Source organism: Cupressus sempervirens, chromosome 3 (assembly GCF_028749045.1).
Source record: "Cupressus sempervirens isolate cs-2001-9-10 chromosome 3, ASM2874904v1, whole genome shotgun sequence".
Lineage (NCBI taxonomy): Eukaryota > Viridiplantae > Streptophyta > Pinopsida > Cupressales > Cupressaceae > Cupressus > Cupressus sempervirens.
The window spans coordinates 501795776-502084133 of record NC_143120.1 but is presented as its reverse complement, the minus strand read 5'-3'; the positions used below and the strand labels follow the sequence as shown (position 1 = coordinate 502084133).

The following is a 288358-nucleotide window of genomic DNA, read 5'->3' as shown; positions in this document are numbered from 1 at the left end:
TTATCTTTCCTTCTCTTTCTCTGGCAGATTTGTAGTTAGTTTGTTTTACTTTTCTATTTCAGAATAAGTGTTGATCTTCTATTTATAGGGATCAAAACAATAGTGTTAGAGGTTAGAAGAAATTTTATGACAAGAAACTGTTGACTCTTGCAATGAGTTTTTTTTACATTTTTATGTATCATTCTCATGTAAGGAATGTTTGGAGCATAATGAAATAGCCCTTGGTTTACATTATGTATTAGTAGATTAGCAAAAGCCAACCAAGGGGGCCCACTTGGGAGGTAGATTAGACTAGAATAGTGTAGATTTATTTTAAAACATCTTTAGTATTGCAGGTAGAAGTTGTAAGTTCCTTCCTAAAGCATCATACTTTGTGAGTGTTCCTACAACATCTATAAGAACAGTTATAGTAGATGAATTGAGTTGGAATATATATTAGTATTTAATTACATTTCTAGTATTCATTTTAGTAAAGAGTTAAGTGTGTTAGTTTCCTACAACACTAGTGTAGGTTCTTTTCTTGCATTTTACTTTCCTACAACATAAGCATAATGACTCATTAAGAAACCTAGTGCACATACTGTGTTGACCATTTCAAGTATACATCCCTAGATTGACAAAATTAAATGCACCTCATGGTGGGGAAAATAGTCCTTAGATTGAATACACCATTCCTAAGTATGGCCTTGGGCATGATTATTATACACCTATTGTGAGGCGGACTAGTTATAGTCACTTATGGGTTTGGAGGTTATCAGATAGCAACGTCAATAATAGATTTCTGCTCAGCATTAGTTAGAAACATTCTTGAGTCTGTCTAAAAAGTCCTGAAAAAATAAAAAAATAGTGAAAAGTCATGAAAAAATATTTAAAAGTAGCAAAAAGTCATGAAAAAAGAAAAGAAAAATTAGAAAAAAGTCATGAAAAAATGGACACCTTGATGAAAACCTAGCAAACAAGCATCTTGGCATGAAAATTTGAGTCAAGAGAAAATTTTTGTCCAAAAGTGAAAACTTGGAAAACACGTGCCATGTATAACCAATTGTTGCTCCTCCATCTATCGGGATTCCATTTGGTTTTTCCCCCTTGTCATTCCTTGATCACATCCTTCATATTGCAAGACATTCCTAGTCCTTGATCATGGCCAAGAAACTAGTTAATATCCATTATTATCTTACCCAAGCATCACCAGTCTATGCATACTCTGTCTTTGGCCTTTGTACATAGTTTGTGTCTTGTTTGGGGGCATATCACCTACACAGTGCATGAGTTTGAATTTGAACCAAGGGCATGTCCCTAAGTACCTCATTATCCATTGGATCTATCACATATCAAATTGGAGCTAACACTTGTAAATCCTTTACGATCCTAAAAAAATCCTTAAAAAATTCAAATATGATCTTGAAAAAAATTCATAAAAATCATTAAATGTCTTGAAAAAATCCATAAAATCATAAAATGTCTTGAACAAATTCATAAAAAACATAAAATTTCTTGAAAAAATCACTAAAAATCATAAAACATCAGGAACAAATCCATAAAAAATCATAAAATGTCCTGAACAAATCACTAAACATCATAAAATATCTTTAAAAAAACCCTAAAAATCATAAAATGTCCTGAAGAAATGAGTAACACAAAAACATCAAATATCCTTAAAAACCCTAAAAATCACAAAACCCACCAAAAATTAATAAAAAACCTTGTAAATAGTCATTGTGGATAATCAACCCTTTTGCTTAAACACTCGCACTTTCACAAACTAAAACTCAAAGCACTACGCTTGAATCCCAATCAAAATATCTGAGCAATGTGAACCAATAATCAATCAAACGTGTCACTATGAAGCTATCAACCAAAAAAATAGACCTATCACATTATCAATCTATCAAACACTAAATGAAGACCTAAAACACTAAAACCAAGTAATAATGGACAAGAATAGTTGTTGACTCACATTGTTTAGTGAGTGATATTTTTTTGGTTTATTTTTCTTCGATTACATTCCTATGCCACTTGATGATATAAACTGATCTATGAGAGTGGCCAGGATGGTTCATGGTCATCCTTTGTTTTGTCCATCAAACATGTACCTTTGAGAGTCTAGGGCACATCTATATGCTTCAGAAAGGATAAGATCATTTTTTGTCTATGTCGTGCTTGTTTGCGCAAAGGGTTTGCATTTGTGCTCTGACCCTTTATGCCATGATGCATTGCATTCCATCTCCCATATCAAAATAAAGCCCCATTGACATATAGTGCACTTTACAAAAGAAAAATTCCACACCTCATACTAACTATTCCTCATCTCATTTCCTTTATCTTTTGCATCTCCTTCATTCACCACCATGGTCTCCTCCTCTGATACCCCAAAAGCATTGTCATCACACATTCCTACATTTGTCAAAAGTCTAGAAAAACCCAAAGAAATACATATATGCATAAACATGGCATTCATATCATTTTCATTCATTCCATATCATTTTACATTTCATTAGACATTCATTCATGGGAAAAATATGTGGCAAAAATAAAGATATCATTTCCTAAGCATTTGATATCACTAGCCAACACATGATGTCATCAGATAAAGTCCATAAAAAAAAGCATAAATGCATCCATATAAAGCATATAAAACACATACATAATCCATATAGTCATAATAACATAAGTGCATCTCATAAATATTTCACAAAAGTATTAGAGTACTTGACTATGGTTTACATCAATACTAATGGTCTGTAGACATGAACCATGAAAGAGTATAATAGCAAAAAAATAGAGAAAACCCTTTGTACATGAGCATGTATGTGTCACCCTATGCCATCCCTAGCCTCATGGCCTCTGTCCAGTCTTGAGGATGATCTCTCTACTATCTATGGTGGACTCATCGGTCCCATCACCCATGTACTGCTCTGTGTCCTCTGTGTCTACTATGAGTGAGATCTTGATGCATGATAGCTCTCTACCCTCTTCCATGGTGGCACTACCATCTCATAATGATCCCTCTAGTACTATATCTCCACATATGCCCTAGTCATCATCATAGCCATCTCTCTGTAGTGAAAATCTCTGATGTTATGGATGAACTCTTGTGACTCCTACATTGCTCTCTCTTCCACCCACACCATTTTCTCCCTCTCTGCCATAGCCTGGTCCCTTGCTGCTTCCATTGCATCCCTCTCTATTATAACCTGGTCTAGCTGATCTCTTAGTCCTCTAATCACCTCCATCATCTTTGTCTCACTAGGCCCTATATGTACCAGTACTAGCATCCCCTTGGTGCAATTCACTGGATCCTCTCCTACGTCCATTGCTACTACATCTTCATTATCTCCCCTCTCACCATCATCCTCCCCCCCCCCCCCTCCTCACCATCCTCTCCCCATCCCCACCCCCACCATCCCCACCCTCCTCCTCCTCACCATCTCCCTTGTCCTCATCTCCCTCATCACCTCCCTCATTGTCCTCATCCCCACCCTCCTTGTCATCATCATCATCCTCTCCATCAAAATCCTCATCTCAATCCTCCCCATCCTCTCTATCCTCCCCATCATCCTCCTCATCTCATATCTCCTCATCATCCTCTTCAATCTCATCCCCATCCCCCTCCTCATCCTCCTCTTATCATCCTCCTCACCTTGCTCTACTTGTAAGCTCGTGGTACTGACACTACTAGATCTGTCAACGATCTTGGACGATGTTGGATAAACCACCTATCATATATTGTTGTCATCCCTGCATCTACCATATCCACCCCTTCTCCCCACACCCTAGGCTATAGCTCCTTGAACTAGGCATAGGCCACCTATGTCTTGATCGATACTTCCCACTCCCAGATCTCTACTCAAGACTGTGCAAACAATGCTAAACCTATCAACACCTCCTGTCTCTCACCAAACTATTGACATACCCATTTGAGAAGGTGCATCTTTATCACCAAATGACTAATCATTGTGCACCCTATGGAATAACACTCTTGTCTGCAGTATGGGAGGTGGATCTCATCATTGTCCCACCTTGAGAAATCTTAGTATGGTCTCTAGATGAACTGTGTCATGGTATCCAACTAATGTATAAAGAACTACATGTACCCTAGTGGTCCTCATGCTAGTATGCCTCTGTAGCTATATGAATATGACATATCCTCAACTATCTCTCTCTCCACTAGTGGTCTGAACAATGCAATATGCTCATAGGCCCAAATCAATAGCAAATGTACCTCCAGTACTGAATATTAGTCCACATATGTATGTCACCTAGTGTAGATAGTAGTACAACATACCCAACATACACGACCCCCAGGAAAATATTGTCCCGTCCGTGACCATCTCTCAAGCACTCTGCCCCATCCAATAGGAAATCTATGTCTACACCTATTAGGTATCAACAATCCACCCACCACCCAAAAAATAACTGCAATAAGACACTCATGTCGTACCACTAATATATCCCATCTGATATCATATTCTTGAATACCCAACTTCGCATCCTCGCACACAAACATCGGATGTAGAGTTGCTTGCCCAGTCATTAGGCTACACATAGCTAACTCTCCATGAATCAAAATCTAAAAGATGCACCATACATCCTCTAAGGTCATAGTCACTTCCCTGGAGGGTAGGTGGAAAGAACTAGTCTTCGAGTGCCACCTCTCTGTCAATGTTGTCAAAAGGGCTTTGTTCTCTCTCACCTTGGGCATAAATGTAATATGATATAGCCTAAATCCTGCTAAGATCTTGTGCTCACCACCGATCATTTGATGTCATAGTAGCAAGCTTTGAGGCCTATGTCTCCTTGTCTGTAATAGGGGTAGATCCTCCTACATAACCATATGGCCTATGTCAACCTTCTGTGGCTTTATACCAAGTTTAACCTGTGTCTGACCCAAGTTTGACCTAGTTTGACCTCAATTTGACTAAGTTTTGACTTTTTGAGCATATTTAACTTAGTTGACCTATGCTTTGAACTTTTTTTAGGGTTTTGAATATGTTTACCAAGTTTCAGGTCCTGTCCAGCTCATTTGCATCATTTTAACCCTCTACTTACCTATTTGTTAACTTTTTCTTAAATCTAAGCTAGCTTTGACTAGGTTTGACTTTTTCTAACCATGTTTGAGTAGGTTTACCTATGTTTTGAACTCTTCCTAGAGTCTTGAGCAAGAACACCAAATTTTGGGTCATTTCGAGTCCATCTGCACCCTTTTCCAACCCTAGGCATCTCTCTTTGTCACCATTTGCCTAAGTTTGCCCTAAATTTGCCCTAAGTTTTACCAAGTTTGACCACTTTTGCCACATTTGACAGGGTCAACCTCTATTTTAACATTATCCTAGGGTTTTACTTGTGTGCCCCAAGTTTTAGGGCCATTCGGGCTCATCCAGACCCTTTTCAGAGCCCTAGAGCATTCTAGGGCACAGTTGGGACCCCCAATTGCACCCATGGCACATTTGGCCATGCCAAGTGCACCCATTATGTAGTTGGCTACATTTTGGGCATAGTTGGGGCATTTTGATGCCCTAAACTGACCCTAGATGGTCCTTGTTTGACCTCTAATTGACCCCTAAATGTATGAAAAGTATAGTAGAGCATAAAATACACAATGATGACCTTGATGTACTCACCAGAGGTCCTACATCAAGTTGTCATTGGTAGGTATGTACTCATTCACCATTGTGTTGTTCCCTAGGTAATTGATCCATTCTCCTTGCTCCAGAGCCCTTTCTTCCAACTAAGAGGGTCAAAATGACTTCAAAACCCTCTCTTAGCCATTTTATAGCCCTATTTTATTTTTGACTAGATGGACGTACAAGATGCATTTTTGGTACTAGTTGTGATGCTTTTTCCACTATGAAGCCCATAACTTTCGTAATTGAGATCCAATTTGTGATTCATTAGTTGCTATGGCTTTGTCTTCTTACTATCAACAAATTGACCTATTATATGTTTATCCTTATCAATTTCTCAAGGGGTCACCCATATATACCACCATTATTGGGGAATGCTTTTATGGATTTTTTATCAGGATTGTTTGACACAATGCTCTAAATCACATTGTATCAAAGAGGGGCAAAATGTAAATGTTAAAAAATGTTTCACATCTACGGTTTCATCACTCTTTCATACTAACTCATCCCATTTTCTCATTTAACTAATTATGATCTTTTGGCCAACTTGATTATCATTCAACTATATTTCAATAATATTCTTCATCTTTAATATCCCCTTTCAAATCAATTGTAGATCACTTTGAAACTGATTTCCATTTCATCCAAACTTTCCAAATCAGCCTAGAATAATCCAAATCAACTTGAAATAACCTTGAATCAACTCAAAATCATGCTTAATCAACCCAAAATCATTCTAGATCAACCATAATCAATCTAAAACATGTAAGATATCCCAAATCAATCATCATCTATCCAACCCTAGGCATTTTCGTGTCTCTCAGTGCCTCGAAAACCTATCAAACCTGTCAAATCTAACCTTAGTACTATCATGGCTCTTAGTGCTAGGTTAAAATTTAATTCTTATCATCTAATCATTAACATTGTTGAGTCTCTTACTGTTAGATTGTGATATCATCAAACCATTTTAATAACATTGACAATGTCTACTGATGTTATCATGATCGACCTTATCAATCAATTTTGATCTTGTAGCATTTACAATAGCTGTTAAATGTTACATATTCTTACTCCATTTCATGTTTCCTTGGTATGTTATCATTCTGAATCAATCATTCAATTTGACCATGGCTTTGGTCTACCTTTCATCATCCTAGTCTATCTACATAATTATCAAATTTCATCAAAGGATATTGTCACATTTATCAAATCAAATTGGCTAATCATTTACTAATTTATCCTATAGGGTTAGATCACCCATAATCCAATCCTATATCATTTCAATCATCTCCATCATGCATTACTAATTATTCTTCCTAACTAACACTCTCAATTAATTGATATTCATTAGTTAATTGATTCATCTTTGCAAACTATGGGAATTCACAATTTCCTAAGTTCTATTTTCCACCTCTAATTTCCATTTTACTAATTTACATTTGTGTGGATGTATGGATTTTTAATTCAAATATTCCACATAATCTTGCCACATGGACATATTATGTCATAGATTCTATCCTTACACTTGGATAAGACTTGTCATAATCCATATATTCTTATTCCTTACACATATCTATATTAAGCCTCCATTGTCATAGATTCTTGGTGTTAAGTGGCTTTGAGGTGTCACATGATGCATCATAGATCCTCCACCAAGTTTAGCCATGTTGACTTCCATGTACAATATAATCCTACAAGTCACTTGGAGATTTCATATGCGTGTAATAGATTCTCCTTCATTTATAGGCATGTTGACTTTTGGGTGTCATAGAATCTTACTTTTGGAATCTTGTGTCATATGCATCATGGATAACCTAAGGAATATTGTGCCAAGTTGTGCATTTCCATTGAAAAGTGTCCATCCTCTCATTCAATCCTCTCCTCTTGTATGTTGGCTATAAATTGAGCCTTCTTGCTCCCATTTTCGATCTTCAACCTTTGGTCCCTTGGTTTTTAATTTGAACTCCTCGGTTCTTTGTCTTTAATCTCTTAGCATCCCATAGGCTTGAAATCACTCTTCTAGTATTCTCATAGCATCATCCCATCATAAACCTTTTCTTTCAATTGTGTGCATTATAGGGAATTGGAGCTACATCATATGAAGAAGAAAGAAGGACATGGGAGCTACAACTAAAGAGGGAGTTTTTACTTTGTGTTGCTTTCTTTGTTTTAGTTGGCTTTCATGGTAGACTAGATTGTTTTCAATGTATGTTTATTAAGTTTGGTGATTTCTCATAGTATGCTAGATGTTTAACCCATTTTCTAGTCCTACAACTACGTACATATATTGAGAAGTTGTATGAATTTAAACCTCACATTATTGATTACTTCTTCAAGAATTAGTTTGCAGAGAGGGTAACTCATCATGGGATTATAGTGGACTTGATGGAGGAGTTCATTGGTGAGATTACTAGTTTTCCCATGGAGGGCCTGAAATTCAAGAAGGGAACTAGCATATCAAATGCAATGTTTAAGAAGTTTCCCAAAAATGAATAGGAGGAGAAAAATCTTGCGAAGGATAGGGATTTCTATGGCCTAGATTAGATCAAGGTAACATAGAAAGATGTATTATCTTGTATTCATGAGTATTGTACTCTGGATGGTAAATCAAAAAGGGTTCATAAATTCCATTTTTTTTTGAACTATTTTCAGTAGAAGGATAGGTTGTCCTTTCCCTTTTATTTGAAATTTTCTATTCTCAATAGTCTCCAAGACTATAGAAAGAAAGAGACTAGGCATGTTCTCCATGAAGGACTTATTTTGTTAATAGAAAATTATTGTAGAAAATATGTCATTAATCTTTCACCTACCGCGAAAAAGAAGAGGAAATATCTTGGGAAAGTGTCTCTTGACAAATTGAGTGCTAAAAAATTTATAAGCTATATTGTGAAAAATAAGGAGGGTTGTAGTGACATTAAGGGTAAAAAGAAAGAGATTAAGGCTGAAAATAGTTAGAAGGTTAACGAGGAATCTATGGATTCTAAGAGAAATGAAGAAGATGAGGGAAAAACAAAAATTAGTGTTCTCAATTCCAACTTGGATGGGTATTCTAGTAGTCAAGGAGTTTCTCTGGTTAAAGATGATGGGGAAAGTAGTAATGAAGGGAAAATAGTGACTAAGTTGCATTATGAACCCTTGAGCTAGAATGAGGATAAAGATATCACAATTCAAAGTGAAGGGCCTACCCAGATTGATATTAATGAGGTTAAAATCCTGGTGAACATAGATAAGGAAAAGAATGTTGAGGATAATGCCCTTGTGATTAAAGAGCAAAATTCAAACAAGGAAGACCAGAAGGATAATACTAATTAGGAGGGTTTAAACAAAGACAATCAGCTAAAATTGGATGAAACCCAAGATGTGACTATTAACCTGGAGAAAATGTACGATGATGAGGCTAATGAAGATGATAATAATACGGTGAAGCTTTCTTTCCTCCATAAGGCCAAATTGAAAGAAAATGCCTCTCTCCAAGTAGATTCTTGGCTCTATAACAAGATCATTATTCTTAAGAAAAAAATGGGGAAGCTTTAAAATGAATTGGATGAAGAAAAAACTAAGAGAATTTAGTTGGAGAATTAGGTGGGTAATATCCTTGAAAAGTTCAAATCCTATGAAATGGAGTTACATCAACTGGTCAAGGATAGTGATCAAAGGATGGACGTGGTTACCACGAGTTTGTGTGCAGCTATTATGAGCATTGGTAAAAGAAGTAACGAGGAAATTATTTCCCCTATTGTAGTTAAGTTGTGTGGTGGCCCTAGTAAGAGAACTAGGCAAAGTACAAAGAAAGTTATTGTTGTTTAACTGGGTTTAGCTGTGGAGGATATCCTTCAAGGTATTATGACCTAGCTAGTAAGGAATTAGCTAAGATAATTAAAGAGTTAGCTTAGTTGTGGGCTCTGGCTATAGGTTGGATTGTTGGTCTTGGTTTTCTTGTTTCTGTTTCATTTCCAACTTTTGTTTTTCTAATACTTATTTAGGTTCTAGGTCCCTGTAAAACCTAGTTTTGAACTTTAATCATTAATTTTTAGGTTATAGGTCCTTGTAAAACTTGGAGAACTTTTATAGTTTTAACTTTTATTGCTAGTTGTAAGGGGTTTTGGATCCCCTCAAAACCTATTTTTACCTTAATCTAAAAAAAACTTCTACAATTCATTTTTGACATTTTATCACTCATTGGCCTCAAAATATTTTCATCAATGTCAATTAGAAACTTTGAATTTCTACAAATTCTTCTAGGAGTAGATAATGGTGCATCACACACATTAAGTGTATTAGGTACATGAGGTGAATTTCATGTATCACATGATTTAGGTGCATAAGGTGAATATGGTTCATTATGAAAAAGGTACAACAGGTGATGTAGGTGCATGCTCTTGAATCTTATTTGCTACATTAATTTCAATTGGTGTGTGCTCTTAAAATTTATTTTCTACATTATCGATTTCAATTGGTGTGTACTCTTGAATCTCATTTTCTACATTAGGTGCATTAATTTCAATTGGTGTGTGCTCTTGAAATTTATTAGGTCAATTCATCATTTCAATATCAATTCGTGCATTCTCACCACTCATCTCATGTACTTTTTTTTGCATCTTATGCCTCAGTTGATCTTCTCCTGTTCTTTCCCATTGTTCATAACCTATAAGATAACAAAAAAATTGCATGAATATAAACTCAAAAAATAATTTAGTTTAATCATTTTCTATAAAGATGAAGTTATAAAGATTATAAAAACATGAACAAGACACCGAAAATATGAAATTTTGATAATTTCAAAGCAAGAAGACATAAAAAATGTGTACTTGTAGCAGAACACCCTATAACACAATAATGGGACTTTGCAAAAACTTAAAACAGTTGTTTAAGGTTGTTACAATAGTTCATATATGCATACATGCATACTTTAAAAGCCATGATCATATTATTAATACCTAAACATAAAGATCAAAAATTTCCATAATGCTCTAAATGCGACCACATTATAAATACCTAAATCATTATAGGGTGAAATGAGAAGGGTATGTGTGTGTGTGTGTGTGAGAGAGAGAGAGAGAGAGAGAGAGAGAGAGAGAGAGAGAGAGAGAGAGAGAGAGAGAGAGGGGGGGGGGGGGGGGGGGGTAAGGAGGGAGAAATTGAAAATGTAGATAGATGATATAAATATATTTTTATATGAATATATATCTAGAGATATATTATATATATTTATATAAGTATATTTATATATATTTAAAGAGAAACAAACATAAATATGTTATATATATAGTTAATGGGAAGTGGAAATTGACTTTAGTTTTATATAAATAATGCAATCATGTTACTTGTAGTATGAAAATTGAGTTTTACTATTAATAACATACTCGTATTAGTTAAACATTAAAGTGCAACTATGTTTAGGTTTGGTAATAGGTTTTTTAAACTACCCAAAGGCTTGGGTTTATCTTTTCCTTACATTTTTGTTGCTTTAGACATTTTTTCATCTTGTAAGATCAATTCTGGTCTTTGACATCATTAAGTTTGGAAATGGCGAATTGGGTATCTTTAAAAATACTAGCATAATATTACATGTATTCTTACCTTTCTAACCATATACTTTTTATTTAATTTTTTGAACAACATTAACAATGTGAAGTTAATTTTTCTGTATCATTGTCTTCAGAGTCCTCTCAGACATGTTTACCATTTTTAAATAAATTTTGATTTACTTAACTAAATATAAAATTAATTATATATTATTATTCTATAGTTGATTATATATACTTAAAAAAAAGTGTTGATTTTAGATTATTTTGATTCAAGTTATGCCTAGTGCATTAATAGGTACCTGAATTCTAGGATGGGATCACTTCAAAAAATTGTAGAAAAAGAACTACTTATCAAAAAGTTATGAAAAAATACACAACTTCTAGATCTCACTCTTATCTATCATCCTACCAAAGGGGTTTTTCAAAATACTAAATATAAAACTACGTTTTGTTGAGAGCACATAAATAACTATGTTATATTTTTCAGCAAAAAAATAGGAACAATTTTTTGTACAAGTGGGGTTTGACCCTCTTAATATTATTCATTTTAAAAAAAGCTCAGTTTTTAAGAAATTATATTCAGAGTACTACAATTTTGGTGTTATACACATTTTCACATTTTGAGCGCATGATCTCAAATGGGTCTTCCAAGATCAAGTTTACCTGATTTTAGAAAAAGGTGTCCACTTATACCCCCCCTTTTGGACATCATCTTGGTGCACATACCTAGGAAATAACCATTCTTATATTCTAAAATTTGAAAATGATGAATGAGACGTGTACAAAGTGAGCAATGAAGTGGAAGGAATCTTGCAACTCCAATACATTATAAAGGAAATGTACATTAATTTCAATAGTAGGTGAACACCATTATTTTTGTTCCATTTTTGCTTCTATTATTTATTTCATAGATGGTTGTGCACAATATTTATTTTCATGTTAAATTTGAATACCTAATCCTTTCATACCACTCAAGTTGTCATGTATATGTACATATCTATCTATATAGTAGCTTCATTTTGATATTATCTTTAGTATATGGATTTGTCACTGTACTAGGTTTTGATTTTCCATTTACATAATCAATCTTCTCTTCCCAAAAAAAAAATATCCTCCCCTTCAACTAATTTGATCTTATTTTGTTCTTGAACTACTTTACTTTCCTCAATTTACAAACTTTTATTATCATTTTATAGTTGTACCTACAAAATATTCACCTTCTTTCCTTTGAACTAAAACTCAATTTAATGAAAATATATTCTCATAAGTTCAACTTCATTCTTCATTTAATCTAATGAACAAATATTATTTTGATTATCCTCTTGACACCTCACAACCTTTTAGTTTATTTATTTAAATATACAACTGACTTAAGGGAATGTAAGATATCTCTTTTGAAAACAATTGATCAATTGTACATTGTCTTTGATGTTACACAAAATGTCATCTCTTTACCAATCAGTGTATGTTGAGCTCACTCAGGAAATGAAGATAGTTTCCTATGTCTGCCAAGCATTCTAATGTTTTCCAAGTTTAGAAGACAATGTCTATTTAAGTCACTCAGGCATCAAAGAGAAGTTCACAAAAGTTGAGTGTTAATTGAGCTCACTTGGTTAACAAAGGAAAGTTGGATGGAACCAGTGTTAACTGAGTGGGCTTGGTTACCAAAGTAAGTTTGTGAAGATGCAGTGTTAACCAAATTAACTTGTTTAATACATGAAAATAATTTTAGTCTTAGTGTCTACCAAGCAGGGTTGGCTAATGAAGCATTTTCTTGTTCTGGCATATTGAGTTTAATAGATTTGTTTGTTGGTTCTAGCCAACTGAAGAGATAAATATTAATTATTCTAAGGTGTATTTAAGCCAACTTGACAATGTATTTGATATAAGTTCAAGTTGAGGATTGAAAGTTTGTGAGAATGTGTGGAAGATAAGAAGATGCTTAGAAGAAGCAAGTTGGAAGGATAAGAAGAATATCCTTGAGGAGCTACACAGATACATTCGATCAAGAAGGATCAAGCACTGAATCCAAAATTGAGATCTAAAATCAATAAATATAAGTTTGCATCAACAATTAGGTCATATCATTGTTACTCTCTAACCATTGTAGTAGTGTATCAAATCTCTTAACAAAGTTAGCCTAACAACTATTGGTAAATCCTCTAACAAGATGGCATTTCTAGATTGAAGTGTCTAAAAACCTCTAAAAAGGCCACTTCTAATAGGGTGATTAAATCTTCTAACAGGGTCACACCTAAAAGTGTGTTTTGTAACCTTTAACAAGGTTGGCTCCTAACAGGGCTCACTTTAAAAGAGTGAAAATTAGTAACTAGTTGCAATTAGTAGTTTTTTACCAAATTGGGTTTCCACGTTAAATATTAGTGTCACTTGTGATCATGATATTTCTTTAATGTGTATCAAACTATGTTAAGTAAGGTTAATCACACTTAATATCTTAAGTTCCGCATGTTCAACATTTGTCGAGTTACAATATATTGTTATTGTTAACTGAGTGCCTGTGTGTTAACCGAGTGAAAATAATTTCAATATAGTTTATGTTTTGTATTGAAATCTAAGGGATATGGGATTCATTTTTGTGGTAACTAATTCACCTCTCCCCTCTTAGTTACTCCACTTATATTCCCAACAATTGGTATTAGAGCTTTTGGTACTTACAGAGAAAATTTCAAGGACCTAAGCTAAAGATTATGATGTCTTATAGAAGAGAGATTCCCAAGTTGAACATAGATAACTCTGAGGCATGGCAAGAACTTATGAAGTTTCATTTGGAAACCATTAGTGATTCAGGTTTGAAATATTTGAATACCCAGTATAAAGCTCCTACTGGAACTATGACTATGGAGGAGATTATTAAAAATAAGAATCATAACATTATGATGATTGACATTGCATCTACTCTTAACTATGCTGAATTTGATGAGGTCAAAGGGTGTGCTACTACTCATGAGATGTGGAACAAATTGAAGGATATGTATGGAGGTTATGATAATGTGAGAAGAGCCAAGGCATAAAGCTTGAGAGGTCAGTTTGATCAGATGAAGATGAGAGAGTTTGAGAACATTACAAAATATGTTGAGAGAATCAAAGCTAGTGTAAGTGCAATCAAAGCCTTTGGAGGGAAAATTGATGATGTCATAGTTATAAGCAAGGTGCTCAGAACCCTTCTTGCTATCTATGCAATTAGAGTGTCATCCATTCAAGAGATGAGATTGATCCAAATAATATGATAATTTTGGATGCTCTAGTGGGAAGATTGATAACATTTAAGCTAGATAACTATGATAATTATGTTCCTAGTTCTAGCAATCTTGAATCTGCATTTCAAGACAAGTTGTCACACAAGAAGAAAGCTGCAGAGTCTAAAGGAAAAAAAACTTGAAAGTGAAGAGAAAGATAGTTTTGATAGTGATCTTGAAGCCATTGAAGCGTTACTTGCAAGAAGATATCCCAAAGGAAAAGGAAAGTACAAAGGTAAAATTCCTTTAATCTATTTTTCTTGTGAAGAATTTGGTCACATTTCTACATAGTGTCCAAATAGAGAAGAAAAAGATGAAAAGAAAAACAAGTATAAAGGTAAGAAGGATTTCAAAAGCTAGAAGGACTACAAGGATAAATGTAAGAAGTCTTGTTTCATGGCTAAAGATTCAAATAATAATGATGATGATGAAATGGTTTATATTGTTGTAAAAGATGAATTTGATGATGAAGATAAAATGACACTTATTTCTCATGTTATAAAAATTACATGAATTATTGATAGTGGTTGTTCTAATCATATGTCTGGTGATAAAAAAAGTTTGAACATATGGAACATTATGATGGTGGAAGTGTAAGATTTGGAAAAAATGAACCATGTTGCATAAAAGGAAAAAGTTGCATTTCTCTAACCAATGAAATTAGATCATGTGTGATCATTCTTATTGGGTTAAAGGACCCAATTCATAGTCAAAAGCACCTGAATTGCAACTAGTGCAACCTTAGTCATAGTCTGAAGGACCTGAGTCATAGACAGTGGGACCTGAGCATGATGCAAAAGATCATGGTGAGGCAAGTGGAATAAGTTCTAAATCCAAAGTGTCTGTGTTAGTAAGATATGTCAGAAGGCACTATGCATCTAAGAAGATCATTGGAGACAAGTCAGATGGTACAATGACTAGCAACAAATTGAAAGGTACATGTTTGCTTACTAAATTTGAACCTAGAATGGTTAAAGATTCTTTGGATAATGAAAGTTGGATTGAAGCAATGAATGAGGAGATAGAACATATAGAAAGGAATAAGACTTGGACTCTTTTTTCTAAACCCAAGAGTAAGAATGTAATTAGCACAAAGTGGGTTTTTAGAAATAAACTAAATGAAGATGGAGACGATTCAAAGAACAAAGCAAGGTTAGTATGCAAAGGCTATTCTCAAGAGAAAGGTATTCATTGTGGTGAAAATTTTGCTCCTATTGCAAGATTAGAAGGTGTTATAACTTTAATTTCCTATGTTGCACATAAAGGATTTAAAGTATATTAGATGGATGTGAAATCTTCATTCTTGAATGGAATTCTAAAAGAGGAAGTCTACATAGAGAAACATTAAGGTTTTATAGATCTGAGAAAAAAAGATATGGTTTCTAAACTACACAAAGCATTGTATGGTCTCAAATAAGCTCCTAGAGCTTTCTATGAAAGACTTTATAATTATTTGATGAAGATTGGTTTCAAAGGATAAATGATAACAATAGCCTATACATCAAAGAACGACAAAAAAAGAAGATTGTGTTGGCAAAAATCTTTGTGGATGATACATTGTTTACTAGAAATGATGATTTATGCAAATATTTTTTAGAGGAAATGAGTAACGAATTTGAGATGTCAATGTTTGGAGAAATCAAATTCTTTGTTGCATTATAGATTCAATAGAAGAAAGATGGTATCTACATTAATCAATCTAAGTATATCAAGGAGATACTAAAGAAGTTTGGAATGGAGGATTCAAGAGCAAATGGAACACCTATGTCTACTGGACATAAGCTTTTCAAAAATGATGATTCCAAGGAGGTAGATCAGACCACATACAAATTAATGATTGGAAAACTGCAGTATGTAGTACATACTAGGCCTTATATTTCTCTTGCAGTTGGTATTGTGGCAATATTTTCAATTAATCCTAAAGAAAATCATATAATGGAAATAAAGAGAATCATGAGGCATCTAAAGGAAACTAAAGATTATGGATTATGGTACAAGAAAGCAGGCAACTTTGATTTAAAAGCCTTCATTGATGGTGATTGGGTAGGAAGTGTTGATGATAGGAAGAGCACCAACAGTGGAGAGTTATTTCTTGGTAAAAGACATAATTACATTTCTCAGTCTACAACAGAGGCATAGTATGTTGCAACAATAGTTAATTGTTCCAATGTTGTTTGGTTCAGGTAATTGTTGAAAGTTATGAAGGTAGAAGTCAAGGATCCAGTGGTTATCTTCTATGATAACACAAGTGCAATTAATAAATCAAAGAATCTTGTGATACATACCAAGACCAAGAACATTAAAATAAAGGAACATTTTCTAAGAGAATTGGTGCAAGACAAAGATGTAAGATTGGAATATGTGAATACTAAAGAACAAATTGCAGACATATTCACCAAGCCATTACCTAAGGATGAATTTTTTGTATCTAAGAGGTAAGTTAGGGGTTATTCCCCTATCTGAAGCTCAGTAAATGAAATTTCATGATGAAGATTAGTAAAGTTGATGCAGTAATGGAAGAGTAGATTGCATATGAATCAATACATGAGGTACATTAAAATTCACTAAATACTATCTTTGATATAAGGTGTCAAAGAGGGAGAATTTAGTTGTTAGATCATATAAATTTTGTTTGAAAATGTGAAGGAGAAATTGGTCTGATATCAAAGAGGGGGATTTTTCTATTAGAAGAAGTTGTTGAAGATAGAAAACTTGGACAGTTTTCTGAAAAAGGGAGAAATTGAAGTTAGAGGGAGTTCTCATTGATGAGAATCAGAATGAAAATAAGGATATTATCCTTACTATTATTTTTCTTTAAAATTTCATTGTATTATGACATGTTGTGTTGCCATCAATGCCAAAGAAGGAGATTTTTGAAAATAATTGATCAATTGTATATTGTCTTTGATGTTACATAAAATGTCATATCTTTACCAATCAATGTATGCCAAGCTCACTTGGGCAATGAAGATAGTTTACTGTGTTTGTTGAGAATTCTAGTGTTTTCCAAGTTTAGAAGATAGTGTCTATTGAGTTCACTCGGGCGTCAAAGAGAAGTACACAAAAGTTGAGTATTAATTAAGCTCACTCAATTAACAAAGGAAAGTTGGATGGAATCAATGTTAACCAAGATCACTTGGTTACCAAATTAAGTTTGAAAAGATGCATTGTTAACCAAGTTCACTTGGTTAACACAAGAAAATCATTTGAGTGTTAGTGTTTATCAAGCAAGGTCAGCTAACAAAGTATTTTATTACTTTGGCATATTGAGTTTAATAGATTTGTTTGTTGGTTCTAGCTGACTGAAGAGATGAATATTAATTATTCTATGGTGTATTCAAGATAACTTGACAATGTATTTGATATAAGTATAAGGTCAAGTTGAGGATTGAAAGTGTGTGAGAATATGTGGAAGATGAGAAGATGCTTAGAAGAAGCGAGTTGGAAGGATAAGCAGAATATCCTTGAGGATCTGCAAATATACATTCAATCAAGAAGGATCAAGTATTGAAGCTAGAATTGAGATCTGATATTAGAAAATATAAGTTTGCATAAAAAATTAGGTCATACCATTGTTACTCTCTAACCATTGTAGTAGTGTATAAAATCTCTTAATAGAGTTAGCCTAACAACTATTTGTAAATCCTCTAACAAACTAGAATTTCTAAATTGAAGTGTCTATAGACCTCTAACAAGGCCACTCCCAATAGGGTGATGAAATCCTCTAATAGGGTCACACATAAGAGTGTGTTATGTAACCTTTAACAAGGTTGGCTCCTAACAGGGCTCACTTCAAAAGAGTGAAAAATAGTAACTAGTTGCAATTGGTGGTTTTTCCAAATTGGGTTTCCATGTTAAATCTTGGTGTCACTTGTGTTCATGATATTTATTTTATGTGTATGCAACTAAGTTAAGTAAGGTTAATCAAACCTAATATCTTGAGTTATGCATGTTCAGTATTTACCGAGTTACAACATATTGCTAGTGTTAATCGAGTGCCTATGTGTTAACCAAGTGACAATAGTTTCAACATAGTTTATGTTTTGTACTGTCATATAAGGGATATGAGATTTATTTTTGTGGTAATTGATTAACCCCTCCCCTCTCAGTTACTCCACTCATATTTCCAAAAATCTCCTCTTCAAAATATCTTAACCTCTCATAATCGCTCAAAACTCTTGATCCCTTTGATTGACATAAGGAGATAATGTGGGAGGAATTTCATTCTTTATTATTTCTTTCACCCTGGAATCCCTAAGATATTTCACATTGTAGTCACCCATCACAAGGGAAAAAAAAGTGATATTGACCTTATCCCAATCAACATTTTAGGTTTTAGTGTCTCCATCTCTTGAAACACTTAATTAGGTGAGAAGATGCAAGAGACATTCTACATATTCTTGAATGTGATATGTATCATGCCAAGAATTCTACACAATCTTTCACTTTATTATAAAAAAATATAAGGCCAATAAAATTGTAACTTCTAAAAAATGATTTTTTGTGTGCTACTCATGATACAAGCTCATGCAAAGTGGTAAGTTCCTAATTTAAGTAGTATATACACTACACAATTTGGGGTCAAATTGCAATGACAATTTGTGATGGGAGTGTAATTTGTGTGTGATTTTTATGTTTTTGTATAAAAAAAATTCTCAACACCATCACAATATTGACATTAGCATCGCAATTGTGACACCCACATTATTATAAACAAAAAAAGAAAACACGACATAAATCATTCCCCATTTAATCAATTGCAATATTGGAGAGCTGCAAAGACGCTAGTGGAGAGCTCCAAAGGTGCTAGTGAAGATAAGCTAAGATGCTAGTGGAATGTTGAGTTTTCCATGTCCATGTCATTGAAGGTCTTGCCATGCCATTGTGATCTATGTCATGCCCTTGCTCTGCCATTACCTTGCCGTGTCCATGCCCTTGCCATGCTACATTAGGTATTTTTGTGTTCCTTTTCATGCCCTACCATTTATTTCATTTTATTCTTAACATTTTTCTAATTTAACATGATTTTCATTCCATGTAGTTGATTCATCGTCCTTCAATGTGCAATAATAGGGTTTCAATGGTGAGTGTCTACAATTTAAGCTCTCAATTATAGCGACGAGTTTCATACCTTTATCTATACGTACTGTCTTTCTAATTTCTTTCTATTCACATGCCCATTTCTAGTTTTTCTCAAATTTACCACTACATACCAGTACTCATATATTCAATTTATAAATTGTTCTTATACAATAATTGCTTTGCACAAGAACTTGAGCAAATACCCAAATTAATTGTTAGAAATGCTTTAGAATAACTGAGGGGGGGGGGTGTGTCAATCAGTTATTCAAGGTCCAAATTTCCTATTCAAACTTTTTCACTAAGTATAGTGAGCTCATTCAACCATTCATTCATCAAAGCTTTAACTTTTCTAACCAACAAGTTACTGTAAATCAACATGCAAGCATAATCCACAAGAAATCAACACATAACATAGTGATTTTCATGGAAACCCAGTTTGGGAAACACCATCAATAACATGCTACTCCATTCTCACTCTTCTGAAGTGATGCCTTGTGAAAGGCATGCCCTATTAAAGGCTTACAACACACTATTAAATGTGACCTTGTTAGAGGATTTAACCACTCTGTTAGAAGTGGGCCTAGTTAGAGGACTTTAGAACATTCACTTGGAATGCCACCCTATTAAAGGATTTACAAATGGCTATAAAACCAACCTAAGTCCATAGAATTTTTAGATCTAATACAATTTCTAGAGAGTATTAAGAAATCTTGACATAACTACAACATACAACTTATCTTGCAGATCTCAGATCACTTCTTAGCTCACTCTTGCCTGGTCTTCAATCACTGCAACTTTGATAGCTTGCCTTACTTTCAAGCTCAGTCTTCTTGAGTCTCTATACTCAATGTACCAGTGCAATCATCTCTTCATGACCACTTATAGAAGTAGAGCCTCTGTCCTCTTCCTTCTCCTAGATGTCTACTCCTTGAAACCCTTCCAACTACTTCACAGATTTGGCTCTTTAGCAACAATAGTATCAACAAAATTTTCTTCTTGGTCTATGAATCCTTAAATAGAAGTCTTGGAGTTCCTTTTCTTGCTCAATTCTTCCATTCTTTAATTTCAATTTGTATGGATTAGGTAGGATTCATTGCATCTAACCCATATTTTGTTTCCTCTAGAAACTTCTTGAACAATCCTTTAGAATTCACCCAAAAATGGCCAATACATCATTTGACCATTGTCTTAACTGATCCTTGCACTTCATTACAACATCATAACTCAAACTTTCCCTTAGGTTCTCTTGTTACATCTTGTTGATCAAATCCTCTTCATTAATCAACTAAGTGATAGTACTGTCATGCCCAGTTTACAAGGCAAAAACACACAAACATTTTTATTTATTTAAAAAAAGTGATAATAGGGTTAAATGTAATAAGTACTTGGATCTTATAAGAAAATTTCATTCCTAAAAATATCAGGTTTGACATCAATGAAAAAACAATGATTGAAAACATTCTTTTAACAACAAACTTCCTTCTTTACAACAATCTCCCTCTTTGATCTTCAACAAGTGAGCGTTTTCAATCAGACTTCCAACAATCTCCCTCTTTGGCATTGATGGAAAACCAAACTAATCAACCATTAGACTAAGCTATTCAACCACAAGCTTACTAGGTTAGAACAGTTAGTCAAATGTCAAAAAGTAAACTGTAACTTCACATCTTCTTCTACTATTCTGATTGCTTCATTTCTACTTCTCCCTCTTGGCTGCTGTATCCTTGTGCTTTATTTTTCTCCCTTTGTATTGCTCATCTTCTACTATTCTAATCAACTTCTGATTATGTCTATTGACTTCTCCCTCTATCTTCATTTGTTTGGTCTCACAACTTCTCCTATTGATCAATTTCTCACATCTTCTCCCTCTTTGACAACAATGCCAAAGACATATTAGCATCTTAATATGCAAGTGTAGCTTTGTAGGTTCATTGAATTTCTCCCTTTGTCACCTTTTTTGTGATTGATTTGGAAGTTCAATACTTCTACTACTTTAGGCATGAATCCTAAAGTAAACAACCTCTGCATCAATGTGTAAAATTTTCAACATTTAGCTCATTTGATGCAGGGCATTCTTGCTTTTTCTTCAAGTAGCCTTGGCTAGGGGTATCACCCCTAACTTACCTCTAAAATACTCAAAAGCATCTTTAGGTAGTTCTTCTGTGAAGATGTCCACAATCTATTCCTTTGAGCTAACATATTCCATCTTCACTTGTTTGTCTTCCACTAAATCTCTTACATAATGATACTTGATTGCAATATGCTTGGTTTTTGCATGCATCACAGGGTTCTTTGATATGTTGATAGCACTTGTATTATCACAATAAAGTATCATAGGATCAGTTACCTCTTCCTTCATACCTTGCAACAAATTTTTGACCCATACAATATTGGTGCAATTTATAGTAGCTGCAACATATTTAGCTTCAGTAGTAGACTATGAGGTGTAGCTTTGCTTTTTGTTAGTCCATGTAATCAACCTTTTTATTAAGAAAAGTGCTCCTCCACTGGTGCTTTTTCTATCATCAATGTTACCTCCCCAATCTACATCAATGTAGGCTCTCAGTTTAAAATTTTCACTCCCCTTGTAGTACAAGCCAAAATATCAGTTACTTTCAGGTATCTCAATATTCTCTTTACTGCCATTAAGTGATTTTCTCTTAGATTTGTAGAAAATCTTGCCACTATTCCAACAACTAATGCAATGTCTAGTTTACTATGTAGAACATATTGCAGCTTTCTCATCATTGATCTATACAATGTCTGATTCATTCATCATTTTTAGATAGCTTATGGCCTGTTTCCATTGGCGTGCTGACTAGTTTTGAATCTTCTAACCCAAATGTTTTGAGTATCTCCTTGATGTATTTGGATTGGGTCACAAATATGCCATGCTTCAATTGATGTATTTGTAATCCAACAAAGAATTTGATTCCTCCGAACATTGACATCTCATCATGTTTCATTTGATCAGCAAAATGTTTGCAAAGAACATCCTTTCCTCCGAATATTATATCATCAACAAAGATTTATGATATCAAAATATCTTTACCTTTTTCAACATTGATATACAAGTTGATGTTGTCATTTGTTCTTTCAAATCCTATATTCACAAGATATTTGTGCAATCTCTCATACCATGCTCTTGGTGCTTACTTCAATCTATAAAGTGCTTTGTGTAATTTGCAAACCATGTTCTTGTTCTTCTCATCAAAAAATCCCTCTGGGTGTTGTATGTAGACTTCTTCTTCTAGTGTACCATTTAGAAAAGCAGACTTCACATCCATTTGGTACACTTTGAAACCTTTGTATGCAGCATATGCAAGTAATATTCTTACTCCTTCCATTCTTGCAACAGGGGCAAAAGTTTCCTCATAATCCAGTCCTTCTTCTTGTGCATAGCCTCTGCGAACTAGTCTGGCTTTATTTCTTGCTATCTCACCATTCTCATCAAGTTTGTTTCTAAACACCCATTTGGTACCAATCACATTCTTATCAGCTGGTCTAGGAACTAGAGACCATGTTTTGTTTTTCTCAAATTGATCTATCTCCTCTTCCATGGATTCATACCAATCATCATCTTATAGAGCATCTTTCATTGTTTTAGGTTCAACCTTGCTTTGCAGACATGATTCATTCCTAAGTCTATTCCTTATCATTGGTCTGACATCCTTGTCACCAATGATTTGATCTGTAGGGTGATGTCTTCTCACATACTCGGTTAATCTGGGTTCTGTTCTTCTTTCCATGTTTAATCCTTTAGCTTCAAAGTCATTTTATTCTTCTTCATCTAGAATTTCATCATTCCTCTCATGTATACTATTTTAAGAATCAAAATGTGCATTTTGTGCATTCTACAACTCAACTTCTGAATGTAGCTCGACATTCACTAGTTGAGACTCGACAAATATTGAAATTTGTTGTTGATTCCCAACTTGATTTGCAGCATTGTCTTCAAAAATCATTCCTTCATAGAAGTATACAAAGAATCTATAATTCTCTGATTGCTTGGACTCATCAACTTGAGCTTCTACATACTCATCAAAACTTATATTTGCACTCTCCACAATCTTGGTAGTGTTAGTGTTTAAACACTTATATGCTTTGCTTCTAGTGGAGTATCCAAGGAATATGCCTTCATCACGTTTTGCATCAAACTTTTCATTTCTAGTGTCTTTTAGAATATAGCATTTACAACCAAATAATTTGAAATGTCTAACATTAGGTGAATGACCATACCATAGTTCAAAAGGTGTTGCATTTTTGCATTTCTTGACTTGAACTCTATTTAGTGTGTAGACTACAATACTTATAGATTCTCTCCAGTACTTTAGTGCAACATTTTCTCCATCATCAAGGTTCTAGCATAGTCAATCACTAACCTATTCCTCCTTTCAGCAATACCATTTTGTGGTGGAGTTATTGGTGCTGATGTTTTCCTTTTGATACCTTTGTCATTGCAGAATATCTCAAAGTCTTTTGATGTGAACTCACCTCCTCTATCTGACCTTAGGAATTTCAGGTTCTTTCCTATTTCCTTCTCAACTCTATCCAAATACCACTTAAACATTTGAAATGCATCAAATTTTTGCTTTAAAAACATAGCAGTCATCATCCTAGAATAGTCATCTACAAATAACATTATGTATCTATCTTGTAAGTAGCTTTGCATTTCTATTGGACCACATAAGTCTATATGGACTAACTCTAGTACTTCAGTGGAAGTGTATGTTTTTCTTTTGAAACTAGATTTAGTCATCTTCCCTAGTTGACATTGTTTGCATATTGTATTTTTAGGTTTCTTCAATTTGGGCAACCTTCTGACTTTCTTCTTCTTGCTGATGCTAATCAGATTATCAAAGGTAACATGACACAACCTTTTATGCCACAACCACACATCATCAAGTATAACAACAAGACATGTTGTATCTTCCATATCTAAGTAAAACAAATTATTCCTAGTTTGTTCACCTTTTTCTATTAGATTTCCATCAATGTTATAGATCTTGGTAGTTTTGTTTCCAAATTCAACTTTGCAACCTACATTGCCTAATTGTGATACACTCAACAAGTTGTAGTTCAATCCTTCAACATAGTATGCATTATCACATGAAATTTTCTCTGTGAGTTTAATAGACCCTTTTCCTTTGATTTGACATGGAGCATCATTACCAAATCTAACATTATTTCCATCATATTGAGTAAAGCTAATGAACTTACTTTTATCTCCTGTCATGTGATGTGAGTATCCATTCTCTATGATCCATTTGTCATTCTTGTTCAAAGAGGTAACCAATGGTGTTGCTTCATCTTCATTTTTATTTGATTCATCCTTCATGGCCACATAGAATACTTCATCATCATTCTCATTAGAATATTCTTCAACAGTGTAGCATCTCTTGCCTTTCTCCTTGTAGTCTTTTCTATAATCTTCCTTCTTTGTAGTTCTTCTTTTGTGTATATCTTGTAGCAATATGACCTAATTCATTGCAATTGAAACATATGATAGGAAGCTTACCTTTGAATTTACCTTTGCCTCTATAGAATCTCCTAGCCAGTAGTGCTTCTAACTATTCCACATCTTCCTCATCTATGCTGCTATCATTGGATGCATGTTTCCCTCTTCTTCTCTTCTTGCTTGTTGTCTCTTCCTTAGTGCCTTTTATTGTAATCTTGGCCTTAAAAGCAGATTCAAGGTTCTCAGGTCTATATTTATCAAAATTGGATAGCTCAAATGCAGTAAGTCTTCCTACTATTCCTTCAAATATTAGTGTGTCTCCTTGTACACACCTTAGATCTTGGATGGCTGAAACTCTAATAGCATAAATAGGGAGAAAAGTTCTTAAGTATTTACTGATGAAAATTTCTTCTTCCAATTGGCCACTTAGACTTCTTATTGCACTTACCACTTCTTTCATTCTTGCAACATATTGAGCAACATTTTCACCTTCCTCCATTTTCATGTCATCAAACTTTCCTCTTAGGCTTTCTCTTTTTGCTCTCTAAACATTCTGATCTTCCTGCTTCTAGTACCTTGAAACTAAATCAACATATGACTATAATACCAATTGTTAGAAATACTTTAGAATAACTGAGAGGAAGGGGGGGGGGGGGGGGGGGGGGTGCGTGAATCAGTTATTCAAGGTCCAAATGTCCTATTCAAACCTTTTCACTAAGTATAGTGAGCCCATTCAACCATTCATTCATCCAAGCTTTAACTTTTCTAACCAATGAGTTACTGTAAATCAACATGCAAGCATAACCCATAAGAAATCAACACATAACACAGTGATTTATGTGGAAACCCAATTTGGGAAAAACCACCAGTAACATGGTACTCCATTCTCACTCTTTTGAAGTGATGCCTTGTGAAAGGCCTGCCCTGTTAAAGGCTTACAACACACTATTAAATGTGACCTTGTTAGAGGATTTAACCACCCTGTTAGAAGTGGCCCTGGTTAGAGGACTTTAGAAAATTCACTTGGAAGGCCACCTTGTTAAATGATTTACAAATGGCTATTAAACCAACCTAAGTCCATAGGATTTTTAGATCTAATACAATTGCTAGAGAGTATTAGAAAATCTTGACCTGACTACAACATACAACTTATCTTGCAGATCTAAGATCACTTCTCAGCTCATACTCTTGCCTGGCCTTCAATCATTGCAACTCTAACAACTTGCCTTCCTTTCAAGCTAGTCTCCTTGAGTCTCCATACTTAATGTACTAGTGCAATCATCTCTTCATGACCACTTATAGAAGAAAATCCTCTTCACACTTCCTTCTCCTAGATGTCTTCTCATTGACACCCTTCCAACTACTTCACAAATTTGGCTCTTCAGCAACAATAGTATCAGTAGCATTTTCTTCTTGGTCTATGACTCCTTAAATAGAAGTCTTGGAGTTCCTTTTCCCACTCGATTCTTGCATTCTTTAATTTCAATTCATATGGATTAGGTAGGATTCATTGCAGCTAACCCATATTTTGTTTCCTCTAGAAACTTCTTGAATAATCCCTTAGAGTTCGCCCAAAAATGGTTTACATAGATTTTTGTGCCACTAGCTCATCATCCTTATCTTCTAACTCATTCAAAAAATTCAAGGTATTAGATTTGGCGAATCTTCATCATTTGAAATAATGCAACAACTTAGTACTATTGAAATACTGATGCTTAGCACATACTGTGTTACTCGACATCAGTTGTATTTTTCCTGATGCTCAGCACCTGAAGATCACTTGGCACACACTAGAATTTCTTGTTACTTAGCTCTAATTAAGAATTTTTTCAACTTCAACTAACTTGCTCGGCACCCACTAATGATCTTAGTTTAAGCTTTGCAGTCAACCTTGTTACACCTTCTTTCTCCAATGTTTCTAAGTGTGACCAACCTCTGTATCTTTGAGTATGCTATCAATACATGATTTGACCATTGTCTTAACTAATCCTTGCACTTCATTACAACATCATAACTCAACCTTTCCCTTAGGTGCTCTTGTTACATCTTGTTGATAAATTCCTCTTCATTAATCAACTAAGTGATAGTACTTGGATCTTATAAAAAAATGTCATTCCTACAAATAGTAGGTTTGACATCAATGAAAAAACAATGATTTCAAACATTCTTTTAATGAAAAAATTCCTTCTTTACAACAATCTCCCTCTTTTATCTTCAACAGGTGAGCTTTTTCAATTAGATTTCCAACACTAATATTTGTAACACAAAGAAAACCATTGACACAAAAATCTGGACCCTTGCTTAGGGTATGACCCTCAAGTGACCTTGTGTAACATAGAAATGATCTCCAAGTGTGGGACTTGTGCTCTAAGGCAGAATCTATGGAGAAGGTTGACTTTTGGACTATTAGGGTGCACCTAAACTACTACTTGAGAGGAAAAGGGAGAAGAAGAACATAAATTAAAATGTTGAAAGGGAAAGGTGACGCACCAAGATAGAATTGTGGTTACAACTCTTCCCATAACTACATAAAACATTAATGAAACACTTGAATACATAGATATAGACTCCAATCTACCTTCAAAGAACTCACATTTAGGTTTGGAATTGATTAAATGTTGACAAGAAGGCTATCTTCACAATATAAAAATTATCAATATATTAAACACAACATATAGCTCTAAGAAGTAGGAAAGAAACATTCACTACAAGGAAACAGGCATGCACAAATAATCATTGGTAAGAAGAGGTAATAAATAAATTTATTTCATTAGTGGAAGGAAAAATTTGTAGGCATAACGCTGCTACAAAATAATGATAGAGAAGAACCTTTAAGAAATATTTACAAATTGCCTTTATAAAGTTCATGCATAAATCTGATTTTACATTAAGTTCAAACCCCAACCAGGTGGAGTTGAGTTGCAGAGGAGAGCAATAACTAAGAATCAGAAAGAAATTTGATCATGAAGTGCAATTTGATGTTGAACTGATAGGTAGGGCAAAAATAATGTATCTAGCTGTAAAAGGGATCAAATCACTAAAGATTTGATCATTAGAGGCATTAAAGAGGCATTGAGTGCATTGGCACCATGGAAAAAAGGCCCAAGAAGTTGCTTGGCATTGAAGAACTGGCCTTGATAACATACCATGGACAAACAAAGCTAATTAATGCCACTGGAAAAAAATTGTGGGAAGGGATAAAATGACATATTAATCGTTCACAAAAATGCAGGGTTGAGTGCAAGGGGGAAATCTAGTTTTCCAAAAAATGAATGTTGGTCTTCGATGTAGATCATCCCTTTGAAAATGGACAACCCAGATGCAGTGAGCATCTCCCAAATGAAAGATTAAAACACATTCATTGATATAGATAATCCCTATTCCCAACGGATGGCTAAGATGCAGAGAAGAGATTCCTCCCAATGAAGGAAGCAAATAGAACGAAAGGTGGGGAACCTCACCATGTGGTGTAGTTCTAGGTCTCGGAGCCTCACAGAACCATTTTAGAGTGAGGAAACACCAGAATGGCAATGATGGCAATGTAATGTAATTCCAGGCTTTAGCGTCTTGCAAAGACACTGGCATATGAAGAAATTTTGGAATGGTGACATGTGGCAACATCTCACACTTTTGTGAGATGAGAAGACCATCTCACAAAATTATGTGGGCTGCGATGTGTTTTCTATTTTGCAAAATGAATGATGATCTTTTAATTTTTTATTCAATGTCTGTTATATATCTGCACATGTGCTATGGGGTAACTAAATGCCAGAGATGGGACCCTTTTCCAGATGACACAATTCTAGATTTTAGAGCCTTGAGAAAGTATTATAGTACAAGGAAATGCCAGAATGGTGATGTGTGGCAGCATCTCAAAATTTTGGGAGGATGGTTAGATGTATCACGAAAACATGAAAGCTGTTGGGTCTCATAACCAGAGCTACCCAACCAAGAATAAACTGATCTAACTTCACAAAAGAAGAAACAATAGCTTGGTTAAAGAACAAATTGAGTCAACTCAGTCAATGAAGGGACTGGGCTAACATGAAATGTTAGCTGCCAACTTTAGCACAATGACCCAATGCAAAGAAAACAACCCATTGAAGATATCTCAGATTGGTTATCAATGATGAGCTGAATGGGGGAAAAAATGGCCAACATTCTTGGTGACTTAAAGGGGATGCTTGCCTACTAAGCATAAGATTAGTGGCCTGAAGTAATCCATTGGGCATGGAGTCACAAAAAGAACAAAATTCTACCTCTACAACCAACAAAAATACAAAATTTTCTATATCCATGGGAAATAGTTGTGCTCATACACTTCTTGGAAAGTTGAAAAATAGCTACTCTACTATGTACAAGTATTTACAATTACAAAAAATCAAACAAAGCCATTAATTGGCTTGTTGAAGTAGTTGCCCTTCCTCACAAGTTGGTTTCTTCTCCCATACAAATGGGCAGCTAGATAGATCAACAAGTATGACAAGGATATTGCTTTATTTTGACACACCTTCCCAATGCTAAGAAAAAAAAGCTCTCTAGCACTGGGACATCAAAATTTTGAGCAAAACATGCTTGCTCTTCCTTGTGGTCTTCTCCCTCATGCTCTAGAATGAGCATGATTGGGGGCAACATGCACTTTTTCAATGCTAGATGCCTTATGGGGCATCCTCTTGATGGTGCTAGGTCTAGGAAATTAGCCTTGACTATGTTGTGCTCCACAACCTCCAAATCCTTATGGCTAGCAAGGGCTAGCTTTGATGGTGTGGCTAGTAATGCACTCTCCTCTTGTTGCTACTAAAGACCATGCTCTTGATATATAAGAGATGATGACTCAACATCTATGGAAGAGAAAATAGCATCAAACTCATCCAAAAGGTCATCCTCAATATCGATCTCCTCCATCATAGCTACAATAAATGCATGGTTGAGGGGCAACCTCACGCATATCAGCATGTTCCTCCTCAAGGATAGAGCTATTCTTAGGATCTTCTCTTCCATCCTCCAAATCCTGAAGGATAGTCTACTGCAACAAATGTTCCTCATATGGGGAAGATGACTTGTTCAATAGACATGAGGCCTTAAGCTCATAAAGATCAATCTCCCCCATCAACTATGATGTCCCCATGTTACAACAGTCCCTATGATGGCTTGAAGAAGAAATAAACTCTTCTTCCTAGCTTGTCTTCTCTATTGTGACATTGCATGTGGTCTAAGGAGAATCCTCATGCATATTAATGTGTTCCTTCTCAAGGACAAGGATGGCCTATTGACATTCTTCTTCCTCAACCTCCTCCTGCAGCACATGTTCTTCAATTGGTGGTTGCTCTTTTGCTATCTCTAATGTGGGAAAGCCATATCTACTTCTTCGTGAACCATAAAGAAGGGATAATAGTCATTTTGGGGCTCACCATCATTAGGATATGGAGGTGTTTGAAGTGTAGGTTGAGATTCAAGGAAAATTAAAATAGAAATCTAAGGAGGGCTACTTGGTTTGAAGCTAAAAAACTTCCTCCTCCAAGACTCTTGCACTTCAACCTCTTTCATTGGACAAGCTTAAGTCTTGCCTCCTCCTTATATTTCTTTTGTCTTAATTCTCCCTCTTGTGACAAATGGAGGAGAGCCTTCTGAGCCTCTTTGAAAACATCGACTTCCTCAAACACCACCTAACATGCATAAGGTCCGATATCCACATCCCCTTTTCGCTACACATCACATCAATCCAAGAACTCGCAAGGAGCATAAAAAAGACAAAGTTCCCACTATTTGAAAACTCATAAGGATTATGAACTTCATCAAAAATACTTCCCAAGTTAGAGAATCCAAGGCACAAGTCATCTATACAGTTGCATAGCTCCTCAAACTTGGCCTTGGGATCATTATAAGGTTCTATGGGAAGTTGTATAGGATGATCATTTAATATTGCAAGGGAGACCAGACCTAAGGAGGAATCAACATATGGGCTTGATTTCTCCTTCCTCTCTTGCTACTCCTAGAATTCTTGGATTGATATGAACTTTCAGGGGGAAGTCTCAACACATTCACGATAAAAAATAACATGAAGGTTTGGGGTAAAATTTACCTCTTCATCAAATGGGGGAAAATGGGAAGAGTCTCTATGAAGTGGGTTCATGATAAAGTGTCTAAGAAAACAACTTCATAGAAATCTTGAGGAAACATAAAACCTAAAAATCATACTAGCACTTGGTTTGTTTAAACTGATAGATGCATAGAGTCACCATGGTGTTAAATGAGTGCCTCTAAAGGTCGATTCCATTGAGAAAAACACCCAATTTCTCAATGAATAGATTAACTAGCTAACCAACATACTTATGAAGCTAAAATCTATGTTCCATAAGGCATGCCAAAAACTATTAACACAAAATTCAACACCATTGCTCAAGGTATGACCCTCATGAGACCTTGCGTAACATGGAAACAACCTCCTAATGTGGGGTTTGCACTCTAAGTTCGAATCTCCAGAGAAGGCGAGACTCCTCACTATTGAGGTGCACCTAAACTATAACTTGAGAGGAAAAGGAAGAAGGATAGCATAAACTAAAATGAGGAAAAGGAAAGCGGGGTGATGCACCTAGATAGAACTATGGATACAACTTTTCCCACAACTGCACAAAAAATCAATGAAACACTCAAATACACAGACCTTGACTCTAATCTACCTTCATAGAACTCACATGCAGATTTGGAATTGATTAAATGCTGAAAGGAATGATATCTTTACAATATAACAATTATTAATAGATTAGACACAACATATAACTCTAAGAAGTAGGAAAGAAACATTTACTATGAGGCAATAGGAATGCATAAATAATGAATGACAAGAAGAGGTAATAAATAGATCTATTTCATTAATGGAAGACAAAAGTTGCAGAGCATAACGCCATTGAAAAATATAGATAGAGAAGAAACCTTAACGAATATTTACAACTTGCCTTTATATAGTTCAGACATAACTCTAATGTTTACATTGAGTTCAAACCCCAACTAGGTGGAGTTGAGTTGTAGAGGAGAGAAACAACTGAGAATAAGAAATAAATCTAATCATGAAGTGCAATATGATGTTGGAAGTGACAAGCAGGGCAAACACAATGCATCTAGCTGTAAAAGGGATCAAATCACTAAAGATTTGATCACTACATGCATTAAAGACGCATGGAGTGCATTGGTGTCATGGAAATAAAGCCCAAGAAGTCACTTGACATTGAAGAACTAGACCTGATAGCCTACCATGGCCACACAGAGCTAATTCATGTTGCTAACAGAAAAATGTAGGAAGGGATAACATGACATGTTAATTGCACTATAAAATGTAGGGTTGACCACGAGGAAGGAATATGGTTTTCTCAAAAATGAATCCTAGCTATTGATGTAGATCATCCCTTTATAAATGGACAACCCATATGTGGCGAGAATCTCCCAAATGAGAGATTAAAATGTAGTTGTCAATGTAGATCAACCCTATTTCTAGTGGATGAGTGAGATGCAATAAAGAGATTCCTCCCAACGAAGGAAGAAGACAACATGAAAGGTGGGGACCCCCGTAATGTGTCACAATTACAAGTCTTGGAGCCTCATGGAAGCAATATGGAGTGAGGAAACATCAAAATGGTGATGCATGGTAGTATGAGACAATTCTAGGCTTTGGAGCATTGAAAAAGCATTGCAGTACGAAGAAATGCCATAAAGACAATGCATGGAAGCATCTCACACAATTTTGGGACTTGGAGTCTAATGGAGGCACTAGTGTACAAAGAAATGCTAGAATGGTGATATGTGGTAGCATCTTGTGCTTTTGTGAGATGAGAAAACTATCTCACAAAAACATGCAGACCATTGATGTGTTTATTGTTTAGCAGAATAGAAGACAATCTTTTAATTTTTTGTTTAGTGTCCTTTGTCAATCTGTGCATGTGCATATGGAGTAACTAAATGCTAGAGATGGGACCCTCTACTAAATGGCATAATTCAATATTTCAGAGCCTTGAGAAAACATTGTAGTATGAGGAAACACTAGAATGATGACATGTGGCAACATCTTGTACTTTTGGGAGGATGGGTAGATGTATTGTAAAAATATGAGAGCTATTGGATCTCATAGCCAGAGTCACCTGACCAAGAAAAAATTGAGCTAACTTGACAAAAGAAGAAACTGCAGCTTAGTTAAAGAACAAACCAAGTCAACTTAGTCAATGGAGGGCTTAAACTAACATGAAATGTTATCCACCAACTATAACATGATGACCCACTGCAAAGAAAATGACCCATTGAAGATCTCTCATATTGGTTATCAATGACGAGCTGAATGGGGGGCAAAAATGGCCAACAAAAACCACCAAAAAATACAAATGCCATTTCTCAAAGTAGCACCAAAGAGCTTTCAAAATGGCTCAGACGATTCTTCAATCACCCTTATAATAAACATAGGTCAAAGCACAAAAAGCTCTATGAAGAACACTTTCAATGCATTGGTACATCCAATTAAATGACACTGACAAAGACCGACCGTGATGCTACATGAAGCCAGTAATTATAAAAGAAAAAAAGAAGTTGTAAAAATATAAGATTACCTTTTGAAGGTGAAGGATATTGTTGTATTTGATGAGATTTTTATGAGAAGAGCAATCTACAATCCACTATATCATTGATAATAGAAATGTGAAACAGAAGTGTAAAGAAGCTTTTTATTCCCTTTAGTCTACTTCTTACACAGGGCTCTATGATCTGCACTCTTCAATTTACCATTACTTAACACCTGCCCAATGATCAACACAAGAATAAAAAAGGTGAATTCAAGAAGTTGAAAGAGATTTAGACTTATATGAATTTGATTATTAATATAAAGCTAAACAAATCAATCAATTGACTAATGAAGAACATGCTATTATGTTTATCATTTGAACTTTCAATCGTAAGGACATGAATGATCACAAAAAAGTTTGAGTTCAAAAAAAAATAGGGGAGAATTTTTTTATGCTTACATGAATCTATTTATCGAACTACCTAAACAAATCAATCAATCTTATATAAATTATTATTATTATCTACTATTCAATCAATCATTCAGAAGAACAATGAAGATTTTCAAGGGATAATTATTTTCCCTTCACTTATTAATATAATTTCATAGAAATCAAATTAGATAATCTATACATACACGCATCATATGAGATAATATATCTATACACAATGCCTTTCTACTCACGTACCTTCATCTATACAGTGAGGAAACTACAGTGATTGCTAGGAAGAAGAGATAAGTGCACTTCAATTATAAACATTTGGTACTTTGAGAAATTACGTTTACAAATGGATTATGATGAAATTAAATATGAAACATGTTGTATTGCATGAAAATCTCATAAAAGAGAGTAAACATACAAACTAAGCATATTCAAACATGAACATGCAAACCATATATATGACATTAATGTGCATGCAGATATGATGAAATAAAATAAGTTACTAACTTAAACTACTCAACAAGTATATGCAAACATCAAATGATAAATGTTGAAGATTTTTGTGAGGGGGGAATGTGGTAGATCATTAGTCTAACAATATAACAATGTGTATGAAGAGCCATCCAGGAATGAAAGAAAATGCTTAACTTTATAGATTTTTCATGAGGGAAATCAAGGGCCAAGATTGGATGGTGAATGGAAAATGAGTAAGACATGTATTGAAGGTTTCTCCTTGTGACATGTGGAAGGACTAAATATTCTCACACAATTGTGAACACACATGTTCAATTACCAAGAATAGTTAAAACAAAGAGATTATAGATAATTGTTATCAAAGTCATTGAAATTATTGAGCATCTATTTTGGTTCTTAAATCTCCATGGATAGTCACATAGGAAGTAGATTGAAGATGAGTTTTCACTCTAATCCTATGAGTGTCTAGAACTAAAAGCAATGCTTGGTGAAATAGATTCATGAATATTAGAATACCAATGATTATATCTACCACCATCCAAATGTGTATGGAAAAAGAAACGTAATGAGATAGACATAGATGAAAATGGAAAAATAAAATATGTGAAACTAAATATAGACATTGGATACTAATATTGATTATCCAAGAAGGTGGAAAGCTAAATGTGAAACCTCATAGAAATTCAAATATTCACAACTCAACATAAGAGACTAAAGTTTGACAATATAAAGAGAATATATCACAAATATAAAAATAACAAGTAATAATGAAGATTAAAATGAGTAATAATATCAGATCATCATTAAACTATCTAATAAAAGAGGATATCACAAAATACATGAGAAGAAGTTGTCGTTGCTCAAGAAAACATCTCCCAAAAACTCTACCAAATGTAGACGTAGAAAAAGCTTTAAAGAAGAATCCTCCCAATTCTAAAATCATTTGCAATAAATATAATAAAACGTAATGAATTCTCAATAAATAAGATCAAAGTAATTTTGATATATTCAAATTGCTATAAAAACTCTTTTACAGTGAACAAATCTTATTAATAGTGTAAAATACCAAAGTAAAAACAAGAATCTATTGCATGAGAGAGATTGTTAAAGAGATAGGTCAACTTTAAATAAAAACCCTCTATAATTCAATATGATATTCTTAGTAAGGGGTTCTATAATATTGTTGTAAATACGGTAGAATTTGGAGAAATAATGTTATAGAAAAAAGGGAATCAGAATCAAATTATCTTAACTATATTGTTCCAATATATAATTGTCATTTATCTAAATATCTTTAAGTTATAAAACATCATAAAATATAATAGAAACAAACATAAAAACATCAAAATCTCACGACACTCACTATTCCCAATCCACTTTGTCATAGGTGGGTCCACAAGAGATGTTTCCCTTGCCTATCTTCATCAACAAGCAACATGTTAGCAAACATAACGACACATGTTCCTCTTCAAACCCTTTGAACTCCCCTAGTCAATAACCTTTTACCAATTATTGTCCCCCCTTTTAAGACAAACAAAATTTAAAGACAACACTTGCCTTACCTACGAATGCCTACCTCAAATAAATCTTTGTGAAATAAAATTTCACAAAAAAAATTGATTTATTTTTTTTGCCAAGTTGATAGCTACCTTTTACTTTCTACAATCCCATTTTTTGTACCAGAGCAAGAATAAAATACAGTTTTTAATAGGTATTGGGAGATTAAATTTATTTCTAAGCATATGTCTCCTGGGCATACAATGGAATTAATTTTTTTTAAGGGTAATTGCCTCTCACTTCCCCTTTTCCCCCTTTTGGATTTTGTCAAGTCCTCACCTGCAACTTTGTAAGCTTCTAGAAGGGTTTTCTTTTGTTGCTAAGATCACCATTGATTCTTCTTTGATCTTGCTATATTTTTTGTAAGGTTTTTAGGGTTTTAAAGTGTTTGTGTGATGGAGAGGGCGTATATCAAAGGAAATAATGGGGAAACAATATTTGATATACAACTTTGTGGGAAGAGGAACCTTTGTTCTTGCTGAGTTCATAGAATTTACAGGGAACTTTAGTAGTATTGTTGTGTAGTGCCTACAAAAGCTTCGTGCCAGCAACAATAAATTCACCTACAACTATGACAATCATACTTTCAACTACCTAGTTGAAGATGGCTTTGATATGTTTTCCTATTCATTGATAGCCCTTTTCCTTTTTGGTTTCCTAGGATGAATGGGTTTGTTTGAATGGATTTTTTTTCATTTGTTGGCTTCTTTTAGATCTCTAGGATTTTGGCCTCGTATTGAAATCTCGTTTGCATTTATTTTGTACGATTTATAGATGATTTTTTGATGTTACTTTTTTTTAATGAATCCAATCCCATTTTATTTTGATTGCATTGGGCTTGTTTACCTTAGGGCGATCTATAGACAAAATGTGTATAAGTGGTCCACAGGTATGTTGATCCGCTGGTGATGATATAGAGTAAGCACATATGACAATTCTTTAGATATTTCCATTGTGAAATTACAAGGGTGGACATGATAATCTCCTGATGTATGGAAATGCACATGGTAGCAATTTATGATATTAAGAGGGCACAAAAGACTGTACTCTTGGACCATCTGTATCATTTTATTTGGAATAGAGTGCATTGTGTTACGAAACATGTATGTCACAAGACCTGATATACCTACTAAATATTTTATATTTTAAGATACCATTGTAGTGATTATTAATCCAATGCTTCAAATGCCCTTTTAGATCATTCTTTAGGGAATTTATAAGATCAATGTAGTCCTATCTATTTATTTGAGAGGAAACATCAATTTTCCCCTCGTCCTTGTGACACTTCTCCAATTTGATATGCCACAAGGTTCGTTATAGTTCATAGCATCATTCTCCCTTGTGCATGATAAGTTAGTCTCCAAAATCTAGCCTAGTAGTTTTATTCCATCATTTGTTCTGAGTGGGGGCTAACTAATTCCATGCCAGATCAATTGTTATTTGTTATGTTCTTCACCTGTCAGTTGCGTGCTTTGACTATCCTATTGGTCCAAGTAAAGGGGAATGATGCTCTTCTCCATTGAATTGAAACTTTCTTATCAATGTTTCTCAAGAAACTTTTCAAAGTTGCAAAGTTGCACAATGCAACTTTTACATCTTTTTAGCAGCTTTTCCCAACTTTAGCCAAATGACCTCCATTGCTTCCCAACCTCAAATAAAGTAAAAATAACATCCCAATCCATCTCAAACTCTACTGATCTCATGATGACATCATTATCATTCTTAGAGGGATTTACAAATGTTTTCTTTCAAAATGATATGTGAAAATATAAACATGAAGTACAACATGTCCAATATTTTTGTAGATATGCACATTAATTACACCAATTTTTTCTTTCAAAACCATACCTGTAGATATATACATTCAGTAGAATATGTCCAATTTTTTTTTGTAGATATACGCATTGAGTACACTGATTTTTTTCTTTCAAAACCATATGTGTAGATATAAACATTAAAAACACCATGTCCAATTTTTTTTCAAGGTTTTATCTTTAATGTCAATGTGTATGTTGAAATGGTTATCAATGATAGATCTAGCAAGTACAACCAAATCAATAAGGGTACAAAAATAATTTACCTCCATGAAGAAAGATCATGTCAGATAATACAAGGAAATTTGAACAAAATAGGGAGACAATCACTAGATTGTTGTCTACCTTTCAAAGAGAAGGCGATGACAAATGTTATTTTCCTTGCAAGAGTTGTAATGACTTAAAGACAAGAAGAATCAAAATAAAGAAAAACTAAGAGACATTGTATGGATAATGGTCACATTGAAGGGGGGTTTTATTATCATCCATTGGTAATTTGTTTGTTATATTTTTTTCACAATTAATATACATATGAAGCATGAAACGTGGGTTTCATCATCACATTGAAGGATGGTTTTATTATCATAATTTTTATATAGGTCGATCTCCCAGGGGTAGTACATGATATGGACCACCACATCTCGGAGGAACATGGAGGTGTGAATATGGAGTAATGTGGAGGTGCGAGTATTGAAGGAGAATATCATGATCGTATGGAAGATGATGATCATGCACCAAAAAACACATTTGAAGATGATGGTATGAATGCATTGATCCATGACACATTTGGTACTAGTGCTGGTGCTGGTGCTGTTGATGATGATGATTATGATGAGGATGACATTAAGGCCATCCATGATATACCTCTACTTGAGAAGGAAAACATGACCCTTTATGAAGGATCCCAATCAACTCTTCTCTTTGTTGTATTATTGTTGGTGAATTTGAAGGTTATGAATAGTTTATCCAACATAACAATTTCATGTGTGCTAAGGTTTGTCATATATGCCATTATAGTCTATAAAAGGTGAAACATGTCCATTAAAATTGTTTATACTAGCAAACTATATTCTTTTCTATAGATTGATAGGTGAACTTTTGTTACCACCATAAAATGTTCTCCCTCATTCATACTGAGAATTATGTGCCACTATGAAACATATTGGAATGGAGTATCAAACAATAGATGCTTGTCTTGAAGATCATGCTTTTATCATAAAGAACACAAAAATGCAACAAAATGCCCCAAATTCCATATGAGTAGATATCGAGATGAACGAGTGACAAAACATGTGCCTTGCAAGGTTCTTCATTACATCCCATTATTCCACAGCTTAAATGATTATTCAGGTGTAGTAGCTTGGCACAATTTATGGATTACCATGTATGAAATAGAAGTTAAGATGACATAAGTTGAATGCATGCAGATGGCTCAACATTTATGTACATAGAAGAAAAGTGAACACACTTTAAAGAAGAACCTAAAAATATCAAGCTTTCTTTGGCAACTTACAGTGTCAATCCATTTGGAGAGATAAGATCTATTTACTTGGTGTGGCCTATTTTTGTTATTAATAATAACCTTCCTCCGTGGATGTCAATAAAGAGGGAGCACATCATGTTGGAAATGATTTTTCCAGGTATTTTATTATTTTATCATTATCTACATGTAATTATAAGTCTTGGAGTGAAATGACCACAATAATTATCTAATATTTTTTATTCAACTAGGTAAGTACCAAGTGAAAGATATGAATTTATATTTGTGCCTCTTATAGATGAGTTATTGGTGTTATGAAATGGTTTCACTATGTGTTATATCTCTAGACCAATTGGACAAAAACAATTCATTTTCATGCAATGCTTGTGTGGACAATTCATGATGCCCCAAGGTTGACACATTTCTATGGTATGTTATAATGAAATCTAGTTGTATGTGATAATGCTAATTCTAAAAATTAACATATTTAATCCAATTGTATCATTATCTTGTAGGCCTTCAAACAAAGGGAAAATTTACATGTCCAATGTGTGGTCCAAAGATGAAATCTCATCATTCCAAAAGTTTAAGAAAGTAGGTCTTTGATGAGTATAGGAACTTCCTCCACAAAAATCATAAGTATCAAAGTGTCAAAAAAATATTTTCAATGGGAAATAAGAGACTATATTAAAGCCACAAAGAATGGCACCTCAATTATGGCAATTGGAATATAATAGAACTCGATGTAGTATCGCTCCACCTAATGGTTTATGTTTGAAAATTATATATTTCGATTATTTTTTGTTGGCTAATTATGAGATTTATGATTGTGAAGGTAATTAAGGCATCATTGATCACCTTCTAAAGGGACTAAAATGTTATCCCAGAGAATTTAGTAGGCTTCCCTACTATGAGAAAATATAAACTATGAATTTGTTTGATACTATGCATATTGGAAAGAATGTAACATAGACACTATGGAAAATATTGGATGGAAGGTGTGACAAAGAAAGACTTGCCAAAATTTGAAGTGACATTCATGATTCCAATCATGCAATAAAAAATATGATTGAATCAAATAGCAATGGAGATTAGATTAATGAAAGTGCCCTTCCATGGTTATTAACAGAGCAACAAAGTAATGCCATAAAAGAAGTCATACAAAAAATTTGCTGTGAATATAAGCAATCTCATAACAAAGAAAAGTGAATTTGGGCCAGGGCTAAAAATGCATGATTGACATACCTTCATCATGGTAAGTCGTGATCTTTTGTATTTACAATATATTTGTGAAACTACATTCAATTTTCATTGCATTGCGTTAGAAAAGAATGAAATGATTAGTTGGCAATTATTGCAGTATGTGCTATCCCTATTGCTCCTAGACAAATTTGACAATAATATTAAACAAGTGATATATGATCTTGGAAAATACATGAGGTAAGTAGTAATATTTGTTCAATATATCAAACAAGTAATATAATGTAAAGTCTCATATTTATATATTTTTGTGTATTGAATCCCTTGTAGATAGTTTCCATCTAAAGAAATCCATAAAAAAGATATAAAATATTATTAGAAAGAATTCATCAACTAATATGTGAAATGAAAAAGTGTTTACCTTCAACTTTTTTCAAAGCACAAGAATACTACCTCATACACAAAGTTGAGGAGATTGAATTGTGTGAACCTGTATAACCTAGGTCAATGTGGATGGTTGAGAGATTTTTTTTTTAAGGGCTTGGTTCAACAGAGAGCACATCCTAACGGTTCTATGGTTGAGGGATATATGGTATACTAGATGATGATGTATGTTACTCAATATTTTCCTATTCTTGCAACAAAGACCCATATAGATTGTATTTGGGATCTCGACTCCATTAAAAAATTCAAAGGGGAGTACTTGGTGGGAATGGTAGATTTAGGAGAGTGAAAGGTAATAAATTATTAAATTTTATTATAGTTAATTTCTTCAAAATAAATCTATTGTAAGTCATCTATTTAATTTTGTACAGTTTCTAAAGAGTGGGATGTATTTGATTACTTATTTATCTTGACATAATTATTGAATTTTTGAACTTTATTTGGATTAGGAGCAACACCACCTTTATCAATAGGAACAAGAGCCATTGGAGTGGTGCTCTAAAATTGACTCACTTGTGATTGATAATGATGAAGCGCTACACAAAGTTGTTGAAAAGATGTAAATTCAGTAGGCAGAATCTTATCTCTAATATCCTTTTAGAAATTTAAAATAAACATACATTGAATATCAATATCAAGAAAATAATAGGAAATATTAGCATGCAAATCCTTAAATCTACAAATAAATTTAGTCAAATTTTCTTCAAAATTTTGTTTACAATTTATCAAATTAATCAAAGACACTTGCAGGCCAATGTTGTTTTAAAATTGTTGAATAAAATCATTAGCAAGTTGAAGAAATGAATGAATAAAATAAGGAGTCAAAGAACAAAACCATTGTAATGCCTCGTCATGAAAAGTTCAAGCAAATAACTTCTCTAAAATCCTACGATCATGAGCATAGTCACTAGAAAGGATTTAAAATGTTTTAACATGATGAATAGGGTCTCCCTTACCATTATAATTCTCAAGATGAGGCATATCGACTTGTTGAGGAATGTGAGTGCAAATAATATCCTTAGACAAAGGATTTCACATGTCACAAGTAGCAATACCAAACTTGTTTTGAGTCAAGGATACAAGTTGTTGTAAAGATGACATAGTTTGAGCCAAACTGATAATTGTAGAATCATGAGAAGAAATAGGAGAACTAGCAACATTAGATACACTAGGTAAAGTGTAAGAAGCTACGAGAATAGAAGATACAACTGGAGGAGCACTAGGTACTATAGTTGGCAGAGGAATAGAATAAGTAAAAGGAACGTTATGATAAGAAGGTTGTGAAACATGAAGAGACATAGGAGGAACACTCATAGGCATAGAGGAAACCGTTGTAGTCACCAAAGAAGGAGTATAAGTAGGAACACTAAGGAAAGGAACAAAAGAAGGTTCTACACTAGTGACAGGAGGAAACAACCCTAAACCTTGAGCTTCTTGAGCTAAAGGTTTAACATTGGAATGCATAAGGTGAGTAAAACCATGCAAGAGATTAACACCTCAGTCACTATCACAAAGAAATTTCTTAAGAGCCTTTATAGCCTGAATATAATCTTGATTATGGTTTTTTTGAAGAAGCCAATTACCCATTTTATCAAGTTCATTTGAAAGCTTTTGGACTTGTTCAAGAGGAACTCTCAAAGCATCATCCTCATCATGAGATGAGTGAGAAGAGTTTTTCTCCATAAGAGGATTAGAGTCAAGAAGAATCAAAGTTTCATCCAGAATCCTCAGAAAAGGAGAAGAGGACTCAAGCTCAAAGGAACCCATAAGTCTATGACTGTGCCCAACCCTAAGATTAGAAGTAGGACTAGAAGTAATAAAGCTAATAAATTAATGCAAGGAAAATAAACTAAACTAATAAACATAAAGAAACAATAATTTTGTATTTTGAAAGAGATTTTGCAATTTTTTTGTATTTTTGAATTTAAAATGCAAGAGCATAAACTAAATCTAATCTTAATTCAAGAAAAGACCTAATGAAATGAAATGAAATATAATACCAGAAAGAATGATAATACATATAATTCCACACAAGAAAAGAGGGTAAGCATGTTAGGTTCACCAAAATGAACAGGAAGAAAATGGAAACCCTTTTCCAACCCTAATTTCCAAAAGGAATGATCCAAATTGATTAAGCACAAGAGAGTGTTCAATGTAGAAATGGATCAAGTGATGGAAACTAGGGAGAAAGGGGGTTATATGATCTTCCTATTGTGGGGAGTATGTGCCAAAATCCTAAAATAGATAAAAGATAAATACTCACCTTGAATCTATAAAATGTTGTTTTCTGATGTCTGTATGTAGTTTCTGGAAAATTTGCAACCTATTTTGGACTAGAAATGTCGAGACGGAGAAAACCTAGAAATCTTTTGTCTTTTTGAAGGGAGGTCGACCTTCACCCTGTTGGCGAGGCACAATCTTACCCTAAGACACAATTGTACCCTGAAAAGTTGACCTTGACCTACATTGCTCCAATGAAATTCCTACTCATGGATATCACAAGTTGACAAAAATGGTATTCAAATATGCTCTTTAGTTCTCTTTTCCACACTTGTATCTAAAAGAAAAATGGTTTTGTTGTTTGGATGAGGGGTTTGCCTCAGTCAAACCCCAATTTGGAATTAACCTTGAAATATAATTGAAACAATATATGCATAAAAAAAGTAAATAAAAATATTCACCTTGCTTATGAGGAAACAAAAAGTAAATAAAAATATTAACCTTCATTAGATCTTCAATGCCAATATTGAATGTATCTTTGCATAGGAAATAGCTTGGATGAATGTGAATGAAATCTTCAACAAGCGGGCTCCATAGAGATTGAATCCTTCAATAGCTAACAATAGACCTCCATGATGAATTGGATGCTTGAACACTTGAACACTTGAATGCTTGATGGATAGTAGAACTTCAATTCGTGTAGGTAGATGCTTGTAGATGTGCTCATAAATTATGGATGTCAAAATGAGGGAAGAAGGCTTCCTTATATAAACACCTAGGGAACTAACTCCTATAGTAGGTTGACATAGGAGAATTAAATACCATTTAACCTTAACCCCTAGGAATAGACCTAGATTAAATTTAATTTAAGAGTCTACCATTCTGAAACCCAAAATAACTGACCCAAAAGCGGGAAAAGAAACTTTCTGAGCCCAAGATCCTAAAACTCCTAGAAATTGAAAATAGAACCAATGGTCAGGGACAAGGTCAACCCTACCCTACGTTAGGGTTGAGTTCATCCTTAACCTAGGTTAAGGTCGAGGTTGACCTTGACCCAGAATGTCATCCTTGACCCAGAGGCCAAAGTCCTCAGTTTCATAGAGCAGTTTGTCAAAAATAGGTTGGAAATAGAGATAGAGAAGCATAACAGGGGGAAAATAGTTAGATCAATGCAAAGACCCATTCAAGGAACTTGACATGACCGCAGACCACTTACTTGGAGGGCTAAATGCTCTTAACATGGAAGTGCTTCCATTTTAAGACGATACAACAGTTATGTGATCAATGCCTATGCTATTCAATATTGAGTTATGGATAGATCAATGATTAATTTGATTAACTTGTCATGTACCTTTTAATGTTTATAATTAATATGTGATGCTAATATTCAATGTAATTTTGAGTATATGCATCATGAATTTTTTAGCTAACATAAGCCAATTGATTTACATATGTAGAAACTTGATGCCCTTTCATGAGCGTCCTAGGTAGTCTCATGGATAATTAGGTATAATTTAGTACACCACATTGAGATTAATGTCTTTTACCATTTTAAAAATATCTCTCTCATTCTCACCTATCTCTTATTTTGTGGAGCATAGGTACCAACGAATAGTTACTTTTCAGAGTTGTCTTCCTCAAGCGAGGAAAATGTAGGAACGAAAGAATAAAGTGAGACATTTAGTATGTCTAAATTAAGGAGATTGACTCAAGGTCAAAATATCATAAAGAAATTCAATTAGTACATGAAATTTTTCCTTGATCAAGGGAGGTCATGTTCTTATGATGACGAGAGTGAAGGCAACTCTGATGTACCCCGTAGGTAAAAATATCTATAGAAACAATGGGTCCCCAATGAATTTCCTCCAATAAACACTATTTTGTGTTGGAGAGAGGATATATCGCTTATATCGCTTAACACCATCATGATTACATGGTTTGTGCCTATTTTCTATTGATGACATAAAGGTCTCTTACAATAGGGTTGTTGAATTGATGGAGAATGTCGGACCTTGCTATGATTATAGTAGTTGGATGTAGATTGTTAGATATAAAAAAAATTATGTATAGGTATGTACTTGTGGAAAACTATATATAACAAAAAGTTAGTGAAAAAAGTAAAATAGTAGCTATATACATTGACAAAAGGCCAAAAGCATCAAGGAATATTGTAGGTTTTATAAATATTACACAACCTGTGTCAACTAAGAAGCAACCCAATATCACATTTGAAGTGTGTGAGGAAATTGCATATTTGTATGTGCAATAAAATCAATACATGGAGGTGAAGAGCTTCTTATTGATTTAAATTTGAATTGCAAAGATACAAACAATTCCACTATCATGGGTGAGGTGGTACGTACTATGCACATTTAATATCAACTCGACTCAATGAATCCAATAAACCATTAATTTAAAAAAAAATTTTTGCTAACTTAAAATAATAACACGTGTTTTAAAATGTCTCAATGATTTTTTTTGAAATAAAGGGCTATAGTATGGATCAACAACCACATGATACACATGATGATGATGGTTCTCACGAGACCTCTTCTTTCCGACAGGTAAAACTCATTGTTGTTGTACAAATTAGATACAAGAAATATGTTAATGCATATTTTTAATTATGTTTTATTCTTTACTACTATTTTGGGTTGATTTTAAATATAGCACTAATAATATTATTCTCACAAATGAGTGTTGATCAAGAAAAGGGAAAGGAACAAGTAGTCCACAAGGAGCTAGAGGATGAACATGATCCATTCATTGTTGATGTTGTGTTAGCCGTTGATCCTGTGGATGCACTGCAAAAGGTCCTTTGTGCACTATCAAGAGCATTAACTCAATTGGCATCAATTCAACCTCAAACTCCTCATATACAATAGAGAGAGGATGAGTTGATGCACCTAGTTTAGACTTATATAGTAAGTATGAATTAGTTTTTAATTATACGACAAGTTCAATAATTGTTTTTATAGTATACTCTTTTATTTATGTCATTAAATAAAATGTATGTGTTATTTTTACAGAGGATGCTGAACAGTTTAAAGGGCCATGCCCCAGATGTAGATAATTTAGGTGGTTCAAGCACATCGCATGTTCTATCCTACACTTGTGTTATGCTCAAACATTTTTTTAATAGCTCTAACAATCTTGTTTTTTTATGCTCTAACAATCTTATTTTTCAGCACCTAGCACTGATCCTATGTTCACCACACCACCTGCTATGAGGAGTAGAATCGAAGAGGTAATGTCGACTACAATGTTAAAAATACATTGCATGACCACAAATGTGATGGCAATGCCTATTGGTAAGTAGATTCTTCTTTTTCTCTCTCATTTTTCATGTGTTTATTCGACTTGAACTATTATTTCTTAGGGAGCATTTTGTAAAATTGGATTCATTTTATGCAGGAGGTGATTAGGACATTCTTGGATGTACCCATGTTAGATGTATGGGAACACTAAAGAATTATGATCATTTTTTCATGAGCCATGAAGATGAACTTCCCCTAAGAGTAGCCCAACTTCCAAGTACATTAAACATTGATCCTTTCTTTAACTATACAATCTTATACTCATAATCAAATGCACTAACCTCCCATGTAGTCCGTTGCAATAAAAACTAATCCCAATTATTTTACAGGGAATAATCTATTTTATGAAAAACTTAATGATGAATGTCTGTGCATTTTTGGGCTGACCATTCGCACATAGTATCATATTTTGATTTCATTGCTAGATCAGGTTTCCTTTGATCACTTTATTCACATAAATTAAAAGGTAGCTTCAATTCATTTATGAATCTAACAGTTTTTTTTCTTTTCTTAAAAGGTGGAATTTACAAAGAGTTAAAGGATAAACTCATTGATGGCATGACGAAACTTTTTGGACCCAATGTCTTTCAAAAACTTAGGCTCCAAGCTTTGAACTATATTAGGTATAACTACATGACCCAAATGTAACACAACCCTTATTATGATCTCTGCCCCCCCCCCACCACTGAAGAAAGTGCAAGACATGGTGGAGAAATAGTACCACTTGAGAATAGAAGGTGTGTCATAATATTAAGAATGAAATTATGTACTAATTACTCTAAATACTTATGCGATCTAACATATTTAAAAATTCACATAGGTTTCTTGACATATCAAAGACAACCGAAGTAAGAAAACATAAGCACAGACAACACAAGCTCGACTTAGGTGGATATTCAAAACTTGCTGCACGGATTGTAAGTATAAGTAAATGAAAAATTATATGCAAATATTCATAAATTGTAAACAATTTGGTCTTTGATGAAATTGATTACAAATAAAATTCATGATACCAAACAAAAATGTAGGCCTTGGAGTTTAAAAAACAACTTTTGAAGAGGACAAGAAAATAGCCTACAGACAAGGCTATACAACTGTAACTGAATGACTCTGAGCAATGAGTGCACAAGGTTCTTTTGAGGGATCTATCAATGAGGTAAATAATTCAATTGATTTTTATTTCAAATTGAATACTTTAGCAATTATAGTATTTGATATTAAGTTCCAAAAATATAAGTTGTTATATTTGTTTTAAGTAAGGAAACAATGATTATATATTTGTTTAACACTTTAAAGTGAATATATTTATATGTATTAAAATGAATGGTTAAAATTTCTCAGTATTTATCTTGTATTTATATGTATATATTGTTGATAAATGCACTAATTATTTACATTGCATTTGTAACTTGCCTGCCCCTAGTTTACATTTTTGCTATCATTGCTGAACTCTTTTAGGCCAGTTTTATGCTTGATTATTAGTAACATTATTTTGAGATTATTAGATATTGTTTCACATTCAGTTGATTATTTGATGAGATTACTTGGTACTTTATACTTCATGTATGCATGATGATTATTACAATGATTTCAATTATTGATGATGATTAGTTAGATGGATTATCACATGTGTGTTCCTATGGATACTTACCCCATATTGCATGTGTATGGTGTGCATGTATATTTTCTTTATGTATGACATTTCTGATGTGGTTAGGGGAGGGAGTCGTAGTCAGTTGCTAGTTAGGATCTACATGATGCACCACTTCCTGCCATTGCTTGTTTATCTTAGTATATATGTGTTTGTACATGCATGAATTTTATGTAGATTGCAGGTATTAGGTATCAACTTCCTTGAATTGCCAGGATGGGCATACCCTATCGCATTATCTCAATGGTAAGAGAGGGGAGATAAATTCTTAAATCCAAATCCTAACCTTTAAACCCATTTGTCCTAGAAAATTAGGACAAGTATCTGAGTTGTTTACCCTCTGAATGTGTTGTATGATGTAAGTTTGTGATTATAACCCTTTAGTTTGATCTTGCATGTCTTTTTCTCTGATGGGTTTTTGTATTTTGTCCTATAAGTCCTTAGTGATTTTTCTATTAATTAAGTCAAATTAAATGATTAAATTAATGATTTAAATCAAAGGAAATTATTATGATATTTTAATATTTAATTATATTTAATTAATTTGGAGAATTAATTAAAGATAAAAGAATTAAAGATAAAAATTATAAGTTTAATTCTAGAATGTGATAATATTTATTTAATTTAATAATAATATATTTAGGAGTCCATTTTTGAATAAATGCTAAATATTATTATTACTTAAGTTAATAAATATTTATTATTACTTAAGTTAATAAATATTTTATCAATTAACGTTTTGAAAATAAATTAAAGCATGGAAAAGATATTAATTTATTAAAAGTTTAATAATTGCATAAAGTGTGCATGATATTAAAATTTAATAAATTAATTAAAAAGAGAAGTCAAGTGAATTTAATTAAGATATTTTATATTTCAATAAACGTGCATGAAAAAGATAAAGAAAATTTAATGAAGAGTTAAAGACTGAGAAGAAAGGAGTCCTCTCGAGTGATCACACAATTAGTGGCTCGATTTTAGGAGAGCTCCTTATCACAATTGAGGGTTCATTTTTGAGGGATGACAAATTTTTGGAGGAAGAAAATTTTGGAAGAGAGAAGGTTTTGAGAGGAGAAATTTCTCTCACAATCTTTCTGGGTGTAGCGTTATTAGCATTAGAATCTAGGTAGATTCTTGTGATTCATTCGCAAAGTTAATTATGTTGTTCCTTTTTTGGTCTTCTTCATGTTTGTGAAATGGCTATCTGAATAATTCCTTTTGACAAGTGATCTCAATGTTGTTAATTTCTAATATGCATGTTAATTCTTTTGTATATGTAGAGATTGAAATATCTTAGAAACCTCGTCCAGTAATTTTGCAAATTAGATAGTAAGCTGAGAAGGGTTTTGACATTTTTTTAAAAGGAAAATTTAAATAGAGAATTTGACCAGTTGGTTGTATTTTTCCTATTAGATTTATGCTAAAATTACTATTAAAAAAATATAATAAAATTTGTTTCTTTAAAATTTATATTCATTAAATTTTATAAAAAAAATTTATAAATAATTTTTAAAATAAAAAAATTATATAAAAAAATTAAAAAATCATAACTTTGGAAGGGGTGAAATCCCCACACCCCCCTAGCTATACCTTGCCTACCATAATGGTTGTGACAGTAGGCCAGACTGCTGACCACAGTAGCATTTAATGCTGCTTGCAGCAGTAGTCAGGCCTGCAGTCACAGGTCAAAGGCCAACATGCCTTTTTAATAAACATGCCAGCTTTATTTTATATTAAAGTTTTTTAAAATGTTATTTTATTAATATTTAATAAATATTTAATATTAAAATGTTTAATTATTATTAATTTTATTAAATAATTAAATATTAAATTATTAATTATTAATATTTTTATTAATAATTATAAATTTAATAAATAATTATAAATTTAATAAATAATTAAAAATTTAATAAATAATTAATAAATGATTATATTTTTTATTATTATATTAATTTAATCAAATATAATTTAATTAAGTCTAATTGATAATGAAGGTAAATTAATAGAATTGTAAATTTATTTAATTATTGTTAATGACTCTGATTTTTATATAAAATTGTAAATTATTTTATTTAAAAATTAATAAGTATTATTTGAATAATTTAAATAAATAATTATCCTTAGATTATTTTTAGGAAATTGACTTAAAATATAATGGGTGTAATTCTATATTTTTTTGAATCAATGAATGGGTTAATTTGTAGGGTAAACTGAGAATCTCTTTTACTTGAAACATACATTGAAACAAAAACTGAAACCTTACATTTAACTCAACGATATATTTTCAAAATCAAACCAAACTATGCAACCTACACTTAGTTATCTGTATGTTGTCTGTGTTTTGGGTTTGGGTTGACTAGAGTTTTGACCAATTTTAGGATGTCTACTAGAGATTTGGGAGTTCTGTGATTGTGATATTATGATGAATTGATCTTGATATTTTAAACTCAACCATGGTACTATGTTTGGTATGCTTTATGATGAGTTTGTATTTATTATTCATTATTGCTTTCTAGTGTTCTTGTGTGAAGCTGAGGTGAATGTATGGCATACTTGACTTAACCATTTTGAGTCTTTGATCAACATTTTGGGATGCTTTCCAGTTGCTCATAGAGAACTGATGTGTTATTGTGAATTATCTTTTGATGCTTTCTAGTCACTTGTATAGGGCTAAGGTGAAATTTGTGATTCTTTGATTTATACTTTTATGACCCTAGGGTAGGTAATCTGTATGTTAAGTTGGGAAGTGACTTGCAATGGGGGTCAGGGCCCAAAGTTGTTGCCAAGGTAACCCATTGTAAGTGATTTAATAAGTGATAAAATTTCATTAAATGGGTTTAAAATGAATTAACAAGATATTGGTACCATAGAAAGTCACTAAGGGGCCGAGGGATTAAAAGACTAGTAAGTTAACCTTAGAGTTAACTTGTTAGTATGCCTTGTCTGTATGAAAGGATACTAGTTCCACATAGATTCTCTAGGGGGACGAAGGATTAAAAGACTAGTTGGGTAACCCTAGTGTTGATTTGTGTGATGACACTTGCCCATTAGTAGTATAGATTTCCTATGTGTCTATGTTTGCCTTTGGGTCTAGATGTCAATTTACCTTGGAACCTTTCAGTTAGATTACTTTTAGGGTTTTTTGGACTTAGAGTTTACTTTTGATATTTGGATTGATATCCTATTTGGGACTTGAGACTATCTCCTTAGCGCAGTGGGAGTGGGCCTTTTTGAGTTACCATGTGGTCGGGTGGTAGTGCTTTTTACTCTTACCATTGAGATCTGTCTGTTGTTGCCGTGGCTGGAGTTTCTTTGTCTGCATTTCCTTTCATTCTATTCTTGTGTATTATTATGAATGGTTATTTCTTTATGATGGATGGTTTCACTTATTGTATTGCACTTTGTCTCATGGATCCAAAAGGGATGATGTAATCTATTTTTATAAATGTATATTCTTTTAGCCTTTCATTCCCTATGACATGTATAGTGGATGATTGAGCATTCTAAACTTCATTGCCAAATGGCATTTGAAACATTGTATATTATTTAAATGGACTTTGGACTTCTAATTATTCTTTCATGTGGATGTGTTATTTATTAGACTTAGTATTAATTAAATTTAAATGTGACTCAACGTCTTGGGATCCTTAAGGAATGTAATCTATTATGTTTGCTTCTGTATGATTATATGTTAATGCTTTCACTACTTTATGTTTGACGTGTATGTTATTCTTTCTTTAAAAAAAAAAAGAGTTTGGAAAACTTAGCAAAAATTTAGGTTAATTCTTTTGGATCCCTTGGCCGAGCATTATAGGATTGCAACTTGCCAATCGTGATACACCATCCGAGCACCATGGAGGCATCGATTCAAATGTGCATTGTAGTATTGAAGGTATCTATTTTCTATTTGAATTTTGATTTCTGAATTATTAATACAAGTAAATATTTTAAATTTAATTTGGTGTAATAATACAAATGTAACTATAATATGTGTTGGAATTAAGAAAACATCTTCTATTGCAGTTGCAGTGAATGTAGAGGTTGTTCCTGATGAGCATGTTGAGGTTCAAGCTATCAGGCAAGATGATGCGGTTGGACAAGGTAAAGAGCACTACACTTCTGTTCTTTAAAGTTTCATTTAAAAAAAAAAATTAAACCTTTTATGTGTTATTGTAGATGACCCACCTTTGTAAAGAATAACGAGATCATGTCCACGAGTGAGAAGAAATGTCAATAATGACATGGATATGCCTCTACAACAATATAGGGGAGGACAAAAAAAGAAAAAAAGACAAAAAAGAAATGATTCTCATTTATGTAACTTATTTTATAATGACTGATGTTTATGTCTCGATGTTTTAATTATGTTCCATTGAATGTTCATGTGAATGTTATAAAGAATCTTAGGATTTAATGTTCATGTGAATATTCTAATGAAACTTATATGTTAATGAATGTTATCATGTGATGATTCATGAATCTTTACATTTTATTAATAGAATGAATGGATTTTAGATGTTAACAGGGAATTTAGATGTTTGGGGGGCTGGGGCCAAATGAGCCTCCACCTTTATGTGGTTGGCCATTAAACTATTCTCGAAACTAAGTGAAGCTCAACATTAGCCTATGATTGCATGACAACTAACTATGTCAATCTCTTGGTTTCAAGAAAAGTAGAAGGAGGCCATAGTTCAATATGAAATCTCAATTCATATGCATAGGACATTAGATGGAGCTGAAAAATGCAACATGTTTTCATTTTTGTTAGAGGTATTTAATTAGGTATTTTAAGTTATAGACCATCACAAACATTGTAACTTTGACTCTTATAGGTAGGGGTAATGTCCTCAACATGCAAGCAAATCAAGACTTTTTATGTCTTGGCTTGGGAAGGACATTCTCTTGGCCATAACAACTAGAGTTTTAACATTCATGATGGTCTATAATTTTAAAAACTTAATAGACCTATTAAATAAATGTAAATATGGTGTATTTTTTCAGCTCCACCTATTGTCCATGCATATAAAATGTTTTTGATTAGATAAACAGGTTTTACAAGGACCCTAAAACTCAAGAGTTAATACATTAACAAGGCTGATAATAAGCGTGAAAAGCCCAGCCAAAAAATTTCCAGTTCAAAGGTTGAAAATAAGCAAAAGACCTAGCTGACAGACAAAAACCATAGTAAAGGCCAGGAACAGAAACAACATGAAATGACTAGGGCAAAAGCCCTTACAAAAAGCCAAAAAAAGGCACTGAAAGAAACAAAAGAACATGCAGAGGATTAGTCCTCGTTCTTTCTCTCTAGGTCTTGCATGACCTGAGCTGCCTCATAGGCCATCTTGTTCTTCGCCACCTCTTGCTGGAGTGCCCTTTGATCCTTCTGGTCCTTACCATTGTTGATGTTTTCCTTTGCGGTGTTGACCCCCATTCTGGCTTCTTCGTTGTCTTTTCCATCCTCATCATCCTTCATAACTCTGTCTTTGATCCAGCCCGTTAAGGATATGATGTTGCTGTTAATGGAGCTTAGCATCAAAATCATCTAATTGGAGAGATTATGGTTGTAGATTTTGAGGGTGTTGATCCTTCTCTCCACCAGACTAAGCCTCTCACCTTTGTCATCTCTTTTATTAGAGTCTACTCCATTCCTGTTATTCTCCATATGACCCACCTACTCTTTGACCTCCTCCAGCTCATGGAAAATCCACTTGATTGATCTAAAGTTATCAATCATGCTATTGCGAGCATTATTCAAGAGATTCAGCCTGATTTCCCTAGCTTTGTTTGAAATAGCCACAATAGTCGGGTCAATGAGTTCTTCAAGCCTCATCTCTTCTTGGTTATCTGCAAGGACCTATGGGATCATGGCCTCTCTAAAAATGCCCATTTTTGAGGTCTTGCCTTTAAAGTTTTTCCAAGCTTTCCTCCTGTTATTTACCTGCACCTCCCTACCCTCATTCTCAGAATCCAAATTTTTTTCCTCAGGTTGTGCATGGATATGGATAGGAGAAAGAGGCAACGAAGACAAGTCCCGATCTTGCTGCATAATCTCCTCCTCCAAACCCTCCCTCTTGCATTTCTTCCCTCCTGATCCTCCTTTATTTCCTCTTGCATCTCCATTTCCTCCTCTGTCATCTCCACATCCTCCTCCTCATTGCTATCATCCTTTACATCTTTCACAAGATGCTTCTGCCCATGATCCCTAGGACTTTTTCTGCTGGGGGTATGGAGGAAAGTGAGTTCTTGACCTAATGGGTGGATTTTTTATCAGCGGATGAAATCACATCATCCTCAGAGCTAAAGCTCTGAATGTCATCTAAGTTTGAAGAGTAGCTGGAGCTACCAAAGGTCACATTCTTAGTTTGAGGGGGATCCTTTCTTATAGTTTGAGCCTTAAAATGCTCATAAATAAGCAACAAGAGCCCCTCATGCAACACAGGGTTTTCAAAGGGCTTCTTTTTGAAGCTAACCACCCCCTTGCTCAAATAAGTTAACAAGTAAAAAGGAAAATAAATTTTACGGCTGTATCAAAAATGATTCAAAAGAACAAAGTGGTGGGTATGAGCCCTATCAAACCTAGGGTCTAAAGTAATATACTCTATAACAACTCTCAGAAAATACCTCCATAGTTTCTTCATGGTTTCAGGAACATAGTACGTGTCAATCTTCTTTAGGGCTTTTAGTTCCTTCTCATTCTTAACAAAATCTTGCACAACATTAGCTGAGAGCTTCTTGTCCTTGAAAAACTTAAAACCCTCAATCAGGATTTTAGAAATGGTCGAAATCACCTCCTCAGTGATCATGAAAGAAACCCCATTCACCTTCACTCTCCCATCCTTCCATGAACCAATCATACTATTGGTCACCTCCTGATCAAAGCCATACAATTTTTTTATGTATCTGGTAATCTCGCCCAGATCCAGCTGCTCCCAAACTTTGTCCTTGCTCTTCCATTTTTGAATTTCACTCACTGGCTCCTTTCTACACCTTTTGCCAACCATATTTGCACTCTACGCACCCTCAATTCTCATATGCACCTCAGACTGCAATAGATTGGATCCTTTGTAACTAAGCATAATGCAAAAAGAATTAACCCTTTTTTTGCTCCTATTGTAAATGTAATAAACAACCCACAAAGCATGTCGACTAGTCTGTAATAAATTACAACAATTACAATTTCCCGTGTTAACTTTTTGGGAAGTACCCTTTTCCCTTAATCCTTTCATTCTCATAATTGCAAGTTGATCTTCTCCGTACTTCCTTGGATCTTGTCCAAATCGATCAAGCTTTTAACCTTTGCTAGAAAAGTATTTCTAGGATTCCATGTCATAATTTGGCTTGCGCCAACCCCAATATTAGAAAACTTGTTAGCGATTGGGTTAGCTTCCCAAAAAATATGAGTGACGTGGACTCTACTGAATTTGGCTAGAGTCTCATGGGTCTCATCAATAAGATTCGCTATCGACCATGATGGCTGAGAGTTGCCATTAATTCATTTTATTATGTTGTTCGAGTCCCCTTCAAGCCAAAGATTAGTGACTCCAATTTCAAAAGCTAGTTTGACAGCATTACACACAGCATTCGCTTCCACAAAGTGGTTGGTTTGATAACCCAGCGGGAGGGAAAAAGCTACAATCCCATCACTATTTTCATTCCTTATTATGCCTCCACTTCCTGAAGAGCTAGGATTTGCCTTGGATGCTCCATCAAAGTTGGCTTTATGCCATCCTTCTAGGGGGAGAAGCCATTTGGCTTCCTATCTTTTCATCTTTCTGTCTTTTGCCTTCTCTTTTTTTCTACCACCTAATTCAATATCTCCCCATTTCCTTACTGAATAGTTTTCCTTTATGTTTGCAAAAGTTTTCTTTCCTATCACTTTAGCTAGCTCCTCTTTATCTCTAAAGATTCTGTTATTTCTCTTCTTCCAGATGCTCCAACAGAAATGAGACAGGATCTAGGAACTTAATTCCTGAAGTTGAGACCCATTGAACATACACTTCCATTGATAGAAGAGATCCAGGAGGTTAAAAGGAACATGCCAATTGAATCCCAGGTCCTGGGTGAGGGAAACCCAAACCAACCTGGAGAAAGAGCAAGGAATGAACAAATGATTGCCAGTCTCTGTCTAATCTTTACATAACTCACATCTGCTAGGCATAATATGACCTATTTTTATGAGGTTATCCCGGGTAAGGATTTTGTCTTGTAGAGCTAGCCAATAGAACATATTAATTTTTGGAATGAGGCTAGGAATTCAAGTCCTCAACCAAGGAGGAATCTCTTTTAATCTCTAAAGGGCTGAGTACCCAGAGGTGACAGTATATTTCCCATTGGCATTATCTCCCTAGACCAACTTCTCCCTATTGTTATTTAGGGCCATAGAGTTTAGCATAATCATAATAGGATTAAGATCTTCAGAGATGGCAGAAAGGTCTATCCATCCCTGGTCATTCCTATAGTTACTAACTTTCTGCCTAAAATGGTTGATGCAGTCATTCATCGAGACCTCATAGATGGGGTTGTTCATAAGGGGGCCCTGAATGAGCCAGCTATCGGACCAAAATTGGATATCCTCCCCATTTCCTAGTTTCCAAAAAACTCTAGAATCAACCAGGTCCTTGGCTTTTAAAAAACCATTCAAAATAGCAGATCCTCTTGGGATATCTTCGTTGAAGAGGGTAAACTATTTAGAGGGTCTCTTAATATACTTGTTTTCCATAATGTCTCTACATTCCCTTGTGCTGCTAAAGATACGCCATATTTGCTTAGCCAAAAGAGCCTTGTTGAGGTGAGTTAGCTTCTTGATGCCTAGACCCTCGTATTTCTTAAGGAGGAAAACTTTTTCCCAAGCAACAAGAGGATACCTTTTATTCTTTTCAGCCCCCGTCCATAAGAAGTCTCTCTAATTTTTTCCCATTTTCTTAGCAAATTTCATAGGGATCACAAAGAGGCTTAAAGCATAGACAGGCAAGTTCTGAAGGGTGAATTTAACCAATTGGCATTTTCTAGCTTGGCTAAGAGAAGCCCCTTTCCAACCAACCAGCTTCTTACTAAATCTGTCCATAATGTCATTCCGAAAAGAATTAGGAGGATTCGTGCCCAAAGGAAGCCCAAGATAGGTAGAGGGAAGCTTCCCCACATTGCATCCCAAGATTCTGGAGATTTTCTTCTGTCTATCCTTGGGGGTGTTGATAAAGAAAACATAGCTCTTATCCTAGTTGATGAGCTGCCCTGACCCTTTGGAGTAGATATCCAAGATGTCCTTCATAGCCTTAGCCTCCTTAACATAAGCCTCCCCTCCCATAATGGTATCATCAACAAATTGCTGATGAGAAAAAGGGGCACTTATAGAAGAAGGTTTAAAACCTTTGAATCTCCCTTCCTTCTTATACTTCTCAATAAGTCTGCCTAAACATTCCACCAAGATAATGAAGAGAATAGGAAAAAGAGGATCCCCCTGATGAAGGCCACGAGAGGGTTTGAAAAAATTGGAGGGGGATCCATTCACTAAAACTGCAAGAGACGAAGAAGTCACTGGCTGAGATATTAGCTTACAAGTTTTGTCATCAAACCCAAAAGCCTTGAGCACTCTATCTAGGAAAGACCAGTCGACCCTGTCATAGGCTTTAGAAATGTCCAGTTTAAGAAGCATCCCTTCTCTTTTTCCCACTTCCACGGAGTGAATCACTTCATGTACCATCATTATGGAGTCTAAAATTTGTCTGCCCAGGACGAAACCAGTTTGTTGATGAGATATAATCAGTGGGAGGAGATTGAGCATCCTAGAAGTAAGAACCTTTGAAATAATCTTATAGAAAGAATTGCAAAGACTAATAGGTCTAAACTTGTCCAAGGAATTGGCTCCAAGAATTTTAGGAATGAGACCTAAAAAATTAGAGTTTATCTCCTTAAGAATGCTTCTAGCCCCAAAGAATTCCTGAATAGCGTGAACCACATCCTTCCTCAAAATAGGCCAAAACATTTGGAAAAAGAAAGACAAGAAGCCATCAGGGCCAGGGGATTTATCAGCTAGTAGAGAGAAGAGAGCTTCTTTAACTTCCGTCTCAGAGGGAATGGCACACATAAGTTTATTATGGTGAGGAAGAATGACCTTAGGGATACAAGAGACAATGTCATCCAGATCCACTTTGGAAAGTGAAGGATCCCAAGACAACAGGCAAGAGAAAAAAGAAACAACCTCAAATGATATTTCCTCATCCTTGGTCTCCAATCCCTGTCCTTTCTTTAAACCTGTAATTCTATTGTTAGCATAGTGTTTAAGAGTGGTGAGATGAAATTTTTTTGTATTCTGATCTCCCTCTTTGAGCCAGTTTACCCTAGATCTTTGTCTCTAGAACTTCTCCTCTTTACTGATAATATTGTGTAAATATGATAGGATAGACAACTCAACCTCCCTGTTTAACTCGTCATACCCTTCCTCCTAAATTGAGGTTTGGATAGCAGAAAGATTGTCAGTTAGGACTTCCTTCTCAAAGAAAATATGGCCAAAATCAGACTTGTTCCAAGCTTTAACCATCCTTTTAACATTGCTAAGTTTTCTTGCTACCCTGTACATAGCTGTGCCTTCCACATCAATATTCCACCAGAGCTTAATCTTGTCTTAAAGGTCAGGGTGGGAGGTCCACATTTTTTCAAAACAAAAAGGGGGAGGCCTTTTGGGACCTATAGGAATAACCGAAAGGGAAATAGGGGAGTGGTCTGAACCTACTCTAGGAAAAATAGCTAATTTGCAAGAGGAGGTCTTTAGCCATTTGGGATCAATAAGAGCTTTGTCTAGTTTGACCTGAATATAGTCCTGACCAATGTGTTTATTTGACCAAGTAAAAGCACCTCCCATGAGGTCCATATCCAAAAAAGCCAGACCATTAATGAAGTTTGCAAGGTTAGTTTTTCTTTCCTAGTCCGAGAGCAGACCTCCCTTCTTCTCCTCATCCAACAACGGAGTATTAAAGTCACCCATAATAATTTCTTTCTTTAAATTGCTGCTCTGGTCCAGTAATTATTTCTTTCTCTCTTATTGTTAGGAGCATATAAGTTCATCAGGAACTAGCAATCATTGGAAGGGAAATGAAAAACTTTGCACAAAAAAATATTACCATCATTGTAGACCACTTCCATTCTAAAATTTTTGGTATTAAAAAGGGTCAGCAAACCCCCAGAGGCACCATCAGAGTCCAAAGCCTCCCCACTCATAAAGTTGCTAAACTTAATCTTCCCCAAAAAGTCCTTTTTCATCTTAGTTTCCTGGATCATCAAGATGTCTGGTCTCTGATCTCTAATTAGGTTCCTGATAATTTCTTGTTTATGGTCTCCATTAAGGCCCCTGATATTCCATGATATGATCTTCATGATAAATTCTTGGAACACTCCTAAAGAGTTCTTTGGCATCCATTCGCCAAGCTTCTTCTGGTCTCTTCATCTTTGGCTTCCTTCTCAGATCTTTTGCCTCTTTTGGCTGCTGAGCCCACATTCGGTTTGTAGCTGCTTCTAGTCTCCACTGGAGAAGCTTGAGATGGTCCTCTAATATTTTTCTTCCTGGGCTTTGGGGAAAGAAGAACTTCGCTCTTCATGGAAAAATTCAACGACCTGAAAGCCTTGAGGGTAGTCTTAGGGTTGGTTGGAAGAACCTCCCACTGGTCTAGTTCCTTAACCAATAAATCCAACTTTCCTGTGCTCCCTCCAGCTAAAGAGGAGACAAGATTTTTTTCTAGGTCTTGATAGACGATAATATCCCTGTCAACTCTATCAATTTCCTCCTCTAAGGGAGCCGGGGCCAGCCTTCCCTTAGAACGAGGAGACCTTAACAACACCGCTACCTGAGCAACCTACTGTGGGGATTTCTTTCCTTCCTCAACTCCAAAAACACACCTTCCCTCTGCCAGAGCACCCTCAGTCAGTTGGGATTGAACAATAGTTTGCTTCTCCCTAAAGACGAGAGAGGAGATCGAAGCCAGCTTTGACAGCTTTTCCTGAGAACCTATCTTATCTTCCGTGCCTTGAGGGAAAGTTGATTTAGATAGTGGCATTTGATTTACCTTTGTTGAAACTTCTACCTCGTTAATATTAGCCGAAAGCAGACCCTTTTGGCCTTGGATGGTGGTCTTTTTTCTCCAAACTTTCTTGACCCTAACAAGAGAAGCCACAGAGCAATTTTGCTTCTTAACTAACTTTTCTTTCGAGCATTGAAAAGCTTTATGGCCTGTCTTAAAACAATGGTAACATCTAAATGGGACACTCTCATAATCCAACTTTTGAATATGAGTGCCAAGTTTGGATTGAAAGCACACCACTTCAGGAAAATCATCCCCTTCTCTAACACCTATACAGATCCTTGCATAGGTCAACCTACTCTTAGAAGTAGTAGTTGGGTCTATGGAGAGAAGCTCTCCAAAAGAACTAGCCACACCCAAAAACACATCCTCACTCCAGAATTTGAAGGGTAGCTCATGGAGTCTAACCCATACTGGAGATTGCTAAAAGAATGATTAATTTAAATCCAGTTTGGAGGACCATTTTTGTAGCACCAGGGTAGCTCTTCCAATGGTCCAGGGTCCTTTACACAGGATGTCAACCATATCCTCTTTACAGGTGAATTCAAAAGAAAGAAACCCCTTGGCCATAGCAGTAACACTGACCTACCCTTTCAGACTCCATTTCTTCGAAGTAAAGGACCAGACAACATTGATGTTTGGTCTCTGACCCATAAACTTACCCAAAAGTGTGGCAGCCATCGTAGCTATGCTGTGGTCAATAATTCCATCTGGAATGGCAATCGTGCATGATCCCTTTTCTAGACCTGACACAATCTTAACTAGAGGGAAAGAGGACTTACCTGAAGGCTTAACACCAAAGAGTGAGGCCCATTTCACTAGGAGATTCCCTGGTCTATCCACCTTGGATAGCGATTTTGGCACATGCTAGGTACCATTGGCATCATGTGGGACCCCAACCCCAAAGTCCTCCTTTCCACAGTCAGCCTGGGTACCTTCCTACGTGCCAAGATTTTGAGATCCACCTCCCTAAGATTTCTCACCTAACGCCAGGTTTGAAAATTGAACAAGCGCTTCCCGATCTCTCCCCTATAAAATGTTGATTTACATGCATTCTTGATTTAGAGTGGCAAAATCTTATTTTGGATGCGACAAAAAATGACATGCACTAGAAGATGGGAAAATGATGTCACTTTCATAGGTCTGGAACCTTTTTTGTTATGTTTTGTCACACATATCCACATGAATATGAATATTTTGTCACACATATCATACAATAACATTTTTTTCTTCATATTTTAGGTTGAAATAGGTGTATTTTTTCCATTGATAATCTTGCAGTCCCTACATAGATGAGATAGCCCAATTTACCAAAGGACATGGGTTACAAGGTACATGTTCTAGAGTATATTTTTTCATGGATGATGTAGGAATTCTTAGAGATGTATGCTCTAGAAGAACCAACTTATCAATGTTGTATTATTTGGTTTCTTTTTTCATGTATAATTTCATCATTTGATGTGATATGGGAAAGACAAACAATCTTTAGATACACATCATTTATTTTTATTATTTTAAAATAATTAAGTGGAGAGGTGGATCCATGGGTGTATTTAATGTCTATCTTTTTTTTTTTTATAAGATCCTAAAATAAATGCTTGAAATGTAATGCAACTATTACTATGATGATAGGAACAAAAATACTTAGCCTTGTGTGGTGTAAGCTTAGCGAGATCCATTGATTTGATAAGAGATCAAGGAACAATATTAATTTTTTAGGAATAATACCTTTTAAATGAAATTATTCAAAACTTGATATTTCTTCTTTAAATCCTGGATATGAGTCTTATCCCAATCTATGTATTTTAATAATTGTTTCAAACCCAAAGCTGCCAATGCCTTCCTAGCTTCTCTTGTGGGTTCTCCCAAATTAACCTCATCCATAACATAACCATCAAGAGTAATGTTTGATATATTCACCCTAGGATGTGAAACAACAACCTATGTTTTCCATCTATCGATGTCATCTTTTGTGACATATGACATCCTTTGCGCAACTCGTCTTAATTCTTCCTTATGGAAAGATTGTCCTAAAACCAACATATCCACATGCTCCTCTTTTATATAAGTTCTCTTTCTTGGTTTCACTTCTTTAGCCAACCAAATGGTCTTTGAGGATGTGGTAAGAGGATTGTAAGGAAATATGGGATCCTTCACGATAGAATGAGCCTTTGGTTTTTGTATTTATATATAGCTTCAAAGTCTTCTCTTTTAGTGGTGTAGAAGGAACATCTTGTTGTGGCACCTCAATTGCAGCTTGATCTTGTTTATTAGTAATATGTATGATCATTGTATCTTGTATCTTTTCCCCCTCTAGAGGTGAATCTTTTTAGAATTCTTTAGAATAACTGAGAGGGAGGGGGGGGGGGGGGGTGAATAAGTTATCCAAGGTCCAAATATCCTAATAATACTTTTTCACAACTTTTAATGAATCCATACACTTTTCATCCATCCAAACTTAGTTCAACCATATTAGCAAGTTACAGTAAATCAACATGCAGCAATAAAACATGCAAGATTAACACACGACACAATGATTTACGTGGAAACCCAATTTGGGAAAAACCACCAGTAACATGCTACTTGATTCTCACTTTTCTAAAGTGATGTCCTGTTAAAATCCTGCCTTGTTAAAGGCTTACAACACACTGTTAAATGTGACCTTGCTAGAGGATTTTACCAAACTGTTAGGAATGGGCCTGATCAAAGGGCTTTAGAACATTCACTTGGAATGTCACCCTGTTAAAGGATTTATCTAATGGCTATTAAACCAACCTAAGTCCATAGGATTTAAACTAACTGTTACAATTACTAAAGAGTAACAATAATGGAATGTTGATCTGATACAATTTACAACATACTTTGCAAATTTCAGATCACTCTTCAGTTCTATCCTTTTGCTTGGCTTTAATCACTTCAGCTCTGACGGCTTGTCTTCCTCTCAAGCTTCATCTCCTTGAGTCTTCTTACTCATCATGCCAATGCAATCATATCTGGGGTCTTCTTATCAAAACAAAGTAACTGTGCTCTCTTTCTCCTTAGCACCTCCTTCAGCACTTCATGCTTTTATGCTCGACCACCTTCTCCTCTTTTTGCTTCATGACCTTATGACTTCTTAAATAGAAATCTAGTTTGCCTTTGCCGCTCTATTCTCCCTTTCCAACTTTAGTGTTTCAAATGGATTAGGTAGGATACAATGTATCTACCCTATATCTTGCTCTTATCTAGAAACTTCGTCTAGACTCTAGTTGTAATCTCAAAAAAATGTTCTACATGGTGTTCTGTGCCACCAGCTCATCATTCTTATCTTCCATTTAATTCATAGATTTCTAGACAAAAACATTGTTGGCTTGGATCTGGTGAATCTTCGATTTTCAAAATAATGCAACAACTCGGCATTATTGATTTACTGATGCTCGACATCTCTGTGTTACTCGGCACTATTAGTTTTTTGATTCTCGACATCTATTTCTGCTCGGCACTTGATTTAACTCGGCACCTAAAGTTCACTCGGCATTTGAAGTTCGCTCGGCATCTGAAGTTTACTCGGCACTTGAAGTTTACTCGGCATCTGAAGTTTACTCGACACTTGAAGTTCACTCGCTCAGCTTTAACTAGGAATCTGTTCGGTACCTACTAGCTTGCTCGGCTCTCTCTCTCTAATGAACTTTAGTTAGGCTTTACAGATGTCTTAGCTAAAACCTTACATCTTTGATATGTTTCAATGTGCCTATTCTCTGTGTCTGTCATCAATACACTTTTTCATCAATGGCTTAGCTGATCCTTCTACTTTATGTCAACATCATAACTTCAACCTTTCTCTAGGTGTTCTAGTTACAGCTTATTGATTGCCTCCTCCTTGTCAATCAACCACTTGATAGTATTTGGACCACTAAAGCAATTGTCATTCTTGCAAGTAGCAAGTTTGACATCAATGACAAAAAAATGATTGAGAACATTCTTTACTAGTTCCTTATGATCATTTCAACAATTTTGCTCATGATCTTTTCAATCATTTCCAATAATCTCCCTCTTTGGCATTGATGGCAAAACCAAACTGATCAATTAATCAACTTAGTTACCACCAAGATTGTATACGTTGTTTGCTATTGTGTGCTACTTTTCTTGGCTGCTGCATCTTTACTACTGATCTCATATATATCTTTCAGTTTCTTTATTAATCTCCTTCTTTCATATATATCTCCCTCTTGCTTTGTATTGATCAGGTTTTTGCATATTTCTCCCTCTTTGACATAAATGCCAAAGATGTAGCATCTTTATCATGTAAAATATAACCTTTGCATCTCATGTTTTCTCCTTTTGTCACCATGCTTGTGACTAATTTGGAGTTTTTGCTCCTGCTGTCATCTTCTGCATCATTCTTCTAATATTTCAATGATTTGTTCCTATTGATGTAGGGCAGCATCCTTGCTGCTTTAAACTACTTGAGTTAGGGGTATGACCCCCAACTTGCCTCTAAGATATTCATAAGTATCCTTGGGCAATGGTTTAGTGAAGATATCCACAGTTTGTTCCTTTGTGTGAATGTATTCCAACTTCACTTGTTTGTCTTCTACCGATTCTCTCACATAATGATACTTGATTGCAATATGCTTAGTTTTTGCATGCATTACTAGATTTTTTGATATGTTTATAGCACTTGTATTATCACAATACAATATCACAGATTTTGTTACCTCTTCTTTCATTCCTTTCAATAGATGTGTGAGCCACACAATGTTTGTGCAATTGACTGCAGCTGCTACATATTTTGATTCTGCAGTGGACTGGGATGTGCATGTTTGTTTCTTGCTAGTCCAAGTAACTAGCCTTTTACCTAAAAATAATGCACCTCCACTTGTACTTTTTCTATCATCAACGTTGCCTCCCCAATCTGCATCTGTATATGCATTGAGTTCAGACTTTCCATTCTTTTTGTAGTATAGACCAAAGTTATTAGTTCCTTTAAGATATCTCATTATTCTTTTTATTGCTATGAGATGATTTTATTTGGGATTAGCAGAGAATCTAGCCACTATTCCAACTACTAATGCTATGTCTGGTATGCTATGTACAACATATTATAGTTTTCCAATCATGTATCTGTACATTGTTTGATTGACTTCAGCTGATTCATCATTTTTGGATAGCTTATTTCCTGTCGCCATGTGTGCTGACTAGTTTGGACTCCTCTAATCCAAACATTTTGAGTATTTCTTTGATATAATTTGATTGTGTCACAAATATACCATGTTTTAGTTGATGTACTTGCAATCCACAAAAAAATTGATCTCTCCAAACATAGACATTTCAAACTCATGTTTCATTTTGTCAGCAAAGCCTTTGCAAAGCACTTCCTTTCCTCCAAACACTATGTCATCCACAAAGATTTCAAATACAATAATATCCTTATCTTCTTTTGCTTTGATGTACATGTTGTTGTTATCATATGTTCTTTCAAATCTTATTTGCACTAGATACTTGTGAAGTCTCTCATACCATGCTCTAGGTGCTTGTTTTAGACCATAGAGTGCTTTATGTAATTTACAAACCATATCCCTGTTGTTCTCATCAAAAAATCCTTCTAGTTGTTCAATGTAGACTTCTTCTTCTAGTATACCATTTAGAAAAGCATACTTTACATCCATCTGATAAACTTTGAAATCTTTATATGCAGCATATGCAAGTAAAGTTCTTACTCCTTCCATTCTAGCAATGGGGGCAAATGTTTCCCCATAGTCTAGTCCTTCTTGAGCATAACCCTTGCATACTAGTCTAGCTTTATTTCTAGTAATCTCACCATTCTCATCTAGCTTGTTCCTGAATATCCACTTGGTGCCAATCACATTTTTGTCAACTGGTCTGGGAACTAAACTCCAAGTTTTGTTCTTCTTTATTTGATCAATCTCTTCTTCCATAGCTTTATACCAGTCATCATCTTGTAATGCACCATATACTGTTTTAGGTTCAGATTTGCTAATCAGACATGATTCATGTCTTAGTCTATTCCTTGTCATTGATCTTGTATCTTTGTCACCAATTATCTGTTCAGCAAGGTGATGTCTTTTTACATATTTGGATAATCTTGGTTCTGTCCTTGTTTCCATGTTTGATCTTTCTGATTTAGGGTCACTATGTACTGAGTTGTCAGGTTGTTCTTCATCTATTTCATGTGTACTGACTTTTGAATCAGATTGTGCATTTCCCTCATTCTGCAGCTCAGCTTCTTAATGCAGCTCGACATTCATTGGTTGTCACTGGACTGAAACTGAAATTTGTTGTTGAGTTTCAATTTGATTGACAGGCATTCCTTCATAAGAATACACAAAAGTTCTGTAATCATTCATTCTCTTTGGTTCTTCAACTTGGACTTCTGTATGCTCATGAAATTTTACATTTGCACTTTCCACAATTTTGTTAGTGTTAGTATTCAAACACTTGTATGCCTTACTTCTAGTGGAGTAACCAAGAAATATGCCTTCATCACTTTTTGCATCAAATTTTCCATTTCTAGCATCTTTAAGAATAAAGCACTTGCAACCAAACACTTTGAAATGTTTTACATTGGGTGAGTGACTATACCATAATTCAAAAGGTGTTGTATTTGTACCTTTCTTGACTTGCACTCGGTTCAGTGTATGAACAACTACACTTACAGCTTCTCTCCAGTATTTTAGAGCAACAGTCTTTTCCATCATTAATGTTCTGGCACAGTTGATCACATATCCATTTCTTCTTTCAGAAATTTTTTTCTATGGGGGAGTTTTGGGAGCTAAGGTTTGTCTTTTGAGTCCTTTATCATTACAAAATATCTCGGATTCTTTTGATGTGAATTCACCACCTCTGTCTGATCTCAGGAATTTCAAGCTTTTTCCTGTTTCCTTTTCAACTCTAGCCACATACCACTTAAACATTTGAAAGGCATCAAATTTTTGTCTTAAGAACATAATAGTCATCATTCTGGAATAGTCACCAACAAACAACATTATGTATTTATCTCCTCTATAGCTTTGTACTTCCATTGGACCACATAAGTTAGTATGAACTAACTCAAGTACTTCTTTAGATATATAGTTTTTGCTTTTGAAACTTGACTTTGTCATCTTTCCTAGCTGACATTGTTTGCACATGGTATTACCAGGCTTCTTCGATTTTGGTAAACCTCTGACTTTCTTCATTTTACTAATATTGACTAGATTGTCAAAGTTGACATGACATAGCCTTTTGTGCCATAACCATTCATCATCAATTTTTGCAACAAAACAAGAGACATCATCCATATCAAGGTAAAACACATTACTTCTTGTTTGATCTCCTTTTCCTATCAGTTTAACATCAGTATCATAGATTTTTGCAGTTTTATTTCCAAACTCTACTTTGCATCCTATATTGCCTAACTGTGAGACACTTAGCAAATTGTAGTTTAATCCTTCAACATAGTATGCATTATCACATGAAATTTGTTCTTTACGCTTAATGGAACCTTTTTCTTTTATTTGACATGGAGCATCATTACCAAATCTAACACTATTTCCATCATACTGAGTAAAGTTAACAAACTTACTTTTGTCTCCTGTCATGTGATGTGTGCATCCACTATCTATGATCCATCTATCATTCTTGTTCATACATGTTACCAGTGCTGTAGGCTCTTCTTCATTAGATAGGTCCTTCATGGCTACATACACAACTTCATCATCATTATCATCAGAATTTTCTTCAACAATATAACACTTCTTGCCTTTGTCTTTGTAATCTCTCTTATTGTCTTCTCTTCGATATTTGTATTTGTTGCCTTCCTTGTAATCCTTTTTCTGTGTACATCTAGCAGCAATATGACCTACTTCATTGCAATTAAAACAAATAATAGGCATCTTACCTTTGAATTTTCCTTTTCCTCTGTGAAATCTTCTAGCAAGTAGTGCTTCCAATTGTTCCACATCTTCCTCATCAGTGCTGCTGTCACTGGACACATATTTCATCTTTCTTCCCTTTTTTGATTTTACCTATTCAGCATCTTTCAGTGATAGCTTGGCCTTGAAAGCAGATTCAACATTCTCAGGTTTGTAGTTGTCAAAGTTAGATAACTCAAATGCAATGAGTCTACCCACTATACCTTCAAAACTTAGATTGTTTCCTGGTACACATCTTAGTTCTTGTATTGCAGATAATCTAATAGCATAGATAGGGAGCAAGGTTCTTAAGAACTTACTATTAACAATATATTCATCCAATTGACCATTCAAACATCTTATTGCACTTACCACTTCCTTTATTCTTGTGCCATACTGAGCAGCATTCTCATTTTCCTCCATTTTCATATCATCAAACTTCCCTTTGAGGCTTTCTCTTTTTGCTCTTTGGACATTCTAATCTCCTCCATAGATGTCTGATAGGGCTTTCCACATTTTGAATGCAGTGTCACATCCTTTAATATCATCAAATTCAGCATAGTTGAGTGCAGAGGCAATTTCTAGCATTGTCTGATTGTGTTCTTGATTTTTTTTCATATCTTCTGTAGTAAGAGTACCAATTGGATGAACATGTTCAGTAATAATTGAATTTTGGGCATAATCTCCTATGGATCCAAGATGTAGCTTCATCAAACTTTTCCATGCAACAAAGTTGTCTTTGTTGAGCTTGGGGACTTCTCTCTTAGACATTTTGATCTTTCTTGCTTATAATCCCTTTAAACTAAAACAACAGTCAAGCTCTGATACCAATTAGAATTCTTTAGAATAACTGAGAGGGGATGGGGGGGGGGGGGGGGGGGGGGGTGAATCAGTTATCCAACATCCAAATGTCCTAATAGTACTTTTTCACGATTTTTAATGAATCCATACACTTTTCATCCATCCAAACTTAGTTCAACCATATTAGCAAGTTATAGTAAATCAACATGCAGCAATAAAACATGTAAGATTAACATATGACACAATGATTTACGTGGAAACTCAATTTGGGAAAAACCACCAGTAACATGCTACTTGATTCTCACTCTTCTAAAGTGATGCCCTGTTAAAAGCCTGCCTTGTTAAAGGCTTACAACACACTATTAAATGTGACCTTGTTAGAGGATTTCACCAAACTGTTAAGAATGGGCCTGATCAAAGGACTTTAGAATATTCACTTGGAATGTCACCCTGTTAAAGGATTTATCTGATGGTTATTAAACCAACCTAAGTCCATAGGATTTAAACTAACTGTTACAATTGCTAAAGAGTAACAATAATGAAATGTTGATCTGATACAACTTACAACATACTTTGCAGATTTCATGTCACTCTTTAGTTCTATCCTTTTGCTTGGCTTTAATCACTTTAGCTCTGACAGCTTGTCTTCCTCTCAAGCTTCGTCTCCTTGAGTCTTCTTACTCATCATGCCAATGCACTCATATCTGGGGTCTTCTTATCAAAACAAAGTAACCGTGCTCTCTTTCTCCTTAACACCTCCTTCAACACTTCATGCTTTTATGCTCGACCACCTTCTCCTCTTTTTGCTTCATGACCTTATGCCTTCTTAAATAGAAATCTAGTTTTCCTTTACCGCTCGATTCTCCCTTTCCAACTTTAGGTTTTCAAATGGATTAGGTAGGATACAATGTATCTACCCTATATCTTGCTCTTATCTAGAAACTTCGTCTAGACTCCAGTTGTAATCTCCAAAAATGTTCTACATGGTGTTCTGTGCCACCAGCTGATCATTCTTATCTTCCATTTAATTCATAGATTTTTAGACAACAACCTTGTCGGCTTGGATCTGGTGAATCTTCGATTTTCAAAATAATGCAGCAACTTGGCATTATTGATTTACGGATGCTCGACATCTCTGTGTTACTCGACACTATTGGTTTTCTGATGCTCGGCATCTGTTTCTGCTCGACACTTGATTTTACTTAGCACTTGAAGTTCACTCGGCATCTGAAGTTCACTCAGCATCTGAAGTTTACTCGGCATCTGAAGTTTACTTAACATCTAAATTTTACTTGGCACTTGAAGTTCACTCGCTCGGCTTTAACTAGGAATCTATTTGGAACCTACTAGCTTGCTCGACTCCCTCTCTCTAATGAACTTTAGTTAGGCTTTACAGATGTCTTAGCTAAAACCTTACATTTTTGATATATTTCAATGTGCCTATTCTCTGTGTCTGTCATCAATACACTTTTTCATCAATGGCTTAGCTGATCCTTCTACTTCATTTCAACATCATAACTTCAACCTTTCTCTAGGTGTTCTAGTTACAACTTATTGATTGTCTCCTCCTTATCAATCAACCACTTGATAGTTTTTGGATCACTAAAGCAATTGTCATTCCTGCAAGTAGCAAGTTTGACATCACTTACAAAACAATGATTGAGAACATTCTTTACCATTTCCTTATGATCATTTCAACAATTTTCCTCATGATCTTTTCAATCATTTCCAACAAATCTCTCATTACCTCATACCACAACCCAAAGGTTGGTTTACTCCTCTTCTTCTTAAGGTTGTTATTCATAATAAAAGAATCTTGTATCTTGTACTTTTTAAATAAAATTCTTCAAACACTATTTCTTTTTCATATTACATATAAGATTCATCTCTTCTTCTTAAGAATTTTTTTCATAAGGTGCACAACTATAGCTTCACCTTTACACTCTTCACTTCTCACTACTGCAGGGTTTCATAATTAAAGAAGTTGCCATGGGTAGAATGTTATAGAGACTCTGTACAACCAAGTTGTGCATTAGGTATGCATGCCATCTTATTTTATTATTTTCTTGAATTTCACTTCTTCTTTGATTTTGTAGTATTTTGTTAGGTTGTTATAAAAGGCTGTATGAGAGGGTTTTGGTGGGATTTTCAAGTGTTTGAAGAATCTTTAAGGGGCGTGTCTTATTTCTCAATTTTGCGGTTTTTTACAAACATCTAAACTTGTTAGTGTTGTCTAAAATTTTGAGATAGAAATGAATTTAATCTTCTCACCTTATAGAATATGACTTTAGTGATTGTTTCAAGCACTGCATAGCCTTACATAACATGCATTTATTCTCATGGAGTGGGATTTAAAACTATTTTGAGTGCACGATTTCTTCATCCACTGATGATGGAAAGAGAAGCATAGGAAATCTCATTCTTCAACTAATATATTGCAAATAAGATACTTAAAAAAAAGAAGAAACTTTTATAGTTGGTTGTTGCACATGTAAAAAAACACACCCTTTACGATCAATGTAATGGTCATATGGTTATTTGTTACAAAAATTGTCTAATCACAATAATATCCCATCTAGTTTTGCCACAATATTGTAGTATGATTCAAATGAAAATACCAAATAGTCTCAATCCATCCTTCCCATGGTTTCTCATAAATAATTAAGATGGTTTTTAAGATGGATAGATCTTCATCAATTATAGCTACCCATAAGAAGTTAGGAACCTAGTCAAGGGAAGATATGTATGATAGGAAGATGTTTCCTTCAAATAAACCTCTCCTTTCTAGCTTGATAGAAGAGCTCCTTGATATCCATCTTGCTATCCAATATCACTAAGAAAACTGAAATGCAAAAACACACAAGCCAACAGATAGAAGTCAATTTAGATATAGAAACATCATAGAACTTACAAGTAAAATTTAGAATTATCAAAATGATCTCATCAGGTGTAGTGGCAACATAGTTTACATAGATAGTAGAAACTGTAAGCCACATAATATGAGGATCAACACATCACGCAAGAGGCCTCATTTCTATCTTGTAGGAAATAATTCTCAGGGAAAATATGACAAATAACTATAGCATGAAAAACCTCCAATACATATTAAATCCTCATACTAATGTCAAGAGTAAAGGCCATACTCAGATAATCAAATCAACAAAAATCTGCGGACAAACTTAGTTGGCTAAAGTTATGTATCTGAAACCTCTGATGCATTAGAATTAGGAAATAGCTACTTTGAAGTGTAGGGTATGGCAATAACAGAGAAGGAAACAAGTAGGTCAAGAAATATACAAAAATTTGGGACGGGTTTGGAAATGATTTGCATCTCCTATGAAATTTCCTCTTGCAACAATCTTGTATATATCTCATCGTCTACATCATTGAGTAATTGTTTACATCTAAAATATATCTAGTCATCTTCATATCTCAAGAAAATTCTCCAAATTTGCATTTTCCTCCTCTTTATGTAAATGCTATCTTGTAAAGAAACAAAAAAATGTATCATTTTTTGGTCTTCAATCTAACTACACCAAGGATCCTTTTAATTTTTATATCTTTCATAAATCTACTTATCATATGAATCTCAATCTCCTTATCCTTGGAACCTCACCCCACCTACCAAATATTTGTATTAACATTTGATAGAATAAAATAAGAAACAACATTTCTAAGATGTAAAAACCAAAAAAAATTTAATACATAAATAATCTTAAGCCTCTATTCATATGTGACATGCAAGCTCAACAAAAATACATTAGTTAATGATAAGTTTGAGTGCTTTCTCAAGATAGTTGACATGACCAAGAAGGTTAACCATGCACATTGTAAAAACTCAATTTATGCATATCCTCCAATCACTATATTAGCATTTTGTTAAGCATTTTATGTGCCTAGCACATAGATATAAATTATCCATGTATTTTTTTCTACAATGTCACTGTGTAATTTAGACTAATATAATGCTAGTAATATACATGTATGTTATCACAGAAAAGAAGATATTAGTGAATAAGAATGTATAAGGCATGTTTAGATGTCTGAAGTGTTCTTTAATTATTATTTTTGATTATTTTATCTATATGTACATATATATAAATAAATATGATTATTATAGCATACAAATTTTCAGACAAAGTCTCATTTTTTGGTTTAAATTGTGTTGCATTAATATATTTCTTGTTGTAGTTAGAGTATGATGCTAGTCAATATCAAAGGATTCTATATATAATTTTTTATGAAATTGTTTTCTATTGAAGAAGTGTTATAAAATTATGTACATTGATTTGATGGATATTGAGTAACTATTTCTAGGAATGCTATTAATTAGTTACTTTTTATTTAGTTTCTTTAAGGTAGTATTTTCTTGATATGGTTATTGTGATGTTATTCAGGCAGTATATAGGAGTTTTAGAGGTCCGAACTTTTATTTGATTTCACTTGGTTGGCTTGTATCAAGATTATGATAGTGCATAGTATACTATGAAGTGTTAAAGTATAGACATAGACAATTCCATTACTTGATAGAATATCCATGATGTTATTCATATCACCAATGTATTCTTTGAATAGGTAGTGACTACATGGTTTAACAAAGAGTATAGTGATCAGCTTAAACATTAGACATCAAGGATTTATTCTAAGTAAAATCGTCAAATAGTCAAAGTCCATTTACTTTTTCCAGGCTTTAATTTTTCCTTAGTGTGTAATGTTTAACAATGGCCACATATTAGTTCCAGATCATTATACAAAGTTTTATAGATACTTCCAGAGGACCCTATGGAACAAATTGAGGACACAAAATAGATGTACATGACACACAGCCTTTTGTGCAGACTGAAGGATTGAATAGGATTCTAGGTAACTTGGTAAGATGCTTAGTAGAAGATAAAACCAATGGATGAGACTTGATTCTACTACATGTAGAGTTTTCTTAGAAACATTCTATGAATGGGAGCTCTAGTATGTCACATTTCAAACCTATGTATGAGGGTAGTAGAAGGACTATAGTAGAATTGAGGAAGATGGAACAAGAAAGCAAGGTGAGTGTTGAAGTAGAATATTTAACAGAGAACATTAATAATCTACAAAAGGATGTGTGAGATCATATAAATATTTCAATGGGAATGTAGAACAAGATAATCCCTATGAGCAATCAACCAAGCCATTCTTAGACTTCAACAATACTATTTGATGCAATAGTATTAATGTGAGTTACACCTATATATGCTAGTGGACAAAAGAAATATTTTTTAATAATAATTCAACTAGCCTTCATAATTGTGATGGTAAATTCGGGTAGCTATCCGTCACTTGCACAACACAACTGTCACAACAACATTGTAACTACGACAAAAAGATCCAACGAATAACCATCACTTGTACAACACATCTATCACAACAACATCACAACTATGAGGATGATCTGATGGGTAACTATCGCTTGTAGAATGTAGCTATTGCATAAACATCATAATTGTGACAACGAAATCAAATTTTTGACCATCGTAATTATGATGACGTATTGTCGCAATTGCAACATCCTAAACATGAAGTCTTGTCCCTCCCTCCTTCCAAGTTATGATAATTTTTACTGTCTCAATTACGATGGATTCCCTCACCGTTGCAATTTGTGACAACAAAAGTTTGATGATGGCCAAAGAGCAAGTCTATCGCTAGGGTGATAGTTGGACGTTGCAATTGCGATGGTTTTCCATAGCAAAATGACTTCAAATGTTGTAGTGATAATATGACGATGACAACACTTGCACAAATTATGCAATATCAAATAAAAGAATATGCATAACAAAATTAAAATCAACCTAGATCTAACCAAGGTTATGTCATGCAAAATGAATGATATCAAAGCTAGGATAATATTAAAGAAGGAATATTATGACACTATAGAGTATTAAAGCCATAATAACTCACTAGAGATCCTAAAATATAAGTATAATATGGGATGCTAGAATAGTACCACAAAAGGCCCAATATTGGGTCATTTTGGAAGCATTGTAATAAGTAGTGTACATGCAATTAGCTAGAGGTAGCCTCTTAGCCCACTATGTATTTTCCTAAGTCATGATCAATAAAAATAAGAACTTCTTGATAAGTTCTATTTTATTATTAGTTTTACAAATGATAAGTTAACTCCAAGTCAAGGAGATTTCCTACAACTTAAGAATTTTTTTTTATAAATATACTAACAAAGGATGGATCATTAATAATACTAGAAAAGAATTAGAAATTCCTAGAGTATGAACAATAAACCCAAAACATGTTAAGAAACTATTGCAACACTATAAGGATAAGGTAATGCACAAAAACACATATAGTTGGTCAAGTAATTCATTACCACCAAGATGACTTCTTTACCAATAAAGGGTGAAAAGTTTAGAATAAATTAAAACACTGACATGCTTGATTGGGTATAAGAAGTAGCTACGTGATTATTATAGATACACTAGTTCCCTAATTCACTCTTTAGACATACCATATATTGAGTTCTACAAATGCATTAACATCCTTCATATGATCATCCAAAAATAAATCCTACTTCATTCATAAAGAAATGTCTTCAAGAAATCAAAGTGTCTTATAATAGATAAGGGAGAAATATTAAGTTTTCATTAATTTATGGTGGTTGTACACCAAAGGTTTTGAAAATATATTTATAGTCAAATAATATTTAATAAATAAATTAATAAAAATAAAATAAAAATATGATTATCAACCTTTGGTCTATTAGGTATCTTTCCCTAAAAGGATTCACAAAAATATTTTATTTACGCAAAACTATTGTGGTTGTACATGTGTGTGTTATGGTCTGAAACAAGCATTTTTAAAAAGTGGTTTTTAGACATACCTATTAGAAAGAAATTTCTACCATGTGGGTATTTAAAATAAATTACATATTTGAGAAGTAGACTATGAGCACTACATTTTCTATGACTCAATTTTTTTTAGAGATTCAATTTCTAAGTGCCTCAATTTTGACATCAATTGATAGAAAATTTTAAAAACAAGGAAAACACATCCACCTTTTCCCCCCAAAAGTGGGACTTAACTTCTTCCAACTACCTATAGAATATTTTGAATGCAATTGTTTTCATTTTTATTTAAATAGATACTAGACTAACTATGTTGCACATGCAGTGTAGGTGTCATTCAAGGAAAAATATCCTTAATCAATAATTAAATGAGATTTCATTAGGATGAGAGATTTAATTGGAGATTAGTTTCTTCATAAGATAGTGTATTGAGTTGTCTACACTTACTAATCACCATTAATGAACACTAGTCACATTTATTTGAGTTGTATATACCTATGAATCATTCTTAAAGAAAATTGGTCACATTTATTTAATACTATCATCTATTCATGTAAAATCTTCTTTAAGAGATGGGACATCACAATATTATTCATTTGACTTTGCTTTTTTTGAAGGAGACATTTGTGCCAATTTACTTCAAAACAAATCTTCACAATTTGCAAATTATAAACTAATAATACATATCAAAATCTTCATCAAAATAAAAAGAATTTACTAAACTGTTTGAACAAGTTAGCAACAAACTTATTAAAAAAAAGATGGGATTTGAAGAGAGATTTGAGTAGGAAAATTTTAAGCTACATCTTTGCTACTACCTAAGATCTTTCAGTTAAAGCACAACAGTACACCACCAAAAGAAAATAATGAAAGCATGTGTACAAAAATAAAATGAACACCATAATTATACATGGAAAACCCACAAAGAAGCTAATTCTAATGAAATGTATAACAACACTGATTAATGTGACACCACATAAGTGCTTTTATACAACAAGGATAATGGTAGGATAGCTACCTGAATAGATATGCTCCGAATATAGAAAGGCTCATTGCCGATACCAAGTCTCACTTCTGACGAAGTGAAAAGTGAAATTGAAACACAATATAGTATCGAGCCTCTACAAATTTAAGAACCACTTTCACCTCCCTGATCAACTTGTCTGAGTGCTTCATACTTCCATTACAAACATGAGCGCACTTGATTTCTTTTCACGTATATCCCAAACTCTAGCCATAAAGTTGTCAGCCAAAATAGATTTTGTATTCCACCTCAAGCAATACAATGATCCTCCTGAATATCAATACATTACCACAAAATTTGGCGCTAATAGATATGATAAGCACACTAGGAGAAACTATTGGAACCAAAATAAAAGAATAAGGGACTTATAAAAAGAAGTTAGAGAAGTGAAGGAATAAAAAAGTCTAGTGTTCAACAAATTAAATCATAAAATATATAATTTTTTTTGAAAAAATACAAAGTATCCTATAATAAGATATGCCTTTTGGTTTGTTGTTTAGATGTTGCACACTTTAAGTGGGGCCCTCTCATTCATCATAAATCAAGGGGACAAGACCTAGTAGCCACTCGTGCTAACTTCACACATGTTTAAACTATAAGTCATATTTTACTCTACCTTTGTATATGAGTGAAGATCTTAAAGTTAAGATTTCGACTTTTTGGTATTCACGGATCTCTCTATAGGGATCGCAAAATGGTAGAAAAATGTCATTTCAAAATTCTTGCCAATATCCATTATGTTCATGCACAAAAAGTTGTTCACTATTAATGCACGTATGATCGGTTATTAGTACATGTATTTTCATTTTTTAGATTTTTTTAAGAATGGTAATTAAAAATATCTATGACAAAACTATCAAAATTATTGAAGCTCTACTGATAATCCCTACCCCTAATATATCTAAAATTAAATAGCCGTTCTGTAGTTATATCTCTGCCTTAGGCACTATCTGGGTGATAAAGAACACTTGTTTAGACAACTTTAGAGAGCCCTTTTTTATCCCCGGTTTGTCTTTTACCATTTTGCCAGATATCTGTCCTTCCAAATTCATTTAAAATCTTGTGAAAGCTTCACCAAGGGCTCATATCATCTCTCCTCTCCACCACCCATTTCCTCATTCTTTGTCATTTGTAACATAGTAATGTGGAGGATTTTCCTACGTTCAATCTTCCTCCCGTACACACAATTTATACACGTTTTATCTTTGAATTCCACACTAGCATTCAACTCTGCTGCGTTTCATGCAAGACATCTCTTATTAGTTTCAAAAGAATATACTTCTTCGCCAAAATTCTCATTTGGTTTATAAATAGGAGATTCTATTTTAGTTTAGTTGAGATTGTGAAACATTTTTCTTGTGACCAAAGAATGGCATCCTCTCGTTTATTGCAATCACACAATGTGGGTCTTTGTAAAACACATCATTCTGTGAGGGGAGTTGCAAGGATTATAACTTGTAGGACTTCCAAACAAAGAATTTGTAAGAGGAGGCCACCGATGTGTTTGCTACAAAATAAGGTATCAGCAAAAGAAGTTATCATTTGGGAATTTCCCAAAAAAGGACTGGATTTACAACCAGAGAAGAATGGGATAGAAGATTTGATTCAAAATGTGAGTTTCACATATAGAAAATTATGTTAGAGGAATGTTAAGGTTTAATTGAATGTTAATTTATAGTGTATGTGTATGTGGTCAGGTGGTTTTTAACTGTAGGTTCTTTACCTTGATGGGTGTGGGTGGTGCACTTACAGGCTCTATTCTCTGCTTCTTCAGGGTAGTTCTTCTTTTCCAAATTCATGATCTCTAATTTTTTAAAGTATTTTTTAGATCATATTTAATAATTTAAAACATATAATCATAGAAAATATGAAATATCCAATTTGATTGGAATGAATAACAGGGGTGTGCCCTTATGTGGGACTCATTTCTGAAATACTTTCATCGTTTTCCAATTTTCAAGGGGTTAGAGTCTGCCCATGAAATTCTACCCCTTGTAGAAGCAATAGGTAAGAGTGTTACAAATGAAACTTCTTTATTTTTATTTTTTTAACGTAATCTTTTGATTTCATTTAACACTTACAATCATCATGCTGATTTATATTTATTTGGTTTCAGATATATATTTATTGGGAACAGTAATGCTCATATTTGGCATTGGTCTGTACAAGCTGTTTATCAGCAACCTCGGCATCCCTCCAAATGCATCTTATCAACCCCCACAGAGCAGATCTAGTAGCTTATTTGGACTCTTTGCTTTACAGGTTTGTGACCATTGTTTGTGCGCAGTAGTTTTTCGTTATAAAATAGATTTTCGTTATAGCGCAGTAGTTTTTCCATTAGTTTGAATATCAATGTTTTGATTGTATCTCGTGTGATCTATCATCAGAAGAGAAAGGAGAAGATAGATCACTAATTATCATTTCAGCATTCTGATATAAATCACCAGATGGGAGATCAAACATTGATATTTAAACACAATCAAACCCAAAAGCTAATAAATTATTCCTATGAATTAATAATATTCACTTTTTATTATAATTATTTTATCTATCATTTCTTATTGAATGGGCAGAAGCGGCCTGCTTGGTTGGAAGTGATGTCAGTAGAAGAGTTGACAGCAAAAGTGGAGAGAGTAATGATGATGATAATTCTACTTTCTCTCTTGGAGAAAAGCAAATGGTTGATAATAAACACACCCTTCGACTTGCTATGTTTCTCAGCTACAATACTTTTCTCTTCTGCCTCTATTTTCTTACTCTCCAAATTGTCTGGCCAAGGGCAGGCCCTATGCAACGGCTTAGCTTAATTTGGCTAAGAGCACTTTGTGGAGTTGGTGATCTCATCATCATCAAATTTTGGAGCTTATTTTTTAGCAGTCACAAATAGTATGTTTAAATAAAATTATTCATAATAAATTGTTTAAGATAATATTTAGTTTAAAAATAGGAAAAAAATAAAAATGAGGGAAATCAATAGTGAAGCCTAGTGTGATATTTTGCTGATTCCTCTCAATAAACAACTTCAGCCCCTCCCTTTTTTTAAAGCTTATTTTTCATTTTTAAACTTTGGCTGCTCTGTTTTATGCAGCCCTGTAAGGATATGGGTACCACCGGCCTTCTTTTTAACTATTATGTACATTACGTATTGTGGGGATAGAATTTCACAGCCTCATTAATTAACGTGAAATTTATACTTTATTTGTAAATTTAGTTGTGATAGAGTGTGATTGAAAATGTCCATACAAAAAATTATTACACAACTGAATTAAAAAATACAAGTAATTCATCAAATACTAAGGTTTTGTTTGTAGATCTTCATCAGCTTTTAACCACAGAAAATAGTTATTACAGTGATCAGTCTCTGGATGGGATAATTACTGCTGCCAGCCAATGTTTCAGAGGCCCAATACCATCGATTGAATTGAAACAGTAATGTTGTAAATATCTAAGAAACAAATTGTGGAGTATGCAAGGAAGCAATTCCAGTGACGTACACAAATGGCGTAGGTGATGGAATATATTAGTATGGTTGTGTGGATGAGTGGAGCAATACAGAGAGACACTAATGGCACGCATGAAAATCACCAACTTATTTTATTCCCATCGAAGTCTTCACTTTAACATCACAATGTACTGCACTGGGATTGTGTTAAATCTTTTCACCAAATATCTTATATTGTTGTGGTGTATATTTAAAAACATGAATCTCATGATGTACTCCTAAGAACTTTAAGAACCAATATCTCATGATGTCTCTATAAGATCTTTAGGAAAACTGAAATGTTATGATGTGATGTCTTTTAATGGGACAATCTTTATTGACAAAGTTGTAATAGGAGAAGAGCAATAATAGTTGAGCACATTTTAAGAGTTATGTACTTTTTGTTCATCTTATTCTTTTATTAATTTTATAGGAGTCAATAAAATAATAATAAAAATTTAATTGATAGGTTTCACATATGTGTTTGTAATCTATTATTTTTAACTTTTCTAGTTTACAATTGATCTATTTGAACGCTATTATTAGGACACTTGTTCATAAATATGATACTTTGAGTGCACAATTATTATGGAATCTTTGAATAGGTTTAAATAATATATTTTGAAATGACAACTTTTTGACCCTTAAAACATTTAACAAATTTTAGAAGAGCTTCCTTAATACCAATAAGTCAAAATATAATTTTAATGTAGCTAAGTGGCATATGAAGATAGTATAAAAAAAGTTCACGAGATGTGTAGTTTAAATTCTATGGGCTTGTGAAGTCAGCTATAATAGCTAAGATTATGCTTCCCCTAGGAAAACACTAGTCTTAGGCTGAAATATCATGATATTGGAGTCTTGCACTCAAAATTATCTTTAACAACACTTTCTTTAAGAATCATTCAACTTCACTAGCACACTAAAGATCTAGTAACAATAGGTAAAAATAAAAAAATTATTAAATCCAAAATTATGACATCTTCAAACCATATATATTATAAAAATGTTATAGGAAGATGCATCTTTTTCTATAAAAAACAAGTGCCATATAGTGCACGTACTTGCCTTATAATTAATTAATTAAATTTGAATAGATCTTATTAAATATAATCTTTTAATAAATTAAATTTAATCTAGTTTAAATATTCTATTAATAAATTATTAATATTTGTAGATATGTAAAACTTTTCATAAGTTGAATATATAGTTATAAATACAATTGCTGTCAAATAAAAAAAATAAAAATTAATTTATTGTTAATATAATACTAGTGATCCAAATCTTCCCCAAAAAAACTAATTTATAGCTAAAAATCAAAATATTTTTAATCATTATTTTCTTCGTTTTACTATAAACATATATATTTTAAAGCTTATTTGCTAGCGTTAACTTTACTGGTTCTGATTTGCAAGGTATGATGAAAAAATATATAGAATAAATTATTTTGATTCCACATAAGTTATATGAATACACATTGAAATGAATAGTCAAGAAATCATGAGTTGAAGCACAAAATTCTTATCAATTTTATTAGATTAAACATTTATCAATGACAGAAATGATGATTGTGTTTGAACACATATAGTCGTTCTAGAAATGATGTTTAGGAATTTGATAAAATAATTTTTATTTTTCTTTTAGACACATTTTTAGCTTTTCTAGCTTGGTCAATTCAGTTGAAATCTATGCAATAACTGGTTGATTGAAGAGAAAACTAACGGGATTTATTTTTCTTGTCAATATTTTAGATGAAATGTTATTTGAGGGTTGATCTATTTTTATAGTCTTTTGTTTTCTATTCAATCAGTTTCAAGATTTTTCTAAATGTTTTTAGATAGTACTTTTTTATCTGAAATAAACTACAAGAGTATGAAGAAAATGGATGAAATATTTTTCGCCTCTTATTTACATGGGATATTATGAAAGTCATTTTGCCTTAAACTAGTCTTTGTGAGATACCCAAATTTCATATTTTATAATCAAAGAAATGAAAACCTAGCCTTGCGTTGGATTATAGTTGAGGCAGGTTGACAAAAATTACCAAAAGAGAACAACAATCAGAGTACTTTAAACTCTTAGGTTTTCCTTCTTCCTTTACAATTAAGTCAGAATTTTCACCCATTACCATTGCTATTCCCATGCGTGAGTTTGGCAGGTTGCTATAGAATGCAGATATGAAGCTTTTAAAAATGTACGTGTTCTTTGTACATGAGCAACTGAGATTCATAACTGTACCAATGGAGCAATCCTGCAGTATGGTTTCATAATTGTTAATGTTATGATTTATCATGTTATTGTGTCAACATTTCAACTTATTATGTTTTATCATGTATCTCATTTTGCAAATTTAGCTTTGTCCACTTATCCACTTAATCCTTCCATTGCAAGCGTTCTTGATTCCTTCAAGTGAAGTGTAGATCTGCACATAACAAGAAACAAGCTACAACCACGGATCTTCAATATGATTTCATGGGAGGTGGGAACACCAATACAATGTTCGACTCAAGCAAGCCTCTATACAACACAATTAATTTTTCTCTCTTTTTGTGTGTGTATGTGCATTTTTGACTCTAGAGGAGCTACAGGTGGGTAGAATAGATTGAGGCAGATATTTTCAGATTTCAAATAGCTAAATAAGTTGGACTAAGTTACTGTACACTAGTGTGTAGCACTTTTCATTTGATTTTCAAAGAGAGATGTGTAGAGCCTTCTTATTCAAACTTTAGTACCTTCTCTTGACAAATACATTGTAAGACTAGGGAACTTAGATCACCTAGTCCAATGTATTCTACTCTAGATGAAAGCTACATGTTCTCTTTTGTATCTCATTTCCAATCTAAGTTTCTATGTTGATTTCTTGTTCCGAATCTTATGTGTATGCCAAAATTTATAACTTATGTTTATGGTAAAATATATGACAACACAAAAGTAACATAAATCCACACACACTTCCCAATCTCTAATATATGGCAACACAAAAGGAACATAAATCCACACACACTCCCCAATCTCTAAGATATGAAAACACAAAAGGAACATAAATGCACCAAGTGTTCAACACTCCTATTAGAACTATAGCTGGACCTAGTTTATGTTTCTAAAGATATACCATGGAGATTTGAGATCTTAGTCCCAGGCGAGGAAATCATTTCATACATATCAATTACAAAAATACCTATAAGTTCTCAATGGTAGCTGTTAGATTCAAAGAACAAGGAAATATTCCCATAAAAAAGTATCTCTAAGTTATACAAGTCTTATCCCCATTTATAGAAATAATGGACACAGATCATTTTAAAATAAACTCATTCCATGCAAGCCTTAAAAGAAAGGTCTAATAATGTGATAATCTCTATCTCCTGAAAAGTTGATTATGATATGAGCATTGTTCACAATTTTTCAGCATATCCAAATATCCCTTTTTTCTCCTCCCCTCCTATTTTTGAGGAGTTGTTCGACTAGATACATACTCAACCCCCATTTTCTATTGATTTTGGTTTTCCAATTATCGCAGAATATGTTTGGGAATCTATGTTTTCTATCGCTCCCACTCCATCTTTATCTTTTGATGTCATTGATATGGAAGTGAAAGAATTTTTAGATTCATTTGAACAAATAGAAATAGAATGAACTTGGTCATTCTTTTTTATTGAATTTTTGATATGGCTGGTCATGTGATATTATTCGAATTGTGATACTTATATTTAAGTTCAAATGTTATATATTCATGCTACAATGTAGCCCAAGTTTTAGGGGACATCTATTTTGGACCAAATGTTACAGTCCTCAATATGTGATATTTCCCCTAACACAACATACTACAAGATCTCCATAGACTCTTTGGACCAAGTATGACTATCCTCACTATGTGACCCCAAAATGCACCAAAATAGGGCAAATTAACAAACTAACACCTAGTTACTTGCACCCCCAAGACTCCAAACTTTCAATAGTTTCTCAATATGTTACAAAAACCCTAATTCCAAGAGGAATTAGACCCAAAATCCTTGGAAAATCAAAAGCCCCAAAATGATGCCTTTAAACCCTTGATTTGAGGGTTTCTCCAATCTCCCTTCTCCACACACTTCCAAACCTATTTGGTGGTTGGTTCATCATTAGTAAACCAAAATTAGATCATTCAAATCATAAAAATTCCATGCTATGAATACTGATCTCTTCTTTCACCAACTCCATTCTAGGCCACCTAGTGTACCTAGTGCCTCCAACACACCAAAACTCAAACCAAACTTCACACCATGATCCTAACACCTTAGATTATATTAACATAGTACATTTTACATGTTAAAACTCCCCATTCACTCTTTTCCACTCATCTTTCACCATTCTTCCACTATAGCCCTTTTAGGTTTGCCTAGTAGCCCTTCCAACACTCAAATAAACATTTTGCTCCCAAAATTCCCAAAGAACCTAGAGATGTTTTTACACTTTAAAATACCCTTTTTGAAGTTATTAAATTCCTAATAATCTTAGGTTCTCACTCTTTGAATGGTGAATGCTTCTTTCACCTTCTAACTCTTTAATTAGACCTTATTAGCCCTCTCCTAACAAAGCAAGTACTAAAGGGTCTCAATAATAGACCTCCTAACCCAAAGAAAAAGTTAATAGATGATTATAGTCAAATGATTTTCCACTTTCTAGGATGATCCACCATGTTTTAACACTTCAACTACAAAACTCTCCATTCTAGGTGTACTAACATGGGTTTTTCTCAACTGAGCACCTCTAAGCACTTCTAGATCCCCTCAGTGGATCCAACACCATCTCTTGATCATATCATGACCCTCCAATACATATTAAGTGGCCCTCCAATAGGCAAAACTTTCAGACCATGACTGGTCCTGATTCAAGTGACACTTCACTGGGTTTTACCAGGCTTATCTCTCTTCCTCAACAACTAGCATCCTTCCTTGTAGTCAACATCACATATAATATATATAATATTTCATTGACATCTCCCACCAAACCAAAATTAACATAGTGGTGGGAGTGCCTTACATTTTATGGAGGTTTCAAAGCTCATTTTGCCAATTGTGCCTTTAACCAATCATTGGTTCTACATCAGTTCAATCCTCTGTGTTGTCAACAATAAAAAAAAGTAATAGAAACATGAACAAGTACAATCTTAAACTAATAAATGTTTCTACATCCACCCAAATAAAATATCACGCTCAAACTATTCGTTGTTGTCTAAAATGTACCCACGGCCAGTGGCTTCCAGATTTGTAGAGAAATAAATTTTTATTGTTCAAAACTATTTCAAATTTGTACTATTACATATCAATATTGATCTCCATTGTCCACTCATGTGGATGTCTATGAAATAGACCCTAACTCTTCTAAAGAATGACTAACTACTTCCTAACTTTCTCTATACCAATCTCAATTAATAAAAAATTTATTTGGACAAAAATGGAACAAATGTATTCTTCTATGCAACCCTCTTCTCATGGAGAGATTGATCAAATGGTGGATGGAAGGTAAAAAATAGAAATGCATTCTCCTTGTGAAGCTATAAATAAGTGTAATTAGAAATGCATTCTCCTTGTGAAGCTATAAATAAGTGTAAGGATTGTTACAAGAAAAGTTTATTTGGGCCAGCAGAGCAAGGAAAACATGGAGACTAGACTCAAGAAAAAGGAGTGGGGGAGATGGACCCTAGTTCTACAATTAACCAAAAATCCTCAATTCACTTCTTTAAATTTACATAATTTTGTTTGTGTTTCTCTTGCAACATTTGGTTTTTGTTAGTTACTTTAATTAGTTGTGTTGTGTTGTTTTGTGGCAACTTCTTGGCTTTTTTTTGAGTTGTCCTTCTGTTTAGTTGTGCTTATCGTTCTTTTCTTAATGTAAAATGATTTAGGGTCCGTTTAAAATCCTTATCTAATTGAAAACTTACCATAAACAACTCCATATTGGAGGACTAAAAGATGGCTTGTGACATGCAATGAGGGTATGTGCAGGATCATGGTGTGCCAAAAAGTGGCGATGTGAAAAAAATAGAGTTTGAAGACGTCTAAAAGCACTTCAAAATCTACTCTGACTTTTTTTCACCTATCTAGGTACCAAACCTGAAAAGTAAGGCCCTAGGCTTATCGAATATCCGATATAAAATAAAATAAAATTGCTATAACATAATATTATAATAATAATATAATAATTATAATTATACAACAATATAATATTATTATTATAATAATATAATAATTATAATTATACTATAATATAATAATATTATTATTATATTATAATAGTATAATATATTATATAATAGAGGCAAAAGCCTACAATGCAATGGTAACTTGCGAGCCTCTCATGTGGGAGGTCTTGGGTTTGAATCTACCTTCACTTAACATATAATAATAATTAATCTAGGCTCTGACTGTTTACTGATAATATATATATAAAATTTATTATGTAATATTATATTATATTATAATAATATAATAATAATAATTATACTATAATATAATATATTTATTATTATTATAACAGTATAATATATTATAAATTATAATAATATAATATAAAATATAATATAATATATTATTATAATAATATAACAATTATAATTATACTATAATATAATAATAATAATAATATATTATAATACTATAATATATTATGTAATATTATATAATATATTATTATAATAATAATATAATAATAATAATTATACTATAATATAATAATAATATTATTATTATATTATAATAATATAATATAATATAATAATAAAAAATTAATATATTATAATATAATATGTAATAAAAAAAGTAATATATTATAATATATCTAGCATTATATTATAGCTAGCAGTATATTTCGAAATCGAATATTCGATACCTGTGACTCAATATTAAAAAAATGATAGACTCGCAGGCTTATATTTGGCTTATTTAAACACTAGTATTTTAAGGCAAGGATTAGATATCAGATTTTAAATCAGATATCAGATATAAAGGTTTTTTTTTGTTTTTCTAATCATTTAAAACTTAAATTCAATAGATTTTATCATGATTTTGTTAGTTTTAGTGGATCTAGGGTTTTTTTGAAAAAAATTGTTAAAATTAAAGTTTTTTTAAATATATATTACGTTTTGCAATTCAATAGGAGTGGCTGATCAAAATGATGACACTGAGGCAGGGAATAATATTGCTCGTAACCCCCCACCAAACAATCTAGTGCCCCCAACTAACCGTCCACCAAATGATCCTCTACCCCCTCAAAACCCTCATCGAATTGAGGGGTTTGCGAAGAACATATAATAATGTACTCGCATTAGCTCCTATGTTATCCACGTTAAACACCATAGTGGATAACATTGAAACCCTTACAAACCAATAAAATGCCGCTCTTCATTGGCGTGATGAAATGCACAAGATGTTTGATGATGGTTTGGACTATGATGAGGTTGCAACCCTCAATATAACCAAAGAGGATTTGGCTAGCCTTTTTGCGAACTTGAAAACGAGCATACCAGTCAACCCAAAAAAATCCAAACTATCAATTAAATGGTGCACAAATAACGCCATACATGCAAACTTTTGGGATCATTGATGGATGGTTTTTGATATCCCTCCACATAGCAATTTAGATGTGCCATTTTATTTCCTTAGAAAATTATATGCAGAATTTGTGTTGAAAGTTAAAGTGAACTATTGGAGCATGAAGTCATAGGACTAGGAGCTCCTAAGGATAGACCCTCTTCCCAACAGAAGAAAGCTAGCACCTTTGTCCCCCCCACTGATATCTCTCCCCCTCCTTGAGTGTAGCGTCCTGATATTATGGTAGAGGCTAGCTCTCAGACCATTATAGTCATTCATAGGTCGAGTAGCCTAATGATATCTTAGGCTAGGTCAGTCCTACCTCCTCGTGTTGATGATGCTAGGGCCAGTTCATCATCGGCTAGCTCATCACATGTTTGTACATGCCTCACACTTGCATTATGTGCAAGAATATTTTCCTGGGTCCCATAGGTGATCTTCTTGAGTATCATTTTGTATTAGATGAGGATACACCAAACACAAATGCAGAGGCTGCAAACCCTAATTGGAGAGAGGAGGGGAATACAGAGGCATGGACTCTTTTAGTGTCGGTACATGTATAATTTTTTTGTTATGACATATGCGATTTAAAGTTAATTTTTATAATAGAGTAATTTTAATTTTTAAGCCATACTGACTTATACATGCATGTGATCTTCATTCATGTTTAGTTGATGACCGAGGAGGAGCTCAGACAGATTGATGATGCCATGCTCTTGGCCATTTCATTTGGCCTTGAGACATCTATGGTACATTATGTTGTGTTCGCATTGGTTTTTCTATTTAATATTGTAGCATATATGGTTGATAATCTTTCTTTTATCTTGCAAACCGTACCACTTGTCCTGGGGGGACAAAGTGCAGGGGAAGAGCCAACATGCATTGACAAAGGAAAGGTAATTAGGTGCTTTCTATTTGATTAAATATCAATGCATTCTTGTAAGATTTTTGTGGTAATGAAATTTAATTACATTCTTTATTGTATATAGGGTGTGGCTACTGGCAATGAGCCTGTACAGATTTTGCATCGTAGACGATCAGGCATTTCCATTCGCACTGAGAGCCTCATTGTATGCATAAGTATAATTTATTTTTTATTTTCCTTATCTTCATAAATAAATTCAAAATTGATTTCCGTAATATTAACAACTACTATTTTGTATCTCATAGGAGACTCCTAGTGCACATGAGGTCTGACAAGAGAGTTATGTAGATTTGATGATGTAGCCACTCTATCCTGAGGAGGAGCCTACAATAGTAAGTCGTAGTTTGAATTCATGATTAAATATGTTATAAATTTAGCATGCTATGAATTATAATGTTATAGTTTAAGTTGTAGATTTATTTGACAAATGTATTTGAACATACATAGCCCATAATCAGCGAGGTAGAAGCATTGCTGAGGGCATACGAGAGGACTCTTGACCGACGCAGGAGGTTGGTGAGAGAGGTATTTATTATGAAATTTTATTAGTATAAATCTTCATTACAAAAAAGAATCATATAAATTTAGTAGTCTAACTTTGGGTTTTACTTTTTTGTTTATGTAGGAGGCATCTGATCCACCTAGTGCAGCAAAGAGGCTACATTTTGATCATCCACCAGCACCCTAGGATAGTATAGTTGTCATAGGATGCATCATGAGATTCGAGTTATGACCCTCGAAAGATCAACCTTGAAATGCACTTAGAGCACCTTGGAGACTCCTCGGTACGGTTTGGCCGCAGATGATGGATGCTCTTCGTAGCTAAAACAAGGGTGTTACTAGGCTTTAGCTACCCACCCAAAGCTAATGGCACTGACGATTTGATGCCAAGATCATTAGTTTCAAAGTTACACTCTGGTGCACCTATGAACTGAGGCACACTGCAAGTTTTGGCATCGAGCGAGATCGTTGTGCCAAATCCAAATGGAATGTGATCTCTCAAAAATGAGATAGGTTATTTTAGGTATCAGCATCACCATCCTATATAATTCCATGTTTCATCAGTAACCCTCATGAGATCAGAGTTATGACCCTCAAAAGATCGACCTCGAAACACACTTAGAGCACCTTGGAGACTCCTCGATATGGGGCGGCCACGAATGATGGATGCTCTTTGTGGCCAAAACAAGGGTTTCACTAGGGTTCACCCACCCACCCAAAGCTAATGGCACTGATGATTCAATGCCAAGATCAATGGTTTTGGAGTTATGCTCTAGTACACCTATGAACTGAAGCACACTGCGAGTTTTGACATCGAGCAAGATCGCTGTGCCAAATCCAAATGGAATGTGATCTCTCAAAAATGAGATAGGCTATTTTAGGTATCAGCATCACCATCCTATAGAATTCAATATTTCATTGGTAGCCCTCATGAGCTTTGAGTTATGACCCTTGGAAGATCAACCTCAAAACGCACTTAGAGCACCTTAGAGACTCCTCAGTATGGGGTGGTTGTGGATGATGGATGATCTCTGTGGCTGAAAAAAGGGTGTTACTAGGGTTCACCCACCCACCCAGAGCTAATGGTCCTGACGATTCGATGCCAAGATCAGTGGTTTCAAAGTTACGCTCTGGAGCACCTATGAATTGAGGCACACTACGAGTTTTGGCATTGAGCGAGATCATTGTGCCAAATCCAAACGAAATGTGATCTCTCAAAAATGAGATAGGTTATTTTAGGCCTCAACATCACTGTCCTGTAGAATTAAACATTTCATCGATAGCCCTCACGAACTCTGAGTTACGACCCTTGAACGATCAACCTTGAAATGCACTTAGAGCACCTTGGAGACTCCAAGGTACGGGGTGGCCGTGGATGATGGATGGTCTCCGTGGATGGAACAAAGGTGTCACTAGGGTTCAATCACCCACCTAGAGCTAATGACATTGATGATTTGATGCCAAGATCAGCAGTTTCAGAGTTACGCTCTAGCGATCCTTTAATGTTAGAATTTTATTTGTATGCACCTTTATGGATGTGTATTTGGAAATTGAATAACTTTTGCAAATTGAATAATTCAAAAACATGGAAACTAATGTCTCATGTCTAAAAGATAGAGACTAATAAGTATGAATGTAATCCTTAAGTAGTCTAGTCAGTTCAATATTATATTATAGATCTCTTTAGATAGGTGTATAGATCTCTTTAGGTGGGTGTCTTCATGTTGGAGTGCTTGAGATAGGTTTTGTGTTTCCCAATACAACCTAGCTCTATGTTCAATCTCTTACTTCTTCTCTTAATGGTGACTTTATTTTTTCTTACTCATGACTATTCTCTTTTCTTACCTATGGTGAATGGCTATGTTGATATGTGAGAGAAATGTTAGGCAATTTGTAAGAGATCAAGATTCTATGTAGTTTCTTTGGCCCTCTCTCTCTTTATCTTGGTGATATTTGAATACCCTTTGTGCTCTAAGGTTTATTCTTTTTTAAAATCTATGTTTGTGGTAGTTGGGATGCAACTTTAATAGTAAGTATGGCATAGTAGTATGTGTCTTTCTCCTCCATTTGATTTTTCTCCATGTAGATGTTGAGAATTTTGTGGGGATTCTCTATGAGGACTCTTCATTTCTTATATAGTGTCTCTATTTCTCATCCTTCTCAGAAGATTAAATTTCTTATGGTTGTTTTTGGTCAATCATCTTGCGTGGTGGAGATCTCCCCTCTACAGGGTGGGAAGTGTTCTAAAGAGTAAAAATCTTATAGAAAGTTTATAAAAATTGAAAAACCACCTCTCTATGAAATTAATATATCACAATGATGTAAAAGAGACAATCATGGAAAAAATTAAATTGATCTTTTCTTTTCAAGTGTTGAATTATATCATGTAATTTAGATCACTCATCATAAATAAAAATAGAATAATTCAAATCTTTTGCATGTATTCAGATGTGTATGTGTTATTTTGAATAACTTGTCTTTTTCATTATTATAAAAACCATGATATACAAAAAAGCTTCACATTTTACATCATAATACATCATAAATCTTAGGAATTCTCCCCAACCCCCCCCCCCTCTTCCATGATGCACCTATATTCCAATATCATAAAAAAATTAGTAACTTATTGTATTAAACAAGATAAACATCGGTTCACAAAATCATTTTGAAGAAAATAACATAAGAAGTAAATATACCTAGTCAAGTGTTCTAGTAGGGCCCTCTCTCTGTTTTAGGGCCTCCAACAGGGCTTCATGATCAGCATTAGTAATAGTAAAAAGTTCTATTACTTTTGGTCTTTCTTGATGCTTCAACAACTTTACATTTGTTGCTATAATAAGATGTGAATATATGAGAATTATTTTGTGCTTCTAATAGTCTTTGAATGCAGGAATTTCATTGCTTCTAAGCATGTATGTCTACAACCATGTTCCATTGACAACCACTGAACTAGTAGGATATCTGAATCCATCATCATCTGTGATTAGTTGTGCAAGTTTTTGTTTACCTCTTACACAATTTGCTAACCAGTAATCAGATTTCTCATCATTCCCCTGTGGTGCAACCAATACAAAAACATCTCCTGGTGAAGTAGATCTGATAGATGGTTATGATCAAGTGAACTTTCCATGTCATCATTTTTTATAGAGGGTATGATAGAAAATGGAGTAAGATAATGTGGAGCCCATGCGTCCACCCACTCACTCGACTCACAATGATCCCAATCACACTGAAAACAACTAGGACAAAAGCAAGCTTGCTGTCGTGTCCAAATGGTCCATGTACTAGAATCAGAGCTTCGGAATGAATGCATTTTTGATGAGTCTCTTACTGTAGCACAATCTGATCTATCACCTATAGACCGTTCCTGAACCAACCAAAAGAACCTGTGTACCACTGAATCAAGAGTCCCCCCTTGTGATAATGCTAAACTGCACCAATCAACAATGCTATGAGAATCAAGAAGCTCTACTACTGAAATCTTTAATTACTCCTTAACTAGAGCTCTCTTCACACATGCCCCTACTCCATCATGTTACCCTTTCCATGGTCAGACTCAAAAAAAATCCAAATATGAGGCACCCCCCTCTATACATGCATCCTACACAACCAATAAAACATGCGAGCATTCTTGAATTGACTTGTACAGTTATCCGACCAAATGATATGTCTATCCATAACAATTTCATGCTCATGTAAGAAATCAAAATAATTCTCGAAATTTTTTTGTACAAACTCGTGAGAGTGAGATCTATCATCACTCATATAAAAATGATACTCTCTAATAATCTTTTGATTATCTTTCACACTATTAGGGGCACATCTATATGTTATGTGAACAAAAATAACAATATGAATGGAGTTGTAATACTGAGATTGCGTCTCATTTTGAGGTTGCAATGTGTAGTTCTCAGCAAAATCAACAACTGATATAATAGTGCCAATGGGAAAAGTCTCCTTACAAATTTTATATTGTTGATCCAACCATTGAGACCTGTGACTATGTCTTGCATACTTGTAAAAAAGATTTGCCTTGAAATCTGAAATAAAACTAGCCACACTGATATTTTTTCCAACCAACTCACATCTAGAGCTCTCACCCCCACTCTTCAATGTGTATTTCACCGTTTCATATACCTTTTTTTTCACTATTGTCTTTCCAAGATCTTGTTCGCACCCCTCATGGAAACATGTGTCAAACTTGGATAAGCCACCACATTATGAACACTTCTCATTTAAGCAAGCATTTCTATAAAAGAAACAACCATCAACTCTATGACATAAAAGTTGATCTATCAAGTCTCTTGATGATTTTGGAAGCCCACTAGCACCACAATCCTCTAATATTTCTTTACTATGCGAAGTAGAACGGATGGAGCGTAATAATTCATGGTGCATAGAAAACTCAACATGATATTTGCAACAACATGTATTTCAAATTTTGAGTGGCACACAATAAAATAGCTTCAAAGATTCAAAAGCCCTTTGCTATATATGAAGACTTGGATGGCTCTCTCTAAATTGTTTGAACAACATAGTTAGAATTACCTCCAAATAGTGTTTAGGATGTGTTGTGCAGTCTCTAATGCCAAATCTCAACTTTAACACATCTTTAGCATTGGGTGATACTTGTGAGCTAGAGTGACAAAATTGTGTAATTTCTTCCTTCACATCATCAGATAGCTTCTTATCAAAACGTGGAAGTCTCCCACCAAATGCCCATGTTTCATTTTGAAGAGCATCATCATTTTCTCTCATCAACTAAGTGCTCTTCTCAAAGTAGTACGATTTAGATTCAAATAAATACAAGTTTGTCTCATATATCCACCCTTTCTCAAATGATGACTTCCCAAAGAGGTTGTAATAACCCTTCGAGCATCTATGTTATCCTTCTCCCTGCTCTTTTTCTCAATACTATTGAGAGCATTGAAAATATTCTTCACAATAATGGCATTTCTTTCCAACTTTATATTGACACAAATCTTCAATTTGGAAAGCATAGGTCTCATCTTTTGCATCTTTAATAAGTGCATGAAAAGCTGACATTGCTCCACCATTGTCTTGTTGCCAAAAAAAATCTTATATAGTCTCAAAGCCCATAATCGAATAGTTCTTTCTGATTTTTTTCCCTTCCAAACTAGTAATAATCATTTTATCAATTTCAATTATCCATTTTGGTGTTCTAGAACCTTCATGTTGATTATAATTAGGAGATATGTAAGGTTCTTGTGCATTAGGTTCCTCTGCATTGTCATGTTCGGCATGGTCAATTATGCAATTTACATTATGACCTGGTAGCATTTTGTCATCAAAATTTTCATTCTTTAAATTTTCAATTCCAGCATTATTGTTTTCAATTGGTACATTTGCATTCCCCAACTACACATATTCATTACCTAACTCTATGATTTCACCTTCGACGAATTCATTGTCAACTTGACTGACATTTAACATACGTTGTCTTTTTCTTTGATGTTCCATTTTGTCCCTTTCCCTATATGCCGCAATGTCTTCATTGGATACCTTCCTTTTACATTTAACCTTTCGACGACTGCTACTCCCAATTCAGATGACAATATCTGACACCTAGGGTTATATTATCAAAAAAATTTGGTTGGTTGGGCCCCAAAACGTGACTTTTTGTAAAACCTGTGAAAAAGACCCCCCAAAAGTGATGTTGTCGGGTCTACAGTGATAGGGAATATTTGAGAAAATTATGCTAGTATATCGGATATCCGATATGATATCGGATATCTGATTTCATATTGGATATTCGATAAAAATAGGATATTTGATACTCATCCAAAAAAAACTTGGAGGGAAAAATGAATTTGTGGGTTATGATATAATTTCATATCGGATATTTGATACCCGTCCAAAAAAAATTGGAGGGAAAAACGAATTTATGGGTTATGATATAATTTGAGTTTGCGAGTTATAAGTTATTTGACTTATATAACTATGTAAAGATATAATATTATATAATATATAATATATATAATAACGTAACGTAAATATATAATATATAATAATATATAATGTTATTATTATTATAATCTATTAATATAATATATATTATTATATTATATTATAATTATTTTTACTATATTTTATTTAAATATAATAACGTAATATATCATATATATATGTTATTAATATATATTATTATTATTATCATCTATAAATTATAATCTATAATATATTATTATTATTATTATGATCTATGTTATTAATATATAATAATATATTAGGTTATTATTATTATAATATATAAATATTATATATATATATATATATATATATATATATATATATATATATATATCCTTAGGGGTCCTAGGACCCCTAGAGACATATTAGAATCATTCATATGGGTTGAAGGGGGTCATAGGGTGACCTATGACCCCATTCGACCCATTCCATGATGACATATGTCCCTAGGGGTCCTAGGACCTCTAGGGACATATTAGAATCGTTCACATGGGTCAAGGGGTCATAGGTTTTGGTCGAAGGGGGTCATAGTGTGACCTATGACCCCCTTCGACACATTCCATGACGACATATGTCCTTAGGGGTCCTAGGAGCTCGAGGGACATATTAGAATCATTCATATGGGTCGAAGGGGGTCATAAGGTGACCGATGATCCCTTTTGACCCATTACATGATGACATATGTCCCTAGGGGTCCTAGGACCCCTAAGGACATATTAGAATCGTTCATATGGGTCGAAGGGGATTATAAGATGACATATGACCCCCTTCGACCCATTACATGAGGACATATGTCCCTAGGGGTCCTAGGACCCTTAGGGACATATTAACATCATTCATATGGGTTGAAGGGGGTCATAGGTCACCCTATGACCCCTTTTGACCCATTCCATGATGACATATGTCCCTAGGGGTCCTAGGACCCCTAGAGACATATTAGAATCGTTCCTATGGGTCAAAGGGGGTCATAAGATGACATATGACCACTTTCGACACATTCCATGATGACATATGTCCTTAGGGGTCCTAGGAGCCCTAGGGACATATTAGGATCATTCATATGGCTCGAAGAGGGTCATAGGTCCCTTTCAACCCATTACATGATGACATATGTCCCTAGGGACATATTAGAATCATTCATATGGATTGAAGGGGGTCCCCCTTCGACCCATTACATGATGACATACATATTAGAATCGTTCATATGGGTCGAAGGAGGTCATAGGGTGACCTATGACCCCCTTCGACACATTCCATGACGACATATGTCCCTAGGGGTCCTAGAACCCCTAGGGACATATTAGAATCGTTCATATGAGTCGACGGGGGCTATAGGTCTTCAACACATTCCATGATGACATATGTCCCTAGGGGTCCTAGGACCCCTAGGAACATATTAGAATCGTTCATATGGCTCGAAGAGGGTCATAGGTCCTTCGATCCATTACATGATGACATATGTCCCTAGGGGTCCTAGGGCCCCTAGGGACATATTAGAATCTTTCATATGGGTCAAAGGGGGTCATAGGGTGACCTATGACCTCCTTTAACCCATATGAATGATATTTCATCATGTAATGGGTCGAAGGGGGTCATAGGGTGACCTATGACCCCCTTCGACCCATTACATGATAACATATGTCTCTAGGGGTCCTAGGACCCCTAGAGACATATTAGAATCGTTCATATGGGTCGAAGGGGGTCACAGGTCCTTTCGACCCATTACATGACAACATATAGGACCCTTAAGGACATATTAGAATTGTTCATATGGGTCAAAGGGGGTCATATGGTGACCTATGACCCCTTTCGACCCATTCCATGATGACATATTTTCCTAGGGGTCCCACCATATGACCCCTTTTGACCCATTCCATGATGACATATGTCCCTAGGGTTCCTAGGACCCCTAGGGACATATGTCATCATGGAATAGGTCGAAAGGGGTCATAGGTGACTGTATGACCCCCTTAGACCCATATGAATGATATGTCATCATGTAATGGGTTGAAGGTTTGACCCATATGAATGATTCTAATATGTCCCTAGGGGTCCTTGGACCCCTAGGGACATATTAGAATCCTTCATATGGGTCAAAGGGACACATTCCATGACGACATATGTCCCTAAGGGTCCTAGGACCCCTAGGGACATATTAGAATCGTTCATATGGGTTGAAGGGGGTCATAGGGTGACCTATGACCCCCTTTAACACATTCCATAATGACATATGTCCCTAGGGGTCCTAAGATCCCTGGGGACATATTAGAATCGTTCATATGGGTCGAAGGGGGTCATAAGTTCATTTTGACCCATTACATGGACATATTAGAATCGTTCATATGGGTTGAAGGGGGGCACAGGGTGACCTATGACCCCCTTCGACACATTCCATGATGACATATGTCCCTAGGGGCCCTAGGACTTGTAGGGACATATTAGAATCATTCATATGGGTCGAAAGGGGTCATAGGGTGACCTATGACCTCCTTCAACATATTCCATGACGACATATGCCCCTAGGGGTCCTAGGACCCTTAGGGACATATTAGAATCATTCATATGGGTCGAAGGGGGTCACAGGGTGACCTATGATGCCCTTCGACACATTCCATGATGACATATGTCCCTAGGGATCCTAGGACCCCTAAGGACATATTAAAATCATTCATATTGGTCGAAGGGGGTCATAGGGTGACCTATCACCCCCTTCGACACATTCCATGACGACATATGTCCCTAGGGGTCCTAAGACCCCTAGGGACATATTAGAATCATTCATATGGGTCGAAGGGGGTCATAGGATGACCTATGACCCCCTTCGACCCATTATATGATGACATATGTCCTTAGGGCTCCTAAGACCCCTAGGGACATATTAGAATCATTCATATGGGTCAAATTTTGACCCATTACATGATGACATATGTCCCTAGGGGTCCTAAGGACATATTAGAATCGTTCATATGGGTTGAAGGGAGTCATAGGGTGACCTATGACCTCTTTCAACCCATTCCATGATGACATATGTCCCTAGGGGTCCTAGGACCCCTAGGGACATATTATAATCGTTCATATGGGTCGAAGGGGGTCATAGGATGACTTGTAACCTCCTTCGACACATTCCATGATGACATATGTCCTTAGGGGTCCTAGGACCCCCTAGGGACATATTAGAATCATTCATATGGGTTGAAGGGTGTCATAGGGTTACCTATACCCCTTTCAACTCAGCACATGATGACATATGCTCCTAGGGGTCCTAGGACCCCCAGGGACATATTAGAATCATTCATATGGGTCGAAGGGGGTCATAGGTCATAGGGTGACCTATGACCCCTTTCGACCCATTCCATGACGACATATGTCCCTAGAGGTCTTAGGACCCCTAGGGACATATTAGAATCATTCATATGGGTTGAAAGGGGTCATAGGTCATCCTATGACCCCCTTCAACACATTCCATGACAATGTATACCCTTAGGACCCCTAGGGACCCATTGGGAATGGGTCGAAAGGGGTCAGTATGGGCCCTAGGGACATATGTTGTGATGAAATGCATTGAAATGATGCATTTTATGACAATATTATATTTAATAATTATATAATATTGTATGTTTTAATATAATAATAATATATTATTAGATTATATAACAATAATAATCATATATGTTACTAGATTATAGATTTAATAATAATAACCATATATATTATTATATATAATAATTTAGTCATATAATACTACTATATATATTTAATAATAATAATATATATCATATATATCACTATATTATATATAGTTATTATTATTATTATATTTATAACTAGATTATATTTAATAATAATAATCATACATATTACTATAATATAATAATAATATTATTAACGTCCACACTTTTCCAAAATAAATTTCCCTCTAAAACAGTCTAAAGTTTCCCTCTTAAATTTATTTCCTCTTAAATTTCTCTCCCTCCAAATTTAAAATTGAAAAAAATCCCTCGTCTCAAATTCCTCGGCAAATTGGTGTGGAAAATTGCTGGGCCTGATTGGATATCCGATTTAAAATCGGATATCCGATGATGGTCAACCCAAAAAATGTGTTTGAGAAGGGTTTCAGTGACACTTAGACTTCAGGTAGCCATCTGACAATGTTATTTTGATCAAAATTGAATGAAACGAAAAGAGTTTTTTTATACCACTCTCGAGATTCCATCAATATAATTGTTGTCAAATTCTCAGTTTGATAAGTATTTATTAGTTAATTTTCAATGAAGATTATTGTAAAGTGTTGATTGACCTAATAATTGAAAAATAGCTATAACTTTCAAATGGTATAACATTTTTAAAATCCAAAAGTTGTGTCACATTCTATGCTTCACCTTGTATAAGAAAAATATAAAAAAAAATAGATTTGGTAAAATTTTCTATTAGTTAAGGTGGTCAGACACAGGAGTTTTTTTTTCGAAAAAGTTTTAGTAGAAAATTCATATTTAATTATTTATTTAGAATAAAAATACCCAAAAATATGCGTCACATCTAGGCATGAGTCTAAATTTTATATCTATAATTATATTAAAAAAATATTATCATTTTATTTTGATTAAGGTCGTCAAACATACACCTATTTTTATTTTCACCCTAAAATTTTCGTAGTACAACATTAAAATCTAAACTTTTGACCAATCAATTATGTTTTTCTCCAGATAAGGCCTAGTAGTTTATAAACTAAATCCAATTTCCTATAGATCATTTTCTTACAATTTTTTGATATAAAATCCCTAACCACTTTAAAATTATGTGTCAAGTTGACATAACCATGATTTGCTGATTTTTCACTGCCACTTAAGGCCATAGTTTGGTACACCATGATCCTACACATACCCATGACTTACCACAAATATTAGAAACATCCCATTCTTGATGCATATTTCTTTGATCTACTTGATTTTTATGCTTTTCTTTTGCATCACCAAGTTGAGCAAGTGCACTTCTCATGGTGTTCCAAAGATATGCATGTATCTTGCCTTTTCCAATGAATTTTTTATCTTCAATTTTTATCATAATCTTTTATGACTTGGAGAATTTTTTTATCATACACCATCTCAATAACCTCTATGAAAGTATTGGCAATGAAGTCTACTATTGGAAATAGAAGAGGAGTAACTGAGAGGGGAGGGGTGAATCAATTACCACTAAAATAAATCCCAAATCCCTTAGATGTCAGTACAAAATAACTCTATGAAAACTTAACTTTGCTAACAAACACACATAAAAATGTTGTAACTTGGTAAACATTAAAATAGCTCAAAAAATGCTTAACATTAAAATATTAAGATGTTAATTGTGATTAATATTACTTTAACTTAGTTGCAAACACATAAAAGAAATAACATGAACAAATTTGACACCAAGATTTAACGTGGAAACCCAATTTGGGAAAAACCAACAATTACAACTAGTTACTGATTTTCACTCTTCTGAAGTGAGCCATGTTAGGAGAAAACCTTGTGTTACAAAACACACTATTAGGTGTGACCCTGTTAGAGGATTTAATCACCTTGTTAGGAGTGGCCTTGTTAGAGGTCTTTTGACAATTCAATATAAATGCCACCTTGTTAGAGGAGTTATAAATAGTTGTTAAGCTAACTCTGTTAAGAGATTTAGATCACTGTTACAATAGTTGGAGAGTAATAATGAGATGACCTGATTTCTGATGCAATTGAATTGTTGATCATAGGTCTCAATTCTAGCTTGTATACTTGATCCTTCTTGATTGAATGTATCTTTTTAGCTCCTTAAGGATATTTTGCTTATCCTTAAAATTTGGTTTCTCTTAGCATTATTAAATCTTAAATTATGTTCAACTATACTCTCTTCTCTAATTCTCAACTTGAACTTATATTTATATCTTTCACATTGTCAAGTTGGCCATAATATAACTTAGAATAATTAATATTCATCTCCTCAGTCGGCTAGAACCAACAAACAATTCAATTGAACTCAATATGCCAAAACAAGAAAATCCTTTGTTAGCTAACCCTACTTGGTAGACACTAACTCAAAGTGATTTTCCTATGTTAACCAAGTGAACTCTATTAATACTGCATATTCACAAAGTTCCTTTAGTAACCAAGTGAACTCGGTTAACACTAGTTCCATCCAACATTTTCTTCATTAACCAAGTGAGCTTGATTAACACTCATCTTTTGCAAACTTTCGTTTGTCTCTTGAGTGAACTCGGTAGATATTGTTGTTTGAACTAGGAGAACTCTAGAATGCTCGGTAGACACAAAAAACTACCTTCAATGCCCAAGTGAGCTCAGCATACATTGACTGGCAATGATATGACATTTTTTGTAGCATCAAAGCCAATACACAATTAATCAATTGTTATTAATAGTCTACATCATTCCCTTGCCTTCTACAATCAAAAACCTTATAAAGCAATAACTTTCTAGAGCTCATTGCAAGGAAATTTATTAAGGGACATGTTTTTTAGGCTTCAACCTATAAATTATCTAAAATGCCTTAAAAAATGGATCTATTTTATAGGAAAAAAGGGGCTCTGGCTCTTACCTTTTGGGGAATGTGGTGTTGCAATGGTAGGATGTGTAGTAGATACTTTTGGAAAAGTAAAAGATTGCATTGTAGGTGGTTTGTGCAATCCTGTTTTTGCCAAAGAATGGAATTTCAATTTTACTCTCTTGGTTGCACCATTTGCATCTTGCTAAGAGAGAATTTTCTTCTTTGACAATCATTGTTTGTTTAAACCTGGATACATTCCAATTACATGTTTGATCATTGTAGAAAGTAAGCTTTCACTTGATCATATGATCTCATATATTCATTATAGTACTAACAACAATGCTGAAGATAACCCTCACTTTCTTAAAAGCTACTCATTCATTGAAACATTTTTCCAAAGAGGTGGTGCTCGGTCAAATTTGGAAGTCTCTTTCAACCTTGCACTCAATTAACCACAATGAACAACCATTATAAACTGAAGGATGTCTTCCTCTAAATTTTTACAAATAAAAAAATTTAAAAAAAATTATGGCAATTAGAAAAACAAAAAAAATAACATTAACAAAAAATAAAAATATTATAACTTTACAACACGTCAAAAAAATGAACTACTTAAAAGCACAATAAGTGATTTAAAAAATGATATTGGAAGCTTGAAATAAATCAATAAAACTTAAATAAAAAACATACCTATAATGTGAATCATAGAAATGAGATTCAGACTTGACAAGGTTGTTCCCACTTGGGACTCGGAAAATTGGCAAGACTAGACAAGACTTGGAAAAAAACTAGTTTCTAGTGAGTCTTGCTTAAAGAGAACTCTTCTAGTCTCAAGCCCCTATGAATTTTTGTTTGTATAGATCAAATTTAGAATTGGTTCAATATTTTTGTTAGGATATGATATCTCTTTTTAAGGATACAATTTGATATTTTTTTAGAGGAGGAAGGATCTTGTGGGTAATGTAATAAATGAAGCAATGAAATATTTATCATCATTTCTATGCCATTTTATGCAGAATGGTTGTAAACTTGTATATGCATATGTAAAAGAGTGTTTAGTAATTCTTAGGCATTCATGTGTGTTGGGTAATTTGGGAGCTCTTCAATCTTGATTGAGTTTTAACATTTTAAAGTAACTCAAGTAAAATAGTAGGCATGTTTCAAAAAATGTGAATTCTAATTTTTTTGGTAATTGCTTCCTTGTCCAAATTGCAATACTATTTGATTGGGACTTGTGGTTAATCCTGCATGAGTCTGACTGAGTTTTAACATTTTAATGTAACTCAAGTAAAATAGTAGGCATGTTTCAGACAATGTGAATTTTGATTTTTCTAGTAATTGATTCCTTGTCCAAATTGCAATAAATTAGATTGGGGCTTGTGGTTACTTCTGCATGAGTCTTTCTGTACATTGGCTATCAAGAAGTTTTTTTATTATGATTAAATCCTAAATTGTGAGGTTTGATTTTTGATAAATTTATTTTGATTTTAATTGTAATGATTACTTACAGGCTTCTTTATAGCTCATTGCAAGTAAGGGCTATGCTAAGAAATTTTTGTCCCAATTTTTTTTTTCCACCTAATCCCTGAATAGCCTCAGATCAATATAAAGGTTAGTCAATTTCATTAAGGGTACTGATCAATTTTGATGTAAAGTAGAACATTATCAAGAATTGGGCAAAGCAAGTCCCAAAGAAAGCCAAAGCACTTGTAAGTAAACACATGCATTATGTTTGAAGGCCTATCAAAATATTTACTATATGGAGTTTTGAAACCTTTAGACTGAAGTTGTATTAATTTATATATATTGACAATACTTTTGCTACTAGGTTTGACCAATATAGAGAGGGTAATATAAATAGATGGTACTCTACTGGAGCTAGGCTAAAAAGATAGCTTTTCATTTATGTGGGCATAGTTCACTAGGTCACGTTATCCTTTAACTGGAGATGCAAAATAGATGTTTATAGTTTGTTAATGGTACCATATGTTGTACTCTGTGGTGGTTAGATAATGTTGATCTCACTCTTGAGCAAAGTTCTAGTCCTTTAGCTCTTCATTGTTCAAGTTTCATACCTAAACAACTCATTTGGCATTCTGAATTCCTATCTTAAAAGTCTTTACCTATAACATTAGAGTTGGCATTCTAAATTCTAGGAATCCATACCGTTTCGTCACTAAAAATGAGTGCATTACTAATAAGGATACATTTTGTTTGCTTTTTATTTGGAGCATATAACTCACACATTTCTTGCACCCTCAATGAGGATGACTAGACTATTTCTACCATGGATGTACTTTTACCAAAGATAGGTTCCTAATCTCCTGATATGTTTAGGCAGTGAGCTTAGATGTAAGAAATAAAATGCATTGATATTTCATGGTTAACATTACCATTTATTGTAGATTGGTTTGATTTTTAGTTTGGTTATCTCCTCAGTGATAATTATTGTTGGATGATCGTGTTGCTTGTCTTATCATGTTGCTTGCTAATTTTATTATCTCATCTTTATATGAATAATGATAAGGAGTTGTATTTATATATGATTAATGCCTTTTTTAAGTAAAGGGTGGGAAAAAATTACGGTTTCCACTCTTAATGACACTAGCATTATTCTTGAATGCTTTTTCATTTGCACATACTTAGCCTTTGCTCCACCCAAGGCCTAGGTATGCACATTTTCATTTAATTGTTGCAAGGGCATCACTACAGTTGAATTCTATGTATTTCTCATATGCCAAAATTTATTTTGTGCCATTTTCAACTTAAAGTAGGGAGGATGGTTGTAGGTATTGTAATGATGTTCACAATAATGGCAACAGTGTCTACTTTTGGTCTTCATAAGCATAAGACTCAAAAGCTCTTAGTGGGTATTATGGGGGTCATTACAACCATTTCACTCTATGGTTGTCCACTTCTCGCTATGGTATGTAAACTAACTATTTTACCTTTATCTACTTATTTTGCATACTAGATATGTTTAAGCCTTAATTATATTTTGTTTCATTTTGATGTTTAAGCCTCAACCTATATTATTTTGATATATTATAGAAGGTGGTGAATAGAACAAAAGTATGGAGTTCATGCTATTCCACTTATCATTCTTCAACTTCCTCACCAATGCTTTGTGGATCACCTAGGATGTCCTAAGCAAATACTTCTTAATTATTGTAATACCACATTCATAATCCATTAATTTCATATAGTTTAAAGAGAGATTCTTTTCCTTGTTATATTTCCAATTTGAATGTTTTTGTGCTTGTAGATTCCTAATGTTATAGGTTTCATTTTGGGAATCATGTACCAAAATAAGTGGAGATGGTAGCCAGATGGTTGTACCATTCCCAGGTAAAATTTGCATAATTTTTTTTGTATTCCCTTTTGACTCCTTTTGATGGGAAACTTATGCTTAGTTTCTAATTATATATCTATTTTGAATGTAGTTCTCATGAATCCATTTTATTTTCAATAGTTTAGGCCAATTTTATAAAGATGAACTTTTAATCAATGATAAGTAAATGAGTTCTCTCTTAATCTGACTCCTCTTGATGGGAAACTTCTACTTAGTTTCTTGTTATATATCTATTTTGAATGTAGTTCTCATGAATCTATTTTATTTTCAAAATTTCAAGCCAATTTCATAAAGATAAACTTTTGATCAATGATAAGTAAATGGGTTCTCTCTTAATTTGATGTATGATAGATAGAGTTTGATAGGTACTAGGATTTTTAACTGGAACTAGATAGATAGAGTTTGATGCAATTGGAACCTAACATTTTGACAAGTATTGGGATTTTTAATTTTCATTCTTGTTGGTAAGTTCACAATAGTAAATAGTTTAAATAGTAAAATTTGCAAGTTCAGACTTGGTAAGCCCATGAATGTAAGAAAAAAGTCACTACTATCCTTGCCATTGATGAGTTGTAATCTTTTCTTCAACCCCTCCAAACTATAACACTTATCCTCCACAACATACACTACACAAGCTAATTTCCACAGAACAATGATATTCACCCACACGAGTAAAAAAACCACAATAGTTAGCTATAAATCAACTAATCCCTTATAATCTATCTAGCAGATAATTTGGTCCTTATTTTTCCTTCAGAGGGCAAAGACACCTAACCCCAATAAAGAAAATATGATGGATTCTTCATTTATCTTGATAAGTCCTTGTAAGCAAGTGCACTCGTAGTATAAATCTAGGCAATTTCTTCGGAGCAAGAAAAGCTCTCTTGTCATGATTTTTTGAATCCAAGATTTTTTGAGATCACCAAGATCAATCTCAGGCTTAATGAACTAGGAAATAATCTTCTTTTCTTTGGAATCAATCACTCTCTTTGGAATCAAGATCTGAAGTTGTGAGCAAACCATCTTCATTTTTCATTGAAAAGATCTGTGAGAATACAAAAACTACAAAAGGTTTAATGTAATTGAAATTTGTCATAAATTAACATTATGTTGATGCCATTTTAAGTTAATTATGATTACAATCCCAAGGTGGGGGAGAAAAGGAAGAAAAATAAAAGTTACATTGGAAAATCATACTATTTCTCTAAATTGTTTTAAGTTAATAATTGAGTTGACTATAAATTTTAAATATTTCTCTATGAATATTAGGTATTTTTGTTTCATAAAGCTGATGTTTACAAATGTAACATGTTCAGGAAGCCTTCAATTATCACTCACATGGTTGACTGTATGTTTGATAATCTAAGACCAACATGTGTCGAAGCAACTAACATGGAAAATGTTGTCCTTGATGGTATAAATGGGAGAATGTTGGCTTTCAAATATTCAAATTCCATCTTTTTACCTTATTTTTTGGGGAATGTAGTCACATTGTTCACTTTTTTAGCAATAATTTTTTAACATTATGTTTTTAAAGTAATCAAATTCTTTCTCTTTTTATATTTGGTTAAATAGTCAAAGACCTTTATTATCACAGACACAGATAGAATCTTGTTAGGAGAAGAAACTCTTCGGGGTTTGTACCTTGTAGAGACCATGACAATAGTTTTTAGTTATCAGTATACATACATGAAAATATGGTACTCTTTGTTATGTTATAATTATGTTTTTTGGAGTGGTGTTTTTAAATTTTTTATTTATTTTGCAAACTCTCCCCATTTCCTTAGTATAATGTGACTTAAATTGGAGGTTGATTAGTAGGTGTTTCATGTAGACCAATTGAATGGGAATTTGAGGTTTAATGTGGTTGAGACGATTTATCGATAATGTCAAGGACATGATGGTTACCTATTACTGTATACTTTTTTAATATTCTTATACCACCAAGCCTATTACTATGTACTTTTTTTATGTTGGAGAAGTTGAATCTAAGGCTTAATCAAACGAGGCAAAATCAAAAAAATAATCAAAAGCTAAAACCAATTGAAAAAGAAAGACAACATGCTCTTTTGAAAGTTATAAACATTAGTGATTACACATAAACCAAAGAGAACTTTGTACAATGATGTGCAACCATGTTCAATTGGAGAGAATATTAAGATCTAAAGCTATATTTGAATTATGAAAATTATATCCACTTAGAACCACACCTTGACTTTCTCCACATGCTTGATGGTTTGAACAACATCATTTTTCAGTACCATACCTTGAACCAAAGTGCAGTGATGCAGTCCTCCCCCCAATAGTTTAGCAACTTGCACATTATCCACATTGAAATTCATCAAATTCTTGGGGAAAACTTGAATACAGGCTTGCAAAAAAGATCTCATTGGAATTATGTCATTTTCACCATAAAAAACAACTAGAAATGTACACATAGATCTCATACATCTGCAACAAGGGAACACAAAATGCTTTCTAGTCCAAATTATTTACTAGAAATAGGAGCTTTCATCATGTGGGTAACTTGCTCTTTATTGCATGACAAATAACTATGTCAATCTCTTGGTTTCAGGCAATGCAGAAGGAGGCCATAGTTCAATATGCAATCTCAATTTATATGCACATGACATTAGATGGAGCTGAAAAATGCAATAGGTCTGCATTTTTGTTAGAGGTCTTTGATTAGGTATTTTAAGTTATAGACCACCACAAACATTGTAACTCTGACTCTTAAAGGCAAGGGTAATGTCCTCAACATGCAAGCAAATCAAGACTTTCTATGTGTTGGCTTGCTAAGGACATTCTCTCGACCATAACTATTAGACTTTTAACGTTCATGATGGTCTATAATTTTAAAAACTTAATAGACCTATTAGATCAATGTAAATGTGGTGTGTTTTTTCATCTCCACCTATTTTCCATGCATATAGAACGTAATTGTATGTGCATTCTCGATTCAAAGTAGCAAAATCTTATTTTGGATGCGACAAAAAAATGACATGAACCAGAAGATGGGAAAATGATGTCACTTTTGTAGGTTTGGAACCTTTTTGTTATATTTTGTCACAATTATCCACATGAATATGAATATTTTGTCACAAATACCATTTAAGAATATTATTTTCTTCATATTTCAAGTTGAAATAGGTGTATTTTTTCCATTGATAATCTTGCACTCCCTGGATAGCTAAGATAGATCACTTCACCAAAGGACATGTGTTACAATGCATTTATTCTCATGGAATGGGATTTAAAACTATTTTTAGTGTAGAATTTCTCCATCCACTAATGATAGAAAGAGACGCATAGGTAATCTCATTCTTCAACAAATAGATTACACCAAAGAAGATGATAGTTAGAAAAACAAACTTTTACAGTTGGTTGTTGCACATATAAAAAAATACAGTAGATCTACGATCAATGTAATGGTCATATGGTTGGCTGTTATTAAAAAAATGTCTAATCACAATCATAGCCCATCTAGTTTTACAACAATATTGTAGGATGATTCGAATGAAAATACCAAATGGTCTCAATCCGTCCTTCCCATGGTTTCTCATAAATACTTATGTTGGTTTTTAAGATAGATAGATCTTCATCAACTATAGCTTCCCACAAGAAGTTAGGAACCTAGTCAAGGGAAGATATGTATGAAAGAAGATGTTTCCTTCAAAAAAACCTCTCCTTCCTAGCTTGACAAAAGATCTCCTTGATACCCATCTTGCTATCTAATATCACTGAGAAAATTGAAATACAAAAACACACAAGCCAACAGATACAAGTCAATTTAGATATAAAAACATCTTCATAACTTACAAGTAACATTTAGAATTATCAAAATGATCCCATTAGATGTAGTGACAATACAATTTACATAGATAGTAGAAACTGTAAGCCACATAATCTGAGGATCAATAGATCACGCAAGAGGTCTCATTTGTATCTTGTAGGAAATAATTCTCGGGGAAACTATGACAAATAACTATAACATGCAAAACCTCCAATACATATTGAATCTTCGTACCAATGTCAAGAGTCAAGGCCATTTTTAGATAATAAAATGAACAACAATTTGGGGACAAACTTAATTGGCCAAAGTTATGTATTTGAAATCTCTGATGCACCAAGATTGGAAAATATGTACTTTGAAGTGTATTTGAAATCTTTGATGCAACAAGATTGGGAAACAAGTACTTTGAAGTGTAGGGTATGACAGTAACAGAGAAGGTAAGATATGTGCAGGATCATGGTGTGCCAAAAAGTGGCGATATGAAAAAAATAGAGTTTGAAAACGTCTAAAAGCATTTCAAAATTTGTTCTGACTTTTTTTCACATATCCAAGTAGCAAACCTAGAAAGTAAGGCCCTACCCTTATCGGATACCGATATTATATTGAATATTTGATATAATATTGGATACTCGATATCGCTATTGTTATTAAAAAAAAAAAAGCCAACCCACGGGTTGTCAACCTGCAGGTTGTTTCAAAAAAGACAATCCGTGGGTTGGTTGTTCCACATGGGGTTGATGTGGAAAATATTGGATATCTGATATTGTATTGGATACTTGATATCTATCAGTGTTTATAGAAAAAAAAAGATGACCCACGGGTTGTTATCACAATGAGATTTTCGTGTGCAAGGTTTCGCGTATCGTGTTTGATGTCATGTATCTGATATAAGGTAAAAATAAATAAAAATTATTTATCAATTTTAATATAAATTTAATAAATTTTATCATGAATTTAGTTGAATTTAGGGTTTTTTTGATAGAAATTGTTAAAATTAAGGTTTTTTAAAAATATAAATTATGTTTTGCAAATTAATAGGAATGGCTAATCAAAATGATGACATTGAGGCAAGGAATACTATTCCTCATAACCCCCCACCAAACGATCTAGTGCCCCTGCAAAATTGTCCATCAAATGATCCTTTAACCCCCCAAAACCCTCCTTGAATCAAGGATTTGATAAATGAAAATCTCACCGAATTGAGGGGTTTGCAAAGAACATATAATAATGTACCTGCATTGGCTCCTATGTTATCCACATTAAACACTAGAGTGGATAACATTGAAACCCTTACCAATGAAAAAAATGTCGCTCTTCGTTGTTATGACAAAATGTATGAGATGTTTGATGATGGCTTGGACTATAATGAGGTTGCGGCCCTCAATATAACCAAAGATGATTTGGCTGCCCTTTTTGTGAACCCAAAAATTAGTTTACCAGTTGACAAAAAAAACCCAAACTATCAATTAAATGGTGCACAAATGACGCCATACGTGCAAACTTTTGGGATTGTTGGTGGATGGTTTTTGATATCCCTCCACATAGCAATTTAGAGGTGCCATTTTATTTCCTCAGAAAATTGTATGTAGAATTTATGATGGGCCTCAAGGTGAACTATTGGAGCATGAAGCCCAACATGGGTATAGGGTTAGGAGCTCCTCAGACTAGACCCTCTTCCCAGTGGAAGAAAGCTGGCACTTTTGTTCCCCCTTACTGATGTTCCCCCCCTCCTCGAGTGCAACATCCTAATATTATAGTAGAGGCTAGCTTGCAAACCATTAGAGCCATTCATAGACTGAGTAGCCTGTTGATATCTCAAGCTAGGTTAGTCCTGCCTCCTCGTGTTGATTATGCTGGTGCCAGTTCATCATTGACTAGCTCATCACATGTTTGTGTGCCTCACACTTGCATTACATGCAAAAATATTTTCCTGGGTCCCAGAGGTGATAGTCTTGAGTATCATTTTGTATTAGATGAGGATACACCAGACACACGTGTAGAGGCTACAGACCCTGATGCGAGAGATAAGGGGAATGTAGAGGCATGGACCCCTTCTATGTCGATACATGTATACATTTTTTTGTTATGACATATGCAATTTAGAGTTAATTTTTATATTTGAGAAATTTTAATTTTTAAGCCATACTAACTTATACATGTATGTGATCTTCATTCATGTTTAGTTGATGACCGAGGAGGAGCTGAGACAAGTTGATGATGCCATGCTCTCAGCCATTTCATTTGGCCTTGAGACATCTACGGTACATTATGTTGTGTTCTCATTGTTTTTTCTATTTGATATTGCATCATATATGGTTTCTAATCTTTCTTTTATTTTGCAGGTACCACCTGTCCCTAGGGGACAAAGTGTGGGGGATGAGCCATCACCCATTAACAAAGGAAAGGTAATTAGGTGCTTTCTATTTGATTAAATATCAATGCATTCTTGTAAAATATTTATGGTAATGAAATTTAATTACATTCTTTATGTGATGAGCCCATACAGATTCTGTGTTGTAGATGCTCAGGCATTTCCATTCGCATCGAGAGCCCCATTGTATGTATGAGTATCATTTATTTTGAACATTTTCCTTATCATCATAAATAAATTCAAAACTGAATTCTGTGATATTAAAAACTACTATTTTGTATCTCATAGGAAACTCCCAGTGCACACGAGATTCGACGAGAGAGTTTTGTAGATTTGATGATGCAACCACTATATCTTGAGGAGGAGCCTACACTAGTAAGTTGTAGTTTGAATTCATGATTAAATATGTTATAAATTTAGCATGCTATGAATTATAATATTATAGTTTAAGTTGTAGATTCATCTGACAAACATATTTGAACATACACAGGCCACAATTAGTGAGGTACAAGCATTTCCTGGGGCATACAAGAGGACTCCTAATTGGCATAGGAGGTCAACAAGAGAGGTATTTATTATGAAATTTTAATAGTATAAATCTTCATTAAAAAAAGATCATTATGCATTTGAGTAATTCAATGTTAGATACAAAGAATCATATAAATTTACTAGTCTAACTTTGGTTTTTCCTTTTTGGTCTACGTAGGAGCCATCTGATCCACCTAGTGTAGTGAAGAGGCTGCATTTTGATCATCCACCAGCACCCTAGGATAGTATAGTTGTCATGGAATGTGTCATGAGACATTTTGAGATGGCATATGCCACATTGTTTACAGAAACATTGATATTATACACATTCTGATGGCATGATTAGCCACATTTTGTATATGAATCTATGTATTTTGATATATATATTTGTGTACTTTGTTTATGGATACATGATCTTTGATATATATATTTGTGTAATTTGTCTATGGATCTATATACATTTTGATATATATTTTTGTCATTTACGTGCACAATGATATACATATTAATTTAGTATCTAGTATTGTTCAATTTATCGTGGATCATGTGTATCATTTATGTTTATGGAATATCATTAATTTTGATCATGTTTTTTATATTCAATTCAAATGCAATAATTTTTGAATAACATTTTAACAACCTTTATTATCAAATTTGGATGCAATGTTTAATTTGAAGTGCTATCATGACATAAACACCCTTGTTAACCTCCTACACAAGGATCACATAACCCATGCTGATCTACTTAACAAAATTGGATTCATTAATGCATGCTATCATTTCACACCTTATATAGGTATTTCCAATCTTGTATGGTCATGCTCAAACTCCTAACTAACTCTTTGCACTCATTTGCACTTTGCAAGAAAAAGTTGCAAAAGTTGCAAAATTGCAACTTTTGCAATTTTGAAATTTTTTTTTTATAACTATAAATTATTAATTAGAGAAGTTCACCAAACTTGGTAAGTGGTTATCGATAGCCCTCACAAGCTCTAAGTTACGACCCTCAAAAGATCGACCTCAAAATGCACTTAGAGCACCTTGGAGACTCCTCGATATGGGGTGGCCACAGACAATGGATGGTCTATGTGACTAGAACAAGGGTGTCACTAGGGTTCACCCACCCATCCAAAGCTAATGGTGCCGACAATTCGATGCCAAGATCAGTGGTTTCAAAGTTACGCTATGGTGCACCTATGGACTGGGGCACACTACGAGTTCTAGCATCGAGTGAGATCACTGTGCCGAATCCAAACAGAATGTGATCTCTCAAAAATGAGATAGGTTATTTTAAGCATCGACATCATTGTCCTATAGCATTCGATGGCTCATTGATATCCCTCATGAACTCTGAGTTACAACCCTCAAAAGATTGGCCTCAAAACACACTTAGAGCACCTTGGAGACTCCTTGGTACGGGGTGACCACAGACGATGTAGGGTCTCCGTAATAGGAACAAGTGTGTCACTAAGGTTCACCCACCCATCCTGAGCTAATGGCACCAATGATTCGATGCCAAGATCAGTGGTTTCAGAGTTACACTATGGTGCACCTATGAATTGAGGCACACTGTGAGTTTTGGTATCGAGCGAGATTGTTGTGCTGAATCCAAATGGAATGCGATCTCCCAAAAATGAGATAGGTTATTTTAAGCCTCAACATCATCATCCTATAGCATTCCACAATTCATCAATAGCCCTCATGAACTCCAAGTTACGACCCTCAAAAGATCAACCTCGAAACACACTTAGAGCACCTTGAAGACTCCTCGATACAAGGTGGCCGCGGATGATGGAGGGTCTCCACGATTGGAACAAGGGTGTCACTAGGGTTCACCTACCCATATGGAGCTAATGGCACTGAAAATTTGATGCCAAGATTAGTAGTTTCAAAGTTACGTTGTGGTGTACCTATGAATTGAGGCACACTGTGAGTTTTGGCATCGAGCGATATCATTGTGTCAAATCCAAACGGAATGTGATCTCTTGAAAATGAGATAGGTTATTTTAGGCCTTGGCATCATCATCCTGTAGCATTTGACGATTCATTGATAGCCCTCACAAGCTCTGAGTTATGACCCTAAGAAGCTCGACCTCAAAACTCACTTAGAGCACCTTGGAGACTCCTTGGTACAGGGTGGTCGTAGACGAGGGATGGTCTCCATAGCTAGAAGAAGGGTGTCACTAGGGTTCACCCACCATATGAAGCTAATGGTGCTGATGATTTGATGCCAAGATTAGTGGTTTCAAAGTTATGCTGTGGTGCACCTATGAACTGAGGCACATTGTGAGTTTTGGCATTGAGTGAGATTGACGTGCCGAATCTAAATAGAAGGTGATATCTCAAAAATGAGATAGGTTATTTTAAGCCTCGGCATTATCATCCTATAGAATTTGACAGTTCATCAATAGCCCTCATGAGCTCTGAGTTATGGCTCTCAGAAGATTGACCTCGAAACACACTTAGAGCACCTTGGAGACTCCTCAGTATGGGGTGGCCATGGACGATGGAGGATCTTCATGGTCAGAACAAGGGTGTCACTAGGGTTCACCCACCCATCCAAAGCTAATGACATTGATGATTTGATGCCAAGATTAGCGGTTTCAAAGTTATGCTGTGGTGCACTTATGAATTGAGGCACACTACGATTTTTGGCATCGAGCGAGATCGTTGTACCGAATCCAAAAGGAACGTGATCTCTAAAAAATAAGATAATTATTTTAGGCCTCAACATCACTGTCCTTTAGAATTTGACATTTCATCGATAGCCCTCACGAGCTCTGAGTTACAACCCTCATAAGATTGACCTTGAAATGCACTTAGAGCAGCTTAGAGACTCCTTTGTATGGGGTGGCCGCAGATGATGGATGGTCTCCATGGCCAAAACAAGGGTGTCAATAGGGTTCAATCGCCCATTCAAAGCTAATGGTGTTGACGATTCGATGCCAAGATCAGTGATTTCAAAGTTACATTGTGGTGCACCTATGAACTGAGGCACACTGCTAGTTTTGGCATCGAGTGAGATCATTGTGCCAAATCTAAACGAAATGTGATCTCTCAAAGATGAGATAGGTTATTTTGTACCTTGGCATCACCGTCTTATAGAATTTGATGTTTCATTGATAGCCCTCACGAGCTTTGAGTTACAACCCTCGAAAGATTGACCTCAAAATGCACTTAGAGCACCTTAGAGACTCCTCGATATGGGGTGGCTGGGGATGATGGATGGTCTCTATGGCCAAAAAAAGGGTGTCACTAGGGTTCACCCACCCATCCGAAGCTAATGGCATTGACGATTCAATGCCAAGATCAGCAGTTTCAAAGTGACACTGTGGTGATCCTTTAATGTCGTAGAATGTTATTTTTATGCACTTTTATGGATGTGTATTTGGAAATTGAATAACTTTTGAAAAAATGATTGACAGGGACTTCAAACCAACACCAAAATCTTATAAATAAATAGTGCCAACTTATCAATGCAAAAATTTCACCCTTCAACCATTTGGTTTTGTACTTCACATGGAAAATGAGAAAAATGCATTGGAAATAGCAAGTTCTTTAATGATTTGAGAGAAAGTACAATGTGTTTCTTCAATCTATCTCCTTCTTCAATTGCTCAGAGCCTATATAGGCTATTTACAACTGATTCAACTAACCTATGGATAGTTCTAGTTGTTAGGAGTTACATTTTGAAAAGTTGTCAAGAAAATTGCAAAAGTTGTTAAGCAACTTTTTGTAATTTTTGCAATTTTTGCATTAAGACAAGTTTTATTGAAAAATTGTTTGTAAATGGCCTCTAAAAACTCCTAGGGACCCTACTAATGTTCTAAACACCTAAAATTTCCTAGAAAATGTGGAATTTACCAAAAATTCACTTTATTGGACCAATTGATGCCCAAGGCTTATAGTTGCACCATGGAGTCTAGTGTCCATTACAAATGTGGATGGTTAGAGGGAGATCATTAGATCTATCCGTAGACCTTATTACATCAAGAGAAGAAAAAAGATTAGATGCTCTGCACCAGTGTTCTATGTATTGATGTGATAAAAAAGTGCATGAAATGGTTAGTGATTGTGCATACCTCATGTATGCGTTATTTGATTTTTTTTTTGATGAGATGTGGTTGATATGTGATCGATTAACAAGCTTTCTTAGCATGAGCATTGTCAAATAACCAATCAATTTTCCTACTACTTCAAATGGGTGGGCCTAAGGGCTCAACATGTTTGGGTGATATTGAATCCACACAGAAATCACTAGCTCTTCTAGAGATGCTAAAGGGTGTGTGCAAAGGGACTAGCATCCTTTAATATTGTAGAATTTCATTTTTGTGCATTTTTATGGATATGCATTTGGAAACATGTCATGCATTCTTGAGAACTCTTTTTATTAGATGTACAGGGATAACTTTAAGAAACCCCCTCCCGAGAAAAAGCTTAAAATGCTAGTGAATCCAATATTTTGTGGGCAAGAAAATTTTAATGTCGAGGGCAATTTTTTTGTTCCATATAAGGAAATAAAATAGTATATGTTGGCAATTTTTGTCTTGCCCTAGCAAAAACCATTTTAGATGTGGTGAATTAATATTTTTTAGGTCGACGGATAAATAAATGATGGCTATTTTTTCCCTTGCCAAAAATGAATTAATAATGTCAGAGGAAAATTACTTGTTTTGTAGAAAAATGAATAATAATGGTCTTGGCTAATCTTCATTGGTAAACTGAAAAATTGTTTAATTTGAAAGTGAAATTTGCATATGTGTTGGCTAGTGATTGTACTAACTACTGAGTATCACTTCAAGTATCAACTTGTGTACTGTCTTAGGTGTGTTATTAATAATGTCGTAACATCGTTACATCAGTGTCACTATTACCAAGTTGGCTACCATCACTTTCGTATTGCTAATAGTAAATACAATAGTTTTATTAACCATTGATTACTTTGAGATCAACGATAGAAGATGCATCTTAGGGCCACTCGCTTGAAAAGACCTATAGTAGCATGTAATTCTTCGGAATGGAGACACGTGGAAAGGTTTGCATGCAAATCATTACTCAATGTTAGGAACTATCATCTGTTCAACATTAATGCCAGTACAATTTGGCATTTCACAAACTTAAAATTAATAGGAATATGAAAAATCAAGATATGAAAGATCACGAACGCTAAAGAATTAAATGCAACTACCATAATGGAACTGGTAGTGCCATTAAATAGCCTCTTCAATTCCTCTTTCATTATCATTTCTCATATTCTTTAGATTTGAATCTAAATTCAGTTTGTAGAGTTTCTTGAATCTTAGTCATGGATATGTCAATTTGCCTCAAATGCACTACAATGGCTCTACAAAAGCCCTTTTTGGGCAGGATTTCTCATGATGTCCTTCCCATGATTTGCAAGGTAGATGCCCAAAGTCCTTTTATCCGCCATGCTATATTCATGGTACTCAGCCATGAATTCTTGAAAAATGATAAGAGGTACCATGTGTCCACAGATATTACCTCTCACTTCCTCGCATCTCTTCTCGACCTTGGAGGTAGTCAAATAGACATGCTGATGCTTCTGCATAATATTTTTAAGGAAACATTTTTAGAAGATGATGTCAAAATTCTTGTATTTTTTGAGTAGATATTGGGGTCAGGCATTGGCATCCCTTTTACAGATGTAGTAGACAAGTGTTAGGAGGAAGGCATAGGGTGCATTGTACATAAGTATCCTTTCTTGCTCGGCATGAACGAACGATAATTGACTCGCCATCGAAAGTGGGCGCGGCTCGGAAGGGATTTTCTATGGAAATGGTTGTTGCTGGATGATGTCAGTGAGACTGACTTCACATGGCTAGAAGAGTTTAGCAACATCATCTTCTCCAACAGATTCCTCGTGGATGGACTTGAAGGCCTTTCTAATTAAAGGCTTCAAACTCTTGGCCCCTCAGTCCGCTCATGCTTCCAGCCTCCCTAGTTCCTTATTCCCTCAGCCCTATTTCTGAATATTATAACTTATTTCCTTACCCGTTGCCCTTAGGACAAAAAAATATTTTCAAGATATCTGTATTTTTAATTTTTTCTTTGGATTGGGCCTTGCTCTTTTTCATAAATTACAAAATAGTAAAATCAGGCTGATTTAATCAGCTATTTTGAATATATATGCTATGAATCAACTATGTACATTGTACAGTCTAAAATATTATCAATGAAAACAATAGTTTTTGGCTTCTCAGATCATTGTTCTTGTTAGTCTATGATTTTGTAAGTTTTTTTTTAGCATCTTGATTCTCAATGCATTGTTGAAATGTCACTGTTAGTCTGTGACTTTGTTAAAAATAGTTAACTATTAATAATTAACTATTTTCATTTAATCTGGTTGGTTAAAACAAATGAAGCTTTAAGGAAAACTAAAGATTAAAAGATTATAACCTTAACAAAGTTAAATATAATTTTGATAATTTATGTGTCAAATTTTTATTTCATACCTATTTTGTTAGCTATTCTTAACTTTTTTTTTTCATTATGAAATCTTTTAAATGATGAAGAATAGTTTATAAACAATTATCACAATTTTCAATATATGTTAAATTTTAATAATTTATAGATATTTTGTCTATATTATATTTTAACTTTGAAACTAAATAATAAATATGAATAAAAATATAGCATTTGCAATTATATTTTTAAATTGTAATTATTTTATTTACATTATTATTATTATTATTTCATGATATCTTGCACCAATTTTATTTTATAAAATTTAATATATCTTCATTGAAATTTTCATATCATCTTTACAATAAAAAGCTTATAGTTATGATAGAAAAGAAAATTAATTCTTTAATAGAAAAGAAAATCCTTTATTGATATATTAAAACTATTATAATAATGTTTTTTTGATTGGTAATAGGTTCTCCCCAAAATCTCGACCATTGCATAAAAGAAGGATCGACAACCCGAGATGAATTTCAGTCTAATTTGGAGAATGCTTTCTCATGTGCCTAGATTCATTCGAAATCATGACACGTGTTTGGTCATTACCAATCAGAAGACTCGGTTAATATTTTTATTTTTTTAATGTAAGTGCATTGGTTTATATTTTATATTGTAATAATATATATTTTTATAAAATATAATATTTTTTTGTCACTTAATTAAAAATAATATTAATTATACTATATAATCATTTAATATTTATTATTATTATAAAAATATTATTATTATTATTTATAATTATTTATTATATAATAGAACATATAATATAATTATAACCATATGATATATATGTAATAGAACATATATATCAATGATTATATAATATATTTATGAATAAAATTTAAATTTAAATTAACATCATTAAAAAAATATATATTACATTTTTATTAATTAAAATATTTTATATATTATAATAAATTTATTAAATTTAAATTAGATTTATATAAAAACTAAAGGCAAGTACTAGTGGCACTTGTTTCATATCTTGCACCAATTTTATTTTATAAAATTTAATATATCTTCATTGAATATCAATAATTAAATTAACTTGAAATTAGGACACATTTATTACAAGATTCTACTCGAAAATTGAAATCTCGATCATTGACTAGAAGAAAGATTGATGGCTCGAGATGAAATTTGAGTCAATTTGGGGAATGCTTTCCCATGTGCCTAGATTCATCTGAAATCCTAACACGTGTCCGGCCATTGCCAATCAGAAGACTTGGTTAATATTATTATTAATAATTATGTTTATAAACAATTATCACAATTATCAATATATGTTAATAATTTATAGATAATTAAACTATACTACATTTTTGTTTTGAAACTAAATAATAAATATGAATAAAAATCTAACATTTATAATTATTTTTAAGTTTTAATTTTTAAAAAAAAATTTAAATTAAACTATTGTCATTATAATTTATTGATAATTATATGTACTTGTCAGTAGCTACTAGGATGAGGGCTAAGAGCTAAATATATAATTTTCAATGTGATTCATTAACGTTAATATTTTTATTTTTTTAATGTAAGTGCATTGGTTTAATATTTTATATTGTAATAATGTATTTTTTTATAAATTATAATATCTTTTTTTTTGTCATTCAATTAAAAATAATATTACTTATATTATATAATCATTTAAGATTTATTATTAATATAAAATATTATTATGTTTATTTATAATTATTTATTATATAATAGAACATATAATATAATTATTAATATAATAAAATTATAACCATATGATATATATGTCATAGCACATATATATCAATGATTTTATAATAAAATTTTGAATACAATTTAAATTTAAATTAACATAATTACAAATTTACAAAAAAAATAATTATATTACATTTTTATTAATTAAAATATTTTATATATTATAATAAATTTATTAAATTTAAATTAGATTTATATAAAAACTAAAGGCACTTGTTTCATATCTTGCACCAATTTTATTTTATAAAGTTTAATATATCTTCATTGAATATCAATAATTAAATTAACTCAAAATCGAGACACGTGTACTATAAGATTCTATCCGAAAATTGAAATCCTAACCATTGACTAAAAGAAAGATCGATGGCCCGAGATGAATTTGGGGCCGATTTGGGGAATGCTCTCTCAAGTGCCTAGATTCATCCGAAATTGTGACACGTGTCCTTGACAAATGTAACGATGTCACGATTGACGGACGCGTGACAATATCACTCCATAAATTCACCTGAAAATCATATCGAATCATCGATAATTAAGTTCTATTTTTATTTATTAATTAATTAAAAATGAATAAATTTATTCAAATGTATATCAATGTAGTAAATTTTTTCTTTTTAAATTTATTTTATTATTGTTATGTATATTACTAAATTATTGAGTCTTGACTCTTTATGTCATTTACATATACATTATACATACTATTAATAAAGTACCTTAAAACATTAATTACTTAATACTTTCTCTTTAACTATTAACCCTACCCTATATGTTCATTATTTTTTAGAGTCTGATACGTTAGTAAGGTTTTCAAATTTTAAATTTTCTCGGATTGGCAGAATTCCATTTTGTGTTCTAAAGACTAAAAGTGTGAAACTTGAGTATCAGATGACAACACCAATTATCCAATCTCAATTCCAGGTATTTAATTTTTTAAAAACTTTTTTCATTGTAATTTGCAACAATAGAAATCTTGATTTTAACTATCTTAGGTTTACACTTTACAATTATTTTAAATAGGGCCTAAAGAAGAATTTTGTGTAATAACCAGCAGTAGGCATGGGCAAAACAAAGTCAAAAACCTCCCATACGAGTGCAAGCATAAAGGAAAAGAAACACATTATATAACTCAGGCAAGTGCTACAAACCCTAAGTTTCACCAATGAATGTCATGATATTTTTTATCTTGTTATCCATGGAGATTTAGGAATTGTGGGAATTAGACATTCATTGTTTAATAAGTGGAAAAATCCACAAAAGGGGAGAAATTATTACAAATATAACAACAGTATTGGTGCATATACAAATAAACTAGCTACTTTGGTTACTTGATTAGCAAACCTCATTGTACCTGAAGTATTCCCTTGCCCTAAAATTGTAATGCTATGCACTTAGAATTATGATGAAAATAGAAAGGCAACTGTAAACCAAAACACTCAAGAAGAAATTTTATTCATAACTAAGAGTGAATTTTTCACTCTGTTAGACTTAGGGCTAGGGTTTAAACCAAAAAGCTCTAATGAGCACATTGACTTGGATGAACTAGCACATGCTTATGACAAACTGGAAAGAGTTTTTCAAGATTCATTTATTAAGGGTTTAATAAGCTCAGAGTCCTCTAGTTCTTCTAGTGTTGCACTAGACATAGACCATAAGCCTCCTTATCAATATGATATTTTAGTGCCATGGGTTCAGAATACTATTTCTTTGCTATCATTTTGTCTAGGATTGGACAGTAACAAGGAAGTGGGGGCCAATGTTTTTGAAATGATTTATAATATCCATTGTCGAGGTCAGTCAACTGAGCAAGTAGATGTAAGATATAATTTTGTTCAACACATTGTTGAATCTATGTAACAAAAATTACTGATGATTAAACAAAGTACAACTACAGGCAAGATGAAGACATTTAGGTTGACGAGTTACTTGTGCTACTTTTTTTTAGCAAAGCATTGCCCAATATTTGAGACAGAGAACAACAAGCTTGATATTGAGGTCTATAAGTTTGATGAGAGAACCCAGAAGAAATCAGAGACTCCAAGTCCAGTATATGAGTGGACACATAGGATGAGGATGACTGCATTCAACTGGGAAGTCAGATTCAATTGGCTGACTAGTTCTTCATGGAAGAGTACACTATCTTAAGGTTTTATGGTTCAATAGTTGAACCCTACAAACTTCCAATGCATGTTACAAAAAGGGTTTTTGCACTAGAATATGTATGACAGACAGAGAGCACAAATGAACTTTTTAGTGGACAACGAAAAAAAAATGATATTTCCTTCCTTGCCTAAAGGCTTTCAAACTAGCAAATAAATTGGTAACTTTTTTTAGCTTTGATTTTGTCAATCATTGGAATTATGATTCACTGGACATCATAAAACTGAGACTTATTGCCAATGGAAACTCCGCGAGAAAATATCAACATCAGGAGATGCCATTGATAGAAAAGTTTAATAACAAGGATTCATGGGATGAGGTTAAGAAAGAGATGGAGAAACATGCAATAGAGAATAATATTTCAATGCAAGAATTGTCATCCCAAATTATGACATTACACAAATCAGAGCCTCTGACATACTTAAATTTTTAAAAGAAAGCATCTCAACCTTCTAAGAGGTCTATGTCGAAAGAAATTAAAGAGGCATGCGTAGAACTTGAAATGTGGTGTCAAACCAAGATGACTAATTTCTAGAAAATGAGGCAAAATTTGGGTAAGCCAAAGACATCAGCTGGTTTTGATGAAATTGAGGAAGATGAAATTTTTAACAATTATTGGAATAAAGAGCATCCAACTGTTCTATATGATTTTGGTAGTGACAGTGATAATGAAAGGCAAAAGGAACTCAAGTCTGATGCTGACATTCAAGGTATTCAGGATTCTGGGTTAACCAAGGGTAGAGATATTGTTACACTTCAAATGAGTGATTATGTTAAAGAAAAGTATAGTAGAGGGGCAACTATGATACAAAAAATGGGTTATGCAGGTATAGGGCCCATTGGTGCAAGTGGTGAAGGGATTTGGAATCTAGTTCCAGTACTAGACCCACCCAAAACAGGATTAAACCAATCATTGGACTCTGTGAGAATGAAGATGATTCATCTAGAAAGGGAAAAAAACATTATTCCTCTACTTCTGAAGGTCATCCCAAAATATTATTTGTTAGATCTTTGAATCCAGTTGTAGTTGATCCCACTAGCACTAGCACTGACACTAGCATGGATGAACCTTGTGCAAAAAAGAAAAAAGTTATGACAATTACATTGCCAACAATGTCAGTGGTTACTTCACCAATGTATGCACTAGTAGCTTCTATACGAAATCCATAAAATAGTCCTAAAATGCCAGGATTTGGAATGGGCCATCTTCAGTCTATTGGCAATCCTCAAAATACAATTGTAGGTGGAGTAAGTTTAACTAGAGTTAGAGGAGCACACAAGGATACAACTGATAATTCACCTTTCAAACACTCAATTGTGTCAGCAAAGCTAGATTTTAGTTTGAACAAGTTTGCATCAAAGTTTGAATAGACAAACGAAAGAAATAGGAAAATTATGAAGACTTTGAAAAGTGATGTAGTCGTTGAATGTCAGGGATCTACTAATAGAATATTTTCAACATATGATCCAAACAATGAAATGATGAACTTCATGGCTGTTATGCCCTTGGGTAGAGATAATAATCCACCACAAAATGTAATAAATCCTAATGATATACAAGTTACCAATCTTCAAATGGGTTTGTCAAAAGTGAAAAATATTGACAAAATCAATATATCAAAAGAGAACAACAAAATGGTCTACTCTACACTTCTAAAAGCGGAGAGGGAAAAGAAAAGGCTTACAAAGTAAATAGAAAAGTTATAGGCAGACCTTGATAATGTGAAGGCGAAAGAGAAAGCAGTAGACAGTAGGTTCAAAGAATTGCAAAATAGGATAAAGAAATCTTCTCCTACAGAGGCAATTGTCTAGCAAGAAAAGATGAATGAACAAGTGCAAAAATTGACTAAAGAATTGGATGAGTGCCAAAAAAGACTTCAGCATGAACAAGCCTTTACTGCACAGTTGTTCAAGTCTGTAGAGAGCAGTGCACAGGTCAACAATAAATTGAAAACTGACATGGACTATGCTATCAAGGAAAATAATATTTTGAAAATTGAATTGGAGAATGAAAAGAAACATTCGGTGTCTATGGAAAATATGGTTTTTAATTTGCAAAAGGAATTGGGGAATGAGAAGAAAAAAGAGGAGTCTAGTGCAAAAACAATCGACAATTTGAATAAGCAATTGGAGAATATGAAACAAAAAGAGGAGTCAACTGCAAAAACTATAAGTAATTTGCAGAGGGAATTCGAGAATGTGAAGAAAATAGAGTCTAGTGCTACTGCAAGAACTAACACAATCCACCACATGAGGAGGGAATTGGAGAATGCAAAGAAAAAAGAGGAGTCAGCTGCAAAGAAAATCTTCAATTTGAGAAAGGAATTGGAGAACACAAAGAAAGAGGAGTTTGTTGACTCTACTCAAAGACTCCATGATTTGAAGAAGGAATTGGACAATGCAAAGAAAAAGGAGGAGTCCACTAAAAAGACAATCCATGATTTGAAAAGGGAACTCGAGGATGAGAGGAAAAAAGAGGTAACTACTGCAAAGACAAACCAAGATTTGAAGAAAAAATTGGAGGATGAGAGGAAGAGAGCAACTAATTGGCAAGGGCAACTAGAGGAAATACAGAAAAAGAGTGAAAAATAGATGTCTAAAATGAAGAAAAAGATGGAGAATGTAATAGAAAAAAATAGAACAACCTCTTTTGAAGACCATCATGTGAAGGATACTATAATAAACATGGTTAAGCTTATCAAACAAGAAAATTGGGACAAAATAATGAAGAACAGTGATAGTTTGTTTGAGTGGCTTAATTTAAATAGCAATCTCAGACTTGTCTTTGAAAATGTAAAAAGTGATATATTGGGTAAAAGAAAAATCTTCACCAATTCCTTAAAAAATCTTTTTGACCAAATTTTGAATAAAGTAAAGAGATCTAGTGACAGGGATTTGGCAAACCATGGAATAAACAACTGCTTGGATGCCTTTGTAATGACCATTGAAGTTGGTCACCATTGTGAACAAGTAATAGAAATAGGTGAAGCTCTCAAATCTACTTCCAAAGAATTGATGAAGATGAATGACAACATACTGAACTTGCTACAGTTGACTCAGATGGCAGATTCATTAAAAAAGAAAATTACATGAAAAGGTTCTAGGACAACATAAATTATGATTTAGGCAACTTGCTTGAGGAAACCACTCTAGAAAGAATTACAAGTTGCATCAAACCACTGTCAACAATGAATGAAGTTGTAGATAAATTCTTTGATTCATGTAAAAATATCTCTCAAAAGTATTTATTGTTGACGAGGTTACAACTATTTAGCTATAACCTCAAACAAATGGAGCTTCTAAATGATGCAGAATGGAGCGCCTTAAAGAAATTCTTTGAAGTTGGGTCATCTTCTCAAACTGAAGTTGTTACTGTTGCTGTTATTGGTAGTCATCACTCATAGCTGACATCACTAAGAAGCAACAACTTAGTAAGTGATAGTACTATAATCATTTTGTTACTTGTTGGTCTTTAATTTCAAATTTTGGATTTAATTTCAACTTTGTTTAATGTTAATTGTTATAGGAATCAAGAGCTAGCATATCTAGATAGTCGGGCAGCTAGGAACTGGCATACTATTATTACATGGAGTAGATGGAAAATTTTTCCCTAGTCCTACTACTTGAAAAAATTGTATGATTGGCAATGTGATTATATAGTACCAAAGTAACAAGAATCAAAATTGGATCAGAATCAGTAAGCTCGAATCGAATTGTGAATCGAATCGTCGAATCATGTGAATTGTCGTGATTCTTGGAACTATGTTGTATATAGATAATGTATTATGTAGTAATAATCTGGTTATATATACAATTACAAACTGAACTATAGCTATTTTTGCTCCCTTTTATCTACAAAAGGGAATTCATGATCATTTCAATTTGACATTGAGTCATTTGCAAAGGGTTGTAATTGTTTGTAATTGACAATTGTTAAATATATAATGTTGCAGGCTAATTTATAATTATAAATTATAATACAATTTTTTTTAAATAGAGCTTATTTTGTTAAATGCATTATGTTACAATTTCTTAAAGAAACTAGAATCAATGAAAATCTCAAGATGTTAAAAAAATACAACCAATGAAAATCTCAACATGTTCAAAAAATAATAATTTAAGCATCTATAAAGGGACAGTCAATGAAGGCTATAAATTAACTTCTACAAACATGTTACATAATTAATTAGTAGGTAAAGTCTTAGATTAGAGCTACTAGCCTACTACTTGACTCACGTAGAAGTTAGAACTTGAGGTTGAGATGTTGCTATAGTTGCCATTCTGCTTGAACCGGCTCAACATCACTATCATCAAAATCCTCCTCATTTATTGCATACAACATTTCATTGTCTATTGTGTTTTCTTTAGATTCACTGTCAGCGTCAGATTCACTATGCATGCCAAAGTCAACATCATCTTCATTGCTTCCAATATTAGGATATGAATCACTACCACTGCCACTGCCATCGCCACCGCTACTGCCACTTGGGTTTGAAATGTTGGCAATCCCTCTTTTTTGACATTGGTTTCTTAAAATGCTGACGGCCCTTCCATAAGGGAAATTTTCTATCTCATACCTAGAATTATAGAGCCTTAGACAATTAACCAAATTTTTTTCTAATTTGTTTCTAACTTTTGACTTCAAGAAGCCCAAAGTACTAAAAACTCTCTCATCCTCCACTAAACCCAATATCATTGTCAAACATAAATTAGTAAGCTTGAAATATTTTGGTATTGCCTCTCTCAATTGATAGCTCTCACCAAGGTTTTTCCAAAGCATTGTTACCATTCCCACTTCATTTGGGTTCTCCATAAGAGCATATTGTTCCCTCATTATGTTCGCAAAAGAATATGATTGATCTCTCAGTCCAAATTCATCTAAAATCCCATTTATAGTGACTCCATTGATTACTTTAGGTTTGCAAAAATGTTGAATCAAAGACATCATCCTTCTTCAAAAATTAGTTAGATAGTTTAGAGACCAATATTGTGGAAAAACAATTGATATTGCTTCGAGCAATTCCTCTGGAGGGAATCTGAATCTGACTTTTGATGAAAGATTGTAGCAAACTCGCTTGACAGAGTCAAGCATAGAGTCTTTGATCTTCTTGAAGTCTTCACTTGTAACACATGAAAGTACCTTCTCTAGTATTGATTCAACTTTTCTTCCTGCTTCGTTGGGGTTGGAGTCAGGGTTGACACATGCATAGTACTACATTGGTATGTCAACTCCACGTACCCTAGCATATACCTCATCATTGCACCAATATGTAAAAATTTCCCAAGATTGTTCAAATATGAGATATCTAACCAATTTGCAAACTTTTTTTCATCTAATGGTATTAATCGATATAGATTATCCAGGCTACTACATGTCATTTTACGCAGCTTATTATATTCTGCAATGTACATAGCCCTTTGTTGAACCTTTTTTATAATATTTCTCATGTCTTGTAGCATGGGGAGAATAGCTGCTAAATTTAAGAGTACCTTAACATTAGTTAGGCTTGAATATAGCTGAGGGAATCTATCTCACACATAGTGGATTAGTCCAAGCAATGACAAGTCTTCAGACATTACTCGATGCGCCGGTCCATCCAAAGAGATCCATCTAGTATCATTGTCTTTAAGAAGCTTCTTCCCATCAGTAAGTCCTTTAGAAAAGTGTTGAAATTCCCAGACTCATTTTGGACTTCGACAGAAGTATTGGTAAATCTCTTTGATTAGAGATTCCACTTTACTAACACAACCAAAATTGCTGACAATTCCAAAAGCTAGATTCATTTGATGGGCCATGCAATGAATGGGAATAGCATAGGGTGTCAAATCATTCATGATCTTTTTGCAAAGATTGCCTTTATGACCTTGCATAATCAAAGCCCCATCCGCTCCAACAAACACCAAACTTTTGGCAATCTCCATGCTATCCAAACCTCCAGATTCAATTAGAGTAGTCTTTAATAATTCATATAAATTTTCAGATGTCACACTATGATTCAATTTAGCAACATATAGTAGAAATGGTTGATGACAAAGATTGTTTATAGTATAAACATGCATGCACACCCAGGAAGTATTATCAATTGCTGTAACTTCATCTAGAGACAATGCAATGAAATTAGAGTCTTTAATTTTTTCCTTCATATCTTCTTTTTCAACATGTGCAAGACATTTAGCCCATTCCCACCCGCTATTTACTAATCAGTGACTGTTCAAATAGTTTCAAATTTTCAAAAAGCACAATAAGGTAGGAATTGAAGGGTAGTCCATCATAGGATGTCCTCTTTTCAATATATAAGACACCACACTTAATTGAACTACTTTTCCTATATTTTTCACTTTCGGTGCTTTCTCAATGAAATCTTCAATGGAACCTTTTACTGCAGAATGCTTCTCCCGTAATTACTGGTGTAACTTGTATATTTTGGCATTCCTGATATGTAGATAGTTCTCCTTTGTTTTCCAAGTTAACATAGATTTTTCAACTCCATCTATAGTTTCCTTCTTGTAAACTTTACTAACATGCTTTTCTATGGTATCAATTTTAAGTTGTAACCTCTTCTCCTTCTTTGTTATCTCTGTGCAAATCTTACATCTGCATTCTACAAGAGGCTCACCATCAATTATATTGGACACTAGTTCAATGAAACAGTACTTTTCCACCAATTCTAACTAAAAATTTCTTTTGGACAAATCCCAACGATATCGATCTTTCGTCAATTCCAATTTTCTTTTCCCCTTTTGTACATGAACACGATTTATGGAATCAGTTTTGGTTTTCTAACCTGACTAGTCTGGGATTGACTCCAACTCTATAATCTCAATTTGCATCTCCCTACTCAAGGGAAGTGCCCCCAAATCTTGTTCAAGTTCGTCCTCAACTAAGATATCAGGTTCACCAACTTGAACTTCAATACAGTCTAAGGGTCCAACTTGTGATGAATCTCCTTTTTCAATAACCACTAAAGATCTAACTTATGAATCTTGTAGGTTGCCAACATTTCCACCACCAAAATATGCCGCTATGGTTTTACATTTTGGTATTGGTGGCCTCTCTTGGCTTTCAATGATCCTATTGCAACCCCTGCTACCCCTCTTGTTTGACATGGCAAACTGATAAAGGCTACAAAAAAATATCAACTTAGTTTTTGAACAAAAGACTCAACTACTTAGACTACATATAATAACAATAATATGATTCATTCTCAAAAAAAGGGTGCTACTTCTACAGTACTAAAATCTATGGTACTACCCAATATAATTCCCAAACCTATAGGCTATCTTAGCATGTGAGATGTTCAGTCACTAGAAGGCACTGGACAGTAAAACTAAAAAATGACTAGTACCACTATACCAATGGTCTAGTACCACTATTGACATAAAAAATAAATTAAAAATCACTTTCCTTTTACAAAAACCAAGGTCCATGAGTCAATGGCAAATACACTCAACACTCTGAAAGTTTGGCAGCAATAAGAAATGTTAGTGTCCAGACCAAAAAATAGCAAATTGTGTAGAATAATCATATCTTATAGTTTAATCTAGGGTGATGAATTAGGTGGGATTAATAAGTGGGAATGTCAAATGCAAGCGAAACACACCTTCCTATGCAAGCACACAGTAGGAAATAGTTAGATAAATAAGGCTGGTGATCAACATGTTGGTAAAATGGTTGGCAACACCCAACCCAAGGAAAAATTATTTAGTTGTAGTAATGGCGAAAGAACGTGGAACAATAAGAAATAACATGCAAAGGCTGGCGATATGTTTAAAATAAATGTATCCAAAATGTATATTGTATTGGTGATTGGACTGATATTTTTGACCAATCATGTGATAACTAATGGGTGACTACCCCGGGTGTTGGACCCAAATTTGATAAATATTCGACGATGCAGTTGACTTGCATTGCATGTGCTATTCACCAAATCATGATTGACTCATCAGACAGGATCACCAAACGGTGAAGATTCGCCACTAAAGTAATCCTTGGGATTGTTCGATATAAAAAAAGTATGCCTAGGTATGCACTATCAGCTAATTATATACAATGGAAAGAAAATGATCAAAGGAAAAGATTTTCTATGTACATTGATGGGAGACCAAAAACAATAGGTAATATTGCATGTTTTATAAATAGTACATGACCTTCCTCAACTAGTAAGCAACCCAATTGCATATTTAAGGCATGTGAGGGGAATAAAGTTTTTGACTATGCAATAAAATCAATAAGTGTAGCGGAAGAACTGCTAATAGATTACCATTTAAATCACATAAATACAAAAAAAGTTACTATCATGAGGGTTGTAAGTACTATATACCATTTTTTTAATAAGTTTTTTTTTTGTTGTCTATTGCTTTTAGTTAGCTAAAGTTTTTATGTTTAATTCTTTTGAGAAGACGATATGGATCCACAACATGATAGAGGCCATGAGGATGCTACTCCCACCCATTCTTCAACAAGGGTAAACCTTATTGAAATTGTACAAATTAGATAGTTGAAAAATGTTATATTATTATGTTTTTTTTTTTTAATGGTTTTTGAGTTTTTATGATATTTTTACTGATATTTCTCTTACAATTTGATGTTCACGATAAGGGAAAAGCACCTGCAGTAAGTATAGAGCCACTAGCTACCCCTTCTGATAACGATATTGCATAAACTCCCAATGTAACAATAATGTTGAAGAAAAAAATTAAAAAATTAAATTTAGAAATAATGAGAATTTTGGATGAAGAAAATATTCCATCCGGGGAGATGATGAAGAAGCTATCTAATTTGAGAGCGCAAGCTCATCGTTATGAAGTAAGTAGTAATGAATCTTTAGTTATAAAAAAAGTTCAATAAAGATTTATATTTTATAATCTTTTATGTTGTGAAGTAAAATATGTAATATGTGTTCTTGTTACAGATTTTTTGGCAATTGATCCAGAACCTAGTCAAGGACAACTCGGTGAGGCCGATAGTAGCAGAGCTCTGATTGCCACTGGTAAAATAATCTTTTAATTGACAAGTTACAAGGAATTTTGTATTCCAAATAGTCAAAAACTTCTTAAGTTAACTCTTACTTTTATTATTTCAAAATGTCTTTGCTAACAATGTATTGTTCAATTCATCAAGTGCAGAAGACTCCTAGGAGGTTGACAAACATCCATACGAGATTACTGACTGCAATGTCAGCAACAAGGGGACGTCTAGCTAGTAAATCCTTGTTTTTCTATATTTGGTTTTGTGTTAATTATGAGTTGATGATTTTTACTTTAATCTTGGGTGCATCACATAGTGGATTTTTTTTTTGTGGTAAGAGATGCACCGTCTACTATGCCAGATATAGATCATAGTGCATGTATTGGTGATAATTCACCATCATTTCCTGGAGCTACCCATATTTCTAGCACAGGAGCTATACATACATCGTTGTTGATTGACAATGATGAATCGATGCCTTTAAAATGTCCTAAGATTCCAAGTACTTTAAATAATTAATTTTTATATTGTAATATGCATTTACCTATTCATAAGAAGCTTTGGATTGATTATCCCATGACATTTTTTGTAGGAAATGATACATTTTCTAAGAATCTTTATGACCTCACACTACAAACATTCAGGCCCACCATATGTACAAGGTGGAACATCATAAGTGAACTACTTTTATCCCACTATTTTTTTTCATATCATTAATTGGTACAACATTTTTCCTTTCATTCAGGTCTTTTCTTTTACTAGCTATATCTAACAATTTTGTGTTTTTTCTTAAAAGGTGGAACTTTCAAGATAAAAAAATTAAAAGATCAACTCATCAAAGATTTAGAGCATGAATTTGGTATTGATACTTTTGATTATAAGAAAATGTTACAAAAAGCTTGCAAACATCTTAAGGTTGTGAGGGACTCATATAGAAAGAGTCTCGTCCTAAACCTGAAGTATGAGTGTCCTCCACTTATTACAGTGAGGGAATCAAATGAGTTCATTTTGGATGCAAAGGAGAAAGAGGATGGTCAAAGAGAAATTACACCAAAAAATGCAAGAAGGTATGCAATAGTATTAACTACTAGTACATTAATGTAATAATGCACTAATTAGTATTGATATTTATATCTATATCATCTAACATATTTCAAACTTTTCATAGGTTGCAAGACAGATCAAAGGCAACAAAGGCTAGGCTGGAAAAGGTTGGGTGGCACAAACTTGGCTTTGGGGGATATTCTAAAATCAAAGCACGAGTTGTAAGTAGCAGTAAATGAATTGCAAAACAAATATATTTATAAAATGTAAATAATTTTTTTAATTAATAAAAAAATGTAGGGCGCTAATTTTAATCAGGAGGCCACTGAAGAACACAAAAGAATTTCCTTCAAGCAAGGCTATGCAGCTGTGGCTGAATGCCTACGGCAAGCTTCCATTGCCCCAACCAAACAATCTCCTACATCATGTGCACAGGTAAATATGCCAAAAAATATACTAGAAATTGAATACTTGAGAAACAATATATTTGATAATAATTTGCATGACATTGCAATGTAGCCTATTAATCGTGACATGGATCATATGCCACATCATAAAGCCCCTGATGTGCGTCGTACTGTCCATGGAGGTGCTCATTTACTATTTAAAACTAATTATGTAATTATTAATATAATTTAACATCTTTAATTGAACTTGTTGTAACCTTTTTGTGTATATTTTAGAGGATATAGAATCATGTTGTGCTGAACAAGTGCTAGAGGATGTTCAGACTGATTAGTAGGTAGATCATGTTGCACATTCAGGTAAAGAAAATCTATTTTTTGTTCTTTTAAATTAAATTTTTGATTTATAATTCTTGTACTTAAATAAAAACTCGTAATTCACTAATATAAAATGGTGTAAATTTAACTCATGAAGTACTTGTTATTGCAGTGGACCCCCCTTTGGTGCAATGGCCTCATGTTCGTCAAGAGATGAGGAGGAGACATGCATTGCAATTAGAACTAGTAGAGGAGGGGGATGACGAGGACATTGATATTCCTCTTAGAAATTTCATTAAAAAAAAAACAGCAAGAAAGCCAAAAAGAAATGATTGTTGTGTGATAATGAATTTTATGTGTTAATGACTTATTCATGAATGTTGTGTGTTAATGAATTATTCATGAATGACTTACTCATGAATGTTGCGCATTAATAAATTATTCATGAATGTTGTGTGTTAATGAATTTTATGTGTTAATGAATGTTATTATGTGACTATAATGATTGAATGTTATATTTAAAAAATGGATGAATGAATGAATGTTATTAAATGTTAATGGGGAATTTAAAGTGATGTTGGGGGGGTGGGGAGGGGCCAAATGAGCTTCCACCTTCACATGGTTGGCCTTGTTTGGTAGAGAATATTAAACTATTCTCGAAACCAAGTGAAGCTCAAAATTTAAAGATAAGCTTATAGTTAATAGTGACAACCCATTAGCAAGTCCAAATGAAGTTCTTCATTACAAGTACTTTTTTAGTTTTTAAAACACAATGTCATGTTTTAATATTGTGTAGTTTTTTTCTTAAGTCAAAATATTCTTTTACTATAAGAACATAATTTATGACCATTTTAGTAACTATTCTAACATCGCTTTTTGACAAATCGTGTTTTGGCAAAGATGGCGATAAGTGGTGATGTCTATTCCTTGGGAGATTGGATTGCACAGGTCTGTATCTCAAAGTCATTTGCATGTGGTAGAAATGCATACTTACAACCATTTCATTCTACATTTAAAAACATTGATGATACTCTAGACACAAAATAATGCTAAGTATGGAGATAAGTATTAATAAAAAAAAAGTATTCATAAACAAAGTGGTGAGAAAGATGGTGAGAAAGTGAGTATTTTGGGTGAGTAGTACTCTCTAATCACATGTTTTCTACTTCTTCAAAGATTGGGTTTTTATACTCTTATGGTCTAATTGGTACTTTTTTTTGTTTGTAGGATGGAGAAAGTAAACATTAAGTCTGCAAGTAGCCAGTTCAAGATTGTGGGTATAGTGTTGTGTGTGTTTGGAGCCATGGCCATGAGCTTCCTACATGGTCCTGCTATAAGTCAGCTCTAGCCTTCATCAGACCCTCCATCAGAAAATGTCATCCCTAACTTTCTACATGAGGGGAATCTAGACAAAATCGTCACTAGATGCATTTACCTCTTAACAGTTTTGACAATCATGTCATCTGCCATGATTGTACAAGTGGAAGCTAAGATCGATTATTATTATGTTTCATGATTAATTGAGCTGAGAGGCTCACAATTCATAGATATGTTGTAGACTCTTGCCTTGGTTCTATTTGATTTTGTCATCCTCTTTTCCTAGTTTTTAGTCCTTTCTTACTATAATAGAAACATTGGTCTCATTCATGAAGCTCTTTTCTTATATAGTAGTTTTCTTGAGTTGTGACTAAAAATTGAGAGCATGCAATGAAAGCAGAGACAATGAAAAGCTTTCCAGCCCCATTATCTCTGTTAGCACTCACAACACTTTTGGGATCCACTGAAACTGCTACTTTGATAGTGTTTTTGCACAAGGGTGTTGATAAATCATCATGGTCTTTGGAATGGATTGGGTTTGTCATTGTTGTTCTTGGGGTGAGTGAAACAAATCTTATCATTTTATTGTTGTTAATCTTTTGAATCAAATTTCATCATTCATCATTTTAATCTGGGAATATTTTGATTTTCCTATTTTTTTTCATATTTTGATATTTTGATGATGGATCATAGAATTGATAAACAATATGAAAAAATCATCATAAACAATAGAAGTTTGAAATTATTAAATCTCCCCATAATTTTTCAATGTCCCAGCTGGGACTTCGTGGGCAATTCAAAAGCCTCACTTTCTCACCATCTTGTTTAGGAATACAATTTTCTTTATGAATACTTATTTATTTGATAAGTGTGGAGAGTATGGAGATAAGTATGGAAAGTATAATAAGTATTCATAAAAATACTTATCTATTTGATAAGTATGGAGAGTATCACTTACTATTCACAAGTTCCACCAACCTGTTCACAAATAAGGCTACAAGGGCTAATAGTGAGAAGTTGCTACATCCAACACAAACACAAATCTAATACCTGATCCAAGGGTGGAAATAAGAAGTGTTTGACAACCCCAACAATATCTCAAAAGATCAAATTCCAATCTACTCTAGCACTCCACTAATATGCCTAAGTACACAGACCTAAATGAGCCCCTTTAGGCTTGGTTTTCAAAGGAAGACTAAGGAAATGGGTGCATAGACTAGAACTAAACCTTTATAACTCCAAGGGGTAACTAGGAAACTACCAATCCCCCTTTTATTTGGTTACTTTCCTTCACATACTACTCTAGCAATCAAATTCCTTCAATTTTAGACCAAATACATACAAATATTTGGCCTAGGGCTTGCAAGAAAAAATAACTCCCTTTGGTTTTTCAACTCCTACTTTTTGAATCTGAAAGTAAACTCCCAACTCTCCCATTTTCATTTGGTTTTGTACCATTTGAATCATAGAGTCATGAGCTATATGTCCATTTGCACAAAACCCTGTTGAACCTAGGGTTTATGGATAGTTTTGAAAGAAATTGCTATAACTTTTGATAGAAATCACCAATGATCTTCAAACCAAGTGCATTGGATAGGGAAATAAATAAAGTTACTCCTAAGATCATTCAACCTCCCTTTCCAATCCATACAACACGTTTGAAAACATAAATGCAGCAATTTTGAGCCAAAAAACTAGTAATCTTTATTGAAATCTGCAAAAATCCATACATCAACCAACCTGTTCTACTAGGAAGGTTGGATCATACATTTATAAGCATTTTCAACCAATCAAATACCTTGGGAACAATTATAATTGGTTCAAACTCCTTTATTTGTAATTACCAACTTTTAAGCAAAAATTGCTTAGCAACTTTTGAAAATTGCATAGCAACTTTTTGTTGCATTTTGCAATTTTGAACATAATGAAGTCCTAAGACTCTCAAACCTTCCTAAGACCTATATAAAATTATTATAAGGTATTTTCAACCATTTTGGAATATATTTCTTATTCTAAGCCTATTTAGCCCTTATAGGTCTCTAAGGATTCATGGTTTATAGAAACACCAAATGAACCTTCAACCTTTACAAATGGGCTTATAACAACATGAACTTATTCCTAACATCCTAAAACCTTGTTATATTACTCATGAATTCTATAGGAAGGTGGTTTAGTGTAGGATCCTTGTGGAATGCCCCATGATGACCTTGAGTACCTTGCATGATGCTACCCTCCTTAAAAGAACTCAAGTCCCTTGAGTTGGTATTGTGTCCAATTGATACCCTAACTTTTCAATCTCTGTTTGAATCATCCAAGTTGTATCTTCATTGGGTGTGTCCTTCCATTTGACTAGGTAGGAATAATAGGTGCCTCTCTTGGTTTGTTTTGTAACCTTCTTGTCCAAAATGCATTCAATCTGAGGTTTAGTGACCTTAGGTAACTGAGAAACATCAACACTATCCTTATGACCTGTTCCTGCATCACAAACATCAGTAGGTGGCTTATATGCATAAAGATTAGAAATTTTAAAAATTGGAGAAAGGCCTATGTCTAATGGAAGATCAATCTTATATGCATTGTTTCCACATTTCTTGAGGACTTATCTCCATACTCTGACATCAAGGAAAAAGGGTGTCCTCTAAAACACTGTATGGACTTTGTGTTACCATACATTACTCCCTGTAATACGAAAAGTCATATCTATAACTAGACACACATATCCTTATTTACAATTCATGACTTCAATATTTACATTAGCACCTATTGTTTTGTATAGGTTACAAAACTGATATATACCAATTTTGGCATTGCTCTTTGAGCATTGGCATCAAATGCACTCCAAAAACTGTGGAAATGGCCATGAAATGAGAAGAATCCATCTGAAAAGGTGATGCTCTTAATTTGGAAAGAATTTCTATGTGCTACTTAGAAAATTATCTTTTACGTGACTAAGATAGTGATCTTCTCTATAGTCTACTACCAATCTTCAACCAAAAATGTGGCAACCAACTGGTGGGATTGTGATGACTAATGATATTGGTGCTACGAATCTAGAAGAAGTTGATGCTTGTATAGCTTTGTCTAAGAATGATTCCTATGTAATGTTTACCTCTGGTGGAAAGGTCTCCTTGATCAATATGATGTCATTCAAGGTGCATATTTTGAAAATATGTTCCTCTTCAACATGACTATTGAGCTGGTCAATTTAGAAGCTATATTCTTACTTGGGTTCCTTATCAAGTTTTTGTTTCCTTTTTTCAACCAAAGTTTTGAGAAAATATTCTGTGGCATGCTTGCTAATGAGTGTTTATAACAGGTTATGACTTGCTTCATGTCAACTCCTCTTGTAGCTACTTTTCTAGCTTTTCACCCTTAGGATAATAACATCATTGAAATTGGAATGGAAGATTCAACAATCCAGATATACAATTTCTGAGTAGATGAGGTGTGATCAATGAGTCTCTTTCTTGCTCACTCATTTAGTGCATCATTAAAAATTGTGACTTCTAACTTGTGTCTTTTCAAAACTTGTTTAAACTAACCAAGTAAAAATGAAGCTTAAAGGCCACCAAAACAAAATTATAGGCTTGGCATTTTCACACACTTTGAATGTATTGGTATCTTCTGGGGCTAATGCCCAGGTTTGTCTTCTTTTTTATATCCATTGCCATCTCATTTTGTACATTCACATGTTTATAGATTCAAATTACTAAATGTTTGGCCAATGTTAAGATTGATTAAGAATAACAAAAGGAGGCAATAGGTGATTGATTTTCAAATAATATCTAAAGTTATGCATGATCACAAGTTGACTGAAGAGAGGGAATTATTAATCAGTAGAAGAACTATTGAAAGACAATGAAAGAGGGTGGAATGACAAGAACTACTAAAGTGAGAATCGCATTGCAAGTAAATCAAGATTGGAAAGCGGATACTAAAATGATGATAAATTTTAAATGAATATAATCAGCTAAGCATTTTGAAGGATTTTGAAATCGTATATAGATATCATTATTTATTTTTGTTTTGTTAATATGTTGCCAAGTCTCTTTGTCATCATTTTGACCAAATCTAAAATTTGATTTACTAAAATCCATACATGCATTTGTAAGGAAATGTTATATGTATGAAGTTAATCTCAAGTACCTTGAGGTGCATACCATAAGGTATTGAAATTTCCTTTCCTAATTGCCTTCTTTCCTTCCCAAACACCAAACACCTAGCATTTGTGTCACATCAATAGGCTTGCAATTTTAATTTGGGTACTTTCATTCTGGTCTCTTTTTAATGATGCAGTAAATGAGTGAGCAAGAAAGAGACTCATTGATCACACCTCATCTACTCGAACATTGTATATCTAGATTATTGAATCTTCCAAAACTAATAGCTAAAACAAACATCGATGAGTAACACAAGAAGGATTTTCTGATCCAGTCAACATACATAATTACAAATCCAAAAGACTAGTCACAAAAGCATTGGTGTGAACATTGTTGATCTAGTTAACATCAAGTGGTGATCTAGTTAGCTTACAATGCTATGATGACTAAAAGATAGAAAATCACCAAAACATACAAGATTGTTATTATTACCTTTGAAACTTGAATAGTTTGAGAATCTACTTGGAACATTTTATCTAACCTTCTTAAGGATGCATATAAAATTGATATTTGATCTCCTTGATTAGCTCTATTCTAAATCTCTAAATTTTGCATACCTTCTTAACTAATCTAATTAATCAATATTTCATTACATATTTAAAAAACAATCACATATTTATAAAGATTTTTCAATTATATGATAATTTTTACTGATAATTAGTTATGCATAATAGCATACAACCAACATTTACTCCCTCAATTTTTAACAATTGTTTTAAAAAATGTCACATTAATATATAGAATTTTGATTCTTCATTGACCAAATTACATTATTTATAAATTTAAATGACATTTAAAATATCTTGTACAAAGATTATTTGAATACCCTTTGCACATTATTTATTAGCATATATTTCTTTTCTCAATTCATAAACCATTTTAGATTATTGGTGGATTTTGTTTATACCTCTTCTTAAAATGTGGCTCTTGCTTCAATGGTTCTTATGGCTTGACTCTTGGTGGATATTATTCATCTCCTTGCAACAATTCAATTTTTTTATCCATTGGTTTGTCCCTTGTATGGATCCAATATCTCTTTGTCAAGAATGAGCAATTAATCTTCTATATTTTTGTTAAAGGTTGTTTAACCTAAACAAATTTTGTTTTATTTAATAAGCTCTAATATTGGCTCTAACTTTCAATCCTTGATTTGTTGCTCATTTTTTCTATTTTTAGAACTCGTTTTATTGTACTTCAAATTTAGATTGTTTGGTCATATTTATTATGTCCATTTTTTGAGTTGATATCATAAAAAATATTTCTTTCCTTTCATACTAATTCTATTCAAAGTACAATCCATTCGTAGGTAGCTTATACACTAAGTCTTCACAAGCAATGGTGTCTCAAGAACCAAAATTTAGATGGGTTGTGCCAATTATTGCAAAGGCTTTGCTCTCATAGGAGCCTTCTAAACTGCACAAAATTTGATTCTAAAGCATAATTGCTCGATGGAGACTCAAGATATCATGCACATTTCTTCCTCCTTCCCATTGTTTTGTATGAAATAAATCATGTGATGAACGAAACAATGGTGTGGAGGTAGAAATGTGCACGATACCTTGAGTCTCATGCACTGAGCAATTATGCTTTAGAATCAATTTTTGTGCAGTTTAGAAGGCTCCTATGAGAGCAAAATTTTTCCAATAATTGGCACAACCCATCTAAATTTCTACCAAGCATTAGTCTCAATTTAGATGAAGATGTCTTCCCTTTGCCATCGAATGTATGGTACCATCATAGAAACTTAAGGGGTCTTGGTCACAATTTTGACAATGGTTCAAGGGGTCTTGGTCACAATTTGGTCATTTTTTCTGTCGAATGTTTGGCTTCACCATCAAAAAAGTCAAGGGGTTTATGTCAAAATTTTGACCAGCGATGGACGCAAATGAGGAAATAAGAGTTCAGATTGGACTAACAAAATCAACAAACCTCTTGTTGGTAACTTGACCTTTTGGAAGTCAAAATTTTGATGCATAATGATTGTGATGAAAAACTGACAAAAAAAGATCGACGATAGGTTTAGTTATCTATTCAACCAAATCTGGTCACAATTTCAACCTTTTCATGTCAAAATTTAGGGCTAAATTTACTAGTGAGAGTTAGAGTTTGGTTTAGAATTAGGGTTAGGGTTAGGGTTAGGGTTAGACTTACAAATAGATTTAATGTGATGGTTAGAGTTTATGTTAGAGTTAGGGTTAAGGTTAGAGTTTTGAATCAAGTTTAAGGTTAGAATTAGGGTTAGGGTTAGGGTTAATATTAAAGTCTAGTTATGGTAGAGTTAGATTAATGGTTAGAGTTAGGGATAGGGTAGGGTTACACTTACAATTATAGTTGGAGTTAGACAGAGGCATGGAGAAGGGGCTAAATTTAGGGTTATGGTTAGGGTTATATAGAGTCACATTAGGGTTAAGGTTAGAGTTAAGTTTAGGGTTACAATTTTAATCAATATTAAAGTTAGGGTTAGAGTCTAATTATGGTAGAGTTAGATTTATGGTTAGAGTTAGGGGTAGGTGTAGGGTTAGGGTTAGGGTTATTATTAGGATTAGAGTTAGGGTTGAGGTTAGGATTAGAGCTAGGGTTAGGGTTAGGTTTAGAGATAGGGGTAAAGAAAGGGTTAGTGTTAGGGTTAGGGTTAGGGTCAGGGTCAGAGTTGGGATTAGGACTAGGGTTAGGTTTAGGTTTAGGGTTAGGGTTAGGGTAGGGTTAGAGATAGGGTTAGGGTTAAAGTTGGGATTACATTTAGGGTTAGAGAAAGGGGTGGAGAAAGGGTTAGGGTTAGGGTTAGGGCTAGGATTGGGTTTAGGGTTAGGGCTAGGTTTAGGATTAGAATATAAGTTAGGGTTAGAGTTTAAGTTAGAATTAGGGTTATAGTTTGAGTTAGGGGTAGACAAAACTTCATAATTATGGTTAGGATTAGGGTTAGGTTTAGGGTTATTGTTTTAAGTGAGGATTAAGGTTAGAGTTAGGGTTACAATTATAGTTATGATTAGGGTTAAATTCCAATTATGGTAGATTTAGATTTGGGGTTATAGTTAGGTGTGGGGGTAGGGTTATGATTACAATTAGGGTTAGAATTAGAGAAAGGGTTACATTTAGGATTTTACTTAGGGTCACAGTTTTAGTTCAGAGGGGAGTAAAGGTTGGGATTTTAGAATATATTTATTATTATATAAGATGGCCTATATAATAATAAGTATTTTCTCACGATCATGGATAAAGTTAGGGGAAAAAGTAGGGCCATGGTTAGAGTTACAATTAGTGTTATGTTTAGAGCTACATTTAGGAGGGCAGCTTGTTCTCATTACACATGCCTCTTAGCATAATAGTGCAATATAAGGATACAATGTTCCTTAAGTAGTTTTATAATTTTATTAGTTACATTTATAAATAGACCATTGGTTAATGTTAATTATTCTTAGCATGAATAGTGCACAATGAAGGGCTACACAATATTATTGAGGTAATGATTACACTTAAAATGAGTGTAAAATGTATATTATGCTTTAGAGTAGGTTAATAGTTAGAAATAACACATCAATTTTATATATAATTTTGTGATAAAAATATTAATGATATATGTCATGTAAAAGATTTAATATTAAAAACACAAAGGTCAAGGTATAATGTTTGAAATATTTGCAAGTATAGTTGAGAAGAATTTGAGCTAAAAAGTTAAACCATTTATTTGTTCTTCTAATACATAGATGAACGGAGAACTATATCTCCTAGTACAATTATTTATATGATATAATAAGTGAAAAATTGAAAGGTGTGAAATCATCATATGGACTATGTGTACAGTTCTAAATAATGATGTAAGTACATCACATATTCTTTAGAGGTTAAAATTGTATTACGACCTTAGTTCATAAGATGATCATCATATACGTCTTTCATCATGGGTGGAAATGCATCTAATTTTGTAGATGTGTTGCGAACATATTTGGGAACATCTTCCATCTCAGTTATCTTGATCTCTTGTACATGATCAATTGATAAAGCTGCATTCTCAAGTGCTTTTACCATAGTTGTACAAAATTGTCTAATTATTTGTGCAGACTTCTAAAACTTTATCTCTAAAAAATGATTTGATCCTACAGAAGAAGTTGGGCTCATGTTGACAATGCTTGACTACCTATTAGAGGCTACCATACCTAAAAAAATTCATGGAAAACAATTTAGAAAGCACTAGCACCAATAAAAAAGAAGAACACATGTATACTTAATTAGAGGGATATAAATTTTAAATCAATAATGGTTTTGAAAAAAACATAATAGGTCACTTAGTATAATCAAGTGTGGAGAAAATAAATATAAAAACCATATTATATTAAAATTTGCAATGAAATTTTGGGTATGGAAACATGGTAATATAATGACCATTCATGGATAGTGAAGAATAGACAAACATACTTTTCAAATATTGAGTAGCAATGTATTGGTTGAAAGTCATGAAGCATAATTGTTATGATTTTTTTCAATCGAAGTGGTCTTTCTAATTTGAATTAATGTTATAGCTACCTTAGTTTGAGGACCCAATTGATGGTCATAGTTAAATTTACAAATTAGAGAATTACTAAAATGAAATTTTAGCCTAATGGTACTTGCAACCATTGAAATGTGTAAATAATAAGGTTATCATGTTGCATTGAGCATACCCAATTATAGTTGATTATTTGCATTTGTAAGATGCTCATGTATGTCACTTGGTTGCACTTCAACATGTTGTACTTCACAAAAGGACCCTCCTAGAAGTACGTCGATGATTCTTTCTCTATACATATGTTTGCATATTTCCTTGATTTAATGTTCTTTTTTGTTGCTCTCTTTCATTTTTCATCTGATGTTGTTGTTATTGACGTCTACAATATTCTCTTTGATATTGCCTTTGGTATTCTCTTCTTGCCTCCTCTAATTCAAAATTTAACCTGGGTCTTATCATAGCTAGTACACAAATAATATTAATGAATTAAGATATATATTTTTTGCTCTCTTTCATCAGTTTCTAGTTGTGCAACTAATACTTCAGACCTTCTTGGACCAGAACTTTGCATATTTCCTTGATTTAATGTTGTTTTTTGTTGCTCTCTTTCATTTTTCATCTGATGTTGTTGTTATTGACGTCTACAATATTCTCTTTGATATTGCCTTTGGTATTCTCTTCTTGCCTCCTCTAATTCAAAATTTAACCTGGGTCTTATCATAGCTAGTACACAAATAATATTAATGAATTAAGATATATATTTCATGATGCTAAACAATTTGTCATATAAATTAGTAAACTATAAATCATTAAATTTATAGATCACTATTTTCAAAAAAAATATTAAAATTATTTATATGGCGGCATTGCCATCCATATGAAACATTATAGAAAAATATAACATTAATCTAAAACTACATTGCAAAATATGAAGAATAATAACCTACACAAATCATATCTAAATATATAACATGCAATTAAATCTAAATAATGCATCAAACATGCAAATGTAATTTTGAATACAACAATGTAAAAAATAAACAAATCTCATTTAAAATATAAAATACAACTAAATGTAAATAGTGTAACTACTATTCTAAACGCAAAATAGAACTTAATGGAAAAAAACATTAAGAAGAAGCCTACTTTTCTCTTTGATCTCCCTTGTTGATCTTCAAATTTGCAATGCTTCTCTAAATTTACAATCTTCCTCTCTTCATAAAAAATAAACTATTCTACCTCTCAAAAGCAATCAAATGTTTACTCTCCAAATCTACTCTTCTGCAAATGCAAAGTGAAAATGAAAGGAGAGGAGTGTTTTATAATCAGAGAAACAACTCTTCACCTCCCATGAAAAGACTCTTCATTGTCCACTAAAAGACCCTTCAATTTCCAGTCCCTGTACTCTCCATTCAAATTCTAAATTTTTAAAAAAATTAATGCCAACAAAACTTTATTTAATTTTTATTTTATTTTTAAAAAAATTTAAAATATACCACTATGGTGGGCATTATTAAATCAAAAAGGCATTTTAAAAAACATTTTAAAAATATATTATAAAGGTGACAGGCCACCACCCTCACTACCCCATCCGCCATCGAATTAAAAGTCATGGAAATGACTGCTGTTGCTGTCAGCGATAGTTACTGCAGGCACTAACATGTGTCACTGTCGAATATAACTATCACTGATAGTAGTGACAATCATTGCCATGACCCACAGACGTTAATTCTACTATCATTTGTTGGCCTTTTAACATGTTTTTATTTATTTTTTATTTTTTAATTTAATTTTAATTATAATATAATTTTTTAATTTTTTTAATTTTTAAATTAAAAAAATTATGATTTAATTATTTTGATTTTTTTCAAAAAATATTAAATTTTTTTAAAAAGTTCTTTAAAATTTTGTATTATTTTATTATATATATTTAATTTATTAGGTGCCTATTTTTTTGGGCCCTATTATTTCGGCCTCTATTTGGCTTCCTTTTATTTCAACCAGCTATTATTTTGAGAATACTTTTTATTTTTTAATTTAATATTTAATTTAAAGGTTTTTAATCACTCCCAGTTCTTTTTTATTGACGAAGAATCTTTTTTAGCATATTCTCATGCTGGGCATTCGTGCTACCATTGTATAGAATGCCTCTTGGCATAATTATTTGGTGAAGATTGGATTTGTGAGAACTAATGATAACAACAATTTGTACTTGAAGACTGGCAAGAACTTTGAGGCACTATTATCTGAAATATTTTTTGATGATATCATATTTGGAGGCAAGGAAGCATTATGAAAATCATTTTCTCATGAGATAAAGAAGGAATTTGAAATTTCTATGTTTCATAAGATCAAATTCTTTTTTGGTTTACAAGTATGAAGGAATTATTGAAAGGTATGAAGGAAGAGATTATTGACCCAATTGTTATCTATTGTGATAACACTAGTGCTATTAACATATAAGAGAATCCTATAATGCACAAAAAGAGTAAACATATTGCTATACAGTATAAAAAGAAAAATTAGAGTATGCAAATACCATGAAAAAAACAACAGATATTTTCACTAAATATTTACCTAAAGATGCTCATGAATATCTAAGAGGTAAACTATGGGTGATTCTCCTATACAAAGCTACCTAAGCTAAGATGGTGCTCTACATCAAATGTGTCAATCAAAATATCTTACAAGTTGATGCAAGTAGTCCTACTTTAGGAGTTTTCTAAAGTAGCAGTGGAGGAAGAAGGACATTATCATGTTGTATCAGTCATAGATGACATATGAAGAATTTAGTATTGACATGAAGATATCTACATGGAAAAGATGCATGAGTTAAAATGTATTTGGCATTGTTGACAAAGAGGGAGAAGATGAAAGATGGTTACCCATTCAATAAAATAGAGATTATTATAATTGTTTATATGGGTCGAAAGGGGTCATAGGATGACCTATGACCCGTTTCGACATGTTTTATTACAACATATGTCTCTAGGAGCCCTAGGACCACTAGGGACATATTAGAATCGTTTATATGGGTCGAAGGGGCTATATGATGACCTATGATCCCTTTCGACACATTCCATGACAACATATGTCTCTAGCGGTCCTAGGATCCCTAGGGACATATTAGAATTGTTTATATGGGTTGAAAGGGGCCATAGGATGACCTATGACCCCTTTCCACACATTTTATTATAACATGTCTCTAGGGGTCCTAGGACCCCTAGACACTTATTATAATCGTTTATATGGGTCGAAAGGGGCCATAGGATGACCTATGACCCCTTTTGACACATCCCATGATGACATATGTCATTAGGGGTCCTAGGACCCCTAGGGACATATTACAATCATTTATATGGGTCGAAAGGGGCCATAGGATGACCTATGACCCCTTTAAACACATTCCATGACAACATATGTCTCTAGGGGTCCTAGGACCCCTAGGGACATATTACAATCATTTATATGGGTCGAAAGGGGCCATAGGATGACCTATGGCCCCTTTCGACACATTCCATCGTGACATATGTCTCTAGGGTCCTAGGACCCCTAGGGACATATTACAATTGTTTATATGAGTCGAAAGGAGCCATATGATGACCTATGATCCCTTTTGACACATTCCATGACAACATATGTCTTTAGGAGTCCTAAGACCCCTAACGACATATTATAATAGTTTATATGAGCCGAAAGGGGCCATAGGATGACCTATGACCCCTTTAAACACATTCCATGACAACATATGTCTCTAGGGGTCCTAGGACCCCTAGGGACATATTACAATCATTTATATGGGTCGAAAGGGGCCATAGGATGACCTATGGCCCCTTTCGACACATTCCATCGTGACATATGTCTCTAGGGTCCTAGGACCCCTAGGGACATATTACAATTGTTTATATGAGTCGAAAGGAGCCATATGATGACCTATGATCCCTTTTGACACATTCCATGACAACATATGTCTCTAGGAGTCCTAAGACCCCTAAGGACATATTATAATAGTTTATATGAGCTGAAAGGGGCCATAGGATGACCTATGCCCCCTTTTGACACATTCCATGATGACATATGTCTTTAGGGGTCTTAGGACCCCTAGGGACATATTAGAATTGTTTATATGGGTCAAAAGGGGCCATAGGATGACCTATGGCCCTTTTTGACACATTCCATGATGGCATATGTCTCTAGGGGTCCTACGACCCCTAGGGACATATTATAATCATTTATATAGGTCGAAAGGGGTCATAGGATGACCTATGACGCCTTTCGACACATTTTATTTCAACATATGTTGCTAGGGGCCTTAGGACTCTTAGGGACTTATTACAATCATTTATATTAGTCAAAAGGGGCCATAGGATGATCTATGACCCCTTTCAACACTTTCCATGATGACATATGTCTCTAAGGGTCCTAGAACCCCTAGGGATATATTACAATCATTTATATGGGTTGAAAGTGGCCATAAGATGACTTATGACCCCTTTCGACACATTCCATGATGCCATATGTCTCTAGGGGTCCTAGGACCCCTAGGGACATATTATAATCATTTATATGGGTCGAAAGGGGCCAAAGGATGACCTATGACCCCTTTTGACACATTCCATGATGACATATGTCCCTAGGATCCCTAGTGACATATTACAATCATTTATATGGGTCAAAAGGTTCGACACATTCCATGATGACATATGTCTCTAGGGGTCCTAAGACCCCTAGGGATAAATTATAATCATTTATATGGGTCAAAAGGGGCCAAAGGATGACCTATGACCCCTTTCAACACATTCCATGATGACATATGTCTCTAGGGGTCCTAGGACCCCTAGGGACATATTACAATCATTTGTATGGGTTGAAAGGGGTCATAGGATGACCTATGACCCCTTTTGACACATTCCATAACTACGTATGTCTCTAGGGGTCCTAGGACCCCTAAGGACATATTACATTTATTTATATGGGTTGAAAGGGGCCATAGGATGACCTATGACCCCTTTCAACACATTTCATGATGGCATATGTCTCTAGGGGTCCTAGGATCCCTAGAGACATATTATAATCGTTTATATGGGTTGAAAGGAGCCAAAGGATGACCTATGATCCCTTTCGACACATTTCATGATGACATATGTCTCTAGGGGTCCTAGGACCCCTAAAAATATATTACAATCATTTATATGGGTCGAAAGGGGCCATCGGATGACCTATGACACCTTTCAACACATTCTATGATGACATATGTCTCTAGGAGTCCTAGGACCCCTAGGGACATTATAATCATTTATATGGGTTGAAAGGGTCCAAAGGATGACCTATGACCCCTTTCAACACATTCCATGATGACATATGTCGCTAGGGGTCCTAGGACCCCTAGGGAGATATTACAATTGTTTATATCGGTTGAAAAGGGGCCATAGGATGACCTATGATCCTTTTCGACACATTTCATAATGACATATGTCACTAGGGGTCCTAGGACCCCTAGGGACATATTACAATTGTTTATATGGGTTGAAAGGGGCCAAAGGATGACCTATGACCCCTTTTGACACATTCCATGATGATATATGTCTCTAGGGGTCCTAGGGACATATTATAATCATCTATATGGGTTGAAAGAGGCCATGGGATGACCTATGACCCCTTTTGACACATTCCTTGATGACATATGTCTCTAGGGGTCCTAGGACCCCTACAAACATATTACAATTATTTATATGGGTCAAAAGTGGCCATAGAATGACCTATGACCCCTTTCGACACATTCCACAATGACATATGTCTCTACGGGTCCTAGGACCCCGAGGGACATATTACAATCATTTATATGTGTTGAAAGGGGCCATAGGATTACCTATGATCCCTTTTGACACATTCCATGATGACATGTCTCTAGCAATCCTAGGACCCATAAGGAAATATTAGAATTGTTTATATGGGTCAAAAGGGGCCATAGGGTGATCTATGACCCCTTTCGACACATTTTATTACAACACATGTCTCTAGGGGTCCTAGGACCCCTAGGGACATATTATAATCGTTTATATGCATCGAAAGGGGCCATAGGATGACTTATGACCCCTTTTGACACATTCCATGATGACCTATGTTTCTAGGGGTCCTAGGACCCCTAGGGACATATTACAATCATTTATATGGGTCGAAAGAGGCCATAGGATGAGCTATGACCCCTTTCGACACATTCCATGACAACATATGTCTCTAGGGGTCCTATGACCCCTAGGGACATATTAGACTCATTTATATGGGTTGAAAGGGGCCATAGGATGACTTATGACCCCTTTCGACACATTCCATGATGACATATGTCTCTAGGGGTCTTAGGACCGCTAAGGACATATTATAATTATTTACATGGGTTGAAAGGGGTCATAGAATGACCTATGACCCTTTTCAACACATTCCATGATGACATATGTCTTTAGGGGTGCTAGGACCCCTAGGGACATATTATAACCATTTATATGGGTCGAAAGGGGCCATAGGATGACCTATGACCCCTTTCAACACGTTCCATGACAACATATGTCGCTAGGGGTCCTAAGACCCCTAGGGACATATTATAATTGTTTATATGGGTCCAAAGGGGCCATAAGATGACTTATGACCCTTTTCGACACATTTTATTACAACATATGTCTCTAGGGGTCCTAGGACCCCCATGGACATATTATAATTATTTATATGGGTCGAGAGGAGTCATAAGATGACCTATGACCCCTTTTGACAAATTTTATTACAACATATGTCTTTAGGGGCCCTAGCCCCCTAGGGACATATTAGAATCATTTATATGGGTCAAAAGGGGCCATAGGATAATCTATGACCCCTTTTGACACATTCCATGATGACATATGTTGCTAGGGGTCCTAGGACCCCTAGGGGCATATTAGAATCGTTTATATGGGTTGAAAGGGGCCATAAGATGACCTATGACTCTTTTCGACACATTTTATTACAACATATGTCTCTAAGGGTCCTAAGACCCCTAGGGACATATTACAATTGTTTATACGAGTTGAAAGGGGTCATAGGTCTTTCGACACATTTTATGACAACATATGTCTCTAGGGGCCCTAAGACTCCTAGGGACATATTAGAATTGTTTATATCAGTCGAAAGGAGCCATAGGATGACCTATGACCCCTTTCAACACATTCCATGATGACATATGTCTCTAGGGGTCCTAGGACCCCTAGGGACATACTAGAATTGTTTATATGGGCTGAAAGGGTCCTTAGGATGACCTATGACCCCTTTCGACACATTTTATTACAACATATGTCTCTAGGGGTCCTAGGACCCCTATGGACATATTATAATCATTTATATGGGTAAAAAGGGGCCATAGGATGACCTATGACCCCTTTCGACACATTCCATGATGACATATGTCTCTAGGGGTCCTACAACCCCTACAAACATATTACAATCATTTATATGAGTCGCAAGGGGCCATAAGATTATCTACGATCCATTTCGACACATTTTATTACAACATATGTCTCTATGGGTCCTAGGACCCCTAGGGACATATTATAATTGTTTATATGGGTCAAAAGGGGTCATAGGTCCCTTTAACCACATTCCATGATGACATATGTCTCTAGGGGTCCTAAGACCCGTAAGAACATATTATAATCATTTATATGGGTCGAAAAGGGGCCATAGGATGACCTATGACCCCTTTCCATGCATTTTATCACAACCTATGCCCCTAGGGGTCCTAGGACCCCTAGGGATGCATTTGGTTGGTTCTAGTCATGACAATGTATATCCCTAGGACCCTTAGGGACCCATTGGGATTGTGTCGAAAGGGGTCACTAGGGCCCTAGGGACATATGTTGTCATGAAATGAGTCGAAAGAGGTCATAGGTTAACCTATGACCCCTTTTGATGCATTTTATGACAATATTGTATTTAAAAATAATATAATATTGTATATTTTAATATAATAATAATATATTATTAGATTATATAACAATAATATTTGTATATGTTACTAGATTATAGATTTAATAATAATAATAACCATATATATTATTATATATAATAATTGTCATATAATATTACTATATATATTTAATAATAATAATCATACATATTACTATAATATAATAATATTTATAATCATATATAATAATAATAATAGTTAATAATAATAATATCAATGTCCACATTTCCCCCAAATAAATTTCCCTCTAAAACCCTCTAAAGTTTCCCTCTCAAATTTATTTCCTTTCAAATTTCCCTCCCTCCAAATTTGACATTAGAAAATCTCTCCTCTCAAATTTCCCTCCAAATTTCAATTGAAAAATACGAAACCTAATTGAATACCTGATTTGAATTCGAGTATCTGATTAGCCTTGGTATTTACCAAGCCTATTTGGTCAACCCAAAAAATGTGTTTGAGAAGGGTTTCACTGACACTCAGACTTTAGGTAGCCATCTAATAATGTTATTTTCATCAAAATTGAATGAATCGAAAAGGGTTTTATATAACACTCTTGAGATTCCATCAATATAATTGCTGTCAAATTCTGAGTTCGATAAGTATTTATTAGTTAATTTTCAATGAAGATGATTGTAAACTGCTAATTGACATATTGATTAAAAAACAACTATAACTTTCAAATGGTATAACATTTTTTAAATCCAAAATTTCCTCACATTCTATGCTTCACCTAGTATAAGAAAAATAAAATAAAAATTAAATTTGGTAAAGTTTTCTATTAGTTTAAGGTGGTCAGACATAGGAGTTTTTTTTTTGAAAATGTTTTAGTAGAAAATTCATATTTAATTATTTATTTGGAGTAAAAATACTCAAAAACATGAGTCACATCTGGGCATGAGTCTATTTTTTATATCTGTAATTATATTGAAAAAATATTATCATTTGATTTTGATTAAGGTGGTCAAACATACACCTACTTTTTATTTTCACCTTGAAATTTTTGTAGTACTGTATTAAAATCCAAACTTTTGACCAATCAATTATTTTTTCCTCTAGATAAGGCCTAGTAGTTTAGAAACTACATTCAATTTCCTACAAATTATTTTCTTACAACTTTTTGATATAAAGTCCAAAACCACTTTAAAATTATGTGTCAAGTTGACATAACCCTGATTTGCTGGTTTTTCACTGCCACTTAAGCCCATAGTTTGGTTGACCATGATCCTGCACATACCTAGTAACAAGTAGGTCCAGAAACAACATAAAATTTGGGGTGGGCTTGGAAATGATTTGCATCTCCCATGAAATTTCCTCTTACAACAATCTTGGATATATCTCATCCTCTACACCATTGAGTTATCATTTACATATGAAATATATCTAGTCATCTTCATCTCTCAAGACAATTCTCCAAACTTGCATTTTCCTCCTTTGTATGTAAATGCTATCTCTTAAACAAAAAAGGTACCATGTTTTGGTCTTCAATCTAACTACTCCAAGAATCCTTTTAATTGATCCATCTTTCATAAATCTACTTATCATTTGAACCTCAACCTCCTTATCACTGTAAACTCACCCCACCTTCCTAATTTTCGTATTGATGTTTGATAGAATAATGTAAGAAACAACATTTTTAAGATTTTTAAAAAAAAAAATGTTAATACATAAATACTCTTACTTGCCTCTGTTCATATGTGAAATGCAAGCTCAACAAAAACACATTAGTTAATGATAAGTTTTAGTGCTTCCTCAGGATAGTTGGCATGGCCAAGAAGGTTAACCATGCACAAACTAAAACTCAATTTATGCATATCCTCCAATCATTGTATTAGAATTCTATTAAGTAGTTTATGTGCCTAGCATATAGATACAAATTATCCATATTTGTTTCTACAATGTCCTTGTCTAATTTAGACTAGTACTATGTAATGTACATGTATGTAATCACATATAAGAAGAATTGGTGAATAAGAATGTATAAGGCATGTTTAGATGTCTGAAGTGTTCTTTAATTAATTTTTTTTTTAATGATTTTAGCTATATGTACATAAATATTAATAAATATGATTATAATAGCATATAAATTTTGAAAAAAAGTCTCACTTATTGGTTTAAACTGTGTTGCATTCATATATTTCATGTTGTAGTTAGAGTATGATGTTAGTAGATGTCAAAGGATAGATATATATCATTTTTTATGAAATTATTTTCTATTGAAGAGGTGTTATAACATTATGTACATTGACTTGATGGATATGAAGTACCTATTTGTAGGAATTCTCTTAATTAATTACTTTGTATTTATAAGGTAGTATTTTCTTGATATGGTTATTGTGATGTTATTTTCAAGGGCAATATATATATATATATATATATATATATATATATATAGGAGTTTTAGAGGTCCGAACTTTTATTTGACTTCACTTGGTTGGCAAGCATCAAGATTATGATAGTGCATAATATACTATGAAGCATGAAAGTATAAGCATAAACAATTCCATTACTTGCCAGAATATCCATGATGTTATTCACATCACCAATATATTCTTTGAAGAGGTGGTATGACTACACGGTTGAACAAATAGTATAGTGATCAGCTTAAACAACAAACACCAAGGCTTTATTCTAAGTAAAATTGTTAAATAGTCAAAGTCCACTTACTTTTTCCAAGATTTATTTTTTCCTTAGTGTGTGATGTTTAATGATGGCCACATATTAGTCTTAGATCATGATACACAGTTTTATGGATACTTCCAGAGGACCCTATGGAACAAATTAAAGATGCAGTTGAATTTAATATATGTACATGACACATAGCCTTTTGTGTAGACTGAAGGATTGAATTCTAGGTAACCTGGTAAGATGCTTAGTAATAGATAAAACTAATGGATGAGACTTGATTCTACCTAATGTAGAGTTTTCTTAGAAACATTCTATGAATGGGAGCTCTAGTATGTCACATTTCAAGACTATACATATGGGGTAGTAAAAGGACTCTAATAGAATTGAGGAAGATGGAACAAGAAAGAAAGATGAGTGTTGAAGTAGAATATTTTATAGATAACATCAATAATCTACAAAAGGATGTATGAGATCATATAAATATTTCAGTGGGAATGTAGAACAAGATAATCCCTATGAGCACTCAACCAAGCCATTTTTAGACTTCAATATTACTATTTGATGTAGTAGTAATAATGTGAGTTACACCTATATATGCTAGTGGACAAAAGTAATAATTTTTTTAATAATTCAATTGGCCTTTGCAATTGCGACAATATGTTTTGATAGCTATCTGCTTCTTGCACAACACAATTTTATTGCAACAACATTGTAACTATGACAAAATATCTGATGGATAATCGTCACTTGTACAACATAGTTGTCACAACAATGTCATAACTATGAAGACAAGATTCGATGGGTAATCATCACTTGTACAATGTAGTTGTTGCATAAATGTCATAATTGCGATGACTCAGTTAAATTTTGGACCATCATAATTATGATGGTGTATTGTCACAATTGCGACATTGTGAACATGAAGTCATGTCCCTCCCTTCTTCCAATTAACAATAGTTTTTACTATCTCAATTATGATGGATTCCCTCTAAGTTGCAATTTGTAATAAAAAAAAGTTTGACGGGGGCCAACGAGTGAGTTTGTCACTAGGGTGACAGTTGGATGTCCCAAAATGACTCCAAATGTTGTAGTGATAATATGTTAATGAAAAGACTTGCATAGATTATACAATATCAAAGAAAATAATATACATTACAAAATTAAAATCAATCTAGATCAAACCAAGGTTATTTCATGCAAATGAATGATATCAAAGCTAGGATAATCTTAAAGAAGGAATATTCTAACACTATAATGTATTAAAGCCATAATAACTTAGTGGAGATCCTTAAAATATAAGTATATTATGAGGTGCTAGAATAGTACCACAAAAGGCCCAAGAGTGGGTCATTTTGGAATCATTGTAAGTTGTAGTGTACATGCGATTAGCTAGAGGTAGGCTCTTATCCCACTATGTATTTTCCTAAGTCATGAACCAATAAAAATAAGAACTTCTTGATAGTTCTATTTGATTATTAGTTTTACGAACAATAAGTTGAACTCCAAGTCAAGGAGATTTCCTACAACTTCAGATTTTTTTAAAAAAATATACTAACAAAGAATAGATCATTAGCCATACTAGAAAAGAATTAGAAGTTCCCATAGAGTATGAACAATAAACCGAAAACATGTTAAGAAACAATTGCAACACTATAAGGATAGGGTAATGCACAAAAATACACATGGTCAAATAATTCATTACCACCAAGAATACTTCTTTACCAATTAAGGTTGCAAAGTTTAAAATAAATTAGAAAACCAACATGCTTGATTGGGTATAAGAAGTAGCTACATGATTATTATAGATACAAGAGTTCCGCAATTCACTCTTTAGACACACCATATATTTAGCTCTACAAATGCATTAACATCCTTCTTATGATCATCCAAAAATAAATCCTACTTCATTCATAAAGTAATGTCTTCAAGAAATAAAAGTGTCTTATAATAGATAAGGGAGAAATTATAAGTTTTCATCAATTTATGGTGGCTATACACCAAAGTTTTTGAAAATATATTTATTGTCAAATAATAATTAATAAAAATATGATTATAAACCTTTGGTCTCTTAGGTATCTTTCCCCAAAAGAATTCACAAAAATATTTTATTTATGTAAAATTGTTGTAGTTGTACATGTGTGTGTTATGGTTTGAAACAAGCATTTTGAAAAAGTGGTTTTTAGACATACCTATTAGAATGAAATTTCTATCATGTGGGTATTGAAATAAACTACATATTTGAGAAGTAGACTATGAGCACTACATTTTCTATTACTCAACTTTTTTTAGAGATTCAATCTCTAAGTGCCTCAATTTTGACATCAATTGATAGAAAATTTGAAAAACAAGGAAGACATGTCCACTTTTTTTCCCCATAAGTGGGACTTAACTTCTTCCAACCACCTATATAATATTTTCAATATGATTGTTTTCATTTTTCTTTAAATAGACACTAGACTAACTATGTTGCACATGCAGTGTAGGTGTCATTCAAGGAAAAATATCCTTAATCAATAATTAAATGAGATTTCATCAGGATGAGAGATTTAATTGGAGATTAGTTTCTTCATAAGATAGTGTATTGAGTTGTCTGCACTTACTAATCATCCTTAATGAACACTGGTCACATTTATTTGAGTTGTATATACCTATAAATCATCCTTAATGAAAATTGGTCACATTTATTTAATACTATCATCTATTCATGTAAAATCTTCTTTAAGAGATGGGACATCACAATATTATTCATTTGACTTTGTTTTGTTTGAAGGAGTCATTTGCACCAATTTGCTTCAAAACAAATCTTCACAATTTGCAAATTATAAACTAATAATATATATCAAAATCTTCATCAAAATAAAAAGAATTTACTAAACTATATGAACAAGTTAACAACAAACTTTAAAAAAAAAAGATGGGATTTGAAGAGAGATTTGAGTAAGAAAATTTTAAGCTACATCTATGCTACTACTTAAGATCTTTCAATTAAAGCACAACAATACACCATCACAAGCTGATAATGAAAGCGTGTGTACAAAAAAATAAAAATGAACACCATATTTATACATGGAAAACCCATAGAGAAGCTAATTCTCATGAAATGTCTAACAACACTGATTAATGTGACACCAAATAAGTGCTTTTATACAACAAGGATAATGGTAGGATAGCTACCTAAATATATATGCTCCAAATATAGAAAGGCTCATTGTCAATACCAAGTCTCACTTCCAATAGAGTGAAAAGTGAAATTGAAACATAGTATTTTATTGGGCCTCTACAAATTTTAGTTTAAGAACCACTTTCACCTCCCTGATCAACTTGTTTGAGTGGTTCATACTATAGACACCTAAAACTATCCAAATACCCTTTTCATGACCAATTAAATAGATATTTATTATGTATTTAATTATAGTCTTACCCTACCTTTAATTAAATAATTTACATTTATTTAATTACATTTGCATTTCCTTGATTTAAATGAATTTAGGTTTATTTAATCCTAGCCTATTTCCCCTCATCCCACTTACATCCTAATCCATTTACTTTAATTAAATAAATTACTTCGTTTACTTAATTAATCATTTTTTAATCCCACTTGGAATTAAATATTAAATTTAATCCTATTTGAGCACATGGCTCCTAACTTTAACCCTCACCCAACCTCACTTTCCTAACCTAACTAATCCTTCTAAGCCTACCCACTTACTTTTCCTAATCACCTTGTTAAATCCCCCTTTTAATCCTAAGTGTGTGCTCACACGTGTGAGGAACACTCACACTTCCCACACCCTTCACACTTCTCACACCTCTTACACATTTGCCCGCATTCACATGAGAATCAAGGTGTCTCACACATGTGTGAGAAACCATGCTTCTCACACCTCTTACACCTGTCATTGACCTATCACATCAAAGGTTGCTCACACATGCGTGAGCCTCTTTCCCCCTTTGAATGGTCAAAAACCCTAATCCACATGAAGTCCACTTAGCCTCCACCTCATGGACACCTCATTGATCCTAAGAGATCTTAGCACTTCATCTTGAATTGAATCTCAATCATCCATTTCATCTCATTTCCTATAAAAGGAGAATCCTCTCCTCACCTCCATAAGCACTATCTAGCCCATTGTTATGCTGCAAGATTTGTGAGCAACCACATCCCATAACAATGAAATCATCAACAACTTGGCAATTTTATGAGGTTTGCATTAGTGCTATTTTGAATGGGTTAAGCTCTTTTGATTTCATGTCATCATTATTTACATGTTGTCTTTCATATTTGAGGTTTGCATGAATATGTAGGAATAGACTTTAGTTGCTTATTGTTTATTCTATTGTTACATTTTTATGCAATACATTTTGGCATGCCCAGTGGGACCCACTTCATGGGTTCAAACTAATCATCTAACATTTTTTTGAGTTTACGTGTGAGTTTTCAGGCTTGTAGGCTGAAGGCTTGCACTTGGAGATCAAGTTCCACAAAGAGCCTCTAAGCTAGCCAAAAAACCCACCATCGTGCTTGAAGCACACAAGACAAGTCTTTTGATATATAACACTATATATTTCTTATTTCTCCATTTCCAAGTTATAGAAGCATATATATATTGAATATACTTCTTTGTTAATGGGAAAGTGAAAAAACTAAAAGATAAAAAAAAACCCTCTATGTTTGTTGACAAATAAATAGATTTAAAAAAATAAATTGTGTTGTTTGTTTTATCTTGTTTATGTTTTCTTTTTTTTATCATTTATATAAATATATTAACAATATAAATATATATTCTACCATATATATTATATAATATATTTATACAAGTTGTAAAAAAAAAATATTGGCAAAAGTCTGTAGGAGAGAAATTTTTTTTTAAAAAAAAAAAAAAAAAATTAAATTTGTTTTGTTTGTTGCAAGCGCCACCACTGGTGGCGCCTACGAGCACCACCCCCACGCAACCACAACCCACCGCCCTTCCACTTCCCATGGCCCTACCCTATACCTGCATCCATGATGCCTGCAACCTTGTAACCTCCTCTCGCGGCCATTGCTCACCCTTCGGCCGCAGCTCACCCTGCACTTCCCCTACGTCATTGCTTCCCCTCGTTGCCTCTGCTGAAACCCCTCCATGACTCCTCCTCCCTACCACTGCTGCATCCTATGTTACCACTGTGCCTCAGGTGATGCCCGCACCCCTCATCATCTACAAACTCTGCTCCCTCGCACAACTGTTTCCTCGACCCTACACTTCTCGTGGTCGTGGCTCCTTTGTCTTGTCTCGACTATGGCTCCTCTGCATCTGCTTGGCATGACTTCCCCCTGCACAACCACCACCTAACAAAACCCTTGCTCATGCCAAAACCCTTGCGCCACCACCTTTGCATCTCTTTATCGCCGCTAACAACCCTCCACTCTATTATCGCTTTGTCGAGCTCCCTTCACCCTCCTCTTGTAGCCTTTCCTCCCCTCTGCATGGCTCACTCTCTCTGCCTCTGCTTGCTTCCTCTACCCATCCTTTTGCCTCCATCTACAATTCACTACCCGCAAACCACCTCACAACCACTGCCCACATGACCTCTTCTGATGCTACCACGTGACACCCATCAGGGTTCCAACCACGTGGCATTTTATTTTGACAGCTCACATGTGGACTCCATGTCACCAGACAACACATTTTTTTTTTTGTTTTTCAAAAAAAAAAAAAAAATCTGTGACATCCATCTAACCATCAAATTTAAGCTCGCAGGTTGTTGATGTCATCACTACATAAGACTCCCACATGCTCTTCTCAACCATTTGGAGAAATGTTCAATTTTTTGCTCATAACTTGAGCATCCATACTCCATTTTCAAAAAATGAAATATTGCCGAAAAGTTGATTCTAAGCCCGTCATGATGGTGTTGGTTTCATTAGACTTTGGTGTTGTTAAATACCTATTTTTTTTGTCAAATACTAAACTTTTTTGTTAACATTTTCATTGCAAGGTTATTCCATGTTTGTCATACTTTTTTGATGCCTTAACTTGTGGTTTTGCAAGGATATTTTCTCACTCGTGTATTGAAGGTTGAAGAGTTCTAGAAATCACTAACCATATTTCTTTCAGGTTTTTCCTTAAATTCTTTTTGGAATGAACTTGTATGCTTAAACACTTGTCTTTGAATGCATGGTTAAAGCTAAAACAATTGAACTTAATCTTGAATGCATAGTTACTTGAACAATACCTTTGATTTGGAATGAATGTTTCAACACACTCTTGAATGCCATTAGGAAATTGAACATGTTAGTGGAATGGATGATAGCACAATCTTGAATGTTTAAGGATCAATGAACATTGCAATTTATATTTCAATTTGCTGCTTAAAATGAACACTCTTACAAAACCTAAAGCTTCATTGGGAAAGAACAAGTGTCTTTTGAACCCTGAGGCCACTTATGTATTCTCTCCTCTTGTACCTTTAGGTGATCTTGAGTGCACAATAAATAAGTGGTCTTGTTTTTCTTTTTTAGGAGGCCTTCTTGGGGATTTCATCACCCCTTGGAATGACCCCAACTCCAGTGTTCTGGTAGATTATAAAAATTGAGAGGTGAATCGAAAGACACCTCTCTTGGAAATAAAATCTTGTCACTCTTGGCTAAGCCCCAAAGAACTTTATACCTTTGGGAAGTGAAGGAGGAGATTTGGGTTATCGTCTCCCCTCAGCTATGTGGCATTATTTTCTTTCATCTACAGATTTGGACCTCATATACCTTGTGTATATCAAGGACACCCCTTAGATAATCCTTGTGCATCCTAGTGGTAGGCTTATAGGATTGTTGGTGTGTTTGACATTCTTGAGTATTTGAAACCCTCCCTAGTTGAAGGGAACACACCATCTACACTTGTCTTGTATATATTTCATTGTTTGATTTTGCATTCCAAATTTGAAAAAGCCAAAACATCATACAACATAAAAATCCAAAAAACATCGTAAAAGTTCAAAAAAAATTTAAAAATCTAAACAATCTAAAAAACAACAAAAACAAGTCTTGGTTTAAGTCCTCTTAATCAAGTTGTCCACATCAATTCCACATCACTTCTTCTTTCCATCAAATTGATCACCCTCATGCATCTCTTGTCTTAATCATTCAAACCATTCCTTGAAGCCTTAATCATCTCTATTCATCCAAATCATTTCCTCATCTTCCTAATCATTCAATATAATTCCTAATCTCCATCCTAGTCATGGTGCATACTCCACATCACACTTCAATTCCCTCATACAATGCTTCATACTCATGATTCTCAATCCAATTCCTTGTCAAATTCATTCATTTCTAATCAATTCTTAATTCAATCCATTTACATCATCATAATCAATCTTTCTAATTTCATTCACATCTTCTTCTAATTCAACTTTGCATCAAATCTTCTACTTTGGACATAGGAGCATTGTCATAAACATCGGACTTTAATTCAAATCCCACATTCACTTGTTTGCAATATCATAAGGTTTTTATCAAAGCTATATCAAACCTTCATCCAATATCAAATCAAATGAAGTCAAATACAATCAATGTCAAGTCAAATCCAATTCAAATCAAGTCAACACAAAGTCCATAATTGCTCCTAGTCCTAAGTTCATATTTCATCCATCATCAAATCTTTCATCACTCTTCGTCTAAGATCCATGGATAAGAATTGGCTTAGTCAAATGGTTGAAGATCTTCAAAGGCAATCTGGAGTTATACCTCCCTTTCAACCTACATATCAAATCCATCCTCATAAATTCATATCCAATTCTAATCCATCTCATGTTCATTATTCTTCTACCTTTGACAAGGGAAATCCACCTCATTATCCTTCAACCACATACGATTCCATTCATAGCCCATATAATTCCTCAAATAGAAATGCCATTGCCAAGGAAATTGAGGTACTAAAGAATTCTATCTTGAGCCTAGCAAATCAGTAGAAAAAGCCCACCTTCCATGCCATGTGTCCTCTTCCCCCATGTTTCGAAGACCATAGTCCTCATGTCCCATCCAACCCCAACCCTTCATGCAATTCCCCCTACTTTGAGCTTAATGTCAAAAACCATAATGCCAATCCCCTGCCCATACTTCCACCTTCTCACAATCCTAATCTTCCACAAACATCATCCCCACCTCATAACAGGTTTTTCTCACCTGAATTCTTGTCTAAGTACAAAATTCAAAATAAAGTGATCAAATCACCCAAAGTCATACCCCCAATTCCATCTCAAGAACTTCCTCCATAGCATGAAATTATAGATTACTCTTCTCCTCTAGATCTGAGCATTTATCCATCACATCATTCCCTTATCCCTCAAGATCCATTTATCCCTCTTAGTCCATCTCCTAATTCCCTTCCTAATCAAGATCACGACATTCCATGTACCGCACACCTTATCGATTCCACTCCATCTCAAGAGTTAGCATCTGTAGATCCTCCACTTCATGAAGAAGTTCCTTCCACTCCATCCACTAATACTCCTCCATGTCAAGATCAAATCACTGCATCTCATGGTTCCATTCCCTCCACTCCATTATATGATCCTATTCCATCTCATGATCCACTCATTCCGCTACATGATCCTCTTTTAAGTCAAGATCAAAGCTCCCCTTCATTTTCCTTTCATGATCCCACTCCATCTCAAGATACTATTATCCCACATAATCCCCCTTGTGAGCCTAATCCTCCACATGATCCTATTACACCTATCCAATCCACTCATGAACCCCATATACATGGACTCACATCTTGTATTGAAAATAATAAGTATCTGATTGAAGAAATAATGTCTCAAGATGTTGGTCTGCCTTCCACTCCTTTAGAATCCAAAGTTCTTCCTTCCAAACCTAAAGCTTCCCATCATCCATCTTCCAAGTCCATTTTGGGCCCTTATATCCATATTCTCATTCCTTCCTCATTTCCATCCATTGTGGGTCCTTATGTTCCACATCCAAACCCTTCATCCCTTCCATCCATTTTGGGTCCTTATGTTCCACAACCAAGCCCTTCATCCCTTCCTTCCATTTTGGGTCCTTACATACATCCATCCACCATGTCCATGTTTTTCACTTCATCCCCTCATTGTCTTAGTAAAGATAAAAAAAGTCACACATCCTTGAATTCCTTACAACGTTCACCATCCATACACTCTCCACCCCATTTATCTTCATGCACCCATGCCATGGCCAATGGAAGTAAATAGGATGCCAAAGAAAAAGAGAATAAAGCCAAAAATCCATAAAAGCCCAAGGATCAACATGTCCCCTCTAAAAGACATGTCCAAGAAAAGAAAAATACGATCCAAAATAGAACTAAAAGGCCACAAAGGCTAAAAATCAAAAATGAAAAAAATTTGTGGATCCCAAAGCTACTTAATGTAGCAATGAATCTCAAAGAAATATTCAAAATGACATCCAATTTTGCTAATCCAAAGGCTTCCATCATTCATAAATCATCAAAGCTTCCATTTTCCAAATCCATTTCAGGTCCTTATATACCCAAATCCACCATCCTAAATCCATCATCTCCTTCATCCATTTTGGGTCCCTATATCCCAAAATCCAAACTTTCTCCTACATATCCTCCACAATTTCCTCCTTTCCATCACCCTTCAAGGTGTGTGCCGATGACGATATTTCTACCTCCTTCATCCACTCATTCACAAGTCTTCCAACCTAGCATCCATCAACCATGTCTTCCTCTCGGCCACTCCACCCCCTTAATCCAAACTTTTCATAAGCCATTGTCCTTCTTTTCACTATCCTACCAACATCTAGGAGAAACTAGTACAAATTCCTTGAAAATAACAAAGAAAGAGAAATAAATATCAAGGGATACCATCCATGTATCTAGATGCTTGAGTCCTCCCTTTCTATCCAATGTCTTCCACTTCCACTTATCCATCCATTCATTTTTCATCTTCCACTTGCACTCTATACTAGGGGCAAGCTCCATCCATACCATAATGCCTTATGTATCTTCCATATTCCACCTATCATCCATCATCATTTCCATCTTTGATCTTGACTATCCTATTCCTTCCATCCATTTGTGCTTACTTTCCATGTCCATCCATTATCCTACACTTTCACATCTTTGATCTTGACATTCTATCCATATCTTGCATCCCATAGTCCTTGTCATGTTCATTTCATCCATTTTCCAACCTTACTCCTACATACTTTCATCCCCCTTTCATATGTCCTTGGTCTTGGTTATCCCATACATTTATCCATTTCATATCATTATTCCTATTTCACACCCTCCCTCCCATATCCCTTCTTCATTCCACTTTCATACCCATGCTCATGATCACTATTAGAGGCACAATACCAAAATGTTCATACATGCTTTGGAAGCACACATGCCTTCTCTTCTTCCATATGCTAGCCTTCGTACCATCTATCCATTTTCATGCATCCTTTCCCAACATATTTTCTTCCATTTTCCTATCCTTGGTATGGGGCATTTGGACTCCTTCGAAACATGATCCTTGGCTCAACATTTTCTGATACCATATCATTTGGCCACTCATATCCTTTCATCCTTCCTTTCATCCACCGACTCACGTTGCTTTTTCTCCATTTATCCTGCCTTAGCTCTCCCTTGTCATTGGTCCCAATCCATTCTATCTCACATTCGTTCATATCACATTCAATCTAATTCTTCCACCACTTCAATCAAATTCATTTATCCGCTAATTTTCCCTTCTTCTAATCCTTTCACATCAAATCAATTCTACTCAATGTGCATTTTTTGTCTTTGCCATGAATTTCATTCACAAAATCGAAAGCATCAATTTCGTAAAAATATTATAAATTTAAATTATTTATTTATTTCTTTCATTAGTGAAGTTGTTTTATGGATGCATTGAAGTTAAATTAAAAATTAGTAACATATTAATGGTGTTAAAAAATGTATATTCTTATTGTGTTACTAATGGTCTCCTTGTAGCATGTGGCAATCGTGGAATAAAGACATGATCATAACAAACAACTAATGCTTGTTTTGCAGGACATTGTTTGGTGCTTAAAATGAACTTTTTATTTTTTGTTTGGTGTGTCTATAGTGTTTAAATCCCTAAGAGTTACATTGGACATATCCTCTCCCCTCGCCATTCATGGATCATGGGTGTAAGAGAAATCCATGTAACTTTTATAGGAGGCCTACCTTAGACCAACATACTCGATATTGGGTATGCCAGGGGATGACCTTAGAGTGGTAATGGCCAAAAGCCAGGTCAATGTTCCAGCTGCTATATAAAACTCGATTACGGTGAAAGCCGTGTCGGTGGTATTGCTGAGTGATAGCTCTCCTCCAATACCCTTATGGTGCGTCAAACCTCGGTTCTCGAGGATGGGAGACCTTTTGAGGAATTTTATCACTCACTTGTTGAACAGAATGCCCTTACTAAAAACCATGTTTTAGTGGCCAAAATCCTTTCTATCCACTGGCTCAAGGGGTCACCCATGCCCATGAAGACATCCTACATTCTTGCGGTCCTTAGTAGAGACAATAGTCCCTTAGGAAGTCATGCCCCTTGAGATGCAAATCTTGGTAGCCTCGAGAAGTGAGTGCACTGTAAGGGGGAGCCTGTGGTGCCAAGGTCCTAAGTTGTATGCTCTGGATAAGCACAGTTGAACTTTGGTTCAAGTAGGAATTCAGTGGATACAGTCCTAAAGCCTAGGTTGTGGTGTGATTGCTCACTTTTAAAAATAGCTATTCTTGTCTTAATGTGTCTTGCGTGTGTGTAAAACATAATCAAGATAAAAGCTAACATTCAAATTTACACCTTCGAAACTTGCAAAACCTTGTCAAAACATTAAACATTGTCAAAACCTTGTCAAGATTTCACCTAAGTTTAAAAAACCTTATGTATACCTCTATCATTAGCATAATCATATTCCTAAATGTCATTTTTGACTTACCCTAGTGGTATATCCCCCTCATATTGCATTATGCAAACCCTAGCATCATTTTCACTATCAAACGCTATCAAATTGTCCATCAACCAACTTGTCTTCTTGATCACCTATCCTCATTTTACATTGCCTAAACGTCATTATCAACCCTAGGAAACCATCCCTTGCATAGTCCACTTTGCATACACCTACCTTTAGCATCTTTACCAAGTCCAAAACATAACTCTAACTTTCATTTTGCAAATATCGTATTCTTCATCTTGCATACCTTCAAAATGACACCTTGCATTTGCACTTGGATAACATCCCTAGGACATTTGCACTTTGCATATGAAAACCCTATGTCATTTAGCATTTCCTCACATTGCATAACATCTCTAAACACTTAAAAATCTCAAAAACACTCATATCTTGCATACCCACATCTTAATTATCAAGTTTTGACCTCTTTTACCAATTGCAACCCTATTTTACCAACTGCACACTTCATGGGTGAAGTTCGTAGTTTCAGGGCGCAGTTGATAGTTTTAGGGCGCACTTGGTAATTAGGTGTTTCATTCTAAGTTCAAGAACCCTAATCTGCACTTCCACACCTTGCATTGCATCCCAAGACCTTAGGAAACACTCTAAATTATTCAAAACACTCAATATTTGCATTTTAGGCACCTTGCAACTCTATTTTACCAACTGCAACCTGTTTTTATCAACTGCACACTTCAAGTGTGTAGTTGGTAGTCTAGGTACACACTTGAGAGGCATAAAGTTCATTTAAGTTTCCCTCCACTGCATCTGCATTCTGAGGTATCATGCCATCACTCAGTAGGACACAACCTTTGGAGTTATCAAATGCAATAATGGCACCTATAAGGTCTCATCAAGAATCAACCATCGAAATTATCTAAGGTACATTTGAACACATCAATGTTAATCCCTTGTTTGACAAGATACCACCAATTCCTAAATATCCCAAAAAGATGTTAAGACTTGACTTTAGGACTCACATCATTTGGAGCTACATCATTTGGAGAAGAAAGAGGGGATTTCGAACATTATGTTTGCTTCTTTTGATAGCCGATGCCATTTTCTTTTATGCAGCAATTTATTCTTGAAGAATATTTATTATAATGTTTATTCTTGAAGAATTTTTGTGACTCGCAGATTTTAGTCATATTATAATGAAGAATATTTATCCTTTGTTGCAGATGACTACATTCTATTGATTTCTATCAAATAATTTAAAAGTACTAACAGCGACAGACAAATCTATACAGTGGTTTTTTTATCTGGTTATTGCGCAAAATTTATCTTGAGGCAAGGGATAAATTATTATTATTTTTTATTTTATAATGGGAAACAAGAAAGGAAAGCATAACAAATATGCAAGAAAAAGATCTGATGAAGTAGAACAAAGAAATATTCAAAAGACTGTGGCACGTTATCATCGAATTAAACAAGGTGAAGGAAATGTTGAAGAAGGCTCAACAAAAGTAGAAGTAGTGCATATGGGAGAGAGGCCAGGAACACTCCCTATGGAATCTCAAGCAATGAATGTTGGAGAAGGTTCAAGATCAGTCCCTACAGAGGTTCAAATAACATAAGTCAGAGAAGGGTTAGAATCTTTCCCTTTTGAATCTCAAACAATGGATGTTGGAGAAGGCTCAAGATTGGTCCCTGTAGAAATTCTAGTAACGAAAATCAGAGAAGGGTCAAAATCAGGTGCAGGAACTGGTATGGATGAACTCTTAAATATTGTCCAATCTATAAAGTATGGTATTTCTCATAAGAATTTAGATCATTTACTTAAAATGGATGTAGATAAATTGATAATACTTGTAGCTAGTGTTCAACCATTAATTTTTTCTAAGAGAAGGCCAATGAAGAAGAAGATAAGAGAAATTATGACTCAATTTGATAATACTTAAACACTTGAACAAGCTCAGTTGCTTTCACTTTTTCTTACACAAAAAAAGTTACAAGAGGCATTGAAATTGTTAGGTGTAAACACAACATCAAAGAAGAGAAGATTTTCTAGCATGCAAACTAATTTGATTGAAAATGTTAAACAAGGTTTGAGAAACATAGGAAAACACTCTCAAACTAAAGATAAGTCTCTGGCAAGAAAAGTGATGTTGATGTCTGTTGTAAGTAAAAATATGTCTCAAAATAGACAAATACCTTCAATTTCGTCTGAAATGGGTTTTAGTAGGAAAACAATGAGACAATATGTTAAGAGAAGATTAATTGTGGATGACAGTACTATGGAGGGCAACTGGACAATCATGTGTAGAGCACCTCATTCTGATAGAATTGGAGAGTTATTAAAAAATTTAGTCATATCATTTTGGATTGATAACACTCGTCCTTCATCAAATAGTAGAGATGTTATCAGACATAAGATTGCACTAGGTCAATATGAACATCATACAAAACATTGGTTGGACACAACACAGTATGAGTTATATGTGTCATTTTGTAATGAGCATCCTAATGTAAAAGTTGGGCAAACATTGTTTGAAAAATTGAAGCCATACTTTGTGAGGTCAAACAAAGCGTTTGAAACTTGTTGTCGTCGTCATCATATTGAGTTTGATCTCCACTATCAGGTATTTTGAAAGTTTATAGAAGACACATATGGTTTTCATGTTGCTCCTCCTAGTAGGAGAAGTGAGTTTATATCATCCATTTTGTGTAACAACATAGATGATCCAACTGGTAAAATAAATTGCATCAAAAGATTATGTGAAACATGTGGTGAATTGGCTCTATTTCCTTTGAAAACTGAAAATATTGATGTAGCAAAAATATTGAATTGCAAAAGTTACAAGTATGTCAAGAATGAAACAAAGTTGGGGAAAGAAACAAAAAGGTTGGAATATGTTGAAGAGGAGTTGCCTATTCTAACATTTATGGACAGATTTAAGAAATTGATTCAAACTTATATTTGTCATGCATTTTTTGCAAAGTGGCAAGCACAATAGTTTAAAACTCTGAGAGATAATTTTCCACTTGGAACAATTGTACCAGTTGTTGATTTTGTAGAGAACTATTCATTTGTTCATCAGAAAGAAATTCAATCAGATTATTACTTTAATAAGTAGGTAACTATTATGGTACATGTTTTTTATAGACATGCATAGTTAGATTTGGATGGTGTTCAAAGTACAGTTCAAGCATGAGTAATTATAAAGGAATATCATTTTTATATAAGTGATGATAAAGAACATGACATTCACTATGTAGAACATTGCTTCAATACGTTATTTTCTTATTTGAAAGAAAGAAACATAAATGTTGATAAACATTATGTTTGGTCCGATGGATGTGTCATGCAGTTTAAATCATCTAGACCATTTTATGCATTGTGTAGATATCATCGCCATGAGAATATAAAACACATATGGAATTTCTTTGAGAGTGACCATGGAAAAGGTGAACATGATGGTGTTGGAGCTTGCATCAAACGTGCTTTGCGAAAGTATCAAATGAATTATCAGGGAGTTCGTGTAAATGATGTACATGATGTTGTTGAATGGTGTAAGACTCATTTTGCATTAGATGAGGTCGGGACATCATCAACAATGAGTCAATAGACACCATATAGAGTCTTCTGAGAGATAACAGGTATGGATGTGTACATTTGTTTAACTTTTATGCACAATTAAATTATAAAATTTTATTGTTAAGTTTTATTTTTGAATTCATTGAAGTTTAAATTTAATTTTTCTATATTTTCAATTTAACGAACTTTCAGGTGTCAATAGAAAAAACATGCATGGTTGCAAGAGGATAGAAAAGACACGTTCCTTACATTCAGTCATGAGTACATATAATTGCAATTGGACATTGAAGACAAGAGAATACTCATGTTTTTGTGACAGTTGCATTGATGAAAACTATGAAGAATGCATCAATCAGACACATGGATATACAGGTGCATGGATTTCGGTACCACTTGATGTTACCAATACATTTGATAAAGAAGATGAAAATTTTGATGATATTCCATTGATTTCTGATGATTATAATCATATCTCTGGATTGGTAAAAGTGGGTGAGTATCATAAAAATTAATCTCAACTTTTTATTTAAATATCGATTTCAACTGTCTTATATATATATATATATTGTACACATGCATTCATGTATACTTGTTATGTAGGAGATGTCTTTGTAGTGATTGCTGAGCCTGGAAATCATGAATGTGTCAGTTATTATTTATTGCGATGTACTGTAGAGAGGACAAAGTTATATGACCCTGAAGAAAGTGATGGAATGTTGTTTCCCATAGGTAAATTATACATGTACATGTACATGCACATATATATTTAAATAAATAAATATATCTAGGTAACTTCATATTTGTCAAATTTTAAAACACTTAAATTTGTGGTACAGGTTCTGTTGTGATAGAGGGAACTTATTTGAAGCAAGAGAAAATAGTCCAACATGGAATACACTTTGTTGATTATCAACCTGACAACAAAGTTTTACAATACAGCCACCTGGTCATTGCTACAGGGCTTTGTCTGCATCCAGTCAAACTTAAGTGTGTACGTCGCAAGTGGAGACTAGACAGTGAAGATCATGAAAAAATATTGCATGTTATAAGTGTACATCATGGTTGATTAGACCTTTGAGATTTATTTTATAATAATTTGATATCAACTTTGGTGCGATTGTTTTTTTAATCTGAATATCTTATTTTTAGTTATCATTAGTTTATTTAAAAACTATAATATTAATTGTACTATGGATGAATTTAATAATTTAACAACTTGATATAACTAGGCTAGAAGTTAGTTCGAACTTACACAATTTCATTATCTATGTTACAATTCTTAAATATCAACTTCTTTTCAAACTATTGAATTTCATCTTGAATTAAATGTGTTTAGATTAATTGTATGATCATAAGTTCTTAATTTTCATTAATTTATTAAAAAATTATATAATTTAATAATTTAAATTAATTGTACCATGGATGAATTTAATAATACTCCACCTTAAAAAGTTCCAAGGAAATTCAAGTAGTTGCAAACAATAAATATGGTGATTCTGTATCATTATAAAACAAAACACATACTTTTTAAGCCCACGGATGTCCTCCAAAAGTTATAATTAAAAACCATTTGTTAAAGAAGATCAAAGACATTATTATTATTATTACGATAAGCTTCCACGACAAACCACTTTAGAGTCAGTTCAAAGAAATTCGTTGGACGACTGAAAATTGAACTCTCGTTAAAAAAAAAGTATTTTCTGATTGTAGACCTTTATAAAATTAATTTGAAAATGAAGAAAAAAAATAGTATTCTTAGTTAGGGTATGTAATCCTTTGATTTGACAATTTAAAATCAATAGAGAACATTCTGTTTTGGTTAAAATCCTTTTCCATTTTTCAAGTAGTCTATTAACATTGAGTTATTTACAAAACAAATGAGCCTACACATTGATCAGGAAAAATTATTAGCTGAGGCTTTTGAGTGCATTATTTCTCTCACTTCCATCACAATGCGAGGAAACTCATAATTTAAAACAGATACAACACAACTTAAATGTATTCCAAATCGATGAAGAGCAATTTCTACTCCACCAATACCAGAAAATAGAGAAAGTACTCTGACGCCATTAGGATATAATGCTTTCAAGACTGATAAATGATATGCAACTTTATCTATTTGGAATGAATTACCCAAACAACACAAGCGGTCAGTCAGACAAGAAGTTCCACGAGTGTGATCTCTATCAAATTTTAATATAAGCTCTATCTCATGGAGCTCTAGAGGGACGAGGTCACCTGGCCCCACCCATACCAAATTCCACTCTTCACACTTTTGAAGTATATATTTCTGTGCACTATCTTGCAGTTGCCCTCGTGCATTCTGAATCATAACTCTCAATTGATCAATAAGGACAGTGCCACATCGTCTTGAGTCTATGGAATTTTTTTTTGTCATCTGATCCCATGAAGGCCAATACTTTTTTATTTGCAGAAGTGCTTCCTAAATAGTCATGGGGGGAAAGGTTCTACTTGAAATCGCTCTTCTATTGGAAGGTTATGCACATACCCTCTTGCTCTTCTGGAAGCTGAAAAGAACATTGAGTCCACCAACTCTGGTTCAATACTATTAAATTGTTCGGATATTATCTTCCAAATATCCTTCGATGCAAAAGCATCATTCTCATAGTAGAAGAAATGTGGCCCTTGCATGAACACATTGATTTTCTTTGAACGCTAGCCAATAGGTTTCCTAGGAACTCCAAAACCAATTGGTTCCTTGGGACACAAATTAGGGATTGCATCACATACTTCAAACATTGCTTGCTTGTCTTGCATACCCTCTATGTATTTTTCATACTTCAACACTTTCATTATCTATGTTACAATTTCGAACTTACACAATTTCATTATCTATGTTACAATTCTTAAATATCAACTTTTTTTCAAACTATTGAATTTCATCTTGAATTAAATGTGTTTTTAATTGTACGATCATAAGTTCTTAATTATCAAATTTAGTTTATTAAAAAATTATATAATTAAATAATTTAAATTAACTGTACCATGAATGAATTTAATAATTTAAACTCATTTATCAACTTGTTTTCAAACTAGATTGAATTTCATAAGTGAAAATTAAAGTATGTGTTTTTAAAATTGTAAGATTATAAGTTTATAGTTATCATTTAGGTCACTTTATTAAAAAATATATATTTTAATGTTACTAAATATTACATCTACGGTCATGTACTCTTAAAGTTTAAATTAGTTTAAATTAATACATTTTTTTAATATTATATTTTGTAAAAGTTCTCTAAAATAATGTATTGGCTTAACTAATTAACATATTTTTATCCACATAAAACTAATATTTATCTTTAGCAGGTTAGTAATTGATTATCAAATTTAGTTTATTAAAAAATTATATAATTTAATAATTTAAATTAATTGTACCATGGATGAATTTAATAATTTAAATTCATTTATCAACTTGTTTTCAAACTAGATTGAATTTCATAAGTGAAAATTAAAGTATGTATTTTTAAAATTGTAAGATTATAAGTTCATAGTTATCATTTAGGTCAGTTTATTAAAAAACTATATATTTTAATGTTACTTTATTACATCTACGGTCATGTACTCTTAAAGTTTAAATTAGTTTAAATTAATATATTTTTTTAATATTATATTTTGTAAAAGTTCTCTAAAATAATGTATTAGCTTACCTAATTAACATATTTTTATCCACATAAAACTAATATTTATCTTTAGCAGGTTAGTAATTGATAATTTAAGAAATATGCATCTTTCTAACTTCTTACTAATTGATAATTGATATCCATGTACACATGTGTCTCAAGATTATGTTCTATAGCTATAACACAAAAAAATACACATATGTACACATATACACGTCTCAAGAATAAACATCTACAGATCTAATATATCTCTATGTATCTGAAATGCAAACTGTAAATCTCGAATAAATATACGTATGTAAAAAAATATAAAAAGTCATATATACGTACATGTGATGGTATCTAACACTGAAATACTCAATAATCAAATAAATAGTGAAAGTAAATACATGTCATCAAGGAACTGAAATACACATGTACATGTAAACTAGACCTCCAATATATATGCATCAAAAAATATATAAATCTGATCTACTACTAGAAGGACCCTTCAAGACGCATACGAACAAAACGACCCTCTGATCGAGTCTCTTGTACATGCTCTCGCCGAGGCACATCAACCAAGCCTTGCAAATATATATGCATATATACATACATGTGTTAGAGTTCTATCTTTAAAACATATATATACATACGTGCATCATGTACATATACATTCAAATTAAATACAAATTTGCATATATATAGATATATATCTAGTTTTCAAAATATTTAAATAACTTTAAACAAACTATTTAAAACTCAAGTACCTAAGCACTACCAGGTGCCTCAATAGAATCATCTCTCTCATGTATATGATGCCCTGAACCAACAGTATGTGTAACCATGTGCTCAGTGACCTGTGCCTACATGATTTATTACGAGTTAAAGATTAAATTAAATATCTACATATATATCTGAACTAAATTTTTCAATAAATGAACATATTTTTTAATTTCATATATATTTAAAATTAAAAATAAATTATATATGTACCTGGGTCTCCAGAGGTGGAGGATGATTAGCAGACTCCATCATATCATCTACTGATGCACCTGAGCCTGAAACTCCATGTCCAACTGCTAGTAAATCTAAGTGAAGTGGACTGTGTAACTGGCTGGGTACATTTGGTGTAGAATCAGTGTTGCCAGGTTCGAATAACAGGTCCATGTATGATGAAATACCTAGGGTCGAACTAGTATCAATCTCAGATAGGCCTCGCAACTGCTCACCAAAATCATCAAGGCCCTCAGCTGTGATATGGACATCTCCAACTCGTATGCTTGAGTCATCTTAGAGTGTCGTGAGTTTGGTGCCGAATGTTGTGAGCTACACACAGGTGTATCATCTGTCACTAGTGTGGTGGCCTGTGTCTGTGGAACTGTATTGGTGCTCTGATGTTGTCTAACAACATCCATCACCGCATGTACTAGAATCCTCTGTGTATCAAAAATATATCTAATAAAGTGCAACATATCCTCCAAACAATATAGTGCCATATCCATATGTGTCTGCTGTCCTGAAAGACTACGAATATCACCTGGCAGTGGTAGCCCAGTAACTCTATATGCATCATCAGAGGAGGCACCTGAAGTGCTACTAGATGTCTGTGAAGATGGTCAACCAAGTGGATGAGGATGTTGACTATGAAGATAATGACCAGTAGAATCTGATGTGATACTAGCCACCGTAGATGCCATGTGCCCAATAGTGCCATGTGCCCAATGATGACTCTATCTGCAATAGGCGCATGTGTAGGAATCACAGGAGGCATCCTCGATCCAACAAATTGTCTAAGATCTGCAAGTGGCAGACGATCTACACTATGGTACTGGTCACGATCTGCGATCCGACCACGCCCCTGTTCGCAATAATCAGGAATATCCAAGTAGTTGACGTTGAGCCCTATACGAAACTCAACGTACAACTGCTGTGCAAAATAAAGGGGTGTTTGGTCGTTATTATGATAACGACCATATGCAGCTAAAAATTGTGGATAGATCATGCTAGCAATAATAGGGTCTTTGCATCATGTGACTCTGTAGCCTCTCACCCTACCCTGTGTCCCCTCATAAGCTGGAAATAGCTCTTTCTGGATGACGTCTTTGTGGGCTACCCTCTTGACGTCATCAAATGATACATCTCCTAAAACCTCAGCCCTAAGCTCCCTAGATATGGAAGCTAATATGGCAGGACTAAATGAATGGTGACCTCTAAACCTAGCTGTCAAATCCTATAAACTCCTACATATCGTAGTACATATGTCTCTATAAAGACCATCATCAGAGGTCAATATAGAGTGCTATAGTCTAGCAACCTCATGCTCTGAAAATGCAAATAATACATTGATATCGATGCGTGAAGGTGGTGCAGTAGGACCTCTAGCAAGAGCTGCAGGTGCAGCCTGACTTGGAACATGAGCCGCACCAAGAGCTGGAACATGAGCTGCACGACAAGCCTTACATCGAGGTACACAAGGAGCACCACCAGAAGCTACAGCACGAGCCCCACCACGAGCTGCACGAGGAGCCATATCAAGAACTGCATTAGGTGCTGCAATAGGAACCACATCAACCTATGCTGCAGTAGGAGCCGTAATAGGAGCCACAGTAGGAACTACATCAGGTGTCGTACCAGAAGTTGCATCAAGCATATCATGTGAAGCCATATATGTAGAAATGTATGAAGAGCTAAATTGCTTGTTGTACATAATTTTTTATTTTTAACATTAAAAATTATACACATGTAATTAAACATACATCACACATCATGGACGTAGATAATTTGTAACACATCCAGACCTAGATTAATTTGCATATAAGTATAAGATGACTTTAAAGTTGAGAGTTTGGTTATGGTTAGAGTTAATTTGTTGTTCTAAGATTTTATTATACTTTGGGGGGTATTATTAGAGAATTCAATTAAAGGGTACCTAATAAATTATTTATAGTACTCTTAAATGATAATGTTTCGAGGTTTAGGTTTCAAGTTGGGTTACATATATATCATTTAAAACAAGGGTCATACTTCATGTATGTACATGTGTTTAAATGTATGTGCATGTATCTCAAATGTAATTTTTAACAATTTAGGATTAGGGTCAACTTGTTTTAATTTTATGTAAGTTAGGCTTCAATTAGGTTTTCAAATAGGGTTTTAGTGTAATTAGGCTCAATTTTAGGGTAAGATTTAAGACCTTATGACACTGTCAGGGTTTACACAAACTTAAATAATTTCTAGCATTAAATTTAGGGGTTAATATTAAAGTCCATGGTTAAGAACTTAGGATAAGGGAACTTAGCATATGAAGTTTATGATTTGGTTCAAGATTATGATTTAGGGTATTTATTATCATTTATAATATTGGGTTTAGAAATTAAATTTTAATATCAAGGTCTGGGTTAGGGTTTGGATAATGGTTAGGTTTAGGGTTTGGATGTACATGTATGTTATATTCATACCTAGATATGCAAATTAATCTACATTCTTATATATGTATAATTTAGGATCTCCCCTTAAGACATGTCATTGAATTATATACTTCTAATTATTAAGACATTAAAAATAATAACATATGTACATTTAAACATGAATATTGAAAACATATGTATGTACATCTATATCTACCACATCAACATATTTACATGTACATTTATGAAATACAATATACATTTTAATCTACATTCTTATGTATAATTTAGGATCTCCCCTTAAGAAGTGTTATTAAATATAGTTAATTACACTTAGTTATAAGATAAATTAAGATCAATAGTTAACATATACACAAATTATACATATAAAAATGTGAATTTATTAAAAATATGTACATACATCTACTTTTAACCATGAACAAATATACATGTACGTCTATGTTCAAAATAAAAAATATACATTTTAATCTATATTTTTACATGTACAATTCAGGATCTAGACCCTTAAGATATGTCATTTAATTAAACTTCTAAGATTAAGACATTAAAGACATTTAAGATTAAGAAACACACACACACACACACACACACACACACACACACACACACACACACACACACACACACACACACACACACACACACACACACACACACATATTTTAATGTTTTTTTAAATTTTTTTTCTAAAATTTTGTAATGTTTTTCTAATTTTTAAAAAAATATTTTTTCTAATGTTTTTCTAAATTTTATATTACTATAATTTTTCTAATATGTTTTTAAATTTATTTTCTAAAATTTATATTATTATAAATTTTCTAACGTTTTTCTAAGGTTTTTTTCTAAATTTATTTTTAAAAATTTATATTAAATTATAAAATTTGTAATGTTTTTGTAATGTTTTTTCTAAATTTATTTTCTAAATTTTATATTAAATTCTAGATTTTCTAATGTTTTTGCAATTTTTTTTTAAAATTTTTTTTCTAAATTTTATATTAAATTATAAATTTTCTAATATTTTTTTAAAAAAATTTTAAAATTTTTTATATTAAATTATAAATTCTCTAATATTTTTGTAATATTTTTTTCTAAATTTGTTTTCTTTTTGCAATATTTTTTTCTAAATTTTCTAATTTTTGTTAATCTTTTTTCTAAAATTTCAAAAAAAATTTAAGGTTTTTTTAAATTTTCTAATTTTTAAAACTATTTTTTATAAATTTGTTTTCTAAATTTTATATTAAATTATAAATTTTCTAATGTTTTTGTAATATTTTTTATAAATTTTTTCTAAATTTTATATTAAATTATAAATCCTCTAATGTTTTCGTAATGTTGTTTCTAAATTTGTTTTCTAATGTTTTTCCTAAATTTTATATTATATGTTTTTTACTATTTTTTCTAATGTTTTCTATATAATATTTTTTTGTTTTCTAAATTAATATAAATAAACAATAAAAATATTAAATTAACATTTAGATATGTTTTCAAAACTATTGAAAATGTAAATAACATTCAAATATATTTTCAAAACTATTAAAAATGTAAATAACATTCAACTATGTTTTAAAAACACAAAAAAAATGTATTGAAAATATTAATATCTACTTTGATAATATAAAAAAATACTTCAAAAATGTTGAAAACATTAAATTAATATTATTTTGACATACCTGATAATGAAAATGAGAACGAAAACAAGAGGATGACGTTGACGAAAGTTGCTCAAGCCACATGTTCACTCGAACGCTCAATCAACAGTACTCGCTGTAAAAATGAGGTTGGAAAGGTGAAAAAAATGTTTTTAAGCACCGAAAATTGGCTCACTACATGTACGTGCGAACATGTACCTAGCGCATGTTCGTGCAAACATAGCTTGACATGTTCGCACGAACACGCGTGCAGTACATGTTCGCGTGAACATGTCTAAGGTGTTCACATGAACGTATGGCGAATAGAGATGCAAAAATTTGTCAACTTTTTCAAGTTTCTTTGTCCCATTAAAGTGGAACCCATTATTGTGGGTTCACCTTCTTGTCATTCTTCATCCTATCAACATCATTCTTCCAATCTCATCCAAGTTCACTCTTCCAATTGCTTTTCAATTCAATCTATTCATCAAAATCTCCATAAAATCAAAAACATCAAAAAAATTTCAATCAATGTGCAATGAATACCAATCCAACCAATTCAATCTTGCAATCTTGTACATCAATCCTTAATCAATTTATCAATTTGACCCAATCAGTTTATCATCCATTGACCATATTCGAACATCATCATGGGATGTTTCTTTCCCAATCCTTGGATGTGCATTGTGATTATCATTAACTTTGTCATCCTCAATCAATCAACATCAATAAATCCATTAATTGGTTTTCAGCTTGACCAGGAGCAACTTTTGGTTTGCTTTTGGATTATTGTGCATGATTGTTTGTTACTTGTACGTATTAGTATTTTCTGCATTTATCATGGTCTTTGCATCCTATTGTCCCAAGGAATCATGGTCTTCCATATCATGGTTTCATAAGGCATATGGTTCTATTAGACCCCTTTTTATCACGTACTTGACACATTGTCATCTTTGTTTCTCATATCTTGGTGCATAGTGTTGAGTACAATATCAAACTTAGGTCGTTCACACTATTGCAACATAACTTTATCAATCTTAGCATTTTCCACTCCCTTCCATACTCCCATCCATTTTGAGAGAACATTCATGTTCTCCTAAGTTGCATGTCCTCTCGAGGGGGCATACCATTCCACCCTTGTCATCCTTCCTCATCATTCCATGACTGGGGCATCACGCTACTAGTCTTATCCTTCCATCCACTATATATATATATTTTTGATATAACATTACTATTGCTAAATCAAAGAGGGGCAAAATGTAAACACCTAAAATTGTCCAAATACCATTTTTATGACCAATTAAATAGATATTTATTATTTATTTAATTATAGTCTTACCTTACCTTTAACTAAATAAATTTACATTTATTTAGTTACATTTGCCTTTCCTTGATTTAAATAAATTTAGGTTTATTTAATCCTAGCCTATTTCCCCTCATCCCACTTTCATCCTAATCCATTTACTTTAATTAAGTAAATTACTTCATTTACTTAATTAATCCTTTTTTAATTCCACTTGGAATTAAATATTAAATTTAATCCTATTTGAGTACATGGCTTCTAACTTTAACCCTCACCCAACCTCACTTTCCTAACCTAACTCATCCTTTTAAGCCTACACACTACCTAATTCCACTTACTTTTCCTAATCACCTTGCTAAATCCCCTTTTAATCCTAAGTGTGTGCTCACACATGTGTGAGGAACACTCACACTTCCCACACCCCTCACACTTCCCACACCCCTCACACTTCTCACACCTCTTACACATTTCTCCCCCTTCACATGAGAATCAAATTGTCTCACACATGTGTGAGAAACCATGCTTCTCACACCTCTTACACTTGTCATTGACCTATCACATCAAAGGTTACTCACACATGTGTGAGCATCTTTCCCCTTTTGAATGGTCAAAAACCCTAATCCACATGGAGTCCACTTGGCCTCCACCTCATGGACACCTCATTGATCCTGAGAGATCTTACCCTTTCGTCTTGCATTGAATCTCAACCGTCTGTTTAATCTCATTTCCTATAAAAGGAGAACCCTCTCCTCATCTCCATAAGCACTATCTAACCCATTGTTATGCTATAAGATTTGTGAGCAACCACATCCCACAACAATGAAATCATCAACAACTTGGTGATTTTATGAGGTTTGCATTAGTGCTATTTTGAATGGTTTAAGCTCTTTTGATTTCATGTCATCATTATTTACATCGTGTCTTTTATATTTGAGGTTTGCATGAATATGTAGGAATAGACTTTAGTTGCTTATTGTTTATTCCATTGTTACATTTTTATGCAATACAGATACTTCCATTACAAATATGAGCACACTTGATTTATTTTCATGTATATAGCAAACTCCCACCATAAACTTTTCAGCCAAAATAGATTTTGTACTCCACCTCAAGCAATACAATGATCCTCCTAAGTATCAATATGTTACCACAACCTTTGGCGCTAATAGATATGATGAGTACACTAGGAGAAACTATTGGGACCAAAATAAAAGAATAAGGAACTTATAAAAAGAAGATAGAGAAGTGAAGGAATACAAAAGTCTAGTATTCAACAAATTAAATCATAAAATATATAATTTTTTTTGAAAAAATACAAAAATTCCTATAGTAAGATATCCCTTTTGGTTTGTTGTTTAGACGTTGCACACTTTAAGCGGGGCCCTCTCATTCATCATAAATCTAGGGGATAAGACCTAGTTGCCACTCACGCTAACTTCACACATGTTTAAACTGTAAGTCATATTTTGCCCCACCTTCGTATATGAGTGAAGATCTTAAAGCTAAGATTTTGACTTTTGGGTATTTACGGATCTCTCTATAGAGAATGTATCATATTGTGAAGTGCAAAATGGTAGAAAAATGTCATTTCAAAATTCTTGCCAATACCCACTATATTCATGCACAAATAGTAATTCACTATTAATATACGTGTAATCGGTTATTAGTATATGTATTTTTCATTTTTTAGATCTCTTTTAAGAATAGTAATTAGAAGTATATATTCAAAAACTATTACTATTATTGAACCGTTATTGATTACTAAATCCCTTTCGCTCATGTATCTAAAGTTAGATAGCAGTTACGTATGTTATATCTCTGCCATAGTCACTATCTCGGTGATAACAACACTTGTTTAGACAACTTTAGAGAGCCATTTTGCCAGATATCTGTCCTTCCAATTTCATTTAAAATGTTTTGAAAGCTATGTTGCGTTTCATGCAAGACATCTCTTATTAGTTTCAAAAGAATATACTTCTTATTAATTAGAATGTTAATTTATAGTGTATGTGGTCAGGTGGTTTTTAACTTTAGGTTCTTGACCTTGATGGGTGTGGGTGGTGCACTTACAGGCTCTATTCTCTGCTTCTTCAGGGTAGTTCTTCTTTTTCAAATTCATGATCTCTAATTTTTTTCAAGTATCTTTTAGATCATATTTTATAATTTACTACATATAATCATAGAAAAAATGAAAAATCTAATCCAATTTGATTTTGGAATCAATAACAGGGGTGTGCCCTTATGTGGGACTCATTTCTGAAATGCTTTCGTCGTTTTCCAATCTTCAAGGGGTTAGAGTCTGCCCATGAAATTCTACCCCTTGTAGAAGCAATAGGTAAGGGTATTACAAATGAAACTTCATTTTATTTATTTATTTATATAATCTTTTGATTTCATTTAACACTTACAATCATCATGCTGATTTATATTTATTTGGTTTCAGATATATATTTGTTGGGAACAGTAATGCTCATATTTGGCATTGGTCTGTACAAGCTGTTTATCAGCAACCTCGGCATCCCTCCAAATGCATCTTATCAACTCCCACAGAGCAGATCTAGTAGCTTATTTGGACTCTTTGCTTTACAGGTTTGTGACCATTGTTTTATTTCCTTTATAAAATAGATTTTCGTTATATTGCAGTAGCCTTTCAATTAGTTTGATTATCAATGTTTTGATTACATTTTGTATGATCTATCATCAGGATGTAAAAGAAAAAGAGAAAGGAGAAGATAGATCACTAGTTATCTTTTCGGCATTCTGATTGATATAGATCACGAGGTGGGCGATCAGACATTGATATTTAAAAAATTCACACACAATCAAACCCAAAAGCTAATAAATTATTCCTATGAATTAATAATATTCACTTTTTATTATAATTATTTTATCTATCATTTCTTATTGAATGGGCAGAAGCGGCCTGCCTGGTTGGAAGTGATGTCAGTAGAAGAGTTGACAGCAAAAGTGGAGAGAGTAATGATGATGATAATTCTACTTTCTCTCTTGGAGAAAAGCAAATGGTTGATAATAAACACACCCTTTGTCATAAGGACATGGATAACGTCCTCCTTTTTAAGGATTATGTACATTAGGTGTTGTGGGGATAGAATTTTACAGCCTCATTAATTAACTTGAAATTTATACTTTAATTTCTAAATTTAGATGTGTGATAGAGTGTGATTGGAAATGCCCATAGAAATTTATTACAACTGAAATTTAAAAAATAGAAGTCTTAAAACTTGAAATTTATACAATCTTCATCAGACTGAAAATCTCTGGATGGGATGATTACTGCTTCCAGCCAATGTTTTCAGAGACCCAATGCCATCGTTTGAATTGAAACAGTAATGTTTTAAATATTTAAGAATCAAATTGTGGAGTATGCAAGGAAGCAATTCCAGTGATGTACACAAATGGCGTAGGTGATGGAATAAATGAGTAAGGTCGTGTGGAGGAGTGGAGCAATACAGAGAGAGACTTAATTTTATTCCCATCAAAGTCTTCACTTTAACTTCACAGTGTACTGCACTTGGATTGTGTAAAATCTTTTCAATAAATATCTTACATTGTTGTGGTGTATATTTAAAAACATGAATCTCATGATGTACTCCTAAGAACTCTAAAGAAGCAATATCTCATGATGTCTCTATAAGATCTTTAGGAAAACTGAAATGTTATCATGTGATGTCTTTTAATGGGACAATGTTTATTGACAAACGAGAAGAGCAATAATAGTTGAGCAAATTTTAAGAGTTATGTACTTCTGATTTTTCAAAGTAATTTTATATGAGTCAATAAAATAATAATTAATAGGTTTCACATGTGTTAGTAATCTATTATTTTTAACTTTTCTAGATTACAATTGATCTATTAGGACACTTGTCCATAAATATGATACTTTGAGTGCACAATTATTATGGAATCTTTGAATAGGTTTAAATAATATATTTGAAATGACAACTTTTTGACCTTTAAATTATTTAACAAATTTTAGAAGAGCTTCCTTAATACCAATAAGTCAAAATATAATTTTAAAATAGCTAAGTGGCATATGAAGATAGTTAAAAAAAAGTTCATGAGATGTATAGTTTAAATTATATGGGCTCATGAAGTTAGCTATAATAGTTATGATTATGCTTCCCCTGGGAAAATACTAGTCTTAGGCTGAATTATCATGATATTGGAGTCTTGCATTCAAAATTATCTTTAGCAACATGGTCTTTAAGAATCATTCAACTTCACTAGCATACTAAAGATCTAGTAACAGTAGATAAAAATATTTAAAAATTAAATTAAAAAAATATTACTAAAGATCTAATAATAATTGGTAACACAAGGCGAAAAAATATTACTGATTGGATAATAATGGAGGTGATTTGAGGTGGTAGTTATTTCGCCATTATGGTAACACAAGGAAAAATTTGAACTACTAGTCTTTTTTGAAAGTACGAAAGCTTTCAGTACCAAGGTTGTCAGTACATTCAAGGATGTGAGATTAATAATGTTAAGTACGTTTGAATCCCATCATAATTTTGATTGGCATTACGAAGCGACCCAAAAACTGGTTTGGGAGACGATTAAAACACTTGTTGGTGTTAATCGTAGCATTGTTGTGATATTGGTGATTAATATTTACAAGAACCCTAACGGTAAGGAAATTCAAATGTGAATTACTGAGGTTGGAGGGTCAGAAATCAATGAGGAGGAGATGGGTGGAGATTTGAATAGACTGGAACCATCGAAGATTGAAAATTTTTTAAGACAGAAAGGCAACCTGGTTTCTATTAAAGGAGGGGGGATTTCTTCCCTATATGCAGGCGATGGTGGGATATGACAAAAATTGTGCACTCCAATTTGTGAACGGGTGGAATGAGCGCAAGGTCACAATAAATGGCATTACATTCCAAGTTAATGAAGAAGTGATTACAATGGCTACTAGGTTGTCCATGAAGGGGGGGGGGGGGGGAATGGCAGAAGGTCACGAAAATTGCGAACGAGGCTAGTATGATCAGTTTTTTTGAGGAGAATGAAGAACTAGTGTGGTATAGGGGAGGATTCAGAAGGGACAAGCTTCTGGCTCTGTGGGACAACATTTGCCTAGTGATTATGAAATACCTTGTGCTTGAAGGCAGGTTTGGAGTTTACTACTACTATCACTTTTCACTGCTCAATCATTTTAGAAAAAGGGATTTCATTTCTATTTTGTTTTTTCTCTTACATTCTTTGGAGGATATGGTTAATGATGTTAGGGAAAAAAGGAGCAAGGGTCTAATTTTTACCATTATCCACCAAGGCCTAATTTTTAGGCTCTATTAGTTCCACCTTTCCCTTTGTCCCCCTAGGGTTATAGTGGTTGATAACTAGTGCCAAAATTGGAATTCCCCCTGATTACCAACATAGGTACCAAAATCTACACCTTGCGCCCCTCCCCAACGGAGATGATAAGAAAAAGAAAAAACCAGAGTCGGCTATGGAAAAGAAAGGTTGTAAAAAAGTTAAGGTTGAAAAACCTGTAGAGTTGGAAATTGAGGAGTCATAAGAGGAAGGAGGGGGTAAGAGTAGGAGAATGTCATGTAGGCTTGCTAAATCTCAGGTAGGTACAAGCAGAAGTCCAAAAGATATAGGGTAGAAGAGGAGGAAGAGGAAGGTTCTAAGAGCAAGGAAAGAGAGCTAGAGGAGGAAAATCTCTCTGAATCCAAGAGAGATAATGAGAAAGGGAAAAAAGAAACAAGTGAAAACTCGGTGGATAATTCCCAAGTGTCTGGTGGTAATACCCTGGCATCCGTTGGTAAAGACATTACCACTGAGACTCATGTGTCGGCCAGCTTCACCCCTTAGCCCATTAATTTTTGTCAAGACAATAACAAAGTGGACACTTCCCCCATCACAATTTCCTCCCTGGTTAAGGAAAAATATAATGTTTTTACTAACCCTCAAGTTTTGTAGGATGAAAATCAATTGACAAAGACTAATGAGGGACCTTGAAGGTTAGTGAAGATGGAAACAAAAAAGAGGAGGAACAAAATGAAAAGACTACACCGTTGGAAAAAAGAGTCAGAACCTTGGAGGAAGGATTTCATACTTTCTCTAAATTTTCACTAAAGAGCACTCATGCAGTGGCTACTACCCTCCAGTTGCTGGTACAAGAGAAGAATGATTTCGGGATGGACATGGAAGATAATAAGCTCCTCTACAAGTTTCTTGCTAATGACTGGGATCGGGTTCTTCTGGCTAGGAAAGGAAAAGAAAAAGATGACAAATAATTTGATTGTTTATAAGGGATTTAATGATCCTAGTTTATTTTGTTTTCTGCTGCTACATAGTTGCTGGTTCACAGCTATTACTAAGACTTGGGTTGGCCTGTTTGAGCCAACAATTTTTATTCGAAACTTTATAGTTTGTTTAATACTGTAGTTTTTGGCTATTGTTATTGGTTATACGATCATGAACATTAGTTGGTTAGATTGTTTTAGACTTTTGCTAGTTTTGCTTTCTTCTTGCTAGTGCTTTTTTGGATGATATAGTCTACGTGGCTGGGTTGCCCCTTGTTACTTCTATAGGTGTTTGTTGATAGTGTGCTAGTTACCAGCTCTTTTTTGTAAGGGCCAACCCCCTTGCTTTGGTCACTTTATATTTCAAAAAAATAGGTAAAAATAAAAAATTATTAAATGTAAAATTATGACATCTTCAAACCATATATATTATAAAAATGTTATAGGAAGATGCATCTTTTTCTATAAAAAAACAAGTGCCATATAGTGCACGTACTTGCCTCATAATCAATTAATTAAATTTGAATTGATCTTATAATTTTTTAATAAATTAAATTTAATCTAGGTTAAATATTCTATTTATAAATTATTAATATTTGTGGATATGTAAAACTTTTCATAAGTTGAATATATAGTTATAAATAAAATTGCTATAAATTAAAAAAATTAAAATTAATTTATTGTTAATATAATACTAATGATCCAAATCTTCCCAAAAAAAACTATTTTATAGCTAAAAAATCAAAATAATCTTAATCATTATTTTCATCTTTTTACTATAAACATATATATGTTAAAGCTTATTTGCTAGCGTTAACTGTTCTTTTCATTGCTAGTTCTGACTCGCAAGGTATGATGGAAAAATATATAGAATAAATTATTTTGATTGCACATAAGTTGTATGAATACACATTGTCAAGAGATCATGAGTTGAAGCACAAAATTCTTACCAATTTTATTAAATTAAATATTTTTCAATGACAGAAATGATGATTGTGTTTGAACACATATAGTCATTCTAGGAATGATGTTTAGGAATTTGAATAAATAATTTTTATTTTTCTTTGAGACACATTTCTAGCTTTTCTAGCTCGGTCAATTCAGCCATATTCTATGCGATAACTAGCTGATTGAAGATAAAACTAATAGATTTATTTTTCTTGTCAATATTTAGATGAAATGGTTATTTGAGGGCTGATCTATTTTTATAGTCTTTTTGTTTCTATTTAATTAGTTTCAAGATTTTTCTAAATGTTTTTAGATAGCACTTTTCTAAGATATGCTATCTGAAATAAACTACGAGAGTGTGAAGAAAATGGATAAAATATTTTTCTCCTCTTATTTTCATGGGATATTATGAAAGTCATTTTGCCTTAAACTAGTCTTCATTTTTCCTATTATACAAACTTGTGAGATGCCCAAATTTCATATTTTACTATCAAAGAAATGAAAACCTAGCCTTGCGTAGGATAATAGCTGAGGCAGGTTGACAAAAAATACCGACAGAGAAAAATAATCATAGTACTATAAATTCTTAGGTTTTCCTTCTTCCTTTATAATTAAGTCAAAATTTTTACCCATTACGATTTTTTATTCCCATGCGTGAGTTTGGTAGGTTCCTTAGATTGACCTAGAATGTAGATATGAAGCTTTTAAAAATGTATGTGTTCTTTGTACATGAGCAACTAAGATTCATAACTGTACCAATGGAGTAATCCTGCAATGTTGAACAGAAGCCAGCAAGGGTACTTAACAAAATACAAAAGCAATTGAACACTTGATTTTATTTTTAGTACTTGTGTTTATGTGAAACATTGCATTGCAAGTGGAGGATTGTTTTTCATGTTTGACATATAGTGTTTAGGTATTACTTAAATTAAGTCTTTATAGACTAAAGTTAAGGAATGGGAGATATCTATTCTATCAAAATTTTCAATATTATTTAATATAAGTAGTCTATTCCATATCATATTTTAAAAGTAGTCTATGCTTGATGGAATGACCAAACAATTCCATAGACAACCTCATCATCGATCTTCAAGAAGCCAGCTATGTACATGAGATCTGTGTTGTCTGTGTTGAGGAGCCATCGAGCATAGATGTTGTAAGGTTAAATGTTCGAGTAGCAAAAATAGGAATGTTGTCAAGAAGAAGATTGTGAAAAATGATAAGACAGTGCAAAGCAATATTTATCATTCATTTACTTCTACAACCAATGCCTACTTTGCAAGTGTTCTTAATTTCTTCAATTTAAACTTTAACCGTTTCTATAGTCAATGCCCGCCTTGCAAGTGTTCTTAGTTTGTTCAATTTAAGAGTAGATCTAGGTATATGAAGGAGAAATATACAACAACCTATCTTCAAGTATGGTTTCATAATTTATTTATCATGTTATTGTGTCAACATTTCAACTTATTGTGTTTTATCATGTATCTCATTGTGCAAATTTAGCTTTGTCCACTTATCCACTTAATCCTTCCATTGCAAGTGTTCTAATTCCTTCAAGTCAAGTGTACTAGATCTGTAAACAACAAGAAACAAGCTACAACCACGTATCTTCAAGTATGATTTCATGGGAGGTGGGAACACCAATACAATGTTTGACTTAAGCAAGCCTTTATACAACACAATTAATTTTCTCTCTTTTACTCTAGAGGACCTATAGGTGGGTAGAGTAGATTGAGTAGGTATTTTCAAATTTCAAATAGCTAAATAAGTTGGACTAAGTTACTCTACACTAGTGTGTAGCACTTTTCATTTGATTTTCAAAAAGAGATTTGTAGAGCCTTCTTATTCAAACTTTAGTACCTTCTCTTGAAAAATACATTGTGAGACTAGGGAACTTAGATCCCCTAGTCCAATGTATTCTACTCTAGATGAAAGCTACATGTTCTCTTTTGTATCTCATTTCCAATCTAAGCTTCTATGTTGATTTCTTTTTCTGTATCTTATGTTTATGCCGATATTTATAACTTATGTTTATGCTAAAATATATGGCAACACAAAAGTAACATAAATCCACACATCACTACACGATTTAGAAAGCCCCCTCTACTAGGAATGGTGACTCTTCTTAGGACACTTTGGTGGCAGACTCGACTGTTATTTTTGATGGTACAACTATCCCTATGATGGTGACCTCTTCTGTTCACCCTCTTTTGGATTCTGTCTCTGGCAATTCAACTACTACCCCTCCTATGGCTCCATCTCTAGATGTTGTTGTCCATTCTTCTGTTGTGGTATGTTCCTCGACTACAGGGGTTTTAGGAGCTAGTTGTGGTGTTACTAACTTTGCATAGCAGAAGGCTATTGGTATGGTGGAGGATGGATGGACCACAGTAAAAGATAAAAAGGTCAAGCCCTCCACTCCTTTTGATATGACATTATGTTCTCAAAAGATGGGACTGAAAGGGAAAACTTAAGTTGCAGCTCCCCCTTTTTTGGATCTCTTTGCTCTTTTGGCCTATCTTTCTTTGTAGTCAGACATGGTAAGGGACTTAATACCTATTCCTCTTTTTACTATAGGGTTTCAAGTGCTTGTTCAAAACCTGTTTATGTGGTTGATGAGTATTGTGTTATCTGCGATGCCACCTTGGTCACTTTGTCTTGGTTGGTGACTTGTTTCACCTTTGGGATATTGTTCTGTTTGGTTTGAGCTTCATTGAAAATTTTATGATTTGTAAATGGTTTTAGGCTCCCTTCAAAACTTGTTTTCCTTAATTAAAAACATAAATCCACACGCACTTCCCAATCTCTAACAAATGGCAACACAAAAGGAACATAAATCCACACACACTCCCCAATCTCCAATATATGACAACACAAAAGGAACATAAATGCACCAAGTGTTCAACTCTCCTATTAGAACTGTAGTCGGACCTAGTTTATGCTTCTAAAGATACACCATGGAGATTTGAGATCTTAGTCCCACGTGAGGATATCATTTCATACATATCAATTACAAAAATGCCTATAAGTTCTATATGGTAGCTGTTAGATTCAAAGAACAAGAAAATATTCCCATAAAAAGTATCTCTTTATAAAAGTTTTATCCCCATTTATAGAAATAATGGAAAAATATCATTTTAAAATAAATTGATTCCATGCAAGCCTTCAAAGAAAGGTCTAATAATATGATAATCTTTATCTTCCCAAAAGTTGATTATGATATGAGCATTGTCCACAATGTTTTTAGTGTATCCAAATATCCCTTTTTTCTCATCCCCTCCTATTTTGGAGGAGTTTTTCAACTAGATGCATACTCAACCCCCATTTCCTATTGATTTTGGTTTTCCAATTATGGCAGAATATGTTTGGGAATCTATGTTTTCTATGGCTCCCCCTCCATCTTTATCATTTGATGACGTTGATATGGAAGTGAAAGACTTTTTAGATTCATCTAAAAAAATAGAAATAGAATGAACTTGGTCATTCTTTTTTAAGGAAGTTTTGATATGGCTGGTCATGTGATATTTTTTGAATTTTGATACTTATATTTAAGTTCATATGTTATATATTCATGCTACAATGTAGCCCAAGTTTTAGGGGAATTCTATTTTGGACCAATTATGACTATCCTCACTATATGATATTTCCCCTAACACAACATACTACAAGATCTCCATAGACTCTTTTGGAACAAGTATGACTATTCTCACTATGTGACCCTAAAATGCACCAAAATAGGGTGAATTAACAAAGTAACACCCAGTTACTTGTACCCCTAAGACTCCAAAATTTTAGTAGTGTCTCAATATGTTAGCAAAACCCTAATTCCAAGAGGAATTAGACCCAAAATCCTTGGAAAATCAAAATCCCCAAAATGATGCCTTTAAACCCTTGATTTGAGGGTTTCTCCAATCTCCCTTCTCCACACACCTCCATATCTATTTGGTGGTTGATTCACCATTATCAAACCAAAATAAGATCATAAAAATCATTAAAATTCCATGCTATGAATCGTGATCTCTTATTTCACCAACTGCATTCTAGGCCACCTAGTGTACCTAGTGCCTCCAACACACCAAAACTCAAACTAGACTTCACACCCTAATCTTAACACCTTATATTATCTTATCATGGTAAATTTTCTATGTTAAGACTCCCCATTCACTCCTATCCACTCATCTTTCACCATTCTTCCACTATAGCCCTTCTAGGTTTGCTTAATATCCCTTCCAACACTAAAATAAACATTTTGCTCCCAAATTTCCCAAAGAAACTAGAGATTTTTTTACACTTTCAAATACCCTTTTTGAAGTTATTAAATTCCTAATAATATTAGGCTCTCACTCTTTGAATGGTGAACACTTCTTTCACCTTCTAACTCTTCAATTAGGCCTTATTAGCCCTCTCCTAACAAAACAAGTACTAAAGAGTCACCTAGCCCTTCTAACTCTTCAATTAGGCCTTATTAGCCCTCTCCTAACAAAACAAGTACTAAAGAGTCTCAATAATAGACCTCCTAGCCCAAATAAAAAGTTAATCGATGATTCTAGTCAGATGATTTTCCACTTTCTAGGATGATCCACCATGTGTTAACACTTCAACTACGAAACCCTCCATTCTAGGTGTACTAACATGGGGATTTCTCAACTAAGCACCTCTAGATCCCCTGAGTGGATCCAACACCATCTCCTAATCATATCATGACCCTCCAATACATAATAAGTGGCCCTCCAAAGGAAAAAAATTTTAGACCATGACTGGTCCAGATTCAAGTGACCCTTCACTGGGTTTTTCCAAGGTTATCTCTATTCCTTAACAACTGGTATCCTTCCCTATAGTAAAAATCACATATAATATATACAATGCATCATTGACATCTCCTACCAAACTAAAATTAGTAGAGTGGTCAGAGTGCCTTACATTTTATGGAGGTTTCAAAGCTTATTTTGTCAACTGTGCCCTTAACCAATCACTAGTTCTAAACTAGTCTAATCCTTTGTGTTATCAACAATAAAAAAAAGTAATATAAACATGAAAAAGTACAATCTTAAACTAATAAATGTTTCTAGATCCACCCAAATAAAATATCACACTCAAACTATTTGTTGTTGTTAGAAATGTACCCATGGCCAGTTGCTTCCAGATTTGCAAGGAAATAAAATTTTATTGTTCAAAACTGTTTCAAATTTGTGTCATTATATATCAATATTGATTTCCCTTGTCCACTCATGTGGATGTCTATGAAATAGACCCTAACTCTTCTAAAGACCGACTAACTACTTCCTAACTTTCTCTATACCAGTCTAAACCGACTGTTACCAACTAAAACAAGTAATTTGTCATCTTGTTTGTCAAGAGGGACATTCTCAATTAATAACAAGTTTATTTGGATGAAAATGGAAAAAATGTATTCTTCTATGCAATCCCCTTCTCATGGAGAGATTGATCAAATGGTGGATGGAAGGTTAAAAAATAGAAATACATTCTCCTTGTGAAGCTACAGATAAGCATAAGGATTGTTACAAGAAAAGTTTACTTGGACCAATAGAGGAAGGAAAACATGGAGACTAGACTCGAGAAAAAGGAGTGGGGGAGATGGATCCTAGTTCTACAATTAACCAAAAATTCTCAATTCACTTCTTTAAATTTGCATAATTTTGTTTGTGTTTCTGTTGCAACATTTGGTTTCTCACTGTAGTTTTTGTAAGTTACTTTAACTAGTTGTGTTGTGATGTTTTTTGGCAGCTTCTTTTCTTTTATTTTGAGTTTCCCTTTTGTTTAGTTGTGGTTATCACTCTTTTCTTAATGTAAAATGATTCGAGGTCCTTTTAAAACCATTATCTAATTGAAAACTTACCATAAACAACTCCATATTGGAGGACTAAAGGATGGCTTGTAACATGCAATGACTTATCCTAGATATTAGAATCTCCCCATTCTTGATGCATATTTCACTTGATCTATATGTTATTCTTTTGCATCACAAAGTTGAGCAAGTGCACTACTCATGGTGTTCCAAAGATATGCATGTATCTTGCCTTTTCCAATGAATTTGTTATCTTCAATTTGTATCACAATCTTTTATGACTTGGAGAATTTTTTTTAATCATACACCATCTCAATAACCTCTATATAAGTGTTGGCAATGAAGTCTACCATTGGAAATAGAAGAGAAGTAACTAAGAGGGGAGGGGTGAATCAAGTACCACTAAAATTAATCCCAAATCCTTTAGATGTCAGTACAAAATAACTCTATGAAAACTTAACTCTATTGATGCTCGACAAAGACATAGAAAAATGTTGTAACTTGGTAAACATTGAAATAGCTTGACAAATGCTTAACATGGAAATCTTAAGATGTTAACTATGATTAATATTATTTTAACTTAGTTACAAATACATAAAAAGAAATAGCATGAACAAATTTGACACCAAGATTTAATGTGGAAACCCAATTTGGGAAAAACCACCAATTGTAACTAGTTATTAATTTTCACTCTTCTGAAGTGAGCCCTGTTAGGAGCCAACCCTGTTAAAGGTTAAAAAACACATTGTTAGGTGTGACCCTATTAGAGGATTTAATCACTTTGTTAGGAGTGGCCTTGTTAGAGGTATTTTGACAAATCAATAAAAATGCCACCTTATTAGAGGATTTACAAATAGTTGTTAAGCCAACTCTGTTAAGAGATTTAGATCACTACTACAATGGTTAGAGAGTAACAATGAGATGACTTGATTTCTAATGCAACTAAATTTCTGATTATAGATCTCAATTCTGGCTTGTATACTTGATCTATCTTGATTGAATGCATCTTTTCAACACCTCAAGGATATTTTTGTTTATCCTTCAAATTTGCTTCCTCTTAGCATGATTAAATCTTCAATTATGCTCCACTATAATCTCTTCTCTAATTCTCAACTTGACCTTATATTTATATCTTTCACATTGTCAAGTTGACTAGAATATAACTTAGAATAATTAATGTTCATCTCCTTAGTTAGCTAGAACCAACAAACAATTCAATTGAACTCAATATGTCAAAACAAGAAAATCCTTTGTTAGCCAACCTTGCTCTGTAGAAACTAACTCAAAGTGATTTTCCTGTGTTAACCAAGTGAACTCGCTTAATACTACATATTCACAAAGTTCCTTTGGTAACCAAGTGAACTTCATTAACACTAGTTCCATCCAACATTTTCTTCATTAACCAAGTGAGCTCGGTTAACACTCATCTTCAACAAACTTTCCTTTGTCTCTCAAGTGAACTCAATAGACACTATCTTTTGAACTAGGAAAACTTTGGAATGCTCGGTAGACACAGAAAACTGTCTTCAATGCCCATGTGAGCTCGACATATATTGAATGGAAATGATATGAGATTTTGTGTAGCATCAAAGAAAATACACAGTTAATCAATTGTTATTAATAGTCTACATCATTCACTTGCTTTCTACAATCAACAACCTTATAAAGCATTAACCTTCTAGAGTGCATTGCAAGGACATTTATTAAGGGACATGCTTTTGAGGTTTCAGCCTATAAATTATCTAAAATGCCTTAAAAATGGGCCTATTTTATAGGAAAAAAGGGGCTCAGACTCTTATCTTTTGGGGAATATGGTGTTGCAATGATAGGATGTGTGGTAGATACTTTTGGAAAAGTAAAAGATCGCCTCACAAGTAGTTTGTGCAATCCTCTTTTTGCCAAAGAATGAAATTTCAATTTTACTCTCTTGGTTGCACCATTTGCATCTTGCTTGGAGAGAATTTTCTTCTTTGACAATCATTGTTTGTTTAAACCTGGATACATTCCAATTAAATGTTTGATCATTGTAGAAAGTGAGCTCTCACTTGATCATATGATCTCTTACATTTTTTATATTACTAACTAAAATGCTGAAGATAACCCTCACTTTCTTAAAAGCTACTCATTCATTGAAACATTTTTCCAAAGAGGTGGTGCTTGGTCAAATTTGGAAGTCTCTTTCAACCTTACACTTAGTGAACCATAATGAGCAACCATTAGAAACTGAAGGATATCCTCCCTTACATGTTTTTCAATAAACAAATAAAAAAAAGTTGTAGCAATTAGAATTTTTTTTTTAAAATAACATTAACAAAAAAAAAAATTATAACTTTACAATACGTCAATAAAATGAACTGCTTAAAAGAACAATAAGTCATTTAAAACATGATATAGGAAGTTTGAAATAAATTAATAAAACTTAATTTAAAAACATACCTCTAGAATGTGAATCATAGAAATGAGATTTAGACTTGACAAGGTTGTTCCCACTTGGGACTCAACAAATTGGCAAGACTAGACAAGACTTGGCAAAAAACTAGTTTCTAGTGAGTCTTGCCTAAAGAGAAGTCTTCTAGTCCTAAGCCCTATGAATCAGCTAGAGTCACTTGACTTGGGACTCCCAAGAACTTGATGAGCCTTGGAACTATGATATGAATCCCCCTTGATGCAACTAATCCTCATAGAAATAATAAACAATACCTTCAAAATCATTTAATACTAGAAAAAGAAAATCCACAACCTTGAGAAATGACAAACTACGAGCTTTAGAAATTTGGAGTGATCAACAGGAGTTTTTTATATAATGTTTGTACACCACATTTTATATTTTCTTTTTGCATTGTAGGATTTTTTAATTCTTAAGCTAACTTACTAGTTTGGCTCTGGTATAGGTTCGAGGTTCGGGTATGCATTGTGGCAAATTACTTTTTCTTGGGTTTGGGAATGAGTATCTATATACATATGTATCTGTATGTCTGTAGTGTGTATACTTCTATTAGAGCTATGAACCAAGATGAACAAGAAGGAACCACATGGAACAAAAGCCTATGGAAGTGATACAACAAGACAACATGAAACAAAGTAAAGCCTCCAATTAATGTCTTCCCCTACGAACAAGTGTGCAGAGGTGCTTGTGTAGTTTTTAGGTCTGATTTTATACAAGAAGTCACAAAGTAAATCAATAAATTACTGCGTAGGAAAATAGGTAATTTAACTAGGACATTAGAAGCATACAATGTTGGAAAATGTAATTAATGTAAGTTGATCGTTAAGCAGCCAAATGTGGACCTAATGAAACACTCATATTCTGTGTTTTTTCTTGCAAGATATTTGTGTGCATTGAGGGAAAGATTTGTGCCTTAATCACTAATTTCCTTACTGTTAATTGCCATGCAGGCACCAAGACTGAAAATGTGCCTATTGCAATTGCTGAGAAAGGATCTGCCTCTTGTGCATCTGGCCAAAGGAGGAAACGATTTTCATCTGAAGGTGAAAGTGACAGTGACATGAGGGATCAATTACTTTATGTTTTAGAGAGAAACAATAGGGTGTTGACTGCACATGTGGAAGCACAAAATCTAAATTGCCAACTAGATAGAAACCAAAGAAAGGACCATGCAAATAGTTTGATAGGAGTTTTGGGAAAGCTTGCTGATGCTTTGGTAAGAATATATGACAATTTAGAGTAATTTTTTGTTGTAATTCATACTTATACGAAGCATATTAACAACAAGTTTGTCTTTATTTGAGTAGAAACAAGGGTCTTTACATTTTATATAATAGGTAAAAAATTTGTTACAAAATTTTTTCAATGTAATCTAAGATAATAATTATCAAGGATATCGATGACCCTTAAATTGAGAATGCATTGTACAACTCCCATGCTGGATTGATCTCTATTCCAAAATGTTCTGTCCTTTTTATTGGACAAAATTATTTCTCCCCTATAGTGAAATTTGTACAGTTCTCAATTTGTACTCTTATTTGAGGGGAGTATAGACTAGTTGGAAAATGTTGTTCAAGAGTAATTTTCACTAGACCATAAAAAACATTATTTTTGGTTTGCATAGATCAAATTTAGAATTGGTTTGGTACTTTAAATAGGATATGATAATTCGTTTTAAGGCTGCAAAATGAATTTTTTTTAGATGAGGATGGACATTAGAATTGGCATTCTAAATTCTAGGAATCTATACCTTTTGGTCAATAAAAATGAGGGCATTACTAATAGGGATACATTTTGTTTGGTCTGTCTTTGGAGCATATAACTCACACATATCTTGCACCCTTAACTAGGATGAATAGACTATTTTTTCCATGGATGTACTTGTACCAAAGGTAGGTTCCTAATCTCCAGATATATTTAGGCAGTGAGCCTAGATGTAAGAAATAAAATGCACTGATATTTCATGGTTAATATTACCATTTATTGTAGATTGGTTTGGTAATTGATGCTTGGTTTGGTTATCTCCTCAGTGATAATAATTTTTGGGTGATTATGTTGCTTGTCTTATCATGTTGCTTGCTAACTTTATTATCTCATCTTTATATGATTAATGATAAGGAGTTGTATTCATATATAATCAATGCCTTTTGAAAGTAAAGGGTGGGAATTTTTTTTAATTTCCATTGTTAATGGCACTGGCATTATTCCTGAATGCTTTTTCATTTGCACATACTTAGCCTTTGCTCCTCCCAAGGCCAAGGTATGCACTATTTTCCCTTCAATTATTGCAAGGGAATCACTATAGTTGAATTCTATGTATTTCTCATATGCCAAAATTTATTTTGTGCCACTTTCAGCTTAAAGTAGGGAGGATGGTTGTAGCTATTGTAATGATGTTCACAATAATGGCAATGGTGTCTACTTTTGGTCTTCATAAGCATAAGACTTTAAAGTTCTTAGTGGATATTGTGGGAATAATTACAACCATTGCACTCTATGGTTCTCCACTTCTCGCTATGGTATGTAAACTAACTATTTTACCTCTCTCTACTTGTTTTGCATACTAGATATGTTTAAGCCTCAATTATATTTTATTTTGTTTTGATGCTTAAGCCTCAACATATATTATTTTGATATATTACATAAGGTGGTGATTAGAAGAAAAAGTGTGGGGTTCATGCCATTCCATTTATCATTCTTTGGCTTCCTCACCACTGCTTTGTGTATGACCTATGATGTCGTAAGCAATTACTTCTTAATTTTGTAATACCAGATTCATAATCCATTAATTTCCTATAGTTTAAAGAGAGATTCTTTTCCTTGGTATATTTCCAATTTGAACATTTTTGTGCTTGCAAATTCTTAATGTTATACATTGCCTTTTGGGAATCACGTACCAAAAGAAATGGAGATGGTAGCCAGATGGTTGTACCATTCCCAAGTAAAATTTGCATAATTGGTTTGTATTGTTTTTTCAATTTAGACTACTCTTGATGGGAAACTTCTGCTTAGTTTCTTGTTATATATCTATTTTGAATGTAGTTCTCATGAATCCATTTTATTTTCAATAGTTTAGGCCAATTTCATAAAGATGAACTTTTAATCAATGATAAGTAAATGGGTTCTCTCTTAATTCGATGTATGATAGATAGAGTTTGATAGATACTGGGATTCTTAATTGGAACCAGATAGATAGATGGAGTTTGATGCAACTAGAACCTGACATTTTGAAAAGTATTGGGATTTTTAATTTTCATTCTTGTTGGTAAGTTCACAATGGTAAATAGTTTAAATAGTAAAATTTGCAAGCTCAGCCTTGGTAAGCCCATAAACATAAGAAACAAGTCACTACTATCCTTCCCATCAATGAGCTGTAAGCTTTTCTTCAGCCCCCCAAACCGAGACACTTATCCTCCACCATATACACTACACAAGCTAATTTCCACATAACAATGATATTCACCCCCATGAGTACAAAAACCACAATAGTTAGCTATAAATCAACTAATCCTTTATAATCTATGTAGTACGTAATTTGGGTCTCATTTTTCCTTAAGAGGTGAAAGACACCTAACCCTAATAAAGAAAATATGATGAATTCTTCATCTATCTTGATAAGTCCTTGTTAGCAAGTGCACTCATAGTATAAATCCAAGCCACTTCTCTAGAGTAAGAAAAGCCCTCTTTCATGATTCATTGAATCCAAGATTTGTTGAGATCACCAAGATCAATCTTAGGCTTAATCAATTGGGAAAAAATCTTCTTTTCTTTGGAATCAATCACTCTCTTTGGAATCAAGATATGAAGTTGTGAGCAAACCATCTTTGTTTTTCATTGAAATGATCTGTAAGAATAGAGAAAATACAAAAGGTTTAATGTAATCAAAAGTTGTTGTTAATTAAAATTATGTTGATGCCATTTTAAGTTAAATATGATTACAATCCTAAGGTCGAGGAGAAAAGGAAGAAAAATAAAAGTTAAATTTGAAAATAATACTATTTCTCTACATTGTTTTAAGTATGTTAATAATTAAGCTAAATAAAATTTCTAAACATTTATGCGTGCATATCGGGTCTTTTTGTTTCAAAAAGCTGATATTTACAATTGTAACATGGTCGGGAAGCCTTCAATTATCACTCATGTGGTTGATAGTATGATTGATAGTCTAAGACCAACATGTGTTGAAGCAACTAACATGGAAAATGATGTCCTTGATGGTATGTATGGGCAAGTTCTAGCTTTCAAATATTCCAATTCCATCTTTTTACTTTATTTGTTGGGGAATGTAGTTACACTATTCACTTTTTTAGGAAGAATTTTTTGACATTATGTTCTTAAGATAATCAAATTCTTTCTCTTTTTATATTTGGTTAACTAGTCAGAGACCTTGATTGTCATAGGCATAAATGGAATCTTGTTAGGAAAATAAACTCTTCAAGGTTTATACCCTGTTGAGACCATAAAAATAGTGGGTAGAATTTGTGTAAGTAAGTTATCATACTTATCAATTATTAGCTATTATGGATTTTTGGTGATGTGAGACTTATAACTTTGATTATTGAAGCTTGCTAATTGTTTTTCTCTTGTTTTTAGTTATCAGTATACATACATGAAAATATGGTACTCGTTGTTATGTTATACTTATGTTTTTTTGGAGTGGTGTTTCTGAATTTTTTTTCTATTTTGGAAACTCTCCCCATTTCCTTAGTATAATGTGACTTAAGTTGGAGGTTAATTAGTAGGTGTTTCATGTAGACTAGTTGAATGGGCATTTGAAGTTTAATGTGGTTGACACGATTTATCGACAATGTTAAGGACATGATGGATACCTATTACTGTGTACTTTTTTTATATTCTTGTACCACGGAGCCTATTACTGTGTACCTTTTTTTAATGTTGGAGAATTTGAATCTAAGGCTTAATCAAATGGGACAAAGTCAAAAAAATAAACAAAAACTAAAACCGATTGAAAAAGAAAGACAACATGCTCTTTTGAAAGTTATAAATATTAGTGATTACACATAAACCAAAGAGAACTTTGTACAATGATGTGCGACCATGTTCAATTCGAGAGAATATTAAGATCTAAAGCTATATTTGAATTATGACAATTACATCCACTTAGAACCACACCTTGAATTTCTCCACATACTTGATGGTTTGAACAACATCGTTTTTCAGTACCATACCTTGAACCACAGTACAGTCATGTAGTCCTCCTCCCAGCAATTTAGCAACTCTCACATTATCCATATTGAAATTCACTAGATTCTTGGGGAAAGCTTGAATACATGCCTGCAAAAAAGATCTCATTAGAATGATGTCATTGTCACCATAAACAACAATTAGAAATATAGAAATAGATCTCATACATCTATAGCAAGGGAACACAAAATGCTTTCTAGTCCAAATTATTTACTGGAAATATGAGCTTTCATCATGAGGATCACTTGCTCTTTATTATTAACATCCATCTTTTCTGAACATGGTTCTATCATTTCATCTAAAAGCTCAATTTCTTGAACAAACAAGAAAAATTATTACCAACAAAAAATGCTAGAAACAAAGTAAATAGGTATGATTACTTTTTGACAAAAAACAAATCCAAAGAAATAAAATATCTTGGGGTTTTATTTTTTATTTGATTGCATGCAAGCAAAACATCTACCTTGCTTATGGATTTTGTGTAGCCATTGATTATCTCACTAGGATGCAATCCCATTCTAATGAGCTCTTCAGCTCCTTGAAGAAACTCTCTTGCAAATGATAATGTTAAATTTGCACCATCTCTAATCTCTTCATTCTACTGGTTTATTTTGTATACAAAGTACATACCCCATATTTTGATGGTTGTAATTTTGCCTTCTTTTGATTATTTTGGGTTTAATTTCCATTTCTTCATGTAGATTTTGAAAATGGTTAATGTTGTGGCTGCCAAGGTTGAAGGAGATGTTGATTCACCAATATTTGTATTGGAAGATGAGATGAAGCCTTTTTCGTTTTTTCTTTTTTTTTCTTATTTTAGAAGAATTGTCGTAGTTTCTTATTTTATTGTTTTTTGTGGAATAAATGTTATGCTTATGCTTCTTAAGTGATATCATCTAGTAATGAAGTTAGTAGTTAGAATTAGAGGTTAATTGTTGGGTAGCCATTTGTCATTATTAAGCCCAATAATATACAAATACTTATCCCTTGACATAAATGAATGTTGGAAATGGATTCAATTCATGCACATTAAGTTTGAGGAAATAAGGAAAGATGACATGGTGAATACTGCCAACTCTGATTATTGGATTGAAGATGATTCCAAAAAAAGTGAGATTTATCCTTGATATGGATCCCCCTAGGGATGTCAGTGGAGTTAATTCTTTCTTTGAAACATTGGGTACTTCCATAAGTTCATTAAGAACTTTGCAAAAAAATCTTATTGATTGCATAAGTTGACTCGAACGAAAAGCCATACACATGGGAGATTTCACAAGGAGAGGCATTTCAGGAGCTCAAACAAGGCTAGTGTGTACGCCCATTTTGGCATATCTAAATTGGGACAAGGATTTCTATGTTCATGTGGATTCCTCTAACATAGAAATCCTTGTCCCAATTTAGATATGCCACAATGGGCGTACACACTAGCCTTATTTGATCAGCTCCTCAAAATTATCTCCTTGTGCAATCTCCCATGTGATGGCTTGCCATTTCTAGCCAACTTATCCAAAAAATAGGATTTTTATGCAAAGTTCTTAGTGAACTTATGGAAGTACCCAATGTGTCCAAGAAAGAGTTAAGTCTAGTGACTTCTTTCAGAGGCTCCATATCAACAATAAATCTCACTTTTTCTAGAATCATTTTCAATTAAATTTTCATTTAAAAAAAAAAAGAAAAGCAAGTTTTTCAAAATTTCCACCAAACTTGGTCAAAGTTTCCACCAAACTTTGTAGAATTTTGACCAACACATTGACTAGGATTGCAAATGGTCAAAATTTTGACCAAACTTGGTTGAATTTTTGACCAACTAATTGACATTGTTTCTCATTGACAAGGATGACATTTTTGACCAAATCATGCATCGATATTTCGACACTCAAAAGACTTGGTCAAAATTTTGACGACAAAAATAGTGATGAAGCTATTGGTTAAAAATTCAACCAATATGAGTAAAAAATTTGACCAGTTTTGGTCAAAAAATGAGTCAAAATGTACTAGTGATTGAATGTTCATGTGAATGTTATATGTTTTAATGTTCATGTGAATTTTCTAATGAAACTTATGTATTAATGAATGTTATCATGTGATAATTCATGAATGTTACATTTTATTAATAGAATGAATAAATTTTAGATATTAATGGGGAATATAGATGTTTGGGGGGGCGGAGGGGGGTGGTTTAAATGAGTTTCCACCTTCACGTGGTTGGCCCTAATTAGTAGAGAATATTAAATTATTCTTGAAACCAAATGAAGTTCAACATTAGCTTATTATTGCATGAAAAATAACTGTGTCAAGCTCTTGGTTTTGGGCAATGTAGAAGGAGGCCATAGTTCAATATGCAATCTCAATTCATATGCACATGACATCAGATGGAGCTTAAAAATGCAATAGGATTACATTCTTGTTAGAGGTCTTTAATTAGGTATTTTAAGTTATAGACCATCATGAATAATGTAACTTTGACTCTTATAGGCAAGGGTAATGTCCTCAGCATGCAAGCAAATCAAGACTTTCTATGTGTTGGCTTGTTGGGGACATTCTCTCAAACATACCAACTAGAGTTTTAACGTTCATGATGGTCGATAATTTTAAAAACTTGATAGACCTATTAAATAAATGTAAATGTGGTGTATTTTTCATCTACATCCATTTTCCATGCATATAGAACACAACTGTATGTGCATTGTCAATTCAAAGTAGCAGAATCTTATTTTGGATGCAATGAAAAATGACATGCACTAGAAGATGGGAAAATGATGTCACTTTTGTAGGTTTGGAACCTTTTTGTTATATTTTTTCACACTTATCCACATGAATATGAATTATTTTGTCACAAATATCATTTAAGAATATTGTTTTCTTCATATTTCAAGTTGAAATAGGTTTATTTTTTCCATTGATAATCTTGCAGTCCCTAGATAGCTAAGATAAATCACTTCACCAAAGGACATGTGTTACAATTTACATGTTCTAGAGTATATTTTTTTCATGGATGATGTAGGAATTCTTAGAGATTTACGCTCTAGAAGAACCAACTTATCAATGTTGTATTATTTGGTTTCTTTTTTCATGTATAATTTCATTATTTGATGTGATATGGGAAAGACAAACAATATCTAGATACATATCATTTGTTTTTATAATTTTAAAATAATTAAGTGGAGAGGTGGATCCATGGGTGTGTTTAATGTCTTTCTTTCCTTTGTTTATAAGATCTTAAAATAGATGCTTGAAATGTAATACAACTATTAAAATGACAATAGTAATGAAAATACTTAGCCTTGTGTAGTGTAAGCTTAGTGTGATCCATTGATTTGACAAGAGGTTAGGGAAAAATATCAATTTCTTAGGAATACTAGCTTTGAAATAAAATCATTCAAAACTTGATATTTCTTCTTTAAATCTTGGATATGGGTCTCATCCTAATCTATATATTTTAATAATTGTTTTAAACCTAGAGAAGCCAATTCCTTCCCACCTTCTCTTGTGGGTTCTGAATTAACCTCCTCCATGACATAATCATCAAGAGTAATATTTTATATATTCACCCTAGGAGGTGAAACAACAACCTATGTTTTCCATCTATTGATGTCATCTTTTGTGACATATGACATCCTTTGTGCAACTCGTCTTAATTCTCCCTTATGGAAAGACTGTCCTAAAACCAACATATCCACATACTCCTCCTTTATATAAGTTCTCTTTCTTGGTTTCACTTCTTTAGCCAACCAAATGATCTTTGTAGATACAATATGTGGATCATAAGGAAATATGGGATCCTTCACGATATAATGGACCTTTGGTTGTTCTATTTATAGCTTCAAAGTCTTTTCTTTCAGTGGTGTAGAAGGAACATCTTGTTGTGGCACCTCAGTTGCATATTGATCTTGTTGATTAGTAATATGCATTATCTTTTTATCTTGTATCATTTCTCCCTCTAGAGGTGAATCTTCCATTACCTCTTACCACAACCAAAAGGTTGGTTTACTCCTCTTCTTCTTAAGGTTCTTATTCATAATCAAAGAATCTTACATCTTATTCTTTTTTGTAAGATTATTCAAACACTATTTCTTTTTCATATTACTATAAGATTCACGTCTTCTTCTTAAGAATCTTTTTCATAAGGCACACAATTATAGCTTCACCTCTATACACTTCTTCTTCTCACTACTACAGGGTTTCATAATCAAAGAAGTTGTCATGGATGGATTATTGTGGAGACTTTGTACAATGAAGTTGTGTATTATGTATGCATGCCTTCTTATTTTAGTCTTTTCTTGGATTTCATTTCTTCTTCAATTTTTTAGTGCTGTGTTAAGTTGTTATAGAAGGCTATATGAGAGGGTTTTGGTGGGATTTTCAAGTGTCTAAAGAATCTTAAATGGGAGTGTCTTATTTCTAAATTTTGTGGTTTTCTACAAACATCTAAACTTGTTATTGTTGTCTAAAGCTTTGAGATAGAAATTAATTTAATTTGAATTTTATCTTCTCACCTTATAGAATATGACTTTGATGATTTTTTCAAGCATTACATGGCCTTACACAACATGCATTTACTCTCATGGAATGGGATTTAAAACTATTTTGAGTGTACAATTTCTCCGTCCACTGATGATGGAAAGAGAAGCATAGGTTATCTCATTCTTCAACCAATAGATTACAACAAAGAAGATGATAGAAAAAAAAACTTTTACAGTTGGCTGTTGCACATATAAAAAATTACACTAGGTCTGTGATCAATGTAATGGTCATATGGTTATTTGTTATAAAAATGTCTAATCACAATAATAGCCCATCTAGTTTTACAACAATATTGTAGTATGATTCAAATGAAAATACCAAATGGTCTCAATCTATCCTTCCCATGTTCTCTCATAAATACTTATGCTGGCTTTTAAGATAGATAGATATTCATCAACTATAGCTTCCCACAAGAAGTTAGGAACCTAGTCAAGGAAAGATATGTATGAAAGAAGACGTTTCCTTGAAAAAAAGCCTCTCCTTCCTAGCTTGACGTAAGATCTCCTTGATACCCATCTTGCTATCCAATATCACTGAGAAAATTGAAATTCAAAAACACACAAGCCAACAAATAGAAGTCAATTTAGATATAGAAACATCTTCATAACTTACATGTAACATGTAGAGTTATCAAAATGATCTCATCAGATGCAATAACAATACAATTTACATAGATTGTAAAAACTATAAGCCACATAATCTGAGGATCAACACATCACAGAAGAGGTCTTATTTTTATCTTGTAGGAAATGATTCTCAGGGAAACTATGACAAATAGCTAGCTATAACATGCAAAAGGTCTCTTGTGAGTGTAGGTAGATCTTTGTAGAGCCAAGAGAGAAGTGGATAGGTCATTTGAATGTGTTGCATCTGCAAGTCAAATCATGCTACATAGGATATGTACACCAAATAATAATGTCTTGTATGTGCTTGGATGGATTACTTGGAAAACATACACAAGAAACAAGACATATATCCACAAGGAGTATTTCATCTTATATTCAAATTAGAAATCCTTTTGACTAAGGATAAGAAAACTCTCAAAGAGAAACAGAGAGGAAAATAAAACATGTTACCACTGAGCAATGGAGATAACCTAATATCAAGATAAATTTTATGCTTAAAAAATTATCAACAAGGATAAATTGAGTAAAAAGCTTGATCAGTGTTCTCATGAAAAGTATATTATACTAATGCACTAATGACCACAGACAAGGCCAACTAATGATACTTGCATCAACATTGCATTAATCATGTGGATATAGACAGTCCACTTAATCAATCATCCCACTACAAGTTAATTGGGGTGTCCCTCCATAATGTGCATGACTTATGATCTAAGCAATAAAGTATGCAGATCATTATCACATTAATATATGAAAATAAATTAAAAGAAGAGACATGCTGATATAATTAGTATTATCATGATTTTTGTTAGGTTACTAAAAAAGAAAGGATTATGAGGATTAACAACATATTGCCTTCAAATTGGATCAAACCATTTGAATTTGGAGGGAAACTCCAAGAATAACATCCTCTTCATTGAGGAAAAAAATGGAACAACATGGGGGGAAACTCCATAAATATCAATCTTTTCAAGGTAGAGCATATAGAATCAAATAGAGGGAAACTCCATATAAATATCATCCTTTCAAATTGGAACCAATAGAACCAAATGGAGCGAAACTCCATAAAAAGAGTGCACACTAATGTAGGATGGAGGGATACTCCATGGGCTAGATAAGGAAACTATGTATAAATTATACTAAAGGGACTGACATAGTTAACCTTGAAAAATTGGCTCCCTATGCAACTCAAAAGAAAAGTAACTTCATATAAACAATGGTATAAAACCATAAAGTGCAAACATGGGCATAGAATGATGCTATAAAAGCATAAAATTGTAAGTATGTGCAAATGAATATATCACAATAAAGTTGAAGGCAAATGTGTAAGATAACTCATAATCCAAGAAAAGAAAAAGGTGAATTTAGTGGTCCAAGGAAGATCCATGAGTAATAAACAATATATGGATATTAGGTAGAAAACTCCATTGAGGGTAAACATGGGTACATAATTTATTTTCTTGAAGGAATATACCAATTTAGTAATCATTATAGTCATAATAATTTATATATTTATCTGGGCATATATGTGTGCACCCATATATACTCGAATAAATATAATTAATATTTAAAATAAAGACATTTTAGTTACATATCAAAACCGTTTTGGCCATATAGAAGAGTCAAGATTACACATTTAAGACTATCAAAAAAATAATGCCCTCTTGTTTACATAGCACCCCTTAAAAATTGTATCATTAGAATATTAAATACAAATAGCTTCACCTCTTGTAAACCATCAACCATCCCAGAGTTCACTTAAAGGAATGAAATTGAGTACAAGACACTCACATTGAACACAAAATTTCATCGTACAAATATGAAGAGAAGAATAGAGCACATTTCCTATAGTTAAATTAAAACAAACTCATAATTTAACTAATTTAAAATCACCTTTATATTTATCAAACAATAAGGCACACTAATTTAATCAAACCAATAAATTTTTCAAATAAAAATCTACTAATATATATTGATCACTTCAAATTGCTAATATCTTAAAATCTTATCCTAGAAAATTTATAACATTTCTAACCAAAGAGTTAAATTCAAAGTAAATCTTCAAAATGAAAATAAATGACCAAAATATGATAACTTTCTTAAAAAGAAAAATATATCTTTCTCAATAAAATTATTTATGAACAAAAGGTCGATATTTATTTATTGATGAAATTAATTCATAATTTTGAACTTTTATTTTTGAAGGAAAAAAATGATAAACTTCTACGTTCTCTCAAAGTGAAAAGTTTGTTCCCTAATTTATCAAACCATGTAAATTTGACTCTTTCTTATTTAAAAAAAAATGTTGAAGTTTGACTTAAATAAAATATGATAATTCAAATTTGTTCTTTTTTTATTTAAACAAAGAAACACATGCAAGGAAAAAGGTTAATGAAAAGAAGCTAAATTTAAAGCAAGAAGATATGGTAAGAATACTATATGTGGAGCCAAAGATAAAATAAACTGTATATCTGAAGATAGCGATATCAAATAAATAAAAATAAGATAATAATAAGCCAAAAAAAAGAAATCCAAGTGCAAATAAAGATAACATATTTCTAATGTCATTAATAATGATGAAAATAATATTTGTAATTGAGTGAGAAGTAACATGATTTACTAAATAATAACATTATTTAGAGAGATTGAAATATACTATAATTATAATGAATAAAATGCTTTACCAAATACAAATTTGAGCTAGTTGTCAGCAACACAAAATTTTAAAAAAATAAAAATCATTGACCAATACTCAATTTCCAAATGAAACAACAACGTATGATAGGCCTAAAGACCACACACTCGCTTAGCTTCTAAAGATAGAACATTAAAAAAATTGCCAATCAACTGAAAGGAATGGTGAGAAAAAAAAAGGTTATAATATTTTTGCAGAGATGTTATGAGAGGAGAGATATAATGGCAGAAAATGATATACTGTCAAATAGAAATCATTTGTGATAGAGATTGTAGGAAAGAAATAATTTATTGAGTTTTTTTGATAACATAGATCTAATTGTCAAAACTGAACAAATCTAATACCATATTTACAAAATTTATTGTCCTTATAGAAATTGAATAATATTAAATGGATAACACTAAATAAAAAGACAGTTGTAAATCAATAATCAACAATTGAATTAAACTACTATCCAAAGGACTGTTACCTGTAGAGAGGCACCGTAGTGAGGGTGGTGGCAACATTGTAGCAAGTGAAGGTTACAATTATGGCAAGGCAGCAAAATGGAAGGGACAACAGGGGTAGTAGAGGGGTGAGAGGAGCACGTAGGTAGGGGAGAGCACCAAGTAAGGGAAAAATGCAAACAACAAGGGAGAGAAGAGGCCAATAGCTAGTGAGGAGCAGTTGTCTTCCTAAAACCACACAAACAAAGCAAGGAGACAAGGCCACCAAAAGCCACAGCAAACATGGGTGCTTCAATACCTTATACAAGTACAGATCAAAGCCCAAAGAGAGACTAGTTCCTCACAGAGATTAGTGTTGTTCCAACAAACAAACTAGTGCAACATACACAAATGGTGAAGGAGAGCTAAAGCCTAAGCATGCAACCAAGGAATGACAGGAAAAAACAACAATAACAAAGGAAAATAGAAAATAAAAAAGATTCAAAGAAGGAAATGTCTTTAAAAAAAAGGTAAATAAAAAATTTTAGATCAAATTTAGGAAAGAAAACAAATTAAAGAGAGATACTAAAAAGATGTTGTTAAAGGTGAATATTTAATAAATCCCAAAAGTATATAGATTAAAATAAATTTTAATTCTGAAACAACAAAATTTTATGTATCAGATTTAACCAACAAGTATGTGATGAATTAAAAAAAATTAATCACAAATAAGATAATTGAAGTATTTCCTAAAAATATTAGAGAAGTAATAATGTATTTTTAAATTTTAAATATTGAACAAAAATTGTACATTTATAATAATAATAATAATGTTTTGAAAATAAGAATGATAAATGCTTCTTGTTAAAATAAGAGCAATTTTTATTTTATTTTTTATAATAGAGATATTCTTTGGCGGCAAGCCTTTCAAAGAGGGTTAGGAAAAAAAATGATAAAAACCTACACACAAGATGTTAGAATGAGGTAAAAACCACAACTAAAATTTCTTCTCTCAATAATGTCTCCAAATAAGGAGTGTTGCAATGAATGACAACATTCAACACTAAAACTCAAAACAAGGATTAGTAACCAAGCTCTGATAACATGTTAGAAATAATAAAACCAAAATAAACTAAAAAATAAAGAACCATAAATTAATCCAAGAGAGTTTGTAATGAAAATAATTACCATACTTTATATGAGCTTTTGTAAGGACTGCCCTTGCAAAACCAATGCCACATCAACAATCTCCATAAAATTGGAAAATTCAACGAGAGTCAAAGTCTTTTGAATATTGACTAGTCAACATTAGTTGATTAACTATCATTAATCTTAACAAAACTGATACATATAAATATATACTCAAATTTAAAGGAAACATAATTTTGTTACCAGATTACCAATACCAGATGGTCTAACCATGATGACCAATGCTGAAATGAGCTTTAGAACCTATCTAAGAATAGAAGGGCAAGAATATTGTAGGAGTGCTTTACCACCCTACCACTAAGTTGTTAAGCTTCCCCAGAATCTTTCCTAACATGAAAGATACGCAACCTGACAACGAGATAGTCTAAACAAGAAAAACTATGAGGAAAGTAATGGAGTTGTGCAATACTAAAAATCATATTCTAAAGTAATACACTACATAGACATTCACAAAAACCACATAATTAGGTCACTACCCATCTTATCATAATAAAAAGAACTTATCCTCATTTCCAATTCACATTATACCATCATATATGCATGTGAAACATGTAAAATAAGAATCATGAGCAATCCATAATGTGGCATCCACAACAAGCCATGTGAATTCATCATAATATCATTAAACGAGTTTATTAGAGTATCATCTTCATCATCAAACCCTGTAAAAGTATGATTTTCTTTGACCTCCCATACATATCAAGGAAAGTAAACATCCTCTTGACTAACAAACATGTCAATTTCCTAATACTTCCTTCGTTTATTCATATAGTTTGATATGTCATTTACTTAGAGAACTCTAATTATGGAAAACATAGTAATTATAAAATACTCACTCTTCTAGGCTAAAGATAACATCTATATTCAATATATAGCATGTATACTATTCCAAATCATTCCTTATCCCTACTCAGGATCAATAGAGACCTCACCAAACTAAACAATTTGTTCACAAATTCAATATTGAATAATTATATATTTCCAAATTATGAGAAATCTTGATCACAAGTGTCTTTTAGACTAACACCTAAAAAAACAATAAAATTGATTGATAGAAAGTATCATATCTAGCCTTAATGTCAATTCTATAAGAGAACAATAAGAAAATGAATACATCATCTCATATAAAGCTTCATAATTTTCCAATTTAGTGCAATTATTTAAACTAATCAATTTAAATTTTCATTAGTCTACTATTTTCAATGGTGACGTTATACGAAGATCATTCCTATCTGCAAAACTGATCTAGCTCGATAAAATTAAAAACAGGGTAAATGTGTCCATAGATTTGGGTTGCACCCCATCACCCCATTTTGTAGATGATTAACACATGTTTATAGTGACATAATCATATGCTTAAGTTCAAGCCTAGTGGGGGTGTATGTCAAAGGAAGCTGACTAGTTGATGTGATTCGGTATGAAAATTATTTTCAGTTACAATTAGTCTCAAATATACATCCATTTGGGAGTAGACAGACATGGTAATGCTTGTGATTTTACATCAAGAAGATTAAGGCAGTTTCGGCGCCAAAAGACTACTCCAGTACATTTCATTTGTAGACATAGATTCAGAGAGCCCAAGAAATGAATTCTTCTAGAGGTTACTATGTGCACTACACAAGGCTTCTTAAATCATATGAAACAATGTTTAAATAGGAATTATTTTTAGAAACTAAGAGAAATATTATCACAAAATTTGTCAAAGATATAATGGAAATCCTTAAGTTCAGGTTCTCACATTATTCCCTATACATATCAATAGGTGGTCTAGTTCTAACAGTGTTCAAAGATGTGAATGCTAAGAAAAAAAAAAGAGTTTTCTTATAGGAACGTAGCTGCCATAGTATGGAATGGTCATGCCAACTAAATTAAACAGTTTTGGGTTTGCACATATATGTTTTATTACAACTCAATAAAAGTAATCAATACCTGTTCCAATATCACATGACTTCAACATTGAAATTTCCAACAAGATATGACCTATAACTAGCCTACACACACATAAGTTTTCATACACTGTATTTCTCATACTTAGAATACATCATACACATACACAGGAAATATTTATTCAAGAAATTTCATAACTTAGTTTAACTATTCAACTAAAATTTTGCCATATTTTTCACATAGTTTATCAATTTTGAATGAAGGGTAAAAATCTATAAAATGCATTAAAAGTGAACCTAGTGTTATTCTTTCCAAAACCTCTAACCAACAGACAAAAGTAGATGTGAGACATCTGCCTCTACAAAATAGCTTCATCTTGAACTTTATCTTGAGCAAGAGATGTCAATCAACTAGTTTTCCATAGGTTCAAACAATGCTAGACACACCAACAAACCCCCATTTTTCATCAGATGAGTTGCTAATAAGTTCACAAAGAAAAATTTCCTTATTGTTGTAAAAAGTGTTAATGAGGAGGCTCAACAGGTGGTTGATTTTCACCTAAAGGTGAAGGTTTTGACTTCTTCTCTCCTACTAACATCCACCATATTTGACAAATGCAACTCCCCATTATAGAAATTGCACAAGAACTTCGTAGAAAAGCAAAAACTTTCGCAACAACGTAAATCAAATTAACAGCTTTCATAATGCTTTGAATTGTCACCAAATTTCCTCTTATGAACAACTCCTTCCTGCATTCCTCCCAACTTCATGATCAAATTAACAACTTTCATAACACCTTGAATTTTCACCAAATTTCCTCTTATGAACATTCTTTCCTCCATTCCTCCCAACTTCATAACTGTTTCTTTTTTTAAATATCATTTTCCTCAGGCAAAAAATGACCCTAATTACTCCCCTCCCTGAATATTGTAACTAACTCTTCTTAAATAATTGTATTTAAGGTATTCCTATTTAATAAATTTCATTTGAAAGATAACAATTTCTAAAAAGGGTCCAAGTGGCAAAATGACTCGTTTTAATGGGCATTGCCAAAATTTGGTTGCAACAGCTTTCCAAGATCAACACAAAAGAGGAGACAAGGATTTTTAAAGGGGAAAGCAAAGAAAACCCCTTGTGGATTATATGAATGAGGCAAATGCCTAAAGAAGGAAGAGAGATAGAGAAAGTGATAAGGTGGAGCCAAAGGGCTCATTACATGAACTACATCATGATTTTGTGTTTTAGAATGAGAGAGAAGCATCTCATGTGAAGAGATGAGACGAGGAGTTATTTGTAACTCCCATGTGAATGATTGCCACATTCATAAGTGTGTGCATAGCAAGTGTCATAATCCTCTTAAGGAGGAATAACTATTTTCCTTATATAGGAATTACAAAATATGAGTTGTCCTCACATGTGGAGTAAAGGATAAGAAAATGACATGTCCTCCACATGTGTACAATAGGACAAACTACATTTAGGGATCCCTAGAATATCCTAATTAAATACATCCAAGGAAAGATTAATATTTCTAACAATGATTATCAACCTTTGGTCTCTTAGGTATCTTTCCCCAAAAGGATTCACAAAAATATTTTTTTTACATAAAACTATTATGGTTGTACATGTGTGTGTTATGGTCTGAAACAAGCATTTTAATAAAGTGGATTTTAGACATACCTATTAGAAAGAAATTTCTACCATGTGGGTATTGAAATAAATTACATATTTGAGAAGTAGACTATGAGCACTACATTTTTTATTACTCAATTTTTTCCTGAAGATTCAATCTCTAAGTGCCAAGCAATTTTGACACCAATTGATAGAAAATTTGAAAACAAGGAAAAGACATCCACTTTTTTTCCCCAAAAGTGGGACTTAACTTCTTCCAACCACCTATAGAATATTTTCAATGCAGTTTTTTTCATTTTTATTGAAATAGATACTAGACTAAGTATGTTGCACATGCAGTGTAGGTTTCATTCAAGGAAAAATATCCTTAATCAATAATTAAATGAGATTTCATTAGGATGAGAGATTTAATTGGAGATTAGTTTCTACATAAGATAGTGTATTGAGTTGTCTACACTTACTAATCATCCTTAATGAACATCGGTCACATTTATTTGAGTTGTATATACCTATGAATCATCCTTAATAAAAATTGGTCACATGTATTTAATACTATCATCTATTCATGTAAAATCTTCTTGAAGAGATGGGACATCACAATATTATTCATTTGACTTTTTTTTGTTTGAAGGAGACATTTTCGCCAATTTGCTTCAAAAAAAATCTTCACAATTTGCAAATTATAAACTAATAATATATATTAATATCTTCATCAAAATAAAAAGAAACTACTGAACTATTTGAACAAGTTAACAACAAACTTATTAAAAAAAAGATGGGATTTGAAGAGAGATTTAAGTAGGAAAATTTTAAGCTAGATCTGTGCTACTACTTAATATCTTTCAGTTAAAGCACAACAATACACCATCAAAAGATAATAATGAAAACACATGTACAAAAATAAAATGAACACCATATTTATAAATGGAAAACCCATAGTGAAGCTAATTCTCATGAAATGAATAACAACACTGATTAATGTGACACAAAATAAGTGTTTTTATACAACAAGGATAATAATAGGATAGCTACCTGAATAGATATGCTCCAAATATAGAAAAGCTCACTGCCAATACCAAGTTTCACTTCCAATAGAGTGAAAAGTGAAATTGAAACATAGTATAGTATCAAGCCTCTAAAATTTTTAGTTTAAGAACCACTTTTACCTCCCTGATCAACTTGTCTTAGTGGTTCATACTTCAATTACAAATATGAGCGCACTTGATTTCTTTTCATGTATAAACCAAACTCTCACCATAAACCTGTCAGCCAAAATAGATTTTCTATTCCACCTCGAGCAATACAATAATCCTCCTAAATATCAATATGTTACCACAAAATTTGGTGCTAATAGATATGATAAGCACACTAGGAGAAACTATTGGGACCCAAATAAAAGAATAAGAAACTTATAAAAAGAAGTTAGAGAAGTGGAGGAATACAAAAGTCTTGTGTTCAACAAATTAAATCATAAAAAAAATATATATATTTTGAAAAAATAAAAAAAATCCTATAATAAGATATGCCTTTTGGTTTGTTGTGTAGACATTGCACACTTTAGGTGGGGCCCTCTCATTCACCATAAATCTAGGGGATAAGACCTAGTAGCCACTCACACATGTTTAAGCTGTAAGTCATATTTTGCTCCACCTTTGTATATGAGTGAAGATCTTAAAGCTAAGATTTTGACTTTTGGGTATTTACAAATCTCTCTATAGGGATTTTATCGTATCGTGAAGTGCAAAATGGTAGAAAAACGTCATTTCAAAATTCTTGCCAATACCCACTATGTTCATGCACAAATAGTAATTCACTATTAATACACATGTAATTAGTTATTAGTACATGTATTTTCATTTTTTAGATCTTTTTTAAGAACTGTAATTAGAAGTATATGTGAAAAAATTATTACTATTATTGAACCCCTATTGATTACAGAATCCCTTTCAATAATGTATCTAAAATTAGATAGTAGTTATGTATGTTATATCTCTACCATAGTCACTATCTCGGTGATATCAACATTTGTTTAGACAACTTTAGAGAGCCCTTTTTTCTCCCTAGTTAGTCCTTTACAACTTAGCATAATAATCAAGGTGCAAGACCGACATATGCCATTTTGCTAGATATCCCTCCTTCCAAATTCATTTAGGCCCTATTTGGTTATGAGAATACAAGGGGCAGAATAGGGTTTTGATGACAAAAACCTAGTTATGTAGCAAGATGGGAGCATTTGGTTCACCAAATACAGAACTCAATTATCAGTTTTTTCTTCCAATTTTGGAGCAAAAATGGAAGAAGTTTCTTCCAAGAAATAGGTGGAATTTGAAATGAGAACTTGATTATGGATTTTAATGAAGGCATTTTAATCAAACTGTTAGGTTTGCAAAATCTCTATTAAGATTTTGGAAGATGATAGAGGCATTTGGGAAGACGAACCTATGAGCCATTTTTCCTCCTGCGACTTGGGTTTCTAGTGTTCTTGGGCAAAGTTGGGGTTTTTGTGGATGATGACAAGTTTGGAGTTTTGGGGGTTTCTATGGACATCGGTGACTTTGGAGATTTGGGGGTTTCTATGGATGCCGACAAGTTTTGAGTTTTTGGGCCATTGTTCTCTGCTTTGGCTGATGATTGTGGGTTTTTCCTCTTTCAACGTAGCTGTGGGGTTTCTTCTCCCACTAATCTCTGTGCACACGGTTCTATTCTCCCTCCCATCTTTACATTTTGGGTTTTTTCTTTACATAGATATATCATATTTTTTTGCCAGTTTGCTTAGCAAAATAGTCAATGTGTGGTCAACAATGACTTCTAGTATGTGCTCATGTCATTACCTTTGATTATTTGATTACATAGTTTATATCATGGTTCTATTTCTATCTGCTATCTGCTTAGCAAAATAGTCAATATATGTTGTAACAATTTATTTCAAATCTATTTAACAAAATAGATAATATGTGCTCACTAATGAGTTCTAGTATAGTACTGTAAGAGATCAATGCGATAAAATTAATCAAAGTGAATCATGCTAATGAAATGAACAACTAAACTATGGATATATCAAGTATGTATAGATCTATGTAAAACTATTTAACATAGGAAACTCATAAACTAGAATTACTTTAGATTTCAATCACGCCAATGCCAATGAAATGAACAACTAAACTATGTAACAGTTTTTTGCTAGTAATGAGTTTCAGTATAGTGCTATGAGAGATCAATGCAATACCATCAAATAGAGCTAAGTTGTAAAATCTGTATGGATCAACTATGTATAGATCAATGGTAATTAGGGCTTTTATCTATACATAGTTTATGTCATAAATTATGTATAGATCATTGCAATTCCATTAAACATAGGCAAGTCATAAACTATGTATAGATCATTGCAATTTCATTAAACAGAGCCTGCTCATAAACTATGTATGGATGTACCTAACTAAAGTGTTTATGCCCATGACTCTATTCACATGTTTTGGTTTTGCATTGTTAAAGGGTGGATACTAAATCCCTCCTATATTTATGTAGTATACATGGAAGATCAATGAAAATCATAGCTTTTATCTATACATAGTTTATAATGGTTCTATTTCTATCTGCTATCTACTTAGCAAAACAATCTATATATGTTGTAACAGTTTGTTTCGAATCTGCTTAGGAAAATGGTAAACATGTGCTCAGTAATAAGATCAATACAAATCGTGCCAATTAAATGAGCAACTAAACTATGTATAGATAAACGCAAAAATAAACCCTATTCCCACATGCCAACAATGCTCCTTTTCATCTTCTAAAAGATGAGCCTCAGGTTTGGCGGACCCGACGATTTATTAAAACACATTCATAAAAACCCAAATTCATACATACATACATGTGTGTGTAAGTGCATACATACATACATACATACATGTGTGTTTATGTACGTACATACATACGTGTGTCTGTGTACATATAGACAAATGGAATTAGTATTACACTTTCATTGGTAGACAGATTACATGGAGTAGAATTAAATGTTATTGTAATTTGTTCATTATGGACTTATGATTCTCAGTAGTTGGTACTCCTTGTATTTGAATAAATAATTGACTTCTTAATGCAATGAGGCTAGAAAATAATCATGTTGTATCTCATAACTAATAGTGTATAATTTGTCCACATTTCAAGCCACTAATGGATCCTATGGACAACATAGAGGTTCAAGGATGCATAGTTAGGAAGACCACATACACCCGCATTCTCACAATTCTTTTTGTTTTTGTTGGCATAGCCAAAGTACTGGTAGCCTGAGAAGGAAGTCAAATGGGTAAATGAATAAGAAAAGGAAATTCCTTTTGTAGAGACATTATTCATTCCAATGAGGTAGATTGTCATGATCAATTTTAGATGAGTAGGGAAACCTTCTTTTCTCTAGCTCATATTCTCAAGTTGAAAGGAAGCTTGAGAGATACGATCCACTTGAAGTTAGAGGAACAACTAGTGATGTTCCCCCAAACCTTTGGGCACAATCTAAGGAACTGCAAGATTGCCCATAACTTTGGGCACTTAGGAGAGATAGTCAGTCGACACTTCTACAAGGTGTTGATAGTTATCTTAGCCCTTCACAGGGATTACTTCATACCACCTGGTCCAGGCACTCCTCCCAAAATTAGTGGGAAGGATCATTTGAACAGTTCTTCAAGGTAAATCATGCATTGTTACAAGTTTATTGTTAGGATTGTTGTCCTTATCTTATTATTACTTGAGCATGCATTTGATTAGTGTATCATATCTCATAGGATTGTGTTGGAGCTATTGACGAAACCCATATTCCAGTGTGAGTCGATATCGATATATAGGGTAAATATCATGATAGAAAAGGGAACCTGTTGCAAAATGTTATGAGTGTCTACTCCTTTGATTGTAAGTTTCAATATTGCCTTGCTGGTTGGGAAGGTTCTATTGCACATAGTCATGTTCTAGCCTCAGCACTGTCCAGATCAGATCCACGTGTAGTTCCCCCTAGTAAGCCAAATCACATTTTAATACACTCAAGGGTATGCTAAATGTTTCAAGTATTGACAATATACTTTCTTTATGTAGGAAAATATTTTCTAGTGGATGTTGGATATCCAAATGTAGCTAGATTTCTCACTCCTTATTGGTGTACATGCTACCACTTGAAAGAGTGGTCAAGAGATAACCCAATAAACTCTGTACATGAGTTGTTTAACCATCGACACTCCTCTCTTAGAAATGTAGTAGAACATATGTTTGGTATTTTGAAGCAGCATTTTACAATCTTAAGACATGCAACATCTTATGATATCATGACACAATCCTATATTATTTTAGCATGTTGCATACTTCACAATTTCATTACAATAGAGGATGGCCTTCCATCGAAAGTAGTTATTGAAGAGGACAATCATCATGATGGGATAGAGGTACAACTGCTTGAGACATATGGGTTGTCTCAAGAAGATAGAAATGAGTGGGCCTAATTTTGAGAAGATATTGCAAGTAGGATGTGGGATGATTATAGATCCCGAGAAGAAATGATTTATTAGAAGGTAATGTGCTTTATAATATTAAATTGATGTATGCTTATACAATGATGGTGTGTGATTTTTTTATTTTGATATCAATCCTTGCTACATTCCAATTAAATAAAAAGTGTATTAACTTTCAATTTCACACATACTTTATGTACAAAAAATCTTGATCATATCTGTTATACAAAATCAAACTTGAAATGTAGATTACATTGTTTTAAATGTAAGAAAGCACAATTATTATACATCTTTGCATTGAAAAAGTATAATAACATGCTTCATAATGGGGCTCATGACTATTTACGTGCCATTGATATTACCATTTTGTCTTGCTAGTAGTTTTGTTGATGCTGATGTGTTATCATCAATTATTGCAACTTGCACACCAATCCTCTATAAATGATATTTTGCGCACAAATCTTCCATCCACCACTGTAGTTACAATTAAATTTATAGTATCTAATGATTTGGAAAAGTTTGAATTGATTGGTACAATAGGTTGAGTGGGTCCAATTTTGAGAAGATGTTGCAAGTAGGATGTGGGATGATTATAGATCCCCAGAATAAATGATTTATTAGAAGGCAATGTGCTTTATATGATTAAATTGATGTATGCATATATAATGATGGTGTGTGATTTCGTTATTCTGATATCAGTCCTTGCTACATTCTAATTAAATAAAAAGAGCATTAACTTTCAATTTCACACCTATTTTATGTACAAAAAATTTTGATCATATCTGCTATACACAATCAAACTTGAAATGTAGATTACATTGTTTTAAATGTAAGAAAGCACAATTATTATACATCTTTACAATAGGAGTAGCTTAAATGTCTCCCAACTATTCCTCCTATCTGTTGCCTCAAAACCACTCAAACTATCACATGATGTAGTTGAATAATGTTTATCATCTTTAGTTAAATGCGTTCAAGCTTATTAAATGTTAGCCTCATTGCATTAGGATGTATTAAAAAATGATATTTAAAGTTTATCGTCTTCAATTTTAAATGAAATACAACAAGGAGTACCAAATGATAAAGATCATAAGCCCATTAGTAACAAGAGAATAATGAATTCATTGAAAATCCTATTTTTCTGATGTTACTCCTTGCTGCATTCCATTTAAATTTAACAAGCAGTAACTTTCAATTTCAATCATGTGATTTCTTTAAGTTGTAATACGTTTACCTATTCAATATGTTAGCCTTGTTCCATTACAATGTATTACAAATTGATATTTAAAGTTTATCACCTTCAAATTTAAATGAAATATAGGAAGGAGTACACAATGGCGTATACTGAGCTCATGATGAGCATGGACAGATCTGATCACGTGAACCAGATGTGTTCTCCCATTAGTTTGATTGATATAGATGGATCACTCAGTGTGAGCAACAAATCTTCTTCTTCAAAGAAGAAAATGTGGACAAAACTGATGGAACACAAGTTTCTAGACTCGCTCCTTGAACAAGTTAATCTTAGACGAAAAGGTGAAGGTGGTTTTAAAAAAGAAGCCTGGACTGCCATAGAGAAGACATTCAATGTAGGGATGAACTTGAATCTATCATGAGATCATTTTAAGAATAAGCTGAAAACATGGAAAGTAGGATATAAAGTAATGAAGGACTTGAAAAATACAAGTGGGTTAGCTTGGAATGAAGAGACTCAAATTGTGGATGCTGAGGATTTTTTGTGGGATGAGCTTTTGAAGGTAGGATGATCTTTGTACTCTTTTGATTGAAGAAATTTTCCCTTCTTATTTTAGTACTGAAAAACTAACAACCTAATCCATCTATTAATGCTTACATGTAGAGGAGAGAATTCAAAAATGCAAAAATGTATAAGAGGTCATCTTTCCAATATTTCAATGAGTTGGCTGTAATTGTCTGCAATGACATCACTGAAGGGTTCATAGCTACAATGCCCCTTGATGCTAAAGAAGGGCACCCTATGAACGATGCATTCCACATGCTTGATGAGGACAATACCAATTGTGGTACACCTCTTGACAGCCAACCAAATTTTGATGAAGAGTTATATCATTCCAATCAGTCGAGTGCAAGTGGTAGAGGGACTCCTCCACCATAATCATCAAGGAGGGGAAAGAGGAAGAAGACAACTTTGGCTGCATCATTGGATGTGATATGTGAAACTATGAAGGAATTGAAAGATTTCCTTGGTAATCCTCAAATTGTAAAAGTGGATAAATTTGAAGAAGATAATGTTTTGAGTGCCACATATACCACTCTTAAAGCTATCCTTGAACTGAGTCGAGAAATTTTGTTGAAAGCACATGATACCTTCGTGCTTCAACGTGAAAGAGCCAAAGGGTTCTTGATGATGGATAAGGCAGAGAGAGTGGATTGGAATACAATGACATTTGGTACAATTTAGCTATTTCAACTACTGACTAGATTGCAATGACATATGTTGCATGATTTCTCTGTTCAATGGTTTTGCATTGATCTTTGATAGCACTAAACTAGAACTATATTGATCTCACAACACTATATTGAAACTCATTTCTGAGCACATCTTGACTATTTAATTGGCATCAGAATGATTGGCATCTGAAGTAATTCCCATTTATGAGTTGCCTCTATTTAATTGTTTTGCATGAATCAGTTTATGAGTTGCCTCTGTTTAATGTTTGTCATTGATCAATACATAGTTTTGTTGTTCATTTTATTGCCATTGGATCTCTCATAGAACTATACTGGAACTCATTGTCGAGCACATTTTGACATTTTTTCTAAGCAGATTAGCAAGAAACTGTTACATAGTTTAGTTGTTCATTTTATTGGCATTGGTATGATTGACATTTGAAGTAATTATAGTTTATGAGTTTCCTATGTTGAATGGTTTTGTATGGATCTATACATACTTGATACATTCATAGTTGAGTTGTTCAAACTGTTACAACATATAATTACATTTTTGCTAAGAAAATTATAGATAAAAATATAACCATGATAAACTATGTATAGGTCAGCTATGTATAGATAAAGACCATGATTTTCATTGATCTATACTCATTTGATCTATACATAGTTTACTACTTGGCTTTATTTGATGGTATTGCATTGATCTCTTGCACCACTAAAATGGAACTAATTACTGGCAAGAAACTGTTACATAGTTTAGTTGTTCATGGCATTGGCATTGGCATGACTGGCATCTAAAGTAATCCCAGTTAATGAGTTTCCTATGTTTAATGGTTTTGCATGGATCTATACATACTTGATATATCCATAGTTTAGTTGTTCATTTCATTGGCATGATTGGCATTGATCAATACGTAGTTTAGCCATTCATTTCATTGGCATGGCATGATTGGCATTGATGAATACATAGTTTAGTTGTTCATTTCATTGGCATTGGTATGATTGGCATCTGAAGTAATTATAGTTTATGAGTTTCCTATGTTGAATGGTTTTGCATGGATCTATACATACTTGATATATCCATAGTTTAGTTGTTAATTTTATTGGCATGATTCGCTTTGATCAATGGTATTGCATTGATCTCTCATAGCACTATACTGGAACTCATTAGTAAGCACATATTGACTATTTTGCTAAACAAATTCTAAACAAACTATTACAACATATATTGACTGTTTTTCTAAACAAATTCAAAACAAATAGTTATAGCATATATTGACTGTTTTGCTAAGCAGATAGCAGATAGAAATAGAACCATGATAAACTATGTATAAATAAAAGCCATGATTGTCATTGATCTGCCATGTATACTACATAAATATAGGACAGACATCCATACATAGTTTATGAGTTGGCTACGTTTAATGGTATTGCATTGATCTTTACACAGTTTATGACCTCATAAGTATGTTGAATGGTTTTGCATGGATCTATATACATACTTGATATATTCATAGTTTAGTTGTTCATTTCATTGGCATGATGCACTTTGATTAATGGTATTGCAATGATCTCTCACAACACTATACTAGAACTCATTAGTGAGCACATATTGGCTATTTTGCTGAACTAATTCTAAACAAATTGTTACAACATATATTGATTGTTTTGCTAAATTTATTTGAAACAAATAGTTACAACATATATTGACTATTTTGCTAAGCAGATAACAGATAGAAATAGAACCATGATAAGCTATGTACAAGTCAACTATGTATCGATAAAAGCCATGATTGCCATTGATCTATACATATTTGATCCATACATAGTTTACCACTTGGCTTTATTTAATGGTATTGCACTGATCTCTCACAATATTGTACTGGAACTTATTACTGAGTACAGTTTGACAATTTCATTGGCATTGGTATGATTGGCATATGAAGTAATTCTATTTTATGAGTTGCCTTTGGCATGATTAGCATTTTAAGTAATTCTATTTTATGATTGACACTATGATATATACAGGTAATCAGAGATAATCACATGAGCACATATTGGAACTCATTATTGAGCACATATTGAGCACATATTGACTATTTATAGATAAAAGCCATGATTGTCATTGATCTATACATAGTTGATCCATACATAGTTTATGACTTGGCTCTGTTCAATGGTATTGTATTGATCTCTCACAAAACTAAACTAGAACTAATTACTTGATCTATGCATAGTTTAGTTGTTCATCTCATTGGAAATATTGGCATTGGTCAATACATAGTTTAGTTGTTAATTTCATTGGCATGATTGGTATTGGTCAATACATAGTTTAGTCATTCATTTTAGTGGCATTGGCATGATTTTTATATGAAGTAATTCTAGTTTTTTACTTGGCTCTGTTTAGTAGTATTGCATTGATGCATATATGTACACATACACATATGTATGTATGTTTGTGTGTGTGTGTGTGTGTATGTACACACATGTATGTATGTATGTATGTATGTATGTATGTGTGAATGTATGTATGTATGTATGTATGTGTGTATGTACACACATGTACGTACATATGTATACATACTTGATCTACGCATAGTTTAGTTGTCCATTTCATTGGCATGATTGGCATTGGTCAATATGCAGTTTAGTTGTTCATTTCATTGGCATTCACACGATTGGCCTGTGAAGTAATTTTAGATGGTTAGTTGGCTTTGTTTAATGGTATTGCATTGATCTTTCACAACACTATACTAGAACTCATTATTGAACACATTTATACTATTTTGTTAAGCATACTTGATGTATACATACCTGATCTATACATAGTTTATGATCTCATAAACATTTGGTATATTTTTTCATTGCATTTTTAATTAGAGCTATAATTGAACCATACATATGTGGAATACACGAGGAGTGGAAAATGATGAATGCTCAATTATAGAACTTGAGAGCATATGCTGATAGAAATGTGATTTGGTAAATGATTTTACAATTCATGATTCTGTCCTATGTTATATCTCTAGTCCAAATTTGTTTGCATATGTTTTTATTTCTTGTCTTTTTGTCCCTATTTGATTTCCTATGTATTTTCTCGCTGACAAGATTATCAAAAGTATTGAGGATTTCTGGTAGATGATTGTACAATTCATGATTATGTCCCATGTTATATGTATATTCCTAATTTATTTGGATATATTTTTTAATTTCTTGTCTTTTTCCGCGATTTAGTTTCTTATGTATCTACTTCTTGACAAGATTGTCAATAGTATTGACAAAGTATGTTTTTTTTGTATTTTTTTATTACTCCTGATTTGCTGATATTGCAAGACCACACATGCTGATAAAAAATGAGCAATCTAATGATTGTTTACTGTGCATGTTTGTAAATGGTCAATATTTCTGATGCTACTCCTTGGTGTATTCCATTAAAAAATAATTAGGTTTTAATTTTTCAAGCATGTTTAGTTCATATATGCAAGATTGACCATCTAACAATACAGACAATAATGCAAAGATTAAGCAACATGAGAGGGTTGCTCACCGAATGTGGGGCATAAGGGTATAGAGCATGGATTTCCTAGTGTTTTTGTATTTAACGGTGTGTTTTCACACCATCATTCAGATCATGGATATTGTTCTTTCTCATCAGTTCATGGATATTGTTTTTCTTTCTTCTATCTTATGCTACATATGTAACATTGAATTATTGATCATATACCTCATTTAAACATATTTGGATCACATTCATAATTTGAACATATTTTGATGGCATTGTTATTTGAATGTTGGTATCTATTTGATCTATACATATTTTATAAATGCAAGATTGACCATCTAACAATACAGATAGTAATGGGAAGAATGAGTAGCATGAGAGGGTTGCTCATTGAATGGGGGGCATAATGGTATAGAGCGTGGATTTCCTAGTGTTCTCATATTTAACAACTAAGTCACAAGGTTCGAGTTCGAGTTCAATAATTATGAAGTTCGAATGAAGCTCGACAAGGCAAATAGATTGAAAAAAAATTGATGATAAATTCGTCATATATAATTTTTCAAAAATATATAAATATATATGATCACAATTCCCAACTAGGGACAATTTATAACTTTGTACAAATGATTGCAAGTATGATCATTTTTTACTTTTCTTTGCTAATAAATAGAATAAAAAAAAAAAATAATAATCATTTTATTTATTCTTTACTAACAAAATAAACTGTGAATATTCAAGAATTAAAAATAATAATATAGTCTAATTATAAATAAATTAGTAATCATAAATATTAAATTAAATATTAATACTTTACTCATTATAGTACTTGTGTTTCACTAATAAAATAAGATTAAACAAATTTACTCCAAATTCCAATTCTAATTTGAAAATGAACAACCAAACGCAAGAAAAAGATATTCCCAATCATACTTCGTTCCAATTCCAATTTCTAAATTGGCAACTAAATGCAAAATATGGATTTGTATATTCATCTTCCATGTCAACCAAACGATCCAACTATCTTCCTAAAATGCATAACAGAATTTTCGAAGACAACCTGATTATGAGACAAATTCATCTTCTCCAACTAAATGAAACCTTAAAATGTTGTGAAAGCTTCACCAAGGGCTCATATCATCTCTCGTCTCCACCACCCATTTCCTCGTTCTTTGTCATTTATAACATGGTAATGTGGAGGATTTTCCTACGTTCAATCTTCCTCGTGTACACACAATTTATACATGTTTTTCCTTTGAATTCCACACTGGCATTCAACTCTGTTGCGTTTCATGCAAGACATCTCTTATTAGTTGCAAAAGAATATACTTCTTCACCAAATTTCTCATTGGGTTTATAAATAGGAGATTCTATATTAGTTTCGTTGAGATTGTGAAACATTTTTGTTGTGACCAAAGAATGGCATCTTCTCGTTTATTGCAATCACACAATGTGGGTCTTTGCAAAACACAACATTCTATGAGGGGAGTTGCAAGGATTATAACTTGTAGGCCTTCCAAAAAAATAATTTGTAAGAGGAGGCCACCGATGTGTTTGCTACAAAATAAGGTATTAGCAAAAGATGTAATTGTAAGGAAGCAAAGGTACGTGGAATCGCTTCCTACGCTAATCTTTGAGAGGATGATTATGCAAATCAAAGTAACTATTGCAAAGATCTCAAGAAATGCATAATAAAATAATCAAAATAACAAAGAACACACAACACAGTGATTACCGTGGGGAAACCCTTCCGGGAGAAAAACCCCACCCTCCAAAACTTGCACAATGTATTATCAAACCAAGATGATTACAATACACTTGCAATGCAAGTTCTTACAGGAGCGCATCGCCACAACTCAAACTTGGAGAGACTCCTTCTAGCACCAGTCTTGCAAACTAAACTCAATTACAAAAACACCTCCCCAAGCCCTCCTTTTATAGTGATTCTACAACCTGGAAACCACTTATTGTTTTACAAAACCATGGGCAAAACTACCATGCCACATGTTACCCATTTTTGACATTTACATTTCCAATATGGAAAAACAACCAGATTAAAATAGTAATCTCGTCCACAATTTTGTCTCTTAGTATAGACCCCCATAAAAGTCACAAAATGAGTCATGAAGGCTCTAAAAATGATGTACCTATATTCTACTATGGACAAGACTCATTTTAACAACTCACTAACCATTTTTCAATGCATAAACAAGTGGAAAACTTCCACAAACAAATTTTGGAATTTTCCAAGAAAGGATTGCAAGGTCGAGACACATGTTTCTCAACATTCTCCCACTTGTCGAATAACTTGCAAGAGTCAGGGGATCTAAAATATCATGGACTTAATTGCTAGGGGCTGAGAGGCCCATAGACTCTAAACACCATCTGAATTTCTCTGTGCTCATGGGCTTAGTTAATGCATCAGCAACATTCACCAAAGTCTCTACCTTTTCCAGCTTCACCTTGCCGTCCTCGATCATATCTCTCACAAAATGATATTATACATCAATGTGCTTGGTCCTCGCATGAAAAGTCAGGTTCTTTGCTAGGCAAATTGCACTCTGGCTGTCACTATAAATTGTCACTGCACCTTGTTTGGACTCTATATCTGAATGCAATCTCTTTAGCCAGATGGCTTCTTTGCAGGCATGAGTAGCTGCCATATACTCTGCCTCAGTAGTGGACAAAGTGACCATAGCTTGTCACTTACTCATCCAACTGATTGTACCACCAAATAATGTAAACGCATATGCACTGGTGGATCTTCTTCTATCAACATCACCAACCCAGTCTAAATCCACATAGCCTTGAATATCCAAGGAATGCTCACTTCCTGTTCCATGAAAACATATTGAGTACTCTAAGGTACCCCGCAAGTATCTGAAAACTCTTTTTACTACATCCCAATGTGCTCTTCCTAGATTATACATATAATGGGAAAGTACTCCCACTGCTTGGGCAATGTCTAGTCTTGTACAAACCATAACATACATCAAAATTCCAACAACACTCTGATATGGTAATCGAATCATCTCTTCCATCTCCAATGGGGATGTAGGACACTGTGAGCTAGAAAGCTTTGTTCCCATAGTAACAGGAACACTCAATGGTCTTGCATCCTGCATATTGAATCTTTTCAAAATAGTACCAACATACTTACTTTGGCCTAGCCAAAGCTTTCTGTTCTGTCTATCTCATATAATCTCCATTCCCAGAATGTGCCTAGTTGCACCAAGATCTTTCATTTCAAACTTTTTTGAGAGTTGAGATTTTAACTCTACAATCAAACCTTTTCCTTTGCCAATAAACAACATGTCATCGACATACAAGGCAGTAACCAAGAAACCATCACCATCAGATTTGAAATATATACCGTGATCAGATTTAGATCGCACAAATCCCAAACTCAACACATATATATCAAACTTCTGGTACCACATGACTTTTACCTTTCATCACATAGTGCTCTGACTGTGACATGTAAATTTCTTCCTCCAAATCTCCATGAAGAAAAGCAGTTTTCACATCCATTTTCTCGATCTCTAGATCATAAGCTGCTGCAATAGAAAGAAAAAATTTATTGGATGTCATTTTGGCTACTAGAGAAAAAATCTCACCATAATATACTCCCTCAACTTGAGAGTAACCTTTTGCAACCAAACGTGCCTTATACTTTTCAATGCTTCCATCTAAACCCATCTTCCTTTTGAACACCCATTTACAACCAATAGGGTTCTGTCCTTCAGGAAATGGTACAAGGTCCCATGTTTGATTCCTCTTAAGAGCTGCCATTTCTTCATCCATGACTATTTTCCAGGACTCTGAATCATTCATACCAAGAGCCTCTTCTACAGATCTCAGTTCATCAAAGTTAGCATTCAATGCAAATATGCACCTCCAATCATCACGAGAATACCCATACCTTTCAGGTGGTTTCCTTTGTCTAGTAGATCTTCGAACAAGATCTGGTTCAGGTTCAGGAGGTTCAGGTTCATAATTAGGTTCTCCCTCTTCCTCTAATGATTCAAAACTCATAGAGCTCTCTTCAACATCTCGTCTTTCTAAGGGCCTTGATTCAACTTTCTCAGGTGTAGTAGGAAGTTGAATCACTTCTTTCTTTTCTTTAATTTGTTATGGCTGCACTGTAATAGAAGAAGGCTTAGTTTCTCTAAAAATAACACTTATGGAATAAAATACCTTTTGTGCAATAGGATCCCAAAGCTTGTATCCTTTCACACCATAACTATATCCGATGAAGATACATTTGATAGCTTTGTTGTCCAATTTTGTTTGCTTCTCCTTTGGTACATGAGCCTAAGCCTCACAACCAAACACTCTCAAATGTCTAAGTGAAGGCTTGTGGCCCGACCACACTTCTATTGGTGTCTTATCAACAAGAGCTGATGTAGGAGACCTGTTTATCAGGTAGCAGGTAGTGGCTACAGCTTCAGCCCAAAACTTTTGTTCTAGTCGAGCACCACTCAGCATACTCCTAGCCTTCTCCATCAAGGTCCTGTTTATTCTTTCTGCAACTCCATTCTGCTGTGGAGAATACGGAGTTGTCTTCTCTCTTTTAATACCACAATCTTTACAAAATGTGTCAAAAATATTGGAGCAAAATTCACCACCTTTATCAGTTCTCAAGCATTTTATTTTCTTTCCAGTCTGCAATTCAACCATTTCTTTAAATTCTTTAAAACGACTGAAAAATTTAGCTTTACTCCTAAGGAAATAAACCCATGTTCTTCTACTAAAATCATTAATGAAAGAAACATAATAAAATGATCTACCAATAGAAGGAACATCAACTGGACCTAATACATCTGAATGAATTAGATCCAAAATACATGAAGACTTATGAGAACTCAAGTAAAACTGAATGCGGTTTTGTTTACCATAGATACAATGCTCACAAAAATCAAACTCAAGATTGCAGTCATTCAACCCATCAACAAGGTTCTTATTTTTCAAGGTTCGTAGGCCCTTTTCACCTATGTGTCCAAGTCTCTGGTGCCATAACATAGTCTTCTCTACAGGTAAAATTTTCACAATCTTATCAGAAGTACTATTGCACTCGACTGTGCATGCATCAAGTTGGTACAATGTACCCAATCTACTTCCTCTTGCTATTACCATAGTGCCTCTCAACATTTTTACACCTGCTTCAAAAAACTGTACATGCACACCCACATCTATTAGCTTACTAACAGATAAAAAATTCCTTGCTAGTCCAGGGATATGCAAGACACCATCAAATATTTTAATTCTACCATCGAAAAATTTCACATGAATACTTCCACGACCAACAATATCAAGTACTGAATTATCATCCAAATACACCTTACCACCATCAAAATTTTCTTACTTACTAAACCAGTTCCTATTAGGAGTCATGTGGAAAGATGCATCTAAATCTATTAACCATACATTTTCACCTGCATGAGTGGCCAAGGCTGCAATGAAATCATCTCCATCTTCCTTCTCAGACTCAGAATTAGAATCTTGCTTCTTCTTCTTCTTCTTTTTCTTCTCCTCTTTGCAGTCCTTTTGAAAGTGTCCAGGTTTGTCGCAGTTCCAGCAGATTGCCTTGGACTTACTAGGGGATTTCGATCTCCCCTTATTTTTGGACTTAGAATGGCCATGTTGTTTTTCATTCTTGCCTCTTTCTTTTGGTCTTCTATGAACACTCAAAGCCTCTTTGGCATTCAGAGAGACCTTCCTTCTCATCTCCTCAAAAAGTAGAGAACCAACAATGTCCTCCATCTTCAAGACAATTGAAGTGCTCCCTATAGCCATCACAAGACTATCCCATGAGTCTAGCAATGAACATAACAAAATTTGACACCTTTCTTCTTCATCCATTGGCACCCCTACTGAGGTCAACTGAGTCACCAACATATTAAACCTTTCCAGATGCTCAGAAATTTGTCCACCTTCTTCCATTCTCAAGGAATACAACTTCTTCCTCAAGAAAATCTTATTCACAAGTGATTTCGCTTGATAGATCTCACTAAGATTTTTCCAAAGCTTCTTTGCGGTAGGTTCTTCATGGACATTAATCAGAATCTAGTCTGCAAGACACAATATGATGAGACCTTTAGCTTTTCTATCAGTCACATCATATTGTGTGGCTAATGTCAGATTTGTGGGCCTCAGCTTATTCTCATCAATCGCATCCCATAGATCCTGATCAGTCAACAGATCTTCCATCTTCAGCTTCCACATCTCAAAGTTTGTGCCAGAAAACTTTTCAACATCAATTCTCCCTGACATGCTTGCCATCTTTTCAATCCTGTAACATAGAAATGAAATGCTCTGCACAAGCTCCCACTCAAACCTTGATTAGCTCAAAAAAACCCTGTACCCAACAAATAGAACCAAAATTGGCCAGGCTTTGATACCACTTGTAAGGAAGCAAAGGTACGTGGAATCGCTTCCTACGCTAATCTTTGAGAGGATGATTATGCAAATCAAAGTAACTATTGCAAAGATCTCAAGAAATGCATAATAACATAATCAAAATAACAAAAAACACACAACACAGTGATTACCGTGGGAAAACCCTTCCGGGAGAAAAACCCCACCCTCCAAAACTTGTACAATGTATTATCAAACCAAGATGATTACAATACACTTGCAATGCAAGTTCTTACAGGAGTGCATCACCACAACTCGAACTTGGAGAGACTCCTTCTAGCACCAGTCTTGCAAACTAAACTCAATTACACAAACACCTCCCCAAGCCCTCCTCTTATAGTGATTCTATAATCGGAAAACCACTTATGGTTTTACAAAACCATGGGCAAAACTACCATGCCACATGTTACCCATTTTTGACATTTACATTTCCAATATGGAAAAACAACTAGGTTAAAATAGTAATCTCGTCTACAATTTTGTCTCTTAGTCTAGACCCTCATAAAAGTCACAAAATGAGTCATCAAGGCTCTAAAAATGACCTACCTATATTCTACTATGGACAAAACTCATTTTAACAACTCACTAACCATTTTTCAATGCATAAACAAGTGGAAAACTTCCACAAACAAATTCTGAAATTTTCCAAAAAAGGATTGCAAGGTTGAGACACATGTTTCTCAATAGTAATCATTTGGGAGTTCCCCAAAAAAGGACTGGATTTACAACCAGAGAAGAATGGGACAGAAGATTTGGTTCAAAAAGTCAGTTTCACACATAGAAAATTATGAGCCGTGTTAAGCTTTAATTAGAATGTTAATTTATAGTGTATATGTGTATGTGGTCAGGTGGTTTTTAACTGTAGGTGGTTTACCTTGATGGGTGTGGGTGGTGCACTTACAGGCTCTATTCTCTGCTTCTTCAGGGTAGTTCTTCTTTTTCAAATTCATGATCTCTAATTTTTTCAAGTATCTTTTAGATCATATTTTATTATTTACTACATATAATCATAGAAAATATGAAAAATCCAATCCAATTTGATTTTGGAATCAATAACAGGTGCCCTTATGTGGGACTCATTTCTGAAATACTTTCATCGTTTTCCAGTTTTGAAGGGGTTAGAGTCTGCCCATGAAATTCTACCCCTTGTCGAAGCAATAGGTAAGAGTGTTACAAATGAAACTTCATTTTATTTATTTATTTATATAATCTTTTGATCTCATTTAACACTTACATTCATCATGCTGATTTGTATTTAATTGGTTTCAGATATATATTTGTTGGGAACAGTAATGCTCATATTTGGCATTGGTCTGTACAAGCTGTTTATCAGCAACCTTAACATCCCTCCAAATGCATCTTCTCAACTCCCACAGAGCAGATCTAGTAGCTTATTTGGACCATTTTTTGTGCTTTTTTTTATTTCTTTTGTAAAATAGATTTTTGTTATATTGCAGTAGTTTTTCCATTAGTTTGAATATTAATGTTTTGATTACATCTCACGTGATCTATCATCAGAATGTAAAAGAAAAAGAGAAAGGAGTTATCTCTTTGCATTCTGATATAGATCACAAGCTGGGCGATCAAACATTGATATTTAAAAAATTCACACACAATCAAATCCAAAAGCTAACAAATTATTCTTATGAATTGTAAAATTCTAGTAACATTCACTTATTATTATAATTATTTCATCTATCATTTCTTATTGAATGGGCAGGAGCGGGTGCCTGGTTGGAAGTGATGTCAGTAGAAGAGTTGACAGAAAAAGTGGAGAGAGTAATGATGATGATAATTCTACTTTCTCTCTTGGAGAAAAGCAAATGGTTGATAATAAACACACCCTTCCACTTGCTATGTTTCTCAGCTACAATACTTTTCTCTTCTGCCTCTATTTTGGAGCTTTTTTTTTAGCAGCAAAAAATAGTATGTTTAAACGAAATTATTCATAATAATTTTTTAAAATAATATTAGATAAAAAATAGGAAGTAAATAAAAATGAGGAAACATGGAGACACTTTTATCCAGCCTCTTAGGGTCCGTTTGGTGAGCAGAATAGGAATACGTATTCTGGAATACATATTCTGGAATAGAACGTATTCTTGTTCCCCATTTGGTTCAGCCAATATTTGATGGGAATTCACGAACCCAAAAATTTATGTTTTGTAAAATAAAAAAAAATGGAATAGGAATACGTATTCCAATACCACCTATTTTGGTGGAATTGCAAAACCCCATTTTTGGGCCAAAAATGGAATACGTATTCCATTTTTGCTTCGTATTCCAATCTCGTTTTGGTGCATCCAAACAAGGAATTCACAATTTTTGGAATACGTATTCTAGAATACATATTCCTATTTCGCTCACCAAACGGGCCCTTAAGGACATGGATAACGCCCTCCTTTTTAAGGATTGTGTACATTAGGTGTTGTGGGGATAGAATTTCACAGCCTCATTAATTAACTTGAAATTTATACTTTTATTTCTAAATTTAGTTGTGTGATAGAATGTGATTGGAAATGCCCATAGAAAGATTTATTACACAACTGAAATTAAAAAATAGAAGTCTCAAAATTTGAAATTTATGAAATACTAAGATTTTGTTTGTAGATCTTCATCAAATAGAAAATCTCTGGATGGGATAATTACTGCTGCTAGCCAATGCTTTCAGAGGCCTAATGCCATCATATGATTTGAAACATTGATGTTGTAAATATCTAAGAATCAAACTGTATGCAAGGAAGAAATTCCAGTGATGTACACAAATGGCGTAGGTGATGGAATAGATTAGTATGGTTGCGTGGAGGAGTGGAGCAATACAGACAAGGACTAATGGCACGCATGAAAATCACCAACTTATTTTATTCCCATCAAAGTCTTCACTTTAACATCACAATGTACTGCAGTGGGATTGTGTTAAATCTTTTCATTAAATATCATTTATTGTTGTGGTGTATATTTTAAAAACATGGATCTCATGATGTACTTCTAAGAACTTTAAGAACCAATATCTCATGATGTCTCTATAAGATCCTTAGGAAAACTGAAATGGTATGATGTGATGTCTTTTAATGGGACAGTCTTTATTGACAAAGTTGTAATAGTTAAAGAGCACTAATAGTTGAGCACATTTTAAGAGTTATGTACTTTTTTTCATCTAATTTTTTATTAATTTTATGTCAGTCAATAAAATAATAATAAAAATTTGATTAATAAGTTTCACATGTGTGGCACCGGCTACGGTGCAACTTATTTGCACCGTCCGACTACCCAACTCTGTCACTGCCCCAACGCTGTCAATGTACCGCTTCAGTTAATTGAAAATTCACATTACGTGAGGCATGCATGTCAGGTCCGCCCAAAAGGAATGCAAGGAACGATGCCATATTCTCCCGCCTTATCCTCTACCTACCATCATTAATGTCAATGGCGCCAATTTTCTTTCAGCCCATTCTATAAATCGAGAATTTCACTCAAGAAATGTTTACGGGAAGTATGAAAGTAGAATGGCACCTTCTTGAGAACAACATAACTCAGAACGCCTTTGATGCCATTGTTGAGGTGAAGAAAGTTGTGGAGCGTGTGTGCTCATTGTGTCTTGTGTTGATATCATCGCCATGGCAGCAAAGAGATTAGAATGGCGGAGTTAGAATGTAGAGTTTTAGAATAGTTATTTTTTAATTTTATAGTTTAAGAGGAGTTTTAATTCTGAGCAAGTCTGAAATGTAATATATTTGTTTCATTTTGTCTGTCTGTTTGTTGGGTTGCTGTTACATTGGCTGACAACATATATTGCACAGGCTGTGACAATTTCATTGCATTGGATGACTTGCAAGTGGGCAAGACACTTCTCCACATTTAACACAGACTTTTGAAATAATAAACGACATTTTGGTAGCTCACAAATATCCCATCTCGCAGGTAAATTTATTATAATTAATTTAAGCTATTTAAATTAGTATTTTGATTTATTTCACATTCTTATATATTTTTAAATAGTAGATTTTTAATATTAATAGTTTTTTTCCATTTTAGTTAAATTTCTATATTTTCTTAAAGTGTAGATTTAAATATTAATAGTTTTTTCATTTTAGTGAAATTTTAATATTATCTTTAAATTGTTTTAATAAATATCATTGTGTATCAACCCTACATATTGCTATAACTCTTGTATTTCTTTTTATGTTTATTAAAGTTTGAATTCTATTATTTAATATTATAGTATTTTATTTGAGATAAATTTTTAAAATTATTGTTATAGAATGAGTTGGATGTTAGATTTGACATTTTGCAATCAATATTTAATTATATATTAACAAATTCTCATACAAAAAACAAATAGATGGTTATATTTTTGTTCGCTTTAATATTATATTTTATAAATTAGAGAAAAAAATTAAAGTAATACTCAATTTGGTAAATATTGTTAAAACTAATAATAATATTTATATTTTGCAAATAAATATTATTAAAATATTAGTAATCATGTTTCAAATTATCTTTTAAAATTTAGTCTCTATATGAATGGAAAAATGTGTACCTATTCAAAATCAAAATAATTTAAAAAACAAACAAAATTATTAAATACATAATTTGTAATTTTACATCTCACGTTGTTCAATGAATTCTCTACAGTGGGTTATAAGTTAAATGTTATCTATCTTCTAATTGAAATAGAAATTCTCATTATTTTCTTCAAATTAGACTTGACAAAATTAAAAAACTACATAACATAAGCAATGTCATTATGTTACCAACATACATACAAAATCAAACTATTCTAAATTATAAACAAAACTTGTCAAACACTTCTATTTGTTTTGATTTCTATTTTCTATTATGGAAGACTTTATATGTAGTATATAACTTAATTAAATTAACTTTTATTTATTTTAAATAATTAGAATATGATCTAAAATGTTCATTGAAAAATATACATTTAATTTAATTTGAAAATTCTTTCTAATCATCCCCTTATTTTTTTTCACTTTGATAAATTTATGCATGTTCGTAATATTTAAAAAATTTCTAAAATTGCATCATTTTTTACATCTCTTATACTATATTCTAGGACCACTAAGCTTGAATTGACTAATGTTTGAAAAAATATCTAATTAAATTTTTTGATTAATGTTATCCACATATATAAAATCAAACTATTCCAAATAATGTAGAGAAATCAATCAAATACACTTGTATTTATATTAATTTGTAATTATTTATTATAAGATCATTTTTTCTTTATATAAGTTTTTAAAATCTATTTTATATTTGTTTAAATAATTAGAGCTTAATAATAAAAAATATGAAATGAAAAATATACAAAGTGCAATTAAATTTTTTATTTCAATTATCTAGGTTTTGACACATGGTAATATGTAATTTTTAAATTTATTCTACTTTCATAATATTTTACATCCATAAAGTAGCAAAAAAATTGTATTTGAGCACCAATCTTCGCATGAAGTGTTAGTATTTTATTCTTGAATCTTCAACTACATTTACTTCATATTTCAAAAATTTCATGTTTTAACTTAAAAGAATTTTAAAGTTTTGTGAACAATATGATAATTAGTTATTTATTTTAGTATACCTAAGAAATGTAGTAGCTTGTCTGGTAGAGCCATACTAGGAGTCACTACCACTTGAATAATTATAGAGTTGTTTTTTTGGTTTGTCATGTTAGATTGCATCTACCTTACTTGAAGCCAAATAGGGGCTTCAAGATTTTTTATTTTTGTCTCTCTTTTTAGTCCATACTTATAGTAAGAAAATTATTCTTTTATAGAAACTTTATTTAAGTAATATAAAGGGTCATTAAGAATATTCATATTTTTCAGGATGGGTAGAAAGAATAAGTGGGAATCACTTATTAAGTTAGACATGCAAGACATCCCAAATGATGGAAGTCATTTCTCAAGTTATGAACTTGAATGAACACCTATTGGAGATGATAGTAAACAACAAATAGACTGGTGTGCTGCTATCCCTCTTGAGAGACTCCCTCACTTTGTCAAAGGAGAAGGTTTATTGGAAAGTACTGAAACAACATTTATACGTAAAAAAATTTTAGAGACTAATTTGGTAAAGCCTACTAAACATGCCACAAAGATGTATTCAAGGTTTGTCTAGATTTAATAAATTGATTAAGCATGTCACTTATTTAAATATTTTGTTTATTATATTAATTAATAAATTTTTAATGTGTATAAACAGTTATCATTGTGCTTTTGGACCGCTAGATAAAAGAAATTCACCAACAAGCAAGGAAAGAAAACACAAATTTATTCAAAAAAGGGGTTGTCAAACACACTTTCATGTTAGGGTTATGTATGGTAGACCAGATATTGCAATAATTACATATAATGAATTTAGCCATCAGGATGTTAATGGTGAATATTGTCATGGAAAGGATGACCCTTCTGGTGATCCAAGGAGTAGTTTTGCACCAAGGTTGTCAAGAGAATGCAAATCATACATTGAATCCTTACTATTGATGGGTGTCGGGATCAACACAATATGTGAAAAACAATACTTAGATCCTGGTCTCAAAAAGTTGATGAATAGGAGGGACACATGCTTGTTAAGAAAGGATGTGTTAAATGCATGGGAATGAGTATGTTCCCTACGTTCTCAAAAACATGAAGATGATGCAAAAAGTGTATGCTTGTGGCATTTAGAGGAGAAAGATAACTTCTTCTTCTATAAAACACCAAAAAATGTGAAAAATATTCCATTTATTATAGGCATCCAAACACCATGGATGCGAGATATGATGGTGAAGCATTCACATGAGTCGCTTATTGCAATGGACTCCACGTTTTCAACAAATAAATATTGTGTAAGTAGAACAATGCTAATTTTATTTGTGAATTTTAATTTAATCATCAACATTATTTGAATAAAAAACTAATTTATTAATAATTTGTTAAATGCAGTATCAACTATATACCTTGCTTGTATTTGATGAGCAAGAAGCTGGTGTACCCGTTGCATGGGCTATAGCCTCTAGAAACAAAGTTGAGGATATAAATGAATGGCTAACTGAAATTTACAAAAGAGGGAAACAATGTAGAGAAGATTGGAGTGTCAATGCATTCATGACGGATGATGCTAGTGCTGAAATTGAAGCAATCAGGTTTTTATCAACTTTTCTCTATAGTAATAAGAGTGTAATTTATTTATTTTTAGTTTGCAAATATATTTTTCCCCAATTTTGGAATTAACTAGTTTTAATTTAAGAATCATTTTAGTAGAATTTTAATTATGAACTTTGATAATGTATTTTCTTGTAGATTATCCTTTAATTGTCGGGTGTTGTTATGCATTTGGCATGTACGTAGGGTGTGGTTGAAAAATGTGTACAAGTAAGTTAATATGTCATTAGAATATATGAAAAATCACATACATCACATAATAACTCCATATTGTGTGATATAATTTAGGTTTGTCAAAAATAAAGATGTTGGAACAAGAATATTTGATAGATTGGGTGAGATAATGTATTTAATGAGTGAGAATGAAGATGTTATTACTCATTTGATAATAAAGTTCATGGAGGAATTCAAAGAAGAGAAGGAATTCATTAATTACTTTCAAAAGTATTGGTGTCATGATCAAAGTTGTATTGGTAAGGTTACAAATTTATTCTTTATAGTTTTTATGTATTTTTAGAATTTAAATTGCTCATTCTATATGCTAAGATATAATGTTTATTTGTATAAAAATGTGGGCAAAAAACTTCTGAAGCTTCCCTCATGCAAATCAAGAAACTAATGCCTCAATTGAATCATATCACTCTCACATCAAGAGTCAACATTTAAGTGATCGTTCTAGGAAATGCACAAGAAGAATGGATTGGCTCATTTATACACTTCTCCATAAGGTAGAGCCATTCTATAAAAATAAAAGATATTTGCAGCTATCTGGATTTTTAACCAACTTCAAAAAGGAAAGATATTATAGAACTGCTTTAGAGAGATCAAAAATAATACCAGATGCAGATTGCTATCTAGATGGTCACCTCCCAAACACATATAAAGTTAGAAGTCAAACTATTCCAACAAAATGGTATTGTGTTAGGAATTTTGGACCAAATTTGCATGTGTGTGATTGTGAGTGGGCAAAAAGAGGAAACACGTGCAAACATGTGTTGAAGGTCTTATATATTCTAAAGAGGGACACACATAATGAAATTGTTGGTAAGTATCTTTTAAGATTTAAGATTAACTTATCTATATTTTAATAATGTCTTTTGTAATTAACTATATTAGTCATCTTAAATGATAAAAGTTTGTAATCCATTGGTTGTAGATGATGAGAAAGTGAGAGGAAGTTCCAATCTAGAAATTAATGTCATTGGTAAAGATGATATGTTTGTTTAATTAAATATTAAATGATTTTATGATTCTCAACATTAATTACTTGATATTTCAATTGTAGATGGTTGTATACTTTCAGACAATCAAGATGTTCTTGAGATTGTTAATGTTGGTGAAGGTGAGACAACTACTAAATTTCAAAACCATTATTCTTAACAAAATTTTAATTTTTCCCAATATTATTGACTTTTACATTGTTATTAATATTATAGATGGTCAAAATTCATCTAGCATTATCAATGATAAGTTTCAAAAATCAGTTGATTATATTAAGTCATTGCTCCAAAATTTACCAACCAGTGATCACGACAAAGACATTTTTAGTCAATCTGTTGATAGATTTAGAGATATTCATGCATCTCTTGCTTCATCTTCCAAATCTGAACCAATCCTTGGCTTAGATAACATGTCTATGAAACGAGTTCCACCATGGTTTAGTCCAGGCAAAATGAAAAAAAAAACATTCCACTCACCAAAAGCACAAATCCCTATCTAGAAACTTAAATAGTAGAGTTGAGGAGTGTGAAAATTTCCAGTTCCCCTCAATAGGACACAAAAAGAAAAAGAAAAAAACGGTCACAAATTGCTCAGGTGTAGCTATCGAAAAAGAAAGATATATTATTAGGCAACAAGGTGAGTGCATTTTTAAAAAATTGTTTTAGTAAGTTACATAAAATTACTCCTTACTATTATTTCATTGATTAAATATATGTCATTATAGGTTTGGTTGATCAAGAAAGCACTGTACGACGTCAGTTACCTTTCTCCATTGATCTAAACCATACAATAATAGATGAAGTGCAGTTTACAAATGGTAAGTTTTTAACTGTTAAATACCTTTATTACTTTTATAGAAAAAACCTTTATTCTTATTTCTAACCACTTTTGTATATTTTTAAACAAATCAAATCAAATATAATTGGTAGAGATCAAAAATCAATGCTTGGTATTATCCCCAACTATACCTTTCAAAAAACTATTACATGTAGCTAGTAATTTTAATAATTTTTAGATTAATTACATAAATTAATTTTACACTTGAACACTTTATCTAAGATAACATGTTAAATATGAATTTTGTTGCAGCTTTGGATGATCAGCAAGAAGCTCAACAACTTGTGTTGCCCTTTTCTATTGATCTTAACCAACCATTAACAACAATAGATGTAATAGAACCTAAATATGGTAATGATATTATAAAATCATAAATAAATCAATTAATAGTCTTTACTTTGTAAATTTATTTTTATCAAAATTGACATATTAAGTATTCATGTTATTGCAGGATTAGATGATCAACAAAAAAATCAAGAACACATGTCACCTTTTTCTATTGAATCCAATCAGACACCAACAAAAAATGATGCAATGGAAGTGCGATATGGTAATGAAATTATGAAATGAATATACTTTTTAGTATTTAATTTACTAATGCATCTTAATTTTATTCAATATATATGTTAAATTTTATTTCTTTTGCAGATCTAGCTGATCAACAAACCATTAAAAAACATGTGGAAGCATCTTTGATTGATCTTAATCAAACAATAACATAAATGAACACAATGCAAAGTGGAGATGGTAAGGAAAATATGAAATGAATTTCAATCAATTGTGTATCTTTAGTTTGAAAATTATTCTTATTATTAACTCAATGCATTTTCCGGTCTTGATGACATCTATGAAGTATAATGATAAATGGTTTTTTTTTTTGTAAATTGATTGAACTGATAAAATTGGTTCCAATCAAAAGAGGATTTAATCTAAGTCAAGGCAAAAAGCTTTACGATGAGGGATTTTCAGAACTTATTGTAGTATTTTATCATTCAAATATTACTTTCTTGATTTTGTGCTTTTGCAACGGATTTGATTTTTTGTCATGGTGAAAGCATTATGATGCTTTGAGTTATAGTTTTTGTACTATAGTTGTTCATTGTCATCTGTTTATGTTATTTCCAACTTCTCATGTAGCATTTTGGATAAGTTAGGATGTATATTTGACTCAACTTTAATATTGTAATAACACAAATGTTGAAGTAACATATAAGTGTATGATATGAATAACATGGTTAGATAAGCATTTTTTTGTAACACGAGCATGGTTTTGAATAATATGACCAAACTAAAGATTTTGTTCTCATTCTTAGTAATGACTATTGTGAACCTTGCATAAGAGGTGAATTAGATTTAAAATAGACATTTTTTTTCATTAGCAAATAATAATTTTAAAAAAAAAATAGATAAGAGGTGAATTAAATTTATAGCTAGATCTCTTGTGGAAATTTCACCTTAAATGTATCAAACTAAAGGACCAATCGATAATTATATTTTTAATAATGGACCAATCAATAATTGTATTTTTAATAATTTTGTGATATGATCTTTGATGCATCCGATTTGTTTCTATCTCCATCTTACTTTTTTGAATTTTCTAGAAGACTCAATTATCAAGGTTAATGGAATGTTCAACCTTTTTGAATTTCCTAATTCCTTCTGAGACTAAGCTATCACAAGAATGTTCAAGCTTTAAAAGGGCCAATCAAATTAGGTTGTTTTGAACTTTAGGCTACATATTGGCAAATGTACAACACTAAATAATGTTATACTATTTGTTTCTTAAAAACATGGTTGTGTCTAGAATTCTTTTACTCTTGAAGCATAAATTCATATTTTGATGGTGAAACATGATTTAGTAAAAAAACCATCAGTATAGAGTCTCTATTGAATTATAAAAATTAGATGGTTATACTATTGAGTTCTCCATTCATGTGCATTTTTTAATTTGTATTTAGAATTCTTTTAAAGATTCTTTTAAGTAAAAACATGATTAGTGTGCATTTTTAACTACATGTTAAAAAAATTCAACAATGTACTTATTTCATAGTAAAATGTGATCCAAAAAAAATTAGAATATGACTCTAAATGTTGATTAGAATGCTATATTCAAAATAATAATAATAATATTTTATTAATTGTACCACTATTGAAATAAAGACACACAATAAAATTTAATAGTAAAGTCTATTATTATAATAAAAATAAACTACAATATCTTTGCAAAAATATTTAAATTCATTTCAATTATGAAATTAATCTTTTCTTACTTTCAAAATTTTATTCTAAAAACATTTCTTCATATTCAAAATTCAAAATATAAAATATGATTAATTTATTAAAAATTATGAAATGGTTTCATAGTAAACTTTATAGTTAGAAATGTATTGCTCATTCAAGATGAAAAAATATTTATAAGTATATATGACTTGAATAAAACAATATATATAAGTATTGGAATATGATTAAAAGCAGAAATTCATTTTTTGACATGTTTTTCTGATCAACCCTGACATGTTCATCCCATCACTTGGCAGAGATGTTGGGGCAGCCAGAGAAGTTGGTGCAGCTGGCTGGTGCAAATAAGTTGCACCGTAGCCGGTGCCCTCTATTCAATTCCTGTGGCAGGAACAGCATATAATGAAGCAATTATTCTTCCCTCCATTTGTCTCTTCTTTTCCCTGCATGCAACCGTCACAAAGCAATCCATTATCCAACTCTCTCTGGCTATCTCTAATCATGCCTTGTTTCTTGACAACCTTGCAATTTCTATTTTCTTGTGATTGCATGTAAAGTTTTTGGCTCTACAAATGTTCTGTTTAGCTAGGCATCTGCTGTGGATGAAGTGGACACTAGCAAATATATGTTCAGTTTAATTACATTGGGGAAGCATACCCCTAATGTTATAGTAAAAGAGATTTCATTTTACATCTGAGGGACTTAGTTATTTATAATTATTTTTTGGCTCTAGGTATTAACAAATTGTTGTAGGGGAGGGACATATAGTTCAATATATTATAATGGTTATGACAGTAGTTAGCATAATATTCATATTTGGTAATTTAATATTCACTAGGGGATCTCATCCCTCAAAATCATCCAGGAGTTGAGCATGGTCCAAGGGGGTTTGAACCTTGGTGGATGACATTATTTCCTCTTCCCATGATCCTGGTCAAATGTGTACAAAAGATTGAGTTACAATCTTTTAGCTTTAAAGTTATTTTTTTTAGTGACGTTGTCCAATAACTGAAAGAAATGAGTCTATTTTCTCAAAAAACAACTAATTGTGTGAATCCACATCAGTTGCAAGAGTATAGGGGTCCTTAATACACATGGTTGGTCTCACTTTTTTTTGAAAGTTATTGTGGACACCTAAGCCAAAAAAACATGTTGATGTGACATCATATTTGATGGTATGATCTTAAAACTTTCCTTATAAGTTGCCAAGTAAGGTGCTCTAAAAAAAATGAGTGATCTGAAAGTTTTGAATAGGATTTCGAGAAGTCCAAAGTTAGGATGCTCAACTTATAATTATTTAGCCTTGAATGACCATTTTAAGTGATTAGATATCAACTTCGATCTTCCAATAATTGTATATTTTGGCGATGTCTTTGCAGCCGAAAAAATGCACCTGATTTGATATTTTCTGATTTTTTTTAAAAAAAATATTAAATTTATAATTGACAAAACCTGTTAACTATAAGTTAATTAATAATTTCAGAAAACTGTCAAATCAGGTGCATCATTCGAGCTATTTACCCAGAGGCATATATTCTTGGTATACAAATGAAACAATTGTAAACTAAAAAGATTAAAATATGATGAACCATTGATGTATAAGAAACTAATAGACTTCTAGCTATCCTATTTTTAACTTAAAATTAATAATTGAGAAATCTAACGCACATAAAGTGCACTATTAAGAAAATTTCCTTAATTAGTGATACTCTTCTCTAAGAAATAGCTAAATTGTAAAAAATAAATAAATTCATAGCTGTCCTCATAAAACTTATTGGTATTTAGCCAATACTCTCCTCCTTACATTTATATTAAAATATGAATATCAAAATCTGTAGTAACGACTTTACAATCTCCAAGGAATATTGCGATTTAACTAATGAGGTGAAGTTTAATCTTAATTAATAGAAATCTGAACAAGGGAAGTACGTACTTAAATGACACTTTAGCAGTACATTGGCAACATTGGGGCAGCGACAGAGTTGGGCAGATTTTGGGCAGCCAGACGGTGCAAATAAGTTGCACCGTAGCCGGTGCTCACATGTGTTACTAATCTATTATTTTTAACTTTTCTAGTTCACAATTGATCTATTTAAATACTATTATTGGGACACTTGTCCATAAATATGATACCTTGAGTGCTATGGCATCATTGAATAGGTCTAAATAATATATTTGAAATGACAATTTTTTTGACCATTACAATATTTAAGAAATTTTAGAAGAGCTTCCTTAAAATACCAATAAGTCAAAATATAATTTTAAAGTAGCTAAGTGGCATATGAAGATAAAAAATAGTTCAAAGATGTATAGTTTAAATTCTATGGGCTCTTGAAAGCTGTAATAGCTAACATTATGCTTCCCCTAGGAAAATACTAGTCTTAGTCTGCAATATCATGATATTGGAGTCTTGTTCTCAAAATTATCTTTAGCAACACAGTTTTTAACAATCATTCAACTTCACTAGCATACTAAAGATCTAGTCAATAAGTAAAAATATAAAAATTATCAAATCCAAAAATATGACATCTTCAAATCATATATATTATAAAAATATTATAAAAAGATGCATCTTTTTCTATAAAAACAAGTGTCAAATAATGTGTGTACTTACCTTATAATTAATTAATTATATTTGAATTGATCTTATTAAATATAATATTCTTTTTTTTTAATAAATTAAATTTAATCTAGTTTAAATATTCTATGAATAAATTATTAATATTTGTGGACGTGTAAAACTTTTCATAAGTTGAATATATAGTTATAAATACAATTGTTGTAATTTTTTTTAAAAAAAATAGTTTATTGTTAATATAATTATAAATATATAACTAGTGATCCAAATCTTCCTTAAAAAAATTAATTTATGGTTAAAAATCAAAATATTTTAAATCATTATTAAGCTTATTTGCTAGTGTTGACTGTTCTTTTCGTTGTTGGTTTTGACTCGCAAGGCATGAAGTAAAAATATATAGAATAAACTATTTTGATTGCACATAAATAGTCAAGAAATCATGAGTTGAAGCACAAAATTCTTACCAATTTTATTAAATTATATATTTATCACTGACATAAATGATGATTGTGTTTGAACACATATAGTAATTTGATAAAATAAATTTTATTTTTCTTTTCGACACATTTCTACCTTGGTCAAATCAGCCGAATTCTATGTGATAACTGGCTGATTGAAGAGAAAACTAATGGATTTATTTTTTTTATGCAATATTTTAGATGAAATTGTTATTTGAGGGCTGATCTATTTTTAGTCTTTTGGTTTCTATTCAATCAGTTTCAAGATTTTTCTAAATGTTTTTAGATAGTACTTTTCTAAGACATGCTATCTGAAATAAACTATGAGAGTATGAAGAAAATGGATGAAATATTTTTCTCCTCCTATTTTCATGGGATATTATGAAAGGCATTTTGCCTTAAACTAGTCTTTCATTTTCCTATTATACAGACTTGTGAGATACCCAAATTTCATATTTTATTATAAAAAATGAAAATCTATATTCTAGGCAATTTGGATAATAGTTGAGGCAGGTTGATGAAAAATACTAAAAGAGAACAACAATTAGAGCACTTTAAATTCTTAGGTTTTTCCTCTTCCTTTACAATTAAATCAGAATTTTCATCCATTACCGTTGCTATTCCCATGCGTGAGTTTGGCAGGTTCCTTAGATTGACCTAGAATGTAGATATGAAGCTTTTTAAAATGTACATGTTCTTTGTACATGAGCGACTGAGATTCATAACCGTACCAATGGAGTAACCCTACAGTGTCAATGAGAAGCCAGCAAGGCTACTTGAACAAAATACAAAATCAATTGAATACTTGATTTTATTTTTAGTACTTAGTGTTTATGTGAAACATTGCATTGCAAGTGGCAGATTTTTTTTCATGTCTGTGCTAATAACTGACATAAAGTGTTCAGGTATTATTTTGTATTATTTTAATTAGGCACTAATATAGTGAATTTTTCTCAATTTTTTTGTTGTTCTTCATCACAAACTATACAGATCATGAAGATCAAATGATGAAAATTTCAAAAATAAAATAAAATAAATAAATTCATTGTGTTTTAGTTTTTTTTTAAATTTAGTCAATGGCACAATTTGTTGGGGGGATAACTATCTAAATTAAGTCTTTATGGACTAAAAAGTTAAGGAGTGGGAGATGTCTATTCTATCAAAAGTTTCAATAATATATGATATAAGTAGTCTGTTTTATATCATATTTTTAAAGTATCAATAATATATGATATAAGTAGTCTGTTTTATATCATATTTTTAAAGTAGATTGATTGATTTTTTAAAAAAAATTATTTTGATGTTCACAAATTAAAGATAGTCTATGAAACAATCACTCTTGCAAACTTATTTTTGTATTTCAATCATTTTCTTATGCGACTCACGACGAGTTCTCGCAACCGCTCAAATGTGCACTAGTTGAATAAATCAAACCACTCTCACCCTCATCAATTGTACTCAAACTCATTCTTGTATCCATGTAGTAAACCTATGAACTAAATTTTGCCCAACAAGGATATGAGTCAAAAGTTAGAACTAATTAGATACTTCATTTAATTTTTAGATTTTCTTTTGATACAAAGTTATATGAATTAATTTATAGGCACTATAAGAAGTGTTTTTTAAATTTAATATGTATATATTTTGGTCCAGTGTCAAGAAGAGGGGTACACAAGTTCATGTCGATACATCATTAATTAGGAACTCAACATTGAGAGACGCGTGAAATTATGCTAACACTTGAGAGAAGCATGAATTTATGGGAGGATGTTGGAAAAGGTTGTGGAGTTTGACTTTAAAGCAGGTAAGTGCTTTTTTCAAGCATATAGGGCCAGACCATAGTAATGTTCCCACTTTTCATCACGAACAAATCTGATGAAAAGTGGGAATTTTGAGTTTTAGATAGTTTGAATGAAGCCTTGACTTTGCACCGTTTTTGCCACCCAAAATGACTTTTTAATTGCCAGGTTACTAGCTTTCATTTCAAATTTACAGCTACAATTTTGGGGAAGGGCTTAGAGAAAAAATTGTGACGTCTTCAGTTGCATCATCATTCCATCCTACCATTTTCGACCTTCTTTGAGCATTCAACATACTAGGCATGTTCATTTTTTTTCTTTTTTTGTGTGTTTAATGAATATTTAATTATTTTTAATAAATATTTAGTTAATTTTGATGAATGTTTAGTAGTTTTTAATGAATATTTAGTTAATTTTGATGAATGTTTAGTAGTTTTTAATGAATATTTAGTTTTTTTTTATGAATGTTCAATAGTTTTTAATGAAAGTTTAGTTATTTTTTATGGGTATTTAGTTTTTTTAGTATTTTATATGTTATATTTTAGGTTAGATGTTTTTTTTTTTTTTTTTAGACTGCAGGAATCGGTGCAACACGACCCCCCTATAAACTGCAGTGCACCTGGTAAACTTTTTAATGTGACCGGTAGCGCTGGCGCGACACGCCCACCGGTACCACGAGGACGGAGGAGACTAGAACCCATGACCAACCCCTTGCAATAGGGAAGATTTAGCCAACCGAGCTAGGGCCCCCGCCCTTATTTTAGGTTAGATGTTAGAAAATATTGAAAAATATAGTTAAAATTGTAGTTGGAAGAAATAATATGTTTAGAATTATAAAATGCTATGCAGATAGATAACAAAAATAAAAAATAGGACAAGTTAGATGTAGAAAACAAAAAACAATTTAAAACTCTAGATGAATAAAAAAGTAAAAACCTAGGATATTTAGAAAACTCTCTCTCTCTCCCTCAAACGATTTAAAACTCTTGAGCTCTCACTTTCTCTTTCTTCAATCTCTCTCTCTCCTCACTTTCTCTCTTCAATCTCTCTCTCCTCTCTCTCTCTCTCTCTCTCCTTACTCTCTCTTCTCACTCTCACTTAGTCACTCTCTCTCTCCTCACTATCTCTTATCACTTTCTCTCTCCTCACTGTCTCTTCTCACTTTCTCTCTCTCCCTCTTCTTAGTTTCTCTCTCTCCTCATTCTCTCTCCCCACTCTCTCTTCTCTTTGTCTCTTTCCTCACTCTCTCTCTCCTCACCCTCCTCTCTTCTCACTTTCTCTCTCCTCACTCTCTCTTCTCACTGACTCTCTCCTCTCACTTTCTCTCCTCTCACATTCTCTCTTCTCACTTTTTCTCTCCCTCTTCTCACTTTCTCTCTCCTTACTCTCTCTCTTCTCACGTTCTCTCCCCTCACACTCTCTTCTTACTCTCTCCCTCTTCTCACTTTCTCTCTCCTCTCACTTTCTCTCTCCTTACTCTCTCCCTCTTCTCACTTTTTCTCTCCTCTCACTTTCTCTCTTCCCCTTCTCACTTTCTCTCTCCTCACTTTCACTCTATACTATCTCTCTCTCTCTCTCTCTCCAATTTCTCTATCCTCTCGTACTTTCTCTCTCCTATGATTAATTTATTTTGATTAACACCTAATGTGACCTATGAACACCTTAGATTACTAATAAGACCTAAAAGGACCTTATACATGACCTCTTAAGACCTTAGAAATACTTGTAAGACTTAATAGGACCCCTTTATGACCTTAGATTACTGATAGAACCTATCATAACCCCTTATTGAATAAATGTTCTTGTAATTATATGGCATCCCCTTAGTGACCCCTTATGTTCTTGTAATTTTAAGTTAACATTTTGCAATGTTACCCATAGATGGTATCCCATGATAATGGACAACCTCAACCTTGGCCTTAGGATCTCAGACAAGGAGAGGGTCAGGGACAAGGACATGATCAGGGGTAGGGACAAGGGTAAGGACAGGGGTAGGGACATGGATAGGGATATGGACATGGACAGGGACTACATGCTAATGTACCACTTGTCCACCCTCACATTTTTTATATGACGACTATATTCTAGTTTGTGACCACAAAGATTGCTAGACTAAGATAAGCTATTGAGAGATCTTAGGATCATCTAAATAGAGGTATCTATTAGCAAACTTTGACTAGTCTCGAGGATCTTACTAATAGGATTAGATCACAAATTGCATTTCCACCACTGTCTGTAGATAGGATTTTTGTCGAGCTTAGAGTAGAGATCTCAGTTGGTATATCCTTAGAGCAGGTTCAGAGCTTGGTTTCTAAGGAGATTATCAAATGAGAGGTCTTCCCATTTTATGAGGGGAATACCAAGGTTAGATCATACTAGGTTATTGGATGTGTTAAATGCCACAAATTGCTTGTATGATATACTCTCAATTCCTAGCAGAACATGGTCATTATCCTAATAACAACCAAATTCCATTATATTTTGCCCAACAGTTGTATGAGGAGATTTGTTTGGGGAATGTCATCAACTATTTAGATATTCCAAGATATTATGTTTAGAGACACAAAAAAATTTGTGATCGTGATGTGTACTATGAGCTGACTCGTCCTATTCCTCATCATTGTGCATTGGTGGGATCTAGGACCCCAACAGTGACGCCAGTGATGGCTACTACTATAGATAGAGTTGTTATTTCTTCTCAAAGGAAAGCAATTGATCAGATTGGACACATTGCATCCACAACCAAGAGCGTTATATTTGATACTTTGGGTAGATATCTTTTGAGTAGATATTGTCAGTGCATATCATCTTTAGAGGCATCATTGAGTACTACACCATCCACTGATGAGATCTATAGAGTTGCACATATTCCTACCCCAAGAGATAGATGTGGCCTCACTAGAGAGCATAGACATATGGAGATGGTCTTGTATCTTCTAGATGATCTTCGATAGGCATATTTGTACATTGTAGATACACAGGGGATGCCTTTACATAGTGTCATAGAGACAATTTTATAGAGGCTTATATTTTGAGTAACCCATGACATGCCATTAGGTCATGCACACCATAGTACACAACACTCTCAATAGAACTTTGGTGTTGAGAATTCCACACAACACTCTAGTGCTTAGCAGTCTAGCACTTAACACTTAACTCAACACTCAGATGCATAAGAGTTTGTTGCAGCTCCACCTAAGGGGACCTTAGGAGTTGGTCTAGGTTTTTCTATTTCTTTTGACTGTCTTGATTTTCTTGATCATAAGTAGCAAGATTTGAGTCAGATTCATGTTCCCACTGAGATAGGATAATACATGGAAATGCTATTTAACTCTACTGACTCTACACCACTTCCATCCCAACTTGTTACTCCTTTGCATTCCTCACTATTGCAGAGGATTGGGAGTAATTAGAGATGGAGTTTTTGTTGATGAAACCCTAGTACATGTCATTGATGAACCTCTTGCTTCTCAGATCTAGATACCTCTTTAAATTTCATTTTTAAAATAAAAAATTCTATTCACAAGTATATATTTATGTACAAATATTTATGAATGAATTATATTTTTGTAGGCACAGGTAGCAGAGCATGCTTCTTGTAGTGTGGGCCCTAATCATTGTGGGAGGAGAGATGTTATTGATGTGACACCTACTACTCATGGGGGTACAAATATGATGGATGTGACACCCACTAGTGCTCATGTGATTTTTAAATAGAAATTTAAATTAATTCAATACTAGATACATGCACTTGTATCAATGCATTTCAATTTGTACAAATATTTGAAACTAGTTCCCATGTATATATACATGTATATGTCTAACCAATTATTGTATTTTAATTTACAAGGCTTAGTTGATACTCCATAGACATGTAATCCTCATGAGTCTCGATCAAAGGGTCGTTCTATTCGTATGCGTCTGGATGACTCTTTAGTTTAGGACACATGCACATGTTTACTTTATCATTGATCTTATCGAGACTTATATATTTATGATTTGACATTTATATATACATATTGATATTTGCACGTGTTTATGATTAGACACATGATTAGTTCAATTTATGATTAGACATGTAATATATGTTTCTAGTTTATGGTCCATGTGATATATGTATTTAGTTTATGGTTAGATGTAAATGATTGGTTCAATTTATGATTAGACATGTGATATATATATATATATATATATATATATATATATATATATATATATATATATATATATATATATATATATATATATATATATATATATATATATATATATATATATATATATATATATATATATATATATATATATATATATATATATATATATATATATATATATATATATATATATATATATATATATATATATATATATATATATAGTTTATGATTAGATGTACATGATTCAACATTAAAACACATGATGAAAATTATTTAAAGAGACATTATTGATGAAAATGTATATCTTTATATATAAACTCCTAAACTTCATATAAAATGAACATGTATGTATTCAATATAAGTCCTACATGTGTTACATGAAATGAGTTCATGTACAATGTATACACATATAAGTCCTAAGTTACATGAAATGAACACATGTACATGATATAAGTCCTATAAGTTATGTATGAAATGAACATGTACATATGTCTACACATATACTTGTCCTAAGTTACATAAAATTAACATACACACATGAAATAAATTAAATGAAGATACATACATATAATACAAACATTTTAACTAGATCAAAGAGTGACTTGGTAAATTTACATGAAATATCTAAGGAAGTCCTAAATATGAAATATCTAAGAAAGTCCTAAATATGAAATATCTAATCAAGCGCTACAAATATGAAATATCTCAAGCAGTTCCACACACTCATGAAGACCATTTAATATTCTCTCATGGTCTTTAGTATCTAATCCGCACTTGCGACATCCACTTTTATATTTAACTAGATGTAGAGAAATGGAGGTAACAATAACATGGTTGCTATATTGAAGCACTTTATTATTAGGTTGATAATCAAAAAAGTAAATTTCATGTTTCACTAATCTATTTTGGTTGAGATATGTTCCCTCCAAAATAACTGAACCTGCACACCATGCATTTAAATATTATTTTACTATGTACATGTAATATATGAATTCATCATTTAATAATAATAAACACACATAATTTATATATATTCAAAAAATAAACCTGTAGGGAATAATGTTCCATCATTTTCTTCAAGTTCAGTTAACTTCATCCTTTCTGTAGTGCAACACAATAAATAGTGACTCACTCCTACATTTCCATGCTCATCAATAGCTACAAAGACTTCACCTACACACAATTTAACTATCATACATGTATATGTGAACTTTAAATTGTCTTTGTGACTTTAATATATATATTTATTATTTTTAAAATTTTACTTACCAATTTGAACTAGTCCAGATATATGGTTATAATCGGTAGAAACCAAAGGATTGTCATCAAAGTTTTTATCTTCATCTCCATTAACTATATCATTAACAATAAGTGGCACCAAAGTTCATAGACCTACATATCCACGATCCTGATTTATGCATTCATTGTAATTCTCAACAATGCAATAACAACAAAAACATGAATAGTCTCTCATATGCAATGCCCAATCGCGATAATTGGTACTCATAACAAAATGTAAAGGTTGTGTTTTTCCTATCCTCTTGCAACCATGCATGGTTTTTCTATCCACACCTAAAGACACATATTTAATAGATAAAAAAAAATTAGAGATGACAATATGTATTCATGTATGTATAACTTAAATTACATAAGAGAAAATATATACACATGCACACTTTTACTTGATATCTCCCAAAAGACTCTACATGGTACTGCTTGACTCATTCTTGATGATGCACCAACCTTGTTTGATGCAAAATGTGTCTTGCACCTTTAAAAATGCCATGTGCATTATTTATGTAAACTCCCTTATAATTCATTTGATACTTTTGTAGAGCACGTTTGATGCAAGCTCTAGCACTATCATGTTCACCTTTACCATGTCCACTTTCAAAGAAACTCCATACATGTGGTATATTTTCATTACAATGATATCAAAAAAGTGCATAAAATGGTCTAAGATGATTTGAATTATGTAGCAGACCCATCTGACCAAACATAATGTTTATCAATACTTATAACTCTTTCTTTGATATTTGCAAAAAAATTCTTGAAACGATGTTCTACATAATGAATATCATGTTCTTTATCATCACTTATGTATAAGTGACATTCTTTCTTGATGACTTGTGCTTTGAACACCATCTAAATCTAACTGTGCAAGATGATAACACACTTGTACCATAATAGTAACCTGACCTTAAAAATAGTAGTCTAATTGAATAGCTTTTCGATGAATGGAAGAACTATTTTATGCAAAGTCAACAATTGATTAAATGGTTCCAAGTGGAAAGTTATTTCTAAGTGTTTGAAATTATTGTGCTTGCTACTTTGCAAAAAAACCATGACAAATATATGGTTGTATCAAACTTTTAAATTTGTCTATAAATGCTCCAACACTCATCTCCTCTTCAACATATTCTAATATTTTTTATCCTTTCCCAAATTTAGTTTCATTCCTTACATATTTGTAACCCTTGCAAGTTATTATTTTTGTGACATCAATATCTTCATTTTTTAAAGGAAAAAGAGCCAAATTAGAACATGTGTCACGTGTTCCTCTAATGCAATTAATTTGTCCAATAAGATCAACTATTTTAACACATAAAAAAGATGAGATGAACTCATTTCGTCTACTAGCAGGGGAATTTTTATTGGAAACTACAAATGAAACAATTGCTATGTTATTATTAATGTCAAATGTTATTGGTGAGATAGTTTTCTATCTAATCTGAGTGTCACATCTATATGATTGATGAAGAGGATTTGAAAAGTTGGTCATAGCAATAACACCTTGTGGAAAGGTTGAGTTTTGAAGAAGAAACTACAATAGACACTTAATTATTTAGATTTTGACAAGATAAAGTGATTGTTTAAATCATGTTACAAGTGGAGAAGATAGTTGCACTAAAACCTTGAAGAAGTGATCAAAGATTGACAAATGCACAAGCTTGATGAGAAATAGAGAAGAAGATTGAGGAACTTGAAGTATATGCTGAGTGATGCTAGTGTCAACTGAGCCACAGTATAAGATAAGCATAAATAGTGTTGACCAAGAAACACTATTGATCAAGTGTCAATAAATGTGCCAAAAAAGAAATTTAGTAGCAACCGAGTATCCCAGTGATGACTGAGTGTTAGAATACAGTGTTGGCCAAGGGACAACATTTTGACAATTAATGAGAAATAACAATTCTTAGTTGATAGAGTTGATTTCTTGGAATATGGAAAGTGTGTTGAAGATAAGGATGGATAATCTAGAACATTTAAAATAGGAGAAACCATGTTTGCACATTTCTATGCAAGGATTCACGAAGAATTTTGGAGATGTTTCTAGAAAATAAGAGGATGAACAAAAATGTGGATAGATTCATTATATGTGTTGAATTTGATCGTAACCCTAAGATCTATGGTGGTTTTTAAGTGGAAAAGGATTAGAATGACATATTTAAGGAGGTCCAAGGGCTAACCTTAAAGAGTTTTTGAAGTTTGGAGGAATTGTTAATGCTATTGACTGGCAAACTTAAGAAGGCTAAGAAGGGTTGAGAAGAGGAAAAGTGTGATTGCTTGAAGGGTTTCCAAGTGAATCAGCTATTGAGATGATAATGAAGGCCTATCAATGGATCAACTTTTGGGCAAAACTAAGATTTGTATTTGCAAAGTGAGTTGTATTTGTCAAATCAAAACCTACTATTACTTTCTAAACATTGTATCAGTTTGAAATCCTTTAATCAAGGTGGCATTCTAATGGAATGTTATGAAGTCCTCTAACAAGGCCACTCCTAACATGGTCATTAAATCCTTTAACAAGGTCACATTTAATAATGTGTTTTGTAACCTTTAACATGGTTGGATCCTAATAGAGCTCACTTTAGAAGAGTGAAATATTGGTGACTTGTTACTGGTGGTTTTTTCCAAATTGGGTTTCCACGTTAAATCCTAGTGTCAAACTTGTATGGATGATATTTTTGGTGATTTACTATTAATGTTTACATTTTGCAAGTCTTTTATGTTTAGGATAGTGGATTACTAGTTTATGTTTACTAAAAATTTACACTAGTACATGTGGGGGTAATTTTTGACATTAATTTTCAATGGTAGGCCAATTTGGCTTGTCAAATTCTTTTTAAAAAAATTTGATCTTGATAACGTCTAATTTTTGAAGATAATTAAGTTTGGCATCGAACTTTCAACATTATTGGTCTGATTTTTGGATTAGATTGTGTTCACTTTTTACCATCAATGTTTTGAATCATACTACATCATTCATCATCAGGATGAGAGAGCATGAGATGCAAAACCAACTTGGTTTTGCATCTCATGCTCTCTCAACCTGATGATGAATCATGTAGTATGATCCAAAATGTTGATGGTAAAAAGTGAATACAATCTAATCCAAAAATCAGACCAATAATTTCAATGGATTGTGGAAATATGATATCTCTTATTGATACCCTTCATGTGAGGGAAATCTGTCTCACTTGGGTTTGCATCTCGTGCTCTCTCATCTTGATGATGAATCATGTAGTATGATTCAAAATGTTGATGGTAAAAAGTGAACACAATCTAATCTAGAAACCAGATCAATAATTTCAATGAATTGTGGAAATTTGATATCTCTTATTGATACCCTTCATGGGAGGGAAATATGTCTCAAATCCAAACTTTCAATGTTGTCAGGGACATAGACAAAAAAGGGCTTTAGGCATGACTAATTAAGAGATTTTTAGCACCATCAAGGTAAGGTTGATGGATTTATTTTCATTATCTGTCCTCTTCTATTTGGAACTTGATTTCAAGGTAAGGTCTCACCCTCTTCTAATTGCTTTCTTAATTTCAATGTAAGGGTTGAAGGTATTTTTCATTTTCATTGTAAGAGTTCAAGATAATTTTTGTTTGTATAATTTCAGGGTAAGGATTCAAGGTAATTTTTACTTTGGCCATCGATTATGGTGATTTAGACATTGTTCATATTGCCCAATTTCTTGATTAGATTTTGTAAAGACCTAGACATCTAATATTTACTAAACCAAAAAAGTTCCCTTGACTGTGATACTAAAATGGGCCTATGCCTTCATGGTATAAAATAAAGCCATATTCTCTGCACAAGACTCTCACCGGTTGCCATGTGATGTTATTGTTGTTACTGGTTCCCATGACTTTGTTACTTTGGTGAAGACCAAAATGTTCGAAAACATATAGAATTAAAAATGAAAATCAAGAACATAATAATCAAATTAAGAGCAATATTGAATGAGAAAAGATGATGAACCTAGGATACAAGACCTCAGAAACATATCGAATACACTTGATATTGGTTTTGCAGGTGCACTTGGACTTGGACATCTTACACCTTTTAATATTCATTTGTGACATTGTTTTGCATCTTCATTATATCCAAATTTTTTAATTAATTGAACCTATTAGACTGCAGAGATTGGTTCTAATTTGGATGCTTCCTCAGCTATGCATTGAACCATAGGAGTACCTTTATCCTCTTTATCCTTTGCATATCTATCATTGCTTTGTTTCCAACATTGGCTTGGTCTATCTCCATTCTTCTCTTTCTTTCAATTTGGTTACTATCTTTCTATCTTCCACTAATGAGCCCTCTTCATGATAAATATTTGTATTGGGAATCACAGAGATGGATTTTTTTTGGATAATGATTTATTTCAGAATCTTGAAGGATGTTTTCTGTTTAGGAATTTGTAATGGATGTATTTGAAGTTCTCTTTCTCACATTAATAAAGCAAGGAAGAAAATTGTGTTGTTATGGGTTTTAATGTTGATGTCACCATTATTTGAAACAACTTTTAGCCTTGAAACTCATTAATTTTATCTATTTTCTCCATAAGATGCATATACTGATCATTTTCTTGAATCAAGTTTGAAAGTCCTCTTGGAATTCTACTATAGCATCTTTAGATTTATAGTTATGCGCTATAACCACTGGGAGAAATCTAATCTTAATTTCTACCAACTCTAACTCCAAATTTTGCAATTTTGCATTATAATAATTGTACACTATTTCATATATCATTCTAGTCTAAGCCCCAATCCATCCTCCTTGTGACTTGAGATTCGGTGTATTTTCAATAGAAGCAACAATGTGATCATTCAATGCTATAACTTTTCTTTATACTATTTTTAATTATTTCAAATCTCCATAGAAATTAGTTCTAGCAATAAGTGCATCCATATCTACTGAGACAAATTTTCAGTTTATAAGTAGTTCAAGAACAACTCCTTGTATAATATGTTAAGTAAGTCCTTTAGCAATTGAAATTCGTCCAACACCAGGCTCACCAATAATAATAAATTTATTTATGTTCTTTTTGAGAGAATCTTTCCAAAGCTCCATATTTTTTCTCAAGATTTTGGACAATATTTCTTTATGAGATCAAGTGACATCAATGAATGATTATTTTCAACTTTCCAACATCATAAATGGAGGACCTAACTTTTGAGAAAAAACCTTGGGCTCCATCTTGCCTCATATTATTTCATTGAATCATACACAAACTAGTGAATGTATCTTCCCACTCATTATGGGAGATGAATAGTCTCTTCCCAAGTTTCTCATATCACTTCCCTCCATTATTGCTATGACTTGTTAGATTCCCTATTGCACGTTCATAACATTTAGACCAAAATTACAATCAAGTTTGTTGTTCAGATAAAAGGTAATCATATATCTCCTTTAATAACAAACAATCAGAAATAAGAGTATGTTGTATGTAATTTCTCAAACCATGAACGATAGTGTGAAGGTAACTGCTACTTTCCATCATGAACATAGAAATTACAAAGCAAGAACTATCAAGTAAATATCCATTCATGATGCTTGGTGCTTCCTATCATTAATGTCTATGCCTTCCAACATTCATTCATTTACCTATTTGAATTTCCTCCATGATTCCAATAGTTTAGTTCCTAAATTTTCATTTGAAAGTAAAGTTAGTTAAATGAGGTGATAAAATTACATATGCATATGTATGTATGTATGTGTATATATGTATGTATGTATATGTATGTATGTATATATGTGTGTATGTATATGTTATGGTGGGATGAAGACCAAATCAGCAAGAGTAAGGATTTTCCCACCAAAAAGATTGCTATTTCATTCCAAATCCATACAGTACTATTCCAACCCCAAACTAGGTTGAAGATAATCAAGTTATAGGTCACAACTCTTGACTACAACTTCATCCTTCCATGTTTGATCAAAATAATGATCTGACTATTACACTTCAACTACAAATCATTTTGAAGGAATTGCATTCTCTTGTTTTGTCTTTGTCTTTTCAACATACTATCAACTCATCCCAATGTGAAGTGATGGAAGCCATTAACATATTTGATTTAGGAAAAACTTAGAATTTCCTTCATTAATATTCAAGAATTAGCTAAAAATATCTTTGTAATCCATACACATCAAACTTTGCACTATCTCAATACACATGCATCGTGGTTGGAAAACTCAAAAAATGGAAACTCCAAATTTTAGAGATAGTCATGATTAGATTGGTGTAAAAGGAATAGATAATTGAGTAAGGTAATATTTTACTTATCATTGTGGAAAACATAAGACACCATTGATGAGAAAGAATTTAGGAAGGTGCTTCATTACTCATCTCCGCACAAAACTATTTGCATTCCTATCAAAGTTTTGATATGTGCCTTTGAAACTTCACTCCACCCTTCACATACTAGATTCTACAAAAGGTATATGAAAGACAAGTGAAACAATTAAAATGTTTTAAAATGTCCCACTGTGGATTCCCTTTTATCAGTACAAGCTTAACTTTCTTCTGCAAGAAACATTCAAAACTCCTCAATTTATGTATTTTATTTATGCAAAGAGTGGTGCCTCTCATTGACTCTAGATTTTATCTATACCTTTTCTCACAGCCACCCACCACACCTACTTAGATTTGTAAAATGCAAATGGGTTGTTGGAGGCTATCTTGGGCTTCAAATTTCAAACCAAGACTACTCAAGCTTGCGTAAATTAAATAGACCACTCCTCATCTCCAATCAAGCAAAATTTAAATTCCTTGCACAAAGTACAAAAAAGATAGTAGAATCAATCCATAAATAATAGGTTTTTTACTATCAATATAACTTCATTTAACTTATTATTTTGTTGCATGATCTCTTGTTTTTACATGAGAAACTCAATAGGAAGATGCTTTAATGGCACAAATCATTATCTATACTCCCTCTCTAGTGATTGGTCTTAATAAAATGGTTGGGTCTCTTTCAAATTTTGTCAAAAAACATTTACACCACAGCTTCATTTGATCACTGAAACAAAAACCTCCCAACTCTATGATCATAATCTCTATGTAAACAATGGTCAAATTTACATATTAATGTCTTCATTGGTAGTCAATGTTTTCAATGGGATCGCCAACTCTCATGATGTTGCATAGCACAAGCAAGGTCACCTTTGTACTTCATCGCACATTATACTTTGAGAGAGGATTCAAAATATCACCTCCCACAATTGTATATCAAACATGTTTAATTCATTTGTGGATTTATATAATCTAACATATTTCTAGAAGCGTGATTGTGGATTTATATAATCTAACATATTTCAAAGTTTACATATACAGGCCATAGAATACATCAAAGGAAACATAAGCTAGGAAAGAGAAGGTTGGTCAACACCATCATGGCTCTGGTGGATATATGAAAATTCACTCATGCCTTGTAAGTAGTAGTAAATGAAATTTCATATCATTTCTTTAATATAAAATAATAAATAATAAATACATTAATTATTGACAATATTATACAAAAAATGCAGGGCATTAAATTTAATCTGGCACCCACAGAAGAGGACAAACAAATTGGCTTCAAGCAAGGCTATAAAGCAGTGGTTTCCCTCCGCTACATAGATTCGAGTGGTCAAATAGGTGTAGAAGATTCTAGTGTAGCGGTTGACACATAGATAAATAGGCCAAATGAATAATAACAGTAATTGAGAACTTCATGACAAATAATTTCTTTGATATTAATTTTGAATAATGATAACTATGCACGCATGACATTTCACTGCAGCCTACTACTCCTGACATAGATCTTACTCGTGATGATGAAGGCACAAATCCTACACATGATGAAGACCCTAATGTGCATGACAATGGTACATGTACATATTGAGTTTCTATTAAAAAATAATCATGTAATTATTAATAAAATTTAACATCTTAAATTGAAATTGGTGTAACCTTTATGTGATATTTTTTGAGTATGTAGAGTGTGATGTTAGTGTTGAGCGTGTTGAGGTTGGGGCTGAACATAATGTAACAGTAGATGATGTGGCACTATCGGGTAAAGGAAAATCCTGTTATGTTCTTTATATTAATAAAATACTTATAACATTAAATTTATTTTTTAAATTAAACCCATTTATTTCTTAATGCAAGGGTGCATCAGCCTTGTCCTCGACAAAAGAAGAGGAAGCCTCATGTCATAAGATCAAAACCACAAGAGCCATAGGATGCCAAAGATAATCAGGATGTTCCTATTAGCCTTTATCTTCAAAAAAATAAAAAAAGAAGAAGAAATGAATGTTAAAGACCTTGTTTGACGATGAATGTGTTGATGGATATTTATGAATGTTACTTATTAATGGATTTTTATGATGATGAATGTTTCCTATAAATGGATTTTTATGAATGTTGCTTATTGATGATGAATGTTAATGGATTTTTATGAATGCTGATGAATTTTATGTCATGTTATTGAATATTGTTATCTAATCTTATAATGATTGACACGTTCACAAATTATTGATCAATGTTTATAGGTATTAATGAATTATATATCGTGTTAATGAATGTTATGTGAATATAATGATTGACATGTTCATAAATTATTGATGAATGTTTATATGTATTAATTAATTATATGCCATGTTAATATATGCTATGTGAGTATAATGATTCAATGATATACTTCTAAAATGAATGAATGAAATATTTACTTAGTTGTTAATGGGGAATTTAGAGTGATTATTGGTGGGCGGGGGGGGGGGGTGGTGGGGGGGTGGTGGGGGAGGCCAAGTGAGCTTCCACCTTTATGTGGTTGGCCTTGTTAAGTAGAGAATATGAAAGAATTATGAAAACCAAGTGAAGCTCAAACTAAACCCGTTAAACGCATTTTAGTTACAACTTATTTTTGTATCATGTCATTATTGACTCTCACACACATTATTGTCATTACTATAGATCATGGGGATGCTCAAACTTTGAAGTGTCCAACATGGTACTTACTTTTAGTGGGTGAATATAGTAGGTTCCAGGTGAATGCCTTAAAATGACCTTAACATAAGTACTATGAATTACAACATGTTGCTTTCTCTATAAGTTGTATGTAGATTATGATTTATTGCTAATTATCAATATCTTCTCCGGTAGAAATGGATGACATGTTTCTTTCTCTATAAGTTATATGTAGACATGGAGCTACTCTCGCAAGATATTATGCATCACACTTGTCCACCAAGGAGGAGAAAGTATTTGATTTCCAATATTAAGGTATACTAATATTCTAAGTTTATTGGCTTTAGGTTTTTCTACTATCTTTGTTACTATCAATATCTTATCAGACTCTCTACAAGTACAGGCTATGAATTTGTTCAAGTCAAATGGAGGTGAATGAATGTAGATCGTAGGATGAAAGATGATTATAAGATTGGAGGGTATGAGAGCATTGGGCACCACATATTATAGATTTTATTTAGTTGATACCAAGAGTTTCTTCCAAGTTTTAATTAATTATCATCCTTATTTTTCCAAAAATAAAAAAGAAACCCCGAGATCCCTATTCTCTCCAAGCTCCTTAAAGTCTGTCATAGAAAAAGTCATGTCTATATTGAGAGAAAAAGCTCAAGAAATCTACATGTTGTGAAGACAACAACATGCCTTTGTTAGTATGCAAAAAGTGTGCATCATTACTTTATTGTAGTTATTTTCATAACTAGCGGCAACGATATATAATGATGTCTATTTTCTATTTGCCAAAATGGTCAAGTTGTATATCATGAAAGCATTTGATTATTTATCATGGAATGACCCTATGAAGTAACTTGCCACTGTCATTTTTTAAAAGTGCTCTCATATTCAAAGTCCTTTTTGATATTCTTTGACATAAATGGACTTATGTTGTCATAGTTCTCTAATTCAATCTTGTAATTCATTGCCAGTATGTGCATTATTCACATATATTGATGATTGACATGCTACATTGAAAATGTGTTCAAAACTTTCCACTGTTGGATGTATAAGAAAGTCTAAGAAATCAATGATTCTTTGGAATGATTACCATTCTCCTTTAATAGTTTGAGATGGAGTGCAATTTTGGGTTGCAAGTCTTCTTCATGCAACCTTTCATTTATCAATAACAACTCTTTGTAAATGAAAAAACCAATGTGCTTAAACTAAAGATACAAGCCATGCTTAAAAAATGATATCTAATATGTCATCTTTGGAAGAAATTATATGAATATCAATTATATTATAGAATTCTCCTTGCTACTACATTTAAAAAAAAAGCTAACTACCGTTGCTATTTTGATGTTTACTACTGTCGACAATATATACAACCCATCAAAACATCTCTACAAGTTATCTATATTTTGATGTATCCTGATGTCGAGAGTGTGACAAACCCATTGAAACATATCTCTAGGTCATTGATAGCTCAATGCATCCTACCGTCAATGATGTGGAATACCCATTGAACCATCTCCCATAGTCATTGATAGTTCAACATTCTGAACTAGTTGTTTGATGCCACCATGGGACAATGATGACAATAGTTTTTGATAGATTTTGTCATCGATATATCGACACCTATCTTGTGTGTTAAAATTTTGACTCCATTTTGGCAATGGTAGTTTTTGACATTTTTGAGTCATAATTTTGATGGACGAGCATCAAAAAATAGGTCTAAATTTACTAGTGTTACTATAAAGGCTGAGCTAACAAATGTTAAGATATGAAGTTGTGTTAAGTGTTTATTTATTCAATTGGTACATCTAGACCTTGGATAACTAATTCATCCCCCCCTCAATTATTATAAACATTCTAACAATTGGTATCAGAGCATTGGTGCTTGTGGAGAAAAAGTTTGAAGGTACTTGAAGCTAAAGATCAAGATGTACAAAAAGGAGGTGCCAAGGTTGAACAAAGAGAACTTCCCTGCATAGAAAAGTTTAATGAGGCTACATCTAGTAGGAATAATAACATGTTTTCCTCTAATAGCTCAATAGATGAAAGAGAAGCAAGAACACAACCAAGCTATGTTGGATATTGCATCAGCCCTAAGCTATGCCAAGTTTGATGACATTAAAACCTACAAAAATGCTAAAGAAACATGAGATACACTGTGGACCATCTATGGAGGAGACAAGAATATCTTGAGTGAAAAACTAGAGAGCTTGAGAGGTAAGCTTGATGAAATGAGAATGACAAAAGGTGAGAATATAGTCTAGTATTATGGAAGAATAAAAAAGGTTGTAAATGCTATAAGAGGAGCCAATGGAAATATTGATGATGAAATTGTAATTAGTAAAGTATTGAGAACTCTACTTCCTATCTATATTATAAGGTTTTTGTAATACAAGAACTGACATGTACTTTAGGTAATGATTTAACTCTAGGTGTGATTGGTAGGTGTACTGGTTTTGATATGTTAAATTTTGATAATTTCACTCCTACCTCTATTGAATCTACTTTTAAATCACAATTGATTCTTAGTAAGAAAGTAAAAGGAAAATATGTGAAAAGTGACAATGATAATTCTAATGATGAACTTGATGAGCTTGAAGCACTAATGGCTAGGAGACTTCTAAGGGGCAAAGGGAAATACAAAGGTAAAATTCCTATAATATGTTTTTCATGTAACAAAGTTGGTCATATTGCTACAAGATGTCCTGACAGAGAAGGAATAATGATAAGAGAGAAAGAAAGTACAAAGGAAGAAGAGATGACCAAGACAATAGGAGAAACAAGGACTACAAAGAAAAAGTAAGAAATCTTGTTACATTGCTAAAGAAGAAATTGATAATGAATCTAAAAGTAATGATGAAGAAGTTGTCTATGTTGCTATGAAAGAAGATTCTGATGAGGATGAGAAAATTGCATTAATCTCTTATGTGAATAAAAGTGATAGGTGGATAATTGGTAATGGTTGTTCAAATCACATGATTGCTAATAAAGTAAATTTGCAAATATTGCACCATATAAGGGTGGCTATGTTAAACTTGGTAATGATGTACCATGTATTGTGAAAGGTAAAGGATCAATACAACTGATTGACAAGATCAAATGTGAAAATGCTTATTGAGTTGAATGTCTTAACTATAATTTTTTGAGTGTTTCGTAGTTGAACAAATCAGGTTACAAAGTTAAATTCCATCACAGAAAGGCCAAGGTATTTGAAGTTGATGGTGAACTAATTGGAAGTGGTGATCAAACAAGAGGTAACTTGTTCTATCTAGAATAATCTAGTGAGATATGACCATTTGCACAATATGAAAATATTTGGTTATGTACAAGAGGTTATATCATGTAATTTTTGACAATTTGGTTAGCATTAGTAAGATGAAAAGAGTAAGAGGCTTGCCAAAACTAAAGGAACTTGATAATGCTATGTGTAGACAATGTTAATTGGGAAAAATAAAAAAGTCTAGTTTCAAGAGAAAGTCATATTCATCTGATGATATTTTGGAATTGGTTCATACTGACCTATGTGGACCTATTGATGTTCAAAGATATCATAGAGACAAATATTTTATTATATTTGTTGATGACTACTCTAAAATGATGAATGTGACATTTCTTAAAGAAAAATCTGATGCTTTTTAATTATTTAAGTGGTATTTGACAAGAGATGGGAAGGAGACATGGAATAGTTTGAAGCACTTGAGATCTAATAGAGGTGGCAAATTCATCTCCAATGAATTTAACATATTCTACAATAATAGAGGAATCAAAAGGCATATGTCAACACCAAGGAACCCTCGTCAAAATGGAATGGCCAAAAGGAGAAATAGATCAATCATGGATTGTGCTAGAATACTGATAATGGAGAAAAATGTGTCACAAAAATATTGGAGAGAAACTATAAGCATAGAAATTTATACTTTAAATAGAGCGCAAGTCAAGAAAGGTACAAATGTTACACCTTTTGAATTAGGGTATGGATATGCACCTAATGTAAAGTATTTTAAAGTTTTTGGAAGCAAATGTTATATACTTAGAAGATCATAGAAATGGAAAAATTGATGCTAAAAGTGATGAAGACATATTTCTAGGCTATTCCACTAAGAGAAAAGTTTAGAAGTGTTTGAACTCTAACATTAACATAGTTGTAGAAAGTGCAAATGTGAAAGTTGATGAATATGCTAAAAAACATGAAGACTACAATACATTCATATATGTGAATGATGGTGTTCCCAACACCCCAACTAAACAAGAGAACAAAGGTGCAAATCAACAACAAAATGAGAATGCCAAGTTGCAATAGCCAATTATTGAGCAATAGATAATGCGCGTGAAGCAACAACAAAAAAATCCTGAGTCGCAGACAGAGGGAGCCAAATATTAGGATGACATTGCTAAGTAGGAAGAACATGAACTAGAGAGACATAATGAGCTTGAAATCATTTTTCAAAATGAACCTATAGAAGAAGAGAGAAGAAAAGAACTTGTATTAGCAAAATATGTGAGAAGACATCATGCACCTGAGGAAATAATTGGAGATAAAGAATCAGGTGTTATGAAAAGAAAGAGACTCAAAAGTGAAACACACTTACTTTGTGAGTTTGAGCCAAAATTTGTAAAAGATTCTTTGGAGAGTGAGGAATATATACAAGTAATGAATGAAGAAATTGAGAAGACGAAAAATAACAAGACATGGACACTAGTACGTAGACCTAAGGATAAAAATGTTATTGGAACAAAGTGGGTATTTAGGAACAAGGTGAATGAAAAGGGTGAAGTCACAAGGAATAAGACTAGACTGGTATACAAAAGGATATGCACAAGAAGAAGGAATTGACTTTGGTGAAACATTTGCCCCTGTCGCAAGACTAGGAGGAGTTAGGACACTACTTGCATATTCTACTTATAAAGGATTTAAGGTCTACCAAATGGATGTCAAATCTGCATTTCTAAATGGAATACTTGAAGTGGACATAGAGAATCTTGAAGGATTTATTAACCCCAACAAAAAGAATATGGTGTGCAAGCTGCACAAGTCTCTATATGGTTTGAAACAATTACCTAGAGCATGGTATGAAAGAGTTTTTATTTTTTTCTATTTTTTATAAGGTTAGTATTGATTTATTTATTTATTTTAAAATATAGTTGTATAAACTCACTATAAAATTGTAGTAGTATAAACTTACTATAAAATTAGTCTTCAACATTTAATTATTTAATTCTATATATGGTGTTTATTTGCATCACTTTAATTCATTTTTATTATAAGGATATTGTTACGTAAAATGTTATATTCAAGAGTAGAGTTATGGTTATGGTTAGGGTTAGAATTAGAGTTAGGGTTAGCATTAATACTAAAATTAGGGTTAGGGTTAGGGCTAGGGCTATTGTTAGGATTAGGGTTATAATTATATCTAGAGTTAGGGCCAGGATTAGAGTTATAGGTAGAGTTAGGGTTAGAATTAGAATTAGAATTAGGGTTAAGTTACAAATATAGTTAGGGTTAGAATTAGAGTTTGAGTTTGAGTTAGAGCTAGAGTTAGAATAAGGGTTAGAGTTAGAGTTGAAGTTGGGGTTATAATTAGGGTTAAAATTAGGATTAAGGTTAGGGATACAAGTAGATTTAGGGTCAGAGTTAGAGAAAGGGGTAGAGAAAGAGTTAGATTTAGGGCAATGGTTAAGGTTAGTTTTATATTTAGAGTTAGGGTTATATATAGAGTTACATTAGGGTTAAGGCTATAAGGGTTTGAGTTAGGGTTAAGGTTAGAGTTAGGGTTAGGGTTTTAGTCAAGATTAAACTAAAGGTTAGGGTTAGGGTTAGAGTCTAATTATGGTAGAGTTAGATTTACAATTATAGTTAGATTTAGGGTTAGAGTTAGGGGTAGGATTATGGTTAGGGTTAGGGTTAATGTTAGGATTAGAGTTAGGGTTAAGGTTAGGGTTAGAGATAGGGGTAAAGAAAGGGCTAGGGTTAGGGTTAGGGTTAAAATATGAGTTAGGGTTAGAGTTAGAGTTAGGGTTATAGTTATACTATGGGTTAGGGGTAGACATAGCATTAGAATTATGGTTAGGATTAGGGTTTGAGTTTGAGTTAGGGTTAGGGTTAGAGTTTTGAGTAAGGGTTAGGTTAGAGTTAGGGTTAGGGTTACCATTATAATTAGGGTTAAAGTCCAATTGTGGTAGAGTTAGACTTAGGGTTATAGTTAGAGGTAGGGGTAGGGTCTAAAATTACAATTAGGGTTAGGGTTAGAGTTAGAGAAAGGGTAAGGCTTAAGGTTATGGTTAGGGTTATGTTTATATATAGAGTTAGGGTTATATATAGAATTAGCATCAGCGTGTAAGGGTTTGAGTCCGGGTTAAGGTTAGAGTTAGGGTTAGTCTAATTATTGTAGAGCTAGATTTATGATTAGAGTTAGGGTAGAGGTAGGGTTAAGGTTAGTGTTAGAATTATAGTTAGGGTTAAGGTTAGGATTAGAGTTAGGGTTAGGGTTAGGGTTATAGATAGTGGTAGAGAAAGGGTTAGGATTAGGGTTAGGGTTAGGGTCAAGGTCGAGGTTAGGTTTAGGGTTAGAGTTAGAGTTAGGGTTAGGGTTAGGGTTAGGGTTATAGTTTGAGTTAGGGGTAGAAATAACATTAGAATTAGGGTTAGGTAAAGGATTTGAGTTAGAGTTAGAGTTTGGATTAGAACTAAGGTTAGGGTTAGACTTATAGATAGATTTAATTTTACAATTAGGGTTAATGCTAGAGTTAGGATTAAGGTTAGAGTTTTGAATCAAGTTTAAGGTTAGAGTGAGGGTTGGGGTTAGGTAACTAATATTAAAGTCCAATTATGGTAGAGTTAGATTAATGGTTAGAGTTAGTGATAGGGTAGGGTTATAGTTACGATTATAGTTGGAGTTAGATAGAGGGCTAGAGAAAGGGTTAGATTTAGGATTATGTTTAGGGTTATATATAGAGTTACATCAAGGTTAAGGTTAGGGTAAGGGTTTGAGTCAGGGTTAAGGTTAGAGTTAAGGTTAGGGTTAGGGTTTTAGTCAATATTAAAGTCAGGGTTAGAGTCTAATAATGGTAGAGTTAGATTTAGAGTTATTTAGATTTAGGGTTAGAGTTAGGGGTAGGTGTAGGGTTAGGGTTAGGGTTATTGTTAGGATTATAGTTAAGGTTGAGGTTAGGATTAAAGCTAGGGTTACGGTTAGGGTTAGAGATAGGGGTAAAGAAAGGGTTAGTGTTAGGCTTAGGGTTAGGGTCAGAGTTAGGATTAGGGTTAGGGTTAGAGATATGGTTAGGGTTAAAGTTGGGATTATAGTTAGGGTTAGAGATAGGGGTGGAGAAAGGGTTAGGGTTAGGGTTAGGGCTAGGGTTAGGGTTAGGGTTAGGTTTAGGGTTAGGGTTAGGTTTAGGATTAGAATATGAGTTAGGGGTATAGTTTAAGTTAGAATTGGGGTTATAGTTGAGTTAGGGGTAGACAAAGCTTTATAGTTATGGTTAGGATTAGGGTTATAGTTTTAAGTGAGGGTTAAGGTTAGAGTTAGGTTACGATTACAGTTATGATAAGGGTTAAATTCCAATTATGGTAGAGTTAGATTTAGGGTTATAGTTAGGTGTGGGGGTAGGGTTAGGGTTACAATTAGGATTAGAGTTAGAGAAAGGGTTACATTTAGGATTTTAATTAGGATCACAGTTATAGTTAGGAGGGGAGTAGGGGTTGAGATTTTAGAATATATTTATTATTATATAAGGTGGCCTATATAATAATAAGTATTTTCTCATGATCATGGATAAGGTTAGGGAAAAAAGTAGGACCATGGTTAGAGTTATGGTTAGTGTTACGTTTAGAGTTACATTTAGGAGGGCATCTTGTTCTCATTACACATGCCTTTTAGCATAATAGAGAAATATAAGGATAAAATGTTCCTTAAGTAGTTCTATAATTTTATTAGTTACATTTATAAATAGACCATCAGTTAATGTTAATTATGCTTAGAATGAATAGTTTACAATAAAGGGCTACAAAATTTTATTGAGGTAATGATTGCACTTAAAATGAGTGGGTAAGTGCACCAAGTTGTGGTGCCAAAAATATGGCACACAATTTTATTTTATTTTAAATTCACATAGTGTGTGTGTACTATAGCACATACACATTGTGTGAAATCATAAATTTTTATATATGGGCTACAAACCCGTGGCCCATCTCATTATTTTTTGTTTTCACATTCTTTCTCCTCAACAACACGCACGCGGGTTGCAAAAGTTGAAGAGTTTTGTCACCTGTCTCGTCAAAATGCCTCCTCATTATTGAACATCATGTAGTATGTTTTCTACTCTTGTTTTATATGTTTTTGCATTGTTTTGTAAGTTTTTACATTGTTTTGTAGGTTTTTTCAATTTTGCTTTAAAATTATTTATTTATTTAGATTGCAATTTGTTTCCTATCAGGAAATGTGAATAATGAATAGCCAAAACCTCAGCCAGATCAACAAAATCAAAATGAAAACCCTCCATAAGATCCAAATCAAAACCCTCCACAAGAAGAGAGAGAAATTCTGCAACCTCCAATGATTGGAATATCTCCTCTTGGCACCCTAGACAACATAATGAATGAAATTGAAAGAGAGAGAAATGAATTAGAAGCACACATTGGTAAGTTGAAAGCTTGACCAATCTAATGAGAGCACAATTGGCATCCTCCCTTGAGTCCATTATGACCCATGTAGCTTCTGTTAGTGGTCAGTTGGATATTTGGCGTGTTAAGAGGGATGAATAAAGAAGATATTATGCAAACAAATTATCATATCAAGATGTAAAAAAAAAAAAGAAATAGCAAAAGGTAGCATTTGTGCATTGTTTAAAAAGCCTAGAGAAAAAGACATTATTAAACATATAACTAAAAGGTTCCCCATCCATTGGTGCATACATGGTGGTATTAGAAATAACTTTTGGGATAGATGGTGGATGGTCTTTGATGCCCCTCCCTACAATAATCACGAGGTTCCAATGTATTTATTAAAGAAATTGTATTGTGAATTTGTTCTTGGGGAGATCCCCAATTATTTTGATATATTAGAATCTTAGGGTAGAGGTGGGGGGTCATCATTTGAGAGGCTGGGTGCACGTCATGACCTAGTTGTAGTTAGGGCACCTATTGTCAAGCCACAGGGCGAGCATGTGATTATTCCTTCAGTTGTGAAGGAACATGTAGAGATTAGCACTTTAGAGACTATTAGTGCATTGACATAGACCCTCATTGATTGTGCTAGTCCATTAGTTGAGGAGGAGCCTTCTGTGCATCATGGTCACATGTGCACATCGTGTGAATCCTTATGCACATTTGGTAGTCATGCTAGAGACAGTATGGATGGTGGGATAATCAATGATGAGTTCCTAAGTGACACATTTGGCATTGACACACATGTAAATCAAAATTATAATAAACTAATTTAATCACATTTCATATCTATAGTGAATGACTGATTAATTAGCATGTATTGACATTGTTCAAAATTCAGGGTAAGAGTGTTAGTGGCCCTAGTATAGATTCCCCAACCCCATTTTTTGTACCGTCAATGAGTCGAGAGGTATGTATTGATTTAATCATTTAAATTAATACATATATTTATTAAGTAATCATATGAAGGATTGACAAACAATTTTATGCATTTGCATTAGTTCTCTATTGGACCATCAACATTCACAAAGGACTCTGAGCTAGGCATGATACAAGCTTCGTAGAGGTACATTTGTTTCATGTTAATTTAATTCATTTGATTATATTTGTTTCATGTTTCATGTTACATGTAAATTTTATTATATGAGATGTAGCTATTGACATCTGAGACTCCTCATCTTCACCAGTCCATCGATCGTGGAGTTGCTGTAGCGATGGCTAGTTCAGAGCCATTGATTGAGGTATGAAAGAATTTTATTGATTTTAGTTGTTTCTTATAATAGTTAGTATCAAAATTTCTAATGTTATTTATAGGTGATTATATTGATTGAATTGTTGTAGGGCCTTATTACACCCAATCATCTATGAGCCTTTGAGGTGGATGTACAGAGTGACTATTTGATGGTGGTAAGAAAATAATTAATTTTGTGTGTACATATATTTGATTTCAATGTATAATAATTATTGATTCATATCTACTTTTTTTGCATCAACATGAGTTAGAGAAGATCCTAAACAAGAGGACAAGCAAGCATGTGATGAAGACCCCATCATCCCCATTATCTCCCTCCACACAATGATCAAAGACTTCTAGGGATTTGTTTCCTTACCCTCATGGTAAGGAGAAGATATAGTTGATAAAAACACATGTATAGGCATTAGTGGTCATATATGTTGGAATTTATGTCAGTGGACATATTCAATATACATTTGATGTATATATGACATTTTATATTTGATGTATGACATATATTTGATGCATGACATTATTATACTTATGAAATTATTGGTTAATACATGATATGTTTGTTCATGTATGACATTATTGGTTATCATGATATATTATATATTTTTTAATGTATGACATTATTAGTTATCATAATATATTATATGTTTGTTCATGTATGACATTATTGGTTATTATAATATATAATATGTTTGTTCATGTATGACATTATCGGTTATCATAATATATATCTTTTTTTTTTCTTGTTTATGTTTTAATTACATTTCATATATTTCATTTTAATGTAAATTGCATGCAAAATGATGCAAAGTGCTCATACCAAAAGCTAGTGGATTTTGAACAAGAACACTTTTAAGGCAAACTACCTTTCCTACCTTCCTAAGTGTCTTCAAAGACTCTTTCCAACTTGGTTACAATATTGAACAAACTTCTACCCAAATTTACAAAACTACGTGATCACTTTCTCTAGTCAAGACTTGGGAAGCAATAAGGGAAAAATGAGCAAATTTGAGAAATGGATCATAATCAACTTCTTGCTTCAAACTAACATCTTAGACACTTCAAGGAACACCTAATAACTATCTCACAAACTTTAGTTTGTCATCTATTCCATCCTTCCAAGAGATTCTTCAACATCCTATGAGTAAAAATAATCTTCTAACATCCTATGATTGTATTTTCTTTATAACAACATGTAATTTGTTGATTTTCAGACAACTCTTCACAAAGGGAAGTGATTATGTTTCAAACCCATGAAATGGCTATTATGACAACCAAGAAGATCCTTAACATCTTCCACTAACTCCATTCAGTGATAAAATGTAACTAAAGTGGTGTTTCATTCTGAAAAAGTATAATTTTTCTATTCCAAATAGGAAGTAATGATATTTGACAATAACTCAATGATCTTATATACAAGTTTAACATCAGCAGTGATTCTATGCCATATAAAAAAACTTAATAATCACCAACACCTTATGCCTCCTCTAAATTCATAGAGGGTATTTTCATCATTTTATATCCATTCCAACTAATTACTAGTTATTTTGATTGGTTACAAGGTTAATTTCAAGGTTTTCCAAAAAATTGCTAAAATTGCCAAAAAATTGTTAGTAACTTTTATTGCTAAATGCAATTTTTGCACTAACTCTTCCTTGAACTTGGCCAAGTGGTTTTAACACATTGGACCTATATAAGGTGTAATGACTCTCAAAACACTTATTGAGTCAACTTATTAACAAAAATAACAAAAAAAATAAAAATTGTTAGGACTAAGGCAACTTGGGTTTATAGGTGACCTCAAGTTCCTTGATCTTAGAAACAAGGATTACCTTATTACTAAAAAAAATAACATGTTCAAAATGAGGTTTATGATTGCCCCTTTACCTTCTATCATGAGTCTCCATCATTGGATGAGATGACATATACAGTTTCCACAACCAAAGATCGTTGCCCTATGGCATTTAGTTACTCTTAGGGACGATTCGGTTCAACATGTCGAGAATGTTTGAGCACTCAACAAGATGGGAAGAACTTAGGGCTAGGGTTTACTTGTCCACCTAGAGCTAATATGATAGATAGTTTGATCCCATGACAAAATATGAGAGAGATTCAATAGTTGGCAACTTTGTATTGGTCAACACTACAAGTTTCAGCATCACCCGAGATGGGGTCACAAAATCAAAATGAAATAAGATCTCCAAAAATAAAGAGAGGTTATTGTAGATATTTGAAACATAGTCCTATAGCACCTAGAATCACATCCATACCTTGCACGATCTCTGAGATATGCCCCATCAAAGATCACTACCCTATGGCATTTAGTGACTCTTAGGGATGATTCGGTTCAGTGTGCCTAAGAATGTTTGAGTGCATAATGAGATGGGAGGAGCTTGTGGCTAGTGTTTAACTAGCCACTCAAAGCTAACAGAATAGACAGTTTGATCCCATGATGAAAGGTGAGAGAGATTTGATAGTTGGCAACTTCGTATTGGCCAACCCTACAAGTTTCAACATCACCTGAGATGATGTCACAAAATAAAAAAAGAATAAGATCTCTAGAAAGAGAGAGATTTTATCGTAGGTCTCTATAGCATAGTCCTATAGCACCTAGAATCACATCCATACCTCACACAAGCTCTGAGATATGCCCCGTCAAAGATCACTACCTTATGGCATTTAGTGACTCTTACAGACATTTTAGTTCAGCATGCCCAAGAATGTTTGAGCACTCAATGGGATGGGATGAGCTTGGGGCTAGGGTTTACTTAGCCACCCAGAGCTAATAGAATAGACAGTTTGATCCCACGACGAACAGTGAGGGAGATTCGATAGTTGGCAACTTTGTACTAGCTGACACTACAAGTTTCAACATCACCCGAGATGGGGTCACAAAATCAAGATGGAATAAGATCTCCAAAAAGTAAGAGATATTATTGTAGGTCTCTAAAAAATGGTCCTATAGCACCTAGAATTGCATCCATACCTTGCACGAGCTCTGAGATATGCCCTATCAAAGATTGCTACCCTATGGCATTTAGTTACTCTTAAGGACATTTCGGTTCAACATGCTCGAGAATGTTCAAGAACTTAATGGGATAGGACAAGATTTGGGCTAGCGTTTACTTAGCCACTTGGAGCTAGTAGAATGGATAGTTCAATCCCATGATGAACGATGAGGGAGATTCGACAGTTGACAACTTTGTACTGGCCAACACTACAAGTTTTAACATCACTTGAGATGGGGTTGCAAAATAAAAATAGAATAAGATTTCCAAAAAGTGAGAGAGGTTATTGTAGGTCTCTAAAAAATGGTCCCATAGCACCTAGAATTAAATCCATACCTTGCATGAGCTCCGAGATATGCCCTGTCAAAGATTGCTGCCCTTTGTCACTTAGTGACTCTTAGGGAAAATTTGGTTTAGCGTGCTGGATAACATTTGAGAACTCAATGGGATGGGATGAGCTTGGGGATATGGTTTACTTTGCCACTTAGAGCTAATAGAATAGACAATTTGATTCCATAACGAATGATGAGGGAGATTCGATAGTTGGCAACTTTGTACTGGCCAACACTACAAGTTTCAATATCACTTGAGATGGGGTTGCAAAATCAAAATGAAATAAGATCTCCAAAAAGTGAGAGAGGTTATTATAGGTATCTAAAAGATAGTATTATAGCACTTAGAATTGCATCCATACCTTGTACGAGCTTTGAGATATGCCTCGTCAAAGATCGCTACCCTATGGCATTTAATGATTCTTAGGGATGTTTCAGTTCAGCATGCCTGAGAATGTTTGATCACTCAACGCAATGAGATGAGCTTTGGGATAGGGTTTAACCAGCCACCCAAAGCTAACATAATAGATAGTTCGATCTCATGACAAGTGGTGTGGGAGATTCAATAGTTGGCATCTTTGTACTGGCCAACACTACAAGTTTCAACATCACCCGAGATGAGTCATAAAATCAAAATGGAATAAGAGCTCCAAAAAAGTGAGAGAGTTTATTGTAGGCCTCCACAATATAGTCTTATAGCACCTAGAATCACATCCATATCTTGCATGAGCTCTAAGATATGCCTTGTCAAAGATCGCTACCCTATGGCATTTAGTGACTCTTAGGAACGTTTCAGTTTGGCATGCCCAAGAACGTTCCAGCGCTCAATGGGACAAGATGAGCTTGGGGCTAGGATTTACCCAACCATCTAGAGCTAATAGAATAGATATTTTTATCCCATGACAAATGGTGAGAGAGATATGAGCAAGATATGTATGCCTAGGCCACTTTGTGCAAGATATGAGAAAAAGTTGCTAATTAGGCAAAATTGGGTCTTTTTGAGTTTTTGGTCAAGATAGCCTAGGATTTTTAATAGTTTGAATATTTAATAGTTTGGAACCTTTTCCAAGTTCTAGGAGTGAAATCTAGTGAACTTTGCAAAAGTTGCTCTTTTTGTGCAAAATTGCAAAAGTTGTAAAAGTTGCTTAAAAATGCAAATCTGATTGGAAACCTTCCAACCTTTAAAAATATGTTTCCCATGCTCATATACCCAAGCATGGATAGTTACAACTTCCCAAACTTCCATTTGCAACTTTTCTGCAAAAATTGCAAAAGTTGCTCAAGCAACTTTTTGGGCAACATTGCAACTTTTGAGCAATTTTTGCTCTTTACATATTTAGGTCAAATGGGTCCATCTAGGACTATTCTAGGACCCTAGTTAAGATTCATAGGACCTATTAGTTAATCAAATACCTTAGTTTCCCATGAATATTGAAAGGCAATGAATAAGCAATTGGCTACCAACTACGAATATTTCAAAGACATTGAAAACAATATATATTATTCTTTAAAGAAAAACGAGGTCCCAATTTTGAAAATAAGATTGAAATGATTCCAATCAATGGCATGGCCAAGAAATAACTTTTTAATATAGTGACCAATAGTTGGCCTCACTACCCATGCCTTCTCATTCCTATAGAGGAAAGCTTAAGGTACATAGGAATATATATAGAGGAATTGTAGCTACATCTATTAAATATACAAAGGAAGATATAGAAAACCTGCTTAATAGAGAGATTAATCTAAGAGTAAATGACATTTGAGAAGAAAATGGTTATCTTAGTGCCATCCAGGGTATGCCAATTACTTAGGATGAAGAGACAAAACCAACATCTCTTGGGAATCAGTGCACATGTACATAGACACAAAAATTTTAGATAGAGAAGTAACAAGTGCTATAGAATTATCCATGGAGCAATGTGAAGTGAAGCCTTAAATTGGCTCATTAGTAGGCAAAGAATCTGGCCGTGCACTTTATTCCAGAACCACAGATGTTTCAATTAGAAATGCATATTCATCAATGACCTTGCATTTATAGGACTTGGGAAGCTAGGATACTCAAGTTGGACATGATCCCTCAAAGTTCTCATCAAAATATATTAATTATCTTAACAAAACAACAAAAAGCTCATTGCCACCTTTAAATGGAGACTTGAGTTCAAATGGAGATTGTTAGTTCCCAAACATGTCCTAGTCAAGTAGATGATTGGTGTAGGAGCATCCATTCTAGAGTCATAAAAGAAGGCAGCTAAGGATCCTAGATAGTTCACTTAGGATAGGGTGTGATGCAACAGTGCACGGTGGAAGCTTCTAAAAGGTAAGCCACTAGGGAATTAGACAAGGTTGGAATCCTTCAAATTTCCCAAAAAGAGCATTTAGTGCTGGAACACTTATCATAAGCATCAATAATGAACTTATCATAGGTTATCACAACCCAAACAAGGTAGGGAACCAAATCACTAGGTTTGCCTAAGTTCAAAAGCACCAAAACATAAGGATTCTCCAAAAACCTAATAAGAGACCATACCCCTAAACATGAATGAAAAGAGAAAAATGACCATGGAATGGAATAAAAACACACCTTAGACCTATTAAGGTCTGTATACAATAGATAAAGTGATTCTATTGTGTCCAAAAAACATTGATATATAGTTACAGTAGTTTTCCATTGAAAAGGCTAGTAGCCCTTCAAACTGTAAATTGAACATAATATGAAAAAGCCCTACATGAAGACATAGTTTAAAGTGAGGTTCAAACACCCTTTTAGGACATATAAAACATATGTAAACCTTACAAACTGGAAGAGACTAGAAGCCATTGCTATAACAATGCTTGAAAAGTGTTGATAGGCTTAATTAGACTGCAGTTACACTACAAGTACCCTTTCACACATGCCAATCTACAAAAAAAATATTGGAACGTCTAGGCACATGTGAAACAAGTCCAAATCCAAAGTTACAAACCTTGGATCACTTTGGAGCAAAAGTTATAGTGACTATGGTGAAATGTTGAATAGTGCATGTATGGAGCCATACACCTAGGGTATGGTGGAAAAATTCATTCCTTTCTTGGCCATCTATAAAACCTAAAAAATCATGAAGTAAATTGATAGGTCTTGTGGGCATCAAATTCCCATAATGGAAAGTGCCAAAACAACAAGGCCCTAGGTGAAACCCTTGGTTTAATGCTGATTTCTAGGCACCTTCAACAAAACTTGAATAACTTGCAAACTATAAAGGATCAAAACATAAAACCAAGTGAAAATGAAAGGTAACTCACCCCTCTAACTCTTGGGGTTACTCTTATATGTCCCAACATCCATACTAATTCATACAATACTTTGAAACACAAAATTTTATAGGAAAAATAGATTATTTTATTGATTTCTTGCCAAAATAAGTACATCATACCTATCACCCACCTATAAGGGCTAATATAGGTTTTCCTCAATAGTTATAAGGTTGGTTTGAACCAACTAGCCATTTGGGGAAGAGTTTTTGAAAGTTTAACAACTTTTTAAGAAGTTACTCAAAAGTTGTCAAACAACTTTTTGAGCAACTATGAAAAGAAAGACAATCAAACCAAACTTCCTAATTTTTTTTTTCTAAACAACCAAATCTACTATGGAAACTAGTATAGTCTACAAAAACAATGCTAGAAATGCCTTAAATCTTAGAAACTCAGTAATTTTGCCTTCAAATATCATGCTACAACATCTTGACCATGCATAATGATATTAACTTCTCTCATTTTAGGGTTTGGAAAGTCTTTATATCTCCTCCTCGGTCTTTCCCCTTCATCCTTATGGTCTACATCAGCATCTTTCAAGTCTTAAAAGGAAAATCTACAATTTCTTGCAAAATCAACATTTTGCAAAAATTGCAAAATTGCAATATAGCAACTTTTGCAGTTTTTCTTTCTTGCTCTTCTTAACATTTCTAACTTGTTATTTAGGCCATCCCTTAGAAATTCCATGCTAGGGACCCTTCCCTAAGCTAATGACTCATCCCTTAGGTTACTCATTGCCCTATGGCAACGTATACCTTGACTTTTAGGCCAAAATAGTGACTCTTCTAAGGACATTAAATGACATCCAATACCCTAACTACCACACCTAGGTTCAATGACCCTTATTCTACTTACAAGGCTCACTTGGAGCATTACACAAAAAAATGAAAAGGTGAGGGCCCTCTGATTCAAAGTTCCCCTACACCTCTCTCTCTCTCTCTCTCTCTCTCTCTCTCTCTCTCTCTCTCTCTCTCTCTCTCTCTCTCTCTCTCTATTCAATCTAATGAACCAACTAGATCTGCTCTATATTTTAATGTCTCAAGTATTGCCTCTTGGTCAACTCGCAAGATTTTCAAAGAGTATTATTATGTGGATTTCCACCATATTTTATAAAGTGGACATTTGATGCAATAAAAAAGTTTGAATAATGAAGAATCTTCCTCTCTATTTTCCAATCTTTGAATAACCACAAGTTAGGGTTCTTCATAGAATATCATCTAAGTCATGTGCTAGTTACAACCACCACACTGATATGGTACTCTATACCTTCACCATCTGTAATCGAGTGATCCAATTTTTGTTTGGCCCTGACACAATGAAACAAATAATAATCTATCCCTTCTTTATTGTCTTCAGGTGCAATAATAGTAAAAACATGGCTTGCAGTGATAAACATACAAAATGTGATCATTAATTTAGAAAATACTTAGGTAGAAGTTATAAAGTTACATATTGAAATTTCAAAAAAATAATAATAATAATAATAATAATATATAATCCATCTCTACCATTTCCAGTGCTTGTGGGGGATGATAGGTGTCAATTGGATCCAAAACTCGTATATCCCATTTGTCCACCCATTCAGTTGACTCACACTCATTCCAATTTTCCTCTAGACATGATGGACAATAGCATGCCATTTTTTGTGTTTGGATACTCTATGAACCTGCATTAAAGCTTCTAAAAGAGTGCAACTCACTTGATCCTATTAGTGTGCAACAATCCTCAAATGGTGCAATGTTAGTATTATCAATCAACCAAAAAAATCTATGAATCGTAGACTCACCTTCCTTACTTGGACCCATTGTAGTGTTACACCACTAGATGATGGATTTTGCATTTGTAAATATTGCTCTATCTTTGTACTTTAGTTCTTCATGAGCTAAGGCTCTTTTGATGCATGCGCCTTCACCATCGTGCTCTTCCTTTCCATGACCAACCTCTATAAAAGTCCACATATATTGAATTCTAGACAACCTATGCATCTTGCTCAACCAATAGAACATCTGTGCATTCTTGAATTGAGATGCGCAATTATCTAAACAAATAATATGCTAATGATATGGTATGCCCTTGTTATCCAAATCTCCATAACATAGTTGAAAAAAACCATGTACAAACTCTGTAGAATGTGATTGATCATCGCTAATGTAAAAATGGTGTTCCCACAAAATCTTCCTGTCATCCTATCTACTTGTAGGTGAATGCATGAATGTTATGTGAAAAAATATGGAAACCTATTGAGAAGTATAATGCTTTGCTTACACCTCATTTTGTTGTTGTAGTGTGTAGTTCTCTATGAAGTCTACAACCAAAACAATGGTATCTAGTGAAAACATATCCTTGCACAACTTTAATTACAAATCTAGCCATTGAGCTCTATGTGTATGCCTTGTATACTTGTAAATAATCTTTTCATGAAAAATCTTCATTAACTCATATATTGGAATATTTTCAATGAATAAATCACATCTTTTACCTTGTTTCCCATCTTTTAGAGCATATGTCACTATTTTATATTTTTTGTAATCTACTATTTCTTTTCTAATTGTATGTGTACTATCCATATGTTCATAAGTTGATAAAAGTTGCAAAGACCACAAAATAAACGTGTACCATCCAAGCATGATGTCTTGTAAAATTGTTGGCCATCCCCTATTTCACATAAAATATTAGATATGAATTTTCTTGAAGATCTAGGTGGCTCATTCATGTCACAATCTTGCAAAACAAACTTATAATGCAAAAACACACACATATGCCTAAAAACATCAAAATGGTTAGAAAATTCAATATGTATCCTACAACAAAAAGTTGTGCATGTGTGATTTATCTTGACATAAAAGGTTTACCCATCTCAAAAAATATTTGACATATTCAAATTTGAGGATACATACCAATAAATTTTGTAAAAAATTGTCTGAGTTGAGTCCAAAAAATGTTTTTCATGTGGGTCACAATTTTGGCTACCAATCCTTCTTCTTACAACATCTCTTTGATTAGGGGAAACACGTGTGTTATTTGTCCAAAAATCTTCGATCAATGATTTCAAAGCTTCACTAATTTCTTTATCCTTTCACAATAGTCTACCACTAAATGTCCATAACTCATTTTTTGTTGGATCTTCCAATCTCTCATGCCTTAGCATGGCTCTCCTTAGAGTACCTCTACTAATTTTTAATGTTTTTCTTGTCTTTCTCATGAGTCAATCTTTCTTCATTTGGGTACTTACTATTGTTGATGTAGGTACTCATCTTGTGATATTACTATCTTTGGTGCATGATTTAGAACCCACTTTGTCATAAGCACTCATTAGATTCTTTACAATGCTTTTTTCATTTGAATCATCCATCATTTTTAGCTCAAGAATCTTCATGATAGGCCTAAATTTTAAATTTTTCATCATTTCAACAAATGATTGGCATTGACTTGTAATATTTAATTCTTCAAAGAATAATCTCCACATATAATTAAATTTTTTTTGACAAGTATGCTTGCTAATCTTGTTAGGCATTGATTTCAAAATGTTAGTGTCAATATCAATCAAATATTTTGGTCTTCTAAAATAAATTCTAGAAGGTGTTATAATCTCTTCCATTCCCTCAACATTTTGAACATTAGCATAAGGTTGAGTCTTTGCGTACCTTAAACCAAAGATGAAGTGCCTCGGCAATAAGATGCAAAAGATGGAATATCACTTACTTGATATGTTAATGTTGTGCCTTCAACATTACATGATGTAGTGTGTACATCATCATATCTAAAAATTAGCATCTCTTCAACATGAGATGATGATATGACTCCAACATTGGAAGATAGTGTAGCTTCACAATTTAATTGTCTTTTTGAGCGTAACAATCTCATTCATTCTCTTTGTCTTTCCAATTCTTCCACTTTGTTTCTCTATATTAGTGGTTCTTGTTCCTCTTTGAAAGAAAATTCTTCATTATTTCTTTGCAATTTTCTTTGTTCACATAGTAGTTTCATTTTATCTCTTTTAATTTCCAAATCTCTTTCCCTCTCTTCCATTGTTTGAGTTTTTGGTTTCTCCGTTGGCATGATGATGACTTCTATATGTGAAATTATTCAAACCACTGAATTACTTACAATTTGTAAATTACAAATCATTCAAATACATATACAAATTATAATGATTTCAATGAATACACAATATATATTAAACAACTTGTCAAATTTCTAACCATTTCCAAATAACAATTCATTCAAACACATAAATTTCAATGAATTCACTATATATTAAACAACATGTCAAATTATATTCAAATTTATCTTTATATAATAACAAAGAATATTTAAAAAGGACTACACTAACCTTTTCTATAGAAAGAATATTCAAAAAGCCTTCAAATAGTGTTTGCTAACTTCCAATAGCTTGAAACCTATGTTTTCTATCAAAACAACTAAATACAAAACAAAGAAAAAGAAAAATATGGATTAGTAGGAACCCAAACTTTTGTTATGACCATTTTTTGGTGTTTTCATATAGTACGTACACACTATACTATGTACGCACTATAAAGCATGTATAAACTATAGTGCATACACACTATGTGAAAAATAATCTCTTCCTATCCCAACATCCCCCATACTCTCTCTCTTACTACTCTCTCTCTCTCACTCTCTGTCTTCTCCCATCCCCTACTCTCTCTCTCTCCTCTCCCATCCCCTTCATTCTCTCTCAGGCTACTCTCTCTATCTATCTCCCTCTCCCATTGCCTACTCTCTCTCTCTCTCTTCCATCCTCTACTCTCTCTCGCTCTCCCTCACGCACCACCTACTCTCTCTCATTATCTCTTTCCCATCCTCTACTCTTTGTCTCTCTCTCTATCTTCTCTCTCCCTCTCCCACTGCCTACTCTCTCTCTCACTTTCTCTCCCATCCCCTACTCTCTCTCTCTTATTCTCCCACACCCTACTCTCTTTCTCAATCTCTCTCTCTCTCTCTCCCATCCCCTAATCTCTCTCTATCTATCTCCATCTCCCACTACCTACCTACTCTCTCTCCCATCCCCTACTATCTCTCTCTCTTGCTCTCCCTCTCCCTTTCCCTCTCCCACTGCCTTCTCTCTCTCTCTCTCTCTCTCTCTCTCTCTCTCTCTCTCTCTCTCTCTCTCTCTCTCTCTCTCTCTCCCTCATACCCTACTCTCTCTCTCACTCTCCCTCTCCCACTGCATACTCTCTCACTCTCTCTCCCATCCCCTACTCTCTCTCTCTCATTCTCCCACCCCCATTCTCTCTCTCAATCTCTCTTTCTCTCCCATCCCCTAATCTCTCTCTTGGGCTACTATCTCTCTCTCACTCTCTCTCTCTCCCTCCTCTCCCATTCCCTACTCTCTCTCTCATAGACACACTCCCATTCCCCCCTCTCCATCTCTCAATCTCCCTCTTGAACCTGCTCTCCCACAACCTACTCTGTCTCTCTCTCCCATGCCCTACTCTCTCTCTCCCATCCCCTACTTTCTCTCTTACACACACTCTCATCCCTTCTCTCTCTCTCTCTCTCTCTCTCTCTCTCTCTCTCTCTCCCACCACCTACTCTCTCTCACACTCTATCCCCTACTCTCTCTCTCTCTCTTGGGCTACTCTCTATCCTCTCCCATCCCCTACTCTCTCTCACCCTCTCTCTCTTTTTCTCCCTCTCCCACTCCCTCTCCTATTGCCTACTCTCTCTCATTGTCTAGACCTCTCCCATCCCCTAATACCTCTCTCTCAAGCTACTCTCTCTCACTTTCTCTCCTCTCCCATCTCCTAGTCTCTCTCTTGGGCTACTCTCTCTCTATCTATCTCCCTCTCCCACTCCCTCTCCCACTACCTACTCTCTCTCTCACACTCTCTCTCCCATCCCCTACTCTCTCTCACACTCCCCCTCTACCACTCCCTCTCCCATTGCCTACTCTCTCTTATTTTCTCTCCCTCTCCCACTCCCTCTCCCACCATGTACTCTCTCACTCTCTCTCTCCCATCCCCTACTCTCTCTCTCTCACTAGCTCTCTCTCACTCTCTCTCCCATTCCCTCTCTATCTCTCACTCTCTCTTTCCCACTCCCTCTCCCACTACCTACTCTCTCTCTCTCTCTCCCATCTCTTACTTTCTCTCTATCTCTCACTCTCCCATCCCCTCTCTCTCTCACTCTCCCTCTCCCACTGCCTACTCTCTCTCTCACACACACACTCTCTCCCTCCCTCCCATCCCCTACTCTCTCCCACCCCCTATTCTCTCTCCCACACTGTCTCTTCTTCTCTACTCTCTCTCTCTCTCTCCCATCCCCTACTCTCTCTCTGCCACCCCCTACTCTTTCTCTCATACACTCTCTCTCCCATTCTCTACTCTCTCTACCACCTCTTACTCTCTCTCTCTCTCTCTCTCTCTCTCTCACACACACACACACACACACACACACACACTCCCATCCCTCTCTCTCTTTATCTCCCTACTCTCTATTTCTCTCCCATCCACTACCCTCTCTCTTTGTCTCTCTTTGTCTCTGTCTCTCTCTCTCTCCCTCCCCCATCCCCTACTCTCTCTCTTTCTCTCTCTATCCCTCTCTCTCTATCCCACCTTATCTGATCCCCTACTCTCTCTCTCTCTATCTATTTCTCTCTCCCTCCCTCTCCCCCATCTCACCTCCTACTCTCTTCCCATCATTTAATCTCTTTCATTCTCTACCCTCTTTTCCTCTCTCCTTCCTTCTCTATTGAAATTTAGGTCTTAATAGTGAATGCACACTAAAGCATGTATGTGTTATTTAAGACCCGAATTTAAAAAATCTTTAAATATCATGTGCACACTATAGGCATACATGCTATTCAAAGCTCTGTGTTCTATCAATCCTAAGGCTTGATTTTGCCTTGGGGATCCAACCTAAAGGTTTGGAGTCTCTAAATTGGTTTGAGATGTGTTTTTCTGCAAACATAAAAAAAAATGATTGATTTTTCTTGTGTTCTCTCCTTCAAGTTTTCCTGTGGTTGAGCATCGATAAAATCAAGTTACATGACATTGTAGGTCTCTATGTTAGCTATATAACCAAATAATTTATTTTTTATTTGAACTATTTCAAGCCTTTCAACTATAATTTCATTTGAATGTATGTCCATTTTTTGTCAAAAAAAAACATGTACTAATTGGGTTGTAGATTTTATCCCATTCATCAAATTTTACAACTTAGTTTTTTAGAAACTAGACTCCATTCTACACACTTTGGAAAAAAAAAGTTTTGATTTTAGATTAGTTTTTAATCATTTATAGGGGGAGCACATAGATATTTCACATTTTTGGGATGTGTCCAATTAAAAAATTGATTAAAAAAATACACATTATAAAATTACTCAAAAAATTTGGGATAAACTACATAGTGTTAGGTAACTTTTGACTAGAGTGATTAAAGAATTTTTTAAAAAAAGTTAAAATTTTAGGGGGGGCACACTTTGTACTGTGTTATGTTTTTTTTTGAATAAATAGTACCACTTTCTACGGCCCTCTTTTTTGAGGACCTAAAACTAAACCATTTTGAAAAAAAAATTAGTAGTTTAGAAACTAGATTCAAAGGACTACTACTTTTGTTTTTGTCATATCTTAAAATTTTGAGCATAAGTATCTTCAAATTCTTGTTGAAGTTTAGAAATTGCTGATTTCAGAAAAAAGGTGTTCACTTATACCCTCCTTTTGGCACCACAACTTGGTGCACTTACCCAAGTATAAAATGAATATTATGCTTTAGAGTAGGTTAATAGTTAGAAATAGCACATCAATTTTATAAATAATTTAATAATCAACATATTAATGATATATGTCATGTAAAAGCTTTAATATTACAAACACAAAGGTCAAGGTATAATGTTTGAAATATTTTCAAGTTTAGTTGAGAAGAATTTGAGCTAAAAAGTTAAATAATTTATTTATTATTCTGATACATAGATGAAAGGAGAACTATATCTCCTAGTACAATTATTTAGGTGATGTAAAAAGTGAAAAATTGAAAGTTGTAAAATCATCATATGGACTACGTGTATAGTTTTCCATAATGATGTAAGTACATCACATATTCTTTAGAGATTAAAATTGTATTATGACCTTTGTTCATAACATGATCATCATAGACCTCTTTCATCATGGGTGGAAATGCATCTGCTTTTGTAGACATGTTGCATACATATTTTGGAACATCTTCCATCTCAATTATCTCTATCTCTTGTACATGATCGAATGATAAAGTTGCATTCTCAAGTGCTTTTACCATAGTTGTACAACATTGTTTAATTATTCATACACACTTTTGAAACTTTGTCTCAAAAAAATGATTTGATCCTACAAAAGAAGTTGGGCTCATGTTGACATTTCTTGACTTTCTATCAGAGGCTACCATGCCCGAAACAATTCATGGAAAAAAATTTAGAAAGCATTAGCTCCAATAAAAAGAACACATGTATACTTAATTAGAGAGATATAAATTTTAAACCAATAATGGTTTTGAAAAAAACATAATACGTCACTTAGTATAATCAAGTGTGGAGAAAATGAATAGAAAAACTATATTATATTAAAAATTTTAATGAAATATTGGGTTTGGAAACATGGTAATATTATGACCATTCATGGATAGTGAAGAATAGACAAACATACTTTTCAAATATTAAGTAGCAATTTATTGGTTGAAAGTCATGAAGCACAATAATTATGATTTATTTCAATCAAAGTTGTCTTTCTAATTTGAAGTAATGTTACAGCTACCTTAGTTTGAGGACCCAATTGATGGTCATAGTTAAATTTACAAATTAAAAAATTAGTATAATGAAATTTCAGCCTAATGGTATTTGCAACCATTAAAATGTGCAAATAATAAAGTTATCATGTTGCATTGAGCATATCCAATTATAGTTGATTATTTGCATTTGTAGGATGCTCATGTATGCCACTTTGTTGCACTTCAACATGTTGTACTTCATAGAAGGACCCTCTTAGAAGTACACCGATGATTCTTTCTCTGTACATTTGTGTGCTCTCTTTCATCAATTTCTAGTTGTGCAACTGATACTTCAGACCTTCTTGTACCATAACTTTGCCTATTTCCTTGATTTAATGATATTCTTTGTTGTTCTCTTTCATTTTTCATCTGTTGTTGTTCTTGTTGTTGATGTCTATGATATTCTCTTTGATATTTCCTTTGGTATTCTCTTCTTGCCTCCTCTGATTCAAAATTTAACCTAGGTCTCACCATAGCTAGTACAAAAATAATATTAATGAATTAAGATATATATTTCATGATGCTAAACAATTTTTTATATAAATTAGTAAACTATAAATCATTAAATTTATAGATCGCTATTTTCAAAAAAATTATTAAAATTATTTATATGGCTGCATTGCCATCCATATGAAACATTAGAGAAAAAATATAACGTTAATCTAAAAATTACATTACAAAATATAAAGAACAATAACCTACACAAATCATATCTAAATATATAACATGCAACTAAATCTAAATAATGTATCAAACATACAAATGTAATTTTGAATACAACAATGTAAAAAATTAACAAATCCCATTTAAAATAGAAAATACAACTAAATGTAAATAGTGTAACTACTATTCTAAATGCGGTTAGTAATCTAAATTGAAAATAGAACTTAATGGAAAAAAAACATTAAGAAGAAGCTTACTTTTCTCTTTGATCTCCCTTGTTGATCTTCAAATTTGCAATGCTTCTCTAAATTTGCAATCTTCCTCTCTTCTTCATAAAAAATAGCTATTCTACCTCTCAAAAGCAATCAAATCTTTACTCTTAAAACTCTTGTCTTTCTCTCCAGATCTACTCTTCTACAAATGCAAAGTGAAAATGAAAGGAGATGAGTATTTTATAATCAAAGAAACAACTCTTCACCTCCCATGAAAAGACTCTTCATTGCCCACTAAAAGACCCTTCAATTTCCACTCCCTGCACTCTCCATTCAAATTTAAATTTAAAAATAAAATAAAATGCCAATAAAACATTATTCACAAATGAAATTTAAAAAATAAATAAAAACATACCACTACAGTAGACGTTATTAATTTGAAAAGGTATTTAAAAAAATATATTATAAAGGTGACAGACCACCACCTCTCCTACCCCATCCGCCATCGAATTAAAAGTCATAGTAGTGACTACCACTATTGCCAACGATGGTTACTGTAGGCACTGACATGTGTTAGTGCTGATAGTAATTGTTGCTGACAGCAGTGACAATCACTGCCACGACCCGTGGATGTTAATTCTACTGCCATTTCTTGACCTTTTAATATGTTTTTTATTTTTATACTATTTTACGATTTAATTTTAGTTTTAATTTTAATATTTAATTTTTTAACTTTAAAAAAAAATTATGTTTTAAAAAAGTTCTTTAAAATTTTGTATTATTTTATTTTATATATATATATAATTTATTAGGTGCCTATTTTTTTGGGCCCTATTATTTTGGCCTCTATTTGGCTTCCTTTTATTTCAGCCAGCTATTATTTTGAGAATACTTTTTATTTTATAATTTAATATTTAATTTAAAGGTTTGTAACCGCTCCCAGTTCTTTTTTATTGATGAAGAATCTTTTTTGACATATTCTTATGCTGGGCATTCATGCTGCCATTGTATAGAATACCTCTTGTGTTGGTCTTAGAATGGTCTTGACATTCGAGTGTCAACACACTTAAGCAA

General features: G+C 33.3%; 2 protein-coding genes across 6 annotated transcripts; both read left to right on the top strand.

Annotated features, from left to right (window-relative positions):
- The first annotated feature begins 77825 nt into the window (after positions 1-77825).
- On the top strand, positions 77826-80585 carry LOC149567375 (uncharacterized). 3 transcript variants are annotated; one of them, XM_089817479.1, is made up of 5 exons: positions 77826-78323; positions 78409-78486; positions 78613-78718; positions 78828-78973; positions 80063-80585. In XM_089817479.1, the coding sequence occupies exons 1-5, from the start codon at positions 78081-78083 to the stop codon at positions 80063-80065; spliced, it is 576 nt and encodes a 191-aa protein (XP_089673605.1). In that variant the 5' UTR covers positions 77826-78080; the 3' UTR covers positions 80066-80585. The 3 variants fall into 3 exon arrangements, with proteins under 3 accessions (XP_089673605.1, XP_089673604.1, XP_089673603.1); XM_089817478.1 differs by having other exon boundaries at positions 79288-80585; XM_089817477.1 differs by having other exon boundaries at positions 79285-80585.
- A 99086-nt stretch (positions 80586-179671) lies between these two features.
- LOC149567374 (uncharacterized) lies at positions 179672-182059 on the top strand. Of its 3 annotated transcripts, none has more exons than XM_089817475.1 (5): positions 179672-179751; positions 180917-180994; positions 181129-181234; positions 181343-181488; positions 181816-182059. In XM_089817475.1, exons 2-5 carry the CDS (start codon positions 180947-180949, stop codon positions 182026-182028), a joined length of 513 nt encoding a protein of 170 aa, XP_089673601.1. In that variant the 5' UTR covers positions 179672-179751; positions 180917-180946; the 3' UTR covers positions 182029-182059. The 3 variants fall into 3 exon arrangements, with proteins under 3 accessions (XP_089673601.1, XP_089673602.1, XP_089673600.1); XM_089817476.1 differs by lacking the exon at positions 179672-179751 and adding an exon at positions 181604-181680 and having other exon boundaries at positions 180743-180994; XM_089817474.1 differs by lacking the exon at positions 179672-179751 and having other exon boundaries at positions 180765-180994.
- Positions 182060-288358: the final 106299 nt, after the last annotated feature.

What these genes read in the sequence shown, in the direction of transcription:
- LOC149567374 (XM_089817474.1), top strand. Translation starts at nt 180,890, where the DNA reads ATGTTAATTTATAGTGTATGTGGTCAGGTGGTTTTTAACTTTAGGTTC. An exon ending in ACCCCTTGTAGAAGCAATAG is followed by an intron (nt 181,235 to 181,342) that starts GTAAGGGTATTA and finishes ATTTGGTTTCAG; the next exon opens with ATATATATTTGTTGGGAACA. An exon ending in TTGGACTCTTTGCTTTACAG is followed by an intron (nt 181,489 to 181,815) that starts GTTTGTGACCAT and finishes TTGAATGGGCAG; the next exon opens with AAGCGGCCTGCCTGGTTGGA.
- LOC149567375 (XM_089817477.1), top strand. Translation starts at nt 78,081, where the DNA reads ATGGCATCCTCTCGTTTATTGCAATCACACAATGTGGGTCTTTGTAAA. An exon ending in TAGAAGATTTGATTCAAAAT is followed by an intron (nt 78,324 to 78,408) that starts GTGAGTTTCACA and finishes GTATGTGGTCAG; the next exon opens with GTGGTTTTTAACTGTAGGTT. An exon ending in ACCCCTTGTAGAAGCAATAG is followed by an intron (nt 78,719 to 78,827) that starts GTAAGAGTGTTA and finishes ATTTGGTTTCAG; the next exon opens with ATATATATTTATTGGGAACA.